General features: G+C 48.1%; 9 protein-coding genes, 1 non-coding gene and 1 pseudogene across 25 annotated transcripts; 7 read left to right on the top strand and 4 right to left on the bottom strand.

Moving 5' to 3' along the window:
* Positions 801-3,869, bottom strand: OPN1SW (opsin 1 (cone pigments), short-wave-sensitive). Its single transcript, XM_005679445.2, has 5 exons — positions 3,515-3,869; positions 3,050-3,218; positions 2,569-2,734; positions 1,913-2,152; positions 801-987 (listed from the first exon to the last, which is right to left on the bottom strand). The coding sequence occupies exons 1-5, from the start codon at positions 3,867-3,869 to the stop codon at positions 868-870; spliced, it is 1,050 nt and encodes a 349-aa protein (XP_005679502.1). The 3' UTR covers positions 801-867.
* TRNAP-AGG lies at positions 10,958-11,029 on the top strand. Its single transcript has one exon. It is a non-coding gene; the product is annotated as a tRNA-Pro (tRNA).
* Positions 21,504-49,708, top strand: CCDC136 (coiled-coil domain containing 136). Of its 9 annotated transcripts, XM_018046960.1 has the most exons (20): positions 21,504-21,581; positions 22,373-22,480; positions 24,033-24,284; positions 24,368-24,442; positions 30,183-30,506; positions 32,713-32,824; positions 33,415-33,583; positions 33,833-33,973; positions 34,310-34,465; positions 34,747-34,917; positions 35,394-35,579; positions 37,107-37,301; positions 37,746-37,973; positions 39,397-39,906; positions 40,284-40,511; positions 41,599-41,880; positions 42,598-42,882; positions 44,934-45,040; positions 47,986-48,018; positions 48,462-48,540. In XM_018046960.1, the coding sequence occupies exons 1-18, from the start codon at positions 21,524-21,526 to the stop codon at positions 45,033-45,035; spliced, it is 3,582 nt and encodes a 1,193-aa protein (XP_017902449.1). In that variant the 5' UTR covers positions 21,504-21,523; the 3' UTR covers positions 45,036-45,040; positions 47,986-48,018; positions 48,462-48,540. The 9 variants fall into 9 exon arrangements, with proteins under 9 accessions (XP_017902449.1, XP_017902448.1, XP_017902447.1 ...); XM_018046959.1 differs by lacking the exons at positions 47,986-48,018; positions 48,462-48,540 and adding an exon at positions 49,184-49,268; XM_018046958.1 differs by having other exon boundaries at positions 47,986-48,563.
* FLNC (filamin C) lies at positions 55,692-84,422 on the top strand. Of its 3 annotated transcripts, XM_018046953.1 has the most exons (49): positions 55,692-56,281; positions 61,601-61,849; positions 63,379-63,476; positions 63,593-63,743; positions 63,836-63,954; positions 64,118-64,195; positions 64,406-64,568; positions 64,792-64,992; positions 65,346-65,411; positions 66,337-66,474; positions 66,832-66,958; positions 67,109-67,245; positions 67,463-67,656; positions 67,745-67,858; positions 68,486-68,629; positions 68,838-68,961; positions 69,111-69,271; positions 69,489-69,579; positions 69,671-69,840; positions 70,035-70,152; positions 70,247-70,509; positions 71,113-71,710; positions 72,301-72,474; positions 72,586-72,748; positions 72,992-73,152; positions 73,940-74,107; positions 74,185-74,308; positions 74,864-75,020; positions 75,096-75,285; positions 75,382-75,405; positions 75,526-75,773; positions 76,211-76,291; positions 76,605-76,704; positions 76,999-77,139; positions 77,404-77,532; positions 77,619-77,792; positions 78,354-78,515; positions 78,623-78,826; positions 79,273-79,425; positions 79,514-79,636; positions 79,762-80,004; positions 80,180-80,449; positions 80,547-80,684; positions 80,948-81,063; positions 81,779-81,911; positions 82,000-82,176; positions 82,322-82,540; positions 83,184-83,393; positions 83,508-84,422. In XM_018046953.1, the coding sequence occupies exons 1-49, from the start codon at positions 55,927-55,929 to the stop codon at positions 83,693-83,695; spliced, it is 8,229 nt and encodes a 2,742-aa protein (XP_017902442.1). In that variant the 5' UTR covers positions 55,692-55,926; the 3' UTR covers positions 83,696-84,422. The 3 variants fall into 3 exon arrangements, with proteins under 3 accessions (XP_017902442.1, XP_017902443.1, XP_017902444.1); XM_018046954.1 differs by lacking the exon at positions 65,346-65,411 and having other exon boundaries at positions 55,693-56,281; XM_018046955.1 differs by lacking the exons at positions 65,346-65,411; positions 76,211-76,291 and having other exon boundaries at positions 55,693-56,281.
* ATP6V1F (ATPase H+ transporting V1 subunit F) lies at positions 87,330-90,056 on the top strand. The gene is made up of 2 exons (XM_005679452.3): positions 87,330-87,610; positions 89,587-90,056. The coding sequence occupies exons 1-2, from the start codon at positions 87,453-87,455 to the stop codon at positions 89,786-89,788; spliced, it is 360 nt and encodes a 119-aa protein (XP_005679509.1). The 5' UTR covers positions 87,330-87,452; the 3' UTR covers positions 89,789-90,056.
* On the top strand, positions 90,141-92,984 carry LOC106502056. The gene is made up of 2 exons (XM_013963490.2): positions 90,141-91,015; positions 92,850-92,984. Exons 1-2 carry the CDS (start codon positions 90,595-90,597, stop codon positions 92,957-92,959), a joined length of 531 nt encoding a protein of 176 aa, XP_013818944.1. The 5' UTR covers positions 90,141-90,594; the 3' UTR covers positions 92,960-92,984.
* On the bottom strand, positions 93,121-94,964 carry LOC108635835 (collagen alpha-1(I) chain-like). The gene is made up of 4 exons (XM_018046951.1): positions 93,816-94,964; positions 93,655-93,744; positions 93,342-93,433; positions 93,121-93,258 (listed from the first exon to the last, which is right to left on the bottom strand). The coding sequence occupies exons 1-4, from the start codon at positions 94,641-94,643 to the stop codon at positions 93,141-93,143; spliced, it is 1,128 nt and encodes a 375-aa protein (XP_017902440.1). The 5' UTR covers positions 94,644-94,964; the 3' UTR covers positions 93,121-93,140.
* On the top strand, positions 99,849-100,251 carry LOC102170754 (annotated as a pseudogene).
* Positions 102,417-135,501, bottom strand: KCP (kielin/chordin-like protein). Its single transcript, XM_018046950.1, has 42 exons — positions 135,420-135,501; positions 132,195-132,361; positions 131,477-131,666; positions 131,320-131,396; positions 130,646-130,721; positions 125,947-126,014; positions 125,651-125,747; positions 125,417-125,499; positions 125,118-125,211; positions 124,193-124,281; positions 120,161-120,254; positions 119,958-120,037; positions 119,788-119,881; positions 119,375-119,460; positions 119,219-119,300; positions 118,809-118,961; positions 118,615-118,718; positions 118,444-118,537; positions 117,272-117,442; positions 117,070-117,152; positions 116,436-116,529; positions 116,159-116,347; positions 115,658-115,828; positions 114,751-114,927; positions 114,043-114,128; positions 113,699-113,789; positions 113,492-113,574; positions 113,324-113,417; positions 111,142-111,315; positions 110,788-110,870; positions 110,076-110,196; positions 107,447-107,526; positions 107,151-107,250; positions 106,549-106,637; positions 106,143-106,245; positions 105,905-106,047; positions 105,470-105,642; positions 105,275-105,386; positions 105,082-105,183; positions 103,723-103,887; positions 102,983-103,289; positions 102,417-102,840 (listed from the first exon to the last, which is right to left on the bottom strand). The coding sequence occupies exons 1-42, from the start codon at positions 135,496-135,498 to the stop codon at positions 102,572-102,574; spliced, it is 5,067 nt and encodes a 1,688-aa protein (XP_017902439.1). The 5' UTR covers positions 135,499-135,501; the 3' UTR covers positions 102,417-102,571.
* Positions 154,355-167,000, top strand: IRF5 (interferon regulatory factor 5). 5 transcript variants are annotated; one of them, XM_018046949.1, is made up of 11 exons: positions 155,378-155,474; positions 159,129-159,235; positions 159,673-159,744; positions 160,818-161,026; positions 163,211-163,400; positions 163,813-163,859; positions 164,333-164,366; positions 164,544-164,819; positions 165,056-165,448; positions 165,538-165,656; positions 165,956-167,000. In XM_018046949.1, exons 4-11 carry the CDS (start codon positions 160,832-160,834, stop codon positions 166,199-166,201), a joined length of 1,500 nt encoding a protein of 499 aa, XP_017902438.1. In that variant the 5' UTR covers positions 155,378-155,474; positions 159,129-159,235; positions 159,673-159,744; positions 160,818-160,831; the 3' UTR covers positions 166,202-167,000. The 5 variants fall into 5 exon arrangements, with proteins under 5 accessions (XP_017902436.1, XP_017902434.1, XP_017902438.1 ...); XM_018046947.1 differs by lacking the exons at positions 155,378-155,474; positions 159,673-159,744 and adding an exon at positions 154,355-154,739; XM_018046945.1 differs by lacking the exons at positions 155,378-155,474; positions 159,673-159,744 and adding an exon at positions 154,355-154,745.
* TNPO3 (transportin 3) lies at positions 170,816-254,465 on the bottom strand. 2 transcript variants are annotated; one of them, XM_005679459.3, is made up of 24 exons: positions 253,949-254,465; positions 237,401-237,561; positions 226,184-226,384; positions 225,151-225,224; positions 223,629-223,785; positions 213,608-213,751; positions 210,331-210,506; positions 209,455-209,593; positions 208,097-208,243; positions 205,323-205,430; positions 203,538-203,629; positions 201,422-201,561; positions 196,041-196,232; positions 193,655-193,746; positions 192,378-192,454; positions 190,512-190,572; positions 189,566-189,706; positions 186,906-187,022; positions 185,962-186,056; positions 184,375-184,531; positions 182,948-183,115; positions 180,646-180,758; positions 173,490-173,581; positions 170,816-171,973 (listed from the first exon to the last, which is right to left on the bottom strand). In XM_005679459.3, the coding sequence occupies exons 3-23, from the start codon at positions 226,304-226,306 to the stop codon at positions 173,521-173,523; spliced, it is 2,574 nt and encodes an 857-aa protein (XP_005679516.1). In that variant the 5' UTR covers positions 226,307-226,384; positions 237,401-237,561; positions 253,949-254,465; the 3' UTR covers positions 170,816-171,973; positions 173,490-173,520. The 2 variants fall into 2 exon arrangements, with proteins under 2 accessions (XP_005679516.1, XP_005679514.1); XM_005679457.3 differs by lacking the exon at positions 237,401-237,561.

Here is a 264,433-nt window from a genome sequence, read left to right as displayed (position 1 = left end):
AGAGGAGCCCAGCTGCTCATTACATAATTGTCTGATACCAAACACAGCCATTTCTGAATGTACACACATTTATCTTGATTTTTATTTCAAAAAGGCTCTTCAGGGGGTGGGGAGACGGAATATAAGGTAGAACAGTTTTTTGAACATTTTCTATAGTTTATAAACAGTATTGAGATGTGCCAATCATTTTGAGGACATGAAGGGAGTTGAACCATTGACTTTAGTAAATACACAGCTTAAGAGAGAGAAATCAGTTTAGCCAAATAAGAGATGTGGGGGCAGGGGGGAGGAAGCACCTGGAATAATTCATGCTGGTGCAGGCATTTATGGGCATGACTGTCACTGTCAAAGTGATAGCGATTACTGGCAGTGACAGCATAAGAAAGTTATTTCAGACTCATATTTAGGACCTACTAAAGGGTTTAAAAAATTTTTTTTTTTTAATGTCTCATTTCTAAGGTGTTTTCCTAAGTTCTGGTTCAAAATGTATCATCTTTGAACGGATCCCCAGGAGGGGGAAAAATTACTGAAAAGGAAAATAATTGTCTGTACACTGAAAAAGTAGCCATATTTCTTTACAATTGCCTTGTACATAGAAGTCTGTTCTCCAAACGCTACAAATTGTGCCACTTAAGAGTAGACACTGATGACTGCGTAAATGGCCCTTGAGGTGGTCTGAAGTAGACCCAGCTGGAACAGCTGCTTTGTAGGTAGGAAGAAAACAGTAGGAAAATGGAAAACTGACCCCTCAAGTTGCTGTCACTCCCCTTCCCATTTTCTGTGTTGGTAGTGGTTTGGTTTTTGATACAGAAAGTAGAAATGTCCTCAAATGTAAAGTCCTCACTGCACGCAGGCCAGTACGGCTCCTTAGTTGGGGCCAACTTGGCTAGAAGAGACAGTAGACACTTCGGTTTTCTGGGAGCTAGACACTTCAGACTCGTCTGTCATGGGTTTTCCACACACCATTTCCATGATGCAAGCTCGGAACTAGAGGGAAAGAGCAGAGAGTCGTCTTGGCAGACCAGTACGGAGGAGGCAACATCCGGAAGCGTGCGAGAAAAAAGACCTTTGTATCCGCATAGCCTCACACAGTGCCTTATACATGGGATCTCCTCGAGCAGCACTGATTATGTCTTCTCAATCCTCAGAGCTGGCTAGTCCAGGCTAACACTACTCACTCCTGCGGGATCTACAATAATAATCCCTACACGTTCTGGCTAACCCTGAGGCCTCACTGTTGGGAAGCCTCACAAAGCACCCTGTCCCAGGAAATTGAAGTGAAAGTCACTCAGTTGTGTCTGACCCTTTGCAACCCCATGGACTATACAAACCATGGAATTCTCCAGGCCAGAATTACTGGAGTGGGTAGCCTTTCCCTTCTCCAGAGGATCTTCCCAACCCAGGGATGGAACCCAGGTCTCCCGCATTGCAGGCAGATTCTTTACCAGCTGAGTCACAAGAAGCCCAAGAATGCTGGAGTGGGTGCCAGGAGAGCACTGTCAAAAGTAACCCCACAGTACCCCCACCCACCATTACTAGAAAGTGCTCCCAACTAGGAAAGGGCTGCCAGTTCTGTTAATATCCAGGAGCTTCCTCATTAGTTTTTAATCCACTTCTGGAACTGAGGAAACAAAGTAATTCTCAAAGCTGAGTGTTTGGCTCTATAAGACAGGAACCCTCCTTGATTTGTCTGAGTTTGGGTTATTAGCTTCAATACAGGATTTGGGGTAGGCAGAGCAGCTAAACCCATGTGCCACAACTACTGAAGCCCGAGCCTAGAACCCGTGCTCCACAACAAGGGAAGTGACCGCAGTGAGAAGTCCCCTGCTCACCACAACTAGAGAAAGCCCGTGGGCAGCAACAAAGACCCAGCACAGCCCCAAATAAAGTTTTTTCAAAAAGAGGACTTTACCTGCTTATTCATGAAGCAGTAGATGATGGGATTGTAGACACAAGCACTCTTGGAGAAGAAGGCAGGAATGGTGACAAGCCGTAAGTCCACCCCATGGTTACGGTTGTTGACTATGTACATGGCCAGGGCAGCGTAGGGTGTGTAACAGAGACAAAAGGATCCCACCATGACCACCACCATGTGGCTCACCTCCCGCTCAGCCTTCTGGGTCGAAGCTGACTCCTGCTGCTGAGCCGCAACCTGGAAAGAGCGCAGAAAACATCACGCCCTCTGCTCCCTGGCCCTGAACCCCCAAGTCTCTGGACGTTTTTCAACCAGGGGGCCATCTGCTCTAATTGTCTCTCTGCCGTCCCACCTTCTGACCTAGTTCCTCTGTTCCCCTTTCCTTGAGGGAGGCAAGATGGAGCCAGCTCTCTCTCCAGTCCGTGATACTGGATGGAATCACATGCATCTCTCGATGCATCTGAGCTGGGATGGCTCCACCTCACTCTTCATCCCCTCATCTCCCTGTCCCTGCTTCCTGCACTGCTTTTTGATACCCCTCACTGGCTGTGAACATTTCTGGGTGTTTTGTGTTCTAGAGCACATACCCACTCTTCCCTCTCATCTAGAGCCCTGTGACCCCTTCCTCCCTGACCCTCACAAAAGCCACTCACAGCTCTGAGGGCCCCCAGCAGCTGAGAGTAGGAGAAGCAGATGAGGGAGAGAGGCACAATGTAGCAGAAGATGAAGAGGAACCAGGTATAGTACTCGCTGTAATATTTGGTGCCCACGGTGTACCAGTCGGGACCACAGGAACACTGCAGGCCCTCAGGGATGAATCTGCAAGGGACCAAGCACTTGTTCACTGTGAGGCTCACAGCAAGAATTGGTAGAGCGGGAGCTGAGATTCCTGGGTTGTGTTCTCTGCTTAGAACCCAGAGTTATGTCAGGCAGAGGGTATTTTCTGTCCATACTAGCCAACCTTTGGCAATTCCAACCACAGAGTAAACCTTAGCACTTGTCTCCCACAGCCCTTTCCCTTCTCTATTCCTCCAGCTCTTTAAAAATTAGAGGTCAATGACCATGCCCCACTCTCTTCCCACCCTGAGAACCTGAGCTTCTAGCTAAGTCAGCATAACTGCCCTGCACTCTCACCGGCTCCAGCCAAAGAAGGGTGGGATGGAGACACCAATACCGATGGTCCAGGTGGCCACGACCACCATCAGGGCATGCTTGGAGCTGAAGCGGAAGTTGCCGAAGGGTTTACAGATGATGATGTAGCGCTCAAAGGCCAAGAAGGCCAGTGACCAGCCTGTCACCAGACCTGTGATGAAATGGGCGGATAATGGGGTAAACAGCTCCGCTCATCCTGGCAGGCAGAGAGGAATACAGGCGGTGTGGAGAAAGCACAGAGAGGAAGGGTTGGACTGGAGAGTGAGATAGAGTTTGGGACTCGCTCAGACCTCCGGGTGGCTCTCTACCTCAGCATTCAAAAGAACGCCAAACTTCTTCCCCCTGGAGTCCTCTTTAGCGGTCCATTCTAACCCAACAGCCTGGCCCCTGGCTCCCATCCTGAAGCAGGATCCTTCCCGTCCCTCCAGCTCCCTTCGCCTGCAGTACCTGCTGTACAGCCCAGGAAGGCCTCCAGGGCACAGACATGGCGGCCGAAGATGAAGTACCCATAACAACTGCTGATGAAGACGACAAAGACAGAGAAGATGCAGTAGATGAAGCCCCCCAGAGACACGTTGACCAGAATATAGTTGAGCGGCTGCCGCAACTTTCTGTAGCGTAGTGTGGCCACAAGCACCGTGGCATTGAGTGGCGTCCCTACAAAGAAGACAAAACCCATGAAGGCTGCCTGGAGGTGGAAGGCCCAGACAGGGGCGAGGTGGTACTGAGGTCCATCCCACGGCCCCACCAAGGAGATGTTCTTGAACAGATAAAACTCCTCCTCCTCTGACATCTTGCTCATGGGATGTCCCCCACCCCCTCTGATTCCTCTTATAGATCATCCTCCCCCACCACTTCTCCCCCACCCTGCCAAAGACCCTCTCCTCCAAAGCCACTTTGGGGCTCCCTGAAAGATCAGTACTGATCCTAAGCCTCCTAAGGACAAAGTTTGAGATTAGAGACCCCAAACCCCCACCTAAACCTTTTGTGGCCCCAAAGCCGATTGTGTGTTCTTCAGAGGATAAAAGATTGGGCTCACAGAATCCAGATATGCAATGCTGCGGGCTGGAATAAATAAGAGTGGACTCAATAGGGAGATGCTGACCCATATTTAATGAAGACCCTTCCACCACTCTTCTTCCCTTTGAGTGGAACTGTTGAAGGCAAGCCTCTTCGTTTTGCTTCAGGCACCACTATATCCCTGCAGGTGTCTGCACACCATCTGCCTCATTGTGGAAGGTGCCCCCTAAGTCTCCCTCTCCAGGGGTCTTGGGCTCAGCCAGCCTCAGGCTGCAGGAAAGGGTAGAGGATGGAGAGTGTTCTTGAACAGCCTTCATGGAACAGTCCAGGGGTAACTTGACAGTGCCTAGAGGTCTAAGGCATCCCAGGCTGCCAGTTTCTTCGTGGCGAATCATCCCAGAGATGGAACCTTTCCTGCTCAGAACTTTCCCAGCCAGGTCCAGGTTGGTGTGTTGTGGTCCCTCTCACACCATGTTCACACCTGCCCCTGCCGTTAACTCAGCAGTGCCTAAGCTGCCAGACTTCCTCCTATCTGCCCATCCCAGACCTGCCCAGCTCTTACCCTGATTTGCTGAGAAGCCCACCCTGGTGACCCCAGCTCCAGTCTAAATTCTGTGTGGGGACTTCCCTGGTGGTCCAGGGGTTAAGACTCTGCACTTCCACTGCAGGGGGTACCCACGGGTTTGATCCCTGGTTGGGAAACTAGGATCCTGCATGCCACATGGAGTGGCCAAAAAAAATAAAATACTTAAAGCTCTGCTTGCACTTATACTCAACACTATGCTTCAGCCTTTATGAGTGTATCTTCTTCCAAACCTCAGTAGACTATAGATATATAGATAAGAGTGACTATAGATACATAGATAAGTTAAAAGTGAAAGGATGGTCCAGTAATGGCAGTCATTTGGGTCAGATGAATCCCATCATAGATAAAAGTTTTAAACTCTGGACAAAATGTGAAGAAAAAAAAAACTATTTGAAAGCACTATAAAGTACCCTCAAAATAGGCAGAAACTAAAGGGGACTCAACCCTTGAATGAAAGGAACCACCTACTATCTACATTCAAATGGATTTTTCCTAAGGACAATCCCCATCTAAAGGGCAAGGACCAGCTAGGACTCCTCAAGCAAAAAGTCCATCCTTTATTGACTTGGAGAGTCACAAGACAGAGCCTGGGACTCCAGAGCAGCTGGAAATTGAAGGTGGGTTTTTGGGAATGAAGGAAGCCATGAAAGGAGAAGCCTTTAAATCTGCATATAAACTCCCCTCAAATCCTAAGACGACTGCTGAGCTATGCCTGGAGGAATCTCCGAGGAGCCCAGCAAAAGGCAAGAGCTGAAGGTCTGAAAGCTCAGCAGAGATATGGGCTGCTACCTACTGCAGGAGAGAAAGAGTTTGTATTTGATTCCTTCCAAGTTAGACAAGTTAAGCAAGGACTTCAGCTTCTCCAGTTGAAACTCCTAGAAAACCACACTTTAGGACAAAAATCTGACCCTTGAATCCTGAACTAGAAATACTAGATGGAGACATGTCAGCCATTTCTGAAAGTCTGACATTTCCAGGCACACAGGGACATGTGTGCATGAGCACACACACATGCTCCACAGACACTCACCCACAGATAGGATTCCTCGCGGAGGTTCCTGGTGAAAGCCAGCTAACTGTCCAGGAATTGCAAGGCCAGTTGGTCCCCACTAGATTGCCTGAGTTGGCATATTCTGTGCCCTGGGTCCTTAAGACCAGGGCCAGACGTCCCCCTGGAGGCAGTGTTTTAAGTGCCCATCCCTGGGCAGGGCACACAGCAATGCGTCAGCCTGGGCTGAGTGGACTCAGTCCCCCTCAGCTGTCAGAGCTCTGCTGAGGCACCCACCTCTGCAATTGGTTCTGACAGGAGCCCGCTGGGTTTGGGCTGTCAGTCCAACCGTTATGGGTAAGAGAGGCCTCTTACTCCCACTCCTTGGGCCAAGTGGCTGCATCTTTAGCCTCTCCCACTGTGGTCCTGACAACTTCCCAGACAGTGTCTTCCTCTCTATTCCACCCCACATCAGAAGAATGGGCAATGGGCCCCAGCTGAGGGCAACGCAGCCACAGTTGAAAGGAGGCAGATGCCCCTGTGGGGCTCAGGCCAACCGAGCCTTACTCAAGCATAGAGTCTCACTGGCAAGGGATAAAAATTTCCAGTCACTGAAGCCATGGAGTAGGAGGAGGGGAGATTTTAAGGAGAGGACAAGTGGTATCGGAGAAGGGTAATGATATAAAAACTGAAGACGTTTTAGGTATGGTGGACCCTCCACTTCTGCAAGGGTCAACCAAAATACTTTAAAATTCCAGAAAATTCCAAAAACCAAAACTTAAAATTGCATTATACAGGCAACTATTCACATAGCATTTACATTGTATTTATAACTATTTACAAGGTATTATAAATATTAGGTATTGTCAGTAATCTAGAGATAATTTCAAGTATCCAAGAGAATGTGAGATTATATGCAAGCACTATGCTATTTTATATAAGGGATTTGAACATCAGAGGATTTGGGTGTCTGCAGGGGTTCCTTACCAATCCCCCTGTATATTTGAAGGGCAACTGTATATTTAATATATAATATTATACCCTTTTCAGATTTTGAGTTATTTTATTAATTTAGGAACATGACAATACACTGAGGCTTTACAGAATATCGCGTCAGGTACATTTAGACCAGGGTTTTCTCAGCCTCAGCACTACCACCACACTGGATGATCTGGGGGGATCGGGGCAGGGGGTAGTTGTCTTGTGCAATGGAAGATGTTTAACAGCATCCCTGGCCTCTGGATGATGAAAGCACCACTGCCACCCCCATGGTAATAACCCGGTCATGTCTCCAGACACAAATGGCCCCCCAAGAGGCAAAATTGCCCCCCTGCTCCTCTCCCCTCCAATTGAGAACCAGTGATTTCAAGTTGAACTTATAAATGCCCAGAACCAAACAGAAAACAATCAAGAGAAATTATGTTTTTCTAGTACTTTAAATTATCCAGAAAAAAAAAAAAAAAGGAAGTCCTAGTGAAAGAGGAGATTTTCTGATTTGTTTCAGGGTTTTTATCCCCCTATTGTCCTAGCAGCAGCAGCAGTGTATTCATATATACTCCCACCTTTTCCAGAGATAGTTTAAGGAAGGCTTACGGAACTATATATGATAAATGAAAAATTATTAATCAAATGTGAAAGCGAAAAAAAAAGAGAGAAACAACAGAAGCAAGTTCAGGGGCGAGAATGAAATACAACTACTCTGGGAGCTCGCTATTGATGGACCATACATTCGTGCTTCCCCAGGGGCCCCATTTACAAAATTCAATGTCCAGAAAGCAAACACAAACTAACCATTCTTCGGATTATGAGAGGCAAAGAGGGGGGTTCACAGAGGAGACATCGGTGTGATTTAATGAACAAGGACCTTAACAACATTCCTGAGTAGCACAACCACCAGTTTCACTGGCCCGGGTCTACTGTTGACTAGAACCTTCAATAAAGGCTCCACACAAGGCATGATTCAGAACAGGACATAAACCAGAACCATTCCCCGGGGGGCCAAATACCAGCTCTGCCAGGCTGCTCTGATCCACAGGACATTTCAACTCTCTGGAGGCTTGAATCATTGCTTCTCTCCGCTTAGTTTTTTATCATTTAATTCCTGTTTTGAGTGGATTGTATATGCCCGGGGCTCAAAATTCAAAAAGTACAAAAGAATATACAGTGAACAACACATTTCTTTCCCACCCAGTCTCCCAATTCCCCTCTCCAGAAGCAACCAGTGTTCGTTTTTTGCTGTGTTTTTCCTGCATAGGAGGTGACAACGAGCTTGAAATCATGTGTTGTGACAATGTTGTCTGTTAAATACTGACCAGTCACTCTCCAGAGAAGTGGTGAGATAAGGGAAAGGTTCACACACGCTCTTTTGAAAATGAGAAATCATCCAAGGTTTACTTGAACAAATGCCATCCTCATATCTGGGAGGAAAGGACAGAAACCACCCCCCATCCCCTATCCCCACCTGGAGGCAGAATCATGACTCTCCCTAGAGAATTTCATCTGCTGGCCTTAAAATGCAGAGACAAATGAGTCACTGAGGGCCTGAACTCCTATTGCCTAGAGCCAGGCCACAGTCACTTTGGAAATCAACGCATGGTAGCTGCCAACGGATTGCCACCAGGAAAGTGATCCTCTCCCTGACCCCACCATCTTGGAGGCATTTGGAAGTGTGCGGGTGGGGAAAGGATGTCTTATGGCTCTTGGCAAAGAAGCTAAAACTGCTAAAACACATTTCATGCTCAGATGTGTCTGACTCTGTGTGACACCACAGACTGTAGCCTGCCAGGCTCCTCTATCCATGGGATTTCCTAGGCAAGAATTCTAGAGTGGGTAGCCATTCCCTTCTCCAGGGGATGAGAGTACCTTCCTGACCCAGGTATTGAACCCAGATCCCCCACATTGTAGGCAGATTCTATACCATCTGAGAGCCACCAGGGAAGCCTCAAGAATACTGGAGTGGATAGCTATTCAAGAATATCAGAGTGGGTAGCTATTCCCTTCTCCAGGGGATCTTTCCAACCCAGGCACTGAACACAGATCTCCTGCATTGTAGGCAGATTCTTTACCGTCTGAGCCATCAGGGGTGGCCCAGGGAAGTGTGGGGTGGGAAAAGAGTGCCTTATGGCTCTGGGCAAAGAAGGGTTTACTGGTATTGACTAGGCAGGACACTGCTCAAGACCGCCCACACTGAGAAGGATCCGGCCTCAAATTCCATCAACTCCCCCAGAGAGAAGCCTGGGCTGGAACCCAACCCCAGTCTCAGCCCTGAAACATTCTCTCCAAGTCCCCCTGGAGCCCTTACTAGGAGCCACCTCACTCCCTGGCACACCCAGCGAGAGAAACAATTAGGGAATGCATACTGAGGTAATGGAATGACGTGTTGAGTGGCTTTTATTTATAAGCCAGTTTGAAGCTGGGGAACAATTACCCAAAAAAGTCCCTTTGGTTTGAGAATAGATGAGCTGTTGCTTTTCTCTCTGGCCATGACTAGTTAGCTGAGTCAGTCGTCTGGTCCAGACACTCCTGGATGGAGATAATAAAACTTGATCCCCTGAGTACAAAGGAATGTTGGCCAATCAGTTCTCTAAAGAGAGAACCATTCTTCCTCCTATCCAAGAGAAGGGGTTGGTTTATTAGGAAGCCTATTTTTACATGGATGGTGGAGAGGGTTTCTTCAGGCTTATGGTTTTTACCTCGATCCGAGTATCTGTTGCCCCTGGTGGGTTTTTTTTTTTGTGTGTATACCCCTGACTTTCTTTCTTCATTCTTGCACTAATTAATTCCACAGTCATTTGCTGAGAGATATCTGCAGCAGCAACTGTGCTGTGAGGGGGAAATGAGATTAATTTGATGGAGTGCTTAGCAAAGGCCAAGCACACAGAAGTTCTTGGGAGTCGTTTGTTTTGTCAGCAGTATTGCCAAGTGCCAGATGCCAGCCTAGATCCAGAGATCAATAAGAGAGATCTCTGTCCCTCCAGAAGTCCCCAGCCTCCTAGGGGGCACCCCCCACCCCGGAAGCAAGCAAGTGTCCTGGGATGTGATGGGTGTGGTGCTGTGGCGGAGCCTCCTGGGTCTCCTACAAGGCCCCAGTTTCTAAAGGGGTGACCTCCTCCCTCTCTCTCATTTGGGGAACCCCAGCTTGAAGAACCCCACCCTGGCCACCCTAAGCTGATGGGCCAGCTTGTCCCTGCAGCTTCCCTGGATGGGATGAACAGGGCAGGCCGGGATGAGGGAGGGAGTGTGTGCATTTACAGAATGTATTCCCATTTTTGGTTTTCTAGAAAGTCTGGGTAGCATGTGTACTGTGTTTAAAACAGGCTTTGGATTCAGATAAATGTGATCCTTGTAAGCTGAGTTTTGCCAAGTTTCATTTTCTTACAGTGGGGTGACAGCTATCTCACAAGGCTGCCATGAAGTTAAGAAAGAGCTGTAAAGCGCAGATCACACCGCTCAGCCTACCGTAAGCATTAAGTGGCAGCTCTCCTAGTGCGTATTTTTTTCCCTGCCCTCAGATTACACCATCATAACTCCTTTCCTTTTCCAGCACTTTACAGTTTGCAGCATACTTCCTTTCTTTTTTAAGTCTATTGAATTTGTTACAATTATTGTTTCTGTTTTATGTTTTGGTTTTTTGGCTACAAGACATGCGGGATCTTAGCTCCCTGACCAGGGATCAAACCCTGACCCTCTGCACTGGAAGGGGAGTCTTAACCCTGGACCACCAGGGAAGTCCCTGTAGAGTGCTTTCACTTACGTTTTCTCACCTGATCCTCAAATGACCCTGTGAGACAGGGCAGGGGTTCCTTCCCCAACTGACAGATGAAGAAACTGAGTCATTTAGCGACTGTCACCTAATCAAAGGTGATCGAGGACAGGCTTCTCGGTCCCCATCTGGGAGACTGATGAGTACGGAGGATTTTTTCTGTTGCTCTAATCATGAGATAAGAAAGAAGGATGGTTTATTCCGGGTGCAGGAGACACCAAACTGGCTCCCCTCAGCCCTGGGCTTCTCACAAGGGCAGCTGGAGGAGCCTGGCCCCTTCTCTGCCCTTCCCCAGCAGCACCCCATGAACTCCACTTGGCAGCCTGGGGGAGAGCTGGATGGTCACAGGGAAGATGGAACAGTCCCCACAATGGGCTGGGGAAGAGCGGAGAGTGCTGAGGGGTGAGGCCTGCTGGAGTGGAGCCGGCCTGGGCTGGGAGCCAGCCTGGACGAAAAAACTCTTCCAGGAACCACAGACTGTGGCTGCTGCTGAGGTGGCAGAGAAGGCACATCTGGAAAGGGATAACCATCAGTGGCTCGTTGGTCTAGGGGTATGATTCTCGCTTAGGGTGCGAGAGGTCCCGGGTTCAAATCCCGGACGAGCCCTGTTTTTCCTGGATTTTCCTTTTTTTCCATTCCCTTTTTCCCACCACACACACAAGCATACACTGCCTGCCTTTTCTACAGTTAGAAGCAGAGATGATGCGATGGTGAGTGAATAAACGACTCGGGACAAGCTGCCAGTCAATTTCCCCACTAGCCATGTCCTATAGATACACCATTATTCCCACTGAGGCCAAACCAAGCAGAAAGAGATTGTCATAGCTCCAGGTGCTGAACCTGAGAAGGTTATAGAGACAAAATGTTGCCTTGTGTCGGGCAGAAAGCCTCTCAGCCTCAGAGAAAGAGCAGGGGGTCAGGACTGAGGAATAGGTCTGAGTTGGAGGTCAATAAAAGGCAAACCCGCCACGCAAAATCCAAGCTATGAAATATACTGGCTTCAAAGTCCAAAAGCTAGGATCAAAGTTACAATTTGGATTCTCAGCTTTCCTCTTGGTAAAATGGGAATGATAATATTCATTTCTCAAAGTTGGGAGAATTAAATCAGAAACTGTATGTGAAAGCCCTTTGCAAACTATAATGTGCCTTACAGACAGGGATTGTTAGGAATACTACTAAAGGTAAAGAGAATCTAGAAAGGAAATTCTGACAACGTGACAGACTGAACTAACGTAGCTCTCCCTTCACCTAGTGTCCCCTAAAACACACACAGAAATATTGCATGAAGCAGAATTTAAAAATTGAAGTATGAACAGTTGCAAAATTGACTTTGAAATTTCCAGATATAAGAATTTAAAAAGGAATACAAGGGACTTCCCTGGCAATCCAGTGGTTAAGATTCTGCTTCTAATTCTGCTTCTAATCCCTGGTCAGAGAACTAAGATCCCATATACTTCACTGTGTGGCCAAAAAGTGAAAGAAAAAAAAAGGAATAGAAAACAAAGAAGGGAGAGGGGAAGAAGGAAAAGAGCTATCACAGGAGCCCATGGTTTATTTCAGACACAGATAACAGATATATTGCTTTCAGTTCTAGGCTATGTCCCCTCAGCCCAGCAGAGACAAAGAGCTGGGACTGAACCCTCTACGTTAAAGTTTAGAACATCGAAGATCTACTTTATCCATGCAGGAAGACTAAAAATGGCACACCCCAGTTCAAGGAAGCAGAGAAAAAAGGGGGAGAAATATAAGTCAGCTCTGAGAAACTGAACTCCAAGCCTGAGAAGATGCTTGTGTTGCCTCTGGGTATATCTGCACGATGCTGAATTTTCAAGCCAAGAAACTCAATATAAATTGGTTTAGGAAAATCCCTAGGAATACCACAGGACTCCCTGGGAATACTGCAAAGGAATACCACAGGAATCCCTGGGAATACCACACAGCCACAGAAAGCAGGAAAGAGCTCTCCAAGCATGTTTCATAACCCGAGGTATATCTCACTAAATAAATGGAAATCTCACTAAAAAGTGACAAGTCAAAAACACCTACTGAAAAAGAATTCTTAATAAAATATTCAAAGCTAGACAAGAAAGCAATTCCATCATAAGGAAGAATTGGCAGACACAGCAGACAGAACAATTAACACACTAAGAACGGTGCATAATAGAAAAATATGACAAGCACTGTACAAGTTTTCTTAAAAGTGTTAAAGATGAAAGACAAGAAAGTAAACAATAATGAAAATATTGCACTATGAAGAAAAGCAGCTCATTGAGGGAAAAAAAAACAAAACTTTAGGAAATGAAAGCTATACCACTAAAGACTCAATGCATTAAACAGTAGACTTGACCCAGCTGGAGAGAGAATTGATGAACCGGAAGATGAGCCTGATGAAAATAAGGGGGGAAAGGGGAAAGTAATGAGATACAAAATATGAAAGACTTCTGGGCTTCTCTGATAGCTCAGTTGGTAAAGAATCTGCCTGTAACGCAGGAGACACCGGTTTGATTCTTGGGTCAGGAAGATGCGCTGGAGAAAGGATAGGCTATCCACTCCAGTATTTCTGGGCTTCCTTGGTGGTTCAACTGGTAAAGAATCTGCCTACTATGTGGGAGACCTGGGTTTGATCCCTTAGTTGGGGAGATCTCCTGGAGAAGGGAAATACCCACTCCAGTATTCTGGCCTGGAGAATTCCATGGACTATACAGTCCATGGGGTCACAAAGAGTAGGACGCGACTGAGCAACTTTCACTTTCACTTTCAAAGACTTTCACTGAAATGCCACCAAAGGATATACTTCATAAGAAAGAGGACTGGGAAAGGGCAGTTTTCATTCCAATCCCAAAGAAAGCAATGCCAAAGAATCCTCAAACTACCATACAATTGCACTCACATCACACACTAGCAAAGTAATGCTCAAATCCTCCAAGCCAGGCTTCAACAATACGTGAACTGTGAATTTCCAGATGTTCAAGCTGGATCTAGAAAAGGCAGAGGAACCAGAGATCAAATTGCCAACATCCGCTGAATCATGGAAAAAGCAAAAGAGTCCCAGAAAAATATCTACTTCTGCTTTATTGACTATGCCAAAGTCTTTCACTGTGTGGATCACAACAAACTGTGGAAAGCTTTTAAGAGTCCCTTGGACTGCCAGGAGATCCAACCAGTCCATCCTAAAGGGAATCAGTCCTGAGTATTCATTGGAAGGACTGATGCTGAAGCTGAAACTCCAATACTTTGGCCACCTGATGCGAAGAAATGACTCTTTGGAAAAGACTCTGATGCTGGGAAAGATTGAAGGCAGGAGGAGAAGGGGACGACAGAGGATGAGATGGTTGGATGGCATCACCGAAGTGATGGATGTGAATTTGAGCAAGCTCCGGGAGTTGGTGATGGACAAGGAAGCCTGGTGTGCTGCAGTCCATGGGGTCGCAGAGTCGGACATGACTCTGCAACTGAACTAAACTGATAAATGCAATGTACTGTTATATTATACATATAAAGTTTCAGTTCGGTTCAGTTCAGTCGCTCAGTCGTGTCTGACTCTTTGCGACCCCATGAATCACAGCATGCCAGGCCATCACCAACTCCCAGAGTTCACTCAAACTTACGTCCATAGGGTCGGTGATGCCATCCAGCCATCTCATCCTCTGTTGTCCCCTTCTCCTCCTGCCCTCAATCTCTCCCAGCATCGGAGTCTTTTCTAATGAGTCAACTCTTTTCATGAGGTGGCCAAAGTACTGGAGTTTCAGCTTTAGCATCATTCCTTCCAAAGAACACCCAGGACTGATCTCCTTTAGAATGGACTGGTTGGATCTCCTTGCAGTCCAGGGGACTCTCAAGAATCTTCTCCAACACCGCAGTTCAAAAGCATCAATTCTTCAGCGCTCAGCTTTCTTCACAGTCCAACTCTCACATCCATACATGACCACTGGAAATACCATAGCCTTGATTAGACGGACCTTTGTTGGCAAAGTAATGTCTCTGCTTTTGAAAATGCTACCTAGGTTGGTCATAACTTTCCTTCCAAGGAGTAAGCGTCTTTTAATTTCATGGCTGCAATCACCATCTGCAGTGATTTTGGAGCCCCCAAAACTAAAGTCTGACACTGTTTCCACTGTTTCCCCATCTATTTCCCATGAACTGATGGGACCAGATGCCATGATCTTCGTTTTCTGAATGTTGAGCTTTAAGCCAACTTTTTCACTCTCCTCTTTCACTTTCATCAAGAAGCTTTTTAGTTCCTCTTCACTTTCTGCCATAAGGGTGGTGTTATCTGCATATGTGAGGTTATTGATATTTCTTCCGGCAATCTTGATTCCGGCTTGTGCTTCTTCCAGTCTAGTGTTTCTCATGATGTACTCTGCATAGAAGTTAAATAAGCAGGGTGACAATATACAGCCTTGACGTACTCCTTTTCCTATTTGGAACCAGTCTGTTTTTCCATGTGCAGTTCTAACTGTTGCTTCCTGACCTGCATACAGATTTCTCAAGAGCAGGTCTGGTGGTCTGGTATTCCCATCTCTTTCAGAATTTTCCACAGTTTATTGTGATCCACACAGTCAAAGGCTTTGGCATGGTCAATAAAGAAGAAATAGATGTTTTTCTGGAACTCTCTTGCTTTTTTCATGATCCAGCGGATGTTGGCAATTTGATCTCTGGTTCCTCTGCCTTTTCTAAAACCAGCTTGAACATCTGGAAGTTCATGGTTCATGTACTGCTGAAGCCTGGCTTTCAGAATTTTGAGCATTACTTTAGCATGTGAGAAAAGTGCAATTGTGCGGTAGTTTGAGTAGTCTTTGGCATTGCCTTTCTTTGGGGTTGGAATGAAAACTGACCTTTTCCAGTCCTGTGGCCACTGCTTAGTTTTCCAAATTTGCTGGCATATTGAGTGCAGCACTTTCACAGCATCATCTTTCAGGATTTGAAAGAACTCAACTGGAATTCCACCACCTCCACTAGCTTTGTTCGTAGTGATGCTTTCTAAGGCCCACTTGACTTCACATTCCAGGATGTCTGGCTCTAGGTGAGTGATCACACCACTGTGATTATCTTGGTCGTGAAGATCTTTTTTGTACAGTTTTTCTGGGTATTCTTGCCACCTCTTCTTAATATCTTCTGCTTCTGTTAGGTCCAGACCATTTCTGTCCTTTATCGAGCCCATCTTTGCATGAAATGTTCCCTTGGTATCTCTAATTTTCTTGAAGAGATCTCTAATCTTTCCCATTGTGTTGTTTTCCTCTATTTCTTTGCATTGATCAGTAAAGGAGGCTTTCTTATCTCTTCTTGCTATTCTTTGGAACTCTGCATTCAGATGCTTATATCTTTCCTTTTCTTCTTTGCTTTTTGCTTCTCTTCTTTTCACAGCTATTTGTAAGGCCTGCCCAGACAGCTGTTTTGCTTTTTTGCATTTCTTTTCCATGGGGATGGTCTTGATCCCTGTCTCCTGTACAATGTCACGAACCTCAATCCATAGTTCATCAGGCATTCTATCTATCAGATCTAGGCCCTTAAATCTATTTCTCACTTCCACTGTATAATCATAAGGGATTTGATTTAGGTCATACCTGAATGGTCTAGTGGTTTTCTCTACTTTCTTCAATTTCAGTCTGAATTTGGCAATAAGGAGTTCATGATCTGAGCCACAGTCAGCTCCTGGTCTTGTTTTTGCTGACTGTATAGAGCTTCTCCATCTTTGGCTGCAAAGAATATAATCAATCTGATTTCAGTTATATACATATAAAGTTTATATGTATATAAAGTTTCTGAAAGAGAGAGGATGAGGGAATGTAATATTCCAATAGATAATGATCCATAATTTTCCAAAAGGAAGAAAGACACAGTTCTTAAGTTGAAATTGAGCTTATAAACAGATTGTGGCGAAACTGCAGAATATTGAATAGAAAAATAAAAACCTTAAAAGCAACCAGAAAAAAAAAAAAGCCTGTTCGCCTAGAAGGACAATTATATTGGCAGTTGACTTCTTATTCACTGCAAAATATTATAGAAAATATAGAATATCTTCAAAAGGCCAAGAGAAAACTGTCAGCCTAAAAATCTATGCCCACTAAATTGCCATTTGTGTTTTGAAATAAAAGATCTTTTAACACAAAGACTGAGAATGTTTGCCACTCAGAGATGTCTGAAATGCCACCAAAGGATATACTTCATAAGAAGGAAACTGAAATAAGAAGAAAGGCATGAAATGCAAGAAGCAATGATGAGCAAAGAGACTGATAAATATGTTTGTCAATCTAAACAAGCACTGAAAGCCACTGCTGGTGGAATGTAAATTGGTCCTGCTGCTTTATAGAACAATTTGGCAATACGTTGTAAAGTTTAAGGTGCATGTATCCTATGATCCACAAATTCTACTTCTAGGTATCTACCTTAGAGAAGTGCCTACATATATGCCAAAGAGGCACACACAGCACTGTTTATCACAGCATTGCTTACGATCTGGAACACTGAAAATGTCTTAAATGCTCATTAGCAGAAGAATGGATAAATAGATTGTGGTATATTCAAACCATGAAACAGTATTCAGCAGTTAAAATTTATGAACTGGCACTATATGAAATAACATGAATGTTTGCATTTAAAAAAGAATACATTTGAATCAGTTCTAATGAGGTGGATGAAACTAGAGCTTACTATACAGAGTGAAGTAAGCCAGAAAGAAAAACACCAATACAGTATACTAACTCATTATATGAAATTTAGAAAGATGGTAACGATAACCCTGTATGTGAGACAGCAAAAGAGACACAGATGTAGTGAACAGTCTTTTGGACTCTGTGGGATAGTGTAAGGGTGGGATGATTTGGGAGAATGGCACTGAAACATGTGAATTATCATATGTGAAACGAATCTCCAGTCCAGGTTCGATGCATGAGACAGGGTGCTCGGGGCTGGTGCACTGGGATGACCCAGAGGGATGGGATGGGGAGGGAGGTGGGATGGGGGTTCAGGATGGGGAACACATGTACACTCATGGCGGATTCAAGTCAATGTATGGCAAAACTAATACAATATTGTAAAGTAAAATAAATTAATTAAATTTTAAAAAATAAACATATTTTTAAAGCACACAAACCAGTATTGTCTATTGTTTGTTGTTGTTCAGTCACTAAGTCATGTCTGACTCTTTGTGACCCCCATAAACTACAGCATGCCGGCTTTCCTGTTCTTCACTATCTCCTGGAGTTTGCTCAAACTCATTTCCATTGAGTCAGTGATGCAATCCAACCATCTCATCCTCTGTCGCCTGCTTCTCCTCTTGCTCTCAATCTTTCCCAGCATCAGGGTCTTTTCCAATGAGTCCGTTCTTCGCATCAAGTCCCAAAGTATCGGAGCTTCAGCATGAGTCCTTCCAATGAACACCCAGGACTGATCTCCTTTAGGATTGACTGGTTGGATCTCCTTGCTGTCCAAGGGACTCTCAAGAGTCTGCTCCAACACCACAGTTCAAAAGCAACAATTCTTCAGTGCTCAGCTTTCTTTATAGTCCAACTCTAACACCCATACATGACTACTGGAAAATTCATAGCTTTGACTAGATGGACCTTTGATGGCAAAGTGATATCTCTGCTTTTTAATATACTGTCTAGATTTGTCATTGGAGAAGGCAATGGCGACCCACTCCAGTACTCTTGCCTGGAAAATCCCATGGTTGGAGGAGCCTGGTAGGCTGCCATCCATAGGATCGCACAGAGTCGGACACAACTGAAAGGCTTCACTTTCACTTTTCACTTTCATGCACTGGAGAAGGAAATGGCAACCCACTCCAGTGTTCTTGCCTGGAGAATCCCAGTGATGGAGGAGCCTGGTGGGCTGCTATCTATGGGATCGCACAGAGTCAGACATGACTGCCGCAGCAGCAGATTTGTCATAGATATTCTTCCAAGGAGCAAGTGTCTTTTAATTTTGTGGCTGCAGTCACCATCTGCAGTGATTTTGGAGACCAAGAAAATGAAATCTGACACTGTTTCCACATTTCCCCCATCTATTTGCCATGAAGTGATAGGACCAGATGCCATGATCTTTGTTTTTTTGAATGTCGAGTTTTAAGCCAGCTTTTTCACTCTCCTCTTTCACCTTCATCAAGAAGCTCTTTAGTTCCTCTTGACTCTCTGCCATTAAAGTGATATCCCCTGCATACCTGAGGTTGTTGGTATTTCTCCTGTCAATCTTGACTCCAGCTTGTGATTCATCCATTTCGGCATTTTACATGATATACTCTGCATATAAGTTAAATAACCAGAGTGACAATATATTGTCCATTGTTTATAAATACATATATTTAAGTAAATATATAACAGATGGGCTATCTGAATCAAATGTGTCAAGAAATGAGCAGTTGTTAGATTTCAGTGGTGAGTGCATGGATATTTATTATGTTACTTTCTGTATTGTACTTTATGCATCTTTAAAAGATTTTCTTTTTTTTTTTAAATGAAAGGATCTAGGTATTTAGAAATAAGGGTAAATGGGGATAAATGGCTGCATCAGTCCTCAGAGAGGATGATCTGCTGGGATGGGATTAGGAGGGAGGCTGAGTCCTGGGTCCAGGGATTATGAGGATTAATTCAGATCATCCCCCTAAGCTGATCACCTGGCTGGCATTCCCAGCACTCCAAGCCCTTCAGAGATGCATCTCTGGACCACAGGCCACTTCCCCCCATACTTCCTGCCTCCTATCTCCACTCTCACATTCAACCCAGTACTGTTCTGCTCAGGGATTACCCACATTTGGGTCCCTAGAATAGATTGGTTCAGGTGTCCTCTGAATACTCCTCAAATCAAGGGTAAATGATGACCTGCACCCAGGAGCCAAGGAGAGATTAGTCCTAATACTCAGGATCAGAGCTCCCTGAGGAGAGCCTGGACCCTTGGATGTTACAGTTGACAACTGCCTTCCCAGTCCCTCCCTCTATTAGCCAAGAGGTCAGCAGTCAAGGTCTGCTAACTGACCCTGCTGGTCAGTCAGAACCAGAAGGAGCTGGGCTGGTGCAGAACAAAGAGTCTCTCTGCTTCCAGCATTAGACTCCATCATTTCTGGGAACCCTATGCCCTTCATCTTCCTGATGCCAACCCCTTCCACCATCCCTGACAAGCACTCTGCTCCCCAAGTTTTGACAAACTTAAAGTCTGCAGCAGTTCTTCTGGAAGGGGTCTGGATGGACTTGCTCAGCAGTCTTTCCCCACAGCTGGATCACATTAACCACAGGTCTGGAGTGGAGCCCTATCCCCCAGGGAGCACAAGAAACATCTTGATCTGTGCTCACCATCTCTCTGAGCACATACTGGGCTGGGAGTATGAGAGGGAGGAAGAAAGGTGAGGAAAGAAGGCAGGGTGTGGCGGGAGGGAAAGAGACAGACAGAGGCTGAGAGGCAACATTATTGTTAACAGGTAACACTGAACTCCTTGAGTGTGAGATTATATACTAAATGATAAGCAGAGTATACAGATGTGAAGTTAGGAGATTTACCTTTACTCATTCATTCTACGTGTAAGAGAATTTGTCAGATGCTAGGAGAAGGCAATGGCACCCCACTCCAGTACTCTTGCCTGGGAAATCCCATGGACACAGGAGCCTGGTGGGCTGCAGTCCATGGGGTCGCTAAGAGTCGGACACGACTGAGCAACTTCACTTTCACTCTTCACTTTCATGCACTGGAGAAGGAAATGGCAACCCACTCCAGTGTTCTTGCCTTGAGAATCCCAGGGACGGGGGAGCCTGGTGGGCTGCTGTCTATGAAGTCGCACGGTCGGACACGACTGAAGTGACTTAGCAGCCGCAGCAACAGCAGAGATATACAGAAGACCATGGTAACTTCCCAGTCTTCAAGAAAATGGGCAGACAGAAAATTGAAAATCTGACCTTGACAACCCTGAGTGACTGGCAGTGCCCTAGAGAGAAAGGAGGAGAGGGTGTGTATAATGGGGCGGGAGGGGGCGTCAGGAAGGGCTGCCTAGGGATGACTCCCTGCTGAGTGTTGAAGGGTAAGTAGGGGATGTCCAGGTGAAGAAAGGTTCTCCCCTGAAGAATATGGAGGGCTCGTGAACCTGGGAGCCTGTGGCGGTGACAAAGACAATATATGCCAAAGACCTTGTGAGTGGATGGGTGAGAGAAAGGATTGGTGTGTGTCCCTGGCTTAGGAATCTCCCAGTGCTTTTCTGGATGTCCTGGGACGCCCCAGTTCTCAAGTGTACCCATATTTTTCCTAGCTAAGACCTTCAGAGATGTGAGAACAATTGTTTCTTCAAGACCTGGCCCCTGGTAGACGTTCCTTGAATGAATGATGAAGTTAAGTGAAATAAGCCCGCGTAAGTTTCATATCTCCCATTTTTAACAGCGTAAATCAGCAGTGCCCACCCTGAACAGGCTATGCGTGCATGATGAGTGGGGGTCAGTCTCGCAGCCCACAGGGAGTAGGGCTCGGGGGAAGGCAAGCGGTGGAGAAAGGCGGCCTTCGGACACTAAGGACTGTGTAGGGCCACGGAGCCGCCCCTCCTAAGAGGGTCCCTGCTTCTGGCTTGGTGAGGGGCGCACGCACGGACAACAGAGGGATCAGGGCCCCGAGTTCACGTATCCTGGCCTCAGTTTCCCCGCTCCTGCCCTCACGCAGTTCTGAGGCTGGGGCGGGTGGCCGGGTTCCGCGCCGACTGCAGAGCTGGGGGGCGCGCCCTGCGCCGTAGGGAGCCAGGGGAGTGGAAAAGCATCCGCGTGTTTGCAGGAAACAAGCCGGGAGGATCCGTCCATCCTTTTGGTTTTCCTGCCTCATCACCGAGCTAGACAGGATCCTGGCACACGGAGCAGAGGGGGTCTCCTCGCGCAGCCGACTCCTGGCTGCTCGCACTCTCCGCGCGGGTCTCCTCCCATCTCCCGCTCGCTCGGCCTCGGGGAACTCGGGAGCTGCGGCGGCCGACCGGCTTCCGGGCGGGCGGCGGCGGGGGCGGTGTCAGGTGGCCCGGCAAGGCCCCGCCCCCTCGGCCGGCCCGCCCTCCCTCCCCTGCGCACCCGGCTCCGGTACCCGGCCTCGCGGCGGCGGCGGAGGCGGCGGCGGCGGCGGCCGGCAGCGGCGGTGGCGAGAGCGGCCATGGAGGCGGGCGCCGGGGCCGGCGCGGGCGCCTCGGGCTGGAGCTGCCCGGGCCCAGGTCAGAGCGCCCCTCCTTCACCTCTCCACTGCCTCTCCTTCCTCTTCTCCATCTCTCCTCCCCCCAGACCCCCACGGCCTCTCCCCCCTCCGCTACTCCCCACCTTGACGTCCGAAGTCTTCCTCCTCCCTCCCTCCCGCCCCCCACCCGGGCCCGGTCTCCATCTTTCCCGGCTGGGTCTTCCCCACACTGGCCGCATCCTCCTTGGCATTCCCTGCCCTGAGCCTTCTCAATCTCGACTCTCCAGCCTCATACTGCTTCCAGCCCTAGGGGCTCTATAGATCCTGCACCCGCTCGCACCCCTAAAGCTTCTGAGCGCGGGGCGCGGTTGGGGTGGACGAAGTCTAGGGAGAGATGGAGGGGAGGGGAGGGGGTCCGGTCCACACGACACCCGCCAGCCATCGCCGGCCCCCTCCCCACCTTCCCCTTAGGCGCACTACCTCACCCTTTCAGCCTCTTTACTTGCTCCCACCCTCTGCCATCCTTGTCCATCTTCCCCCTCTGTCCCCTCTGGGCTAAAGAGACACACACCCTTTCTACCTGTGCAAGGGAGAGGAGCCTGGAACAGAGGTTGCAGAGGAGGATGGGCAGGGCAGGGCGGGGTCCCCAGAGGCCCAGCCTAAGGGGCAGCTTGGGGAGAGGAGTCGCAGTGCCTGGCAGAGTGAGCCAAGTACTTCCACCGGGATAAAAACCCCCAGGGCTCCGAAGGGCTAGAAGGTGTGTCCCTTCCCCTCCCTGCCTCACCCCAGCCACCCTGGCACCCCACAATCCCTCTCTCTCCTTGCTCACAGGACCCACAGTGACCACTTTAGGCTCCTATGAGGTGTCGGAGGGTTGTGAGAGGAAGAAGGGCCAACGCTGGGGGTCTTTGGAACGGCGGGGGATGCAAGCTATGGAGGGTGAGTTTTCCCGTAAAGCTTTCTTTCCTTCTCCCTCACCCAATTTTCCTTCCTCCCTCTGACTCTCCAGAACTCTGAGCCAGGACACACACCTTCCCCCTAGTTCAGCTCAGCACCCGCTAGCCCTCCTCAGGGCTCAGGTTTTGAGGGAAGTTCAAGGTACATCCTTTTGGGGTTCTAATCACCAGCTAACCAGGTTGTGTGTCCCGAGGGAGCTGCCAGACAGAGAAAGAGGCCTCTTTGGACAGAGCTTTGAAGCAGCCTTTCAGCAGGGGGTTTGTTCTCTCTGCCTCCCGACCCAGATCCCAAGCTGTCTCTTATTTCGAAAAGCAGGGAAGTGAGCATGTGAACTGTCTTTCTGGTGCTGCCACCACTGACTTCAAATGGAAGCCTGGTGGCTTTGGTTCTCTAGGCTATCTTACTGCCTGAAAGAGGGAGCCTGGGAAGGGGGCTGCTGAAAAGGCCAACCTCCCAACACATGTGTATTCCCACCACACCCATGCGACTTGGCAGTTGCTGCCAACACCAGGAGGATGCTAGAAAGGTGCCAGTCCTGTTGCCAGGACTTCCCGTGAAGGGTCCCCAGGTCCCTGTGCACATCTAGTGTGGACAATCTTGCCCCCCCCCCACTGACCCCGGGGAGACAGATGATGCCAGGGGTCCCAGATGAATCTTAGGCTGTGGTTACTGGACAAAACCAGGCCAGAGACTCAGAATTTTAAAACAATTGCCATCCAGATAAGGTTTTGCTATTTAGAGAAACTGCATTGCAGTAAAGGAGGGGGTGCTTGCCAGCCAGAGACTGGGGACCAACACACCCCAGTTTCTTAACTCATTAAAATGGCAGGCTTTCTTTTACACACAAGTACAACCTATGACTTCCCCCTAAAAACTGCCTTGTGGTCAGCAGGGGAGGAAGTGAGACCCCCAGACACTCAGCAGGGAAAAGAAAAGTGGACTTGGTAGAAAATTTCAAAAAGTCTATTCGATGGAATATGTTTGGAAGGGCCCCAGTGTTTGTCCAGTAAATCCTTTAGATCATTTCATTCAGATGTTCTCTTTCTCTGCCTACTGACAGGCAACACTTTCATATAATGGAAAGGCTAGTTTCTCACAAGCCGCCTGGATCGTTTGTAAACTTTGTACAAACCCCCAAACTGTAATTCTTGCCCTGTTTGGCTTAAAGACACACCCAGTGTCTGAATCCTTTCTTGACTACTTGTGCCCAGAGACAAGGATAGAAGAAGCAAGGTATCCTTGTGCAAGCCGGTCCCTGGCTGTTCAGTCCACCTGAAGGCAGTCCTTGGAGGCCCCAGAGGCAATATTGGTCCAGAAAGTGCCTGGGAGGGGGATGGATACCTCCAAACTTGACTCTCACACCTCAGGGCCCCTCAGGCATGCAGGTGCTGCCCAGAGGCTCCTTGGGGGACACCAGGTGGCACTATTATACCATCTCTGCCCTCTAAGGACAGTGAGGTGGAGGGCCCTCTAAGGACTGTGTAAGAAAGTTGGCTCTTACTCGCTGGCGGGATGTTGCGGGGGTCTCTCCTAGGGGAAGTGTTACTCCCAGCTCTCTACGAGGAGGAAGAGGAGGAGGAGGAAGAAGAAGAGATGGAAGAAGAGGATGATCCAGGGCAGAAAGGCGGCAACACAGGCTCCCTGTCGGTCAGCAAGCACCGAGGCCTGAGCCTCACGGAGACGGAGCTGGAGGAGCTGAGGGCTCAGGTGCTGCGGCTGGTGGCAGAACTGGAGGAGACCCGGGAGCTGGCAGGGCAGCACGAAGATGACTCTCTGGAGCTGCAGGGTGAGCACCTGCGATAGGACTGGAGGGCTTGGGCCCAAAGGCACTGGGTCCCCACCCTGACATCAGCTCCCCTGTTCGTGCAGGGCTCCTGGAGGACGAGCGGCTGGCCAGCGCCCAGCAGGCAGAGGTGTTCACTAAGCAAATCCAGCAGCTCCAGGGTAAGTCCTCGCACTTGGACTGGCAAAGGGTAGGCGGTCATCCAAGTACTTGTGTCTTGAGGGTTTAGCAGAGGCACAGCAGACCAATGGAGCCGAACTCGGTACTTTCTCCTCAGTTTCTTCTACTATTTTTACCCTTTTCTCCTCATCTCTCCATTACCCTCTTAATTTCCTTTTTTTTTTTTTTTGCACCTCTAACTGACTCTTGTGTTCCCCTCCTCCTTCCCTTTTCTTGCCCTCCCATTTCACCCCCTTTCCTTGAGGCTAACTCCCTCTTCTCCCCTCAGTCTCTCCCCTTCTCATCCCTTTTTCTTTGTTTTCCTGGTTAGTGCCAGGGGCATGTAGTCAGGGTTGAATTACAAACCATATTACCTTTCCCCCCATCCCTCCAAGAGCATCATGAGAAGAGTGGTGAGCCAGTGAGAAGTGACAGGAGGGGACTCAGTGCATCTTTTAAGGGAAGCAGATGAGAACGTTTCTCTTGCTACCTAGGACCGAGCTAGTGGCCCCCAAAGCCCTTTTTTTTCTAACGCCCATGTCTCTGGGAAGCAGCAAGGCAAGCATCCTACAGTCCACTGTGCCATGAAATAAAGAGGCAGGTTTTGTTACATCTGTGGGCTTTGGGAAGATTTGGGGGAGCTGCCCTAGAAAACTGCAGGGACTCTCCAGGCAGAACTGAGATCAAGCCAAAAGAGAAGTATAAATGGAAAAATAAGGAAGGCTGGCAAGCAGGCCTGGAGAGAGCAAGCCAAGGTGGGAGAGAAGGAGGGAAAGAAGACGTAAGCAAAGGTAGAAAATAAAACAGGAAAAGTAGACAATAAAGGCGCTGAGGTGGGAGGGGAGGTAAAAGTGTTAGTCGCTCAGTTGTGTCCGACTCTTTGTGACCCCATGGACTGTAGCCCACCAGGTTCCTCTGTCCATGGGATTCTCCAGGCAAGAATTCTGGAGTGGATTGCCATTCAGGGAGGGAGAGAAACTGCAGGAGCCATGTTGCTCTGGGGAAAGAGTGTGAGCATTGTTCTCAGGTCACCTAGATTCTTGAGCCCAGTTCTGGCACGTAACAAGCTTTGTGATATTGAGCAAGTCACTTTTATCTTTCTGAGACTCAGTTCCTTAGCTGTAAAATAGGGCTGACTTATATGCTTTATCAACCATTTATTGAGTGCTTGTATACTTGGAGGACTAGCTATGGACAACATAGATCAGATCCCTGCCCTAATAAAGAGTACATTCTGATGGGAAAGGCAGAAAACAGACAAACACCATCAGTTCAGGAATAAAATATAACAATAAATGCTAGGAAGAAAATATAACAATATGATATGGATGGGGGTAAGATGGAAGTATATTTTTGATAAAGTAGTTAGAAATGTCTGAGAAAGGGACATTTGAGCTAAGACCTGAATCATGAAGAATATCTGAGGGACGTGCACACCAGGCAGGTGAACTAGCAACTGCAGAAGCTCAGAGGCAAGAATAAGCTTCATGTGTTTGAGGGACATCGTGGCTGGAGCAAAGTGCATGTGGAGGATTTTGCTAAGAGAGAGTTCTGAGAAGTGGGAGAGTTCAGATTACAGAGGACTTTATAAGTCAGCTGAGAGGTTTGACTTGTATTCTAAGTATAGTGGAAAACATGGGAGGGGATTAGCCAGGGCTGGAGGGATATGATCCACTTTACATTCTTAAAAGAATGCTTTGGCTACTCTGTGGAAATTGAATGACAAGAAGAGAGTCAAAGCAGTTGAGTCTGGTCAGCAAATAATTGCAATAGTCCAGCAAAGAAATGGTGGTTGCTTGGATTAGAGCAGGAGAAATGGAGATGATTGAGAATACAACTTGAAATTTAGAGCTCTCAGGACTTGCTGAATTGGATGGGGGATAAGAGAGGCATGAAAGATGACTTTGCCTTGAGAAACTGAATGGATGGTGGTGTCATCTACTGGATTGGGAACAACTTGACAAGGAACAAATTTCAGGGCTAGGAGAACTCTTTAAGACATATTTTCTACATGTTGAGTTTGAAATGGCTATTGACATCTAAGTAAATATATTAAAGGAAGCTGTTGGATATATGAATCTAGAACCAGGGGAGAGTCAAGACTGGAGATATAAATTTGGGCATCATTAGCATATAGATTACATTTGAATCCATGGGAGATCACAGTGAAATCACATGGAGAGATTCAGGAAAAGGAGAGAAAAGGGTCTGCTCTGGAAGTTAAAAGTCTCACAGGCAAGGAGAAATGAATAGAGACTGAAGTAGGAGGAACCACTGAAGCATTTGGTGACCTGGAAGTCAAGAGCAGAAAGTGCTTCAAGGAGACAGTGATCAGCACTGTCAAAAGATGCTAAGTAAGATGGCCATTGGATTGGGCAAGACGGAGGGCTCTGAGACGTTTCAGTGAAGATAGAAGCCTGACTGTACTGAGCTTGAAGAGGAAAGGGGAAGTGAAATGGAGAAGGTGAGTACGCATAATTCCAGTAGTCATGTCTTGGAGAGAAGCAGAGAAACAACGGAAAGGAAGTCAGGGGACAGCTGGTGTTTTGTTTTTGGGGGATGGGTCACACTGGATCATGTTGGTATGGTGAAAGAAAGGATCTGCTAGAGCGTTAGACCTCACCTTAGCGCAGGGGTGGGATGGGGTGGCGGTGGGGGGATGCTGCAGGTCTGGGTGGTGGTGGTTTAGTCACTAAGTCGTGTCCAAATTTTGCAACCCCATGGACTGTAGCTTGTCAGGCTCCTCTGTCCATGGGATTCTCCAGGCCAGAATTCTGCAGTGGGTTGCCATTTCCTTTGCCAGGGGAGCTTCCCGACTCAGGTATCGAACCTTGGTCTCCTCCCTTTCAGATAGATTCCTTACCCACTGAGCTATGAGGGAAGGTTTGGGGAAGGCGCCCAAACCCCACCCCGCGGAGGAGTCCTTGCGCACGCGCGTTGCCCGTTTCCGCCAAGAGGGGGCGCGCGCGGCCTCAGAGGTAGCTGGTGTTGAGAGGCCGTTCCGGCCGCCACAGCCCCTCGGGGGCTGGGACCGGCCGGCGGCAGGAGGCCCCCCCAGAGAGACCGCTTGGTGAGGGGCGGGCCAGTGAGATGGAGGCCATAAGCAGTGAGTGAGAACTGATTTTTCTGTGCCCCTCGCTCGGCTTCGGGCCTTCGGGGTCGCCCCAGTCTCACTGTCAACCGGCGCCGGCTCTTCAGCAGCCCAGTCCGGCCTTTCTAACTCCTAGGGAGGCCGCCCCAGTGAGCCCCGCCCAGCCTCCCGATAAGGTCCTCCCTGGTGCCCGCAAGCTCCACCCCTCTGCAAGCGCCACCTCCCTGCCCCTGTGTGTTTCCAATTAAGAGCTTTTCAAGGTTGAGAGGGACCCTTCGCCATTCTTCAGTGGATCTGAGAATGTCCTTTTTTTTTTTTAAAGACACAGAGGAAAACCTCAGGGATACTTGAACCTGAACATCAGGGGCAGAGTGGGGAAGTGAAGGGTTCTAACAGAAAACCCACCCGGGCCTTTATCCTAATGGCCGGTGACTTGTGTGTCTCCCCCACTAGGCTATATGCTCCAAGGGGCAGACTGTTCAGTAGTAAAAAGAGCAAGGACTTTGTTTCCTTCAAAAAGGAAGGAAGTCAGAGAATCTGAGCAGGGATGTTTGGGCTTGGCACAGAGGTGATCAACTAATCCTTGTTAAATAGACTAAGTAGAGGAGACAGCTAGGATGCTTGTAGAGAGAGGAAGGCTGGGAAAAGGTGTGCCCAGAACCGCACCTGTGAGCTTGGCAGTGTAGGGCTAGAGACCTTCCCCCATGCCTCCGGACTCCCCATCGGCTCAGCATTTATGTCTGTAGTATGTCCAAGTTTTTCTTCTCAAACCTCCATTTTCTGTTCTAGTGGGTTTTTTTTGTTTGTTTTTTTGTTTTTGTTTTTTAATAGCCAAACATACAATTCTGCACCTGTGGTCCTCAGTAAAAGTTTGTGAACTAGAGGTATCCCCTGCCTCATTTATGCATGTATACAGCAAATATTTATTGAGTGCATTATGTTAGGGTCTCTGGCAGATCCTGGAGCTATAATGGTGAGCAAAACAGACATGATTCCTGTCTTCATGAAGCTTACAAGTGAAGGGGAGGCCAGCGTTTTAATAACACACACACTGCAAAGTACAAGGGGCTATGAGAGCATTTAATGAAGGACTTTGCTTAATTTTTTGAGAAGGTGTGGGGAGAGGCTAGGGAAGGTTGAAATCTGAAGGGAGTTGGGGGCAAGGATTAGGGAGAGGGTTTGCAAAGAGTTTGTGGGAAGGTCCTGACCCTCTTAACTCAATCCTAATTTCCTAATCCTGACCCCCTAAATTTGAATTCTGTATTGGTGGCAATATCTTTTACTCTTGCTCCACGTTTAGGTTCTCCTGATTCCCAATGGGTACCTCTGTTCAGAAACCCTGAGATGCTCCACAGATACTGAGAGCTCTGACATGTTTATTTTGTACATTAAAACATATTATAAAATATAGGTTTGTTGTGAAAAGTATCAAAGCGGTGATATATATAATGTGGAAAGTAAAAGTCCCTCTCACATGCTGAATCATTTCTTAGCAGCAACGGTGTTTTACAGTTGAGGACTTCTATCTTTCCAGACCCTTTTCTGTGTCTTTATATATTTGTATTATATATTATACATAGAAATATTTTTGCAAAAATGAGATAATACCGTGTATTTTACAGCTCATTTTTCTTTCTAGTTAGTATATTATGGAAAACCCTTTCATATTTTCTCTATAGATCTGCCACTTTCTTTTAAATGGCAGCCAATATTCTATTTCATCTTCTTCAGTTTAAACAATCCCTTATTGATTAGCATCTAGTTTATTTCCCCATTGTTTGATTACGTTGCCGTGAGCTTACATTTGAATTTCAGCTGTGAGCTCTAAATACACATTGTTTTGGGACCAGTACTTACACAAGCAGTTTGTGGAAAATCTGAGCCTCTGTAATTTCTAAGCTCCCAGGCTGAATAGATGAGAATAGTCTATAAGTGTTTTTTCAGTAAGATACTTTTTGGGAAGACTCAGGGCATAAGTCGGAGAAGGCAATGGCAGCCCAATCCAGTACTCTTGCCTGGAAACTCCCGTGGATGGAAGAGCCTGGTAGGCTGTAGTCCATGGGGTCGTGAAGAGTCAGACATGACTGAGCAACTTCACTTTCACTTTTCACTTTCATGCATTGGAGAAGGAAATGGCAAGCCACTCCAGCAATCTTGCCTGGAGAATCCCAAGGATGGAGGAGCCTGGTAGGCTGCCGTCTATGGGGTCACACAGAGTTGGACACGATTGAAGCGACGCAGCAGCAGCAGCAGCAGCAGGGCATAAGTAAAATGCTGAAAATTAGGTCTGGTCTTTACTGTTAGGTGATTTCTTAGAAGTACCTAATACTTTTTGTTTGGGGTAGCCTAATTTGTTTTTTGTTGTTTGTTTGTCTTTGGGGGTTTGTTTTGTTTGTTTTTTTGGCCTAATTTGTTTTTCATGCAAAGCCTCAAGATCTGCTTTCCTGTTGCACCTTACTACCTAGATTGACTCTGTTCTCTTAGGTATTCCCTTTATTCCACATCAGGTGAAGCTATACTTCTCTGATGGGGTAGAGACCTGGTTGTTAGGAGTTTCCAGATAAGAAATAAACCTGCCTTTTAACTTTGTGCCTCTAGAATACAGTCGGTTATCCTCTTGATCATCTCAATATCATCTTTGGGCTTTGCAGGTGAGCTGCGGTCCCTGCGGGAGGAAATTTCCCTGTTAGAGCGTGAAAAAGAATGTGAACTTAAGGAAATAGAACAGGAGTTGCATTTAGCCCGGGCTGAGATCCAGACTCTGCGGCAAGCAGCGGAGGACTCCGCGACTGAACACGACAGTGACATAGCCTCCCTGCAGGAGGACATCTGCCGGATGCAGAATGAACTCGAGGACATGGACCGAATCCGAGGAGAGTATGAGATGGAGATCACTTCCCTCCGTGCAGAAATAGACATGAAGAACTCTGACCCTTCCAATAGTTTCAGTCTCTCAGATTTCTCTGAGATGCAAGGTATGAGAAAGCAAGCCCTCCTCCCGGTCTATGAGTCAAATCAAGCAAAGGGAGCTAGGCTGCAAGAAGGTGGGCTTAGATCATGAATTGGGAACCTGTAGAAGAAACTTCTAGGTGGGATTCAAGACTGTGAGAGAGAAAAGCTTGAGGTCATGTAACCAGTCTATGATGGTATAAGAAACGGCACCATGGAGATGTCCCCTGAGAATTCTTCCTCACAGAGCCATTGTACATTTGTTGATTTGCCTGTGCTAAAGCCCTTCCTGCTTCCCTAGTGTCTCAGATGGTAAAGAATCTGAGTGGAGGGAATGGCAACCCACTCCAGTATTCTTGCCTGGAGAAGCCCCTTGGACAGAGGAGCCTGGTGGACTGCAGTCCATGGGGTCACAAAGAGTTGGACACGATTAAGCAACTAAGCACAGCATAGCACACAGCTCTCCCCAAGTAGAAGTTTTAGGGGGCAACAAACCAGAGCACAAGACAGCTGGAAAGGAACAGAGGTTATTTCCAGTAATACATGAGGTACACAAAAGCTTAGAGCTCTGCTCAGAGTCTCCCAGTGAGTTGCTAGGCTTCATGACATCAGAGACTTTGCCTTTATTCTGAGGCTAGATTTATGATCTGAGTATAATGGGAGGCCCTGTACTAGGCCAGGTCAAGCAAAGGCAGTCAACAAGGAATCAAAAGAACTGCAAGTTTTCCCAGCTGTAATAGGCCTCTCAGAAGCGCCTTTGGACTGATATACTCTGAGAAGGAGGCTAACACAGTGGGAAGGCTTGGGCTGTTCAGAATCCCAGCTCTGCTAATTAGCAGGATAAACTTAGCCTGGTTATTATCTCATGGTTTCCATAGCTGTGAAAATTGATTAAGAAAACTTTATAGTTGGATGGGATTCTGGAACAGGAAAAGGACCTTAGGGAAAACGTAGAAAAATCTGAATAAAGTGTAGAGTTTAGTTAACAGTAATGTACCAGTGTTCATTCCTTACTCATGACAGATGTACCCATGGAAGGATGTTAATAAGAGGGGAAGCTGGGTGAAAATACTCCCAGGGAATTCTGCACTATCTTTGCAACTTTTCTGTAAATCAAAAACTATTCTAACATTAAAAGTTTATTTAAAAAGGAAGAAAGAAAGAAAACCTTATAGGGCTATTTTGGGGATTAAATGAAATGCCTAGTATGCTGAAAGCACTCACATACAACTAACTCCAAGGCGGGAATCATCCGGTCTAATGCTTAGCACATGGTTAGCTTTTATTAAAGATTAGTTTCCTTCCTTCCTTCTACGGTAAACTGGAGTATGCCGAAGACTTTTGATTGGACTAAAGAAGGAACACTAAAAGTGAATGTCAGGGTGTTGACTCTTACAGCGGGAAAGATAGGCCTTGGGCTCTAATTGGAGCAAGTTAGTGTTCTTTAAACATCAGCAGAATTAGTATTCTGAGAGAATTAATTCTTAATCATGAAAAAGCAGATATGTGTGTTTCTATTTTCACATCATGAAAGAGTATTGGTATATGGAACTTAGGATTTGTGCTGGGGCATTTTAACCAGATCTCTGCTGATGCTTGTGGATGTATGATTTGTGGGTTCGGTTGTGGTGGGCTTTTTCGTCAGCAGATAAAAAAGATCATTAGAAAGAATTCTTGACCATGTGCAGGCCGATGGATTGGGTGCGATGATAAAGGAAGTAAAAGGACAACAAGAAGTGCAAGGATGCCTGGGTTGTCTCTGAAAGCCGAGGACTGGCAGTTCACACTCTCAGCTTTTTGTACTAAAAGTGTAAGGACCCTAACCATAAACAGTTGAATGGGAGCTTTAAATACAATAAACCAAAAACCCTCACAATTGATTAAACCCTCAAAAGCTGAAAATCTGAAGACACTGTCTTGGTTGGTTTTGCTTATTTCCCCTGCCACCTCCACCCCCCAACCCCAGCCCTCTTGGTTGAAGTTTTGAAGATGGACACCCAGGGCCAGTCTTCTGGGAAGTTGAAAAGATGGGCAGCACACTGAGAGGACAAAGACCCATTGCAACTTGAAACTTTCCGGGCCCCGTCTTCTAAACCTCTGCATGGGGTATCTCATCTGTCTCTAGAAAAAGAAACTTCAGTTTTCCACAGCCAGATTTCTAGGCTGGAAAACTGGGGGCTGGTCATCTGTGCTTCCTCCCTGGGGTCTCACCTCTCTGCCTGTCCTCTGCAGAAGAGTTGCAGCAACTGCGGGAACGCTACCACTTCCTGAACGAGGAGTACCGGGCCCTGCAGGAGAGCAACAGCAGCCTCACAGGGCAGCTTGCAGATCTGGAGAGTGAGAGGTACAGCCCACAGGCTCACAGGGCTCTTTAGGACAGGGCTATTCCCTGAATAGGACCGGAGAAGGCAGATGTCAGGCTCCCCCGCCTTCCTCCACTGTGGGAGAGCTGGTCCTTCCCGTGGTATCTGAAGGGTTTGAATACTGCTGAGAAGCAGGTATGGGGATCCAACCAGATGTCTGAGGACTAGAGCTGGGCAAGTTCTGAAATTTCATTTTCTTCCACTCCAGGCAGTTAGGTCTGGTTGGCTCTGCTCTGGAGCAGAGGAGAAGCAATTCCTTTGTTGTCCTCCCAGACTTGATCCAGTCAAAGGACGCATTGCCTCCAAAATGGAGCTGGTTTGACTCCAGTCCCAGCCTGGAGCCTGACTGGACTAGTACCATTAGGGTCTCCCAGAACCAGACATGCCTTTGCAGGTTGAGATGCTGGGGACTTTTTCTGTCATCCTTCAAGTATATTTGAGAGGTAAATCACAAGAGAAGTCTCCTTAACTGTCTTTTGCCTAAAATGAAGGCATCAGGACCAGGCATACTTCGCAGGTGGTGCTGGGCAGAGCATTCTCCCAAACGTGGCTCTGGGGTTCTGAATTACAGGACACGAAGAGCAACAGAAAGGTGGCTGGAGTCCCAAACGCTACGGACTATGAGGTCGGCAGAGTCTCAGACCTCAGAAGAGGATTTCCTGGAGCCCGATCCTGGAATGCATTTGTTGCGGCAGCAGCTACTGGGAGCCAAGGAGCAGATGCATGACATGCAGAGCAAGGTAGGGAAAGGCCAGCTCCTTCACTGCCTCGCTCTTACCTTCTCCTGGCCTGTGTCAGCAGCATCTCCTTAGACACAAGGCTAACCAGGGAGACAGGTGCTATGGCAAGAGATCAGACTCTGGGGTCTCACTTGCGTGCCTTTCATGGAATATTCCAGTAAAAGGACTGCCATACTCTGCCTAGGTCCATTCCTGGAGTGCATATGGTCCCTGTAGTAATTCAGGCTTCCTGTTCCATTTCCCACACAGTGTAAGAAATTGACTTGTGAGTTGCAAGAGCTACATCACCATCGCCGGACCAGTGAAGAGGAGCAGAAGCGGCTGCAGAGGGAGCTAAAGTGTGCACAGAATGAGGTGCTTCGGTTTCAGACGTCCCACAGCGTCACCCAGGTAAACACGGATAGGGCCGGGCACCAGGGGAGGGCAGAAGGGCCTGATTGGAGTTGCCACTTCCAGGGAGGATGAAGGCAGAGGCGGGCTGTGCTCTACTGATTCTTGGCCTGCAGCCAGGGATATGGTCAACTGGAGAGCAAGTGGAGAAGTCACACAGCATTGCATTCTAGAATGGTAGTCATGTTGGAGCGTCCGCTACAGAGAAGAAACTGAACCCTAATGCCCAGGGGAGCTCCTCAAGATGTCCGCTCGGCAAAAAGAACCACTCTGGTGTGGAGAGGGGTCTGCTGATTTCTGAGAGTAACGACTCTTCCCACATCCTCCCCGCTACAGAACGAGGAGCTGAAGACCAGACTCTGTGCCCTGCAGCAAAAGTACGATGCTAGCCAGGATGAGCAGAGTGAGCTCTTGAAGGTGCAGCTACAACTTCAGGCTGAGCTCCGGCAGCTCAAAGTCATGAAAAGCACAGTAGAAAGCCAGAGTGAGAAGGTAACAGCAACCCAAGATGAGGGGCTGCTTAGGTGCCAAGAGGTTTGGGCAGGGTGGGCAGAAAAGTAGAGCATTGAAATAGCTCCAGCTGCCACCTATATGGCACTGCAGGTCCAGGACTCCAGCTGCCCTCAAGTCCCCCACTGGACCAGAGGGCAGCCTGTAAGCGCAGGGCAGGGACCAGTGGATTCTCAGACTGTCTATGTCTAAGGGCGACTCCAGCAGAAGAGTGAGTGGGTGGAGGACTGCAGAGGCACTGCCCCAGGCCCCCTCCACTGCAGGAGCTACAGTGCCAGCTACAGAAGCTGCAGCTGCAGTGCCACAGCATCTCATGTGAGAAGGACAAGCTGCTGGACGTGCAGCAGCACCTGCGGGACACTCTGCGCTGCCACGAGGCTGAGGTGCAGCACCTCAGGGGTGTTGTGACCACCTACCAGGAGAGCAGCGAGAAGGTAAAACAGGCTTCAGGCAAGGGAGAAGGTAGCCCGGCAGACCCTCCCGTGAGAGGCTGGGTCCGCAGGAGAAAGGAATGGTAATTCTGTGGAGGAGCTGTTGGTGAGGAGACTTTCTACCTTACTATTAGAACCATAATCACATCCTGTCATTCATGAAGAACATATATGTAGGTCCATATGCACAACTATGACTGTGCTCAGTGGAAAGGTGACCTCAGAGGGTCACAACATGCTCGGCTTCCTGTGATGTCAAGTCCGAAAGGACTGTAGAAAGGAGGCCCTTTCCCTTCCCTGCCTCCCCAGAGAGGAAGCCCCCAGTGTCTGTGGAGAGCCTGTTAGGGATTGGTCCATCTCAGGGAGTCCCACCCCAGACCTGGAAAGGACAGGGTAAGACCCCTTAGCCCCTGCCCGAGAGGAGAGAGTGTGGCCATGTGGCTCTGGGGATAATGGCGGGGTGTGCCTCCCCACCCCAGAGTGCAGAGGTCCACGCCCAGCTGCAGGAGACGAAGCGGCTGTACCAGTGCAGCCAGGAAACGCTGGACCGGCAGAAGCACATGTATGACCAGCTGGAGCAGGACTTCCTACTCTGCCAGCAGGAGCTGCAGCAGCTCAGGAGCACCCAGTCCATCCTAGAGGACAAGGGGAAGTGTGCTAATAAGGTAATTGTAACTAAGACAGGTGAGGTCTCCCGAGCCTTGGAGAGAGGAAGTAGAAGGGCAAGAGATGAAGTCATGCAAACGAGAGGCTTGATGGACCTCCTGTCCCGTCACAGCTGAGTGTGGAAAGGCAGGGAACAGAGGTAGAACCCATGCTGTTAACATTAAGACTTTGACTTGACCTTCACTTTAAGCCTGAGCTACAGCTTAGTAGAATCAATACATCTGGGTCCAGTCTGAACACCTGAAGATTTTACACATGACTCCATGAGTGTAGACTTTATACTTTATTATTAGAACTATAGTGATATCCTGTCATTTGTGGAGGAGAACATACATGTAGGCCCATATACACAACTATGACTGTTAGAACTAGAAAGAGAAGGTCCAGTTTTCTGAGGCAGATTGTAGGTGCTCTTGTCAGAAGGCATGGTTGGTGCCCTGAGTGCTGATTGGTTATTAGAAGAACCTAGGCTTTTCCAGGATTTATTCCATGACTTCAGAGTAGTTAAATTCTCAACTCGAATCTTACCCTTTTTAAATTGAGCAGAATACTTCTTACCTCACTTTGTTTTAGTGAAAAATCCTGATGATGAATAAGGCCTTCCTTCCTCACTTTCCCTTTTCTCCATAGTGTGTAAAAGGCAAGTCATTATTGGTTAGCTTTATTGAGTACTTTCAGCTCCTGATCACTGACAGGAAATGGAAAAATGTCAACACATGATGCAAAATACTGCTAGAATACTCATTCGCTCCTGCTGCAGCATGCTTTGTCTCCAGGGGAAGGCCTTCTGAAGACACAGCACTGGAGATGTTTTTTGGGCTGCCCTAGTAGTCCACCTGCCTTTCTACACCCAGGCTCACTTTCTCTCCTCCCGCCACACCGACTGCACTGAGAGGTCCAAGGGGTCCATATCCCGCTCATCACTTCCTCTACTAGGGGAGGGGACCATAGGAAGGGAGAAGGATGCTGGCACACAGAGCCAGTCTTTTCTCTAGTCCTAAAAGAGCATTGAGACTAGTCTAATATTAGAAGATTGGGTTTTTGGAATCATAGGATACTTTAGTCTTCTCAACCCCAGCTCAGCAATAGTTCATACTTCTCTAAAGATTCTTGAAGCTGATGATGAACACAGAAATGGGGGGAAATTAGGGTGAAAATACATCGTTATTGGTAAGGAACATAATCAGTTATAGAAACAACTGGAGAACTAGAATTCCCAGCACGGTGGGAAAATGGTCTTCACCAGAGGAAAGAAGCAGGAGGGAGGTAAGAAGGGAGGGGCATTGCCAACACTCTCTTGAAAACCACCCTCAGAGAGGACTAGTAGGCAAAATATCCAGCATGGCCAAACTTCAGCCCTGAGCGGCCTGCTGGGGTTCCCGTTCAGCATCTAGGCCTCTAGAGGGCACAGTGGGGCTTGGGGTGATTAGTCTAAGGTGACCACAGGGCAGGAGACTCTGGTGAATCACAGGACAGAACACAGGCGTGGTCCGCTGACCACCCTGTGTGCCCTGCCCCGTCCACAGTGTGACGCGCTGCTCTTCAGACTGACAGAATTGCAGGAGAGTTACAAGGCCAGCCAGAAGGAGATGGCGCAGATGCAGATGGAGCAGTGCGAGCTCCTGGAGGAGCAGAGGAGGATGCAGGAGGAGCAGGGCCAGCTACAAGAAGAGCTGCACAGGCTCACGTTCCCACTCCCCAAGTCTGGTCTCTTCCACAAGGTAATGGCGGCCAGGGCGGCCGTCAGCTGTGAGGCCCTTCCCGGATGTGAGCGACCTGAGGAGAAGTGAAAGGGTGCAAACGGAACTTTGTCTTAACTCCTCACTTTCTCGCCAGTCTCCTCTCACAAAACTGCTCAGAATAGCCGATTAGGGCTTTAAATCTTGAAATACATCCTCAACTCTGGAATCTGTCCAACGTTTTAGATATTTAGTCCATCTGGAGAAAATGTCCTTGAAATCACTTTATAAAAAGCAAAAGACATCCACCCACAGGAGGTCTTTACTCCTCCACTAGCAGGTCTGTGTAGAAAGACTCCCCTCCTGTCCCAGGTGGGCTGAGCAAAGCCAACTCCTTTGAGGGAAGGGTCCCCAGAGGGAAGGAGGCAGAGGTCTTTCTGTGTAACCATCACAGTGCCGCCCACTTCCTTCCACTCCACCTCACAGAGTCAGGAGCTCCTCACAAAGTTACAGGACCTGTGTGAAGTGCAGATGCTCTACCAAGGCATGCAGGAGGAGCAGAAGAAACTGATACAGAACCAAGAGAACATAGTAAAAGAACAGTTAGAACTGCAAGGAGCACTGCACCGTTTCAAGGAATCCAGCTTCCGGGAAGTGTTGGAGAATCCTGAGGATCCCAAATGGCCTAAGCCCTCAAAGTGTGGTCACAACAAGGTAACCATAGCAAGAGGTAGCGAGACAGTTCTGGGGGCAGCATGCTAGGGAAAGGGGCTCCATAGCAGGGTCTGAGTTCTGAAGGCCTGTTGGGCCAGGAGCAGAGAGGAAGCTAAAGCCCACTCATGGGCTCCTTAGTCACGGCTTTAGGGCTGGCCTGAGCTGCTCCTCTGGATGGATGCCCAGCTGAAGCACTGTGATGACCAGGAAGTCTGTGATCTCCTGATCCTTTGAACTCAGTCTCTTTAATACCTCATTTTCCAGATGTAGTTGGAAGTAGATCAACCTAGTGTTTGGGTTCTTTAGGACTGACTCTAAACATGTCTTTTCCTCACGAGCTGGTTGATAATTGAGAAGTTCGCTTTCCAGTGATCCAAATCTGTAACCTTTTGGTGTTCTACATGAGGCATATCTGGGGCCATTTGTTTCCAAGACAGAAATTCCCAGCATATGGGGTTCTTGGTACTGACCTCACTGTCTTCATTGGATTGGAACTTTGCAGCAGTAACAGCCAGGTCAGAGGCATTAGACTAGAGAATCCATGTGTCTCAAGCACCAGTGAGTGGTCAGGCCTCTGAGGTCATATTGGTGGAAATTTCTAAACAAGTGTGTTCAGGATTGGGAGATGCATTTGGTCTGAGGCCTCAGTGTAGGCAAGGAAGAGCAGGAAGACAGTTTCCATTTAAGTGAGATCGATTTGTCCAGATATTAGCCTAGACAGGCAGAGGTGCATGGAGCAGCAGAAGTCCAAACTGTGCAATTTGGTTGATCAGGTTCCAGGGGCATCCATTTCAGCCTGGATAACAGAGACCAGGAACCAGACCAGGAAATAGAAAATATTTCCTTAACAGATCAGATCTCATCCTGGGCATCAGCTGCCAAGGAGCCAGGCCCAGAGGGCCCAGGAAGCATGCCAGAAGCCAGATTTGGAATTGAGGCAGGAGAGGGACTCATAGTGAGACCCTGATTGGAAGTCTGCATCTTCCAAGGGAGGAGTTCTTTGTACGCTCATGTTCGTGGCCAGGGGTGATTTTAGAATTGGGGGTGGAGGAGGGGACTGAGCCCCAAAGATCAGGATAATAGGTCCACCTGACTAAGAAGAGAGAAGGGAGGCTGAGTGACCTTGAGACCCACTCAGTGCTACTCCAGGGAGAGAGGAGGTTACCAGAGCATAGAAGCCAGGGGAAGTGAGAGCCCAGAAATTGCAGAGTGTCTGCCCTAGGAAATTTTCTCCAGTGAGTAAGAAATTGAATCATGCCAGGTACCTGCAGGCTAAGTGGAAGTCCTGGGCCACGGTGAGCTGGGAGGGCCAGGTGTGCCGTTCCTTGACCTGGGATCTCAGACATCCTCACCAGGAGGGGTTCCGCTGGAAGGATCGCAGCGTCTGAAGTAATGCTGGTGTCTCCCCACCCACTCCCGCCAGTCCAAGATGATCATCGCCCAGATGCAGGCCCTGCAGGAGCTGTACGAGGCCAGTGAGACCGAGCAGGAGCTGCTCCAGCAGGAGCAGGAGCGGCTTCTGGAGGAGCGGAAGAGGCTGCAGGCCGACCTGCAGCTCTGTCTGGAAGAAATGCAGCTGCTCCAAGACCAGTCCCCTGCAATCAAGATGAGCCTGGACTCCTACAGGAAGAGTTACGCGAGCACGACCACCAGCAACGAGAACTGCCACAAGAGCTGCAACCTCAATGACGATGAGGGCTACCAGAAGAGCTACGCCAGCAGCCAGGCCAGTGAAGAGAGCCTCCTCAAGAGCTACGAAAGCAGCACAGATGCCAGCGAGTCCTGTCAGCGGAGTTACCTCAGCAGCAGCAGCAGCAGCTCCGACACCTATAAGAGGAGCTATGGCAGCAGCAGCAGCAGCTCCGTCACCTGTCACAAGAGTTACGTCAGCAGCAGCATGGACGACGAGCTGGCCGAGCCTGGAGATGTGGAGGTAAAGGCAGTCAGGTGTCCGGTCAGACAGGGGACAGTGGTTCTTGTCTCATTAGGAGAGGCCACGGGGAAGGGCCGGAGAGGTGAAGTGGGCAGCGGGCTCAGAGCTGAGCTGGGTGACCGTCAGGAAATGAATGAGGTGCTCTCCCCACTTCCTATGGAGATGCAGTTCCATCTGGACGGAAGTCTAAGATTCTGGACTTTTCATCAACACAGTCATGTGCTCTTCATGGGAAGAAATCCAGTGTTCTCCCCCTGGGCAGCTTCAGATGCTATCGGCCAGTGTTTTGTACCCATGAGAAAAAAGGGCCCAGCGAAGAGAGCGGGTGGAGGGCAGGGGCTCCTCAGGGTGCCCTCCTCACTCCTCGCCCTCCACAGCACCTTGAGGACGTGGTCGCCAAGGTGCTGATCAAGCTGCAGGGTGTGCAGGCCATGTACCAGCTCAGCCAGGAAGAGCACAAGCTGCTGCAGCAGCGGATGAAGAAGCTGCTGGATGAGCAGAAAGAGCTCAAGGAGGAGCTGGACGCCTGCGAGAAGGAATTCAAGGAGTGCATGGAAGGCCTCGAGAAGCCCATCGCCTCCCAAAACGACAAGGACAAGAATGAGGTAACTGCTTTCAGCGAGGCAGGGCTTCTCATAGGTGTCCCCAGAACCCAAGGAGGTTGGAGTCCTTTCAGAGAGGCTGAGGGTGAGATGGGAGCTCACTGCTGACTCTGTTCAGGTGCCATCCTCCTGGTGGAGGGACAGAGTAGGGGCTGAACTCTAGGCAGCAGGGCAGTCTGCTGGGCCTCTGACGGGCATTTCTCAGGTGCCCACTGTTCTGGAATTTACTGATCATCAAGACCCCTTGAAATGATTTTTTTTCCCGTTTGCCATTTTGTTCTCTCTTTTGTGCTAGAGCACTTCTGTAGAGTTGCATTTTTTTACCTGCCAATTTTCTTTAGTTAGTTTGTGTGTATTCCACCTTGTCTCTTTAACTAGATTGTAAGCCCCTCAAGGACAGGGCCAGGTCTTTTGGATTTCTCATAATACCAAGCAGAGTGCTCTGCATCCCTAGGAATGGGATAGAGGGCATTGACTCTGACCAGGAGTAGTCCACTGTCCAGTGGGGGTCACTGTACACATGGGAGAAGCTCAGAGAGCAGGAAACACATGGGCCTCAGTTGCTTAGTGTTGGTACCTACCTCGGAGGCCCCAGTGTGCTGCCAGAAGCCAGGAAGGACAAAAACCAGTGAGTAGTGAGCAGGGTTGGCGGTTGCCTTTGTTTCCAGGGCGAGGTGCAAGAGCCCAGTCCGGTCTCAGAAGGATACGACGCAGTTCCTATAGTAATGATTGACCTGTTAGAGAAATAGCCTGAGCAAAGAAGGAGTTCCTATCAAAAACCACTAGGTAATCAAACTCCATGGTTCAGTTAGCCCAGCAGTCATTCCCCCACCAGTTCATAGAAAAAGCGTAATTTAAGTCATCCTTTTTTTTTTTAAATCACATTAGCTGTAAGTCAGGTGCCTCAAGTTAGGGAGAACCTCTTTGTAAAACTGCTTTTGAGGCTAATTTTCCATGGTTTTCACTTTTTCTGTATTATCTGCCTCCCCCCGGGCTTTAGCAGGGAGATTCTGAGGCCAGGACCCCCAGGCAGGGGCCAGACTAATCACATAGGCCCAGCTGCGGGTAATGGGCTCTCCACTACCAACAGATCAAGGAACTGCAGACCAAGCTGCGGGAGCTGCAGCTGCAGTACCAGGCCAGCATGGATGAGCAGGGGCGGCTCCTGGCCGTGCAGGAGCAGCTGGAGGGGCAGCTACAGTGCTGCCAGGAGGAGCTCCGCCAGCTCAAAGAGAAGAAGTCCTCTGTTACCAAGGAAATCAGGGGCAAGAACAGCAACAAGAACATGAACAAGAACGCCAATGGGGTGAAAAATAAAAAGGTGGCCAAGCCAAGCGTAGAGAGTACTGAGAGCGGCCTTGAGACCACGAAGGTGAGTAGTAACCTTAGTAGTCAGACGAGTAGGAAGTTACCAGAGGTCCTGGGAAGAAAATTCATCTCTATCACCGTTGTGACCAGATGAGGTCACTGTAGAGAAGCTTCTGGGGTCTCTTAACTCGTCTAGAGTAGATCCATCTTAGTAGTGGTTTGGTCCTCCCTTTTCTTGTGAGGTCAAGGGGAGGGTAGAATACAGACCACTCGGATCTGGAGCTCTAGCCCCCAGGCTGGATGACTGTTTCAGGTAGCCCAGTGCAATTTGTGGAGGGGTGGGAGGTGGTTTTCCTAGATCACATGCCCAAGAGAAGCACCAAATGGATGAAAAGAAAGGAATTTATTCAAAGCCCTGTGTACACATAGGTGGAAGAGGATTGGATAAAATGGGAGCCACCATGCAAGGGTAGGAAACAGCAGTTGAGGTGTAGGATCTTTAGCTCTGAGAACTACAGGAAATGGCTAATGGCCGGATAGGTAGGTGTGGTCCTGGGTAGACATGTGGCCCCAGGTAGGTGTGTGGTCCCAGGTAGGTGTAGTACAGGCACAGAGAAGTTGGGTGTGGCTACCCTCCACATGGCGCACAGGGGCATCAGTTGGGTCCCAGGACACAGTACTGTGTACGCACCATGACACACCAGGAAGCACGTGTTCCCGAGGTGGTTGAGCATCATCGTGAAGGTCATAGCAGCATCCCCGGTCCTGCCCCTGCCCACAGAGTCTGGAGGTGGTGCTGTACTATAAGGCCAGCCACACATCCTTGGATGGTCCAACAAAGGAGGAGGAGAAAGAGGAAAAGAAGGAGGAAACAAAGGAGGAGTCCCAGGACAGAATGGTTTCTGAGCCATCAGGTCCTAAAGAGGTTAAGTTCAAAGACGATCAGGAGGAGAAAGATGAAGAGTTCCCCAACCAGGAGGGTAAGGATGAAGATGACCAGGAGGAGGAGGATGATGAAGAAGCTTCAGAGGAAAGCAACCCCCTCAAACTTTCTGAGAGCAAAAAGGTAACCATAGCTGAAGGCTAGATTGTGTGGGAAATGGGCTCTTGGTTGCAAGTGCCCAGTGTTTGGGGGTGGCCCAGCCCTTGGATGGACTTTGGCAGGAACAGAGGCTGGCAAGCTCTGAGGCACCACACTGGGGAAGTGGGAGTGGAGGTGGGGACCACATTTTCTGGGAACTGCAGTGTGCTGGTTGGAGTCCCACCTCCTTTCATCTACGGGGTAGCCCTTGTTACTTCAGGAGGGTTCTTCACCCTCTGCTAGCGCTGTGCTGAGGACAGTGATGGCCATTTCTGTCAGCCGGGGCAAGTTATCCAGTCCTGATTTCCCAGGGTGCACCCCTAGGGCTGACTTCTGTTGCCATGAGGGGTGTGGAGAGGCTGGTGTGCCTCCTGGGTTCTATATAGTATTACAGGCATGAGGAAGGGGGTGGAGCCCATCAGAAGTGCTGGGACATTCCATCTGTACAGCAGGGCCAATCTCAGGAGGCCAACCAGAGCCCTAACCCTCTAGTTACCAGATCTTGGGAGGTTGGAGGGGAGTGTCCTGGGTAACATACCAACAGAACAAAAGCATTTCTATATTTTAACAACTGGTACATCTATATAGGAACATACTAGCTGAATCTCTGCCCTGGTTGAAGTTAACTGGGGGCTCTGATTTCTGAAGGGTTTGATTAGTATCTGAAGAAGTCCTCAGTTTATAGTACTGATTCTTTTTGTCCCTTTGAACACAGGGTAAGAAAGTAAGTCTCTTATGGTGGGATGTCCCAGTCAACTCGTAAGATTTTCTGGAATTTTCTGTCAGTTCAGTCTGTGCCACTGGCTAAGGACCCAGTTACAGTTCTCTGTCAATCTTTTGGCAGAGGACCTTGACTTAGGATGTGGAAAGTAGGAGTAAGCTCAGCCCCTCCTTCAGGGTGCCATTTCTTTGAAGTCTTTATATCCCACCACATGCCTGTTCAGAACCTCCTCCTCACAGATCTCCTTGCCTCATGTGCCATCTTTCTAGACAGCTGCCTGGATTTTTCTACTTCAAAATCTAGTACATTTCTTGTGTCTGCTTATGGAGATGTTCCTTTGCCTCCGTGGGTCCTGCCTCTTTTACAGGCAGCTATACTGGCATATGTGTTGCTGCTGCTGCTGCGTTGCTTCAGTTGTGTCCGACTCTGTGCGACCCCATAGACAACAGCCCACCAGGCTCCCCCGTCCCTGGGATTCTCCAGGCAAGAACACTGGAGTGGGTTGCCATTTCCTTCTCCAATGCATGAAAGTAAAGAGTGAAAGTGAAGTCGCTCAGTCGTGTCTGACTCTTCGCGACCCCATGGACTGCAACCTACCAGGCTCCTCTGTCCATGGGATTTTCCAGGCAAGAGTACTGGAGTGGGGTGCCGTCGCCTTCTCCGGCATATGTGTTACTACCTGCAAATCCAGTTTCTCTCTGGAAGATGGTTGCAGTCACGACTAGCCCTTCTCCATTGTCAGCGTGTTTTAGTGCATTTTGTCTCACAGTGACAGCATCAGACTCCTAGGGGATGGTAGGGACCAGAGCCCAGAACACAGACTTGGTGGAAAGCAGCCAGAACACACGGCTAACAAAGGGCCAGGCAGCCTGGCAGGAGACTGCCCTTCCTAGAGTGACCCAAGCGGAGCAGACATCCTGCACATCTGGAGCGCCCAGCTTTACCCCCTGGAGCTTTACTTCCCAGAGGTACTGATCCACAAGAAATGTCTCGCTGCAGATAACCCTGGCTTGACAAGATACAAGTGGGATATGACAAGCCAGAAACCTGGTCCCGAATTGGACCTAAGCTGCTGCTTTTAACCCATTCAATTTTGCGTCTTCTGTAGGCCACCTGCGGGAAGAGCCAGGCCTGAGTTGTGGAAAAGAAACACCACTGCTCTTGCTGACCTGTTGTTTAACCTTTTGATCTCTTTCTCTCTTCCCTTTGTTTTATCATCTTCATTATCTGTTGGATTCATGTGTGTTTGTCTTTTTATACCATCTCTCATCTCCTGGTCTCTCCTCGTGCCTCTTCCTCATTTGACATGTTGCAGTCATCCCCCACCCCCGATCCCCCCATCTTCTCCTTGCCTCTCGTAGGCCTGGTGGTCATATCGGCTTTGCTCTGGTGCTGGTGGGCCGAGACGTCGTCCTAATGCAGGTACTGGTATTGCGTCCTCTCCTTCCGAGGGGTAGAGGGGGTTGCAGGTTGCCCTGGCCTCTCCTCTTCACCCTTTCTGTCAGCAGCTTGCTGCTTGCTTTTGCCATTTTACAATAGGCGACAGTAATGACTGAGTGTTAGTCCTGGCTTCCCGTTGGGCTACCACAAAGCCCATAACATCTTGGAACATGTCTTCCTAATGTGTGGGGAGTTGGAATGCTCACCATTGACACAGTTTGAGTTTCTGTCCTCTGGCTTGGAAGAATCTGGATGATTGCAGCCCTGTGGCTACTTTCAGAGCCCCTTCAACTACTTCCAATGAGAGATGTCTGACTGCAAGGCTCGCCTGGCTGCTCTTTGTCTTTGTTTAGCCCTAGAGCTAAATTCTCACTATAACCATTAATTACCGCCTCCCCCCTTGGGTGAGAGAGGAGGTCTGGAGAGCTGTGAGGCCCAGGGTCATTTGTATGAGGACAGTCTCGGTTGTCTGTCAGCCTTGGCATCAAACTCCACCATATTATATACTTCCTACTGAGACGTTCTCTGGTTTGGAAATTCTGGTCTCCAAAAAAAAAATCAGAAAAAGAAAGCCACATCTCTTTTGGGGGGTCAGATTCTGTTGTGATTGGCTTCCCAAGCTAGACTTTCTGAAGAGGATGTGGTATTGGTGAAAAGTTTCCATTCACCAGAGATGCCGTGTTCTCAGGGAACCAAACTGATATATTCTGGGCACCAGTCCACATAATCTGATCTGTTAACAGGACACCAAGTTCAGGAGGTAGAATGTAGACCAGCCCAAGGTAGAACCCTTCCAGAACCCATAAACTATTCTCCCTTGGCCCATTTTGGCTCCTTTCTCATCCTCCGCCTGCCACTTCCATCGCCCACCCTCTCTTCTAACATCCCTGTAAATGGAGTGCAGTTGGCTCAGAGCACAGGAAGGTTCAGAGTAACTGCTGGACCATTCGTCGTAGCATTTATCTCTGTTTCCTCTTCTCTCCTTCCTGTTTTCCTCCTCACCTTTTATTTTCTCTTCAACCCGTGTCCTCCCTTCTGTTAGACTTTGTAGTTACTCCTCTCGGACGGTCTTTAACTCTTTTGGTGTGAGGACTCTGTCCCTCTACACTCCCGGATTTTTGAGTCCCTCCCTGTGGGATGAGACCCAGTGCACTCAGCCATAACCTTTCACCAACTCACACCCAACCAGGCCTGGTCCAAGGGAGCCGAAGGAACTCCTGGGTAAGGGTCCTCTGGGAGGAACCTGTTAGCCCAGAGCCTGGCTGCGCCCTAGTATGCCGCCCCCTATCCAAGAACTGAGACTTCAGAATTGAGTAGCAAATGTGGCAGGGACGTTGGCTGAGTCTGTCTTGGGCAAAATGAATAATCTGAACATTAGTCTCTTCAAATGTAAGCAAAAGATGGTAAGTCCTCTGGCTTCCTCATATGAGGAACAGATGAATTCATGTATATGAAAATATTTTATAAATGATAGAACACCACAAAAATAATAATGAGCGCATACTCTTCTTACATAATGCATACGATATGCCAGGCACTGTTCTAATCACCTTGTAAGTATCAACTCATTTAATTCTCGCAACAACCCAACAAGGTAGCTATCGTCAGTTTATACATGGTAAAACTAAGGTCCTAGAGAGGTTATGTAATATAGCCAGTAAGTTGTGAATCCGATTCTAAGGTCTTAGTATTAGCATCAGATAAAATTCTAATCTCTTGGACTTCACTGTGGTCTCATAGTTAAGATTCTGTGTTTCTGCTGCAGGTAGGGTGTGGGTTCAGCCCCTGGTTGAGGAACTAAGACCCCATATGCCATGCTGTGTGACCCAAAAAAGAAACGAAAAAGAATGCTCATCCTGTTTCACTGTATCTCTCCTCATTTTGAGCAGCTTTCCTTGGTTACTTCCAAGTAATTAGGAAAACACCATTCATCAGCCTCTTAGTGCAGCCTCAGATCTCATTGGCTCTTTTGCTAACTAATACCACATTGCTAACTTATTTCATGTATTGTTTATAAAACCCCTTTGCACATTGCATATGCTGAGCATTCTTTCCCTGTTCTCTGCCTGCAGTTGATTTTTTGGATCCAAGACAGAATTTTCCATTCAGCTCTGTGAAATCTAGTCCATTGTCCACTGTTCTCACCTATAGGTTGTTTTTGTTTTTCTCTTGGCCCTGTGGTTTCAAAATACATTCACTCCCAGCTTCACCTCATGCTCAGGGGTGACCGGCCACCATCTCGTCTTCACCTGAGTTACAGGTGAGGGGAGGGCAAGCCTCTGGAGGCCGTCTGCAGGCTCTCAGGCTCACTGGTCACACGTGAGTGCTCATGCAGCAGGCTGCTGTCAGCCTGCTCTTGGATTCTCATATTCTTTCCAAGGACAGCATGGAAAATCTTGTCAAACACCTTGATTAAGTCCCCAAAACACGGATTTCCTTGATCAGTCAATTCAGTAATGCAGTCTGAAAGGAAAGCCTGATATGACTCACTCCTTAGGGACATCCACACCCACCCTCCCCTCAGCCAGTCTAAAGTCTCGCCTCTGCCCAGTGTAAAAGGCCACCAGTTCATATCTATGGGTTCAGCTCTTTCCTCCTTTAAGAACATCAGGCTAATATTTTCCTTTTCTTAATTTATTTGCCTGCGTCGGGTCTTAGTTGTGTCTCACAGGCTCAGTTGCTCTGCGGCACGTGGGATCTCAGTTCCCTGACCAGGTCCTGAGCCCACATCCCCTGCACTGCAGAGCAGATTCTTAACCCCTGCCCCACCAGGGAAGTCCCAGACTGACATTTTTCGCAATGCATGTTAGGTTGTAAGCATCTGAGTAAATAAATGTTTTTACTAGCTCCCTTTTCAGTTATCTTCTCACATGAATTACTCTGTATTTGCACTTCCAACATGGTTTTGCTTTTCTTTCATTTCACAGCTTCTATTCTTCTCAATACCTATTTCTACAAAGGTAGGAGATTTTCTTTGATCTTTATACTTGGCTTAAAAATCCTCTTTTTAGAATACAGAGGTATGGCCAAAAGATAATATTCAATAATTACTTTTAAATTAACCCAAGGAAGGCAAGAAAGGAGAACAACAGAACAGAAAACAATAGGACAAACAGAAAATAAATGTGAAAATAGTACACCTAAAAGGTATAACAGTGATGCCACAACGAAATAAGGCAGCACTCCCCAGGAAAAAAAATCTTCTTAGACCCATTTTTCCCTGAGCAGATGCATCCTTAGTGTAGTGAGTTATTCTTTGTCCTTACCTAAAACCATTTTTCTGTTACTTTATGCCTTATGCCGTTATACTTATGACTCAAAATCCAAATTGTCTTCTAAGTTAAAAAAAAAAGGAATATAAAATAAGAACAATTTCCCAAGTATATGTATTTTCTTGTTCAAGATGTCACGTTCCCTGAGTGATGCTTTTCCTTCGGTCCCAAGAATCAGCAGGATTTGCTGTGGTCTGCAGAGTCTGGAAGCCTCAGCAACTCCAGCACATGCTCAGGAAGCCAGTCACCAGGCCCGGTGACTGGAGGTGTTTTGATGACCCTGGTGTTTGCCTCCCAGGGCCAGTGACCGGCTTCCTTGATTTCATCCTTCAAGGACGTTGTCCTCCACAGACAGTCTGGGCGGCATGAGAACCTCACGTTGGCTTATACTCCGTGGTGCAGTTTCTTCACTTCTCCCCCCGTCTTATCATCCTCCTTCGTGACTCTGAGTTCACTTTTCCTCCATCAAGCTAATGATGCTTCTGCTTCTCCCAAGGACCCAAAGTTACCCTCTTTCTTCCTGCCATGGCATCTAATCCTTTGTGGCAACCATTTGGATGCTCTAAAATCTGCTCCTGAGCTTGCCTCCTACACACAGGGGCTGGTTTTCTTTCCACCCCACGGGACGTGAGTAGAGGCAGCCCACTCAGGTGATCCACATAGTGTTGTTCCAGATACCTAGTGGTGCCGGGGCTAAGCCCTCATTGTCTGCAGCGGTCACCCAGGAGGTAAGAGAGACTGGACCATAATGATGTTGCTGAGGTGTCTCTCAGCACCAGTCGGCAGGGCGTTCTCTGGCTTAGGGAAGGGTTCAGAAGGCTGGGCACTCACTGTCTGTCTTTGGTCCCCACAGAACATGTTTGGGATGTGGAAGCCTGTGGTGTTCTTGGCTCTTGCAGCTGTGGCTCTGTATGTGTTACCCAACATGCGACCGCAGGAGACAGAGTTCTGCCTCATGGAGTGATGGCAGGCCCGGGCCAGCCAAGGGGGCAGACTCCCAGTGGCCACTACCCTCAGCTTTGGGCAGGACACACTGCCAGCCACCCCACCCCACCTATGTGTTCCGCTTTGTCCCCATCTTAGCCTCCGCCATTCAGGCTTACGGGGAACTGCTGGCTCCCATCGCCTGCCCTATCTAAGAACCTGGGTTCCTTGTAATTAAATGTCAACTGAATTACGAGACTTTGTGGCTTTTCACTTGTTCAGCATCTCACAACACAACCAGCACAGAGTGGTTCCCCTCTAACCAGGTACTCACTAAGGGTCTGGCTCCTGCCTACAATTTCTAACGCTGCCAATGACCTCAGCAATGAGGTCAGCTCCTTGTGTGGCCAGCCAAGTCACAAATGGATTCTTCTGTCTGCACTCACCCTAATCTCCAGGAACTCATTTGAGCATAGAGAAATTGAATGATCTGGGTGCTGTGTGTGAGGGGGGCCACATGGATCCTGTGAGGAGGATGCCCTGAGAAGATCTGTGTGTGGGCCTTCATGGCTTAGTTCTTACAACTTCTTGAGCTATTTACCCTCAGAGATGACTTAAAATCATCCAGGCTCCTAGCAGTGAACTGAAGGGAGTCCAGTAGCCTCAGAGTTGGAATTCTGGGTTTTCACTGCCACAGTCCAGGTTCAGTCCCTGGTTGGGGAACTGAGATCCCACAAGCCATGTAGTGCAGACCAAAAAAAAAAAAAAAAAAGAAAAGTTTTAACTGAAGAGTTTTCAGTGAACAGACTGTGTACAGAGGGCAGAGGTAGGAGAACCAACAAGAAACGGCGAAGTCCCCAGGCGCCAGTGGGCTTTCCAGGTGGCTCGGTGGTAAAGAATCCACTTGCCAATGCAGGAGATATAAGAGAAGCAGGTACGATCCCTGGGTTGGAAAGATCCCCTGGAGTAGGAAATGGTCACCCATGCCAGCATTCTTGCCTGGAACATTCCACGGACAGAGGAGCCTGGCGGGCTAGAGCCCATAGGGCCCTAGAGAGTTGGACACGACTGAACGACTAAGCCAGCACCAGGCATGAGCAACAGTGGAAAAGTGCTGCCATCATGGGCTTGAAGGGGGAAGGGGAGGAAGCAGGAGCTGGAGACCTGGCGTGGGCCAGGCACACACAGTGGCTACAGGGGCTGCAGCCTTTGTCAGAGCCACGGCGAGATGGGGAGTGTATGTGCTACTCCGCCCTCCTCTCACCCGCCAGTTCTCTGTTGGTGTGTCTCATTGGCAGATCCCAGCTAGCAGCCAGAGAGCAGAAGTGCCCAGGAGACAGTCCTTCAAGGCCAGCCTCCTGAAGTTTGGAGCAAGGCAGAGGACTGAGTCAGTCTAAGTGGGAACAAGCAGAATGATGAGAATAATTTATGAGTGTTCCTGTTGACCTTCATTCCTGCAGAACCCTTTGTGATAGGTTGTTGTTCTCATCATGGATGTTACCATGTGAAAACCCACAGGGACTTCCCTGGTAGGACAGTGGATAAGAATCCGCCTGCCAATGCAGGGGACACAGGTTCAACCCCTGATCCAGGAAGATTCCACGTGCAGTGAAGCAACTAAGCCCAGGCACCACAACTACTGAGCTTGTGCTCTAGGGCCCGCGAGCCTCAACTGCTGAAGCCCATGCACCCTAGAACCCATGCTCTGCAAGAGAAGCCACCACAATGAGAAGGCTGCGCACCACAATGAAGAGTAGCCCCCACTCGCCCTAACTAGAGAAAACCCACACACAACAACAAAGACCCAGCACAAGCATAAATTAATAATAAAAGTCCCCAAGTGTATTCATACACCATGGTGGGCAATGGTCCCCATAACTGCTGGTTTCCTGGGACTCTTATCTCTGCCTCCTTTCTACCTGATAGCAATGGAATTTGTTCCATTTCTTCAAATATCCAAAGCCGCACATACCTATCACTGGGGTGACCTATATACTGGGGTGGGCACCGCTGAGCACTAAATGAATTCATTTCTTCCACAGTCTTTTCCTAGGGGGAGTAGCAAAGACATTTAGAATTAGGAGATTTTAAAATTATGTGCAGCCCAGAGGAGTAGCAAGGCTGACTGGGACCCCTAGGAGACCTGGGGCCAGGGCCCAAGTTGTGACCAGCCCCTATACACAGGGTTGCACATCGGCAGATTGAAGGCAGTGCCACAGGTCCCTTTTGCCTCCCTCTAAATGACTCCTCTTTGAAGACAGGGATTTAGAGGGGACTGGCCCCTTGCTACTCAAAGTGTGGCTCACAGACCAGCAGTATGAGCATTGTTAACTCATTAGGAAGGTAGAATCTCAGCCCCTCAGCTCAAGTCCAGACACAGAATCTACATTTTAACAAGATCCTCAATTGATTAATATGCACAAAAAAAAATCTGAGCTGCAATGCCTTCAACTATATTAGATTGCGTATTCTCAGTTGTAACCTAATCGAAATTCCTTCACAGTCTACCTGCTACCCTGTCCCCTTGTTGTTGAGACTGTGCTTTTTATCCAGTTTAGTCCAGCCACCAGTTGGCTGGAGAACGTGCGGTGGAAAGGACTGGAAGATTATCCACCACTGAGTATCACTGCTTTAACTTCGAATTTGAAGCCAAGATGGAGGTTATGTTCTGGGAGGCAGTCAGCCTCCATTAAGGACTTTCATCTGGTCCTTTTCAGGCCCAAACCCAGAACCTGCAATGACAGGGAAGTAGTCCTTTTCTTCAGTCCTTTTGTTTAGAATATAGAGCTCTTCCCTTCAGGACGCTTGCCCCTGTGGGCTCATCTTAGAAGACCGTGCTCTTCGTTGATGTGGACTCTGCTTTCTGGTCTTGCAGGTGCACGGTCACCGGAGTAGATTAAAGAGGTCTACCTGGTGAATGTTAAACAGTCCCTTGAATTAGCTTTAAATCTACAGGGATGTCACAGGCAAGCACGCACCCTGGCCCAGGTACAGATAGAACCAAGGACTCAAAACACCTCCAGGGGCCTCCATCTCCCCCCTCTACTGCCCTCTATGTAACTGCTTCCTTTCTGCTCTCTCCCTGCACCACGGGCCCCCCCCTCTGCTTTCCCTCACCAGGCCACATGGTAGGCATACCACCTGCCACCTCTGTCCACAACCAGCTGCTACTGGGAGGCAGGGTGGGTGGCTCTAACGATTGTAAGTAGTTCTCTGGCTCTGATTCTGGCAGGTAGAGTGTTAGGATGCAAGGAAGGAAACGGGAGCCAAGGAAGATGCTGGCAGTGGATGCCACACGGGGCAGAGGTAGCTGTGAGGAGGGCCCAGCTCACTAGAACCCGCATGGTCCCCAGGATACCAGCAGAGGATGCAAACTGTTTTTTCTGATCACCTATTAGCTGCCTGGCACCATGCTAATCATTTCACTTGTTATCTACTTTTACATCTTCATTAAAAAAAAATCCATATGAGAGTACTATTAATTCCATTTTGCAGATAAGAAAACTGAGGGCCCAAAGAGTTACATTGCCTGATCATGGCTATAGAACCAGAGGTGAAGAGGCTGGAATTCAGCCTAGGTACCTTCCCAACCCTACCACACCTGGGCCAGAGCCATGTCAGTATCACAGACTGAACAAAGTGCCCGCTGGAAGCCTGGCCAGCCTGGTGCCATCACAGGTGACTATGGAAACACAGGATCTTCAGACATGAACTCGCTCACTCAGATGCTTCTCAGCTCAAGTTAAATATGGCCAGCATTGGTGGCAGAGAAGTAGTGCCCCTTGGTAGGAAAGGGAGGGCCAGGTGAAAGGCCAAACCTGGTCTCCTGAGACAGGTCAGCGGGTGGTGAGTCAGGGGGCTATAAACAGTCTGTAGCCACAGCAGCAAAGCCCCCAAATACTCAGCTGATGAAAGCCCCCGTAAGCCCCTCCAGGAGCCCCTGCCTGGCTCTGAGAGGAGCATATCAGCCCTCTTCCGGGAGGGGGCCCCCGCTTGGCAGGCCCCAGGACCAGCATTGTGCACGGCCTGTTCCAGCTCTCATGGCCCGGCCCGGGCTCATGGGCTATATTGAGGGCTGAGTCACCAACCTGTGCCTGGGTAGCTGACTGTGACTGGCTGGCTGGGGCCTGAGTCAGGCCCTGATTTATCCTGGAGAGCAACGGGCTCTGGTTTCTGGGGTGAGGGGGGAGGGGAGGTGTGAGAAGGGTGCCGGGAACCATCCTTGGCACCGGGCACCCTCTGCTAACCATTCACTCACTGCACACAGACCCCTCCCAAAGAGAGGGAATGAGAAGTGGGAGAGGGGAGTCCTTGTCCACTTGCTGGCTTCCCTCTGAACTCCCACCACCTTAAGAGAGAACCTCAACTTACTGGAGGACCTTGGGAAACACCCTCAAAACAAGACTGTGAGCCTTTAGGGTTTGTAAAAGGCTGTCAGCTCCAAGCAAAACCACCCAATCCCTCTCTCTTCTCCCTAGGAGCTCAGGGAGAGGGATCCATCCTTTTCCAGATCTATGTATCTCAGTTTCTTCATCATTGAACCCCAAACTGGCACCTAAGGTTGGGTGTCAGAAGTCTGCCTTTTTACACACACAGAGTTCCCTTGTGAGACCCAGCTACATGTCATGTGTCCCCAGGAGCTGGGCATCTCTCCACAGGAGAGCTCAGCCTCTCAAGCAGACAGACAGCACTGATGGCTGATGGCTGGTCTTGGCCACGGGACAAAGGTGGCATGGGGGGAGCGAGAGTTCTGGAGACAGGCAAGGGGGTGCCAACAGGAGAGTGGAATTCCTGAGCACCTCGTCACAGGCAGCCGACAGAACATGAGCCGCGGGGCCCAAGCTATTTATATCTCGCCTGTCACTCTCAGGGCCCCCAGAGCTCCCCCCTGAAGTCACACACAGCAGGTCCCTTTTCTCTTTCTGGTCCTTTCTCTCCTCCTCCCCCTCCCTAACTGATGAGAAGGGGAAGAAATCATTCATGGAGCCCTTTCACCATTAGCGCTGCCCCCCACCACCCCCCGCCAAGCTCCTGAACTTCTTCCCTCATACTCCTCTCAGATGCCCACCATCCCTTCCCTTTTCACTTGGCTTGGTTGGGGAAGAGCAATAAGGTCAAATGATTCACCAGAAACGTGCCCAATTTCAGTCATCACACAACTTGAGTTGGGGCCCAAATTTAAGGGTCCGGAAGGATGGGAAAGTGGGGGAAACTTGGCCTAAAGCGGGTACCAGGAGGTGTGGAATACATGTTATCCTACAGAATCTCAGAATACATAGTCTCTTTATGTAAGTATATTCTACCACTTTTTCACCTCATCCAGGCCAGCTGCTCTGAGTGCCTCAGTTTCCCTGATGTCAGCTGCCCTTGGCTTACCCTGAGCCCAGTCCTGCCCAGACTTCCTGGCGGGCTCCTTAGGGCTCTCCATGTCCCCCAGCCCCCATCACACTTCCCCGAGGCTGCTCTGGGCAGGGCTCTCTGTCTCTTGTCTGGTTAACCTGCCCTCTGACTGGAAGGATCTGCCCAGCGGCCCAAATGGGCACAACGCCCAGGGGGCTCCCTGGTAGTACAGGGCAGAGGCTCTGCCTCCTCTCGCGTCACCTTAGTTGAGTCAGACTTGGGGGAAGGGGTCACAGTGTGACTCACTGGGTACACTTTTCCTGAGCTCAGCTTCATTCTGAGAGGATGAGGACAAACGGACTGGTGACAGGGACACTGAGTCAGGGGTGACCTCCGTCTTTCCCCTGGGACCCTGGAGTTGCAGAGGGGTTTTTGGTTTTTTTTTTTTTGGTTGCAGAGGAGATTTTTCTACCTGTAATGTGGAACACCCCCACCCCAGGCCTTCTCCCTAATCGCCTGCAGCGGAGTTGTCGCTTCCTCTCAGTCTATCTACACACAAGCACACATACTTCCCCTGCCGGTCCGCAGGTGGACAATACCCTGGGCTAGCAGCCAGGTCTCCCCGGCCCTGTCAACAGCCCTGCCACCAACTAGTCCAGAAAATTCTGTCAACACCTGATCAGCGAGTTTTGCTCTAACCACTGGCCTCAGTTTCCCTTTGCATCGCTTTAGTCCTGCAGGGTGGGGGGTATATATTTCATCTCTGACTAGCGATGCTTAATTTTGGGGTGTTGGGAGCCCTCACTCCCCCTAATTTTCCAGCTCCACTATTCATCTGTCCAGCTTGGCGGCCTCGGGCCAGAGCCTCCTTCGCCGGGGGTCGAGGTAGCAGACCCGGGACCCCAGCCTGGACGGAGGGCCGCGTTGGGGAGGGGAGGGGAGGGGAGGGGAGGCAGGGAGGGAGGGAGGCGGGGCCGGCGGGCTCGGCGCGGCCCCCACCCGCGGGCCGGGCGGCATTCCTGGGAGGCCGGCGCTCTGACGTGGACCCGGGGGCCGCGGGCTCGGCGGGGGGGACGCAGCCCGGGGGCTTCTTAAACCCCCCGCCTCAGCCCGGCCCGCACTTTCCAGAGCACCGCTCCGCCCCCGGAGGGAGAGAGACACACATAGACAGAGCGCGGCCGAGGAGCCGAGGAGGCCCGCCCGAGTCCCGCCAGCCAGGGGCGCGAGAGAAGTTCAGAGCCGCGGAGCGCACAGCCGCCGGTCCCGTCCCGGACAGCGCCCCCCTAGCCCGAGCCCCGCCGGCCCCCAACCCCCGCCCCAGCCCGCGCCAGCATGATGAACAACAGCGGCTACTCCGAGGCCCCGGGCTTCGGCCTGGGCGACGAGGTGGACGACATGCCGTCCACGGAGAAGGACCTGGCCGAGGACGCGCCGTGGAAGAAGATCCAGCAGAACACGTTCACGCGCTGGTGCAACGAGCACCTCAAGTGCGTGGGCAAGCGCCTCACCGACCTGCAGCGCGACCTCAGCGACGGGCTGCGCCTCATCGCGCTGCTCGAGGTGCTCAGCCAGAAGCGCATGTACCGCAAGTTCCACCCGCGCCCCAACTTCCGCCAGATGAAGCTGGAGAACGTGTCCGTGGCCCTCGAGTTCCTCGAACGCGAGCACATCAAGCTGGTGTCCATCGGTCAGTGCGTGCGGCGAGGGGGCAGAGCCCCGACGAGGGGCTGGCCCACGGGGACAGGGTGCTCGGGACTGGGTGGGCGCGCGGGGAGCCGAGGCAGGGCCGAGGGTGGGGGGCCCGGCACCGGGAGAGGATCCTGACCCGGTTCTCCCGGAGCCCGCCCACGCCAGCCCCGAGGGGGCTCTGCCTTCACACGCCGCTCTGGTCGGCCAGCATCCCGAGGGGGGCCCCCCGGGGGCATCCAGCCCCGGCCGTTCCTGAGCCCTCCAGCTTCAGCTCTCCTCGCACGCTCTTGGCCAACCTGCTTCTACCCCCTCGTCTCCTCTTTTGACACCCGCACCCCCAGCCCAGGCTTGAGAGGATGGGGCCAATGCTCATTGCCGATTCCCGGGGGCGCCCCCTCCACCCCAGACAAAGCAAATGGCTTCCCAGTCTCCCAGCACCTCCACCGGGGAGGAGAGGCTGAAGGCAGGTCCCCATCGCTGCCCGGTCCCAGGGATCCCAAGGAGAGCGGGAGAGCGGGTGGCCCGGCGGGCGCGGGGCCCCGGCCCCCCGCCGGCATGTGCTCGGCAGCTGGGTTCAGGCCCAGGGGCCAGAGCCGGCAGGGCCTGGCCTCGGAAACCTAAAAAGGCTCTGAGCGAGCGCAGGCAGCCTTAACCCCTGCCTGTCCTCCATCGGCTTCAGCAGGCCAGGGAGGGGGCTCCCTCCCGTCCACTCCCGGCCCCAGCCCACCCCCTAAGCCCCGATTGGCTACGGCTAATGATCTGGGCTGAGGGGAGGGAGGCAAGGCCTGGAAAAGGGAGGAAGTCATTGAGTGTAACCAGATTTGGAAGGTGTGTCAGTGCTGGGTGGGGGCGGGGAGGCACTCCAAGCTGGGGAGCTGGGGGAGCCAAGGATGGGTTCTGAGAGCCTAGGAGTTGGCCGCTCCCTCTCAGCTCTGCAGTCACTCCTTCAGGCTGGGGGCCTGGGCAAGACCCCTACCCTTATGGTGAGCTCTCAAGTGTCCTGATGTGATTTTCAGGAAAGCGCCCCTTGATGAGGTGCACCCCAGGGCCCCAGAAGGGGAATTTCACAGGGGGCCCAATGCCCACCCCCAGGCTGCCCCAGAGATTTCTTCAGATAATTGAAGGTCTGTCCATCCTCAGCCTCCCTCAGGGCATCTCTGGGCCTCCTGAATTAGTAGCTGAGGTCAGTCTGGGGCCCTTTGGCCCTGTCCAGTCCTCTCTACGCCTTACCCTCTCCTGCCCCAATTCTGCCCCCCCTACCCCACCCGCTCCGGCCTGGAAATAGCCCTGCCTCCGTGACACAGCAGATGTCTCTGAGCTTTCCAGAGGACAAGGCTGAGGACAGGGGGTGGGGGAGGGGGCCACCCTGGTGTGTGTAGTGGGACTGAGGGCTGCCCACGAGTGTGTGTGGTTGAGGGGGGGCCAGGGGTCATCGAGGAGTCAGCCCTGGGCCCTTCCACCCCCCTGGCAGCTGCGATCTGACCGCCGGGACTGATTGTCCCAGGTGGGATCCCGAAGGGAGAGCCTGGGGCCTCACCAAGACTTTATAGGAAATGGCTCGGCCTCCCCCTCCCCTTCCCGCTGCGGGGGCGCTTGGCCCCTCTCCTGGCCTCATCCTTCCTGAGTGCACACCTCTCCCCTCCCCCACGGTGGTGCCTCTGGCTCCAGCCCCCTTGGCTCAACTGTGTATGGAGAGGCCGGCTCAGAATAGAGGGGGAAGGAGGGAAAGCTGGCTTGGGGGCGGGAAGGAACCCTTCTTTCCCGTTCCTGCGGGGAACTGTTCCCCATTTGGGCCAAGTGGCTGACTCGCGCGGCTGATGAGATAAGCTGTCAGCAATTCAGCTGCTGGGCCCGAGGCGGAGGCTGGAGGGGAGGGGGCACAGACAGAAGCAGCTACCCATCCATCAGGAAGGAGGTGTCAGGGGTTCCCCCTTTCTGCTTCCTCTGATTCCCTGGGTCCCGCTTAGTGGTGGGAAGGGGGTGGGACGGGGGCTTCTCTGGGTACCATCTCAGGACTGAATGTGAGCCTCTAGGCACCCCACATCCCTTTCCAGGAGTGGAGTGGGAGCTGGGCGTTGAGCAGTCCCTCTGAAGGAGGGCTGGGTACACAGCCTGGGTTGAAGGGGCGGTGTGCCCTCCTTACCCGCACCGCCCCCTCCGCCCCTCCGAACAAAGAGGCCTAGAGGCCGCTGTGTCCCGCAGCTGTTCCCCAGTTGCTATTCCTTCTCCTGGAGCCAACCGCCGAGGGAGGGGCTGGAGGGGGCAGCAGCTGTCCCGGCCCCTCCCTCACTGGTCCTCTCCTCTCCCCCCACTCCGTGCAAGGCCTGGGGTGCCCTCAGGGACTGGCTCTGGAGCTCCTCTCACCCCTTTGGTGGTATCCCCAGTGGGGTGCAACAAAGGAAGAGGCCTGGCTTGAGCAGAGCTCCCCTCCTCTGCCTGGCCTCCAAGGGGGAGGAGGGCGAGGAAGGTCACTGCTCCCAGAGTGGGACTCCGGACCCACTGCTCTCCTGCCACTTGCTGTCTGGCCCAGGGCCAGTTGCTGGGGAGAAATCTCTCCCTGCAGCAAATATGAATGACCCCCCCTCACCCGCCCCCCCACCCCTTCCCAATCCTGGCGATCCTGGCGGCCTCAGGGCCTCCCTCCCAAGGATCTGGCTTCAGTTTGCAAGAAGCACTTCTGGGTGTGTGAGCACCAGCTTTGTAGGCTGTCAGGGTTGTGAGAGGCCGTGAGGCCCTGGGTGTCAAGGCTGTGTGAAAGTGTCCTGGGCCTGTGTGTGTTTGAGAGAGACCGCACCAAAGCACCGGGAGGCCGGGAGTGAGTGTGTCATGGAATCTGCAAGCTGCCAAACCATTGTGCTGCAGCAGAGCCAGGGGGAGAGGGGGCGGGCCTGGGGAGCTGCTGGGGAAGGAAGGATGAATCAGTGAAAGGGTGGGGGAGCCAAGGGGGCCAGAGCCCAAGATCAGAGGGACAGAGAGACTGAGATTCCCCTCCAGGGGCAGGCTGGGGAAATGCTGGGCACAGGGTGTATGTGGGGGCGCATTCTGGAAAAGATATGTAAGGGGAGACACCTTTGGGATCTTTACTCTCTAAAGGCTGTCTCCCAAGATTTGGAGGGGGGGCAGCGGGCAGGAAAAGATATGTAAGGGGGCACCTCCAACACCACCCTTTCCCATCTCTCGGGTAACCCCAGTAAACAAGGCTGAGTCTTTCACCCCCTCCCAACCTCCTGAAAGCAGTGCTCAGGGAAGCTGGTGGATTTCAGGCCTGCCTTGTCCTTTACAAGTAAGCTGGTTTCCAATGACCTATACTCTAGACCACCTCCAGCTCCTGGATGTTTCTCTCTGGCTGTTACAGGGGAACTAGGCAGCCCCCCACCCCCAAATCTTGGAGTTCTGGTCCATAATATTTATCAAGGGAGGGGATGGGTCTAGAGTCTCAGCTCCTGAGACTTGAGTCCACATGGGTAACACTCCCCGAGCTCTTGTGAAATCTCACTGGTCCCTGCCATTAACAGAACGTGTACTGTCCCCAACCCCTCCTCCCAGAACTTTGTTCCAAAAGCCTTTTATAGCATTCAAAGGAGAATTTCGCTGGAACCAGGTCTTCTCCAACTTCAGTTTTTAAAATGTTCATTCAACCAGTATTTATTGAGATTTTACTAAGTTCTAGGCTCTGAATATATGGAGAGAAAAATATAGTATCTAGAGTGAAAGAAGGCAGACAAAAAAGATACATACTCTATGATTCTATTCATATAAAACTGGGAAATGCAAACTAATGAATAGCCACCAAGAGCAGATTGGTTGTTGTCTCAAAGGATAGATTAGGAGGGGCAGGAGTGATGGATCACAAAAGAAAGGAAACTTTGAGGAAGGGTGGATGTGTTTACTGTCTTGATTCGTGGTTATGCACATATTGTTAAAGGTAGGGCTCCCCTGGTGGCTCAGATGGTGCAGAATCTGCCTGCAGTGCAGAAGAACCAGGTTCAGTCCCTGCGTAGGGAAGATCCCCTGGAAAAGGGAATGGCAATCCACTCCAGTATTCTTGCCTGGAGAATCCATGGACAGAGGAGCCTGGCGGGCTACAGTCCATGGGGTCACAAAGAGTTGGACATGACCGAGTGACTAACGTTTTCACTTTTCACATATTGTCAAAATGTATCTAGTTGTACTTTCTAATATGTACAGTTTGTTGTACACCACAGCAAAGAAGAAAGGATACAAAACAAAACAGTGTCTGCCCCTCAGTTCAGTTCAGTCGCTCAGTCGTGTCCGACTCTTTGCAAACCCATGAATCGCAGCACGCCAGGCCTCCCTGTCCATCACCAACTCCTGGAGTTCACTCAGATTCACATCCATCAAGTCAGTGATGCCATCCAGCCATCTCATCCTCTGTCGTCCCCTTCTCCTCCTGCCCCCAATCCCTCCCAGCATCAAAGTCTTTTCCAATGAGTCAACTCTTCACATGAGGTGGCCAAAGTACTGCATTTTCAGCTTTAGCATCATTCCTTCCAAAGAAATCCCAGGGTTGATCTCCTTCAGAGTGGACTGGTTGGATCTCCTTGCAGTCCAAGGGACTCTCAAGAGTCTTCTCCAACACCACAGTTCAAAAGCATCAGTTCTTTGGCTCTCAGCTTTCTTCACAGTCCAACTCTCACATCCATACATGACTACTGGAAAAACCATAGCCTTGACTAGACGGACCTTAGTTGGCAAAGTAATGTCTCTGCTTTTCAATATGCTATCTAGGTTGGTCATCACTTTTCTTCCAAGGAGTAAGCGTCTTTTAATTTCATGGCTGCAGTCACCATCTGCAGTGATTTTGGAGCCCCCCAAAATAAAGTCTGACACTGTTTCCCCATCTATTTCCCATGAAGTGATGGGACCGGATGCCATGATCTTCGTTTTCTGAATGTTGAGTTTTAAGCCAGCTTTTTCACTCTCCTCTTTCACTTTCAAGAGGCTTTTTAGTTCCTCTTCACTTTCTGCCATAAGGGTGGTGAGACTTACAATCTTGCATAACTGTATAGATGCTTGTAGCCTGATAGGAGGCCCACGCAAGTGCCGTCAAAGAGTTGAATGTACCTGCCCAAGGGACATATTGGGACGCAGCCATGTTCTGAGGGGGGTGGGAGATAAATCAAGGGCTGGGCCTTATGGGGTGCAGAATGTGGTAGGCAGAGAAGCTGTAGGTTCCAGGAGGAGGAGTCCAGACCCAACGCTCAAGCAGCAGCCTCAGAAGCTGGGCCAGGAGAGGGAGGGCGCTGCATCAGAAGTGGGACCCTCATGAGCCCTGCTTGTCTCCTCCTCCCTGCAGACAGCAAGGCCATCGTGGATGGGAACCTGAAGCTGATCCTGGGGCTCATCTGGACCCTGATCCTACACTACTCCATCTCTATGCCCATGTGGGAGGACGAGGACGACGAGGATGCCCGCAAGCAGACGCCCAAGCAGCGCCTACTCGGCTGGATCCAGAACAAGGTGCCCCAGCTGCCCATCACCAACTTCAACCGGGACTGGCAGGACGGCAAAGCTCTGGGTGCCCTGGTGGACAACTGTGCCCCTGGTGAGTGGCCCAGCAGCACACCGTGGCTCCCTGAGCCGGGAAGGGGTGCGGGATGAGCTGGCGATGCCAAGGCTTGTGTTGTCAGAATGTGTGTCCCAGGGCTGGGGGAATCAGGGCCGCCTGCTCCAGCTGAGGATCACTTCTGGAGTTGGACCCTTCCCGATGAGTTGCCAGATCCTGCAGTGGCAAGGACACTGAGGTCTAGAGAAGGCCAGTGACTTGTCTAAGGTCACACAGCTTATCTGTGGCAGAACTGAATCAGAGGCCAGTGGGGACCTGGCGCTCCCTGCTTCATGAACTTCCTATTTTGCTACAGAAGGGTCATTTCTGCTCAGCTAGTAGAAAGAAAATGTGGTGGGACTTATAGAGAGAAGGCCAGGACTTTAGGCCTGGAGAAGGCTATTCTTTGCAAGCCCCTGGGATAGCTTTGAGAAGGGGTTGAGGCCCAGGATGTTGTGGTCTGAGGCTGGTGGGACACTGCCCCAGTGCCAGGTGACCCAGGCCTGGCCTGGGCAGGCGGGGGCCACTAAGGGCCCATGAGAAGACTTAGACATCACAGATGAGAACAGTACCCCACGTATAGCTCTCTTTCTGACCCTCGTCTCCCGAGATGATCTGTCGTCTCCCCACCTCTTGGAGCCATGTCCCCCTGGGGGAATCCTCCCCCAGCCTGGGGTCAGCCGGGGAGCAAGGGGTGGGAGGAGGGGGCACCGGCCGCCTGGGAAGCATTCCCAGCTGCTGAGCCATTGCCCACGGCTGGCTCGACTGCCAGCAGTGAGCTCAGCTGTTCTGGCCAGTCATGGATTCCAGCCTTTGAGCTGGTCCCCTCCCCGCCAGGGAGCATCACCCTCCTCCTCCAGCTCTGGCTGGGACCCAGCACCCCCTAACCCCTGCACCCTTTCCCAGGAGTGACCTCTGGCTGCCTCAGCAGTCCTCCCATCAGGAGGGCTAGGTTCTGGGTGGCCAAAAAGAACTCGGCCTCTCAAACAAGCTCTTCAGTCCCTTCATTTCCCCAAGGCGGAAGTTAGGAAGCAGAGAGAGCCTTATGCTCTACAGCTGATGTGGGAAGTGCATGGACACCTAGGGCTTCAGGGCAGCTGTGAGGAGACCTTTCAGGAGATGGGTCAGAGGCACTTGTGGGACGGGGACTGCCCACCTCTGAGGCTGCTGGAATGAGGCGGGGGGTCTGTGAGGGGTGCGCTCCCTGGGGTTTGGTGTTCAGGGTGGGTGCTGGGGCCTGGGCAGGCTGGAGGCCGGCTGGCAGGACTGGTGCCAGGCTGCGTCAGCTGGGGCAGAAAGGCCTCATTGTTGGTGATCGGGAGGGCTGCAGTGCGTCTAAACAGCAATGGGCATCCCAGCTGAAGGGCCGTAAGGTTGGGGGTCAGCAGGAACCCAGCTGGTCAGGGACCTGGGGCCGTATGGGAAGGGAATGTGAACCCACAGCCTGGGAGGGTGTTGGTGGAGCAAGTGCTCTGCGTCCTGGCTGACCGCTTCCCCCTCATCATTGCTTCCCTCCACCATCTCTCTAGGCCTCTGCCCTGACTGGGAGGCCTGGGACCCCAACCAGCCTGTGGAGAACGCCCGGGAGGCCATGCAGCAGGCGGACGACTGGCTTGGGGTGCCCCAGGTAGGCGGAGAGCAAAGGGACTCAGAGAGGGCCAGGGGTGGGGTTGAGTCTGTGAAGCTACCTGGGCAGGATGCTGGGGACGGAGGACACTTTCTGACTCCCTTCCTCCCTGGCAGGTGATTGCTCCCGAGGAGATCGTGGACCCCAACGTGGATGAACATTCGGTCATGACCTACCTGTCCCAGTTCCCCAAGGCCAAACTCAAACCTGGTGCCCCTGTTCGCTCCAAGCAACTGAACCCCAAGAAGGCCATCGCCTATGGGCCTGGTATGTGTTGAGCCCTGACGGTCTTTCCTGGGCAGCTGGCACTGGCTGGGATGGTTCTCCCTAAACTCCGTGGCTCTACCTTCCGCCCTCAGGGATCGAGCCCCAGGGTAACACCGTGCTGCAGCCTGCCCATTTCACCGTGCAAACAGTGGACGCTGGTATAGGCGAGGTTCTGGTCTACATCGAGGATCCTGAGGGCCACACTGAGGAGGTATGGAGAGGCCACTGGGGATCGGACAAGAGCACAGACCAACAGTGGAATGGGCTGGAGATGGCTGCTGGGGCACTGGAGAAGGGGGAGGCCTCACCATGGGGGTTGCAGAAGGCGTGGGGTCAGGAGGAGCTCTGACGGCCGATCGTTTCCCTTCCTATAGGCCAAGGTGGTTCCCAACAATGACAAGAACCGCACCTACGCTGTCTCCTACGTGCCCAAGGTCGCCGGCTTGCACAAGGTATCCCTCTATAGGCTCTCCTGTGTCTTCCCTACTCCATTCACATCCTTGCATCTGGCTGAATTGGACCCCTCTCTCAGCTCACACCCCACCCCACCCTCATGCACCAGCCCCACCCGCCTCTCACCCTGCTTGGCTTTGCCCCGCCCCTCAACCCCCCTCTCAGAGCTGCTTTCTTCTAGAAGCTCATCTTTGGCCTCTGACCTCCAGGTGACCGTGCTCTTTGCTGGTCAGAACATCGAACGCAGCCCCTTTGAGGTGAACGTGGGCATGGCCCTGGGAGATGCTAACAAGGTGTCAGCCCGTGGTCCCGGTCTGGAGCCCGTGGGCAATGTGGCCAACAAACCCACGTACTTTGACATCTACACTGCAGGTGGGGATTGGCCCTTCCACCAGACACCCCATGACTGTTCATGGTGGGGGACCTGGGGGCCAGGGACAGGGCCTGGCCAGAGGGCCGTGGTCTCAGGGTGAGGGAGCCTGAGCAGGAGGGACACGCCATGACTATTTTTTTGGGTGGGAGGGGGTGCCTGGGGGCCGTGATCTCAGGGTGAGGGAACCCAAGCAGGAGGGGCTAACAGCTGTTGCCGGGACAGGGGCCGGCACAGGGGATGTTGCCGTGGTGATCGTGGACCCGCAGGGCCGGCGGGACACCGTGGAGGTGGCCCTGGAGGACAAGGGCGACAGCACGTTCCGCTGCACGTACAGGCCCGTGATGGAGGGCCCCCACACGGTGCACGTGGCCTTCGCCGGAGCCCCCATCACCCGCAGTCCTTTCCCCGTCCACGTGGCAGAAGGTAAAAGCCCTTCACCCACCCCCGTGACCCCCCTCACCAAAGGCCAGGATGCAGAGTGTTGCCACCAAGTCTGAGGACTTACGGGAAATGAAGCACCGCAACCAGGGGGTGGGGTGGGTGGGGATGGGGTCAGGGGGAGCCTTCTGTAGGCTTAAAGTGGGCAGAAAGAAGAGCCCAGGGTGGGGCTCCTGAGAGCTCGTCTGTCCAGCCCCTGCCCCTGAGGATGGTCAGGTCACTGTGAAGGATACCAGACAGGGGCCACGGTGGAAGGGCCGAGGGGGAAGCCATAGTCACTGGAGCACCTTGCACCAGGCTCTCAGGCAGTGACTCCCCACTCTCTCTCCGCCACTCAGAGCCCCTGCCGCCGCCGCCCGCCCCCTCCGTGCCCATCGTCCACCAGGCCAAGAGAGTGGTGCCGCGTTAGTACACGCCAGCGGAGGCGGGCTGGGCATGGCCATAGCTGACTGGCCTCCCCTGTGCTGTGTGGCATGGCCCGAGCTGGGTGCAGTCGCCCCCCCTCCCGTGGCATTCTGTGACAGGCCCCAGGTTCCACGCCTTTGCCTCTGTTCTGTGGCAGCTCTGGTCTCTTGGGACTGGCCTGGGGATTTCTGTGAGAAGGGTCTGGGTTCTGTGGCAGTCCCCGGACGCTGGGCCGTTTGTCTGTGTTCCGGGGCAGGCCTGGATGGATGATACACTGTTGCCTGTCGGGTGGTGCCCCGTGGGCTCCATGCCATTTTATGTGTCCTGTGGCAGGCTGAGGTCCCCGTCCTTTGGTCTGTGTTCAGCAGCAAAGTCATTGCCACCGGCAGCGTTCCGCAGCAGGCTGACCGTCATGCATTGCCTGTGGTCTGTGGCAGGCTTCTCGTTACACGACCCTGCCTTGTTCCATGGTGTGGCTGAGTGTTTTGTGGCATGACTCGGTTCCTGAAGCTGCTGTGGTGGCTCCAAGAAGGCTCAGATGGCTCTAGGTGGATGGCCGTGGAGTGGATGAAAGGCCCCTCCTGGTCTGTCTTAGCTCTGGGCTCCGCCTGGCCTCTGTCCCAGGTGACCCTGACTCGGAGGAGCCCCGAGAGAAGGGTTTCTTATAACCAGCCTGGGGACGGAGGTCTGGGGGCGCTGTGGCCGCTCCCTGCCCAGCATGGCTCTCAGTTGTGTCGGGGGCGCCAGGGAGCAACAGGGGAGGGCTGCATGAGGCCACGGCCTGTGCCTGGGGGAAAGGGATGGGGGTGGGTAGGTCGGTCAGCAGGACTGCACACAGTGAGGTGGGGACGAGTGGTGGTAAGGGCTGAGGCTCCATCTAGGGCCCCTCGGCACCCCCAACCTCACCTCTCCTCTTTCTCCCAGCCTGTAACCCCAACGCCTGCCGGGCCTCTGGGCGGGGCCTGCAGCCCAAGGGTGTGCGTGTCAAAGAAGTGGCTGACTTCAAGGTGTTCACCAAGGGTGCTGGCAGTGGGGAGCTCAAGGTCACAGTCAAGGGACCAAGTGAGCACCAGGGCCCAGGGCCACGGTGGGGGGTCGGGGAGCTGGGAGGAAAGGCAACCAGTGCTTCTGACCCCCTGAGGGCAAGGACAGCACTGTGCACACCCCTGGGGGGAGGGGCTCCAAAAAGGCACTGACATTGTGGGACCTCAGGTGAACCACCCTGCCTGGCTCAGTCTCCCAGGCTGCAAGCTGGGAAGGCTGCACTAGGCTGTTACACGGTGCCTGCTCCACGGTGCCTGTGAGCAGCGGTGTCCTCAGCCAGGGACTGTCCCACAGCACAGTCCCAAGGGTCCTTGAGGGGACTGAGGTGTGGCGATGCACAGATTATTGCTCCCTCTGCTTCCCACGTCTCCTCAGGAGGCACAGAAGAGCCAGTGAAGGTGCGGGAGGCTGGGGATGGCGTGTTCGAGTGTGAGTACTACCCCGTGGTGCCTGGGAAGTACGTGGTGACCATCACATGGGGCGGCTACGCCATTCCCCGTAGGTGAGCACCATGCAGCCCCGAGCCCTCCAGTCCGGGCCCTCACAGGGTGGGCGGAGGGAGGCAGGCTGCCTGGGGCTCCAAGCGAAAGGAAGAGGGGTACCTCTGGTGGGGGCACCTCGGGGCGCTGACACCAGCTCCCTCTTTGCCCAGCCCCTTTGAGGTGCAGGTGAGCCCAGAGGCAGGCATGCAGAAGGTCCGGGCCTGGGGTCCCGGTTTGGAAACTGGCCAGGTGGGCAAGTCAGCCGACTTTGTGGTGGAAGCCATTGGCACAGAGGTGGGGACACTGGGTAAGTGGCTGAGGTGGGAATTCCGGGGAGTGGTGTGAGGGAGGGACACTGGGGAGTGACTGGGGGGCAGGAGGCAGGAATTTGGGCCAGTGTTGAGATGAGACAGGCACTGAAGGCGTGAATGGGGTGGTGATCCTGGGTGAGTGATGGGGGACCTGCCTGGTGCAGGTCCAAGTCGCTTCTGGTGCCCCCTGACCCTCCCCCACCTTTGACCCAGGCTTCTCCATTGAGGGGCCTTCGCAGGCCAAGATCGAGTGTGATGACAAGGGAGACGGCTCCTGCGACGTGCGGTACTGGCCCACGGAGCCTGGGGAGTACGCAGTGCACGTGATCTGTGATGACGAGGACATTCGAGACTCACCCTTCATCGCCCACATCCAGCCAGCTCCGCCCGACTGCTTCCCGGACAAGGTGTGTCCCCAGCTCCCGCACCCGGGAGGAGGGTGGACAGACGCTCCTCCGGTCCCCAACCCAGCCCTCCACTCTTGCCCCTGCACAGGTGAAGGCCTTTGGGCCCGGCCTGGAGCCCACCGGCTGCATCGTGGACAAGCCAGCAGAGTTCACCATCGATGCCCGGGCTGCTGGCAAGGGAGACCTGAAGCTCTACGCCCAGGTAGGGTGTTGCCCCATCTTTCTGCCCCTCGCTGCCGGAGCGGGGACCCTGGGAGGGTAGGGTAGGTTAGAGAAAAGGGCCTCAAGGCATCACAGGACTGATTCTCATGAATCCATTTGAACTATGGGAAGTCTAAAGTTTTGTGTTTTCTTATTGATGATAATCTTAAAAAACATTTTACCAGATATGTATTTTTATGCTAATCATTTACAATTTAAAGATGGTTGGGTTAAGACATTGGTTTCCAGGTGAGTTTCTCAAAATGGTGTCCTTTGACTCCTAGAGGTTAACAAATATGTTCTTTGGTCCAGGAGGATGTTTCTTTTTTGAAAGTTTGTTTATTCAGTTTTAAGAACATTGGTTTAGCTGAGCCTTTTCCCCTGACAACACATTTTGGAGACATAGGCTCAGAGACCAGGTCACACAGATGACCTCGAACCTGGTTCCTCAGCTCTCCAGGGTGTGCCCTGGCCAACAGAGCTCATGGCACTAGGCTCCAGTGGTCGGAGGTCTGTGATCTGTTTGCAGGGAGGGGCTTTGATAGTGGGCAAGCAGCCCAGCAGAGGGCGTGGGCGCTCTGAGACGGCCGGGGCGCTCTAAGAACCTTGCTTTGGGTGATGCCCACAGGACGCCGACGGCTGCCCCATCGACATCAAGGTCATCCCCAATGGCGACGGCACCTTCCGCTGCTCCTACGTCCCCACCAAGCCCATTAAGCACACCATCATCGTCTCCTGGGGAGGCGTCAACGTGCCCAAGAGCCCCTTCCGGGTGTGTCCTCCAAGCCCCGTGTCCCCTGCCAGCAACCCCAGAGGGAGGGTGGAACCCCAAGCGGGGGGATGTTGGCTGTCCCTGGGCCCTGTCCCCACTCCCCACTTCATGGCCCCTGTGAAGAGGCTAAGACCAGGCCTAGAAGTGCTGGGGAAGGGATGGACCTTGAGGGAGGGGCCCCATGCTGACCGTCAACTCCTCCCCACAGGTAAACGTGGGAGAGGGCAGCCACCCCGAGCGGGTGAAGGTGTACGGCCCCGGCGTGGAGAAGACAGGCCTCAAGGCTAATGAGCCCACCTACTTCACGGTGGACTGCAGCGAGGCAGGGCAAGGTGCGTGCAGGAGCAGGGAGTGGGGGTGGGGCTGGGGGTGTCCGGGCAGGAGGCGCTGGTACCCTCCACCTATTCCCCGGAGTGGTCCCCGTCACGTGCAGGAGGTTGTCGAGCCCCCGACTCATGGCCTCGTGCCTGCCTCCCTTCAGGCGATGTGAGCATTGGCATCAAGTGCGCCCCTGGCGTGGTGGGCCCCGCAGAGGCTGACATTGACTTTGACATCATTAAGAATGACAACGACACCTTCACAGTCAAGTACACACCTCCAGGGGCGGGCCGCTACACCATCATGGTGCTGTTTGCCAACCAGGTACCCTGTGCATGGGTTTTGGTTATCAACCCTAACCTCAGCCCCTTACCCCATCCCAACCAGCAGCTTGAGAGGCTGTCATTTGGGGACAATTCTACTGCCCCTGATTGAGCACTTCCTGTGTGTGGACAACGTGCCTCAGAGGAAGCAAAAGAGACAAGGGACTCTATTCAGACACTGTCCGTGTCCACCCTGACCAAGCCTTTTCTCCCTCCAGGAGATCCCCGCCAGCCCCTTCCACATCAAGGTGGACCCATCCCACGATGCCAGCAAGGTCAAGGCAGAGGGTCCTGGGCTGAACCGCACAGGTAGCTATCTGGGCTGTGCGGGGCTGGGCCGGGCCGGGCTGGGCTGGGTGGCCACCAATCCCTCACCACCATCTCGGGATGGGTGCTCCAGGTGTGGAAGTTGGGAAGCCCACTCACTTCACGGTGCTGACCAAGGGAGCTGGCAAGGCCAAGCTGGACGTGCACTTTGCCGGGGCCGCCAAGGGAGAAGCCGTGCGAGACTTCGAGATCATTGACAACCATGACTACTCCTACACCGTCAAGTACACGGCCGTGCAGCAGGTGCGCCCCGCCCCCCGGCCCTCCTGTCCTGGCTGACTGGGGGCGTGGGGCTCCTTCTTCCAGTCCCAGAGGGCCTGTTTGGGGTCTTGGCCCCTTTCCTGCCTCCCCATCCTCTCTTGCCCTGGGTCTCTGAGCCTCTGGTCTGTGTCGCCGAGGACATGTTGGCAGTTTTGACATCCTGCTGTACCCATTAGGGCAACATGGCGGTGACAGTGACCTATGGTGGAGACCCCGTCCCCAAGAGCCCCTTCGTGGTGAATGTGGCACCACCACTGGACCTCAGCAAAGTCAAGGTTCAAGGCCTCAACAGCAGTAAGTGGGGCAGGAGCTGCCCATGCAGTGAGGAGGGTTGAGGGGGGTGGTGGGTTGGAATCTCTGCTCACCGTGTCCCTCACCCTCCACACAGAGGTGGCTGTGGGGCAGGAACAGTCATTTTCTGTGAACACACGAGGGGCTGGTGGTCAGGGCCAGCTGGACGTGCGAATGACCTCGCCCTCCCGACGACCCATCCCCTGCAAGCTGGAGCCTGGCGGTGGAGCTGAGACCCAGGCGGTGCGGTACATGCCCCCTGAGGAGGGGCCCTACAAAGTGGACATCACCTATGATGGTCACCCAGTACCTGGCAGCCCCTTCACCGTGGAGGGCGTCCTGCCCCCTGACCCCTCCAAGGTGAGGAAGTAGGGGTGGGTGGGAGCTGGGGGCTTGTAGGGAAGATGGGTAGTTCACAGGGGCCAAGGCCAGAGGCCTCATGTCCTGGGGTGAGCACAGCCAAGGGCCCAGAGCTGAGGCAGTCCCCCAACTCAGGACTTGCCTATGAGACAGCTTAGTTTTTGTTTTTTATATTTTTATTAAAGTATAGTTGGTTTACAATGTTGTATTAATTACTGCTGTACTGCAATGTGATTCGGTTATATATGCATACAAATGCATACATTAAAAAAATATTCTTTTCCATTGTAGCTTATCACAGGATATTGAATATAGCTCTCTGTGCCATACGGTAGGACCTTGTTTATCTATTCCATATATAAAAACTCATATCAAGACAGCTTAGTTATTTAGAACCTGGCCTTGGATCTGATCTGGGCTCCAACCCCAAGTCCATCAGCCAGGACAAAGGTTTTAATCTCCCTGCGTTTCCTCACCTGGAATTGTTATCAGGACTCAGCCTGTGGGAGCTGCTACAGTTGCAAGTGCTTAGCTGATTTGGGAACCATGAAGGCTGGACGTGGGACCAGTCGAGGTAACCCACACACCTGGTCCTTCTTTTAGGTCTGTGCTTACGGCCCTGGTCTCAAGGGCGGGCTGGTAGGTACGCCAGCTCCCTTCTCCATCGACACCAAGGGAGCGGGCACCGGTGGCCTGGGGTTGACCGTGGAGGGCCCCTGCGAGGCCAAGATCGAGTGCCAGGACAATGGGGATGGATCCTGTGCCGTCAGCTACCTGCCCACAGAGCCGGGCGAGTACACCATCAACATCCTGTTTGCCGAAGCCCACATCCCCGGCTCGCCCTTCAAGGCTACCATCCGGCCCGTGTTTGACCCAAGCAAGGTGCGGGCCAGCGGACCAGGCCTGGAGCGCGGCAAGGCTGGGGAGGCGGCCACCTTCACTGTGGACTGCTCGGAGGCAGGCGAGGCTGAGCTGACCATCGAGATCCTGTCGGACGCCGGCGTCAAGGCCGAGGTGCTGATCCACAACAACGCGGACGGCACCTACCACATCACCTACAGCCCCGCCTTCCCCGGCACCTACACCATTACCATCAAGTACGGCGGGCACCCTGTACCCAAGTTCCCCACCCGCGTTCACGTGCAGCCCGCGGTCGACACCAGTGGGGTCAAGGTCTCAGGGCCCGGTGTGGAGCCGCACGGTGAGTGAGAGAAACCTGGAGCTGGTCATGTCACCAGTCAGGGGAAGAGGGAAGCAGGGCTGAGGGCTTAGGGGGCAGCTCTGGTGTCCTAGGGGCTCAGATACCCCTGAGAAGGTATCAAAGCCAAGGGCAGGGTGTGGAGCTTTGCCTTGGTCTGGGTGGCAAGATTGCTTCTGCCTGTGGCCATTTTCCTCGGGAGATCCTCAACTTTCATCAGCTGATCTGAAAATCAAAGAAAGGCTTTGGGGTCGAGGGCGACGAGAGTCAGGAGATGGTTCAGCTCAGTTCAGTAACTGAGTTACCATCTGCTGGGGGCCAGACCCTGGGCCAGGCAGGAGGGGGCATGCAGAGGGTTGGAAGAGCCAGCCCCACGCTCCAGGGGCCCATGGCCGGGTGGGGAGACTCAGGTGAGCAGAATGTCACTATCTGCTGAAGGGAAGGAAGGCAGGGGCTGGGGGAAGCAGGGCCTGGGCTGTGGGGATGGTCCAGGCTGGGGAGTAGCAGGTGGAGAGGAGCCGCCTCGGAGCTGGGGAGGGAGGGCAGGGGTGGGCAGCCGGGTGAGGGCTGAGCGCTCGTCTCCTGGGACCCAGGTGTCCTGCGTGAAGTGACCACCGAGTTCACTGTGGACGCGAGATCCCTGACAGCCACGGGTGGGAACCACGTGACGGCTCGCGTGCTCAACCCCTCGGGCGCTAAGACGGACACCTACGTGACCGACAACGGGGACGGCACCTACCGCGTGCAGTACACGGCCTACGAAGAGGGTGAGGGGCTTTGCCGGGCGGGGACGGCGGGGGTCTGGCCCCAGCGTTTTCAGAGGAGCGGGTGGTGGGGGCCGCGCACACTCTGACCTGCGCCGTGTGGCTGACTTCCAGGAGCACACTTGGTGGAGGTGCTGTACGATGACGTGGCTGTGCCCAAGAGCCCCTTCCGGGTGGGCGTGACTGAGGGCTGTGACCCCACCCGTGTCCGGGCCTTCGGGCCGGGCCTGGAGGGGGGCTTGGTCAACAAGGCTAACCGCTTCACCGTGGAAACCAGGTACGCCTGCCCCTTTCATAACCTTGACCCTGATGCTGTGGTTACACTGAGCCCAGCCACCTGCCCTCCCCCCTCATCCTCCTGTGTGTACCTCATCCCCACCCACCCCGTCAAGGCTGCAAACCTCCCCGCTGTAGCCGTTGGTCCCTTCTCAACCGGCCCTGCCCCCCCCATTCACCTGCTTGCTTCTCCATCCCAACTCACTGGTCCTTGAGGCGCTGATATAGGGTTGTCATCTTGTAGGGGAGCTGGCACTGGGGGCCTAGGCCTAGCAATCGAGGGCCCATCGGAAGCCAAGATGTCTTGCAAGGACAACAAGGACGGGAGCTGCACCGTGGAGTACATCCCTTTCACCCCTGGAGACTACGACGTCAACATAACCTTCGGGGGCCGGCCCATTCCAGGTGTGCACTGGGGGCAGGAGGGGTGTCGGGGAGGCGAGCAGGGGCCCTGCTCTGCGGGAGGGAAACTGGAAGGAAGTAGGAGGAGGAGGAAAGCCCCAAACCAGCAGCAGGGACGAGGAGCAGGCAGTCACGGGTGCCACGGTTAGGGCTGAGGCAGGGAGGTGGGTACAGCTCATTCCCAGAGGCCCAGCACTGGTGTCTCGGCCCTTTTGCCTGGAGCACCAGATCTCGTGAGTTCTGTCACTCACAGTCCAAGCCAGTGTCGCTGGCTCAGTCAGGACAGCCTCTCACACCCTCTTGCTCTATCTGCAAAGCCAGGAACCCCCCTGCCCTCCAGCAGGGGTGGGGAATGGTTGGTGTCTTCAATTATCACATTACCCGGGCTTGCTGAAATGGGACTCTCTCCACCCCACTTATCTAATTTCATGCTGGAAGAAATTCATTTTCTTTTACAAATACTTCTTTTAGCAATTTATTAATTTAGGAGGGCCTTCTTTCAGGCATGTGGCCTAAATAAGTGGATTCACCCTGCTTTAGCCTGTAGCCAAGTTTTTGGTTTTTGTTTTTTAATTTTACTTTCATTAATTTTTATTGGAGTTATGTATTCTGTAGCCGAGTTTATTTCTCCTTGTTACATTTTCTTAGCAAGTTTCTAAGTGTTTGCACATGTGGTCTGGTCTCCCCGGGGCATTTCAAAGGCAGGGGAGGCCTCGCTTTCCTGCGTCCTCTGAGTCGGGGAGACCTTCTGGGGCAGGTGGGCTGGGGCTGATGTGCGTCTTCCTTGCAGGGAGTCCATTCCGGGTGCCAGTGAAGGACGTGGTGGACCCCGGAAAGGTGAAGTGCTCGGGCCCAGGGCTGGGAGCCGGTGTCAGGGCCCGGGTACCCCAGACCTTCACAGTGGACTGCAGCCAAGCTGGCCGGGCGCCCCTGCAGGTGGCCGTGCTGGGCCCCACAGGTATGGAGTGTCTGGGGCCGGGTGGAAGGAGACGGAAGGAGTGCTCGGAGGCTTTGCTGACTATTCCTTTTGCCCAGGTGTGGCTGAGCCTGTGGAGGTGCGTGATAATGGGGATGGCACCCACACTGTCCACTACACTCCAGCCACGGATGGGCCCTACACAGTAGCCGTCAAGTACGCCGACCAGGAGGTGCCACGCAGGTGAGGCCCAGCCTGGGGCTTCTGTGCTCTGCTGGGCTCTGGGGAGCTCCCACCAGGGCCGCAGCTGCGGGGCCACTCCCGGGCCCTGGAAACACTCCCCTACTTGTCTACGCCTCATCTGCTCTCTGCTGCACCATCCCACTCTTCCTCAGAGTCCCCTGCCCATCTTCTTCTCCACCCTGAAGGTGTCACAGCCCCAGGGGCTCTCTTCTGGTTGGGCTGTCCCCCTAGTTAGCTACAAAATCAGCACCTTGGGAAAAGGCACCATGTAGCTACAAACAGGTGTGACAGGGCAGCCTCCTGCAGCCTCCTCTTTAAACCATCTGAAGCATCTTCCTGGAGAACGGAGAAGAAATGCCCAGGCTTTGTCAGGGGTATACCTTTGTGACCCTCCCCTAAGACTCCCCTAAGACCAGGCTGTGACCTGGTCCCTCCTCCCTGCCAGGACTCCTCTCCCCTGCTCGTGAATGTAGGGGGTACTCCAGGCCCAAAATGAGATGGGATTCCTTCTCCCCCTGAATCTCAGCCAACTGTCTGTCCCTTCTGCCTCTCAAGCCCCTTCAAGATCAAGGTGCTTCCAGCCCACGATGCCAGCAAGGTGAGGGCCAGCGGCCCCGGCCTCAACGCCTCTGGCATCCCAGCCAGCCTGCCTGTGGAGTTCACCATCGATGCCCGGGATGCTGGGGAGGGCTTGCTCACTGTCCAGATCCTGGTGAGTCTTTGTGCTGCCCACCTCTCAGGTCAGGGTCTAGGCACAGGCACGCCTTAACCGCTGCTTCTCCCCCAGGACCCTGAGGGTAAGCCCAAGAAGGCCAACATCCGAGACAACGGGGACGGCACATACACTGTGTCCTACCTCCCGGACATGAGTGGCCGGTACACCATCACCATCAAGTATGGCGGCGATGAGATCCCCTACTCGCCCTTCCGCATCCATGCCCTGCCCACTGGGGACGCCAGCAAGTGCCTGGTCACAGGTGGGCCCCCACCCCTGCCCCTCCCCTCCCTACACACCCACACCCCTACCCCAGCTCATCCTTAACACTGCGGCTTACGCTTTTCTCTATTTCCAGTGTCCATTGGAGGTCACGGCCTGGGTGAGTGTCCTTTTTCTTCTCTTTTTGCTGTGGGCTGAGGTGATGGGGGCAGCTGGGAACTGAGCGGGGGGAGTGGGCACAGGTCCCACGGACCCCTGACCGGGCACTCCTGTGCTGCAGGCGCCTGCCTGGGCCCTCGCATCCAGATTGGGGAGGAGACGGTGATCACAGTGGATGCCAAGGCAGCAGGCAAGGGGAAGGTGACGTGCACGGTGTCCACACCCGACGGGGCGGAGCTCGACGTGGACGTGGTCGAGAACCACGACGGTACCTTCGACATCTACTACACGGCGCCCGAGCCCGGCAAGTACGTCATCACCATTCGCTTCGGAGGCGAGCACATCCCCAACAGCCCCTTCCACGTGCTGGTAAGTTCAGTGGCTGCAGCAGAGCTGGCGGTGGCAGGGGAGGGGGGCCAGGCCCTCTTAGTGGGAGCAAGGAACCCCAGAACCCGTACCTACGTCTGATGGATCCTAGGCCCAGAGTGCTCCAGGGTAGAGCCTGTGCTTTCCCACAGCCTCCCAACCCAGGAGGCATGCAGCCCTGCCTCTGGCCCCTCTGGGCGTCAGGCAGCTCTCTGGTAGAACCTGCCATCTTCCTTCTGACCCCCAGGCCCACTGTCCCCGTCCATCTCCTCAGGTGGCCCTGCAGGACAGGGAAGCCCTCGGGAGAGTAAAGCACCCGAGATAGCCATCCTGCCCTGGGGGCAGCCCGGGATATCAGGTTCCTGGGCCAGCCTGTGGTCACCCGAGCTGGTGGGGACTGGCCTGTCACAGCCCGTGCTCTCCCATGCCTTGCCTCCCAGGCGTGTGAGGCCATGCCCCGCGTGGAGGAGCCCCCTGATGTGCCGCAGCTACACCGGCCCAGCGCCTACCCCACACACTGGGTACTGCCCCTCCCACCTGGGCCACACTCGACCCCCGCCTCCTCTTCCTTCATCTCTTCTCTTCTTCAGCAGCCAGGGCCGGGGCATGGTTTGGGGGCCATCATGGGGAGCAGGTGGGAAGTCAGGCGGGGCAGACGGATCCTGGAGCTGGGCACGGCACCTTTTCTCTTGCAGCTGATGCGCCTCTCCTGCCCTCTGGTTTCACCATTAACCATCTTGCTCTTTCCTCACCTTCTCTGACTTCAGTCACGGCTCGGGCCGAGTTCCCTAGACCTTTCCCAGCCAGGTGACTGTTCCCTCTCCCCCGCCACAGGCCACAGAGGAGCCGGTGGTGCCTGCGGAACCCATGGAGTCCATGCTGAGACCCTTCAACCTGGTCATCCCCTTCACTGTGCAGAAAGGGGAACTCACAGGTACTGCCCCAGAGCCCTGTGGCAGGATGGCACCAAGGGAAGACATATATCCAGGCCCAGCTCCTCCTTAAGAGATGAAAGCTGGGGCCCAGAGTGGGGAAGTAAGCTCCCCAGGGTCACACAGCAAGCTGAGCAGAGCTGGAACTCGAGACTCCAGCCTTCTGTCTCCCAGGTCAGGATTCATCCTGAGGCCTCCTGGCTGTCTCCTGGTACCTGGCTGGGGGGAGCCTGGGACAGCAAGGGGTGGAGCTGGGAGAAACTGGGGTCCCACACATACCCGTGTCTGCCTGGCAGGGGAGGTGCGGATGCCCTCTGGGAAGACCGCCCGGCCCAACATTACTGACAACAAGGATGGCACCATCACAGTGAGGTACGCGCCCACCGAGAAGGGCCTGCACCAGATGGGGATCAAGTATGACGGCAACCACATCCCCGGTGAGTCGGGGGCCGGGCTGAGCTGGGCTGAGGGGAGCCACAGTGACTTCCTCCTCCTCGGCCTTCTTTCACTCATAATTATTGAGCTTGTGCTGTGTGCAGACACGTGTGAGGCCCCAGGAAGGCTGGTGTCCTAGTGGGAGGCCCCATCGGCACAGATGCAGGACCTGGCGGGGAGGCTGTGGGAAGGTGTGGGGGTCCGAGGGGGGCTCAGGCAGCCCTGTGCTCACTGCTGACCCAGCCCCCTTCCCCCACCACCCCCAGGGAGCCCCCTGCAGTTCTATGTGGACGCCATCAACAGCCGCCACGTCAGTGCCTACGGACCAGGCCTGAGCCATGGCATGGTCAACAAGCCGGCCACCTTCACCATTGTCACCAAGGATGCCGGGGAAGGTGAGGGGAGCTACCGGCAGGGGCTGGGGGCGAGCAGCCGGAGCAGGGGTGAGGACCTCTGACCGCGGCCCCGCCTCCACCTACAGGGGGCCTGTCCCTGGCCGTGGAGGGCCCGTCCAAGGCAGAGATCACCTGCAAGGACAACAAGGACGGCACCTGCACCGTGTCCTACCTCCCCACGGCACCCGGAGACTATAGCATCATCGTGCGCTTCGACGACAAGCACATCCCCGGGAGCCCCTTCACAGCCAAGATCACAGGTGGGGGGACGCGTGGGCTCACCCCAGCACACGATGCTGTGCAAGCCCAGCACGTTCAAGTCTCTGGGGTGTTTAGGGTAGGGTGCCCTCGAGGTGGAAGAGGTCATTTTTGGATATGTGTAAGGAGTACGCTATTCTCTACAGCAAGTGAGAAACACTCAGCCACCCTTTGAAAACACACTCTCGCAGTCTTTTAAGTCAGGATGTTGATGATAGATGAGGAAACCAGTAGGCCCAGAGGGGCAACACACAGCAGGTAAGGGATCTGGGCTGTGTGTGGTTTAGTCTCAGTTTTCTTTTTTGGTTCTACCAAGTTACCTGACTCGGAATTTAAATTTATGTAAATTAGGGGTTTAACCCATTCAGGACTGGGGTGCTGACTCATCCCTAATCTTGGGCCCCTAACATGTGCACGGAGACTGTGCTCTCCCCGGTCTCTCTGTGCCTGCTTTGGGGGTTGAGGGGGGCAGGCAAAGGCTCTGTTGAGTCCAGGGGGTCTCCTGATCCCAAGGGAAGGGCTTGCCTGGAGTCACCCTGCCTGACATGCCAACTCTCCCCTAGGTGATGACTCAATGAGGACGTCACAGCTGAACGTGGGCACCTCCACGGATGTGTCCCTGAAGATCACTGAGAGTGACCTGAGCCAGCTGACCGCCAGCATCCGTGCCCCCTCGGGCAACGAGGAGCCCTGTCTGCTGAAGCGTCTGCCCAACCGGCACATCGGTGAGCGTGGTGCCATGGGAGGGGCCCAGGGGAGAAAGGTGGGGGAGCTGGGAAAGGACTACTGCCAGCCCCAGAGCTCCATTCATGCCTGACCTCCCCCGCAACAGGCATCTCCTTCACCCCCAAAGAAGTTGGGGAGCATGTGGTGAGCGTGCGCAAGAGCGGCAAGCATGTCACCAACAGCCCCTTCAAGATCCTGGTGGGACCGTCTGAGATTGGGGATGCTAGCAAGGTGCGGGTCTGGGGCAAGGGCCTGTCCGAAGGACACACGTTCCAGGTGGCAGAGTTCATCGTGGACACTCGTAATGCAGGTGCTTCTCGCCCCGGAGACCCCTCACTGCAGCTGGTGCCTCAAGTGGGGACCAGTCCTTTCCTTCCCAGCACCCCGGACCATAACCTCCCCTCCTGAACTTCCTGGCCCAGTCTCTGCTGAGATTCCCATTCTGGGGCCCACCTGGGAAGAATAAATGTCCCCCTGTCACTTCTTCTGTGTCTAAGAGAAAGCTCAGCCATCCTGAGTTTGTCTCTCCTTCGCTCACTAAAACCCAAGAGGCCTGCCTTAGAGAAATTTCCAGACTACCTATCCCTGCCCCTTTGGGTCACTGCCTGGCTCACCCCTCCTTCTTCTACTGAGCTATCTTTCCTTAGTGGTTACGGTGCCCCTTGGGTGTCTGTTCTGGGCGGAGCCTGCGGTTTGGGGAGGGGAGAGCAGATGGCAGTGGGGACTGAGGGAGACGTGTCCCTTGCCTCCCACTAGGTTATGGGGGCCTGGGGCTGAGTATTGAAGGCCCTAGCAAGGTGGACATCAACTGTGAGGACATGGAGGATGGCACGTGCAAAGTTACCTACTGCCCCACCGAACCTGGCACCTATATCATCAACATCAAGTTCGCCGACAAGCACGTGCCTGGTAAGGCTCTGGGCTGTGGCCGGGACAGGCCAGGAGGCTGGAGACGAGTGACCTGAGGTGGCTGACCCGCTCTTTCTTGTCCCTACAGGAAGCCCCTTCACAGTGAAGGTCACCGGCGAGGGCCGCATGAAGGAAAGCATCACCCGGCGCAGGCAGGCGCCGTCCATCGCCACCATCGGCAGCACCTGTGACCTCAACCTCAAGATCCCAGGTGGGCGCCGGAAGAGCCTGGTGGGGTGGGGCTGTGGGGAGGGCCCAGAGCCTGTCCCCGGGGCCTCTGTCCTTCTGGCTAATTTCTCACCTCCCTCCCCTCCGCTGGCTCTACCTGTCCCACAGGGAACTGGTTCCAGATGGTGTCCGCCCAGGAGCGCCTGACACGCACCTTCACCCGCAGCAGCCACACATACACCCGCACAGAGCGCACAGAGATCAGCAAGACGCGGGGCGGGGAGACCAAGCGCGAGGTGCGGGTGGAGGAGTCCACCCAAGTTGGCGGAGACCCCTTCCCCGCAGTCTTCGGGGACTTCCTGGGCCGGGAGCGCCTGGGCTCTTTTGGCAGCATCACCCGGCAGCAGGAGGGTGAGCAGCACCGGCCGGGCTCTTCACAGGGAGGTGGGCCTTCTGTCCCTTGGGACAGCATGGGGAGGCTGCTGGTCTGAGCAGAGGAGGGGGTGTTTACTGAGGGAGGGAGGGAGGGAAGGGCGAGGGCCTGGGGCAGCCCCGGTGTTGCCCTGACACTCCCCACCCCCTGCAGGTGAGGCCAGCTCTCAGGACATGACTGCACAGGTGACCAGCCCGTCGGGCAAGACAGAAGCCGCCGAAATCGTGGAGGGGGAGGACAGCGCGTACAGCGTCCGCTTTGTGCCCCAGGAGATGGGGCCCCACACAGTCACTGTCAAGTACCGCGGCCAGCATGTGCCAGGCAGCCCCTTTCAGTTCACCGTGGGGCCGCTGGGTGAAGGCGGTGCCCACAAGGTGCGGGCTGGAGGCACAGGGCTGGAGCGAGGGGTGGCTGGCGTGCCAGGTAAGGGGGCGGGTGCCCCGGACAAGGGATGGGGGCAGGACAGCCAGCAGGGTGGGCGACAGTGCTAAGAGCTGCCCCGTCCCATTTCTGTCTCCAGCTGAGTTCAGCATTTGGACCCGAGAAGCAGGTGCCGGGGGCCTATCAATTGCTGTGGAGGGTCCCAGCAAGGCGGAAATTGCATTTGAGGATCGCAAGGATGGCTCATGTGGGGTCTCCTATGTCGTCCAGGAGCCAGGTGGGCATCTTGCTGGGCCTGCCTGACTTTCCAGACCAGGCTTCTGCTCAGCCCGGCAGGAGATGGGGCTCCCAAACCAACCCCTCACCTGGGCCGCTGCAGTTTCTCTGCCCATTTCCCTCCACCCTACACCCCCAGGAACACGTGTCTCCAGAGCTGAGCTCGACCTAGGAGCTTGTCTGGGGCTGAGATCAGGGTGGGGTCGTTTCCCCTGCTGCTGCCCCCCGTCTTGGAGCTTGCGCTGACTGGTCTTCTCTCCCCAGGTGACTACGAGGTCTCCATCAAGTTCAACGACGAGCACATCCCAGACAGCCCTTTCGTGGTACCCGTGGCCTCCCTCTCAGATGATGCTCGCCGTCTCACTGTCACCAGCCTCCAGGTGTGTGCCCGGGGGGGGGGGGGATGAGGCCCTCCTGCCACCCTGAGAGATGGGCAGGAGTAGAGGATGGCAGCCCCATGTGACCAGGGACTTAGCAGTGACCTTGGAAGGTCCAGACAGATGGCCCCTCTCTCCCAGTGTTTGGACAACAGGGGGCTCTAGCTATACTAGCTGCCCCTTGGGGTAGTCTTGGAAGCCTCAGGTGCCACTGTGTCCCTCCTCCCCCTTCCCCATCCTAGAACTGGCCTCATCTTCACGACCTACCCACCCTCAAGCCTCCCGATCAGCCCCACCTTCTCCATCAAGTGCCCTCAGGGCAGTCCAGCCCACGTCTCTTTCCCATCCCAGCTACTGAGTTCTCGCAGTCCACACAATGCTGTCCCAGCACTGGGTTCTCTATCAGGCCGGCTTTACAGTATCCAGGTCTTACCTCCCCAGCCAGGACAGGGCACATCATCTCTGGTCCCCAACCATGCCGGGCACAGCCAGGTGGCCCCACCCCATAGCAGGTGGTTGCCAAGGCCAAAGACCCAGCCTCTGCCTCCCATCGCAGCCTTGTTCAGAGCCTCCCTGAGCTGGGCCAGGCAGCAGGGAGCAGCTGGGGGTGGGAGGAGGGAGCCTCCAGGCTGGGCAGGAAGGGATATCAGTGCTAGACTGCAGACATGAGCCCTCCAGGCCCTCCCAGAAGTCTGAGCACCCTCTGTGGTGTCTGCAGGAGACCGGGCTCAAGGTGAACCAGCCGGCGTCCTTTGCGGTGCAGCTGAATGGCGCACGGGGTGTGATCGATGCTAGGGTACACACGCCCTCAGGTGCAGTGGAGGAGTGCTACGTCTCTGAGCTGGACAGTGGTGAGCTGGCCTGTCCCTGCCAGGCTAGGACCTTCTGGAAAGGGGAGGAAAAAGACTAAGGCTCACCGACCAACCTCTGTCCCCACAGACAAGCACACCATCCGTTTCATCCCCCATGAGAATGGCGTCCACTCCATCGACGTCAAGTTCAATGGTGCCCATATCCCTGGCAGTCCCTTCAAGATCCGAGTTGGGGAGCAGAGCCAGGCTGGGGACCCAGGCTTGGTGTCGGCCTATGGTCCTGGGCTCGAGGGAGGCACTACAGGTGAGTGCCTGGGGCTGGGGAGAGGGGTGGACAGTGCTGATGAGCCCCAAGTCCTGGCAGAGGTCTGCTCCGGGGAGCCTGGGCCCATCCCAGCTCTGGGCCCCAAGCCCTTCTTGCCTACATCCTTGCTACCTCTGGTCTCCAGGTGTGTCGTCAGAGTTCATCGTCAACACCCTGAATGCAGGCTCAGGGGCCTTGTCTGTCACCATTGACGGCCCATCCAAGGTGCAGCTGGACTGTCGGGAGTGTCCTGAGGGTCACGTGGTCACTTACACGCCCATGGCTCCTGGCAACTACCTCATTGCCATCAAGTATGGTGGCCCCCAGCACATCGTGGGCAGCCCCTTCAAGGCTAAAGTCACAGGTGAGCGTCCTGGGTGGGGTGAGGTCCCACCCTGGGCTGGAAGCCTATCCTGGGCTGGCTCCAGTGGCTATTCACATCCAGGGCAGAGTTGGCCCCAAATATCAGTGTTTCAGGTTACCAGGAATAAAGTGGGGCTGGCTTTACACAACGTGCCATTCTCCACCTTCTATGTGTGGACTCGTGTACATCATTTTAAAAAATCAAATCCCTCTCTACTGTCCATCCCTTGACTAATCTATTCCCTGCGGTGGCTCCCCAAGTTTTCACTGAACTCTGCCCTCCTGGCATCCCCGTTTCTGGCTTCCAGGAATACACAGCTCAGCAGACATTTACCTGATTTTCCTTCTGGAAGATGTGTGAAGGACTGGTTGGATACTTGTTCCTTTTTAAAGCAGGGCTCTACCTACCGTGTGACGGGGTCCCAGAAAAAGCCAGAAGGGTTGGAGGTGGGTGGACAGAGCCATGGAGGCCCCAGACCTGGTGATGAGCCTGCCCAAGAGCTCTGTGTGAAATGGGCCGCTGCTCCCAGGATGCTGCAGCTGAGGAAGCGGGCAGGGGCTGTCAGGGCTGCCACCCGGGGCCTACCGCCTCGGGGAGAGCAGGCCTCTGACCTGGCTCGTGGCCACCCCATCCTGCCCCTCAGGTCCCCGGCTCTCTGGAGGCCACAGCCTTCATGAAACATCCACGGTTCTGGTGGAGACTGTGACCAAGTCGTCCTCAAGCCGGGGTTCCAGCTACAGCTCCATCCCCAAGTTCTCCTCAGATGCCAGCAAGGTGGTGACGCGGGGCCCCGGGCTGTCCCAGGCCTTTGTGGGCCAGAAGAACTCCTTCACCGTGGACTGCAGCAAAGCAGGCAGGCAGCGGGCGGAGCGGGAGAGAGGGGGTGGTCTCCCGGAGTGGGCAAGTGTGCGCGAACATGGGGCCAAGGGCTGGGGGTGAGCCTGTCCCTCGCTGCTTCTCTCTCCAGGCACCAATATGATGATGGTGGGCGTGCACGGGCCCAAGACCCCCTGTGAGGAGGTGTACGTGAAGCACATGGGGAACCGGGTGTACAACGTCACCTACACCGTCAAGGAGAAAGGGGACTACATCCTCATCGTCAAGTGGGGCGACGAAAGTGTCCCCGGAAGCCCCTTCAAAGTCAATGTGCCCTGAATCCCAGAAGTGCCTCCCCCAGCCTCGGCCCCCACCTCTGGCCAAACACTCACAGACACACAGACACACACACACAGACACACACACAAATGGGCCACACCCAGATGCACGCTCGCAGAATCAGACACCACAAACACCTGCCCTGGGGTGTGGACGGAGTGGCACTGGCCCCTCGCCGCCAGGCCCTCTGGCTGGACGGCCTTGTCTGTTTCAGGGCAGTGTCCCTTGCCTCAAATGTGACCTGAGGGTGAACTGGGGGTTGGGGGGCCAGGGAAGCCCTGTGTTTTCTGGTGGGGCTGAGGCCAGTGGAGGAGCACGTGTTTGGGGGTGTCTGCATGTGTGAGAGAGGTCACCCTGAAATCGCACTGCCAGCCAGGCCTCCTAGCCACTGAGGACTGCATCCAGCCCCTCTAGTGGCCACAACCCCAGAGCGTTACGACTTGGAAAACGAAGCACAGTCAGAAGAGAAAGTGTACCTAGTGGCAGCTGCGCACATGTCCTGGCCCTGGGCGACTGAGACCCCAGCCAGGCTTTCTGGGGGACTGATTTCTCTCTTTTTTTTTTTAATAATTGCACAGCTCTGCCCCATGGGGGGGCCTTTTTTACACACTGCGAGGCCCAGCTTTCTGGGGGGCTTTTGCACATGTCATGCGGCTCAGCTGGGAGCCGTTTAGGCGGAAAACTCCAAATAAAGTGCGGCCTGTCGCAGAGGCGTGGTTGTTCCTTGTGTGTGTGTGCTCTCCTTGGTTGGCCAGCTCTGGTTGTTGACCCTGAACCAGGCCTTGGGAGGCGGAGGCTGGCTGCCCGTCCCCTGGATGACCGAGTCAGGTCCAGGGGAAGGGCCTGGGGCAGAGAGGCACCCCACTGGGCCATCTATTTGGGAAGATCTGGAATGTTGACAGAATGCTCCAAAGAAAGGGGGGCATGTCAGGGATGTGGGCTTGGTCCTCAGATTCCTGGAGAGCTGGGGGTGGGAAAGGGAGAGGGGCACTGTATTGTAGAAGCTTGCCTTGGGGACCACCGGGAGGCCAGTTTCTGTTCAGCCTGATCTCAAGGATGTTCTCAAAATCAGGACCTTAAAAAACTCACCCTGGCTCATGCAGGAATGCTCCTCAACCAGCAGGCAGAACCACAAACAAACCCAGGAACCTGTCACTCCAGCTAGGTCCTGGGTCAAAGCTGGGTCTCCTCCGTCCCTCCAGCCCGACTTTGCTTAGGGCCTCCCTCCTGAACTGGTCCCTCCTTCCTGATCCACCAGCAGCTCCTTCCAGCTCACCACACTGCAGCCAGAGGAGGGTGGTCACATTATAGGACTGTGGCCCTCTCTGGTCCAAGTCCTTTCTGTGGTTCCCTTCTCTCCAGACTAGTCTACGTGTTCTAACAAGGCCCCTAAAGCCTCCCTACCCACTCACTGAAACCTGCCGCCAAGCTGGCGGTGTACCCTTTCTCACCACACCCTCCACCTCCTACCCTCTTCACAACTTCTAGATTCCCAGATCCACGTGCTGCAGTTTGGGCCTCTGCCCCGGAACATCCTTGCCTCTCCACCCTCCTCACCTTCCTGGCCAACAGGAAGCTTTCCTGAACCCCTCCCTATCCTCCCAGACCTACCCCCCAGCTCTCATGCTGCCCTGGGGCACATCTCTGGCTGCATTTATTACTACTACCCTCATCTGTAACAGTGAATCTGAGGGCAGGCCTGCCCCACCAGACTGCGCTTCCTGACCTAAGAAGTCCAATACAGACAGGTGTGACCAACAAGTAAATGAGCAACTGCGTAGCCAGAGCAGGGCAAAGCAGCTTCACTCAACTGATCCCCCAGCTTTAGACTCATTCCAGACATTTGGCACATAGCGGTGGGTTGACCAGAGAAAACCCAACACACGTGGCCTGGCTCCAAATACGCCCATCCCCCACCTCTTCACTCAAAGGATGTCTGCCTCCTGGCTCCTCTCGTCTTTCTCTTCCCTCTCAAGACCCCTCCAGGGCCTCTCTTTCTGTAAGTCCATCCCCCTCCCTGTGATATTTTTACTCTCCCCTCAGTCCCGAGAGAGCTCCTTGAGGACAGAAACTGTATTTTATCAATCTCATGTCCTCAGCCTCTCCACGGCCACAGTTGATAAAGGCTGGTTGAATGAAGGTGTGTGTGATGAATGGGGTGCTCTCACAGCTCCCTCCCTCACCTGACAGACCCTTGAAGGCGAGATCCCTTCTCAAGTTCCCAGCCATTCATGGCCATTAAGGGCCAGCCCTGTGCCAGCCACCGAGCCAGGTGCTTCTAAACACATCCTTCCTCACTCTATGCCTCCCCTCTCACCTCGCCCCAAGATGGGAGCATTTTCCTGCCAGGTTGCCAGCCTCCTCCTCCTTCTGCTGCCCTCCACCTGTGAGGGGATGTGTTTGTGGATATCCAGTCCCGCTGCTCTCCCTCAGTGGCCTCATGGCCTCGGCTGCTAAGCATGTAAGGACTCTATCTCACTTAATCCTAACAGCTCTGTGAGATGGGCACATTATTACCTGAAGAGATCAAGGTCCTGAGAATTTTGGTGACGAGTCCCAAATCATACCTCTAAGCAGCAAGGGCGAGATTCATACCACTTAGGTTAAAATCCTGAGCCTATCACACATGTAACCACCAGACCAGACCATCCGGATGGCTCAAGTGCTCTCAACCCGTAGATCAAACGCCAGATGCCAGGACGCCTGTTTGTTAGAAGGGAGGGGGAGCGAGTGGACCTTTCTCCTTCAACATACTCATCTCAGAGTTCACTCTCTCAGGAATGTGACTCCCGTCCACCTAGCTGCACAGGCCAGAGACCTGGAAGTCACCTTGTCTATTTCCCCAAACATATCTAATACCAATTCCATCCTCTTTGTCTCTAAATATTTCTTGGCTCCACCAGACTCTCACATTCCCCATTCCCACTCCCTGGGTTCTGCCCACCATCATCTCTTCCCATAACGGTTTCTCTTCCTTCAGTCCTGCCTCCTCACACAGCACAGGTCTCAACCTATCGCTAATACATGAAGTTGGCCGTATCATTCTCTTGCTTAAAATCCTTCAGTGGCTTCAGAATAACTCTGTCCTCAGGATAACTTCCAAATTCTTTTTCTTTCCTTGAAGGCACTAGTTCTCTCTAGTCCCTAAGTCTTCACACGTGCTGTTTCTCTTCCTAACAACACCCTCTTGTCCTCATCGCTACCAGCCTCATCCAGCTAGCGACCTTCTTCGCGCGCCCCCTCTCCCCCATGGGTTAGTTACACCTGATGGGTGCTTCCACGTACGTTTCACATTTTAGCAACTGACACACTACTCACTAAAGAGTATCATCATTAACTTATCTATCCTTTTATTAATTGAGCAGATATGTACTAGTTGTTAACTACGTGCCATAGTTACATACATACACGGTAAAGACTCGGACCTTACCCTGGAGAACAGACACCATCTCTCCTTCGGCGTCCAGACGTCTAACAGCAGTTGCCTCACCTGGCCAAAGAGCCAGCGAACTGACCTGCGCGATTCGACTGTGCCGCGCGGACTTCTGGGAATCGTAGTCCCCGGGTTCGGGGCTCCCATTATGGCGCAGGCGTATTCTGAGTGAGGCGCTTCTCTTAATGCGCATGTCCCAGGAGGCGGAGTGGTACAAGTGCGCATGTCTAAAGCGTGGGGGTGAGGCCGAAAAGGCGGTGCGCTGCGAAGGCGGGGCTTCGGTGACACCCGGCGGTCGCTGAGGCTCTCGGCTCGTCTGTGAGGATGGCGGGGAGGGGGAAGCTAATTGCGGTGATCGGAGACGAAGACACTGTGACTGGCTTCCTGCTGGGCGGCATAGGGGAGCTTAACAAGAACCGCCACCCTAATTTCCTGGTGGTGGAGAAGGATACTACCATCAATGAGATCGAAGACACTTTCCGGTAAGGTAGCCCGCGAGGCTTGAACTGGACCCTCTGCTGCCTGGTGGGAGCGCGGGGAGGGGAGGGGGCGGGGGGCGGCACTGGCTGACGTGTCAGACCCCGTCCTCGAGGGTCGAGGAAGCCGGTCCACCGATTGGAGAGGAGGCCACTGCGGCCCAAGTTCCCTTTGGGGGCTCGGTGGGACCAGTCCACAAAGGGCCCCCTCACATGACCGTGTGTCATGAAAGAAGGGGAACAGCTCATGACGAACGGGCACCGCCCTTTGGTCCAACCTGGCCCGCCAGAGCTGAGGTTCCAGAGTGCTCAGGCCTGGAGAGGGCCACTCTCGGCTCCCGGTTCACCGGTAGAGCAGGCCCTGGTCATTGCAAGCGCTGGAGTCTTGTGAGTTGACTCCGGAAGGAACCACTCACTCAGTGAACACCTGGGCAGTGGGCTCGGACTTTCAAGTGTTTCATTTCCCTTAGAAGCTCACAATCATCATGTAAGGTAGGGGTTATTCCCATTTACTGGTAAGAAAACTAAAGTTCAGAGAGGTTACAGGCACACACTAGAGTCATACAGTTCGGAAAAAGATGGAGCAAAGATTTGAACCCAGTCTCACCTTTTCTGCCTTTCTTAAGCCAGGGCCACTCTCTGCTCCTTCAGCTCTTAGTCTGCTTTGGAATTTCCCATTGTCCTGAGCTCAGCAGACAGAATATCAGGACTGTCCTACCTTCTACTGATACCTTGCGCTTCAAGTCTTCATTTCCTGTCCTGGGTTAAAAGCAGTAACGTCAAGCTGTGGGTGCAGGAGGTGACCTGGTGACTAGAGTTGAAAGCACCAGGCCCCTGTTCTTTCCCACACCCCTTCTCTGGAGCCCCTATGCCAAGTGCCAGGAACAAACCTCTCCTGCCTGTTTTCCCCTAAACAGTCCAGCCCTAAGCTGCTGGCTGAGACTGGTTCCTGTTGCCTGGGGTATGATCAGCTCTGACCCAGGAGGCTGATCTCTAAGCAGTCTGGTAAAGTGACTCAAGTTGTCATGAGAGAAGGACAAATTTTACATCAAGATCTTTTCAAGTTTCCAACCAAAAGGGACCTCTGAAATCATCCAATCGAACCTGCCTTAGTGTCTGGTAAAAAATAACTACTCTGGAAATAGTTTTTATTTTTTAATAGTAAATAGTTTTTAGTGAGTAAATAAATTAATGAATGTGTGGGTGATCACAAGAAAGTAAGAGCCCAGTGCCAGGTTCCTTCTGTGTGGAAAGTGTGGTCCCTTCATTACTGCTTTTCCTCTTCCTATGCTGTGTTCCTGACTCAGGCCAAACTTCCCCTCTGATCCACCCCCGACCTCATCAGCATAGACCATAAGTGGTCTGAACAGTGCCTTCCCTGGCGGTCCAGTGGTTAAGACTCTGTTTCTTAAGGGGCACAGATTCGATCCCTGGTTGGGATGCTAAGATCCCACATGCCACATGGTGTGGTCAAAAAATTTTTGTGTGTGTGTTTAGAAATTTAATCTGTTTCCTTTTCCAAAGTTAACATGTTCATGTGGTTTACAAATTAATATTTAAAAGATCTACACATTGAGAAGTCACACTCTCAACCCCTGACCTCTTCTACTTCATTACTTCCGTCGTGTATTTTTTTTCCATCTTTCTGCTTTTTTTTCTTTATGCAGGTAAAAAGAGACTGGCATATATAGTCTTGTCCTCTCCCATTCTTACCTGAAGGTAGCATAAGGAACACACCAAGCTCCAACCCTTATCTTCATTAGCAGATCATTTGGGAGTCTTCCAGGCGGCGGGGGTGGGGGTGGGGTAGAAGCCATGCCCGTAGCTTTTGAATGAAATTGACTCTAAACAAAGCGGAGAGTTTAGTGTAGCACCCTGTTCTCTTGTCCACTGTGCTCTCTGGATTAAGCTCATTCCGTCTGTGGCCCAGCCACCAACTCAGAGTGGGCCACCCTGGACTCCCTTCTCATTTCTCCCTCCAGGCAGTTTCTAAACCGGGATGACATCGGCATCATCCTTATCAACCAGTACATCGCAGAGATGGTGCGGCATGCCCTTGACGCCCACCAGCGCTCCATTCCGGCAGTACTGGAGATCCCATCCAAGGAGCACCCGTATGATGCTGCCAAGGACTCCATCCTGCGCAGGGCCAGGGGCATGTTCACTGCTGAAGACCTGCGCTAGAGGACTCCCCTCCGCCTCGCAGCCTCTCCCCAGGCTTGCCATCAGCCCGTCTCTAAGATCTTAGCCTCTGAGTTCCAATTCCCTGCCCCTTCCCATTCCACTGACAGGCACCAGAGCTGGGGTGCTTCCAGGTTGCTGGGGCTCTGCCATTAAAATGAAGGCTGGTTGGGGTACAGGAAACCTGAGTGTCTTCTCTCCACTGCCTCTTCCCTGTGCTGTTACACAGTGTCATTATTGATGTTAAATTAAAATAACATTCTTGCTTCTCTCCAATCTGAGGCTGGATGCTAGAAAGGACATGTGTGGAAGGAGACTCTTGGGGGCGGGGAGGATTTGATTGGCAGGGCTGGAAAAGGTTTTGCCAAAGACCCAGGCCTAGAAGAGTTAGACCAGGAAGATTGTGCCAGCCTGGTCTTCTGAATTAAAGGTAACCAGCTCTGGCAGGGAGGAATGGAAGCAGGCTTGCGTCTAGACCCCTGGTGCCCCTGCTTCAGTCTGTATTGGCTAGGAGGGGTTGGAATCTCAAGGGATGGAAGGAGGAACCACAGCAAACCTGGAAGCCAGAGATACTTGGCTTGAGTCTGGCAAGAGGTTTGGGGGGCAAGGCTCTTGGCCAGTGGGCCCTGGCCTGAGGCTGCCTCAGCAAGCAGGGCAGGTGAAGTATGCTGAGGGCATGGCCCTGTGTGAGGTGAGGCGCGGTTGCCGAGTGACTGTCCCTGGGCAGCCACCTGCTGTCAGAGGGACTCTGCTTGCTGTGCTCACCCCTTGGTGGCAGGCACCCCGCGCCTGCTGCTTCCTCTGCCACCATGTCTCGCCAACTCAGCATGGACACAGTGCGGCAGAACTTCTGGAAGGAGGAATACCTGAGGGAGAAGATGCTGCGCTGCGAGTGGCACCACAAGTACGGGTCCCTGGTGAAGGCCAAGCAGAAGGCCAAGGCTGCAGCCCGCCTGCCGCTCAAGCTGCCAGACCTGCCCCCCAGAGCTCCACTCTCACCCCCGCCTGTCCCCAAAGCAGTTCCTTCCAGGGCCTCCAGCCCTGCCCTGGAGGCTCCTATTCAGTCAGAAATGTACCCAGTCCCGCCTGCCACCCGCGCCCTGCTGTACGAAGGCATCTCCCACGACTTCCAGGGCCGCTACCGCTACCTCAGCACCCGAAAACTGGACATGCCAGAGAAACGCTACCTCTTCCCCATCACCACCAGCTTCACATATGGCTGGCAGCTGGGTGAGCCCCAACCTCCCGGAAATTATCCACCTCACAGACACAGAGAACCTGCCACGAGCCAGGCAGCGCTCTTGGCACTAGACACATGGACACACCTCTTGGGGGCGTTCATTCTAGTGGAGAAACATAAGAGCAAGAGAGGACCAAGTTCCAGAATGAAACGGCGTGATGGGCGAGGAAGCAGGGGCGTGTGCCGCTTTAGGATGGATTGTCAGGAAAGGCCTCTCTCAGGACCTAAAGGCAGAGTGAGCTAACTGACGAGGGGGAGGAGCCTGGGTTTTATTCTAAGTTTAAGGGGAAGCCGCAGCGAGTTTTAAGCAGGTGAATGATACTGATTTACTTAAAAAAAAAAAAAAATTACCCTCACTATTCTGTAGGCAGTGGCCTTTTCAGGGGTAAAAACAAACTCTGGCAGATGGTTGAGTTATCCTGGCAAGAAATGACAGTGGCTTGGGCTAGAGTGATTAGCAGTTACTGCTGCTAAATCACTTCAGTCGTGTCCAACCCTGTGCAACCCCATAGATGGCAGCCCACCAGGCTCCCCTGTCCCTGGGATTCTCCAGGCAAGAACACTGGAGTGGGCTGCCATTTCCTTCTCCAATGCATGAAAGTGAAAAGTGAAAATGAAGTCGCTCAGTCGTGTCCGACTCTAAGAGACCCCATGGACTGCAGCCTACCAGGCTCCTCCATCCATGGGATTTTCCAGGCAAGAGTACTGGAGTGGGGTGCCATTGCCTTCTCCGATTAGCAGTTGAGCTGAAATCTATTCCGGATGTGATTTGGAGGAAGACTCAATGGAACTTACTGGTGGTCTGAATGACAGAAGGAGAGAATGCAATGGCAACACGCAGGTGTTTGACTAAAGCAGCTACAGCAGGGGAGACGGGGTAGGGAGAGTGCTGGGGGGTTTGAAGGTCAGCGTTGGCTATGTTGTGCTGGAGGTGTCGGTGATTTGGCCCTCTGGAGTGAGTTCAGAGCTGAAGACACAGTTTGGGGGTTATCAGAATATAGGTGCTATTTAAAGCCTTGAGAGTGGGTAGACTCACCCAGGTTGCTCCAGAGGCTGGATCACGCAGGGAGAAGGTGCGGGGTTGAGGGGGAACACAGTGATATGTAAGGACATGGTATTGGCAAGAAGGCTGTCCGTCTGGATTGACTCATGGTCGTCAGCTGGGTGGGAGAGGAGCGAAGGCAATGGTGTAGTTTGAGCTGAAGAGTCAGGTGTGGGACAGAGAATATGCCAAGGAGTGTCATGCCTTTGCTGCCTGATGAGACTTCCTTTGCTGTCTGTGATCATGAATTTCAAGTGAGACTACTCAGTCAGATGTTTTCTCCAGTTCCAGCACAGAAAAGGTGGATGATTGAGGGATAAACAGTTGAAATTTGGCCTTAACAAAAAATCCCACCAGGGCCCAAGGGGGATTTGCCCCAGGATTTCCTCTCCCTTTAGAGAGAGGAAAGGGAACAATTTCCAAACGAAAGCAGAAGGTAGAAAGAAGCCCTATCTGCCCCAGAGAAGTCCAGCTCTGTCTGTCCCTGTAGCAAGCACAGCTGGGAGTCCCACCACCCACCTCTGTGGAGGATTCTGAGGCTGGGGGAGGTGCTGGCACACAGCTGACTGGCATTTGGCCATCACTGCTGATCCGGGTGGGCAGCCAGCCAGCTCCCTGTTTCCATGTAACTCCTGCTTCTCAGAAGCATTTCTTTTTATTTCTGCACACTTACAAAGTGGATACAACACAGGCAGACTCCTAGGGCTATGCAGGCAGGGCTGCTGTGCTCTGCCGGTTCTTTTCCCAGGAACCCACTCCTGGCCTCTGACATCTTTTCCCAGGCCCCCCAGTGAAGCAAGAACTGGTCTCCTGCAAGATGTGCCGCACTGATTCTTTCTTCCGCAAGAATGGGGCCTTCGCGCTACTCGATCCCCGGGATTTGGCCCTCTGACCTTGAGCAGCGCAGAGGGCTTAGGGGAGGGAAGAAGAAATAACACACCTCCTGGTGGGGCGAAGCTGCATGTATGTCTGTGTCTGGCTCTCCCAGGCGCTGAGGCTGCGTTCTGGGCCTTTCTGAAACTCCCTCTGACCTGCCGGTTGCCCTCTTGCTTTTCCCTTAACCCCCCGTCTCTTTAATCATCTCCTTGAGGATTCATCAGAGACTTAGAGGGGCCTCGGAAGGGTGAGCAATGCTCGCCAGGTTCCGCGGCGCCGGGGGGCCGTAGTAGCTGCTGGAAGTTCTGGGTGTTCCTGGGGAAGAGTGGACTTTCATTCCAGATGTCAGGAAAAAGTGACCGCCACCACTCCACAAGCCTCCCCGCCCGTCCCCTCACCTGGCCCCGAGGGCTCGCAGCCGCCCGGTCCTTTCCCGGTGCGTTTGCTCCAGCTGTTCCCGTAGGGCGCGTCGTCGCCCTGCGGCGTCCTCCTGGGGCGGGACGGAACGCTGAGCGCCCTCCCGTGCCTCCCGCCCCCGGGGCTCGAAGCGGCCAGCAGAGGGCAGCACCCGGGTCGGCCCGCTCCGCAGATGTTATCGCAAGAGCGGGATAGACGCCAGTCAACGCGATCCAGGTCGCGCCCCAGCACGGCCACCGGCCCCCGCCCCGGCAGGGTCGTTTTGGCCCCACCGCTTTCTCCTGGGGGTCTTGCCTGTGGTGGGAGCTGAGCTGGGCTCGGTGGGGGTTCCAGGGGGTGCACCCGGCAGTGGCGGTTCCTGGCGATGCGGAGGCGCTCCAGGACCTGCAGGAGGCGACTGTCAGCGGCCCAACGGCCGCCCCTCGGGGCCCCGCCCGCCTGGCCCGGCCTCGCACCCGGAGCCGCTGCTGCTCGCGGTCCCGCTGCCGCCGGCGCCGGGCCTCGCGGTTCAGCTCCAGCAGCCGCTGCAGAGCCGACGCCTGCTGCGCGGCGCTCACGCCCGCAAACGCCCGGTCTCTGCTCTGGGGCTCGGGCCAGGCGGTCTTCGAGGTTCTGGGGGCCTCCGCAGCAACCCTCGGTCTCCCGAAGGCGCCCTGAAGCCCCGTGGAGCCACCCAGCTCCTGCTCCGCGGGGCCAGGGCTTCCTCCTGGGCCCTGAAGCGAGTGCGGATCGCGCAGCGGGCCCAGGTGCCCTGGGAGAGCAGCGGGGCACTCCCGCTGCCCGGAGCCCCCAGTGTATGGGGCCGCTAGCATCACCGCTCCTGGGCCTGGGAGCAGTGGCCTGGTCGGGGGCCCAGCGAGTGGAAGCGGAGCCCGCAACCCTTCCCGGAGGGACGCCTGCGCTCCCAGGGCCGGTGCGCTGCCTCCTCTCAGGCCATCGGTCTTAACCTGCATCAGCTGGGTGGTCCTTCCCCGGGGCCCTTGTCCCTCCCTTCCCCCAGGCTGCCGCATCCGTTCCCCTAGGGACCTGCAGAAGTCCCCCGGGGAGCCGCCTTTCTCCCGGGGCCCCTCTCCCCGAGCCGCTTCCCAGGCTGGTAGGATACAGTCTCTGTCCTCGGAAGACTGGAGGATCTTCTCCCCCGAACCCCGGGGAGAATCTGCACTCGGCTCTGGGAGGGCCTCCTTTCTCCCGCATTTGAGGCAACTTCCGCTTTGACCTTGAGGCGCCCCTCTGTGCTCACCCTGGAGGCCCTCCCATCTTTGACCTTGAGAGACCTCTTCCATCAGAGCCTGAGTGGCGGCCCCGCTCAGACCCTGGTTTGTCTTCTCTCTCTTACCCTGACCCTGAGGGTCCCCCTCTCTCTGACTGTGAGGAATCTCAGTCCTTAGCAGTTTCTTCTGTTTTGCTCTCTCCTGGCCCAGGCTCCAGCCCAGCCCCTCCAGGGGATCTTGGGGTTCTGGCAGGCCTGGGGAGGGGAGGCCTGGGGGCCCTGGGGCTCCCTGAGCCAGCTTTTTCTCCTGTAGGCTTCCGGATGATAGTTGATGGGGCCTCTGAGGCGTGGGCTCTGCTTGGCTCCCCTCTGGCCTCTGGGCCAGGTCCTAGGAAGGAAGAACACTTTGTCCCAGGTTTGTGTGGGAATCCTCCCTCCAGGGCCACTTCCCCCAGGGGAGCCTGGAGACCCAGGGCCCCAGTGGGCCTTACCTTCATTAGGCCCCTGCCCTGACTCCTGAATTCGTAAAGCCCATGTTAGGTTGTGCTCTGGTCAGTCACTCAGTCATGTCTGACTCTGCAACCTCATGGACTATAGCCTGGGAAGCCCCGAACCCATGTTATGTAGTTTAAAAGGTGCTTTAACAATGGCCCATTCTTCCACCTGGCTTGTGGGCTTCCTACCCCAGCAGTCTCCTCCCAGGAAGACCCCACCTCTGCTATCCCCCATCTGCGAGGGGTCTTGCCCAGGAAACTTCACCCTTTCACCTTGAACTCTGAGTTTCCTGGTTCTCCAGGGCTACTGCTGGTGGTAACGTTCAGCTCTTGGAAGCAACCTGAAGGAGAAAGACAGATGTCTGCTCATGTCCCAGCCCCTCACACGCACACCCCTGAACTGGAACCAGGAAGCCTAGGGAGTCCCCAGCAGGTGAGGGGACTGAACCGAGTGGGGGTGGTAGGGTACCCTGAGGGCTGGCGTTGGAACTTCACGGCCTTCACAGCTCACCATCCCACCTTTATTTACACAGCCTGCTATATGCTTGTCAGGTTTGCCTGCCAACAGCTGACCCCCATCTTCCTCATCCTCCCAGCCAAGGACCACCTCAGAGGAACCTATACACCATCTTCCTCAAAACTGCCAGAGGCAGCCCAGGAGCAGGAAGGGACAGTCTGCCAGGGTTACCAGTCCCTCTTAAGGACACCCCTACTTTGTTCTTGTGTCAAAGACACAAAGTCCTGTCCAGCCCCACAATAGGTGCCTGCTTTTCTGTTATTAAGGATAATCCTCTTTAGCTCTTTCTTGGTTTCTGGAAGGCAAAATCACATGAAATTCAAGAAGTGGAATTTTAGGCCAGAGGCTAGTCTAAAAACTGCAAGTCTTTATAATTAACAAAAGGAATCTAAAAAAAGAGATGAAATGTCACTGCTCCTTTGCAGCTGTGGAGGAAGGAGCATCGTTTTGCATTCATAAAAAAACACTTAAAAGAACCTGATTTCATAAGGTCTTAAATTAAGAACTCTCACAAGAAATGCCATCTTTATGCAACATGGATGTGTGAATATTCATAACAGTAACCAAATGGGAATGTTCTCTGTGAAAACAAATCTGTCTTTGGAAGAGTTTTGAACAAAGACATCTGGTAAGAGTCCCAAGCCTTCAGAAATTATTGCCATGAACTGTGAAAATAACCTCCAACCCCGTCCCTCTGTAATTCTGATCTGTTGTCTTACTGGATCGTTTATTTCACTGGTTATAATGCTGTAATAGATATCTTCCGCCGATGTAGTCCCAAGAGATAATATACTTGTAAAATTTCTATCAATCAGAAAATAATCATTTGTACTTTCCTCCTCTTGCCCATACATGATGTCACAATTAAAAAGCCTGTGACTTTGCTAGGCTTATTATTTAACCAATCATTTGAGAGCCTCTTTCATTTAAATGAACAGGCCCAGGGCTCACAGCATACATCCTGATGAATTCTAATCACCTGCTTATTGTCACACTCTCTCACTAGGCTGCAATCTGCTCAGAGATGAGGACAAGTGACTGGCCAAGTCTCTTTTGTGCCTTGTATCTCCCCAGTGCCTGACATGAGGGTGGCAGCTTGGAGCTGCCATTCCATTCCATCCCCGCTGAAGAACAGGGAGGACAGCGAGCCATTCCCAGCACTCTCTCCTCTGAGCCCCAGCTTAGCTTCAGGATCCTCCTGGACACAGTGCCTGAGATGGCTGGCACCAATCAGGTGGAGTTGGCATAGAAAATAAAACCTGGGGCTTCTCAGGTGGCTCAGTGGTAAAGAATCCTCCTGCCAAGGCAGGAGACGCGGGTTCAATCCCTGAACTGGGAAGATCGCAGAGGCGGTGGAGCAACCAAGCCTGTGCGCCACCACTATAGAGCCTGTGCTCTTGGGCCTGGGAGCAGCAAGTATGGAGCCCAAGTGCCGCAACCACTGAAGCCTGTGCTCTGAAACAAGAGAATCCTCTGCAATGAGAAGCCTGAACCACGACTAGAGAGTAACCTCTGCTTGCTGCAACTAGAGAAAAGCCTGTGCGGCAAGGAAGACCCAGCGCACCAAACATACACACAAAAATAGAATTATTTTTAAAAAAGAAAACCTACTTTTTGTCCCTGGTTGCCCCGGCACCCCCACAAAAAGGTATGAGAGGAAGAATGGGTAAGGATGAACCAGAATCCTGGGACTTGGGGTGATGGCTTCCCGGCTTGTCCCAACCTAAGCTCACAGCATCAATTTCACTGAATTTAACCCAGGGGCTTCTGTTCTCCTGGCTGCCAACCCCTCCTCTCAAAGTACCAGATGTGGGCCCTTCTGCAGGCAAGCCAGGGCTCTCCTGCCTTGGGTCTGCATCCAGGCTGGCTTCGCTCAGATCTGGGGCTGATGGTGGGTCCGCTGTCTGCCGCCTGCAGGAGTGCAAGGACTGCCTTAGGCATACTTCTTGCTTCTGCATTCTGCTGTGTATGTGTGTGTATGTGTGGGGGGGGCATAGGCCTCCCCACCCACAGCAGGCTGCAGGAATTTTCCCACCCCATCACCCAAACTCAGCCCATGGCAGCCTCCCCTCCCCCTCCTCTGCACCCACCACTGGCTGCTAGGACCTGGAACTTGAGGTTATCCTTTCCAGAGATTGTGGGGCTACCATGTGGTTTTAACTGAGTAAAAGCCTCAGGAGGAGCTAGGGGCATGAGGAGGGGTCGCTGGGCAGGGCTCTGGAGGGCAACAGGGCAAAGGGTCCTGGGTTTGGTCACTTTATGTGGCAACATGGAGTGGATGGAATTCCATGGGAGACTTACCCCTCCAGAAGCTGATGGTTCTGGCTCAGGGAGTCCTCAGTCTGGTGTGGTGGGCACAGCCTGGAATTCTGGAAGGATTGGGGGGTGCCCCAGCCCGCAGGGCATAATCCCCCAGTGTGGTAGGGAGCCTCTAAAACAGCCCCCAGGGATCCATCTCCTGGCTTCTGTGCCCTTGTGTGACCCCTCCCCTTTCCTTCCAAGTCAAGGAGCTTGGAGACGGATCCCTCCTACCCACTCCAACCTTCAGATGAGACTGCAGCCCTGGCCAAAAAAGTTTGCTGGACACTTCCTCAGTAGTCATGACTAACACCTACTCCTGCTACAGCTACTAACCTGCCCAAAGGGCCTCATGCAGCTAGGTGGCGGGCCAGGGGGAGGGCCACCAGCCCTGGAGGGAGGGACCTGGAGCTGGGGCTACTTGGAGTCCCATCTCAGGGGCACCCTGGGCATCAGCGCCTCTGTCTTCTGGGCCCCATCAGCCCTGCTTTCCTCTCTCACTGCAGCCATGGCTAAAGGCGTGGCGTCACCATGCAGTTGATTGGACTAGGACAGTTCATTATGGAACAGTAACAGGCCGGAACGGTCCTATATGTCCAGCAGGGTGCTAAACTCTCTACACAGATGAGTTCACGGGCCTCCTAGCAGCCCTCTGAAAAGAGCTCTTATCTTTCCCATCCTGTAGCCAAGGAAGGAAACAGGCTTCTGGTTCACAGGAAGCATCAGAGAAGAGATCTGAACCCGGATCTGTCTCCAAAGCCCACGTTCCTCCCACTTTTCGACCACTGTGAGTGCCCCAGTGTCTCACTGACCCCCCCCCCCCGTCTCTCAGCTGAGCCCCAGCTCACCCCACTTGACAGCCGCTCAGAGTTGTCATCTGTCCTGCTGTGGGGTTTGCTGTGCTGGTGCTGTGCGTGCTGGACCTGGGCCCTCAGACCACAGAATTGGGGCCAGGGTGGCCAGAAGAGGCCCAGCCCTGCCCCGGTCAGCAGCTCCAAATCCCACAGGAGCTGCAGGAAGGTGGGGTGCCAGGACATGAAGTGGCACTCACCCTGCCCTCTGCCGCACCCCCTGGCTGGCCAGCCCCTACCTGCTCCTGGGCCCGCCGGCTCCGCTCCATCTGCAGCAGCACGGTGGGCAGTTCCAGGACCGAGGGGCAGGCTCGGCCCTCTTGCACCTGGGGAGACAAGGTGGAATCAGACCCCACGGAGACCTGCCCTCTCAGAGACGGTGCCCTGTGCTCCTCACCTGCCGCAGGGCAGCCTGGAGCTGGTCTAGGCCTGCAGGGCACCGGAAGAGGTGCTGGTACAGGGCCAAGGCCTGCTTGGGGCTACAAGGGAGCCCTAGGTTCCCCAGGGTGGCTGCCTGCTCCATGGAGTTGGGGGCCTGGGAGGGTGTCCCCCCACCCCACTCCCTGCTGCTCCTGGAGAAGAGAAGGACCAGGAGCTGGGGACAGGGGCAAGAAGGAGACAAAGGCTCCTGAGCTCAGTAACGCAGGGCCCTGACATCTGAGCCAGGCCTGAGCCTCAGCCAAGTCTCATAGAGACGCTGGCCTGACTTGGATCCAGGTTTCTTGGCCACGTGGGTGGCAGTGTGGGGTGAGGACTGTGACTCTGACAGAGAGGTGTGTGCAGGTGCTCGTTTGCAGCCCCACATCTGCTGCAACATCTGCTTTGTGTATACAGTTGATGCTTAAACAACACAGGGGTTTGGGGCCCTGACCCTTGCTGCAGTCAAAAATCCATGTATAACTTACAATCCGCCCTCTATATCTGAGGATTCAACCTATTGGGGACGGTGTAGTACTGTAGTATTTACTACTGAAAAAAATTGTGAGTATAAGTGCGTCTGTGTAGTTCAACCCCATGTTGTTCAAATGTCGACTATATATATGGAGTCCCGAGAGGCACAAGTAAGAGTCGTATACTGGGTAGTTGTCTCCGAGGGGCAGCAAGGGAAAAGGTTAGCCATGTCATCTTTGATCAGAAGTGTGATCAGCACAGCAAAAGCCCCAGTGGCCATTGGTCCCCGCAGGCTGTGTTAGTCGACAGGACCGTTACATTTCAGGACACCTAGGCATGGACCCTGCAAGTGGACAGTTTGTGCCAGGAGGGGCGGCAGAAGAGACTACACAGGCTCTTACAAACATGGGTGAAATTCTGAAAGCAGCAGGCCGCAACTTCACGAATGTTGTAAAAACAACCGTTTTGCTGGCTGGTGTAAATGACTTCAATACTGTCAATGACATCTATAAACAATATTTCCAGAGGAGCTTTCCTGCTTGAGCTGCTTACCAGGTTGCTGCTTTGCCCAAAGGAGATTGTGTTGAGATTAAAGCAATAGCTGTGCAAGGACCTCTCACAATAGCATGACTCTAAGTGGGCCCAGTGTTCTTTAGTCTGGAATTTTAATAATATTTTTAAACTAATAGCTTAATCTTTGTTGGAAAGTGTAAGGCTGAAATATGAAAATACCATATAATAGCATATAATAAGGGGAACTGAACATGAATTGAAGATTAATGATGAATCTAGTTACCAATATTATAAATTACACTTCTATAACACTTGTATTGCTGGGTGTGGGAAAATAGACATGCCTTACTTAACTCAGAAAAATAAAAATAGAAGGAAGTAACATGTAGGAAAGATGAGTTACTAGTCCTGCGGAATAAGAATGAGCACACCTAATTCAATTAAACTCTTAATTTAATGATGTGAATTATTTTGTTATGTCAAATATGTGATTCTGCTTTTCCTTGAGTAAAATTAAAGTTTGAATGGTAGAGGTAAAGGAGAAGAAACTGGACCAAATTTTATAGAGATAATATTTTTCTAATGGAAATAAAGTAGCTTGTAGATTAAAAAAAAAAAAACTATATATGAAGCTTGCGACTGCATTAGTGATGTGATATTTTATGGGGACACAACTGAGCCACTGAACTGAACTGAACTGATACCCAATACTTTGGCCACCTGATGTGGAGAGCCAACTCATTGGAAAAGACCCTGATGTTGGGAAAGACTGAAGGCAGGAGGAGAAGGGGACAACAGAAGATGAGACGGTTGGACGGCATCACCAACTCAATGGACAGAAGTTTGAGCAAACTCTGGGAGATGGTGAAGGATAGGGAAGCCTTGTGTACTGCAGTCCATAGGGTCGCGAAGAGTCAGACACGACTTAGTGACTGAATAACAACATGCCCAAACAGGCAGCAGCTCCCAACAGCTTACTGTATGCCAGGACACAAGATGCTGCCACAGACGTGTGATCCTTTCTTGAAGCAACTCTATGAAGCAACTTGTATCATCTTCATCCCCATTTCACAGATGAGAAGATCAGGCCCTAGAGAGTAAGTTGCCCTAACTAACACAGAGCACTGTCTCCCTCATCTGGAGACACACGGCCCAAGAAACAGGCTCCAGGAAAATGTGGTCCCAAGTGTGAATTGTAACACACTACCCTAGCGCTTGTTCCAAACTGTCCGTGGTCATTCTGCTTATTCCCCGCAACACAGGAGATAAAGAGGGCGAGGACACAGTTGGTGTAAGTTATGACAAGGGGAGAGAAAGGGCATATGAGATGGTCTGTCATCTTCCCCTGCTGTCAGGAGTATCCTGGCCTGCCTGAGTCTTGGAACAGCTCTGTGAAAGGGGCCCCGGTAGAAGTGGGCTGAACAAGCAGGCATGGGGTCTCAGTTCAGCTGGCTCTCCCTTCAACCCTGTTGGAATACTGGGGGCCCCACCAAGAGAACTGAGTTCCCCAACCCCAATCATTTAGCTAAGGTCCCTAAAACACCAAGATCACACAGCTGATAGGTGGCAGAGAGAACTCAGAGTTCTCTTTGAAAAGAGATTTTTCTTGTCAAAAAAGATTTTTTTTTTTTTTTTCGGTTTCAGACTCCAAGTTCTTTTCCCTATAAGGATGTCTTTGAAAGTTGCACACGTGTCCATGCCTCCATGTCCATCGGGGGTGGGTGTGGCTGCAAACACACACGGGGTGCATGTGTGGACTTACCTGGGCTTCTAAGGGTCTGTGTGTGTAGTCCATCATGGGCCTGTATGTCATCACATACACACTGTTGTCCCATTCCTCAACCCCAGGCCCGGGGTCCCTGTGTCACCAGATCTTAGAGCGGCCCACAGGGTGCCTGAGCTCTCAATATCCGCAAAACCACGAGGAGAGGGGATGCAATGTGGGGACTGAGTCCTTTCTCGGGGCTCCTCAGCCCCTGCACGATTGTACAAGGATCCACAGAAGCCCCCGCAGAGGGGCCACAGGCTGTGCCTATGACATGTAAGCACAGGGCTGGGATGGGACTCCTGGGTCCTCCTCCTGCCCATGGCAGGGTTTCCCAGGCAGCCCAGGGTGTGGCAGGCAGGGCAGCCCAGGGATATAGGCTCAGGGAGTGTGTAAGGTCTGGGTCCCCACTGCTGCCACCACCCCAATTCTTGGACACTGACCTCTGGACCCCACATTGCAAACAGCGCCCCCACCACCCCAGCACCAGGAGGAAGCACACATACACACAAGGAAACCTCAGGGTGGAGCCTGAGTTTACTGTTTCCAATGCAACACAGCTGGGGTCTTTGTGGGAGCCATGCCCAGCCTCCCAGCACCCAGGCAGGGCGGGAGGTGCTCGCCAAGGGGAGACTTCATGTCCGGATGAGTCCCGGTCGGTGTTGTCCTGGCTCAGGTTGGCCCCTGGGGCTCCTGGCTGGGGTGGCGCGGAGTGCTGGGCAGCTGGTCCCCAGTGAGCAGGACAGCAGGGCAGGCCTCGGGTGAGATACAGTGGGCCTCGTGCTCCACCAGGCCCGCCGGGCACTGGCAGCTGGGGATGCAGGGCCGCACACAGTGGGCTGCCAGCTCTGCTAGGGGGACGTGCTGGTTGAAGCAGGTGCGGGGGCAGGGTGGGCCACACTCATCAAACACGAAGCCGCGGTCCAGGGGGCAGCTCACCACTGCGAATGGAGTGGAAGGAAGGGTCACCATCCAGTCCCCAGGCTCCCCCCAACCCCGTGACCCTCCCTGAACCTTTCCTGTCCAGACCTGAGCCCTCTGTGTCACCCCCTCCCCAGCTTGCACCGGGCGCTACCCCCTCACCACAGAGTGTGGGGCCCCGCCAGGCCGGTGTCACCCCTGCCTGGCGACAGTGGCTAGCATAGGCTTCCAGGGCGTCACAGAGGCAGGCGTCAGAGGAGGAACCGGGCCCGCAAGCACAGAGGTCATACACGCAGGCGGCAAAGAAGGGGTCTGGTGGCACCACAGCATGGCAGCGGCTGAACGGGGTGGACTTCAGCACCGCACACCGGGCGTTGGCCTCACGCCTGGCACGGTACCCTGCTGCCCGGCATGGATCCACCTCACGGCCCTTGGAACAGGGCCGACCAGGTCCTGGGCCCTCTGGGACCTAGATGGGGAAGGCGGCCCTGATATGACAGCATCCACTGGCAGCTGACCTTTGTGTGTTATGTTCTTCCAAGAGCTTTGCACCAAATGTTTTGTTGTAGCCTCAAAAACTTCCTTACAAGAACAGCAAAGAAAGCATCAGCTACTTTTCCTTTGCCCCCATTTTACAGATTGGCAAATCAAGGCCCAGAGCAGTTAAGTGTCTTGTCCAAGACTTAGAGTCAGTGAATGATGAAGCAGGCCTTGGGGATTCAGTTGAGGAGATCCCTTCCAACAGGTGCCCTGCCCCACCCCCTCAGCACTGTAACAGGCAAAAAGACCCCAAACCTTCCTGAAAGCCCCAAAGCCCAACCCCTCCTTTCCTTACCAGAGGGCTGCTCTGAGACTCAGGCTCAACTGTGCCTCCCCCAACCCCTCACTTCTGTGCCGCTCACCTGCCAGCTATTCCCAAACGCAGCCTCAGTGGACTGGAGCAGTTCCTCAGGGTCCTGCAGGTCATCCTGGGCAAAGCCATTGAAGTTGCCACAGAGCCCACACATGTGGCCCCGGTAGGAGCCAGGCACTCTCACCTCCACCTGGGACTGCCCATCCCACAGCACCTGTGCAGAGAGGCGGGGACTGGAGAGCAGGAGAAAGCCAAGGGCCCCAGGAAGCCCAGGGCCCGTCTCGGTGGTGTGTCAGCATGCCCCCTGCAGGAGGGGAGGAGAAAGGACAGGTGGAGTGCCTCACGGAAGGGAGGCTTGCTCTGGCCAAGGACAGGAAGGCACCTGCGGTGTCAGCCCTGGGCAAACACGGAAGAGTGAAGAGGTGAACACAGCTCCCTCAGGAGGGCACCTTCTCCCGTCATCATCCCTGAGCTAGGCTTCCCTGTGAAATGCAACCCACTTCCAGAGCTTCACTCCCTCACGGGCATTCAGGCCTTACAGAGGACAAAGCACAAATAGGGTCTGTATCCTGTTTTCGTGTGCGCTAAGTCGCTTCAGTCGTGTCTGACTTTGCGCAACCCCCATGGACTATAGCCCACCAGGCTCCTCAGTCCATAGGATTCTCTAGGCCAGAATACTGGAGTGGGTTGCCGTACCCTCCTCCAGGGGATCTTCCCGACCCAGGGATCAAACCTGCGTCTTCTATGTTTCCTGCATTGGCGGGCAGGTTCTGTACTACTAGTGTCACTTGGGAAGCCCCATCCTAAGTGTAGATAAGCCATATTTTGTGTACTTACAAATGTGCTTGTGGGTGGAGGCAGGGGAGTGAATTACTCTTTGACACGGGAATTGGAATCTCTGAAACCATCTAGGAGAGGGTAGTTGACATTGCCTCCCCCTTTCCCTGCTTGAGGGATGGGAAAGCTGAGGCCCAGAGGACTGGCTTCCCTGGTGGCTTAGATGGTAAAGCGTCTGTCTGCAATGTGGGAGACCTGGGTTCGATCCCTGGATCGGGAAGATCCCCTGGAGAAGGAAATGGCAACCCATTCCAGTATTCTTGCCTGGAAAACTCCACGGATGCAGGAGCCTGGTAGGCTACAGTCCATAGGATCAGAGTTGGACACGACTGAGCAACTTCAGTCACTCAGAGGACTGGCTTAAGATAATGGCCTAAGAGCCCCAGCACATCCGTGGCTGGAAACTAGGCTCAGAACTCCTTTCATCACACCTGGGTTTCTCTAGCCCTGATTCCTCTTCCCCCTAGAATCCAGCAGAACTCTCTCAGCTCCTTGGCCCCATGGCCTGGTAATACCCCTCCTACAGAACAGGCCCGAGGCGCCCCCTGCCCTGCACTGGCCCTGGACGCACCTGGAGCCCCGGGTGGGAGTGCAGCACCACCGTGCGTCCCCGAAGCTCTACATAGAACAGCGGTTCCTGCAGGAAGGGCAAAGCCACAGGGCGCCCATCCACCTGGAGAAGAGACGTGGGAGGAGGAGCGAGGTCGGGACAGAGAAGGGGACAGCGCTGACCGACCGGCCCCCCGATCCTTGGCTCTACTGACCGTGGCCGCCCCGCCCTGCAGCAGCCGCACGGCCACGTCTCCCAGCAGCACAGCCACCTCCTGGGTCCAGGACACGCCGCTCCAGCCCCGGTCATCGTTGGTCACGTGCACGCTGCGGCGGGAGGCCCGGGTGCAGGGGTCAGCAGGGCTGGGTGTGGGAGGCGGGCAGGGAGAAAGGCAGAGGGAGCGGCGCACCTGAAGTCCCCGCCACGGCAGTCCTTGGCCAGCACGTAGCTGCAGCTGCCCTGAAAGTGCAGCAGGCGGCCGTCGAAGGTGCGGTAATGAGGGTCTCCGAAGGCCATGCAGGAAGCGGGCCGGGGCAGGCAGCGGGGACAGCAGCTGCCGGGACTCAGGGCGGGGGCCTCGTCCTGGCCTCCGCCCCACACACGGTCAGACCCGCCGCGCTCCCGGCCGGGCCCCACGCCAAGCCTCCCGGGAAGATCGAGCCTCCCCGGGAGCCGGGGAGGTTCCCGGGCTCCCGAGCTCCTGCTGGAGGAGGTCAGGACGCCACCTCGTGGCCATGTCAGACACTGCACGACCCGGGCGAACCTGGTCTCCTACTTCCCCGGTGCTCCAGGTGGGCCGTGCCACGTGCCCACCCATCCCACCGCCCCAGACTCTGGCACTCACGGGCCCACAGGAGAGCGGCGGGCAGCGCTGGCTGTGGCAGCGCACGGTGCCTGCCACGCAGGAGCAGTTGGTGCAGGCGTCCACGTCCCAGCGCTCTCCGGAGGCCACCTGCCGGCCCTGGTGCGCGCACGACGGGGCGGGGGCTGAGGGGACGGGAAGGGGAGAGACAGATGCCAGTCCCTCACGTTGGGTCTCGCTCCGTGCCCCCGACCCCCAGCCCCATGGCCCTGGCCCGCACCTTGGCACCTCTCACAGCACCTGCCAGCCTCCCGCACCTTCGACCAGCCGCGCGGGCAGGTGAGCGCCTGGCACTCCTCCAGGCGGCACTCCACGTGGCCCCGCTGAGGACAGACGTCATTGCTCTAGGGACTTCTGGTAGGGTTTGGAGTCCCTGGCCTCACGCTTCTGCATCAAGGACTGGGCAAGCAACCCTTCTCCCACAAGGGCACCCACTTCATGATCAAGTAGGGGGTGAAATCACCTTTAGCTGCTTGCCCTCACACAGGGGTACCTCTGCCCTCTCACCCAGAGGGGGCGCCTTTTTCTAATTACCTCAAAGACCCCATATTCTCTGGTCCAGTGTCCTGAGGCCCTTCACTTTACAGTCTGTAAGGTCCTCCACCCCACCCCCTCCCCCAGCTCACATGGCAGGTGCAAGAGACGCAGGCGTTGCTGGGGTCCCGCCAGCTCTCTCCATCCGCCACTGTCCGGCCCTCAGCCTCCACCACACATTCTGAGGACAAAGAAATGGGGACGGGGAAGCACTGTCATTCTGGCTGCATGAGCTCACTCTGAAGGCCCAGGGCAGGGCGGTGCCCCCCCCCATCTAATTAGTACCCTGAGGGTGTTAATTTCCTCAACCAGCAGCACCATGGCTGACTAAATGGCAGACCTTACACCAGCGCCCAGGATATCCAGAGTGTCCTGGAAACTGAAAGAGCCAGAGGCTGGAACTTTCCTCTGGTCTGGCTGCCAGCTCAGCAGTGCGATGCCCTGCTAAGTGGGCCTGGGGTCCCTGAGCCCCCTGACAAGCCTCTGGCCAGCCCTCGAGAATCCAGGCTCCATTCCCTGCCTCCCTCCACCTCACGGGTCCCTCCTCTAATGAACAGCCCTCCATCTCTATAAAAGAACAAAGCCTGCATTCGGAGTGCACACCCCAGGTTGCCCGCTTGGCCCATAGAGGCCACACCTCCTGCCTCCCTCCCGGCTCATGTCCTGAGGATGCAGAACAAAACTGGGCACGAACCCTGGCACACAGGGCAGCAGCTCCCAGGGGGTATGTAGTGTTCAGGCAGGGGACAGCTGAGCTCAGGACAGGCCCGGTGAATGCAGAGCCAAGTCAGGTCCTGCGGAAGGGCATGGGGACAGCACAGGAGGAAACCGCAGGGAAGGCACAGGGCCTAGGCGGAGTGCGACATTCAGGGTAAGCGGGCGAACGCTGTCGGGGTGATTGGGAAGCCTGGAGGTGCTAGACAGAGGAGCCACAGCTACAGAGCAGGAAAGAGAGGGGGCTGGAGGGGTCCCCAAGGAAAGAGGGCTCACCTGGCACTGGCAGGTGTAGCAGGGGTCTGGTGGGGTCAACTCAGACCCCAGCAGGTGCTCTGTGCAGTGGCTCAGCGCCTCTGAGAAGACAAAAATGCAGTGTGGGAGATGCTGGGGGAGCAGGGACGAAAGCCCCATTGACCGCCTGCCCCCCTTACTGTGCCCCAGGATTTCTTGAGCCCAGGATATACTTATAGCCCTGACACCTTCAATCCAGGGAAGATAAATCCTTTTTCCTTTTGTTTCAGCCAAGAAAAATTTGGACTTTTGACAAGGAACCCTGCTAGGACGGGGGGCCTGGAAATGGACAAAGTGTGGCTTCCTCAGCCTGAGGTCACAAAGGACCATAGGGCTGCCTGGCCTACCCCTCCCACTTCTGTTCATTTTGTCTGGAAGGAAGCACAATGAGCCAGGTACACCTGTTCCAATCCTGGCTCCAGCACTCAGAGCCTGTGCCATTTTTGGCAAGTTAATCAATTTCTCTGAACTTCAATTTCTTCATCTGTAAAATTCCTCATCACTGGGTAACTGTGAGAATTAAATGTGAAACTTTATTAAAAGCACCAAGTACAGTGTGTTGCATACAGTAGGTGCTTAATAAGAATGGAAATAGTGACGGACTTTAAATTTTCTTAGGTTCCAAAATCACTGCAGATGGTGACTGCAGCCATGAAATTAAAAGATGCTTGCTCCTTGGAAGAAAAGCTATGACAAACCTAGACAGCATATTAAAAAGCAGAGATATTACTTTGCCAACAAAGGTCTATCTAGTCAAAGCTATGTTTTTTCCAGTAGTCATGTGTGGATGCAAGAGTTGGACTATAAAGAAGGCTGAGCACCTTAAAGGCTGATGCTCTTGAACTGTGGTGTTGGAGAAGACTCTTGAGAGTCCCTTGGACTGCAAGGAGATCCAACCAGTCCATCCTCAAGGAGATCAGTCCTGGGTGTTCATTGGAAGGACTGATGCTGAAACTGAACCTCCAATACTTTGGCCACCTGATCTGAAGAGCCGACTCATTAATAAAGACCCTGATGCCGGGAAAGATTGAAGGCAGGAGGAGAAGGGGATGACAGAGAACGAGATAGTTGGTTGGTATCACTGACTCAGTGGGCATGAGTTTGAGTAAGCTCTGGGAAATGGTGAAGGACAGGGAAGCCTGGCGTGCTGCAGTCCATGGGGTCGCAAATAGTCAGACTTGACTGAGTGAACAACAGCAGCAGTATGTGGCATACAGTAGGTGCTTAATGAAAAAGTGAAAGTGAAAATGAAGTCGCTCAGTTGTGTCCGACTCTTTGCGAACCCATGGCCTGTAGCCTACCAGGCTTCTTGGTCCATGGGATTTTCCAGGCAAGAATACTGGAGTGGGTTACCATTTCCTTCTCCAGGAGATCTTCCCGACCCAGGGATTGAACCCACATCTCCAGCGTTGTAGGCAGACGTTTTACCATCTGAGCCACCAGGGAAGTAGGTGCTTAATAAGTATTATTATTTTTCTCTCCCCCTGCAGCACATTCTAGCAGGTGTTGGTTGGTAAGGATAGCTCTCCCCACCTCTGTAGCTGGACCACTCAGTGCCCCGCTGGTCCTAAGATCCCTGTGCTCAACAAGCCAGCAGCCTGCACAACTGCAACCCTGTAGCACCACCTGCTGGACAAGAGGCAGCAGGCTTCAGTTCAGTTCAGTTCAGTCGCTCAGTCGTGTCCGACTCTTTGTGACCCCATGGACTGCAGCACACCAGGCCTCCCTGTCTATCACCAACTCCCACAGCTTGCTCAAACTCATGTCCATCGAGTCTGTGATGCCATCCAACCATCTTATCCTCTGTCATCCCCTTCTCCTGCCTTCAGTCTTTCCCAGCATTAGTGTCTTTTCCAATGAGTCGGTTCTTCTAATTATGTGGCCAAAATATTGGAGCTTCAGCTTCAGCTTCTTCCTTCATTCAGTCCTTCCAATGAATATTCAGGATTGATTTCCTTTAGGATTGACTGGTTGGATCTCCTTGCAGTCTAAGGGATTCTCAAGAGTCTTTTCCAACACCACAGTTCAAAAGCATCAATTCTTCGGTGCTCAGCTTTACAGTCCAACTCTCGCATCCACACATGACTACTGGAAAAACCATAACTTTGACTAGATGGACCCTTGTTGGCAAAATAATGTCTCTGATTTTTAATATGTTATCTAGGTTTGTCATAGCTTTTCTTCCAAGGAGCAAGCGTCTTTTAATTTCATGGCTGCAGTTACCATCTGTATTGATTTGGGAACCCAAGAAAATAAAGTCTGTCATTGTTTCCATTGTTTTCCCATCTATTTGCCATGAATTGATGGGACCAGATGCCATGATCTTAGTTTTCTGAATGTTGAGTTTTAAGCCAACTTTTTCACTCTCCTCTTTCACTGCCATCAAGAGGCTCTTTAGTTCCTCTTCACTTTCTGCCATAAGGGTGGTGTCACCTGTGTTTCCCCTTAGGGCCGTACAGGTCTCACTGGCTAGAGTGTGGGCTTCTAGAACAACCCAATGGACTCAGGAAGGGGCTGGGACTGTGGAGGAGAGCTGGCTGGCCCTTCTGGTGTCACTCTGGGGGATGGCAGCTCTGCCCTCTTGACCCCCGCCCCCAGTCCGGGGACTCACCGGCACAGGCAGGGCAGCATTGCTGGGGCCCTGGGGTCAGGAGCTGGCTGGCGGGGCAGCCCACCAGGCGGGGGCACTGCCGCCGGTGACAGCGCAGGCTGGGTGTCCCCTCAGGCTGCAGCTGAACGAGGGAGCAGAGGGTGGGATCCGGGCCACGGAAGCCAAGAGCTGCCCCCTTTCCCCTGGACTCCAAGCACCTCTTGTCTGCCTTGTGCAGGTCAGACTCCAGTCTAAAGAGAGATTCAACCTCTCCCCAGACTTGCCCCTCATCCCCCGTCCCAGTCCTCAGAGATGGCCTATGGGGTGCCTGCTCCTGTAGTCACTTGGGCGTGAGCCTTTGTGTGACCTTTGAGCCTTCTGCAAGCTCAAGGCATCTTCCCTCCCCACTGCCTAATCTCCCGACCCATGACATAATTTGCCTGCTCAAAACCCTTCCATTGGCTCACTGTTCTTTCAAACAGACTTTCCCTGACAGGGCCCCTGACCACTTCCCAGGTGCCTCCCCCCAGATTTCTACCCACACCACCCTCCAGTCCAGCTGGGCGGGCCTACGCACTGCCTGCCCCACAACCCCAGACTTCCTGGCCCTGTTGGCTCCTCCCCTGAAGCCCCTGCCTCACTCCCTGGCCTCAGGGACACACGCCTGTCCCTGACCCCACAGTGCCTGCTCCCCACAGTGCCCAGGCTGCCCCTCCACGGTGCCCTCCCCTACCTCACAGACGCAGACTTCGCAGGGGTCTGCACCGGGCTGGAAGCTCTCTCCCGGCTCATACTTCCGACCCTCATGCTCACAGTCTTGTTGGAGGGTGAAGGTTGTGGGGGTGGGGAGGGGAGGAGGGGTACGGGTGGGGTGGGGTAAGAGTAGAACAGAACCAGGGAACTTTCAGACTGGCTGCCATGCCAGGGGTGGGGTTCTCTGCCCCCTGGACCCCCACCCTCAACCTCAGAGATTGGAGTGTGTATAAGAACGGGGGCCACCCAGCCCAGGGCAATGGCAGGGAGATGCTGACTGGCTCTGCCTCCTTGCCACCCCCGCCTCACCCCTCCCAAGGCATTGAGGGCATACCAGAGCATCGAGGGCAGCAGTCACTGGGCCCCTGGTGGGGCTGGGCACAGGAGGTGACACACTGGACGCGGTCGCAGGTGATGACACCCTCATGGCACATGCAGGAGGAGCAGGGGCTGTCAGGGGGCTTCCAGCTACTGCCTTCGGGGTGCTCCTCCCCATGAAACAGGCAGCCTGTGTCCAAGGTGGGCAGGGGTGAGCTCTGAGTCTGCATGTCTGCCCCGACCCCCTGCCCCACCCTGCGTAGTCAGTAGGGTATGTGGGTAACCAGGAGGGGCTTCTTCAGGGCTGGAGTAGGAAGCTGGGACAGAACCCCTGTGTGTGCTGGAGGGGAAAGACACTGGGTCGGGGTCAGAACACCCAGGTTCTAATCCTGTTCCTGCTTGCTTGCTAGACCCCGAGCCAGACAGCAAGCACTGTCCGTCACAGCCCAGCACCAGCAGCAGTACCGGGCCTGCGGCAGGAGGGTGATACACACACGTGGCACTAGCGGTAAAGAACCCGCCTGCCAATGCGGGAGACACAAGAGACACGGCTTGGATCCCTGGGTCTGGAAGGTCTCTCGGAGGAGGAAATGGCAACCCACTCCAGTATCTTTGCCTGGAGAATCCCATGGCCAGAGAAGCCTCGCAGGCTATAATCCATGGGGTTGCAGAGAGTCAGGCAGGACTGAAGCAACTTAGCAGGCATGCACGGGATGAATGAAAGGTTCCATCACTAGCCATGTGCCCAAGGTAACTCCATCTCTCCAACCCTCAATTTCCTTACCCATTAAATGGAGATTTCTTCTGTCCTGCCTACCTCTCAGGCCAAGGAGACACTCATGGTTCTTATACCAGTTGGGGCACTATATGGGGTGAGGGTCTTCTTAATAGGCTAAAAAAGACTCCTATTCTAGAACCAGGTGGCCTAGATACAAATCTTGACTCTGCCACCTATTGGCTAAGTGACCACAGGTAAGTTATGTTAACTCTCTGTACCTCAGTTTTCTAACCTGTAAAATGGAAATAATTAATCATAATACCTACCTGATGAGATGTTATGTATAAGGTGCCTAGCTCAGGGTCTGGCACATGGTATATACTTAATAAATGTTAGCTATCATGATTACCATTATGAACCACAGCCTTTGACTGTGTGGATCACAACAAACTGTGGGAAATTCTTAAAGAGATAGGAATACCAGACCACCTGACCTGCCTCCTGAGAAATCTGTATGCAGGTCAAGAAGCAACAGTTAGAACTGGACGTGGAACAACAAACTGGTTCCAAATTGGGAAAGGAGTACATCAAGGCTGTATATTGTCACCCTGCTTATTTAACTTGTATGCAGAGTACATCATGAGAAATGCTGGACTGGATGAAGCATAAACTGGAATCAAGATTCCTGGGAGAAATATCAACAACCTCAGATATGCAGATGACACCACACTTATGGCAGAAAGTGAAGAAGAACTAAAGAGCCTCTTGATGAAAGTGAAAGAGGAGAGTGAAAAAGTTGGCTTAAAATTCAACATTCAGAAAACTAAGATCATGGCATCTGATTCTATCACTTCATGGCAACTAGATGGGGAAACAATGGAAACAGTGACAGCCTGGAAATCAGTCCTGAATATTCATTGGAAGGACTGATGCTGAAGCTGAAACTCCAATACTTTGGCCACCTGATGCAACGAACTGACTCATTGGAAAAGACACTGATGCTGGAAAAGGTTGAAGGCAGGAGGAGAAGGGGATGGCAGAGGATGAGATGGTTGGATGGCATCACCGACTCAGTGGACGTGAGTCTGAGTAAACTCTGGGAGTTGGTGATGGACAGGGAGGCCTGGTGTGCTGCAGTTCATGGGGTCTCAAAGAGTCGGACACGACTGAGTGACTGGACTGAACTGAACCGAACCAATATGAATGGGGTGTGGTTAGGAACAGGATAGCTTTGAGGAGATTCCAGTAAGAGTCTAGAAGGAGAAATGGGCTTAGCAGGCCAGGGACAGGAACAGGAAGGAAGAGATGAAGGTGGGCATGGTGAGAGCTCAAGTCCTGAGGTGTGGGCAGGCTAGAAGGGTGGACAGGGAGATGGGAAGGCTGGAGGAGAGCTGAGGGGAGGGCAGTGGGGCAGATGGAAGGACACGGGACCCAGACCCAGCAATGGAAACAGAGGGGCAGCCCCATCAGCTCGGCGCACCTCTGCAGCGAGGACAGCAGCTCCCCTGCTCCGTGACCTGGAGCGGGCAGGACAGGGGCGGGCAGCGCTGCCGCACACAGCTGACCTGGCCGGCCTGCGGGAGAGGCAGGCTCAGTGGCTTGCCCCCCCCCCCCCCGCCCCCAGCCCCTCCCCACCTCCCTGCCACACCTCACAGCGACAGCGCGCGCAGCTGCCTGCGGGCCCCTCAAACTCCTCCCCGTCCTGGTACTCCTGGCCCTGAGAGAGGCAGCCTGTGGGCGACACGTGTCCTGGGTGAGGGTGCGGGCCGAGCCACCTTGCCCCGTCCCACCTCAGGCCTGGCACAGAGGGAGGGAGGAGGGGCAGAGAAGCGCTTGGGGGCAGGCGAGCGCTCACTGTGGCAAACGGGGCAGAAGCAGGGTCCTGAAGAGGGGCGAGGGCAGAGAGCCGGAGGACACGGCTTCTTCCGGCAGCGCATGGAGCCTTCCTGGGGGGGAGAGAGTTCGCCTGGCCATGCCCCGACTTCCGTGCCATCACACCCTCAAACAGGGCTGCACACGGCCCCGCCGTGGGGGTACCCGTACTGACCCCTCCCCTGGCCCCGGGAGACCTGAACCCAATCCTGCTCCCAGTGGATGTCACAGGCAGAGTGCAGCCCGGAAGGAGGAACAACCTTCTTTCTGGCCAGAGAGGAGGATCAAGGGATGAAGGGTTCCCAAGCCCCCAGAGGGCCACCTCACCTGGCAGGTGCAGAGCGAGCAGGCAGGGTCTAACGGGTCAGGAAGGGTCTCTCCAGGGGCAGCAGTGACCCCATGATAGAGGCATCCTGGCGGAAAAGGGAATGCGGTGGAAGGGGCTGCAATCAGCGGAGCTTCCACCCACCCCCCCCTCCACACACACACACCGGGCCACACACCACATCCGGGCCTGGGGTCCTCTACCAAAGCTTAGCTAACAGTCCGAAAGGGAGAGGTGAGTGGCTGGGAAGGGGAGAGACTTGCGTGCGTGAAGCAGGGGAGGACTGAGAGTGAGATCACAGACCACAGGCCAGGGTAGGAGGGGGATGTGAAGGAGGGGCACCTGGAAATGAAGGTGAGAGGTGGGCTGGGCTCAGGAGGCCTGACGAAGGAAGCCAGGAGGGAGGGAAGGTGCTGGGCGTGCTGGGCGACTCAAGGGCCGTGGGAATCACTGAACGGCTTCGAGCCTCGTGACATGTTTGAGGGAGGCAGGGTGACAACCAAAGGACGTGAAGGTCTGGCCACACAGACCTTCTGCGTATTTGGTGAGTACGACAGTCAGCGTGAGGTGACAGCAGAGACCCAGAGGAGGCTGAGTTTGGGGTGAGGAACCCAAGGAGAATCCAGGGTGTGGGCTTGCTGTGAGGCTGTCTCAGGGGAGGGTGACAGTGACCAGACCCACTGACAGGGGCAGTGGGAGGGCAGGTCTACCCTGGCAGGTCGGGCAGCAGTGCCCAGCTCGGGTGAGCGGGTGGCTGCAGCCCAGGGGCTCACAGGGCCGGCGGCCACAGGTCACGAAGCCTCTGAGGCAGGTACACAGGTTGCAGGGCTCACGGGGATCCGGGAACTCCTGGCCGCTCAGGTAGGACTCCCCCAGATACTCACAGCCTTCAAGAGAGGACAGGGAGGCCAAGGTGGAGGGGCGGAAATCAGAGAGGAGACCAGTCATCTGGCTCTGAGCTTGGACCTGGCCTGAGCTCAAGGGCTCAAAGACCTGGGGGCAAAGGGCAGGCTCAGTCCTGGCAGTGGGGGGTGGGCTGTGCGCAGGGGGATGGATGGACTGGCCAAAGGACAGACTTTCTCCCCTTTGGTCTGCAAAGAAGCCCCCTGTCCAGTCTATAGGGAAAATCCACCTATTATTTAGTCTGGGGCTTTTTTTCTTATAATAATAAATATCTTTGACCCACACCAGGGCAGTAAATTGGATGGCATCACTGACTCGATGGACATGAGTTTAAGAAAGCTCCAGGAGTTGGTGATGGACAGGCAAGTCTGGCGTGCTGCAGTCCATGGGGTTACAAAGAGTTGGACATGACTGAGTAACTGAACTGAGGGCAGTAAAGGGGCTTCCCTCGTGGCTCAGATGGTAAAGAATCTGCCTGCAATTGCAGGAGACCTGGGTTGATCTCTGTGTTGGGAAGATCCCCTGGAGAAGGAAATGGCAGCCCACTCCAGTATTCTTGCCTGGAAAATCCCATGGACAGAGGAGCCTGGCAGGCTACAATCCATGGGGTCACAAAGAGTCGGACACGACTGAAGCAACTTAGCATGCACCCTGGGCAGTAAAGAAGACTTTGACCCCGTCCTCCCAGCCCACCCCCCAGTCCCTGCCCCTCACCGTCACAGGTAGGGCAGCAGTCACCCCGGGCAGGGAACAGGCACTGGGCAGGTGCACAGACCCTGGGCTCACAGCTGACGCTGCCCTCCCAGCAGAGGCAGATGTGACACCTGGCAGTGGGCGAAGGGAAGCGCTCCCCGCTGGCGAACTCCTTCCCCTGGTACAGGCAGCCTGGGGGGGGGGGTGGGCAGGCGAGGGGCGGGGGCTCGTGGAGTACCAGGAGCATTACCAGGGCATGCTGCCCTCCCAGCCCTAAAGGCCAAGCCATCCCGGAGACCACCCCCCATTCTGCCAGGCCCTGTGGATCAGGTGGGCACTGTTTCCCCATTTTCTTAGTGAGGACCCCAATGTGGGAAGGGCAGGCCAGGAGGGAGTGGGGAGAGGAGGCGGCACCCTCCTGGAGATAAAGAGGGGCGTGGAGGAAGAGGGGCACCAAGAAGGCAAGGGGTGGAGTTGGAAGAAGGGGGGACAGGGCAGGGAGGGGGACAGCCAGGGCATTACCGTCACAGGAGGGGCAGCAGGGCCCCTGGCGCGGGTGGGTGCAGGGCACGGGCGGGCAGGGCAGTCTCTGGCAGGACGCCGAGCCGTCCAGGCAGAGGCAGCGGCGGCAGGGGTCATCGGGCGGGGAGAAGTGCTCCTGGTGGCGGGCGGGGACCAAGCCCCCCGGCAGAGGGCAGCCCGAGGGGGCGGCTGCAGGGGAGCGCCTCCATCAGCAGGGCTGGGGACAAGCTGCGGAGGGGATCCACCCTGGAGAGGCGGCGAGGGGCGCAGTGCCTACCTGGGCACTGTGGGCAGCACTCTCTGGGCAGAAGGACCGGCTCTGGGCAGGGCAAGGGCGGGCAGCGGCGCGCCAGGCACTTTACGGTGCCTCCCTGCAGGTGGACCAGGCCAGGGCCAGTTAGCGTAGGAGGTGGAGGAGATCCCCACGCCTTCCCACCCTCATCTTGGCTGACCTCGCCTGGTCTCCCCAATCCCCGCCCTCCCTCCCCGACTCCTCCTCCCAATCCCCGCCCTCCCTCCCCGACTCCTCCTCCCAATCCCCGCCCTCCCTCCCCGACTCCTCCTCCCAATCCCCGCCCTCCCTCCCCGACTCCTCCTCCCAATCCCCGCCCTCCCTCCCCGACTCTTCCTCCCAATCCCCGCCCTCCCTCCCCGACTCTTCCTCCCAATCCCCGCCCCCCCTCCCCGACTCCTCCTCCCAATCCCCGCCCCCTCCCCGACTCCTCCTCCCAATCCCCGCCCCCTCCCCGACTCCTCCTCCCAATCCCCGCCCCCCTCCCCGACTCCTCCTCCCAATCTCCGCCCTCCCTCCCCGACTCCTCCTCCCAATCCCCGCCCTCCCTCCCCGACTCCTCCTCCCAATCCCCGCCCTCCCCTCCCGACTCCTCCTCCCATCCATACGGCAGACTCACCAGACAGTGACACAGACGGCAGGGGTCAGAGGGGTGGGGGAAGTCGGCCCCGTTGGGGTACTCTTTCCCACCAAAGGCACAACCTGGAGGAGAGGGCAGCTAGAAGCCCGGGACAGGCCCTCCTCCCCCAAGGGCACGCTGCCTTCTCCAGCCCTAAAGGCCAAGCAATCCCGGAAACCACCCCCTATTCTGCTCGCCTCACCATTGCAGTTCTGGCAACAGACACCAGGCAGAGGGTGGGTACAGGAGGTCCGGGGGCAGACCCGGGGTTGGCAGTGGGCATGGCCTTCCCGGCACTGGCATTCCTGGCAGGGATCTCGGGGATGCGAGAAGCGTTCACCATCCAAAAACACCTGTTTCTCCAGGACGCAGTCTGCACAGTGGGGTCAGGGGTGGGCAGGATGGGGGCACAGAGACAGCGCAAGGAGCAGGCTGACAGCCCCTCCCGCCTTGAGTCCAGAGCCACTGCGAAAGTGCCACTTGGAAGCTGTCCGCATGGAGGGAGAGGAGGAGGAGGGGCTGTGTACACACGCAAGGGTATCTCTGTGAGCACACGTGCATGTGCGTATGTGTGTAGTCCCTTTACCTGCAGGCAGATGTGTGTGCCTCTGAGGGTGAAGAGCTGAAGGGCTAGTGCACGTGCCTGCCTGTGTTTGTGATTTGCGCCCCAAACACTTTCCATGTGGGTGGGGATCAGGGCACACCGCATCCCAGCTTCCAGCCTATGGTATGGAAAACTTGAACACTTGTCATCTGAACCAGTCTTGTACAGATAGATACATGAGGTCCAGGTGTGTGGGCAGTGGAAGAGGAAGTAGTACAAGATGGGAGAGAAGGGTGGGTGTAGTAACACGAAGGGACAAACAGATGTCTACCGTGTCTCCCACCCCTGCCTTGTGAGTTCCAGAGAGTTCCAAGCTGGGTCAGACTGAAAACAATTCAGAAAGCCATTTCTGTCTAAAGTTAGGGTTAGGGTTAGGCCCCAGGGTTGGGGGCTTCCTTGATAGCTCAGTTGGTAAAGAATCTGCCTGCAATGCAGGAGACCCCGGTTTGATTCCTAAGTCGGGAAGATCCGCTGGAAGGGATAGGCTACCCACTCCAGTGTTCTTTGGCTTCCCTTGTAGCTCAGCTAGTAAAGAATCTGCCTGCAATGCAGGAGACCTGGGTTAAATCTTGGGTTGCGAAGATCCCCTGGAGAAGGGAAAGGCTATCCACTCCAGTATTCTGGCCTGGAGAATTCCATAGACTACAGTCTATGGAGTAGCAAAGAGCTGGACACGACTGTGCGACTTTCACTTTCACTAAGGGCCCAAGGGGCCATGGAGTGTTAGAGTCAAGGGTCCCCCGAGCCACACGGGTGCAGTGAGTACATACCTGGACACCTGGGGCAGCATTGGCCCGGTCCACTCTGAGGCCTGGCACAGGTTGTGGGAGGGCAGTTGACCAAGGAGCATGTCACGGTCCCATCCTGGGAGCAGGTGAGAGGGCAATGGCGGTGGGTCCTGGGAGGGGCTGAGCCGGGCAGCGGCAAGCCTGGGGAGGTACCTCGCAGTGGCAGGTGTGGCAAGGGTCTGCATCTGTGAAGTTCTGCCCATTGGCATACACCTGGCCGTGGTAAGTGCAGCTCTCACAGCTGGGGCAGCAGGCACCTGGGCAGGGCAGGTGAGTCAGAGCCCTACCCATCAAGGTGAACTGGTCAGGGCACAGGGGAGAAAGCTAGCTCGGGTCAGGGCACTCACCCGGGGGCTGGGTGGGGTGCTGGCAGGGAGCTGGGGAGCAGAGCAAAGTCCCACACACAGGTACCCCAGCTTGACAGGAGCAGGTCGTGCAGGGCTGGCCATCAGGCTCCCACTGGACACCCTCAGCAAACTCCTCTCCATCAAGCACGCAGACTACAGTGGTGTGAGGCAGGGAATGGGTGTCACCGTGGCAACCCAGGCACCTCCATCCATCCCTGTCCTTCCCAGACCACCCAGAACCCTTCCCAGGACCCCAGCTTCGCCATCCCCACAGCAGCCTCTGAACCCACTCTGGAATGGCTGGTGGACTTAGGGATGTGCCCCCCACCTTACTGTGAAGAAACACTCCTGGCTGCTGGGAGCAGCAGCCTGTCATGGTTGTCCCCCGCCCCGTCCCCCAATACACTCACCTGAGCAGAGCTGGGGGCCAGAGTCAGGCAGGGTGCAGGGCATGCCTGGGCACTCGCGCTCCTCGCAGGAGACCTCGCCAGCCTAGGAGGGAGGCTGGGTGAGAGGCCCTCAGGGGGCAAGACAGACCTGGGATGTGAGACAGCAGGACTGCCTACCTGGCAGGAGCAGCGGACACAGCGGCCACTCTCTTGGAGTTGGAATGTCTCCTGGTTCTGATACTGGTGTCCCTGGTACTCACAGCCTGGAAAAGATGACAGAGGGGCAGGGGGACAGGGCTGGGGGCTGATGGGGAAGCCTCATCACACCTGAGGCCTCCACCCCCATCCTGATAAGGACAGTCACACATGTCCTCCAGGAAGCCCTGCCTGCCAGCCTCTTCCGGCCACCAGGTGCCCAGCATGCCATGAGGCGAGGTGAGAACTCGTCCCTCACCCTTGGTGACAGAGCTCAGGTTCGTTCAAGGGGGCTTCTGTAGGTTCAGTGGAGGGAACCACTCCCACCCCAAGACCCAGAGCCTCTCCTGGGGCAGCGGCTAGCCCTCCCCCTGGAGACTGGAACCCTCACTCACTGTCACAGACAGGGCAGCACTCCCCCAGGGTCCTGCCTGGGTGTCTGCAGGGCGTGGGTGGGCAGGGCGGAGGCTCACACTGGACACTCCCATTCTGCCAACAAGGCCTGGTCAGCATGCGAGAGGCAGGCCCAGACGCCAGCCCCTCCCTGCCGGGCAGCCACACTCACGGCACAACGGCAGTGTGAGCAGGGGTCCCCAGAGCCCACGGGCTCCCCGCTGCGGTAGTCCCGCCCATTTAGGAAACAGCCTGTTGGGAAGACGGTGCCTGAGACCCTCCTCAGGGACCCGTGCCAGTCAGTGTCCTGGTCTTCTCAGGCCTGTGATAGGCTGTCCATCCGCTTTCCGATCCCCCTACCCCCTGCTGACTCACCATCACACACTGGGCAGCAGGTGCCCGGGAGGGGCCGGGCAGGGTATGGGCACAGACTGGCACATTCCCGCTGGTGGCACCGGATGTGGCCCTCCTGTGGGGGACAGAGGAAGGGGCCATCAGAATGCAGCCAGGTAGCAGAAGCAGCCTTCAAGTCCCAGCTATCCATTTACTAGATGTTATTATGAGCAAATTGTGTCCCCCTTCATATTCTTATGTTGCAGTCCCAACTCCATCAGAATGTGACCTTATTTGGAAATAGAGTCGTAGCAGATGTAATCACGTAAGATGAGGTGAGACTGGAAGGGGGTGGCCACTGATCCAATGACTGGTGTTCTTTTAAAAAGGGGAAATTTGGACACAGACACGCACAGAGAGAGCAGCATGTGGAGACGAAGGCAGAAGCCACGGGCTGCCAAGGATTGCCAGCCAGCTGCCAGAGCTGGAGAGGGGCCTGGAACAGTCTCCCTGACAGTTCTCAGTCAGAACCAACCCTGCCAGCACCTCGATCTTGGACTTCTGCCTCCAGAACCATGAGAGGACCAATTTCTGTTTAAGCTACTCTGTTTGTGGCACTTGCTTATGCAGCCCTAAAAACAAACGCAGGTGTATAACCTGGCATGTCACCTAAAGTTCTCTGTGACTCAGTTTACCCATCTGGAAAAAAAAGAGAATGATCCTATTTGCAGGAATAGAAACGCAGACGTAGAGAATGGTCCTATGGCACGGGGCGGAGGAAGGGGTGGGGAAGGGGAGGACGGCATGAGCCCACCAGGCTCCCCTGTCCCTGGGATTGTCCAGGCAAGAACACTGGAGTGGGTTGCCATTTCCTTCTCCAATGCATGAAAGTGAAAAGTGAAAGTGAAGTCGCTCCGTCGTGTCCGACTCTTTGCGACCCCATGGACTGCAGCCCACCAGGCTCCTCTGTCCATGGGATTTTCCAGGCAAGAGCACTGGAGTGGGGTGCCATCGCTTCTCCAGAGATATATGCACTACCATGGATGAATAGCTAGCTGATGGGAAGCTGCTGCGATAGGACAGGGAGCTCAGCTCGGTGCTCTGTGATAACCTAGAGCAGTGGGAGAGAGGCTCAAGAGGGAGGTGACATGTGTATACATATAACTAACTGATCCTAGCCTAGTCAAAGTTATCGTTTTTCCAGTAGTCATGTATGGATGTGAGAATTGGACCGTAAAGAAAGTTGAGCCCTGAAGAATTAATGCTTTTGAACTGTGGTGTTGGAAAAGACTCTTGAGAGTCCCTTGGGTTGCAAGGAGATCAAACCAGTCAATCCTAAAGAAAATCAGTCTTGAATATTCATTGGAAAGACTGACGCTAAAGCTGAAATTCCAATACTTTGGCCACCTGATGGGAAGAACTGACTCATTGGAAAAGACCCTGATGCTAGGAAAGATTGAAGGCAGGAGGAGAAGGGGACGACAGAATGAGATTTTGGATGGCATGACCGACTTGATGGACATGAGTTTGAGTAACCTCCAGGAGTTGGTGATGGACGGGAAGCCTGGTGTACTGCAGTCCACGGGGTCGCAAAGAGTTGGACACGACTGAGGGACTGAACTGATAGCTGATTCACTTTGTTGTACTGCAGAAACCAACACAACATTGTAAAGCAATTAAACTCCAATAAAGAACTTTTTAAATAATAAAATAAAAAAATTTTTAAGGAGACAATAATAGTCCTGTCCTCATAGCCTTGTATGGGCATAAGATAAGTGTGTGGTGTGGCATCCACCTCCAGAAGCTGACACTTAACTAACACTTAGCTGCTACGACTCCCCATGGTCTTTCCCAGACAGACCCAGTCCCTGGAGTTCACACCTATACCTGGGCTCGCTACCTCCAGCCCCATAAGTGTCTCGGCAGCCAGTGACTCTCTCACAGGTGGGGTAGGGATTTGGGTGTCAGTGTGAACAGGGAGGGGAAGCACATGGTAACAAGGGGGTGGGTGCACCATGGCCTTCACAGTGGAGTCCTTTGTCCTTGGTGAGCTGTCAGGAAGCTCTGTGGCTCTGGCTTCAGCCCTCTGAATCATAGCCCTCCTTGGCGTGCACCCTGCCTGGACGTGAGGCCTTCGTGTCCCTGCCTTTCTCCCCCAGGCTTTGCCCTGACTCTTCCCTATATCTGGTGTCTTAGTCCATTCAGGCTACTGTAATAAAAATCCTGTAGTCTGGGTGGCTTACAAACAACAAAAAAATTTAGTTCTCACTGTTTGGGAGGCCAGGGAGTTCAAAATAAAGGTGTTAGGAGTTTCAGTGTCTGGTGAGAGGCCCGTTCCTGCTTCAAGCATGAGTGCCTGCTAAGTCACTTCAGTCATGTACAACTCTTAGAGATGCTTTGGACGGTAGCTTGTCAGGCTCCTCTGTCCATGGACTTCTCCAGGCAAGAATACTGGAGTGGGTTGCCATGCCCTCCTCCAGGGGATCTTCCCAGTCCTGCTGTATTCTCGCTTGTGTCCCCCACATAGTGAAAGGGGCAAGAGAGCTCTCTGGGGTCTTTTTTCATTTTTGGCTGTACTTGCTGTGCTCTGTGGCACACACAATCTTAGTTCCCCAACCAGGGATCAAACCTGTGCCCCGTGCCGTGGAAGTATGGAGTCTTAAGCACAGGACCACCAGGGAAATCCCTCTGGGGTCTTTTTTTTTTTTTTTTTTATAAAGGCACTAATCCTATTCATTACTTTGCCAACAAAAGTCCGTCTGGTCAAAGCTATGGTTTTTCCAGTAGTCATGTATGAATGTGAGAGTTGGACTATAAAAAAAGGCTGAGTGTCGAATAATTGATGTTTTGAACTGTGGTGTTGGAGAAGACTCTTGAGAGTCCCTTGGATTGCAAGGAGATCAAACCAGTCAATCCTAAAGGAAATCAGCCCTGAATATTCATTGGAAGGACTGATGCTGAAGCTGAAGCTCCAATACTTTGGTCACCTGATGCGAAGAGCCGACTCTTTAGAAAAGACCCTGATGTTGGGAAAGATTGAAGACAGGAGAAGAAGGGAATGACAGAAGACAAGATGGTTGGATGGCACTATCGACTCAATGGACATGAGTTACAGCAAGCTCTGGGAGATGGTGATGGACAGGGAAGCTGGTGTGCTGTGGTCCATGGGGTCAAAAAGAGTTAGACATGACTGAGCAACTGAACAACAACAAAATCCCATTCATGAGCGCTCTGCCCTCTAGAAGTAATCACCGCCCAAAGGCCCCACCTCCTAATAGCATCATGTAGGGGTTAAAATGTCAACATATGAATCTGAGGGGTCACACAGACATTCAGTCTATATAGCACCTGGAGTGTCCCCCCATTCCTCCCTGCTCAAATCTTACTCACTCATTCAGACCTAAGTAAACACCACCCAACCCCGAAGTTTTTCTAGATCTGTGCTGCCCAATAGAAATATAACACAAACCACATATGTCATTTAAAATTCCGTGGTAGTTAGAAATCAAAAAGAAAAAGAATCAGATGGAACTAAATGTTAACATTATATTCCACTCAAACCAATGTATCCAAGAAGTTCTTTCAACATGTAATCAACATGAACCGTTAAGAGACATTTTATGCCTCTTTCTCTCATAATACGTCTTTGAAATCCAGTGCGTAGTCTACCCTTTAAGTCCATCTCAAACAGGACAGTCACATTTTGAGAGCTCAGTGTCCACACGGAGTGGCTCCTGCTCAGACAGCAGGGCTCCGGACATCTCAGATCAACTGTATTTCTCTGTCCCTGGAGTCTGTGCCCCCGTCACATCCTGCCTGCCCAGCCTCACTCCTCCTGTAACCTGAAGCGCCTTGGTTTGGGTTCACAAACATGCTGCCCACCTACTGTGCTTGGAACTGGACATACGGGGCACAACCCCTTCCCCAGCCTCACGGCCTCCAGAATTAGGTCTCCTCCATCTCTGTCCCCTCACAGTGCCTTTTGGGATGTGTTCAGTGGACTGAAGGAATGAATCTGGGTGACCCGGGGTCGGGGAGTGGTGGGGGCAACCCAGGAGCAGCATGGGGACTCACCAAGCACTGGCAGATCCGGCAGGGGTCCCCAGGGGTGGTCCACTCTTGGCCATGCTCCCAGTGAGAACCATTTTCTGTGCAGCCTTGAGCTGAGGGAGACAGGCAGAGAGGAAGCCTGATGGAAATTTCAGCCAGACCCTCCCTCCTCCACATGCCCTCTGAGTGTCCTCCTCGGAGCCTAAACCCAGCCAGATCCTGCCTCTGCCTGGACCCCTTGCCCCGGCTTCCCAGCACCCCAGGCAGGGTCAAGCCCAAGCTCCTTGGCCTGACTCTCTAGGTCTTCTAGGGCCAGCATGGCCACGCCCACCTGTCTCTGGCCCCGCCCCACCTCTCAGTGTAAGCCACGCCCACCTGCCTGCTCCTTCCCAACCAACACACGCCCACCTCACATGGTGGGTTAGTCCCAAACTGCCCTCTCTTCCTGGCATCCCCTCTGCCCTTCACCTAGCGAACTGCTCTTTAGCCTTGAGGTTCAGTCCGGACCCACCACCCCCAGGACGCCCTCCCTTCCGTGCCCAGGTTGGACTAGGTCTCCGCTAGGTCTCCTTCCTCTGAGTTTCCATAGTATCTGTGTGTAATCTAATCCTGCCTTTGCCAGTCCTAGTTTGTAACTCAGTGTCACCCTCTAGTGGTCTGCCTCGAGGGTCCACCGGGTGTCTGCACAAAGCAGGTAACAGTCAATGTTTATTCAGGTATACAGTATTATCATCCCCTTTTACAGATGGGGAATTGAGACAGGAGTAACTCCCTCAGGGGCACACAAATGCTAAGTGTCAAGGGCAGAACTTGGAGCAGGTGTGGTCAGGCGCGGCTCCCCCGCTGACAGGACCCCCAGGTCAGGGGTCTGCAGAGTGGGCTCTGGGTTGACGAAACAGCCTAACAGCCCCACCTGGAGCTCCACCAGGGAAGGGGCAGGGGCTCTCACCTTGGCAGGTTGGGCAGCAGTGCCCAGGCCTCAGGACTGGCTCGGAGCAGGGGATGGGCGGGCACTTCATGGGCACGCAGCGAACCAGGCTCCTCTGTAACACACCCACAGCTGTGCCGCCTCAGGCTCTGGCTCCCAGAGAGAGCAGACTGGGCCACAGGGTGGGGATGGAGGGAGAATCTCTCTGGCATCAGGCCTTGGGTGGTATGTGAGGGGCTGAAAGAGTGGCAGGTGCGGCCCAGAGCAGGCGCGGGTATCCCAGGAGGAGCAGGGCCCGGGCAAAGGTTCGGAGGACTCACCAGGCAGGAGCACTGGAGACAAGGGTTGGAGCTGGACTGGAAGTTGGCCCCTTCCTCGTAAAGCTGCCCCTCATACTCACAGCCTGGGGAGGATTGCCAGAAAGACAAGCTGGTCAGCAGAGAACAAGGTGGGTGGTCATCACCCAGGGGAAGGCATGACACCAAGTAGGTAAGGAACCCTCTGGGGCTGAGGCCAGGGGCGGGGGTGGGGTGGACAAGACAAGGGCAGGTCACCTGGCTGGCAGACGGGGCAGCACTCCCCAGGTGGGGTGTAGCTCTGCAGGCAGTTGAGCTCTGAGCATGAGGGCCCCTGGCACCGCACTGTCCCTGCCTGCAGGACAGACACAGAGCCCTCCTTCCTTCTCCACTGCCCAAGCTGAGTGGAGGCCTAGATAGCTCCAGGGCTCAGTGCCAGGGTGGCAGCAGGAGCCCTGCCTGGCCCCCAGGTCAGGCTTAGCACGGCCAGGCCTGGGGTATGCTGGACAGCAGGGACGTAGGTGGTAGCTGGGGCCAGGCTCTGATTCCTTTACCTGGCAGGTGCAGATAACACAGCGCTCCAATTGCCACATTTCCCCATCTCTGTGGCCTCCAGGGCAGCCTGCAAAACCAGGGCCACGCCCTCAAGTAAGGGACCCAGAGAATTGGGGCAAAAGACAAGGACAAAACATCAAAGGGGCACTGTTCAGGTGAGAATCAGATTTGTATATTTACTACAACATTTCAGCAGATGGCAGTATAGTGTCTGACTCTAATATCAGTAGGTCCATCATTTTACAGCACATGGAAGCAGTGAGGGAAGAGTGACTTTTTAAAAATTTCACCAAAGACATCATCAGTTCAGTTCAGTTCAGTTCCGTTGCTTAGTCATGTCTGACTCTTTGCGACCCCATGGACTGCATGCCAGGCCTCCCTGTCTTTCACCAACTCCCAGAGCTTGCTCAAACTCATGTCCATTGAGTCGGTGATGCCATCCAACCATCTTGTCCTCTGTCATCCCCTTCTCCTCCTGCCTTCAATCTTTCCCAGCATCAGGGTCTTTTCAAAAGAGTCAGCTCTCTAAGACATCATATGGGCTAGCAATGGCCCTGAGGCACCATTTATTTTACGAGCTATGTGTGTGCGCGTGCGAGCACATGTGTGTATGTGTGTGTGTGTGTGTCCCTTTTCACTGAGATCTAATGACTCCAAAGACATTACTCTTCATCTCATCTTGGCCAAGACTTTCAGGCTACATTGCCAGACCTCAACCAGTGCCTGGGCCCCTGTCCCACCTTTCAAACTACCAGCTGCTATTCTTCCTGCAGTACAGTTGCCAGATAAAATATAGGACACCCACTTAAATGTGAATTTCAGATGAACAACACAAAATTTTTTAGTATAAGTACACCGAAAATATTGCACAATTCAGTTCAGTCGCTCAGTCATGTCCGACTCTTTGCGACCCCATGAATTGCAACATGCCAGGCCTCCCTGTCCATCACCAACTCCCAGAGTTCACTCAAACTCACGTCCATCGAGTCAGTGATGCCATCCAGCCATCTCATCCTCTGTCGTCCCCGTCTCCTGCCCTCAACCTTTCCCAGCATCAGGGTCTTTTCCAATGAGTCAACTCTTCACTTGAGGTGGCCAAAATATTGGAGTTTCAGCTTCAGCATCAGTCCTTCCAATGAACACCCAGGACTGATCTTCTTCAGAATGGACTGGCTGGATCTCCTTGCAGTCCAAGGGACTCTCAAGAGTCTTTTCCAACACCACAGTTCAAAAGCATCAATTCTTCAGCCCTCAGCTTTCTTCACAGTCCAACTCTCACATCCATACATGACCACAGGAAAAACCAGAGCCTTGACTAGATGGACCTTTGTTGGCAAATTAACATCTCTGCTTTTCAATATACTATCTAGGTTGGTCATAACTTTGCTTCTAAGGAGTAAGCGTCTTTTAATTTCATGGCTGCAGTAACCATCTGCAGTGATTTTGGAGCCCCAAAAATAAAGTCTGACACTGTTTCCACTGTTTCCCCATCTATTTCCCATGAACTGATGAACATGAACCAGATGCCATGATCTTTGTTTTCTGAATGTTGAGCTTTAAGCCAACTTTTTCACTCTCCTCTTCCACTTTCATCAAGAGGCTTTTTAGCTCCTCTTAACTTTCTGCCATAAGGGTGGTGTCATCTGCATATCTGAGGTTATTGATATTTCTCCCAGCAATCTTGTTTCCAGCTTGTGCTTCTTCCAGCCCAGCGTTTCTCATGATGTACTCTGCATAGAAGTTAAATAAGCAGGGTGACAATATACAGCCTTGACGTACTCCTTTTCCTATTTGGAACCAGTCTGTTGTTCCATGTCCAGTCCTAACTGTTGCTTCCTGACCTGCATATAAGTTTCTCAAGAGGCAGGTCAGGTGGTCTGGTATTCCCATCTCTTTCAGAATTTTCCACAGGGTCTTGTGATCCAGTTTATTGTGATCCACATAGTCAAAGGCTTTAGCATGGTCAATAAAGCAGAAATAGATGTTTTTATGGAACTCTCTTGCTTTTTCAATGATCCAGCGGATGTTGGCAATTTGATCTCTGGTTCCTCTGCCTTTTCTAAATCCAGCTTGAACATCTGGAAGTTCACAGTTCATGTACTGCCAAAGCCTGGCTTGCAGAATTTTGAGCATTACTTTACTAGGGTGTGAGATGAATGCAATTGTGCGATAGTTTGAGCATTCTTTGGCATTGCCTTTCTTTGGGATCGGAATGAAAACTGACCTTTTCCAGTCCTGTGGCCACTGCTGAGTTTTCCAAATTTGCTGGCATATTGAGTGCAGCACTTTCACAGCATCATCTTTCAGGATTTGAGATAACTCAACTGGAATTCCATCACCTCCACTAGTTTTGTTCACAGTGATGCTTTCTAAGGCCCACTTGACTTCACATTCCAGGATGTCTGGCTCTAGGTGAGTGATCACACCACTGTGATTATCTTGGTCGTGAAGATCTTTTTTGTACAGTTTTTCTGGGTATTCTTGCCACCTCTTCTTAATATCTTCTGCTTCTGCTAGGTCCATACCATTTCTGTCCTTTATCGAGCCCATCTTTGCATGAAATGTTCCCTTGGTATCTCTAATCTTCTTGAAGAGATCTCTAGTCTTTCCCATTCTGTTCTTTTCCTCTATTTCTTTGCATTGATCACTGAGGAAGGCTTTCTTATCTCTCCTTGCTATTCTTTGGAACTCTGCATTCAGATGTTTATATCTTTCCTTTTCTCCTTTGCTTTTCACCTCTCTTCTTTTCACAGCTATTTTTAAGGCCTCTTCAGGCAGCCATTTTGCTTTTTTGCATTTCTTTTCCATGGGGATGGTCTTGATCCCTGTCTCCCGTATAATGTCATGAACTTCCGTCCATAGTTCATCAGGCACTCTATCAGATCTAGGCCCTTAAATCTATTTCTCACTTCCACTGTATAATCATAAGGGATTTGATTTAGGTCATACCTGAATGGTCTAGCGGTTTTCCCTATTTTCTTCAATTTGAGTCTGAATTTGGTAATAAGGAGTTCATGATCTGAACCACAGTCAGCTCCTGGTCTTGTTTTTGCTGACTGTATAGAGCTTCTCCATCTTTGGCTGCAAAGAATATAATCAATCTGATTTCGGTGTTGACCATCTGGTGATGTCCATGTGTAGAGTCTTCTCTTGTGTTGTTGGAAGAGAGTGTTTGTTATGACCAGTGCATTCTCTTGGCAAAACTCTATTAACTTTTGCCCTGCTTCATTCCGCATTCCAAGGCCAAATTTGCCTGTTACTCCAGGTGTTTCTTGACTTCTTACTTTTGCATTCCAGTCCCCTATAATGAAAAGGACATTATTTTGGGGTGTTATTCTAAAAGGTCTTGTAGGTCTTCCTAGAACCGTTCAACTTCAGCTTCTTCAGCATTACTGGTTGGGGCATAGGCTTGGATTACTGTGATATTGAATGGTTTGCCTTGGAAACAAACAGAGATCATTCTGTCATTTTTGAGATTGCATCCAAGTACTGCATTTCAGACTCTTTTGTTGACCATGATGGCTACTCCATTTCTTCTAAGGGATTTCTGCCCGCAGTAGTAGATACAATGGTCATCTGAGTTAAATTCACCCATTCCAGTCCATTTTAGTTTGCTGATTCCTAGAATGTTGACGTTCACTCTTAACACATCCTATTTGACCACTTCCAATTTGCCCTGATTCATGGACCTGCCATTCCAGGTTCCTATGCAATATTGCTCTTTACAGCATTGGACCTTGCTTCTATCACCAGTCACATTGCACAGGACATACTTTAAAAAATATGTGCTATTTATCTAAAATTCAAATATAACAGGGCATCCTGTTTTTATTTGCTGAACCTGAAAACCTTATCTTCCTAACTATGAGCTAGTAATACTTCCCAGCAGTCACTGCCTCCACTTCTGCCCAGCTCTCTTCATGTCACTGGCCCATGGCCTTCCTAGTCTCCTAAAGCTCAGAGTCCACTCTTCCATGGCATACAACCATGTTCCTTAGGAACAACCTTCCTTCTGCAGCCCACTGTCGTCTCTGGCTCCATGCCCAGACCACTGGGCATGTAATAACCCCTACCTCGTCTTCCTGCATCTAGCCCATACCAGATGAATATTCCAAAAATGCCTCTTGGAACATGCCACACTCTGGCTCTGCAGCCTTCAGTGGCTCCCATTGTCCACAAAAGAATGTCCAAACTGCAAGACTTATAGCAGCTTGTTTCCACTGGCCTTCCCAGGCTGATTTGCTGTGACACATGTCTCCTCATTCTGGTGCACAGAGGACCCTCTTTCTGAGGAAACCCCACTCTCCCTTGAAGACCCAGCTTGGATGACCCATTGTCCATAGAGCCCTCCCTGCTTTACTGCCCTCTCCTCTGGCAACCAGCCACTTACTACCTTTCTCTGCATCCTCTTAATCTGTTCACTGGCTCTTAAATCTTGTATTGCACTAGCTATATAAATTCATCTTCTCACTAGATTAGAAGCTCCTGGAGGGAACAAAGAAGATCATGTCAAGCCTTTGGCTCAGTCCCAGGCCAGAGGCAGCATTTGCTGACTTGCACTTCACTTCCAAACTCCCTAAACTGGAGCAAGTGGGCGGGCACCCTCTGGGCACATGGCAGGGGGCAGGCCAGGCTTGGGGGCCCCAGAACCAGTGTGGGAAGTGGGGCTGGGGCAGACAGGAAGCAGAGTGGGCTCACAGTGTGGGCAGCATGCTCCTGGCTCTGGGCAGGGTCCTCTTGGGCATGGCTTCTGGGTGCAAGTTACAGCTCCTTCCTGTGGGGAAGCAGGTGATAGAACTCTGGAGGGTGGTCCTCCAGAACCAAAACTTCCCCCCAGGCTGGGACCCACCGGAGGAGCAAGAGGCTGAGCGGGCTCAGAGTCTGCAGGCTACTCTTGGCCCAAGGGCAGAAAAGGGATGTCCTTCCCCCACCCCCATCATCTCCTGCCACTCTCAACCCTTGGAAACCAGCACTTTCAAGAGCCACCCACATCTCCAGAGTGGGGAGATCCTGGGAAGGGAACCAAACGCTTGCTATGGAGGGGTGAAGAAAGGAAGGCTGGAGGAAGGTGGAGCCAAGCGAGGGAGAAGAGGCAGGTAGATGACAGAGACAGACGCATGAGTGGGGGACACTGAGGGTGCACAGGTGAGGAGCGGGTACAGGAGGATAAGAACCCCTCTGTGTGTGTTGCGGGGGTTGAGCTCCAGAAAGCGCAACAATTCAGAATCAACTGAAGGCTGCCAGAGGCAAGGCTTGGAGGGATGGCAGGTAGAACCCCCCACTTCGAAACATTCTGCACACCAGCTGCAGCGACAGGCAGCTGAGGTGAGGGGGACAGGGGTGGGGTATCCTGGGGGTCCACGAGAACTCACCAGGCAGCGGCAGGTGGTGCAGGCATCTGGGGTGAAGGTCTCCCCATTGCCATAGGCCTGACCATTGTGGCTGCAGCCTAGGGAGGACACGGTGCTGTCACTCAGGGCCATCTCCAAGCCCCAGGGTGGTGCCCACGGGCAGGCAGATGGCACTCACCATGGCAGCGGGCCGGGCCGGGCTTGGGGACACAGTTTGCAGCCCCGTCCTGGCAGACGCAGGCTGTGCAGGCATCGGGCTCCCAGCGAGCCCCCTCGGGCCAGGCCCGGCCCAGCCCCCAGCACTGGGGGGAAGCCGGGTGGCACTCACAGGACTCCAGCTGCGTCACCCTGCCCTGCAGATCCTTGTTCTGGGGAAGAGGTGGGGGCAGGAGGCACTGGTTCAGCCTTCCCCACAGTCTCCCGCAGGGTATGAAAGCCAGGGCAGGATGAGAAGGAAACTTGACGGAGCAGAGGTGGGCCCACCTCCAGGCAGCGTCCCGATCAGACAGCGCCAGTTCTCACGGCCTGGGGTCTGGACGGGCTCCCAGAGGAGTATGGGTCCCCAGTCCTCTTCTTTAGACAATAGGGGACCCAGGCCTCATTACCCAGTTAAAGACCTTTATCCATCCAAAATCTTCCCTGACAATGTCTTATATGAAGTAGGCACTCCATAATGTCCACAAAGTACATGAAAGAAAATGAAAATCTGGTTGACAGATACCTGCAGGTCCTTCTCATGTAAGAAAGAATCGATGTTAACTGTTCAGATAAGAGCCTTTCTATGTGCTTTTAAAACAAAACTCTATTTCAGGGTCCCACAGGCTCCCCTTCCCTCCTTTCTTTCCACTACACCAGGCCTGCCCTGCCCCTTGCACACCCACTGCCTTCAATGGTACCTGTTCTCTGAGCTCCGTGACCTCAGCCTCCAGCCTTTCCAGCCGCTCCTCCAGGGGGCGCCACCGTTCCTCGGGGACCCCAGCAGGGGCTGAGGAGTGGGCTGGCCCCTCTGACTGGTAGTCGTGGATGTCAGCAAAGCCAAGGGGCTCCCTGGAGACAGCCCCACCTGAAGGCACAAGGATCCAGGGAGTGCCTATGGGTGAGGGGGCTAGCAAGGCTTCCTGGGTTTGTCTTCCCAATGATATCAGTCCTATACCCAACCCTTGTCCACATGCCAAACCCACCGTCCTGGGGAGGAGAGATGGTCTGTGAGGGGCTGGAGTGAAAGCATGGGAGGAGGAGGAGGGTGCCCTGGGTGGACAAAAGTGACCCAGACCAGTTTTCCCAAGTAAAGCTATGACAAACCTAGATAGCATATTGAAAACAAAGGCATCACTTTGCTAAAAAAAAGTCTGTATAGCCAAAGTTATGGTTATTCTAGTAGCTGCGTATGGATGTGAGAGCTGGACCATAAAGAAGGCTGAGCACCAAAGAATTCATGTGTTCGAAATGTGAGGCTGGGAAAACTCTTGAGAGTCCCTTGGACAGCAAGGAGATGAAACCAGTCAATCCTAAAGGAAATCAACCCTGAATATTCACTGGAAGGACTCATGCTGTAGCTGAAGCTCCAATAATTTGGCCACCTGATGAGAAGAGCCAACTCATTGGAAAAGACACTGATGCTGGGAGAGATTGAAAGCAAAAGGAGAAGAGGGTGGCAGAGCATGAGATGGTTGGATGGCATCACCGACTCAATGGATGTGAGTTTGAGCAAACTCTGGGAAATAGTGAAGGACAGGGAAGCCTGGTGTGCTGCAGTCCATGGGGTATCAAAGAGTCAGACACAACTTACTGACTGAATAAGAGTAACAAGAACCTCAGGCAGGTATAAGCCCAAGGGATCCCAGCTCACTGGGGGCCTGGGGGAGGATATAGACCAGGTTTCCCTGTAGCCTGCTCTGACTCTGCAGGGGTCCCCAGCCACGGAGAACGTGCCAGGGTCATCCAGCCTCATTCAGACCAGGGTCTTTGCCAGGGACAGCCTGGGGAACTGACATGTCATGCTGGGAGGGCCCGCAAGTCAGCACAGTCAGCAGGAGAGGGAGACAGACCAGTGCAAGATGGGCCTGCTTCCAGGGACCTGGTGTCTGTGAGCAAACCCCGCCTCCATCTGCTCGGCTTCATCTTCAGAAAGGACACAGCTTCTGGGCACAGCAGTGGGCAACTCTTCCCCTTGCTGTCACGCCCAAGCCTGGCCACTCCTTTCCAGGCCTATGGCAGAGGGGCTTGGGAACCCACACTGGGCAGGGTGTGCTCCAGAAAGCAGGATGTGGCTGCATTTCTTGAAGGGTTTGGGGAAAGTGCTGCCAGGGCCCCTACTAGCTTTCAAGGCTCCATCAGAATGAAGACAGCCGGTCCCGGGTTCTACATGACACTGGGTCCTAGGAGAGGCTGGGGAAGGCCACTTTCACCTCACTTTGATCTCTATTCCACAGTCAGGAAAATAAAGATTATGCAGATGGGGATCGTCTGACTCCAGGCTTGGTTCCCAAACATCATCCCTCCTCTGGGTGAGGTGGGCCGGGCAGCAGAGGGTCTGGAGCGGAAAGGGGGTGAGGAGGAGGAAGGGGAGGAGGGACAGGGAAGAGTCCTTCCGCAGAGGCATCTCATTAGTGAGGCTGGCCTGGGCGGCTGAAAGGGCTTCTGGTGAACGCTAGTCCAGTGAAGCAAGGGCACAATGTCGCTCACTCCCCAGCCCCCGACTGCCTCCACCAAAGTGGGTTGGAGAGTCTGGTCCGAAACCTAAATTGTCTTCTTTTGTCCAAACCTGCTTTGTCCTGAGTTCCTTGGCTTGGTTAATGCCACCTTTGTGGTGCATGCTAAGTTGCTTTGGTCGTGCCTGACTTTGTGACCCCGTGGATTGTAGCCCACCAGGTTCCTCTGTCCATGGGATTCTCCATGCAAGAACACTGGGGTGGGTTGCCATTTCCTCCTCCAGGAGATCTTCCTGACCCAGAGATCGAACCTGCGTCTCTTAGGTCTCCTGCATTGACAGGTAGGTTCTTTACCACTAGCGCCACCTGGGAAGCTTGATGCCACCCCCACCTACCTAGAAATCTGGGGCTTGGTTGCCCTCTTGGTACCCCTCCCAAACCCCATCAGTCTCTGGTCTCAGCCGGTTATCCCCCCACCCCATCTCCCCTGCTCCACTCCTCTCCCCTCTTATCTCCACTCTGGAGGCTGAAATCTCCCTGCCTCCAGCTGCTCCTCTTCTCCTGGCACAGTGGGTTTAAATCCCACATCTGAAGGCGCCCAGCAGCAAATCCAAATGTGACCTTTCCCAAGTGCCCGTTATCTTTTCAGCCTACTCTCCTACCCCGCAACACCCATACCTTGGGCAGGGTGTCATCACTTGGAATGGCTCTCTGTCCTGTGTGGGATCCAGCTCCCTTCCCGGCCCCATGAAGGGTGGCCAAAGTGGTCCCGGTATCTTACACCCTTCACCCCAGCTCTACACCCCATGCCCCATGATTCCTTCTTTCAGGCCACTGCCCGCCTGCTGAAGCAAACACAGTCAGGGGGTCAGGAGAAGCTGGGGTCCTCTGGGACCCTCAGGGAAGATCCGGCCAGTCTTTCGCCTGGAGAGACCTGTAGAGAAGAGCTCCTGGTTGTTGTGCAAAGCCTGATTGCTCCCCATGGAACTGTCCTCAGCTCCCCTCCCTTCCCCGCCCCCACCCGCGCCCGACACAATCCATGCACTGACCCCTCTATTCCTGCCGGTTCTGCTGGAGGAAAGCCAGATACAGACACTCAAAGCCAGTTCCCATGGCGGACCTTCTTTTTTTTCCCCTCCGTTCTCGAGACAAATAATTAACTTCAGACTCCCAGATTCCAGGGCAGCCTCTCCCCCACCGCTGCCTGCAGGAATTCCTCCGGAGGCCAGAGCAGGAAGCCCCCTCCTGCTCCGGGACCCCGGAACCCCGTGCCATAGTCTCTGTGCTGCCGCCCCCACGCTCGCTCCTCCACCGATGGGGAGGATTCAGGCCGGCTGGAGAGGTGAACATACCGCAAGGCAGCGCCCCGGGAGGCAGCCCCCCTCCCAGCCCAGCTGTCCCCTCAGACTGGGCTGAGCAAGAGGTGAGGTCCCACCTGGCTGTCCCCAAACCCTCAGCACCCCAACTTACCTCGGCCGGTCCCCGGGGCCAGTGTCCAGCTCGCGAGCTGCAGAATGAGGGACAGCAGGACGGCGGAGGCTCTGGCCATGCTCTCCCCGCCTTGTTGACTGTGGTCTTGGCTCAGCAGGCACTGGGAGGGGGGGTGGGGACACACCAGGCCGCCTCCCACCCAGCCTTTGTTCAGGGAGGGCTTCTGGTGTCTGTCATCCAGGCCTGTGGTGCCTGCCTCCCTCATGGTACCTCCACCCGGGGCCCCTAGGCCCCATCCTGACCCCAGCCCTGGATCAGAGGTGCAGGAGAGTGCCTGGGGGGGCCAGAAGCTGGAAGCAAGTGGCGGTGACTTCTCCTGCATAAGGTCCAGGAGCCAACCCTAAAAAAAAACCCCACAAATTCGTCACTCTCGGGCTCTGGGACCGCTGGTCTCCCTGACCCTTGGGTCACTCTGCCACCCTGGGGTTCCCTTCTTCACCTGTGTATAGGAGAAGCAAACTGAGCTGGGTTGAAATCCTGGCTCAGCCAACTCCACGTACCCATAAGCCTCTAACTTCATGCCTCGGTTTCCCTATTTGTAAACTGGTCATAATATCTACTTGTATAGACTTGCAGTGAGGACTAAGCGAGACTATGGAGATAAGGAATTTAGGGTAGGGTAGTGGCTGGCACAGACTAAGTGCTCAGTAAACAAAGGAAAACAAGTGGTGATGCTCCAGGTCTCCAAAGTCAAGGACCCCTGGTTTCCTCCTCCTCTCTCCACCTCTGCATTTCTTTCCTGGACTCTACCCACTATTCCCATCTACCCTGATAGCCCCAGGTTGCCCAAATGCCAAGACTTTCCTTCCCCAACCCATTTCCAGATCTTGGGCTCAGGCCTGGCCTCGGGAGGGGGCGTTGTGAGTCCAGGCAGAGGGGCGGGCTAGGCCCTGGGCTCTGCAGGGGGAGGGGGAAAAAGGGAGGAAGTGAGAGACACTGGTCACGTGGACCTCAAGCCTGGGAAACTCCTCGGTGCAGCTGGGAAGCAGGGGAGGTGGGGATGGGCCCCAGCTCACAGGCCAGGGACATGGAGGGTAGAGCCACGAATCCGCCATAGCAGTTGTACCCTCCCCCCGCCCCTACACCCCCCCGCCCCCTACCCCCCCTGCCCCCTACCCCCCCCCAGGGAAAGGTGTGTCTCCTCCCCCGCCCAACGCCCCCACCCCGAGTGTGGACCCCTGAAAGGTCCCCAGCAGATGGCAGCAGGGGGCAGGGAGGGCAGCTATGGGCCGGTACTGAGACCAGGCCTGGCTAAGCCTGGAGCCAGGCTCCCGGGAGCAGAAGAGCGCCAGGGCCAGCTGGCTGGAAGAGGAACGAGGAAGTGGCAGCTGTGCTCCCACCAGGGTTAAGGAAAGTGACGTCTGTCAGAAGCTGGGCCCTGGGAGGCTGGGTGGAGGAGAGGCTAAGAGCAGACTCCAGGTCAGTCCAGAGTCTGATGCTCTCTGCTGTGACCTCAGGCAGGCCGTATAACTTCCAGTGGCTACTTTTCCTTCTCTGTGGCTCTAGTGGCACCCACCTCATCGGTGTGTGAGGCTTAGTAAGTTAGCTGGGAAGAGGACTAAGCACAGGGCCCGGCACATAGGCATTAGGTCTTATCGCTTCTCCTCTGGGATGTCGGTCACCCCATCATTCCCGCTTTACAGATGAAGAATCTGAGAAGTCAGGTAAGTCACCCTGGGAGTAAACCACGGAGCCTGGATTCAATGCCAGGCCCTTGGGGCCCCAGGGCCTGTACTCCATATCACCACCAGGAGCCCAAGCACCCGCCCCAGCCACCCCAGCTCCCAGCTGCTTCCTGCTCTGGCCAACCCCCCACACCCTTACCCTCCCACTGTGCCCACTCCATCCCCTCCGTCCTCTGTCAGAGCACCTGAGTATTGCTGGAGAACATCCCTGCCCTTGGATGACTAGATTCACTTCAAATTCATACCTACAAACTTCAGTGGACATGCAACACCATCAGAAATTCTATTCCAGTTCCCTGGTAAGGGGACTCCCTGGTGGTCCAGTGGTTAGGACTCCATGCTTCCGTTACAGGGAGCCCAGGTTCAATCCCTTGGTTGGGGAAAAAGATCCAACATGCTGTGCAAAGAGGCCAAAAAAAAAAAAAAAAAAAATCCCTGGTAAATCCAATCTCCTGTTCCCAGAGAGGAGCATTTCATACCCTTGCCTTCCTTCCTGTTTCAGTGGCCCCACCCTTATCTGCTATACGATTTTGGCAAGTTATCAAACCTTTCTCAGCCTCAGGTCCCTCCCCTGTGAAGTAGGGGTAATAATAGTACCTCCCTCGTGATTCTTATAAGGGCTGTCTTAGCCTGGGTTTCCTGAAAGCAGAGCCTGAGACAAAGGCTTACATGTAGGTTTATTTTGGAATATGATCCCAGGGAGCAGGAATGAGGGGTGGGAAGGATGGAAAGCTGACACAAGACTGCCTTGTTGAGGAGCTGATCACTGTGTTGGGCATCTGTGTGTCCAATCCCATAGGTCCATCTGTATGAAAGCAGCTCAGACGGAAAGAGGAAGCAATTTTCCCCTGAGCTAGCCTCGCAGGGCATTCACTGCTCCCAGTCAGGTGTGAACAAGCGTTTAAGTGGGCTCCTAAAGTGTCCAGTGCCGCTCAACAGGGAAGTTCCAAAGCAAGATGGGAGCAATTAACAGCTGGGGCCTGAGGCGAGACACTGCCAGGATGCGTGTTTGCAGAGCTGCCTGCTTCGGAGAATGGATTAAGGTGCAGGTGAGTTGGAGAAGACTCTTGAAAGTCTCTTGGACTGCAAGGAGATCCAACTAGTCCATCCTAAAGGAAATCAGTCCTGAATATCCACTGGAAGGACTGATGCTGAAGCTGAAACTCCAATACTTTGGCCACCTGATGTGAAGAGCTGACTCCTTGGAAAAGACCCTGATGCTAGGGAAGATTGAAGGCAGAAGAAGGGGACGACAGAGGATGAGATGGTTGGATGGCATCACTAACTCAATGGACATGAGTTTGAGTAAACTCCGGGAGTTGGCAATGGACAGGGAAGCCTGGCATGCTGCAGTCCATGGGTTCACAAAGAGTCGGACGTGACTGAGCGACTGAACGGAACTGAAAGAATTCGCAGAAGAGGTGTCCAGCGAATGAGACAATGCCTGTAGAAGTCTTTCTACGGTATTCGGCACGTGTTGAGCACCCAAAACATATTATTTTTATCGACATCATTGTCATCTCCTGCTGAAGCCCAACCTGAAAAGCTAATATTAGCCTTCTTTGTCTGCCACAGAAGGTACAGAAACTTCTTGAAAAGTCACTCTATGAAATAAAAACCCAGGAAAGGGTGTTGTTTGGGAGAGGCAGTTGAGTTTCACCCACGATTGATCATAGCCTCTTGGCGCCAGGTATCGAGCCAGATACAGGAATACAGGAATGAACAAATCAGGAAGCGCAATGGGCAGAACACCCTGGGCCAGGCCGAGGGATGCGGGACATGGCCCCTGGCGGAGGGAGGGGCACGAACACACGACCCCCGGTGCAAGCAAGTGTCAGGCTAAGGGGCTCATGTCTCTCTGCTCAGCTAGTGGAACCAGATGCCACCATCCTCACCACAAACCAACGCTCTCTTGTTTTCTTTAGCCAGGGACGTTCTGGCTAGAGAAACGAGGAATAACTGGCCAGGCTTGAGTCCTTACTTGACAGGGTGTCCCCACGTCTGGGACTCAGCAGGGCTTGTGGGCACAGCAGCGTGTGTAGCTCAATATGGCAGCAGAAGGGCTCCGGGTCTCGAGTCAGCGAGTCCTGAGTTCAGATCCTGCTCCACCACTTACTGTCTGTGCTGAGTGATCTCCATGTCCACCTCTTCCATTCGTCCTCCCCCTCCACGCCCTACAGACTGCTTCACTCTGGCTTTCATGCCCTGTCTTCCTGTTGGGTCAGTCGAGGAGAGGCACAGGCAGGACCTGCAGGCAGGAGAGGAGAGTGGTTGGGGTATTTCTTCCTGGCCTCCTGCTCACCACTTTATTCCTGTCCCTTATCTGCTCAGCCCAGAGGGTGGCAGTGGATCCCTGCTAACAAGTTCCTGGCCTTCAGCATCCCTGGTGATTCTCTTAACCATATCTGCAGACCTGTAAATGGTCCCTTCTTAAATTTCTCTTTAGCTAACCCCTTTGGAGGGGAATTCTCTTTTCTCCTGGTCCTTTAGCTTATATGCTAACCTTACCACGTATACTCTACCTCCCTAAGCCAAAATCTTTCATCTGTAATGTAATACGTGCATACGAGTGCTCAGTTGTGTCTGACTCTTTGCAACCCCATGGACTATAGCCTGCCAGCCTCTGCTGTCCTCGGAATTCTCCAGGCAAGGATACGGGAGTGGGTTGCCATTTTCTACTCCAGGGGATGTTCTGGACCCAGGGGTCGCACCCATGTCTCTTGCATCTCCTGCATTGGCAGGCAGATTCTCACCGCTGAGCCTGGGAAGCCCCTTCATCTGTAAAAGGAAGTAATAACCACTGCTGTAGGTTGGGAGAGTCCAGTGAGGCAATGTACATGTGATGTGTGCCTGACACATGTGTGGCTCCTGATACACATAAGAACCCAACATAAGTTACTTTCTCTTCTTCCCTTCCTTTGGGTTGTACTGACAAGAGCAGCAGGTTGATTTTCCTCTGGATTTCGTGGCTGGAAGCAAAAGGTTGCTGTAAGGAGTGAGGGAGATAGGGATGAGGAAATTGTTAAATTTTGTACTTAATGCCTTTCAAGTCTGGGGCTTCCCTGGTGGCTCGATAGTAAAGAATCCACCTGCTAATGCAGGAGACTCGGGTTTGATCCCTGGCTCGGAAAGATCCCCTGGAGAAGGAAATGGCAACCCACTCCAGCATTCTTGCCTGGGAAATCCCATGGACAGAGGAGCCTGGCGGGCTATAGTCTAGGGAGTCGCAAAAGAGTTGGACATGACTTATTGACTAAACGACAGCAACCTTTCAAACCACGCCAGTTGTAACAAGCGAACTAAGCCATCACAATGTTATAAAGGCAAAGCACATCATGACACCTGCTTCAGCCCTTCCTTGCTTATCACTCCCCCCAGCGTGACCAATGGTAACGAGGTCCATTTTTCCACACCCATCCTCTGGCCCACACGACCACGTGCAAGCCTGTGAGCATCACATGGTTTCGTTTGGGTGTGGTGCTTGGGAACAGGCCGTGCAGTATCCCATCCCTCCCCCCCACCCCAGTCTGCCCCTGCAAGTCACACACTCGCCCCTAAAGCTCCTCTCTTGGTGGTTCCTGTCTCTACCTCCCTATTTACCCAGGACCCTCTCTCCCCACTCACAACATCATGTTCACCCCAGGCAAAGGTTACCCTGACTGACTGGGCGCTGTTTATCACAGATCTGATTCTAATTCCACAGCTGTATCCCACAGCTGGCCACCCCTCCATCTGATTCAGAATAACTAGGCTGCCAGCCCCTTCCAGAAAGGACTTCTTCTGTCCTTTAAAATGCCTGCAGGGGTGCATCTCACTGTATTCCAGGGACCATGCCAAATTGCAGCATGCCTACTCAAGTACCAGTGTCAGCCCACACACTTGACCATCACTGCTCACAGGTTAATAGCAGAGTAGGAACTCAGTACTTCCTTGTTGGATGGAACCTGCTGGGATTTTAGGAGTGTGTGTGTTTTTCTGTTACTGTCTTTTGGTAAAGAGAGACCAGTGCAGTCAGATTGCCTGTCTGAACCTTGCCACAGAGCCAGCACCTGGAGATGGGCAGTACTGGCAGAATATTTCCAGGCACCACACAGGGACCTCGAAGCCACGAGGTTCTCCAGCCTGGAGGGGAGCTTGCCAATCAGCCTTGGGCTGATTGGGGAAACTGGGACTTCCCCAACCTCTTTTTTGACTTTCTTTTTCACAAAGAATGATCCTTGGGAATATCATTAGGGCTTGAAGACGCTGAGAGGGGGGGCAAAGAGGAGAGGAAATGTGTGTGGCTTCCTGCATGCAATTTCCTCTTCTTCCCACCCATTTTTTCTTCTTCCAATGCTGCATAGTCCTGCTCTCAAGATCCCATAAAACCTCCTCTGGTGGTTCTGGGCAGCACAGTCCAATAGAACTTTCTGTGACAATGGAAATGTTCTATATCTGCCCCGTCCAATACAAGAGCCCTACGAGGCTCCTGAGCCCCTAGTAGTAATATGGCTAATGCAATTAAGGATCTAAATTTTTAGCTTTATTTAACTCTAACTCACTTTAATACAAATAGCTCTATGTAGCTAGTGGCTACGTAGCACATATTCAGACTGTAAGGCAAATTTGTGCAAATTAGTGAAAAGGAGAGCTTAACAAGACAGCCTACTCCCTTCCACGGGCTGGGAAAGTTTTGTAATGGGTCCACAATGGTGGAGATGTGGATGAGGCCTCCTCGAGCTGCGCAGCGCACAGCCCCATGTGGCTGCCATGGCTCCAGGCCCCGTCCCCAGATGGCAGTGCAAAGAAATGTAATTGAATGGTTGCCTCTTGACTTCCTTTGCAGGCAGGAAGGAAGCTGCCCATGCAGACCTTCCCCCGAAGGCTGGCCAGAAGAGAGAATCTTGCAGGAGTTTGGGCCAGGACATGCCAGGGGCCTCTGGACAAGGCCCTGACCTCACTCAGCACCGTAGCTCCACTCCATAGTTTGGACACAAGCAAGATCTTAGGCTGAGGGAGGGGAAATGGCAGCTGTCTGTTCCAGGTCATATGAAGAGAGGGGGTCAGAGGGTGAGGGAGTGGAGGCCAGTGGGTCAAAGCCACAGCTGGGGCCATCTTGAGGCTCCAGATGTCTTGGCACCCAGTACTGATCTCAAACTCCTACTTGTCTGGGGTTTTTGGTAACAGCTTTATTGAGATATAATTCACACACCATAAATTCACCTGTTTAAAGTGTACAATTGGATAGTTTAATATACTCACAGTTGTGCAGTCATCACTGTGATCAGTTTTAGAACATTTATCTATAATAAACCCCACACCCTTTAGCATTTCCCCACTATTTCCCGCCACCATCCATACTCCAGTCCTAGGCAACCGTTCAGCTACATTTCTTGTCTATGTATATGCCTATTCTGGACATTTCATATAAGTAGCCCTTGGTCCGGCCTTTCATTTAGCGTAATGTTGTCATAATGCATCCATTTTGTACCATGTATCTGTACTTCATTGCTTTTTATTGCCAAGTAATATTTCATTGTGTGTATGTACCATACTTTATTCATCCACTCATCAGCTGATAGACATTTGGGTTGTTTCTGCTGTTTGGCTGCTATGAATAATGCTGCTGTGGATATTTATGTGCAAGATTTTGTGAGGACAGACACCGTAACTTCTCTTGGGGATATTACTGGGCCTGGAATTGCTACAGCATATGGTAACTATGACTTTAACTTTTTGAGGAACTGCCAAATTGTTTTCAAAAGTTGGCTGCATCATTTCACATTCCCAGCAGGGGTGTGATAAGTGATAAAGTGAAAGTCGCTCAGTCATGTCTGACTCTTTGCAATCCATGGAATGTGGCCTGCCAGGCTCATCTGTCCATGGAATTCTCCAGGCCAGAATACTGGAGTGGGTTGCCTTTCCCTTCTCCAGGGGATCTTCCCATCCCAGGGATTGAACCCAGGTCTCCTGCATTGCAGGCAGATTCTTTACTGTCTGAGCCACCAGGGAAGCCTAGTGATGTATGAAGGTTTTAATTTCCCTACTTCCTTGACAACACTTATTATCATCTGAATTTTTGGATGATAGCCATCTAGTGAACGTGAAGTGGTATTTCTTTGTGGTTTGATTTGCATTTGTCTAATGACTCATCATGTTGAACATCTTTACATGAGCTCATTAGTCATTTATGTTTCTTCTCTGGAGAAATGTCTATTCAAGTCTTTTGCTCATTTAAAAAATCAAGTTATTTGTCTTTTTATTATTTTGTTGTCAGAATTCTTTATATATTCTAGATACAAGTAACTTATCAAGTATAGATAATACTTGATAGATATTGGCTATAGATAGATAGCCAATATTTTTTTCCCATACTGTGGGTCATTTTCATTTTTTATTATTTGTTTTCTTTTTTTTTTTTGACAGCACAAAAGTTTTTAATTTTGGTAAAGTCCAATTTATCTGTTTTTTTCTTTTCGGCTTGTACTTTTGGTGTCATATTTAAGGAATCATTGCCCAGTATATGGTGGTCGTTGTTCAGCTGCTAACTCATGTCTGATTCTTTGCGACCCCAAGGACTGCAGCACACTAGGCTCCTTTGTCCTCTGATATCTCCTAGAGTTTGCTCAAATTCATGTCCATTGAGTCAGTGATGCTATCTAATCATCTCATCTTCTGCCAACCCCTTCTTCTTTTGCCTTCAATCTTTCACAGAAGTCTTTTCCAATGAGTTAGCTCGTCACATCAGGTGGCCAAAGTATTGGAGCTTCAGCTTCAGCTTCAGTCCTTCCAATGAATATTCAGAATTGATTTCCTTTAGGATTGACTGGTTGAATCTCCTTGCAGTCCAAGGGACTCTCTTGAGTCTTCTCCAGCACCACAATTCAAAAGTATCAATTCTTCGGAGCTCAGCTTTCTTTATGGTCCAACTCTCACGTCTGTATATGACTACTGGGAAAACCATAGCTTTGACTATAGACAAGTGTATGTGAAGTCTCTCAGTCGTGTCCGACTCTTCGAGACCCTATGGACTGCAGCCTACCAGGCTCCTCCGTCCATGGGATTTGCCAGGCAAGCGTACTGACATGTGTATGGTTAGAAAAATTTATCCCTGTGTTTTCTTGTGAGAGTTTTATGGTATTAGCTCTTCCATATAGGATTTGATCCATTTTGAGTTAGTTTTTGTATATGGAGTAAGGATCTGTTGTTAGGTACACATATGTTTATAATTGTCACTTTTCTGATGGAATATACTGTTATCATTATAAAATGTCCATCTTTACCTAAAGTTACGTTTTTTGTTTTAAAATCTATTTTGTCTGGTGATACTATAGTGCCTCCCGTTTTCTTATGGTTGCTGTTTGTATGATAAAACTTTTCTCCATCTTTTTAATTTATGGGTGATTTTTTTTTGTTTTTTATTTTTTAAATTTTAAAATCTTTAATTCTTACATGCGTTCCCAAACATGAACCCCCCTCCCACCTCCCTCCCCACAACATCTCTGTGGGTCATCCCCATGCACCAGCCCCAAGCGTGCTGTATCCTGTGTCAGACATAGACTGGCGATTTAATTCTTACATGATAGTATACATGTTAGAATGCCATTCTCCCAAATCATCCCACCCTCTCCCTCTCCCTCTGAGTCCAAAAGTCCGTTATACACATCTGTGTCTTTTTTCCTGTCTTGCATACAGGGTCGTCCTTGCCATCTTTCTAAATTCCATATATATGTGTTAGTATACTGTATTGGTGTTTTTCTTTCTGGCTTACTTCACTCTGTATAATCGGCTCCAGTTTCATCCATCTCATCAGAACTGATTCCAATGAATTCTTTTTAACGGCTGAGTAATACTCCATTGTGTATATGTACCACAGCTTTCTTATCCATTCATCTGCTGATGGACATCTAGGTTGTTTCCATGTCCTGGCTATTATAAACAGTGCTGCAATGAACATTGGGGTACATGTGTCTCTTTCAATTCTGGTTTCCTCGGTGTGTATGCCCAGCAGTGGGATTGCTGGGTCATAAGGTAGTTCTATTTGCAATTTTTTAAAGAATCTCCACACTGTTCTCCATAGTGGCTGTACTAGTTTGCATTCCCACCAACAGTGTAGGAGGGTTCCCTTTTCTCCACACCCTCTCCAGCATTTATTGCTTGCAGATTTTTGGATCGCAGACATTCTGACTGGTGTGAAGTGGTACCTCATTGTGGTTTTGATTTGCATTTCTCTAATAATGAGTGATGTTGAGCATCTTTTTAATTTAAATCTATTTGTATCTTCAAATTATGCTTCTTATAGACAGTATTTTGCTAGATCTTGTTTTTAAATCTGGTCTGATGATCTCTGCCTTTTGATTGGACTGTTTAATCACATTACTAATATAGTTATATTTGCATTAGGGATTTTACTTGTTTTCTAAATATATCATTCTTATTTTTGTTCCTCTGTTTCTCTTAGACTGCTTCCTTTTGTATTAAGTGAATTTTTTTTTGGCCGTGCTGCATGGCAGGTAAGATCTTAGTTCCCCAGCTAGGGGCTGAACCCATGCCCCCTGCATTGGAAGCATGGAGTCTTAACCACTGGACCACCAGGCAAGTTCCAAGTCAGTAATTTCTTTATGACATTTTAATTATTCCTTTAATGATTTTTTTAAAAAAACTTTTTTCCTGTTTTCTTAGTGGTTATTCTAGGGCTTACTTGTGGACAGTTTACTGTCTTCCTGTCCCATCCAGGTAAGTTGTCCCCAGGAAAGGTCCTGGGCAGAGCAAGTGGGCAGGAGAGCTGCCTGAAGAAAGATGGCCTTAGAGATGGGCCACAGGAGGCCGGACTGACCAGAGAGATGGCCACAGTGTGGTAGCCCCAGGGTACAGGCTGCAGTTGTGATGGAGCTTTGTGGGGCTGCACGGGCCTCAGATTTTGAGTCAGGGCAGAGGTCCACATTCAGGGAAATGCGCATTCTAAGATCCAGGCAGGACTTATTGGTAGCCCTGTAGTCAGGCTCCCCGGGTAGCTGCCCCTGTGGCTCCATCCTGCTCCTCAAATACCTCCCAGTGTGGACCCTTGAGTTGGTCCACAGTTCCCCTCAGCCCCCAGGGACCAACAGGCGGCAGGGCTCAGTGGGAATGGAGGCTACCCTCCTTTTCCCCATTAGCTACCAGCTCCGCCTCGCAGGGCACTCAGAGCTTGTGTGGGTCCAAGGCCAGGCGCTGCTCCCCCCACCAGGAGGCCCGCTCTGGGGAGCATGGCTGCTGCTCCGCGGATGAGCACACGGGCGCTACTCGGGTGACAGGTCCCTCGGTTTCCACCCTGCTGTGCCTCCCCTCCTCTGCAGCCAACGGCTGACTGAGCCCAGTGAACCCAGCCCATGTCCTTGAGAAACCCTGATGGAGAAGGTGGGGCTTGGGGAGGGAGGGTTTCCGGGGCAGGTTTCCAGGGAGACGGAGGAGGAGCCAGGCCTTTTATACTGCAGGACCCTCAGGCTCCCCCTGTACCTGATGGCCCACCGCGCCCCATCCTGCCCAGCCCGTGACCTCAGCTTGTCTTGCTCAGGGTCTTCTGTAAGGCCCCAAAGTGGGTACTTAGGAAGTAGTCCTTAAAGTCCCGGAAAGGTGGAAATCCTGGGGAACAGGACCCACCTTGTTCTTAGTGCGGATGGAAACAGACCCCTTCCCATTCATTCTGTCACCCACTCCTTTTCCCGTCTATCATTCATTCATCCAGGAACTCCCACCATGGAAGAGCTAGGATGGCTGGCTGGCCCTCGGCAGAAGCCTGAGGCAACCATGGGACCAGGGTATGCCCCCAGTTTCCCCAGGAGGGTCCTCCCTTCCCAGGGTTTTGGTTTCTCACCTCTTGCCCCCCCATCCTCACCACCTCCCGTCCGGGTACCACCCTCTGCTTTTCTCTGTTCTACTTCACTCCCCAAAGCTGCTGGGCCTGTGTGACATGGGGTTCCTTGGCCTCTGAACTCTGGGTGAAATTGGCTAAGGGGAGGCATTGGAAAGGAATAGGAGGGCAGGAGGGTGGCACAGATGGAGCCCCCTGCCCCCCCCCCCAACCCACGCCGACTGTGCATGGCCATGGATCCTGGAGGGCAGCCCCTCTGTGGATGGTAACAGTTCCCTGCTGATGCTCACCTTGGGGGCCTGGAAGTTTCACAGTGGCTTCGTCAATCCTGTTCGTGCGTGCTAAGTTGCTTCAGTCATGTCTGACTCTCTGCGACCCCACAGACTGTAACCCACCAGGCTCCTCTATCCATGGGATTCTCCAGGCAAGAATACTGGAATGGGTTGCCATGCCCTCCTCCAGGGGATCTGTCCAACCCAGGGATCAAACCTGCATCTCTTATGTCTCCTGCTTTGGCAGGCGGGTTCTTTACTACTAGCGCCACCTGGGAAGCCCAATCTTGTTCACATCTCTGCAAATATTTTAAACTTGCTTCCATTTAATTTCACCTGCATCCTGCCACAACCTCGCCTCATACGCCTCCTATCTGGAGCTGCCCACACTGAGGTGTTCCCTTTTTCTGAGTCCCTGGGGCAGTCGGGGGGCCTGTGAGAAGTCATCAAACCCCAGAGACAGTACTCAGCTTCCTGAGAGCGGGAGGAAGTCAGTAGAGGTGCAGCAGGCAAGCAGGGGAAGGGCAGAAGAGCCAGGCAGAGGGAGGAAGAAATGGAGAGGGTCGGGGCAATCACCACCCCAGCGTCTGTGTGATGAGCCTGTTCTTTTACTTTTCTTTTTAAAATTATTTAGAATTTTTATCTAAGACTTAAGTTCTTTAAGGCCTGTTTACCATATATAGGTCTTTTGCTTCCATGAAAAGAAAATTACAAGCTAATACATTTCTTAAGTTGCTAAAATTTCTTTTTAAAAAATATTTATTTTTATTTATTCATTTATTGGGCTGTGCCGGATCTTAGTTGCCACATGCAGGATCTTTCACTGCAGCATGCAAAGTCTTGTGACATGTGGGAGCTGGTTCCCTGACCAGGGGTCAAACCCAGGGCCCCTGCACTGGGAGCACAGTGTCTTAGCCACTAGACCCCCAGGGAAGTCTCTATTCCTAAAACTTCTTGACATGTAGAATTTGGATTTTCTGAGTGCCCTTTTTATTTATTTTTAATGCCCTACATACAGTGAAAACTTTTTAGTGCACAGTTCCGAGTTTTGGAATATACAGAGGGTTGTACAACTGTCACCACAATCAGATCAGGATAGAGAACCCTTCCCATCACTTCATACTGCCCCCCTCGTGGCGGTCAGCCCCTCCCCACAGTCCCCCATCCACCCACCCAGCTCTGTTCTGTGATCCCACACCTTCTCCTGGGCCTGTTTCTGAGGGTGAGGCGGCTGGGGAGTGGGCAGCCTCTCTCAGGGGCCATGAGCATGCCCCGGGACACAGAGGCCACATTTTCTGTACAGACAACCCCCCGGGGCCTGAGAGTGAGGAAGGAGGCCCCTAGCAGCTGGCTCCCTCTCCTCTTCCAGGGGAAGGCATGTCGGATGGGCGGCTGGAGGTGGGGGAATAGCCCCAGCACGCTCTGGGCTGGCAGAGGGTGGGATCTGCCTGCCTCCCTGGCTCTGCCTACCCCAGGGACTCAGCGAGGACAGCTGGTTGTAGTGAGGCAGCCACCCAGAACCAGCAGAACACAGGATGTACTCTGGGGAGTAGCTGCTGCTATGTTTAAATTATCATCACTTCTGCTGCTGTGTGCCTGGCGCTGGGCTAGACAACCCGACCACCCAACCCTACTACTGAATAGCAGTTCTTTCCTGGCAGTAGGGTGTTAAGCCCCTTTACAAACAAGGACACTGCGACTCAGAGAGGCTGAATGCTTTGCCCAAGATCAGACAGCTGCGACCTGACATCAAGATCTGTGTGACTTTAAAGTGAACAAAGATCACTCATAGTCAGGTTCAAATCCCAGTGCCTCATTTTACTAGTTGCTGTGTGCCTTTGGGGAAACTGCCTAACCTTTCTGAACTTCAATGTCTTCGTCTATGAAATGAAGATCGTACATATCCCTGCCTTGTACAGCTGTTATGAGAATCAAATGTGACCCGTGTTTGGTGGATAATGGATTGCACGGTAAATACTGTCATGGGTTGAATTGTGTCCTCCCTGCAAATTAAAGTCCTAACTGCCAGTATCTCTGAATGTGACCTTATTTAGAAATAGGATCTTCACAGATGTAATTAGTTAAGATGGGGTCATTAGGGTGGGTGCGAATCCAGTATGACTGGTGTCCTTATAAAAAAGGGAATTGGGACACAGAGGCATGGACACAAGGAGAGCAACATGTGAAGAAGGTAGAGATCATGGTGATGCTTCTTCAAGCCAAGGAACACCAAAGATAAGGCTAAGAATACAAAGAAGTTGAGTAACTTGTTCAGGTTCGAAAGGTTAGCAAGTCAGTCGCTCAGTTTGCTTCTTTGCAAATGGGGACATGTACGAATGATGCTCACCTATCACATGGTGGTCGGTGTGCCAGTTAAATGCAATAATGTATGAAAAGTGCTTAGTGGTGTCCCGCATGTCTTGGGGGTTCATAGCATTACCTGGTTGTGGCAAAGACTCCACCTGCCAATGCAGGAAATGTAAGAGACTTGGTTTGATCCCTGGGTTGGGAAGATCCCCTGGAGGAGGGTATGGCCACTCACTCCAGTATTCTTGCCTGGAGAATCCCATGGACAGAGGAATGGTCCCTAGGGTTGCAGAGAGTTGAACCTGACTGAAGCGACCTAGCATGCACACATGCACACACATGGGTTCCTCCACCCAGCCCAGCATGCAGTTTGCCCTCCCCAGAACACCACGTCCCTTTACAATAGGGCCTTCACTCACCAGGCTGGCCAGACTTCTCTTGGTTCTTCCCCATCGCTTGGGATGGGCTGTCCCTTTGCAAGAGGCCTGCCGTTTACTCTCTCTCTCCTGACCACCATGACCCTGAACTACAGTGAGGAGGCTGGACTGAGCACACATGCTCTCTAGACAGCCGAGTTCCAGATGGACCCAGGATCCTCAGGCTCACTGCCCTCTTGCAGAGTCTTTTTGGGCATCCCTGTGACCTGTTACTGCCACCAAAGCCTCTGCAGTGTGTGGAGGGGTGATGAGGAAGCCCCCATAAGCTCTTTTCTACCTGAGCAGGTTCCTCGTTCTTGTCCCTGTCCTGGAAGTCATTGATGGGCCTGGACACGCTGTCAGGCCGTGTCGCCTTCCCTGCAGCTTTGGAAGTGCTGCTTCAGAAGAAAGGGAGGAGGACAGGCTGAAAGAAGTAGGGGAGACTGGTCCATAGACTAGCACAGATCAGCAAAGACTCCTGGATCCTGCATGCCCACCAGCGTCCTTATGGGTCCAGTCTGCCTGGCACAGGGTCCTGGGTGGGTATCAGAGTGCCAGCTGGCTCCTGGCTTGGAAAACTGTGAAACACTGAGATTCCAGGACACTGGCCTGGTAAGAACTTCCTCTGGATTCCTCTCCAGAGAGGCCTAACCCACCTCCCCACCTCCAGAGTCCTTCAGCCTTCAGGGCTCTCTTCTTTCTTGATTTTCTGCCCCCAACATCAGAGGCCATAGCAGCAGAGCAGCCTGGGGGTTCCCCAACTGGGTCGCCAGGCCTGATTCCTACAAGGCAGTACCTCTGGCCCAAGGGTACCTGGCTGGGAAGAACCAGATACCTGTACCTGCAGCTCCGTTGGCTCCCGGACCTCCAGGAGCTCCTTGCCCTGCCTTTGCTACACACATGATGTACTCATGCCACGACCCCCAGTCAGCCCACCCCTTAGGAGGCCAGAGGGACAGCCTGGACATCCCCTTCCCACGATAAAGTGTTGAGAGGCTGTGTGGGACAAATATCCTCCCATAATCTCACGCGCCAGCTCCTCCAGGTCAGAGAGTGCCTCCTCTGGACTCCCAGAGCCATCGTGGGTGTCCCTTCCCATCCAGGGTGGCTCTGGCCTCATTCCACCACCCTCAGGGCCAGATGTGAGCTGAGAAGAGGCCCCCTGTGTCCTTGGGCTGACACTGTCATCCTGGACACAGCTGAGCCACACACACCACCCCCCACCTTAGAGGGACAATAGTCCCTGCCCCAAGGGGGATCCTGAGCCCTGGTTGTAAGTTTCAGGGACTTGAGATGAACCTGGCTGAGAAGCCATGGGGCCTCCTGCCTCCCACATCGATGATGAGTGGTCCTCATGCATCTAGATGGGACCCCTTTCTCCAGTGGGGACACCTATGAATTCTAGGCTTCGGCCAAGTCTGTTTGGGACAAGCAGGAACACTGAAGTCCATTGCTGGTTCCTGTGGGACTGGGGTGGCCTCCGTACCCACAAAGCAGGGGTTCAGCCATTCCCACTGCCAGAGCCCTGGAAGGCTGCGGTTTCCAGGTTGGACTTCCTTCTCTTTCTTTTCCTCCTTGTCCAACAGCTGCATGCTCTAAAGTGAGTCCTCCAGACTGGCAGGAAGGATGGAGGCCCTGGCCCCTTCCTTGACACAGCCCAGGAGCGGGGAGGGAAGTGGTTTGAGCGAAGCACTGAACTAAGCAGATTGTAGGAGAGTCTGAATCAGACCAAGGGCAGATGGAGGAAGGGGCGCGAAGACGAGGATCTGGGCGAAAGGCATCCTCATGTCTCAGTGGGGCACATGATACAAGTCGGGGGACAATTAGCAGAAGGACCAATGATGATTGCACCAAGAGGCAGGGCAGGGGCAGGCGGCGTGGGGTAGAGGAGGACACTAAGACCCCAAGATGAGCTAGGAGCAGATTGCCAGGGCATTTATTTACAGTGGATGGCGAGAAACTCAAGCAATAGTGAAGTCTCAGGACTTGAGGGTTGAAGCGAGAAAGAAACTCAGAGATTGGAGTTTCTGAGGCATACCTGGGTGTTTCAGGGGCTGCTGGAGCTGTGGGTCCAAGGTCCAGAGCAGAATCCATGGGCAAAGGGGGGGAGCCAGATTGTCGAGGATTAGGGAGAGGAGAGGGGCTGACCATGGAGGAAAAGGGAAGTAGCACTAGTTCTCAGTGGGCCTGAGGGTGGACAAGGGCGGCCGCGGAGCTTCCTGGGACTCAGGCCATTTGAAGAAAGAGAGCAGATTTGGGAGAAGGGGGATGTGAGGTCTAGAGGCATCTGTGTGACAGTGCTGGCCGAATGGGGGACTTCCAGCTCACACCTCCGAGTGCTCCGAGGAGAAGGGTTTAGTGAGAAAGGGGAAGGAAGCCCCAGTTGCGGCGTCCTGGGCCATGGCAATGCGTGTCAGATACGGTGTCATGTCCTCAGCAGGCAGGAGCCAGAATGGCAGCATGAAGCCCGCGGTCAGACCACGGGGCGCCCTTGGCCCAGCTCTGTTCCTGAGGCACTGTCTGTCTGTCTGGCTCCACAGAATGGAAGCTCCAGGAGGGCAGGGGTGTTTAGACCGAGCGGACTTTGGTTGGCCACTTTCACCTGGCACGGCCGAAGGGCTCACTGTGACCCTCAGGTTATCATTCTCACATTACGGGCAGGACTTGGGGGTCCTCGGAGTCTGAGGTTTGCCCAGGATCAGACCATTCCTGAGGGGAGAGCCAGGGTGTGGCTCGGGGCAGCTGGATCTCAGAGTCTAGTGTCTCGCCAACAAGTTCCCAGAAATGGGAGTGAATATCTAAGGGCCAGGCCAGCCCCGGGAAGCCTGACAGCCCGGACTGAGGGCGGGTGTGGGGGGTGGGTCCCGGGCCTGTGTTGAGGGGACGGGTCTAGAGTCGGGAGGGGGTCTTGTCCGGCTGCCTGCAGGACCTCTAGGTTCTCTCCCCACCACTCACACTGGGCTTTCGGTTCCCTTTGGTGATGTGGCTCCCTCCCCCCACCCCCAACCCTTGCACATACACACACGCACTGTGGCTTCAACCGGAATCAGGCCTCTCACCACACCCTCAATCTGATGCCCCGACCAGGGGAAGTGGGGGCAGGGGCTGTCTCACCGTTGGAAATGAGAGGCGTGGACACACATCTCTACCGAGGCTCCCAGCTGTGGAGGCCACGTCTCCTCGTTCCCCGTGCGCCTTGGCCCTGCTGCGGGGGAACTTGGAGTGATCACATGGGGTCCCTGGTTCAGTCTCACTTCTCCTTTGCTTGAGCCTCACCATAAGTCAGCATCCGGAAGCAAGGGGACCCTTGAATTTTGGAAGAGTCTGAGAGATGCTCTCTGTCCCCACCCTGTCCTCCTGATGCCATGTCTTTGGCCCAGAGTGCTTCTTGGTTCAGGTTCCCCTGAACCTGGGGAAGGCAGGACCCAAGGGATGTGGAGCCCTTGCATAGCCCCTGGCCCTGGAACTTCATGCCAATGCTACGATCTCAATAGTACCATCATCTCCCCTTTCACCGCAGGAAATGAGATTCACAGGACCTGCCTAAGGTCCCTGAGCTTGAACACAGCGGAAGTGGATGCAAGCTCAAGGGCAGTGCCCCTTCTTCTACACATGGCCTCCAGAGGATTCTTTTTTTAAAACTTATTTGGCTGTGCCAGGTCTTAGTTGCAGCAAGTGGAATCCAGGTCCCTGATCAGGGATTAAACCTGGGCCCCCTGCATTGGGAGCACAGAGTCTTAGCCACTGTACCACCAGGGAAATCCCCCAAATGGTTTTAGACCAAGTTCAGGGGCTCACAGGGTGGGGGGCCTCACCTGAGGACTGGGGATAGTCGTGGGGGTGGGCAGAATCCTAGTTCTAGTCTCCCTTAGACTGTGTGTGTGGGACATTTAGAAGACTCTTCTTGACAATCTTTCCAGATATATTTTCTAGTCCAACATTGAATACTTCCTATTAAGCACGACTCACCTCCAATGAAAAAGGTTTGTATTTTGGGGGGAACTATTTTCAATTTAAATAGCAGTTTCACTTTTAAAGAAAGAAATACAGAACAATCTCCCTATCCTCATTTTCTGCATTCACACTTTAAATCTTAAAAATCTTAAGTTGCGACATATTCAACAGATACAAATAATACAATACTTATATAAGATTATATTTCTATTTTATATTAGGGCTACAAGAGTTGGGGAGAAGGAGAGAAATGCAAGAGAGGAGAAAAAGGACAACACGTAACGAGCAATGATACAGATCAGGGGTGAAGATTAACCCAGGTATTTCTACAGAGATGGAGGTGGGAAGGGAAGGTCAAAGTTCTGATTCATCCACTAACTGCTACCCCTGTGTTTGTTAAAAATACAGGCACTAAACTTTAATGGGCAAAGAGTACTTTCTAGAACTTATATATTTTAGTTTCTATCTAAGATGTAATCGATTGACATAAATTTTCTTCATATAAAAATTTTTTTATTAAAAATTACTATAGAAAGTAGGAGATGAAAAGACAGGCATGGTTCCTGAGTAAGCTGATTCTAGTGGAAATCAGACATTAAACTCCTAAGTGAAAACCAGTGAAGATAAGCCTCAGGGTCTGGGAACCCTACCTAGGAGACAAAGTCAAGGTAAGCTTTTCAAAGGAGTGATGCTGAAACAAAATCTGAAGAGGAGCAGGAGTTCCCACGCGAAGAATGCTCCAGGACTGGTAACTGGACAATGTGAGGGCTGCAACCAGCGAACGAGGCCTGCCTGCGGAACCAAAAAACGTTCAGACTGGCAGACGGATGGTCAAGGTAGCGGTGAGTGAAGAGGTGGGACAAGAGACCAAGGCGCTGACCCACAGAGGTCCCCAAGGCGATCAGGGACGGGGAGCAGGGGCAGGCAGGTGCGAAGGTTAAGGATCAGAAAGACAGTAGCCTGACCATCCCTGTCTGTAGGCACCTTGTGGAGGGAGTGTCTGAGTCTGGATGCCAGTGGCTGGGTACTGGGCGACCCTCGGAAGGGTTCGCGGGCTCGTGGGGCGAACGCCAGGGGCTACTACTACCTCCACCGCGCTCGTATGTGGCTCGGTTGATCGCCAGTGTCCGCACCGATCTAGAGCTCCCGGAGGGACAGAAAGTTCCCGGGCCCAGCCGATCACTATGGCAGAGTGGGGTAGGGGGGCTGAGGTTGTCGAACGACTCTTGAGCCTCCAGATTTCTGAAGGAGCCCAGCAGTCCGTCCAGGCCACCGCGCTGCCGCGCGTCTCCGCCAGGCCCTGGGCTGCAGGGGAACCAGCCTGGCCCGGGGCTCAGCCCCGTCCCTCGGTCGCTGAGTCTGCGCGGGGACCCCAGGGTGGCTCTGCGGGGCAGGGCGGGGCGCTGCCGGCGCACCGAGGCTGGGCGGCCGCGGCCCAGGGGCGGGGGCGGGTGATGCGGAAGTGGCGAGCGGGCGGGCGGGCGGACCGGCGCGGCTCCAGGACAGCGCAGCTCGGCCCCACCGCCTGGCCGGGGCTCCCGGGCGCAGCCACGCGGGCGCACAGCAGACAGGTAAGTCCAGGCGGCCGCGCGCTCTTCTCCGCGCCCGCGGGGCACCTGCCGGCGGCGGGCTGGGGACTGAAGCGGTGCGGGCGCGCGGGAGGGGTCAGCGTCCGGCTCTTCCAGGTGCCCGAGCTCAGGGTGGGGAACGCCCAAGGCAGGACGCGCCCCGCCGTTGTGGGGGTCTCCAAGATGCCTCCTATGTCTTGATCAGAGAGGGGTGCCCCGCAGCAGCAGCCTTGGTCCAGAAGGCACCCGAGGAGCGCACCGCGGCCGGGGGCGCCAGCTCTCCTGCTTCTCTCCCCTCCTCTGGCCTTCGCGGAGGATGGGCAGCGCCCGGCTGCCATGGGATGGGCAGCGCCCGGCTTGGGCCATGGAGGGAAAGCCCCGATTCCGCCTAGAATTCTGTACGCTCCGATCCTCCTTCCCCGGGCAGCCCTCCCCTCACCCTTTCCAGTAAGAGAATGAGGTTTAAGAGGTCCATCTCTCCCTGGATCTTAAGACAATGGCAAGAATTCGGGCAGAGAGTGGTTAGGAAGATGGTGTCAGGCGAGGCGCCGGCTGTCCTTTTACTTGCAGCGGAGAAAAGCAGCTGCTGACCCTTCTAAGCGAGAACCACGGACGTGATACTTCTTAGACTAGTTTCTCTACAGCCTTCCCCCGAACATCAGAAGGAAACAATCGAGAATCTAAAAGTGGAGGGAAAGTGAGACCAGTGTGACTGTGTTGCGGGATAGGAGACGGTGAACACCTGCGCGGCCCGGGCGCGCAGTTGTCTCTGTGGCCCCGGAGGCACCGGATCTGGCCCTGGGGACCTGAGGCGGAGGGGACTTCCCTGCCTTCGCCGCCACCCTGCGCCCAGCAGAGCGGGGATGAGGGCGGGGGCTCCTCCACCCTGAGGAGCGGTCGGAGAGGCAGACCCCAAACCAGCGCTCCGGGCCGGGGAAGGAGTGGGGGTAGTTCAGTGGGCTGGGCCAGGAGGCGCGGCCAAGCCGGGCACCTGCGGGGACGGTCTTGAGAGCAGAGCCGAGTTGGGGCTCCCTGCGCGCCCAGCAGGGAGTGACCAGGACCAGTAAGGACGAGGGCGGGGTCGATGGAGAAAGCTAGAGTCTCCCGGGAGAGGCAGCCAGGCCAGAGCAGGGTTATAGGGTTGGATACTGGGGCTCCCAGCAAGTCAAGGGAAGCCTTGGGAAACCACCCTTTTTTTAACTCTGGGGTTTCCCCACCTGCGCCTTGGCCTTACCCCACCGTGCCCCCAGAGGAAGCCGAGGGAAGCGTCTTTCTGCCCGCATCTGCCGCCCTGGAGTCTCAGCTCGTCTCCCCTGGAGGGGGAGGGGCTTAAGGTCTCACTGGGCCCCGGGCACCCATGCCTTCTCCAGGAGTTTGGTGTGGAGTTTGCGGGAAACGTCTGAATCAAATTCAGGAGGTGCAAGGGCTTGCTGATCTCGCAGTGCTGGGGGCTGCAGAGCCTCCTCCCCTAGGGGGTCCCTGGTACCCACAGTGTTCAGGCTTCCCTTGTGGCTGGCTCCTGGGAGTTCAGGAGTTGCCGGGCCTGTGCACCTCCGGAGATGCTCCTGGGCTGCCCCTTCCCCTATAATAGGGCCTTCCTCAGGTCCTCAGCAGGCCACTCCTCCTTTGATGTTTCCATGGAAGCTGATGTATGCTCATCCCGCCTTCCCCCGTCTTTCAGGGCTCTAATCCACAAGGCTAGTCTGGGGGTTGCAAACCTGCACAGCTGTTGAGGAGTCAGGGCAGACCCCCTGACCAACCTGCATCCTGATGGGACATCAAGTCCTCCCAGCAGCCACGAGGGGCGTGTGTGTGTGTGTGTGTGTATGTGTATGTGTGTGTAGTTCCTCAGTTGTGTCCGACTCTTTGCGACCCCATGGACTATAGCCCACCAGGCTCCTCTGTCCAAGGGATTCTCCAGGCAAGAATATTGGAGTGGGTTGCCATGCCCTCCTCCAGGGGATCTTCCCCATCCAGAGATAGGACCTGTTATTCTAGAGCAAAGTATTGCAGGCAGATTCTTTACCTTGTGAGCCACTTTCCTGGTGAGGGAGGGATGTAGAATGGACTTTCTCAGGGCTATGCTTCTGGGACCCCCTGGGAATCTGAGTGACTGCTTCTTTCAGGATCGAAGTAGGAATGGATCACAAGGGCACTGAAATTCAGAACTCCTGGCATTGGGATAGCTTGCATCAGGTCTAAGTCCATCTCCAGGCAGGAAGCAGCCTCTTTGGTGAGCTGATGCTGAGCCTGGTCCTGATGACCCTGGATGCAGGCAGACTTGTGGCTGAAGCTCCCTGTGTGGCTTGCTAGGCAGACCCTCCCTTGGCCACGGCCAGGCTTTTGGTGGGAGGCCCTCTACAGAGCCCTTCCCTGTGCTGCTAGAAGGGGCTGCACCTTACTGCCAGGAGCTCAGAGTTGGTGTTGTAGAGCGGTGCAGCCGGACTTGCCCTGACACCCTCCTTGCCCTGGGCAGAGAAATCGACCTTCCTGGCTTCCCAGTTCACCACCTCTGGCATAGCTGCAGGCCAGACCATGTGTGGGAGTCATCAGGGAAGCTTGCCTTGCCCTCTGTCTGCAGAACTTTCCCTGGTCCACCTTCTCGCAGCCAGAATGGCCTGCTGCTGTGACCGTCGCCCGTCTATTCTAGGACCCAGGCCTTTGGGAGGCGTGGGATGCAGCAGACACAAATTGGATGAAGCTCTCCAACGCTGTGAATCACACAATGGACGATGACTGCCAGCGGGCTTGAGGGTTGGGGGATGGGCTACAGGATGAGAGATGGAGCATTTGGTCGGGGGGACCCAAATGTGATTTTCTCCCCATCCCTTCCCTCCCCCAGCTCATAGTGAGTCAGGTTTCCGAGTTGTCCGGTCTGGCCACTTTCATTTCCCCTAGGGCTGGGTGGAGGCTAGTGCAGAAAGGGGAACCGAGTCACCCATCTTCTGAGACCGGGGGGCAGGGCCGGGTGCTCTCCCATCCTCTCTGTCCCAGCCCAGTGCTGGGCACTGCTCTGGGGAGAGGCCCACAGACGAAAATCCTTAGCAGCGTGGAGGTGGCACTTAGCCGCCACAACCCAGAAAGGTGTTGGGCAGGGAATTTCAGGGGACATTCTGAAGCAGGCTTGGATGATGGGGTGTGTGTATGTGTGTGTGTGTGTGTGTGTGTGTGTGTGTGTGTGTGTGTGTGTGTGTATATATCCCAGTGCAGGCCAGGAAGCCCACCAAGACTTCTGTACTCCCAGAAGCCTTTGTTCCCAGCAACAGTTCAGCCTGTGGTTGGGTGGCTTTAGCTGTCAGAAGGTTCTTCAGCAAGGATGTAGTCTGTCTCAGGGGAGGCTGTCTTGGTCTTGACTTGAACCCTAGTCTTTCTGCCACACGGGGGTATTTCTCATCCCCACCCCACTGAGTGTTTACACCAGCCACCCAGATACCTCATTTCCTTCAGTTATCCCTTCCTGGACAGGCCTGCCCACCTTAGACCCTCACTGCCCCACAGAGCTCACAGCTTTCCTCTTGGGTCTGGTCTCACCTTTGAGTCAGAGGAGGGGAGGGTTGGTTGGGGAGGGCAGCGTTGGTTGGGGTGGCAGCCAGGTGGGGGTGGGGCGATAAACAGCTGGAGGACGGACGCTTCCAACATCTGGCTGGCCTTCCTTAGGTCCTACTTTGGCCCAGTAAATGCAGATGCCCAGGAGGGGAGAGTGGTGAGGAAGAAAGACCCGGAGGCACTCCTGCCCTTGAAGAGGTTGCCCACTGACCTGGAAAGTAAGTGAGACGTCTGGGTGGGGGAGGCTGTGCAGGGCGGAATAGGAGCCCCACTTGTCTCAGTGGAGGAGAGTCCAGGGCAGCCCGTGGCGCTCTGGAGAGGGAGCTGTGAGTGTTGGAGGACCCAGCCCGGAGGGCTAGTGTTGGCACCCTTGTTCCAGGAAGCGCGACTTCTGCGAAAGACCCTGGCCCACCCCACCCCTATGCCACCGTCGTGGCCACTCCCTCTCCATCACTTGTGGAGCGTCTTCTACAGGGAACGGGTGGACCAAGGAAGTGGGAGAGGAGCATGGTACCTGCGCAGTGTGTGTCCTCTTACACACACAAGTGCACGCCCACCTAACTCACATGTGCTCAGAAACCTAGGGCCCAGGGTGGGAGGAAGCCTCATTTCTCGTCGTGGCTCAGCCCTTTATTCCTTCCTTGCCCATCGACAGAGTCTCCTCTGAGTCTCAGCCCGGGGGGCTATGATGGCCCCGTCCCTTCTGTCGCTGACCCCGGGCTCACAGGTGAGGGGCAAGCGCAGGGGAGAAACCCCGCAGGAGTGGAGCAGAGTGAAAGCAGGCTCAGGACAGTGGAGAGAAGTTTCGGTCCGGGGTCTGGAGAGGGGCTGGCAGGTGCAGTGGAGGAGGCAGAGACTCCCTGTGACCAGCTGGCCTCTGACCAGGGAGGCAAGTGTGTGGCCTGGGGTGGGGGGTGGCACTCGCTCTGGTGGGGACCCTATCTGTGTGGACCCCACAGCGAACATAAGGTGCTGCTGAATGAATGCATGGTTGGTGGAGGAACCAGAGTCTAGGAAGTTGCTGCCTTGAAAAGCAGAAGTTCTAAGTTTGGTGGCCACTGTCCTTGCCAGCGATTCAGGCGGTAGATGGAGTTGGCTCACGGGATTTCTTTCAAGATGTCCAGGTCGGAGGAGGGTGGGAAGCTTCATCCCTGAGGGAAACCAAGGAAGGAAGGAAGCTCTGAGGACTGGGTGTGGAAACCCCTCCCTGACTCACAGCTTCTGCCTTGTCTTAGCGGGGTTTCTTGGAAGTTGGTTTGGTGAGGGAGAGGGAGGGGAACAGGGGAAGCAGGAAGAAAGCTAAGCAAGGATGTGGGCTCAGCCGGAGACTGGCTTCAGCTAGAGTCTGTGGGGACCCCGGAGTGCTCATTTGCTCCGCCTGAAGCAAGGGGACCGGCCCTTTGTCCCTGTGTGTCACTGACTGTGGGCTCTCCCCCACAGAGTGGAGGGGTGGCCTGGCCCTGGAGAGGGGCAGCTGAGGGCAGTTCTCCGGCAATGGGCAGCTCCGTGCTGTGCTTGGACTCACAGCAGCTGGGGAACTGCTGCCCCGCTGGACACAGGACGTCTGGGTGGGACACCCACAGTGTCCACTCCAGCTGTGTACCCCTCCTTCCTTTCCCTCAAACGAAGCCCAGACGCAGGGACCTTGTGACAGGAAAGCTGATGCTTGGAGAGGAGAACTGGCTCAAGCATCTGGACAGGCTGGAGCGACTCTGGCCTCCTGTGCTGGGAGGAAGGGGGAGTCCTACGGGCCGTGGCTCGGCCCTCTGATGTGCACTGACTGCCCCCCGCTCTCTCCAGCAGACGCCTGTGCCATGAACCAGCCAGCCCCCGCCGCCCTGCTTCCGCCCCGGCGCGTGCGGCTGAAGCCCTGGCTGGTGGCCCAGGTCAACAGCTGCCAGTACCCCGGGCTTCAGTGGGTCAATGGGGAAAAGAAATTGTTTTACATCCCCTGGCGCCACGCCACGCGGCACGGCCCTAGCCATGACGGAGATAACACCATCTTCAAGGTAAGCCCTGGGCCTCTGAAGGCCCTTCCCTAGAAAAGGGCTCCCCCCTACATCAGACTGGCCACTCTTCCAGCTGCCTTGTGGCCAGCGACCCCAGGCCGGGGCTAAGGGCTGCAGGCATCACCGCTGGGCAACCTTTCTAACCCGATCCCTGGAGCAAGGTGAGGACTGAGGGGCCCCAGGAGACCTTCGGGTAACTCCTCCCCCTCTTCCTCTTTGTACTTTTTCATCATACGTGAGCGCCTGTCCAGGATGCACATTTGGTGTACACATGCACTTAAAGGACCACAGAATTCCCCCATAATCTTAATACTATGAATATTTTTTTGCTTGTATTATCAGTTTTCTCCATGTGTATATGAAGTGCCAAGATGGAATCAAGCTATAGATTCTATTTTGTAACCTGCATTTTCCACCCAACATCAGGACCGGCTTCCCCATTCCAACAAATGCCACATTCAAATGCCGCTGAACATTCCATCGGAGCAGGGAGCACGCTTTAGTCACCAAGTCCCAGATTTTGGACACCTTAGGTTGCTTTCAGTGTCTCCATGTTGAAGATCACACTGCCATGGACACCCTCTAAACTCTTATCCTTGGCACATCTCAAATGGTTTCCTTTGGGATTAGTTCCTAGAGTTGAACACTTCTGGGTCAAAGAGAATCCTTATTTTTAAAGTTTTGGCCATGTATTGTTTAGTTTTTGCGCTTAGTGTTTGTCTTTTCAAGGTTCCTTTCAAATCCATTTCTCATTTTTGAATAAGTAACATGGTCACATAATTCAACATTTAAAAAAGTGTAAAATGCAAAAAGTCTCCCAAATGGGAGACAGTCTCCCAGACACCCAACTTCCTCCTTTGGGACAGTTCGTATTCTCAGTTTCTTGTTTATCCTTCCTGAGGGATTTTTGTACATATGCAAGCAAATACGTGCCTATCCTTTCCCCTACTGCTGCTGCTAAGTCACTTCAGTTGTGTCCAACTCTGTGCGACTCCATAGATGGCAGCCCACCAGGCTCCCATGTCCCTGGGATTCTCCAGGCAGGAACACTGGAGTGGGTTGCCATTTCCTTCTCCAGTGCATGAAAGAGAAAAGTGAAAGTGAAATCACTCAGTCGTGTCCGACTCTTAGCGACCCCATGGACTGCAGCCTACCAGGCTCCTCCATCCATGGGATTTTCCAGGCAAGAGTACTGGAGAGGGGTGCCATTGCCTTCTCCGATCCTTTCCCCTACTTTTGACAAAAATGGTAGATGCTTCTGCACCTCATTTTTTGAAGATTACAACGTGTCAGTATATAAAAAAATTCCTCCTTTTTTTTTCTTGTTGCCCAATATTCCATTTTATGGGTTGGCCATAATTTAACCAGCCCCCATTGATGGACATTTAGATAATTGAGAGTCATTTTCTGTTAGAAACAGAGCTGCAGTGAATAAGCTTATATGTGCAAGCTTTTGTGTGGATGCATCTTTATCTGTCAGATAAATTCCCAGAAGTTAAATTACTGGGTTAAAGGATGGAAATGTGTAATCCTGAGATCAACCAAATTACCTTCCAAAATAACAGTACTGGGAGTTCCCTAGTGATCTAGTGGTTAGGACTCCAGTGCTTTCACCGCCATGGCCCGATTCAATCTCTGGTCAGGGAGCTGAGATCCTGCAACCACATGGTGAGGCACACCCTACAAAAAAAAAATCGTTATAATAATACCAGCAGCCCAAGTGTACAGAGTCCATCCCAAGGAGAGACACAGTTCAGAGAGCTTTATGGGCATTAAGCCTGAGTCTCCACCACCACACTGTGAGGCAGATGCTGTGATGGGGAGACCAAAACAAAGAGAGGCAAAGTGACATGGCCTGGCACACAGGTGGCGGTGGCAGATTCCGATCCAAAGCCAGTTCTTCTCCAGACCCCTCTTATCCACCATGTTATCCCATCTCCTTAGAGATTATACCTGTTTGCCATCTTAAGACCAGTGAATATGATGCCTTTCAAAGCATCTAGAATTCCTCTAGCTTGCTGGGACCTTAAGAGACTGGCCTCCTAACTCCCACTTTGCAGATGGGCGCTGGCTCGGCCTGTGTAATGGTCTCATCCACAGCAGTGACTGCCCCCAGCCCAGAGGGGCTGGCTTCGGTGAGGGGCGTGGTTCTCTGTGGTTGTCTGTCTTGTCTTCCTGCCCTAGGCCTGGGCCAAGGAGACGGGGAAGTACACCGAGGGGGTGGACGAGGCTGATCCGGCCAAGTGGAAGGCCAACCTGCGCTGTGCCCTGAACAAGAGCCGTGACTTCCGCCTCATCTATGACGGGCCCCGGGACATGCCGCCTCAGCCCTACAAGATCTACGAGGTCTGCGCCAATGGCCCGGCTCCTGCAGGTATTCTGCCTGGCTGAATGTGGGCCACCTAGGGGGCTATGCACGGAGGCCCGGGGCCCCTCCAGCGTGCAGTGGTTGGGGACATGCCGCTCGGGCAGTAACCCAGGGCTCCCAGAAGTGGATCACTGGTGAGGCTAGGAGCGGCTTGGCATGGACCAGGCCCCTCCCCGCTGGGTTTGATTTCCTCACCCCATCCTGGTTCTTGGCTCCAGTGAATGTAGGTCGGGTGACCCAGGGAGGGGAGCGCCGTGAGGTCAGGGGCAGTGTCCCGTGATTGCTGGTGGCTGTGTGGCCTTTCCCTCTGTGTTTGGGCAGCTCTGGGCAGGAGAGAAGCCACCCGGAGCCCTGAAGGCCTTCCTCCCTCTCCCCCACTGACTCCCTTCCGGTCTGTCATTTCTGTCTCCCCCTGCAGAGTCACAGCCCAGTGAGGATAATGCTGAGGAGGAAGAAGAGGAAGAGGTGAGCTTGGGGGCGCACTTGGCAGCCTGTGCCGCCACCCTGGGCCTCGCTAGGCTTGGCTGCTTGTCCCACTCCACTGCAGGACTGGGCAGTTCCACTCCTCTGGAGCCTGCTGCCGTTTCTGCAGCCCTTCTCTGAGTTTCTTCTCTTGGAATTCTGGGGACAGGAACAAAGTCACCACCTTGAACCTCCCTGGGACTCTGTTGGTATAAAACATGCTCATGCATGGTCTCAGCCTCAGTAGTTGGGGCTTAGTAGGTATTCCCACCTGCAGAAGCAGAAACTGGGGCACCAAGAGCCTACTGACATGCCTTGGATGGCAGAGCTGGGCCTGAGGGTCTGGCCTCGCCTAAGCTGAAGACCAGGGAGTTGCCTTGTGGGTCTCATTCTTCAGCATCGGATCAGTTTAATAACCTGTCCTCCCTTCTCTCTCTGGCCTCCTCGTTCCTCCTTTGCCTGTGTCTTCTCTTCAGCTCCAGAAGATGTTACCAGGCCTGAGCATCACAGGTGGGGCTGGGAGGTGGTGTGGTTGGGGGTCTAGTATAAGGAGGAGCTGCGGGGACCACAGGTGCCTGGGAGGGGGCTGAAGGGAGGCTGGGGGATGGCCCAGGGCTGGGAGTAGGTAAGCCTGGAGGCAGTTCCTAGAAGTGACATTAAAATTTTGTCCACTCCCACCTTCTATAGAAGCAGTGCAGCCCAGCCCTGCCATGGCACCCTATTCTTTACCCAAAGAGGATGTCAAGTGGCCACCCACTCTCCAGCCGCCTGTGGTGTTGGCACCCCCTGCTCCAGGCCCCAACCTGCTGGTCCCTGCTCATGGCAACGCCGCTGACTTTGGGGAGGTGTTTTCTGAGGTCCTGCCGAGCTCACACCCGCAGCCTGGGCCCCTGTCTACCAGCCTGCCCCCCGCAGCTGAACAACTCCTGCCTGACCTGTTGATCAGCCCCCACATGCTGCCTCGTAAGAACCCACGGGAGAGGGGTGGAGGGTGGGCAGGGAGGAGCAGCTGGGAGGGTGGAGGATGATGAAGAGAAGAACAAAAATGCCCATACCAATCCCTGCTTGGCTGGGAGGGAAGTGGGGAGGACTGATGATGGCCTGGCTGCAGGGCAGAGAGGGCAGAGAAGATCAGTGGGCGGCAGAAAGCGGAGGCATGGGGCTCATGGGCGGGGCGGGCCTGCCTCTCTGTCCTGCAGTGACTGACCTGGAGATCAAGTTCCAATACCGGGGGCGGCCACCCCGGGCTCTCACCATCAGCAACCCTCAAGGCTGCCGGCTCTTCTACAGCCAACTGGAGGCCACCCAGGAGCAGGTGGAGCTCTTTGGCCCGGTGAGCCTGGAGCAAGTGCGCTTCCCCAGCCCTGAGGACATCCCCAGTGAGAAGCAGCGCTTTTACACCAACCAGCTGCTGGACGTCCTGGACCGTGGGCTCATCCTTCAGCTACAAGGCCAGGATCTGTATGCCATCCGTCTGTGCCAGTGCAAGGTGTTCTGGAGCGGGCCCTGCGCCTCAGCCCATGGCTCGCACCCCAACCCCATCCAGCGGGAGGTCAAGACCAAGCTCTTCAGCCTGGAGGACTTTCTCAATGGTGAGGGCCCCACCTCGTGTTCCTCTGGGTCTCTTTTCGTCCAGAGGCCTGGCGCCCGCCTCTGACTAAGGGTCTTGCTCTCAATGCAGAGCTCATCCTATTCCAGAAGGGCCAGACCAACACCCCACCTCCATTCGAGATCTTCTTCTGCTTTGGGGAGGAGTGGCCTGACTGCAAACCCCGGGAGAAGAAGCTCATTACTGTACAGGTATACTCCCATCTTCAACCTCCTGAACTCTGCTTTGGATATTGGGGAATCCTGGGCCCTTGCCCCAGGGTGGAGGGGCAGGACTGTCTGGATAGGGTGAATTCAGCAGTCAGTGTTAAATGAGGACCGGCACTGCTCACACATAAGCTGCCTTTTTATGAAGTAGAAATTGGTGCCCCTTCTTCTGGCGGATGTGAACTACCACCTGCCCCTGGTGGATCCCCTCATGCATAGCTCGATTGGACAGCCCTGCCGATCCAGACAGTTCACCCTGTCCTGTCTCCTCTTCACCCGCTTAGGTGGTACCCGTAGCAGCCCGGCTGTTGCTGGAGATGTTCTCAGGGGAGCTTTCTTGGTCAGCTGATAGCATCCGGCTACAGATCTCAAACCCAGACCTCAAAGACCGCATGGTGGAACAGTTCAAGGAGCTCCATCACATCTGGCTGTCTCAGCAGCATCTGCAGCCTGTGGCCCAAACCCCTGCCATGCCAGGCCTCAGTGCTGCACAGGGACCCTGGCCCATGCACCCAGTTGGCATGCAGTAAGGAGGCTGCATGTAGTGACTGGCCCAGGTTTCCTGGGTGGCTATGCGGAGATGTGGAGGGCGAAAGTTCCCAGGTGGCACCTGATGAGCAGCAGGGTCCTATCTTGGGGTCTCCAGAAGCAGATCTGGGTCATGAAGAAGAGGGAAAAGAGGCCTGAGATCCAGGTTCTCCTCAGAAGCTGAGGGAAGCTGGAAGCCAGTTTTGCTTTGAGGACTCTGTCTTCCTGCATATGTCTCTCCTGGACTGGTTCTGGGGGAACTTGGCCATCAGCATCAGTGTGGAGGGAAGGAACTCCGCCAACTCAGGGGGCCTAGTTGTACAGAGGGAGTTGCCCCAGAGCAGTCCCTTCCTGTGGCTGCCTCATTTCTTCTGGCAAGAAGAGCCAAGTGCTGGGGGTCAGACCTCCCTGGCAGGTCCTCTGCAGGGCATGGGCCTGATTTTGGAGTTCCCTAGCTTTAGTGTTGATCCCCTGGGGGAGGAAATGGCAGCCTACTCCAGTATTCTTGCCTGGAAAATCCCGTGGACAGAGGAGCCTGCTGGGCTACAATCCATGGGTTCATAGTCAGACATGACTGAGTGACTGAGTGCGCATGCGCACACGCACACGCGAGCACACACACACACACACACACACACACACACACACACAGCTTGAGCCTCATTTCCTCACAACATCCAGAGACAGATTAAGTATTACACCAGATACTAAGTCTGGCACCTACCTCCCTTGAGAAACTAAGAACCTGGGATAGAAAGGGGACATTTATGTATTTTTGGATTAATAAATATTAAAAACAGACTCAGTTATTCTTTTTCAGCACCAGTTGCTCCCATGCTGTTTTACTGGACCGTATTTCTCCTGCCAGCTAGCTCTCTTTACCCCAGCACCTGCCCTCCTGCTCTGGGGCTGTTGACACAGGGAGGGCCTGCCTTCCAGGCTGATGAGTCAGTGGGGCCTTCACAAGAACTCAGCTGGCTGGCTTTGCTTTCCAGGAGGAAGCCAGCTGAAGCAAGGGTGTGGACTTTTAAATGTGTGCAGAGTCTAAGATCCTGTCCAAATCAATTTTCCCATAATGGTGAAAAGGGGCTGGATCTCAACTAAGGACCATTACTATCTGTTAGCCTCATGTATATTCATACGCTATTAAATATATTAGGACAATGCATACAAATTGGGAGCTCATTGTTTGAATCTGGCTTATAGATGTAATTTTCTGACCTGAACAATTTTGCTGTTATCTTTTTATTATGGAATGTTTTTAACATCTGTGAAAGTAGGGAGAATGGTATAAAATTCCCATGTAGTAGCTTCAATAATTATCAATTCATAGTCTTTCTCATTTAAGTTCCCAACACTACAGTGGATAAGCTTGTGCATATTTATGTCTTTTTATTACTTTTGCCAGTTTATCTTTAGGATGAATCCACAGAAATGGGATTTCTGGCTCAAAGGATAAAAATGGGTCTAATTTTAAATATTTGCAAAATCCAGATAAATCTCTGAGTGCAGCTGTTTCCCCACAATCTCAACAAGGTTATAATGCCAATTTTTTGGATTTTTGCCAATCTGATAGGTGAGAAATAGTATGTCTACCATTTCTCATTATGAACAAGGATGAGCATCTTCATACGGTTAAGTGGCCTGTGCAGATTTTAGTGATTAAAAAAAAAATAATCTTAGAATAGTTTTAGATTTACAGGAAAGTAGCTAATAGAGTCAGAGAAGGTAATGGCAGCCACTCCAGTACTCTTGCCTGGAAAATCTTGTGGATGGAGGAGCCTGGTGGGCTGCAGTCCATGGGGTCGCAGAGTCGGACACAACTGAGCGACTTCACTTTCACTTTTCACTTTCATGCATTGGAGAAGGAAATGGCAACCCACTCCAGTGATCTTGCCTGGAGAATCCCAGGGACAGGGGAGCCTGGTGGGCTGTGGTCTATGGAGTCACAGAGTCGGACATGACTGAAGCGACTCAGCAGCAGCAGCAGCAGCAGCTAATAGTCCTATACGACCCACACTCAGTTCCCCCAACTGTTGACATCTTACACTACACCTTACATCACTATGAAACATTTGTCACAACTAATGAAACAAAATGAATACATCATTATTAACTAAATTCCACTCTTTATTCAGAGTTCATTAGTTTTAAATCTCATACTTTTTCTGTTCTAGCACCTTATCCAAAGGATCACTTTACATTTAGTGATCGTGTCTCCCTAGCTATCACTGATTTAACTGGTTCTTGGACTTCCCTGGTTTTGGATGACTTGGATGGCTTGGAGGGTACATTTTAGAATGTCTCAGTCTGGATTTATCTGATGTCTCTCATGGTTATTTGCAAGGAAGACACAGATGAATTGCCATTCTCACCTGAGTAGATGAAACGATGAAGCAGGCGACCTTCCCTGGACTGACTTCTCCAATACTGCAGGCAGTGCAGTGGCTGCTGAGGATCCTCCTTTGGCTTCTACTTACATTTTGATTCTTAACAAAAATGAAAGCAAAAAGCAAAAAACCCCAGCACGCCTGGCCATCATTTCCTGTAGGGTGACTGTGTTGTAGTAGCCAGTGGCAGATGGAGCACTAGCCGCTACACTGCCACCCCTCCCCGCTCTGCCGGCCCCCCAGTAGCAGATACTGAATATCATTAAGTTCCAGAGTTAAAGCCAGGACAATGCGTTGCCATTCAATGCTTCACTAGGCTCCAGTTCCCCTTGGTAGTGGCCTTTGCCCTGGTGGCCTCTGCTAGCATGCAGGTTGGAATCCACAGAATACTGATGCTCATGATGCCGGGGATGAATACACCTCTTTAGCATGTGGTAGTTTCCCTCAGTTCTTCAAGGCTTCTCCTCCCCAAGTTCATCCTTGTATCCGACATAATACTCCCTTTTAATTCAAGACTCCTTCCTCTTATTCAGCTTTTCACTAACCTGAAGAACTTCTCAGTCTTTGTCCAGTAGGAGAGAATATTAATAGCTTTCCCCCATTTTTGTCAGAGGAGTGTTCTCACAAGGCAACCTTCTCACTTGCTAGTAATACATCTCACCAAAATTGGACATACCTTGTTGCAAAATCTTGGATATTTAACTTCTCTGGATTTTTGGCTTTCATCCTTGTAAAGCAACTTAGTACCAGGGCTACACAATGTGGACATGTACTTTTCATGAGGTGTGGATGCCATCCAAAAGATCCTATCTTATTTACAATACACTCTCAAGTTATTGATCTTTATAGAACAGGTACATAAAATTATGTTACTTCTCCTTAGTAAAATCTTGCTGGGAATAGGCCCAATGGGTGATTTGTGTTTCACACAATCATGACTAAAATTACTTGGCTCAGTCAGTCATGGAAATAAGGGAACAGCTCCGTGGGAACTTTATGACAGGTTAATTCAGGTGTAAGACTCATTCTACTTCCACTAGACAATGTCAAGCAGGAAGACAGGATTGTATTAGGATACCTGATCCCATGGGTATCCTTGCTATGACAGAAGTTGTTAGCAAGACTATTTGTATTAAGTAGTCTAAATAATCTGACACTGAAGATTACAGTGAGAACCATTAATAACAGTTCTGGTTTTCAATACTGTAGCTGTGGAAATGTTCTTGATATATACTAAGATATATATTCTAAAGGCTACTTTTTGGCGGCCGGGGAGTCGTATTAAGCCTTCCACATTTTTCAGTCCCAGATACAGCTGTCTGTGATAAAGGCCAAATTCCTTAAACAGACTAAAGTCAATGGATCATTGTAAGGACCTAAGGCTGAATTAGGCTTCAAAATTTTGTTTAGCCAGAAAATGAGCAGGATGACTAAGGTAAGGTGCTGATCCCCAGAATTTGATCATTTTATTCCAAATACTGTTCCATACTCATTTTTTTCCTCCACTTTGTAACACTGCCTCTTTAGAGAATAAAACTCAAGAGCTGATATTATGCAGAGAGGTTTGTTCCAAGGACTCCAAATGCTAGATGCAACTTTGTGGTCAAGGTTATTAGCTCTAAGCCCAATTACTAACATACTCTTTGACCTCATTTACATAAAGCTCAGGAAAATGCAAACTACTCCACAATGACAGGAGAGCAGTGGTCACTTGAGTGTGGGAGAGGATGGGAAGAGGCATGAAGAAACTTTAGGGAAAAGAACTTAGGTTCATTGTCTTTATGGTTTCATGTGCGTACCCTATGTTAAAGCTTACCAACTGTATACCTTAAACACATGCAGCTTATTTTATGTCAATGACTCTTCATTACAGGGCTCTTTTTTTTTCAAGATTGACTATTCAGTAGTTAGGAAACAATCTACTTGGATGGCCACTGCAAAAAGAACACACTACATTCTGTTTAACATGCCAAGTGACCCATTCTCCTACCCACTGAGGCCATACGGGAGGACAGAATGTAGCAGGAGTTTTAGGGTAAGCTGGAAGAATGAAAGACGCAGAGCAAGCCACTCCCCTGAAATATGAAGGGTCTGGGCAGTGGGAGGGACCTGGCTTTCAACCTCCATACCCAGACATCTATTAGAGAACAACTAAGACTTCACTCAGGCAGTCACCAGCTGTACCATCTCAGATTTATGAGGCAGTGAAAGGAAGGAAAAACAAACACTGATTAAATTTTAAAAATTTATTGTTTTTTTTCTTTCTTTCTTTCGTTGCTGTTGATTTGTTCTTGAGATGGCAACACCACCAAACAGGACATGTCCTCGTCTCCAGTGCCTGTGCAGGGCTACAATTCCTTTAAAGCATCCAGGGCTTGCTTCAGCTTTCCTCTCCTGCCTCACCCCCCATGAAGTCAAATAATTTCCACATTTTTTAGTAATATAGTTAGCCCTGTAAACACTTTTTTCCATTCTCCCACCTTCTGTTTTCCTCTCTCAAGTCTATGGGTAAAAAATTAACGAAAAAGAAAAAAAAAAAGTATTTGCATCCCACTCACCCTAATTTTGGCTCTTCTCTCCAAAGATGACTGGACTTAAAGAGACTGAATAGGGTCAGAGTTGGCGTATACATGAATTTTGGCCCTGGCAGGTCCTAATATTGATGTGACCATGATAAAAAGCAGAACAGGCTCTTTGCTTACTTCTCCTTATGTGAACAACTCTAAAGGTGAGAATAAACAGTTGGGACCAGACACAAGTTGGGACACGAGGAGAAATTTCGACTCACTTTCATTAAAAGAGGAAGGGGAAAGGAAAAGAAGAGAGGGGAGGAGAGAATGAAAGGACAAAACAAAACCTTAAGAGATGATCCTGACCCTTTCCTTCCGATTGCAGCTGCTTAATTCATTTGAATCCCCATCTTCCCTAAGTAAATGTTTCTGTTTCACAGAAAGATTTGTAATTTTATTTTTCTGTGTGCACACGTGTGCTAGCATGTGTGTGTGTAGGTACATGTATGTAAGTGTGCATGTCATTTGCTACCAGGAGAATGTTTTCAATTGTAGTTTCAGTTTAGTTTTCCTTTTTTTTTTCTTTTTTATTTCTTTAAAATTATTTTTCCTTTTAGAAACAAGTTCACCAGGAAACCAGCTCCCCTCCCACCACGCCGGACAGGCCACAGCCATCTCTCTAAACAGCGCTGATTCTCCCTCACATCCCCAAACAGGAACTCCTCAGGGTGGCCTTGGAAGGCTGGAGTCTCTCCCTGTCTGGCGGGATGCCTTGGTGGCGGGTGAAGGCCCCTCTGCCACAGTGGAGGTTTCTGATTGTGGGACACAGTCTGGTTTTTGTTTTCTTCCTGTCTTCTAATGAAAAAAGACATTCCTGACAAAAGAGAGAAGACAGTCAATTAACTGGTCCAGGAGATGGCAAGCACTTCATAAAGTCAACTACAAGGCAGAAGTTTCTATACATGCTCCAGTACCTCACTCTGGCCTCTGATGTAAGAACTTCAGTTTAAAAACAAAGGAAAAGAAGCACTTGGATTTTTTACCTTGTCATTTTAAAGGAGCTACTGGTTTAATGAAATACTGTCTGTCATTCTTTTCCAATTCTGAGTGTGCTCAGGGATAATATGTAGGGGTAAGGAGTAGCCAGCAGATCCAGGCTGCCTACTCCAAAACCAAACCCGGAAACCTCCATTTAAGTCTGCTTAAATACTGGGGTTTCATGCAAGATTTTACTTTGAAAGAAAGCTCTGCCTACTAAAAAAAGGTTTAAAAATCACTGATCTAGACTTTACATAAAGGGTACTATGTAAAAGCTTTAAGTAGAGTGGGTAAAGGTGAAGATTCTGACACCAGAAAAGTGAACTGTGGGTCTATCAATTACTGACTGTGGCATCAAGCAAATTACTTAACATCTTCAAACCTCATTTATAAATTTCCTCATTTGTAAAATGGAAATAATAATAGTAACTAATCCAGAGGACTGTGCGAGGACTATCTTACAGTTAGTACATAATATGCTTTGTACATGATACAAAGTACTTAGGATAGTACCAGACACGCAATCAGGGCTCCATAAACGTTAACTACGAATACCCACAGCTACGCACAAATAACCCTATGTGCATCAATATTAGCTATTCAGACACTGCAAAACCTGAGGATTCCAAATGATATTACTAATTAAAAAACCAACGTTTAGAACAATTTCTGGTATGGGTGGCACCGCTGAACAGCATCTTCACCCATAAAGCATTTAATCACAAAAACACCAATGAGAGGGCTGCACATTCATCAAGAATTACCTCCAAGGAGGATAAATTTGGCTTAAGACATCAAAGAGTGGACTTACAGGAGAGCTGCCTTTCTTCTCTCAGTCAAGAAACAGGCACCCAGATCCCACCACTCGGTCCTTCCCTCCCTCAGCTAAGCTTCTCTGCTTTACTTCAGAATCAGGAAGTCCATGGAGAAAACTGATGATGATCAGGGGCTAGACAAACAGGCTGGCTCCTTTCCTATACCTCCTGCCTCGGTCAAAAGCCTGGCATTTCAGCGTTAAAATGATAAAAATTGGTAAGAACAGTCTCTTTGCTCCTCAAATCTGAAAGATCAGTTTTAGGAGGGCAGTGCCATGTATCATGGATTTAAGGCCAGCACTGTTTTCACCAAAATAGCCAGGTTGAAAAGTACTCTCATCTGTCACCACACATACTTACCATTCTGGAAGTATCTGTAAGAAGAGGAAGGGAGGAATTTTTTTAAAAAGATATTCTGCAATAGTAACTTTCTTATGGGGGTGAATGGCATCCAAAAACTTAAGCTATAGTACTAGTCCCATGATGGGCATTAAAACCTGTGCCCACCCTCAAGTACTCCTGACAGCCACCACTCACCTGGGTGACAGGCACAGTACGGGAGTGTGAGCTATCGAAACAACCTGGTAAAGTCTCGCAAGGCCCAGCAAACTTGTTTACATTCCTCAGCACTAGAAAAGAAAATAAAAGTAGGTTGGCCCCTGCCTGATAAGAAAAGTATAATACAATGAAAAGCAACCACAACTTTGAGGGACGCTGAGAACTGTCCCAGCTCTGCTCTTGACCCTACTTTTGATCTTTCTGTAACTCAGGGGTAAATATTAACTACTGTATATGGGAATAATTAAGCTATGTGGCCCTTAAAGAGTGGGCTTTGGAGAAAAAATTGCTTAGGTTTCATTGTCTTTGAGCAAGTTACCAATCTGCCTCAGTTTCCTCATCCATTATCTACCCCAAGATGTTCTGAGGATTAAATCAGTTCATGTATGTAAAGTGCTTAGGATAACAGAACGGGAACAAAATAGCATTTGACAAATATAGGCTGCTACAACAATCAAACTTGCTTGTGGGACTTCCCTGGTAGTCCAGTGGAAGACTGCACTTCCACTGTAGGGGGACAAAGTTTCGATCCCTGATCAGGAAACTAAGTTCCCATATGCTGTGCGGCCAAATAACAGTAACAATACTTGGTTAATGTCCTTGATAAATCTAAGAAGTCAGAACCCTCAAAGTAAAAAAGCAAGCATATTCATCTAAGGTGGATAATTTTAACTCTATGAACTGAGCTAACTTAGGTACCCTGGTTTCCTCATTCTTTTCCAAAAGCAGATTTGTTTTAAAGCCCAATTCAGCAAGTAACTCTCAATCAGTCTAGTTGAACAGGCTGCTCAAGATTTCCTGCTGTGGGAGGAGAAGGGAAAGGAGAGAGGAAAGGGTTAAGGCATGAACAAAGGGAGGAGGAGGAAGCTGGTCTTGGTCTTCAGGCAAGCACAGAGGTGCCTAGGTGGTATGAATAGCCCAATATTCATTTGACCCTGTTTTTTCAAAAGGCTTCCTTTGTCTTAAGCCTGTCACCAAAAAACAAGTTGATGCCAGCTGCATTCTTTTCTGCCAGTCTTCATAATAGTTTTTGGTAACTGAACATGAGGCTCAGCTAAACAAAGCACATTCAATTAATAATATGCTCACCCTTATGTGGCACTCTCTTTGGCGCTGAAAAAATCAGGGACCACAGCCTATAGCCTAGGATTCAATGTCAGAAGAAAGCTCTCTCCTTCCTGTAATGGTTAAATGTCAGAGCGGGAATCACTAACTGTGATCCAGCATAAAAGAAGGTAATGAGAGCTATCACCTTAAGTGCCTGTATCTGGATTCCTCAGCTATTTATTATAGGGTCTGAAACATCACTAAGAACTTTGATTTAGATTTCAGGACTTGATTAAACAGAAACTTTCTTCTAGTCTCCCTCCATTCTAAAAACGTAAGGAAATTAAAGAAGATCTTCTAGTTTTATGGAAATTCTGCCATTTGCCCTGTGAATTTAACATGTTTCAATAAAAGCATAACATTTCTCTATTTCCAAATCAACACTGACTCTAAGTAGGCAGCCTTGGTGAGTGAACCCCTATCACGCATGCTTCTGAAAGTCATGAAGGAGGAAGATATGTAACTCTAGAAAAGTCACTGTGTGGTGTGTTACTGATATTATAAGGGACTAAAACAACAGGAAAGAGATAAACTTAGGATAATGGTAGAGACTCAAAATCTTTTGTGATCCTAAAGCCTTACATGTTCTTCAATTCTACCCTTCTTCAGCAGGAGATCCTGGTTAACTATGGAAAAGAAACGACAACTCCATTCTTAGCCTCTTTCATGACACACAAAAAAGTACTGAAACCCAAATACAAGTACAGGAGAACTGTGGTGAGAAAGGGTGAAATGATGTATGGCTACAGTCTCTAGAATCAGCTCAGCTTCTGCCCACAATCCTGTCAGCAACTGCTCTGCTGTCAAGAGTTTTAGCCAATGTTTAACTTCAGTGTCCTTGGTGATTAAGTCCAAAGAAATGGATTTAAAATAAATAAATAAAATAAAAACTTAAAAACTAGAACTATTTTCTGTTTTCTGCCTCAGTCCTCCTGGCATTTAATATTTTGGGATTGTTTTAATTTACACCTATTTATTTATATTCATTCATTCAAAATTGCCATTGTTTTTGTAGAATTTTCTGACTTCTAGTCCCACCATCCTAATCCTTAATTTACTTTTAAATAATCGAAGTAGAGTTGATTGAAAATACGATGTAATTTTTCCCTCCCTCAATCCTTTCCCCTTTGGTAATCATAAGTATGTTTTCTATATCTGTCTTGTCGTTGTTTTGTAAATATGTTCATTTGTGTCATATTTTAGATTCCACATGTAAGTTAGATCATGATGTTGTCTTTCTCTTTCTGACTTTCCTTTCTTTACTCAGTATGATCATCTCCAGCTCCTTCCATGTTGCTGCAAATGGCATTATTTCATTCCTTTTTATGGCTGAGTAGAACTTCATTGTGTATATACACCACATCTTCATCCACTCATCCGTTGACAGACATTTAGAGGTTGCTTCCGTGACCTGGCTACTGTAAATAGTGTTACTATGAACACCGGGGTGCATGTTATCTTTTCAAATTACAGTTTTCTCCAGATACATGCCCAGGAGACTTTCACCGCACCTTTGAGTAATTTTATGGTCACTATTCCTCAAGCCCCATAATCCCAGTAGTGTGCTGAGAAACGTAGCTCTTTTCATCTGATGTGCATAATGGAAAGTGATCAAGCTCTAACTACTGACTTCATTCAGCAAGAAGACACCCCCATACCGGCCTATTCTAGTGTCAGGGCTTCGTATTCCTATCTTCTGACCTTGAGATCCTCATGCAAGTGACACTCACAGAGTAAGTACCAAGACAAGAGAAATGGGAAATGACGGCAAAATTTCTTCTGGACATGCTTAGTGGTATCTGGAAAGCAAGAATGATATTTTAGAATGAAAAACTCCAGTTTTCTTCAAGTTGGCCAACTAAAAATGCCAGGGAATTAATTACCAGTACATATGAGAAACAGGCTTGGACTTGCTGAAATGAAACTGAACCAGTTTACCCTCCCTGCTAGGATGGCAAACAAAGCAGCATGTTGAGGCAGGAGTAACAGGACCTTAAAACCAAAAGGGAGACTGAGTCATGTGTGGAACAGAAGGTTCAGGGGCAATGCACACATGAGAGAAAGAGAATTACTAAGAGGAGGTGAGCAATTTCAAATCCTTTCTCTAGAACCTCAATATTACCTCTTACTTCTGTTCATTTCCCACCATTATGTCACAGCCTACTAAAGGAGGAGCTGTAAAACTTGCTTAGCAGTAAGAAATCAAGCAGGCCAGGTTGATAATGTATCTTACTTTCCTGTATTACAGGACAAAGATCACAGATATTTTTGTTTAAAGCAATGCATTATTTGGGTTCATTTTCCTAGCCTCAAGATTTTCCTTACATTATGGAATGTCCATGACTTTTATTTCAGACTTATGCTGTATTTCTATCCATCATGTATTAGCCTGGATAAGGAAATATGAACTTGGTAGAGACTTATTCCATGTGTGGGTGGCTGCCTTAGAGCTGAGGGAGACACGCTCTAGCTAGTTTTGCAAGTACATAATGACATTCTGGCAGGCTCTTTTCCAAGGAGAAAATTAACATTCACTGATCACCTACTACGTGCCAGATCATCTTTAAATTTCTACTTGATATTTTACCATAACCCTATGAGCTAGGTAACACTAACTCTATTTTACAGATAAAAAATCTCCTGCAAAGTAACAGTAAGTGGCAAGATTCAAACCAACAGCCTTGACTTTAAGCCCAGACCTCCTTTGAGGGTTCTCCACATGCTCTCATTCGCCCCAATCTAGGGCCAATATGATCCTGTCCTTCTAAAGAGCAACACTGGATAAAACAGAGAAAAACAGAAGCAGAGAGAAACAACTGTTATACTTCTTTCCCCTGAGACACCTTGCAGGTAGAATACTACTTCAACTAGGAAGATTCATAGTTTTAAAAAAACAAAAAAAAAAAAAAAAGAGAGAGTTTTTTAAGGTTATCCCAATTAGTATATGACTATCTACTAGAGAGGAGATCTCCTCCTTTGGCAAAATATGTCATGAAGGCAGTCACATGCTATTTTTAAGTCATGCATGTCACTTGATCTGTGGCCCAAAGTCAGTTATTTCTGGGACATGAAGTTAGGCCACTTTGTAAACTACAAAAAAGTAATACTAAAAGATTAGGGATTTTAACATTAACAAAATTATTGGAGACTCTGGGGAGTGAGAAAGTAAACTATTTTTGAGAGTAACAAGAAATCAATTCTCATAAAAAAAGATTAACATTTAGTTTTATCTCCTTTTAAAAAACTAGGTCTGGTTTTAATTATAAAAGTATATATACTCTGCTCATGAAAAAAAATAGCACAGGTTAGGAAAAATCCTATGTACATAATTTACTACTTATTATTTGTAATAAAGTAGCCTGTGTGTGTGTGTGTATATATATATAATAGAACAGCTTTTAAACGTACAAGTTGGTTCATTTACAACAGCATGAAAAAGAGTAAAATAAATGATAAAATGTGACTGAAAGAAATTAAAGACACCAATAAATGGAAAGACATCTTCTGTTCACAGACTAGAACACCCAATACTGTTAAGGTGCCAGCGCTATAATGAAGTGATCAACAGATACGATGCAATCCCAGCCAAAACTCCCAATGACGTTTTTTGTGGAAACAGAAAAGCCTATCCTAAACTTCGTATGAACACCGTTCCACCTGCTGCGCTGGCATTCATGGTGGCCAGGCAGGTCACCTCAGTAATGTGTCCAGTGCTTCTTTGGCCTTTATTGTGGACTTAGCACTATACATTTTCTGTTTTGAATTTTGTAACTTTGTAGTATTTTAGATAATGTCATGTTTGTACTACTTTGTTGTGTAGAGTAAAAGGATTATGTGGAGTAAATCTAGGATTAGAGTCCAAAAAAGAAATCATATGAAATCTCAAGGGACTCCAAATAGCCAAAAACCTCTTGAAAACAAACAAACAAAGTTGGAGGTCTCAATTTCCCAATTTCAAAACTTATTACAAAGCTATAATAATCAAAACAGTACGGGACTGAAATAAAGACAACCACTGGGATAGAATAAAGAGTCCAGAAATAAATCCCTTACATATAAATGATTTTCAATAAGGGTACCAAGACCATTCAATGAAAAAAGGACAGTGCAGGGAAAACTGCAAAAGAATGAAGTCAGACCCTTAACATACATCACATACAGAAATTATCTCAAAATGAATCAAAGACCTAAGTGTAAATCCTAAAACTATAAAACTCTCAGAAGAAAATATTGGGGAAAAGCTTCATGACATTGTATTTGGTAATGATTTCTTGAATGTAACACCAAAAGCACAGGCAACAAAAATAAAAATAGATATGGAGAAACTAGAACCTGTGCACCATTGATGGGAATGCAAAATGGTATAGCTGCTATGGAAAACAGTATGGCAATTATGCAAGAAAAAATAAACACAGAATTGCCATATGATTCAGCAATTCCACTTCTGGGTATCAACCCAGAAGAACTGAAAGTGGGGTCTTGAAGCAATATTTATACACTCATGTTTATAGCAGAATCATTCACAATAGCCAAGAGGCAGAATCAACCAAATGTCCATCAAAGGATGAATGGATGAAGATACAACATATACATACAATGGAATGTTACTCAGCCTTTAAAAGGAAGGAAATTCTGATTCCTGCTACAATGCTGGATGAACCTTGAGGACATTATGCTAAGTCAATCACAAAAGGACAAAAACTTTATGATTTCACTTTATGAGTAAACTTAGACAGTACACCGATGATTATTAGGGGCTAGAGGAAGGAGGGAAAGGGGAGTTGTTAAATAAATATACTTTCAGTTTTGCAAGATAAAAAAAAAATTTGGGGTTAATTTCACAACTGTGTGAATGCAGCAATACTACTGAATAATACACTTTAAAATGGTTTAAAAAAAGTTAAGATAGTAAATTTTGTTTGTATTTTATCAAAATTTTAAATCAAGAAAATCTTAAGTGCAAATTGGGTTATACAATAGTTTTTTCCCCCTTTATATCTTATATATTTTTCTGTATCATCACATGTATTTTTTTCCTTCTTCTTTTCCACTATTACAAACCTTACTGCAATAACTCATTTTTGGACCTAAAATCATTACACAACTGTATGAATATAAGCCATTGCCTAAAATTTAGTCAAAATTCTAAAGACTAGACAGAAAAAGAAATATCAGAGCAAGGTTAACACACAGTTACAAAATCCAATTTAAGTTGCTGTTGTTAATACTATCAAGAACCATAAAAGTCACATAATTTTGAGTCAGTGATTATTTCTTAAGGAAAGTAGTCAAAAGAAGTTAAGGGCTAGACATTCAATATTACTCATAATACTAAAAAAATGAAAATTAATAGAAGCACTGTAAGGAAATCAATCAGTATCTTATAGCTATAAAACTGTAATTAGGAAGACTATGTAGCTATATTTAAAATGTTTATTATGTTTACAGTAAGAAAAAACCCAACCCAACAAACCCATACATGTATACTTAACATTTTAACTAGGCTGTAAGCAAATGGCTCATGGGACTAACGTGTCCCAGAGAGAGGTTTCGTTTGGCCTGCATTAAATTAGAACTTGCTTATCTTCTAAATTAGGCATGGCAAAAACTTCCCCATCAGTCTGCATCACTCCATATTACTTTATAACCACTGCTTCACCTAGTCAGACACCTGCATTCTTGACCCCTGAATATGGATAAGGGCTGGGAAGGACTTTAAAAAGATACAGATTTCCTGAAGGATAGTGAACTGTTCAAGGCACTGTTGTTCTGCTGGAAGACATAATGCTTCCACTTACCTATTAGGATATGTTTGATACATATGAACAATAAAGTAGGCATACACGGTGATATTTCCCCATAGATTGGTTTCCAACACCAATTTGTGCAATTCAAGTGTTAAGAAGACATAAAATTTTAATTTATAAAGGTATACACACAAAAATATTACTGGGTGTATTTGTAACTAAGATGATGTAAGAAACAAAGACATTCTTCCTACATAGGCCAACTGCTGTTTATCACTCACCTAGTGACTTGTTTGTGGAAATCTGTAAGTTGTTTGTGTGTCACTGTGACGGCTCCCCCTGTTGTCTCCTTTGGCAAACCTTTCAAAGAATTCTCTAACCATCGACAAAAAGTCTGTACAGAGAAGAAGGATAAGCATTTTAAAGGGAGGCAGGGCTTACTCAATTGAGACCCTACAGGTAATAACAAAAACCCACAAGTTTTCCTTAGTAGCATTAGCGTTCCAGACTTGGAAGTAAATAAAGGAGTTAACAGAAGTACTATTTTTGACCTTCCAACCTACTGAGGGTTGGAACAGCCTATAAAGGCATGCCCAGGCTCCCTTCAAGGGGGCAGCAGACATCATTTCAGGTGGAGCCCTTCTACCTTGGAAGTAAAGTCTCTTCTGGATGAAGTTATTATTCTGTTTCTATCATTAAACATGCAATATTTTAAAAATCAGACTGCTGCCAAAAATCTCTTGAGCTTGGAGATCAAGGGCAACCCAAAGCAAAAGTTCAGGTACTAGAAAGAGCAGGGTCAAAAAGTATAACAAGTAAACATTTAAAAAAGTGTATATACAAATATGAATCCAGAATCTTAAGGATTTTAAGGTCATTTCTCTCAGTAGAAGTCACATCCAGTCAGTTCCTTTGTGATAACTGCCTAGTCTTTAGGTTAAGAAAATTCTTTTTTGTTGCTCTTTTTGTTTTCTTTTTTGGCTCTAATTTTTCTTCATGTCTTTAAGTAGGATGTATGCTTTGTTCATAGTTTTTAGCTGAAAAGAACTTTTTTATACCTACATTTTTTACATTATGTATTTTTCCACTATGTTAATTTATGATCACAATGGGATTTCCAAGGGAGCACAGTGGAAAAGAATCTGCCTGCCAAAGCAGGAGACACAAGAGATGTAGGTTCAAGCTCTTGGGTCAGGAAGACCCCCTGGAGAAGGAAATGGCAACCCACTCCAGTATTCTTGCCTGGAGAATCCCATGGACACAGGCACCTGTGGACTACAGTCCATGGGGTCGCAAAGAGTCAGACACAGACTGAGTGACTAAGCACATGATCACCACAGACTAGACCAAAAGTAACATTCCACTAGAAATGCTTGGAAGCACCACCGAATTCTCCAAGTGTTGCCTCCAAGGAAGACAACACACCACTCAGAAAGAAACAAGAAGAGGCAAACAGGGAGAACGAACTCTTAACTGACAACATTTTGGCATCCAAAATGACCCATAAGTTAACCATAGTATCCCCTGAAAACAAAAACAGTAAGAAACTAAACTGTATACTGTCAACTAACATAGGACAAAGGAGATGAGAATATCCAGTGTAGGAAAGACAGCCTTCTCAATAAACAGTGCTGGGATAGTTGAATATTTGCATGTAAAACAAAGAAACTAGACTCTTACCTTTCACCACTCACAAAAAGTAGCTCAAAACAGGTTAAAGACTAAACACAGACCTGAAATCATGAAACTCCTTGAAGAATACAAAGGCCTAAAGTACTGTGACATAGGTCTTGGTGATGATTTTTTGGCAATGACACCTAAAGCACAAGCAGCAAAATAAACAGCGGAAACTACATCAAACTTAAAAGCTTCCGCACAGAAACCATCAACAAAGTAAAAAGAAAACCTAAGGAAAGGGAAAAAACATGTATTTGTAAGCCGTATACCTGGTAAAGAGGTTAGTATCTAAAATACATAGAGAACCAACCCACAGAAGTCTAGCAAAAAAACAAACAACCCAGTTAAAAAATGGGCAAAGGACCTCAACAAACGTTTCTTGAAAGAAGATACATGAAAGGCCAACAGATACATAAAAAATGCTCAGTGTCACCAATCATAATGGGAATGCAAATTAAAACTATAAAGACATATCATCTTAAGGCCTGTTAGAAAGGTCATGATCAGAAATATAAGAGATAATAAAGGCTTACAAATCCAACGTTTTTTGTAAAGTTAAATGTATATAATAAGATTTTTGTTACCTGGAAACCAAGTATATCTATTAAAAAGTAAGAGTACAGAAATTTTATTTCTATTATCAATGATGTTTGGAATAAACTTGTCACTCTGCAACGGCTCAAAGAGTATTTTTTAGAAAAACAAAAATACTACTGTATTAGATTCTTACAGTGACACAGACATATTCTCTAGAATCCTTCTACTGGCTCCTTCATTTAACAATTAAACATAGCAATGTAAGACATACCACCAAGAGCATACAATAGGACTAGTTTCAAAGTTAGAGTCAGCCTCTCAAGAAACTGTCCAGGACTGAAAGTGGGTTCCTTATGCAAACAATCTTACCGGTCTGTCAACCTGCATGATCTCCCAGAGCACTTCGGCCACATCCGGTAGGGTATATGGGGGGAGGCAGAAGCAGCACGTGTGAAGCAGCTGGCTTACAAGCTGCTGTCCAAGCTGGTTCATCACCTGTCCAATTAGTTCTTTCCGTAATTCAAAGTCTTCTTCATGCTGTAAGAAAACAGGAACAACAGGAAAGTGCTAATTTCAACTTTCTGAAGGGCAAGTACTCTTTGCCCTTTAGTAATTTTCTTTCTCAGAAAAGAAAGTATATATAATAGCTGGACTCAAAAGGTGCACTGTCTGTCACAAGGAAGAAAACATTAAGAATTTAGTTTCAAGGAAACGGGTAAGGGCTTCAGTTGAGATTAACCTTAACCCTTAGGTTTTTCATGAATAGAACACAGAGGAGAAACAATGGTTAGAGATTAAGAGTAGCGATCCTTTTAACCTTTTATTCTGGTAAAAGATAAAACTATACCTATTTCCTTTTTTAAAAAGCAACTGAAAAAAGAAGACTTCTATCAAATATCTAACCTTCTCTATCAAAAAAATCTTACTTAGGAACTTCCCTGGAGATCCAGGGTTAAGATCCTGCACTTTCATTGCTGGGGGTTGGGTTTGATCCTTGGTCAAGGAACTAAGATCCCACATGCTGTGGGTGGCCACAAAAATAATAAATTTAAAAAAAGATCTTACTTATTTTCTTCCTTTTAGTCTTTGAATATACATATTTCTAATATGTTGAAAAAAAAAACCTTTTAAAGTGCCTTTCACTTCTAGCTATTTACCTTCATTCCCTCTTTTTTTACTGTCAAAACTCTTCAATCAGTCTATCACATACTTCTTCACTGTTCTCCCTTACTTTCAACTCTACTCCACATCTAGTCAAATCTACGTTTGAAAATTCTGTGAACCACTTTACCTCCAGCCAAAAAGGTCTCTGAAGTATCTACTAACAAACTTAGTCCTTTCTGATTATGATTTATATACCCATTTAGATTTTCCTCCAATCCATCCAAATGGCTCCACTGTGGGCCCTCCTAGTCCAGAAAGTCATCCCAACCTACTTCTTTCCAAAGAGTTTTCCCTCCTCTGATCTCAAAGCAATCACAACTTTTATCACTTATCTGACAATCAAATATTGCCTTGCTGCTGTTGTTTAGTTCTTTACGACTCTATTTCTCTCTTCAATTAGACACCAAATGGCTTGGAAGCAGAGACAGTTTAGACTAGTTGATACAGCTTACAACACGTAGTACAGGTTGTCTTAAATCTACTAGTTGATATTTCGGTTAGTGAATGATCCCCTATGGAATATACCTACCAACATAGATCAAATGAGATGCTTCTTTTTCCTTAAGGAATGACATATGAGGTGATAATGAGCTACAAGTAGAAAAACTATTTAATACCTTGTTTATACTTACATCATTGGCTACCCCTGTATGGATGAGGTCTCGTAGGAACCTCATGACACTACAATTGGCATCCCGGTGGTCCAGGGTAGTAGAGGCAATGGCCCACTGTAAGATAGGGATGACAACTTGGCTTCTCAGCAAGGTAACAGGGCTACGCTGAATAAACCTGGTTTGGAAAGATAGGCAGGTAAAAATTACAAAATTAGGCTATAAAAATGTAGCCAGGGTAAAAGGCAAAACTAGAGATAGTAAAAAGATCAATGGTTGTTAGGGATTGACAGAGTGGAGGGTAGGAACATGAATAGGTAAAACATAGGGAATACTGACGGTACTAAAACTATTCTCTATGATGCTGCAATGGTGGATATATGTCATACATTTGTCCAAACCCATAGAAAGACCTTGGCTTCCCTGGTGGCTCAATGGTAAAGAACTGGCCTGCAATGTAGGAGACACAGATTTGACCCCTGGGTTGGAAAGACCCCTGGAGAAGGGAATGGCAACCCACTCCAGTATTCTTGCCTGGAAAATCCCATGGACAGAGGAGCCTGGTGGGCTATAGTCCATGGGGTCGCAAAGAGTCAGACATGACTTAGGGACTAAACAACAATAGGAAGACCACCACCAAGACAGAATCCTAATGTAAAGTAAGTACTTTAAAAATGATGTGTCAATGGAAGTTCATTAATTTTAATAAATGGGCCACTCTGGTGGGGGATGCTGATAGCAAGGTAGGCTGTGAAGGAAGGAGGGGGGAAGCTAAGGGTATATGGGAACTCTATACAATTTTCTCAGATTCTCTAATGTTCATAGAAAATCTCCAAGAAAAAGTAAAATAACATTCCAAATTTATTTTACCAGGCAATCATTTGTGCAAAGAGAATCTCTTGAGATTAATTTTTCAAGAAACACACAAGGAAAACAGGTTGACGGCCCACCCAACAGTTTTCTCATACCAACTCAATAAATAAATAAATAAATAAATAAAAAGGGTTTTCTAACTTGTCCAAAAATGAACCAAAAAAAGTGTTCATTACCAACTGATTTGGATCAAATTCCTGAGCTAGGGACTAAGAATGAATACAAATGTCAGTGTTACTAGTAAAAGGAATTTAAGCAACAAATAGGGTGGTAGGCTAAGAGCAGAGATGGGAAGTACAGTATCAGATAATTTTTAAAGTACCTTAAAAGTCTAAAAAATTTTTATTCTGAGATATGATTATATTTTAAGGATGCTACACTTCTCAAGAAAAAGTTAAAGTTAAGCATGACATCACAGTAGCATAAAACATTAAAACCACACAGGATTCTAGAGACTGTCTAGTCAAATGTTCTTGCAAAACTCATTTTTATTGTCTTGGGTGTGTTCCCTCCTTTATGAAAGGAGCTCAGTTATTTCCCCTTGTGCTTATCCAACTCTTCTTCATTTATGGCAATACTCTGGTTCACGATTTAACTTTGGATTATGAATAATTACTCTACCTACTTCTCTTACCTCATTTTACAGAGAAGGAAACAGGTAAGTGTTAGGTGACAAGACCAAGCAATGATGAGGATGACTGATAAAATAAAAGGTTGCTTTTCAGAAGGACTGACCTCGTGGCTAGCCTGAATAGGTCATCCACTGTGTCAGGGTGATTCTGGAGTCCATTCTGCTGTTCTAAGAGCTGAAAGGTGGGGATGCACAGTGCCTAAAACAGAAATGATTTTAAAACAAATGCTTGTAAATAAATGCCATGGGATTCAGACTTGCTAAATATCACAACATACACAGAGAACAAAGGTAAAAGCACAGATAAGAAAAAGACTGTGATGAGATTCAGATCAAGAAAGGGAAGACAAAAATCCTTCTCAGTTGACATAAAAAGTATTCACATATGAGGTCTACATTTCAGAAAGGGTTTAGGGTACAGACTTTTGTTGATGAAATTGGATAGATGTCATCTCAAAGTTTTAGAAGTTTCTGGAAGTGCCAACTGTGCTTATGTACTAGATATGATCTGGTCAACTAAGGGAGTAGCTGACATTTTAATAATACTAATTATGAAATGGCAATTTTAAAGGGAAATACATCTTGGGAAAAGGAGCACCATGATTTAACTCCCTAATATATTTTCCCCTCTGACTAGGAGAGGGTAAAAGCAGTATATGGGAAGCCTTTTCCAATGCCTGCTATTTACCCTAAGGTGAGACCATCCCTGCTAAGTAAACTAGTTCACTGGCTGTTCAGGCAAGAAATTAAAAATAAAATCATGCTTGAGCTAAGAGATCCTCTATTTTAAATCCACTTGCCCACCTTCCCAAAAAATCCTCTCTCTGGAGAACATAAATTAGATAGCAATAACTGTAATGACTAGCTCATTGGTGTAGTCAATCTCCCTCTCATTCTTCCAAGCAAGCCTGTCCACAGAGTAACTAGGAAGATCTACTTCCATATTAGGAAATCATTATGCTTGGGAAGCAAACCTGAAGAAGGAACAGAATTAAAGACATGGTGAAGAACACACTGCTAGGCCTTCAGACCCTCCAAGAGAACACACCTGGAGCATGTCTAGTAGTCCCTGCCGACAGCCCTCTTCCATGCCATATTCATCCACAAGGATACTACCAAGGTACAGGAAACAGGAATGCTGATGTACCTGGTAAACATTTACCATCTGCCAAGGGAAAAACCAATTAGTTCAATTATTCATCTGTCAAAGAGTATCAGCTTAGGCAGCTGTCTGAGGGAAGAAATTCTGAGATAGATTGGTCTCTTCTCTTTAAGACAATGTAATAAAGCTTGTTGACAACATTTTCTAAAATATAGGGCTGAATAATTGTCAAGTACTCTGTTTAGAGTTCGTTCAGGCCTTCGACCTTTCAACTTTTCAAAACAATGCTGTAGGAGAGTTGTATAATACTACAGACTGGAACTATTCATAAGTTATTATCCGAGGCTTCTGTTATATTTGCAATGCCCTAATAAAGTATACCTAAACTTTCTAACCAACAGGTTGCTCTTATATGCATTAAAGATGATTCTTTAAAAAAAAAAACAATCACAGTAGGAACAAAGCATCAAATGCCCCTCATTTTACAGGAGAAGGAAGGCATTGTTTAAATTGGTTTATAAACTCTTATTTAATCTTTTGGGTAATGAACAGTGTTTCTAATTAAGATTATCTAGACTTCTGGAGAATAAAAATTTTAATACAATATAAGCATTTAAATTATTTGTTTAGAATTTTTACCCTACTATCCTCCAAAAATTAGGCCACCGTACAGTATCTATTCAAAATGCCACCACATGGGAATTCCCTGGTCATCCAGTGGTTAGGACTCAGTGCATTCATTGTTGGGGCCTGGAGTCCAATACCTGGTTGGGGAACTAAGATCCTGCAAGTCGAGAAGTGCGGCAAAAAAAAGCCATCATAACACACACATTTTGATCTTATTACATAAATTCAATTCTTTGATCTTGGTGGGGTGGAAGGGTCCAGTAATTGGCTCTTATCAGCATACGGCATGAAAAGAACACAAGATGGAAGCTATGAATCTGTTCAGTGTTGTATACTCAAAATTGTATGCTGTACTTACTGAATAAGCTACAGGCTGGGCCAGACATCAAAGGGTTTTAGGCTCTACTGGCTTTACAATCTTTTGATCACTTAACTTTGCCACTGAAGCACAAAAATGGCCAATAAACAATACTTAAATGATTAAGCATGACTATCAGTAAAACTCTATTTACAAAAACAAGGGGCAAGCCCACTGGCTGGAGTTTAGTGACCTCGAATTTGTAGGTTTTTTGTCACATGTACAGACTTTTGAACATACTTTCTATATAAGATGCTACCCTATGCTACTGGAATAAAAGAGTAATATAAAAGTCATGACTGAAAGTGTTAGTCACTCAGTCCTGTTTGCCTGTGACCCCATAGACTGTAGCCTGCCAGGATCCTCAGTCCATGGGATTCTCCAGGCAAGAATACTAGAGTGGGTAGCCCCTCCCTCCTCCAGGGGAACTTTTCAACTCAGGGATTGAACCCAGGTCTCTGGCACTGCAAGTAGATTCTTTACCATCTGAACCACCAGGGAAGCCCAGAAGTCATGGGCATATCCTCCAAGAGCAAAGGGGAATTAAACCACATTGTATAGGACCCATAATGTATTGCACCGAAGAAGACACTTGACCAGAACTGAACAGTCTAAATGTAACACATACTGTTGTACTCAGGGTATAGTAAACGCAGAAAAATCACTAAAAAAATTCTGTTAACATATTTACCTTTACAAACTTCAATCAAATCTATAATTTAAGGGAGTGTGATCATGTAAGTGTCAACTGACACAGCAACAGGATGACCCTGGTTCAGGATAAGAGCTTCCTTAAGAGTGAGGCAGAACTTAAGAACTTGAGGGGCACTCACTGTCAGGGTCGGTCCAATAGATGCCCTGCCCAGTTGGAGAAGGCCACTTCAGGTTGAGTGGGTGAGGTCTAGCCTGAAGCCCTGTAGTAGCTTTCCACACAGATGAGTGTAAAATTTGAGAAGGTACTTGCTCAGAGTCCTGCAAATGCAAGATTGGCACTTTGCCTTGCCTCCATCAATTCTAGGTCATGGCAGCTCACTTGCCTACATCTAGTTCTGGCCCTGCTGTTAGGTTAACCCAAACATAAATTACTTAGTGAATTAAGTCCCTAGTCATAGGCGTCTCAAAAGAATATTCTCGATGATATGATCTCAGAGAGCCATGTACAAGAGCCACACCAGCATAATTACATACCAATCATGCTGATTGAAAGAGTCAAATTTATTTCCTGACAAATAAGACACTTAGATGAACAACTAACTATGGTGAAGAAAAAAGAAACTCTCTTTAGGCCAGAAATAGCAAAGCTAGACTTGCCACATTTTCAGAAAGGAAATTAATATAAAATGCTTAATACATAAGAGCTGATTCATTAAAGTTATTCCCATTTATGAATTTTACACTAAGATGTACTGCTATTTAGACTATCACTACACAGAACAGATTACAGGCTATTTGCCATAAAAACAACACACCTACCACAGGCACTACTTATCTTTCAAATATTTTTTAGTTTGCATTTAAGAAATATTGAAGTGTTTCATTTCATTAGCAAGAGCTTTTGTTCTACAGCCTCCTATTTCAAAATTCTGTATCCTTTACATTTTCCATCGTTCAGGGAACTCACCTGTGTGACTAGTGGCTGCAGCAGGGCTGCGGATCCTTTGCCTACACAGCGAACAGCAAAACGGAGGCACCTGCAACAACGCTCTACAATCCGATTATCAGCCCGGTGCTTATTTAGAGTCTCAGATAAAATTGGCCATATCTGAGTCAAAAGTGAAAAGAGCACAAGGAAGAAAATAATGAACAACTAAGTGATGAGAAAAATGCTCCCAAGTTGGTAACAACTGATTTGACTTTTAAATAATTTGGGGAAATCTTTCTTTACAGGAACACACATGGCCTGATTCTGGTCAGTGGGTGTGTGTATATGTGCTGGGGTTCAATTCACTATCCATCAATAAAAACAACCATGTCTTAAGGGAAACACAGTAATTCTTTACAACAGAAGAGAAGCATGACTAATTTTACTAAAAAGATAAAGATCTCTATTTTCCTAAACTCTGAACTTCTGATTTAGGATGGGAAGAAGGAGAACAAGTTAAAGGAAGAGATATCTGATACCAATGAACACTCAAGGATAACTGATGTTTCTCCCCTTAAGTCTGAAAAGCACTTCTCAGAACATGCCCTCTAATCCGCATGTTGCCCTGAGTTTTTACAAAGGAAGTATTGTTAAAGAGGAAGCTATGATGGTTAATCAGCTTTGTCAAAAACATTCTGTCAGTACTGACCAGGCCTCTAAACAACTCTAGGATTCACACAGTTAAATCTCTTCTTACTTTGGCTTTTCACGGTGTTTTCTTACAGCCTGTTTTCTTACCAAATCTAAAATAAAAAATGTTTAGTTGGATAGTTCCAATCATCTTTTCACTGATACTGAATCTTCCTACAAACAAACTGAATCTTCCTATGAACCTAGAAGACAGTACCTTCTCACTTTAGTTACCTAGGGTCTTATAAGGAAAAAGGAAGAAAGCCTTATTCCACAGGCATTGATTAGCACTTACTTCCTGTATGACTTTTTGGCACGGATGAGTCTGTCCATTTTCTACAACGGGATTGGTGTGTCTGGGGAAAGACAATGATCCAAATTAGTGAAAGAAGAGCAATTTCATCAAGGACACAGAGCTCTAATCCCTGTTAGTTTACTTAGTATCATTCTCACCAATTAAAGAAAACCAGATAGTCAACTCTGGGTACATGGGCTGCAGGTATGGGGCGCTACAACTACCCTTTTCATTTTTCTTTTCTTTTATAAACCAGAATATGTAGTTTTTTTCCAAATTAATAAATATATTCAAGTTGTCTGAATCCACTACGAAAACTCAAGCACTGCTTCATTCCCAGCACTTTAAAGGTAAAAGCTTTTGAAACTCTGGTCTACCAAAGACGTTTCCCACAGTTCTAGTCTAAACTCAATGATACACAATATGGGCCCACCCACAATACAATGAATTCACCTATCTATCTAGTTCTAGAATCCACTAACTTGAAGGAAAGCAGGAAAAAACAAAAACTATGATTAACTACCAATCTCTTTAAAGGAAAACAATTCTTTAATTTTAAAAAGCTCAACAGCAACTCAATAAAAATATGCTGTCGTAGTTGTTTAGTTGCTCAGTCGTGTCCAACTCTCCTGCGACCCCATGGACTGCGTCCCTCTTGGCTCTTCTGTCCATGGGATTGCCCAGGCAAGAATACTGGAGAAAGGAGCCATTCCCTTCTTGATTGAATCCAAGTCTCCTACACTGCAGGTGGATTCTTTACTGCTGAGCCACCAGGGAAGCCCAATATAAAAAAATATAATTTTTCTTTACATTAAGGCATTTCACCTTTTGCAGATTTTCTTTCATTTATTGTGGAATAAGACTGTTAATACGCTCTCAGAATGGTATGCAACAGGGGCTCCCCTAATTATACAAGAAAAGCATTATACCAACTCAGAAAAAGATACTTGTAGGCAAGAACAAGCTAAAACAATACCTCAGTTTCAACTTCTTCCACACAGGTTTTTACACAAATATTAATTGATATTCCAGATATAGCTATAGGACACATAAGTTACATTATGCAACTAAGAAAGATCACTCTCTGAATACTGTTGCTCTAATGCTTTTTTTTTCTCTTTTTAAAAATATAATTATTAGGCTCCTCTTAACATCAAAGAAGGTTTAATTTCACCTGGTCACAGAAGAGACTTCATTATTTGTTTGCCCCCATACACTATTACATAGCAATGATTATGAAAGTATGGTCTTTGGAATACAATGCAATAGCACCTGGGAACTTATTAGAAATGCAAATTCTTGGGTCCTATCAAGATCCAATCCATCAGACACTCTGGGAACGGGACCCAGCAATCTGCTGCTTTGGGAACTGAAGCACCACAGGTGATTCTGATGCACGTTGAAGTTTGAGAGGGCCTGCCCTGGTGGCTCAGACGGTAAAGAATCTGCCTGCAGTGTGGGAGATCCAGGTTTCATCCCTGGGTAGGGAAGATCCCCTGGAGAAGGGAATGGCTTCTCACTCCAGTATTCTTGCCTGGAGCATTTCATGGACAGAGGAGCCTGGTGGGCTACAGTCTGTGGGGTCACAAAAGAGTCGGACCAACACTTCCACTTTCCAAAGTTTGAGCATCACTGACTCAGAGACCAAAAGAATTAATTACATTTTAAAGTCTTTTGACAAAAGTTTACCAAAAATAAATTCTTAGAATTTGCCTTTGCAGTTTGTAATAGGAGTAAATTAGTCTTCTGACAGACACAGTTTATAGGAAGTACTCAGAAGCTGAGAAAAAAAACTTTCTTACTTCTATATAGTAGTCTCATTAGAGATTTTAACCCAGGGCAGGAACCTGGCATTTCCCTTCTTACCTAAATATGACTGCAAGGCGATCTAAGAATACAGTGGGATCTGAGGATATGCCATTGCTGGGCTCCTGAGACAACAGCTGAAGAGACAGAAAGATATTAACACCCAGTCATTAAACATACAAACCTATAGCAAACATGGCAACATATGCCTCTGTCCATCAACCTCTGTCTCAATCTCTATTTCCTTAATCAGATTCCTGAAAGTTACTCAAAATGGTAAAAACTTTTAAGTTCATATTAGCAAACTATTTTCCTCCATCTTACTGCATTCTGGCCAAGACTGCATATTAACTTTTACTATATGATCACTGTACAATGGAAAACAGTGCAAAAGAGACACAGATGTACAGAATAGTCTTTTGGACTCTGTGGGAGAGGGCGAGGGTGGGATGATTTGGGAGAATGGCACTGAAACATGTATATTGTCATATATGAAATGAATCGCCAGTCCAGGTTTGATGCATGATACAGGACTGCTCAGGGCTGGTGCACTGAGACAACCCAGAGGGATGGGATGGGGAGGGAGGTGGGAGGAGGGTTCAGGATGGGGAACACATGTACACCTGTGGTGGATTCATGTCGATGTATGGCAAAACCAATACACTATTGTAATTAGCCTTCAATTTAAATAAATTTATATTAAAAAAAGGAAAACAGTATCATTTAATTTTTTCCCATTTACTTTTATAATGATTAGGATATTATAGACATTCTTATTATAGTATAGATTATATGTATTATACTATATAATACATATTTATATAATAATTTTATAATATAAAGCTTCAAAATTTATTATATCTTTTTATTTTAAGAGGTAAGGCAAGTTGCCTCCTCTTCTTTCATAAAATTTCTTAGACACTTCTACCAGTATATCATTAGAGATAAACTTTAGAGTCATTTCATCAAGTTCTCCTAAAACTACCATTGGTATGCTCACTGCTATTGCACCATAAATGTAATTTGAGAAGAGCTGACATTTCCGCAACAGTCTTCAAGGAAACATGGTAGGTTATGGTTTCGGAAGTTAACTTGAATGGTGTTGTCTCCACTGTATCTTTTAAATGGTATTTCTGATACAGTGGAAATCTATTGATTTGGGAACACATTTCATATATGTAGCTACTTTGATAAATTTATTAATTTCAATAACATCTCAGTTCATTCTCGTGACTTTTCTAGGTAGTTAAAAGACCACCTGCAAATAAAACAATTTTCTCTTTTCCTTTCTATTATATAAACACACTATATTTGTTTCACCTCTTAATTAGACTCACCTTTTTCAATGCCAAAACTTGAACAGAACATAGTTCACTAAGACATTCAGTAATCTTATCCAAAGGTAATCTGGCTAGGACAAGTGCTGTCCCTGAAAGACAAAGGATGACACAAATGAAGAAAATAAAAGCCAAACTGAAGTAATTCATTGGTTTACATTATATGGCTTACAAAAGCTAACTGGTTCTATTCTTTTAAAAAGATCATCACTTTTAAAAAAATTATAATATTTTGTTATTTATGGTTGGGCTTAGGAAGATCATACAGACTTTCACATTGACATTCACAACTGAAGTGAAGTGAAGTGAAATCGCTCAGTCGTGTCTGACTCTTTGCGACCCCATGGACAGTAGCCTGCACCAGGCTCCTCCGTCCATAGGATTTTCTAGACAAGAGTACTGGAGTGGGTTGCTATTTCCTTCTCCAGGGAATCTTACCGACCCAGGAATCGAACCCAGGTCTCCCACGTTGACAGACAGATGCTTTACCGTCTGAGCCACCAGGGGACCTACTTAAATTATTTCTCCTCAGTAGCCAACTGGTTTAAAGATGTTAAAATATGTCTCTCCACTTCCAATCCTTCAAAGACTAAAAATCTCCTTCACAAGGCCAATGCCAAAGCTAGTTTATATAGCATAGTACAATGGTTCTCAAACTTCCCAGAGGTCAAGGAGTGCCTTTACTTTTGATAAGTACTATTGGCAATTCTTATCATCAGAGAAGTCTGAGAAATAGGGACAATATTATTATTACTGGAAGAATGAGTTGAAGTTGGAGATTAACTCTAGTTCTACCATAAGAGACCCTATGAGCTGGGTAAGACATTCTCTCAGACCATCAGTTTCTTTACCTGTAAAAATGAGCGCTTCAAACAGAACAGTAATAGTTAAGTTTGTCTTTATTTCACTTTTAAATAGTTGCAAAAATCTCCCCTTTCTCCTTTTCCCAAATAAAATCTTAACTTGGATAAAACAGATTAAAAAAGAAACAGAGGTAAGTTAAAGTGGGGACAGAAGGCCCAGATCCTTCCTATCGAGCTTCCCTTGTGTCACAATTCCTATCAAATGCTGAAGTATCTCCCCAACATCCAAAGGATTACACATTATGCTATATCCTTTGACTATTATTTTTTCATCTCTTAAAATTTTACTCAACAGAACAGTAATCAATTCAAACCTTCAAATTTGAATAAAATATTGAATGATTTTTCTTAATAGTCTATAACCATGGATGAATTAGATTTTTTACTTAAAACTAGAGGGGATAAAAATCTAACAAACACAATTTTTCCTTTTAATTTATCCCTACAGAAAAGAATGTTACTAAAAAGGTTTCCCCATCTAGAAGATACCACCAGTATTAACTGGGATACCACATTTTATTACGTTAGCTGTCATGCTATCATCAAGGTTAAATTTCACTAGAAAATTACAAGATGGCAGCAATACCCACAGTTAGTAGTGAAGAAAATATATGACCTGATTTAATGCCTCATTATCTATGCCTCTGAAGAGAAACAACAAAAACCCATGCTTAAAAAAGAAAGTCTGTCTTAAAAATGCATAGTTACATTGCCTGGTAGGGAACCTGATCACAGAAGTGAGAAAGAACAGTCATCCAATCCAGACAAGGCTATCTGCCACTCACAGAAACTTAAAAGATTCTGCAAAGGTCCCATCACCCAATCTTTTATTTGATATACCAGCTGTAAGAACTTTACTACCAGACAGGACACAACAATCTGTTTGCAGAAAGCATGGTTAGGAAGCATTTTCTTTCTAAAAGCCAGTAAACTGTCAATAATCAATTACTCATAAAATAAACCTGCTCCCTCTTTTGTAAAATAATCCTTCAAATATTAAAAAATAGCCATTCGTCTAAGTCTTTTCCCCAACTGTTAGTATCTCTGATTCTTCTCTTATTTTGAGTTTCATCACTACCCTGGCTTTTGCCTCTCGATCATTCAGTGTAAACTAATTAGTAATGGTTAAAGACCATTAAGTGTCCAGAACCCTTGGCTTTGAGTTACAGGACTGATCTAGGCAGACTACCTTTAAATTTCCACCTATCTCTTTGGTATAGCAATGCTTATTTTGTCTCCCTTTTTATTCTTTCCTCCAACTCAAAAAGGAACTATGATTTAGTTCCAATATGTTAACTCCACTCAAAATCTAGGATCCTAAGTTCTATAAGCACTTTGAATTAGTTATATAGCCTTAAAACATTCTAAGAATGCATGCACACATAATCACACATCCTTTCCTCCCAGAGTGACCTTCCTCATCATTGAGTAAATTCCAACTAAAAAGGGGGATACAACTTGACACAAGATAATACCCAGAAGTGGCTTAGAGACTTTTCTTTCTTAATATCTTGACTAAATACCTTTTAGCAAGCCCACAGCAGCTTCTGGAGATAACATGAAGGAATCAAGGGAACGGGCAATCTCCAGGAGTCCGTTAAAGTGCTGAGCCATGTGGTCTCGGCAAACAGAGCAAATGTTATGAATTGCTTTCGCTGCAGCAGAAGCCAGAGGCTTTTCACACAGGCCTTTCATCAAATAGCCCAACACAGGGTCTAAGGAGAAAAGTCATACATAAAGATTACACATTTGAAACTTAAGGAAAACTTCTAGGCTGTTAGAACAGAGATTTATATTCTCCTTTAAAGCAAAAGAACCATTTTTTAAAAATGAAATATGTTTAAACCCCAAGGTATTTACATATAAAAATGGAGCTGATCTCAGTGACAGACAGTGTCAGAGGGCTCCGACGCCTATCTATTTATCTTGCATTACTTACCTAGTGGACATGAACTGCTCTACTTATTGCTAGGGCTTCACAAAGCACGGTTTGAAAACCACTGACTCAGTTTGAAACACTGGTGGATATAACCATCCAAGTATTAAGAATACAGTTAAAGTAAGAAAGAAGATAAAACTCAGAAAGTACCACAATACTCATAGATTAATCATTACTTGTAAAAATAAATCACAACATTAATCAGGACAATGACAAGTTATCAAAAGCTGACACTTTTATACTTACTTCTTTATAATTATAAAAACCACAGCGGCAGATCCTTAGCACTTTGAGAAGAATTAATTCATTATGTCTTTAGTTCAGTTCAGTCGCTCAGTCATGTCCAACTCTTTGTGACCCCATGAACTGCAGCACGCCAGGCCTCCCTGTCTATCACCAACTCCCAGAATCTACTTAAACTCACGTCCATCGAGTCAGTGATACCATCCAGCAATCTCATCCTCTGTCGTCCCCTTCTCCTCCTGCCCCCAATCCCTCCCAGCATCAGAGTCTTTACCAATGAGTCAACTCTTCACATGCGGTGACCAAAGTACTGGAGTTTCAGCTTCAGCATCATTCCTTCCAAAGAACACCCAGGACTGATCTCCTTTAGAATGGACTGGTTGGATCTCCTTGCAGTCCAAGGGACTCTCAAGAGTCTTCTCCAACACCACAGTTCAAAAGCATCAATTCTTCGGTGCTCAGCTTTCTTCACAGTCCAACTCTCACATCCATACATGACTACTGGAAAAACCATAGCCTTGACTAGATGGACCTTTGTTGGCAAAGTAATGTCTCTGCTTTTCAATATGCTGTCTAGGTTGGTCATAACTTTCCTTCCAAGGAGTAAGCGTCTTTTAATTTCATGGCTGAAATCACCATCTGCAGTGATTTTGGAGCCCCCAAAAATAAACTCTGACACTGTTTCCACTGTTTCCCCATCTATTTCCCATGAACTGATGAACATGAACCAGATGCCATGATCTTCGTTTTCTGAATGTTGAGCTTTAAGCCAACTTTTTCACTCTCCTCTTCCACTTTCATCAAGAGGCTTTTTAGTTCCTCTTCACTTTCTGCCATAAGGGTGGTGTCATCTGCATATCTGAGGTTATTGATATTTCTCCCAGCAATCTTGATTCCAGCTTGTGCTTCTGCCAGTCCAGCATTTCTCATGATGTACTCTGCATAGAAGTTAAATAAGCAGGGTGACAATATACAGCCTTGACGTACTCCTTTTCCTATTTGGAACCAGTCTGTTGTTCCATGTCCAGTTCTAACTGTTGCTTCCTGACCTGCATAAAGGTTTCTCAAGAGGCAGGTCAGGTATTCCCATCTCTTTCAGAATCTTCCACAGTTTACTGTGAATCACAGTCAAAGGCTTTGGCATAGTCAATAAAGCAGAGTTTTTCTGGGACTCTCTTCCTTTTTCCATGATCCAGCAGATGTTGGCAATTTGATCTCTGGTTCCTCTGCCTTTTCTAAAACCAGCTTGAACATCTGGAAGTTCACGGTTCACGTATTGCTAAAGCCTGGCTTGCAGAATTTTGAGCATTACTTTACTAGCATGTGAGATGAGTGCAATTGTGCAGTACTTTGAGCATCCTTTGGCATTGCCTTTCTTTGGGATTGGAATGAAAACTGACCTTTTCCAGTCCTGTGGCCACTGCTGAGTTTTCCAAATTTGCTGGCAAATTGAGTGCAGCATTTTCACAGCCAGGATTTATCTGTCTTCCAGGATCTGAAATAGCTCAACTGGAATTCCATCACCTCCACTAGCTTTGTTCACAGTGATGCTTTCTAAGGCCCACTTGACTTCACATTCCAGGATGTCTGGCTCTAGGTGAGTGATCACACCACTGTGATTATCTTGGTCATGAAGATTTTTTTTGTACAGTTCTTCTGTGTATTCTTGCCACCTCTTCTTAATATATTCTGCTTCCGTTAGGTCCATACCATTTCTGTCCTTTATCGAGCCCATCTTTGCATGAAATGTTCCCTTGGTATCTCTAATCTTCTTGAAGAGATCTCTAGCCTTTCCCATTCTGTTCTTTTCCTCTATTTCTTTGCATTGATGGCTGAGGAAGGCTTTCTTATCTCTCCTTGCTATTCTATGGAACTCTGCATTCAGATGCTTATAGCTTTCCTTTTCTCCTTTGCCTTCTGCTTCTCTTCTTTTCACAGCTATTTGTAAGTCCTCCCCAGACAGCCATTTTGCTTTTTTGCATTTATTTTCCATGGGGATGGTCTTGATCCCTGTCTCCTGTACAATGTCACGAACCTCCGTCCATAGTTCATCAGGCACTCTATCTATCAGATCTAGTCCCTTAAATCTATTTCTCACTTCCACTGTGTAGTCATAAGGGATTTGATTTAGGTCATACCTGAATGGTCTAGTGGTTTTCCCTACGTTCCCCAATTTAAGTCTGAATTTGGCAATAAGGAGTTCATGATCTGAGCCACAGTCAGCTCCCGGTCTTGTTTTTGCTGATTGTAGAGCTTCTCCATCTTTGACTGCAAAGAATATAATCAATCTGATTTCGGTGTTGACCATCTGGTGATGTCCATGTGTAGAGTCTTCATTATGTCTTCATTATGTCCATCATGTCTTACTTGTTACCAATGTAAGTGTTCTCAGAAAACATTATAAAGGCAAATTTCTATACAGCAAATCCTAATTATCCTTTATCTTGCTTTAAAAGTTTTTCTATGAAAATTGTAAAAGTTTTTCTATGAAAAAACCCTAAGAAAAATCATACATGTTTAAAGAGCACTTTTTGTGAACTATAGAGTAAAGTGAAGTCGCTCAGTCGTGTCCAACTCTTTGCGACCCCTACCAGGCTCCTCTGTCCATGGGATTTTCCGGGCAATAGTACTGGAGTGGATTGCCATTTCATTCTCCAGGGGATCTTCCCAACCCAGGGATTGAACCCGGGTCTCCCGCATTGTAGACAGACGCTTTACCATCTGAGCCACGAGGGAAGTCCAAACTATAGAGTAACTTCATACCAAATCATAAAGGAAAGAATCTCTGAAAGCCCATTTAAAAGTTATTTCCATTTTTAGCCTAATGAGAAAAATAAGGCAGCAACCCAGCAGGAACCCCTGTTTTCCCACAACACACAGCCTATTTAGCATGAGAATCAGAACTAAAATCTAAAACCTAGTCCAAGTAACTCCAATACTATTCAGTTCAGTTCAGTCGACTCAGTTGTGTCCAACTCTCTGTGACCCCATAGACTGTAGCATGCCAGGCTTCCCTGTCCAATACTATAGGCCTCAATGATTCTCAAATTGAATATGTGATTTTGACTATTCTACAGTAAGTATGAATATGCAGCACTGTGTCTTCTAACTGAGGCACAAATTTAAACAATACTCAAGGTGGTACTGAAAGATAAGTGTTAACAAACAGGTAAACTCACTTTGTTTCTCTGTGGAAAAACTGTTCAGAAAAGAAAGCCAAATGATGTGGCAGATAAGTGAAGAAATTTAAGAATTAGAAAATACGTATTTTGAAAAAAAATGTTAATGGTATGTTAAACTTGAAAGTGGCTCAACTACAATGTAAGCCTACCTATCATATGCTCTGTATACTGATACAAGAGAACAGGAACACACAGCTCTCTCTTTTATTTTTGGATATGATGGGTCTTTGTTGCTGCGCTTGGGCTTTCCCTAGTTTTGGAGATCGGGGGCCACTCTCTAGTTGTGGCAGGCAGGCCTCTCCTTGCTGTGGCTTCTCTTGTTGCGGAGTACAGGCTTTAGGCGCATGGGCTTCAGTAGTTGCAGCACGCGGGCTCAGGAGTCGTGGCACATGGGCTTAGCTGTTCCATGGCATGTGGAATCTTCCTGGACTAGGGATTGAACCCATGTCCCCTGCACTGACAGGGGGATTCTTATCCACTGTACCACCAAGGAAGTCCAACACAGCTCTTTTTAAGTAAGAGTTTCAGGCAATAAAAAAAGAGATCATGTGTAAAATAAAATCAAGTCAAAAGATAGTAATAAAGATAAGCACAGGGCTTCCCTAGTGGCTCAGTGGTAAAGAATCTGCCTGCCAATGCAGGAGAGGGTTTAGTCTGGGAAGATCCCACATGCCGCAAAGCATAAGCCCACATGCTGCAACTTCTAAAGCCTGTGCGCCGCAACACAAGCCACTACAATGAGAAGCCCGCACACTGCAACTGAAGAACAGCCACTGCTCATCGCAACGAGAGAAAGCCTGAGCAGCAACAAAGACCCAGCACAGTCAAAAAAAAAGAGACAGATAAGCACAGCACATCAAACTTAATCATATTCACAAATTTAAGGATTCTTAAAATTCTCAGAATATGTCAGTCTTGAGTATCAGTGGGACTTTATTTATATTAACCTAGATAAATCCTTTAGTCTCTTTGGACTCCACTTTCCTTATCTTGAAAATGAGGGAATCAGAAGAAATTATTTCTAAATTTACTTTCAATTCTAAAATTATTTTATATGATCTTTATTTTTTTCAAGACAGCCAGGTTATACAACTCAACACTCTTCCTCTTAGTTTATACTTACTTAGTTTCAATAATAATTCTTAGTTTTTAAATAGTGCATGTATTTAACACTGAAATGCCCTCCCCTTTGCTCTAGTCTATTGGCAGCTTCTAGGTTAGAACTACAGGAGAGTCTGATTAGCTCAAGCCTATGCCAAAGCCTAACAAAGACAGAACTACTTATGCTGAAGCAGAGTACTAGTAGCAAACTGTCACCCTATCTAGAGATCTAATTTTCAAAGGTTCTTTCTCCAAAGTCTGTGATCAGATTATAAAATATATCAACTGAGCAGTAACTCATATATCTATTCTCAGTGTCTAGAAACAGTCTACTTATCAATAAAAGAGAAAGTAGGAAAACAAAAGCAAAAATAAGAGAGGAAGAAAGAAATCAGAAAAATCAGAAGCAGTAGCTACAGAGGGGAGTGTTCACACATACCAAGGAACTGAGGATTTCGATCGACCACTTCACTCATCTCTCCAACCAACTCAATGCTGGTGTAGCGCACAGCTGTATGCACAGTCTCCGGGAGACGGACAACTCCTTCCAGGACCTCCACAAGTGTTGGATTGTTCTCCCTGAATTTAGAAGGCAAGTACTCAGAATTAACAATTTCAGAGGTGAGGTTATGGCCATAAAACAGGCTGCAATGACACAAATCATTGCTAAGGGTTTCTTTCTAAATAAGTAACCACTTGAATAAAAGTGCTTAAATCTGATATAAAAATTGTTAACCCTCAAAAAGGGGTAAAAGACAGAAATGGAAGTTATCATTGTTTCAGTTGAGAAGCACACTGCTCCTTAATCTTCTGAATGTCAGTGAAGTGTCTAAAGACACATCTTGCTATCCAATAGGGCTCTTCAAACTGGACAGATAGGCATTTACTGTGGACCAATGTCTTTTAGTGAATTCACTTTATTTATTCCTATATCTGCAGCACCTAGAACAGCGCCTGGCACATAGTGGGCACTCAATAAATAAATATTACTGAATAACTAAATGATTAAATAATTCTTATAGACCACTTCCTATTAGTTGTTATTCTCCAAAAGATTTCTTATGGCTGGATAATGGAAACCTTAAGAACAGGTAAGCATGGGGAGGCCAGCTCACTGACTAAAGAATCAAGAACAAAAGCTGCAGGAATAGATAAAGGTGCTCTGACTTAAAACATGAGGGGAAATTAAAGTTATCCAAATACTTTCACAGCTCCATGAGTTTACTGTTTCCTTTTCCTTCTCTTTTTCTCACCCCTCAAGGATACTGGCTCAAGTTCTTTTAAGCAGAGGGGAGGATGCCCCCCAAATGACCAGAACATAATCCAGAAATGAAAGATGTTTAAATAAATCCTGGATTAGCACAAGAACACTCCTTCTTGATAAACTAAGTCTATTAAGCCTTTTATACGTTAAAAAACAAAAACAAAAACAAACCCACACCTGTAATCATGCAGTTGGCGTGAAATGTGGATAAAGAAAAACAAAATAAAATCTTCTCTCATTTATGCCTTGTTTCCTAAAGGCACTAAGCTAGTGTTGAGACTCTCTACGCATCCTTTCTCATACACAATCACAAATCAGTTTGATCATTAGTGTAGTATCTTCAGACTGTTACTGAAGGTTCCAAAAGATACCAAAAAGGGTTTAAAAGCAAATAGTATGATCAGTGATTCAGGACTAGAACTTCTTAATAGAGAAAACCAAACCAACTCTGATCTCCTTAAATATTTCCTTGATTAGAAAGTATATAAGATTTCATTGACTAGACCCTGAAAGCCAGCTCAGAAAGAAGCACTGTACATTTTATGAATACATGCCTTAAACATCTCTCCAACCAAAGCCCTGTACAGAGAGCTCAACTGCAGGTGTCTGATTACATACAATACATGAAAACTTGACAGATATCAGCATCAATTTATAAACTCACAGAACAAAGTAAATTCTGTTTTTAAGGATTCATGTTGAAATAATAAATAGAATTTCTTTGCTAATCAAGGAGAAATCAAATTCTAATAATTTAAAAATTTCCAACAGCAATAAAAAAAATAATTGCCCTTTAGATTCTGCTATTCTTTTAAGAGGTGTAACTATGCTGTGCCTCTCTGAAACTTACAAATGATTCTCCAAGACAGGAAAAAAGGAGAACAATATAATTAAATATTTGTAAGGATAACTTACCCAAGATCACAAAAGCAGGTGAGAGTCAAATAAGTGCCTATTCAAATGCTTTAAAGCAAGCACCAACAATTTAACAGTCTAATAAAATTTTGATTATACTAACTTTCACAAGGGAGCCTGGGTTGGAAAAATAAATCAGCATTTTTTTCCTAGCATCAAGAACAAAAGAATTTTAACTCTAGAAAATGTGGTTAAAACATGGATATCAGCAATGCATGCTACTCTGAACTAGTCTCTTAGAAGTCAGAAGACTAGACAGCATTATAGAAGAAAGAAGTTCTACGAGTTTCCAAACATATCCCACATGAGGAAAAATGGCGCAATTTTCCTTCCTCTGATATTAAGAGTTCCCAGCAAAAGACTTATAGACACTCACGGATCAACACTCTTTGCTATAGCAGCCATGATAAAGAGAACCGCTTCTGTCACCTCCCAGGGTGGGTTGCCTTCTTTCAGAGTAGAATATAACTAGAGAAGAAGAGGTGGATTATGGATCCATTAAAAGAAAAACAGAATAGAGTTCCAAAACAAAACAAAAAACCTGTTAGTTAAAATAAATTTAGCCCCTTGTTTCTAAATTTAATTATCTCTCAGAGCCAGGGGAGAATAGTATTTTCATTTTTCAAATCTTCACTAACTCTAAATCAATACTAGTTTAATATCTGAAACAAATCCATTTAGATTCCCAAGAGTATATCAAGATTATCATATGCCCCTACAAAACAGTATTATGGAAAAAACAAAACATATTACATGAGTGTCTTTTCTTGGTTCTGGTAACTGATAAATACATTAACATACTTAAAAATGGTGTAAAACCTCCGCATATGCATTGGCTTTACATTTATTATTTTAACTACCTGTCTGCATCAACACTAGTAGTACAGATTAAATTCCTAAAAAGTAGCTGTTCTGAAGCACCCATCACAATACCATGTCCAAGCAAGGGTGGGTGGGGAGAGACAAAGCAAAATACTCAGAGATGTCCTAAAATTCCCCAGGGTATAGCCATCAGTGGAATGTGACTGGCTGTTAGTCTAAATAAGGCTTCTGTAATCAAATAACACACTGCTAGGTAAAATGAAATTAAACAATTCTCTTGTATGACTTCACAAAACCTTTAAATATACTATTTAGGTCATTTTCCAGTTTTAATTGACAGAACTATTTTTTTCCAGAAAAGAACATCTCATAAGACTGGTGTTTCACAGTATACATCTTGGACAAGACTCACAATAAATGTACATTTGTAAACTGAGGTCTGGAGAACAAGTAATTTGTTCAAAGTCACGGAGCCAGTGAGAAAAGACCTGAAATCTGAGCACAAAGCATCTGCCTGTGATTTAGTGGGGATCTCACTTAAATCTGCTTTCTAAGAATCCCTAACCCTTTGTAATTAGGTCAAGAAACACACTTTGCTTAATATAAAGAAATACAGTTACAATTATATTAATACTTTCTAGATCAGATGATACCCCAAAATACACCAAATGCATGGGTTACCCATCTTCCAAATTAGGTCAGTTCAGTATGACTGATAAACCATCAGAATCAGTATTTCAGGATTCAGAGCATGATCCAGCAATATGAAAACCACCTGATATTATGCTGATGTTAAGTGACATGGAATGGTGATGACTGTAACCTTAAGACCTAAAATGTTACTCACTGATTGTTAGGAAAATCATAGGACATGATTCTTCTACTCTACTACAGTCATCTCTGGGATGAAACTGCAAAGGAATCTAACCATAACTAAACAAACAAAATGCCAAAAAACTAAGATTGCCAGGAGTTGATACATACTTGTTAAAAGCACAAAAATTTGTCTATTTTTCCTGGCTAGGTCCAAATTCCCTTTAAGTATCTTGGGGGCTTTAAGGTTTATCTATGATCTTCCATTTCAATGGTACAAGTGGAACAGCTCTCACTAGCAAGAATATAGTGTAAAACAATAACTGAACTATTCACTGCAATTGGCTTGTAAGATACTAAATAAACATAGCTACTATATGCCAGGCAGTGTGCTAGGCACCTGCATATCTACTGTCCCATTTAGCCATCAAGATTGAAGAAAAAGATGGAACACTTAGAGAAGACACAAAAGCGAACACAATTTAAATGACTGGTAAAGCTGATTAGAATCTTCAAATGGGCTTACCTGAGCAAAACACTCCATAGATCCAATCAAGAAAATCAAGTCCTTCACTAGGTCTGACACCCGCATCCGAAACTCCCCAAAGTCATCAGTCTCCTCAGGAACCCCCTCCTGAAATTTCAAATCAGATAACATTTGTTTTAAACCCACTAAGGCTTTCACTAACTTTTAAAAGAATAAAAAATCCATTAAGCAGTTCAGTCCCAATGAATAAAAAGATAAATTGCATAAATCACAAAGACATTTTACCACAGAAAGTATCCCAAACATTAAGATATGTCAAATCAATACAACCTATTCTCTACCTTTACTATGAGAAACTCTTTTTTTGACATGTCCAAGCTACATCCTGCCCTGTTGCCAGAAAAATCTAGAGTGGAGGAGGTAGAAAGTGTTCTAGACTATAAGTCTATCTATAATAGATAAAGTCTAGCTTTTTATTACTGAATAAGTCTCTGAAACTACGATTCAAGACCTACCAAAATCAATCATTACTACAACTAGACACACAATAGAATATTAGACTTTAGACAGTGTATTCAAAAGCAAAGACATTACTTTGCCAACTAAGGTCCGTCTAATCAAGGCTATGGTTTTTCCAGTGGTCATGTATGGATGTGAGAGTTGGACTGTGAAGAAAGCTGAGCACCAAAGAATTGATGCTTTTGAACTGTGGTGTTGGAGAAGACTCTTGAGAGTCCCTTGGACTGCAAGGAGATCCAACCAGTCCATTCTAAAGATCAGTCCTGGGTGTTCTTTGGAAGGAATGATGCTAAAGCTGAAACTCCAGTACTTTGGCCACCTCATGCGAAGAGTTGACTCATTGGAAAAGACTCTGATGCTAGGAGGGATTGGGGGCAGGAGGAGAAGGGGACAACAGAGGATGAGATGGCCGGATGGCATCACTGACTCGATGGATGTGAGTCTGAGTGAACTCCGGGAGTTGGTGATAGCCAGGGAGGCCTGGCATGCTGCGATTCATTGGGTTGCAAAGAGTCGGACACGACTGAGCGACTGAACTGAACTGAATACAGATATTCATTATAAAATTATTTCACCGTTGCTGTATATTTTAATTTTTTCATTAAAAAATACAGAGATCATTCACATTTCATGCTTCTGAAGTTTTTCTTACTCTAACATCCTCCTGTGAGTACACTGCTGCTGCTGCTAAGCCACTTCAGTCGTGTCCGACTCTGTGCGACCCCACAGACGAAAGGTTTACTAATTATGAGATGGTTATGGGTATGTATAAGAATCTTGGACCATGAGTTTCTGAGAAAAGCCCTTAGTATTACTGAGAATTGCTAATCTAATTCAACATTCTTAATTTAAGATGAAAAAAATTAAAGCCAAGGAATGAGGAGGAAATAATGGTTGACTCGGATGAGATAATGAATTACGAAGCATGGCACACCTACAAATGTATGGAATTACCTACAAGGGAAATGGTACCACAGAACTAGCAAAGAGATCAAGCAAACACAGCCATTTAAACCAGAGTAGCCCTGTTTTTATTTACTCATGTTTCCAAGCACTATGGAGCTGAAGACAGGATTCCTCAGTTTAAAAAAAAAGTAGTGAAAACCACTGAACTAAATCATCACTAAGGTTCTGTGGAAATACAAAATACCATAACTCAGATGACAACATTAACATTAAGAGCACAGACAATTTTCATGCCAGGTTTAATAGTAATAGGAAAAAAAAAAAATCTACTCCAATTTATAGGCTGAAGCATAGAGATACTAAACTAACCAACCAAAATGATGAAATAAACACTATAAAATTTGAAATAACTAAGCAAAGAATGTGGTTGAAGCATTTTCTGATTAACTGTTTTATAATATTTCTTGTATATTTTCTTCTAAGCAAATAGATTATTTCTACATTTTAAATTATAAAATCAGCATAAGTAATATAAAGAAAAATTTGCACTTATGTGTTCAGGGGAGAGTCATGTTATTTTCCATGTCCTCACACAAATATTTCATTTTTGTGTTTAGTTTTAATCCAACCACGTATTTTATACTATTAAAAATACACAGCATAAAATTTTACATTCTCATTTTTTAATTTAGGATACCAACTATTGCTATCTCAAGTTATTATTTTTAAAACATATTATTTTTTCTATAGTTTCTTTTAGTTTTATTTATTATTATCTACTTTTTCGGCTGCATGGCACATGAGATCTTAGGTCTCCAACACGCACCCCCTGCATTGGAAGTGCAAAGTCTTAACCACTGGGCTACCAGGGAAGTCAAGTAATTACTTTTAACTGCTGCATTATGATTCATCAAGTTGCTACATAATAATTTATGTAACTCTTCTATAACACTCTTTTGTGGGGAGGGCACAGGGCACAGCTTGCAGGATCTTAGCTCCCTAACCAGGGACTGAACTTGGGCCCCACAGCAGTGAAAGCACCAAGTCCTAACCACTGGCTCCCCGAGGAATTTCCTCTTCTATACTCTTGTACATGGATTTACCATATTTTACATTTATAGAAAATGCCTTGTACATAACAATTTTTTTCTTCAGCAGAATTATTTAAGGTGAATTCCCAGAAGAATTACTAACTCAGCAGGACTGATTTCTTTCTACATAGGCATAGCACTCTTCACTAAACTGGTATTGACTTCCTCAGTGTAAGCTAGAGTGACAGAAAACCTGCAGATTCCATTAGCTTTATTCTCTATCTTTTCAGTTCCTTTCAAGTTAGCACTGAAAAGAAGAGGAAATCAAGACATGATTAAATAGAGAAGAAAACTTACATGATCAGGTTCCAACTGGCAGTGGCGAGCCAAGGCATGAAGCAGCCTTTGAATATAAGCTTTGAAGATGCCATGAATAACCTCATCATTCGTTTTGTACAAATGCTCCCCTAGTCGGTACCAAAAATTAAAGGAAATTTCTACTACCTATCAAAAGAAAGAGAAAACATGGTTTATTTGGACCAGAAAAGAAGGCAGTTTTATTATTACTAGGGCTAATAGGAAAGAAACACTTTAAACTAGTAGTAGTGGAACCAGTTCAGCAGCCACCTTTTCTCTAGCAGATTTTTATCTTCCCAAATTATCTTTCCATGTTAGACCCAAAACTCAACATTTAGGATGACTGGCTTTACATTCTCTGTCTAGGCCTGAGATAATTTCTCCAGCAATACACTGGATTCTAAATTTAGAGAAACAGATACAGAAATCTCTTTAAAATTTAGTCTTTTTCCCTAAATTCTGAAATTATTTTTTTGAAATTAAAATACCTCTCAGCAGATAAACCTACAAATATCTGTACAAACCATAGCTTATCTTATATGTGGCACTATTTAAAGGAAAGATAATTATTACATAGAACAATACTTCTGCCCAAAACTGTTTTGAGTTTCAACAAAATCTAGATATTGTCATGAAAGTATGTTAAGCAAACACATTATTATCTTCTATGTGATCACAGAAAAAACACTGAGACTCACAAGAACTACTGGGCCCCTCCCTGAGAGGGGCCCTACCATCCTTTTCCCATCAAAGATCCAAAATGAAGCTATTTAAATAGAGCTAACCAAGCTTGGGAGTTCTTCTCACTTCTTGTACTATTAAGAGGATATAAAGCCTTTTGAATAAACAGAGTTTTGTTTTATTTTGTTTTTTTCTCTTAATCTAGTAAACTTAAAAGTGGCAGCATGTCTTAGAGATTTGGGGATGAAGAAGACTCTTTAAGTCCTTTGAATCCCATTCTCATTTCCATCCATAATTTGGAGAAAATTTTTGGATTTTAAAACTTGGAGGTACAGTTACTATTTGGTATATTTCTGAAGCATAAAGCTCTAAATAATAACTAAAGCTAGAGAGGGGGCCTCATTGGAAAAGTAATAAGCTTTGTTCCTAACAGGTTCCTTCATGCTATGTACCAATCAGCCCAGCTAAAACCAAGTAGGAAAACAGAAAAGAATCATAGCAGAAGCTGACATATAATTTTCTTTTTTAATTCACCACAGAGTAAATGCTTCATGATATTAATTGAAAATAAAACTATAATTTCCCACAAATAAAAAGGTGGATAGGAGATAACAGAACGTAGACAATATGAAACATACAATTGAAAAACAATGGCATCAGCATAGTGTAAACACTACCTCATATTGAGGGTGCCCTGCACAGATAAGAAGCAGTTCCAGAGTTCGTAGGTCTCCAAGGCCTTGGCCTGGCGTACAAACAATTTTTTCAAGAAAAGTTTCACAAAGTTCAGTGAAAATACGGCAGTAATTCAGAACTCTATAAAGGAAAAATGAATAAGAACACCAAGTCAGGTATCTGTATATTATGTGTACATACTCACAGACACAGTTAATGAAATAAAGAAACAATCCTTGGCCTAAGAGACATGTAGTGATTATTTGCTATGGTGTAGCACAATCTCCTTAGCAAACATCTTTCCTTAAATCATATACTTTTAAACATATAAGCAAATGTAAGTCAGTCAGTTCAAATTCTCAATTATTAAAACATCTGAAGAAAATTCCCATTAAATCACACTTGATACTTCAAAGGTCATCCCTAATTCTTAGAGCCTTATCCTCTGTAAGTGCTAAAACTTACTATTCTGCATGATCACCACATCTCCCTCTGCATTTGATTTCCACTCCTGGTTCAGAGATGAATAGCAGAGCATCTTGAGGATGCAATGTATATATTTACACAGGGTCATGAAGAATGGAGGTTTTTTTTTTTAAATCTACCAAACTTATGTGGCAGCATGTCTTAGAGATTTGGAGATGAAGAAGACTCTTTAAGTCTCTTCAATCTCATTCTCATTTCCTTCCATAATTTGGAGAAAATTTTTGGATGTTAAAACTTGAAGGTACAGTTAAGATTTGGTATGTTTTTTAGCTATAAACTCTAAAGAATAACTGAAGCTAGAGACAGGGCTTCAGTGGCAAAATATGGATGAACAGAAGGTGACTTAAAAGAATCCCAGGCTGTATGGTCTATTGCCCTTAATAACTACTCACTTATCTAAATCTTCACGTGCCACAGCCATATGATAGGCTGTCTCCAATGTCAGGACTCCTTGAAAAAGTTGCATGGCTAATGCCAAGTTGGTTTCCACATTCTCAATGGCATAGAGAGCTGAGCACACGCAGTCTGAAGCAGCTTCGTGTAGGTTCGATGAGGTCTTATCCTGTTGCTGGGAGGTAGCAGGAATAGGGAAGTAAGATAATTAAGCTGTAATCCAATAGGACAGCAATTAAAACCTGTTTCTGAACATGTACTTTATATATGCATAACAGCCTAATATTCATGGCCTCCAACGAGACAACATCCATCAGTCTTCCTATTTCTGACTATTATTTCCCTATTTGCCAAGCAAATCTGCCATTTGGTACCTCAATCATAGATGGTCACATGACTTCTAAAATTCATGTTTTCTCCCATTTACTAGTCCCTCCTGGAATGCCTTGTGTTCCCTGCCCTATTTTCCATGGAAATCTTCTCCATCTTTTTTCTGATATTCAAGTACTATTAAAAGTGAAAAGGTTCAACAAATATCAGTCACTCAAACCTAACACATTACTGCGATATTTCAGAATACTAAGGTTAAACAGAGGTTCTGAAAGCTTCTGGGGAAAAGAGAAGGTAACTTAGAAAGGAGCAAAAATCAAGTTATTCATCTCATTAGTAATGATACCTGCCAGTATACAGGAAAACAAGGCCTTGGAAATTTTGAAGAAAAAGAATATTGAATTTGGAACTCTCTATCTAAGCTAAATCATTAATTAAGAATGAAATAAAAATATTTCTCAAGAACGCATGCAAAAACTCAGCATTTATTTCCCACATATCCTTCTGAGGAAAGTATCTGAGATGGGTCCAAAAAAAAAAAGGTTAATCCAATCCATAGCAGAGTAAAGAAAAGTCCCAGGATGACAACTGGGCGCAACTGATACAAACTAGAGCATATTAAAAAAAAGAAAAAGAAAAAAAAAACAAACAAAAACAAACAAACAAAAAAAACTAGAGCATATTAGAAGGTTCAAGGAGGGAGGCCCCTAGGGGTTCTATTAAACAGTCCAGAGACTGGATAAATTTAGTAAAGGCATACTGGTCGTTTGTGAATAATAAAAAACAAGGACATTTAGAATCTCCAAGGGGGTAAAAAGCTATAAAAGCAGGGTTGGAAAAGCACAAAGACACAAATTATTCATTAGGTTATTCTTTGAGTGGTGGTGAACTCAAAAATATTCGTTGTACTACAATGTTTCAAAAGTTAAATAAATGTTCAAATTTACTCTTTTGTATATATCAATTATTATTTTTAAAATATATATTTTTTAAGAAGTATAAGAAAAAAAGCTATATAATAAGGTCCTGGCCTAAGCATTTGTTTAGTTGCTAAGTCATGTCCAACCCTTCTGGTGACCCCATGGACTGTAGTCTGCCAGGGTCCTCTGTCCATGGGATTTCTCAGGTAAGAATACTGCACTGAGTTGCCATTTCCTTCTCCAGGGAACCTTCCCAACCCAGGGATCAAACTGACATCTCCCGTACTGCAAGCAGATTCTTTACAATTGAACCACCAAGGAGGCCCTAGCATAAAGCAAACTATTTAGTTTTATGTGGCATGACTGCAAACCACTGAAAGAATATAAGAATGAGAATATATCTGACCCTGACTCTAGAAACATTCTTAAGTAACAGAGGACTGGTCATGACACTGGATCAATAGAGAAAACAACAGCAATATATCTGGCACATTACTTAGTTTGTTCTCTACCCCAATCTCAGTTCCCAAGAGTCATCATTGAAGTTTGAAGTGTATTTTAGCCTGTCCTCCATTCATACGTTATCATATTTATATACTTAAAAAAAAAAATAGGACCTGGATTTTTTAATACTGACTACTCTTTCACACAACCTGGTGAGATGAAAATCAGAATTACTGTCATTAAGGTATGGCATCAACAGACATGGAGACAAAGATAACGATTAGCAAAACAATTACTAGCATTTTAATTTTCCTGAATTTTAGCTTCTGATGCAAGAATGACGGCAAAAATACACTAAAAACATTATAGATAATATCTAAAATGTCTCCTTGAAGAATCCATTTTCCTTTTCCTTCTTAAATCCAGTGATATCAATTAATATCATGCTGCTGCTGCTGCTGCTAAGTTGCTTCAGTCATGTCTGACTCTGTGCGACCCCAGAGATGGCAGCCCACCAGGCTCCCCCGTCCCTGGGATTCTCCAGGCAAGAACACTGGAGTGGGTTGCCATTTCCTTCTCCACTGTGTGAAAGTGAAAAGTGAAAGTGAAGTCGCTCAGTCGTGTCCGACTCTTCAAGATCCCATGGACTGCAGCCTACCATGCTAGCATCTTCTAAATAGTTTACCAGCGTACACCCAGAATGGAAATACAGAATTTCTACCCTAATATGTGTTCATGGAAGGAAAACCATCAAGGACAAAGAGACAAAGTCACACCCACCTCCAAAGACCCGTTTAACAATTGTGCTTGAGATACTGCTGCTTTTTGTTCTAAAAACTAATCTTATTCTAAGCACTCCCATCAACCAAGACAGAGGAATGTACTACTAGGCATTATTAAAGTTTAAGAAAGAAACGTACCAGTATATAAAAAGACATGACTTTTAATCTCAAGAACCCAAAATTCATCTTATACATACCCTATTCCTGGTGGCTGAGATGGTAAAGCGTCTGTCTACAATGTGGGAGACCTGGGTTCGATCCCTGGGTCGGGAAGATTCCTTGGAGAAGGAAATGGCAATCCACTCCAGTACTATTGCCTGGAAAATCCCATGGACAGAGGAGCCTGGTAGGCTACAGTCCATGGGGTCGCAAAGAGTCGGACACGACTGAGAGACTTCACCAATGTTTAACTATCTCAACTACGAAGATAATATTCTGATCTGTAATTGTCTCAACCACCCAATGGTCATTATTAGAAACACACAACTTAATACTTCAAAAATAACGAAAAAGATGCCAATGGTACTTTTGTTACTTGAATTTTAACATGTAAATCACTGATCTACATATAAAACTGCTTTTCTCTTAAACCTAACTACATTCTATTCTGAGCACTGAAAATAATATCTTAATGTGATATTCGGCAACAAGGAAGGGACAGTGCTGCTTTCTTACCATACACTTCCTACTCACACTGCAAAACTCCAAAAACACTCTTATATCCCATAAGGTCAGTTACTGTAAGTGACTATGTGCCAGAAATAAACAGAAGTCATTTCATAAATGAAGCCATTACTTACCAAAACCTCAAAAAGGAGTGCTAGTAACTTATTGTTAGCCATGAAGTTACTGTCCAAAACTCCTAAGTTAAACCAACTTCCCAAACAGCGAAAGACCTTCATAAGCATTTTCTCATCTGTTCCTGCTTTTTCTACACAAGTCATCTGAAAAGAAGAAAAAAATTATAAAAATAACACCAATTTTTACATTTAAAACATTGTTAAAAAATGAAATATTTTTACGATTACTTTATAGATATGATACTGAGAAGGATAGCAATAACAGCCTAACAGTTAAAAGTGCTTTTTACTTGCGAGACACTGTCTTGTTGCTCTTAATTAATTTAATCTCCACTAAAATTGTACAAGGATGTATATACTATTATCTTTATTATCTCCACTTTCTAACCTAAGAAGCTGAACTACACAGAGGTTCAAAGATACATATGTTTCAGAAACAACTATATTTCTTAGATTCCACTTCTGTATTAATATAATCTTATCAAGAGAATCGTCTTTAGCACTCATCATCTCAGCCCCTCCATGTTTCACAGCCTTGTCATGGCGAAGGGGTCTGCATAACTCAATGAAACTATAAGCCATGCCGTACAGCACCACTCAAGATGGACAGACAGCTACTAATAGCTCCAGGAAGAGAGAACTGGCTGGGCCAAAGCAAACACTCAGCTATAGATGTGTCTGGTGAGGAAAGTAAAGTTCGATGCTATAAAGAACAATATTGCACAGGAGCCTGGAATGTTAGGTCCATGAATCAAGATAAACTGGACACTGTCAAGCAGCAGATGGCAAGACTGAATACTGACATCTTAGAAATCAGTGAACTAAAAGGGACTCAAATGAGAGAATTTAATTCAGATGACCATCATATCTATTACTATGGACAAGAATCTGTTAGAGGAAATAGAGTAACCCTCACAGTCAACAAAGAGTCCAAAATGCAGTACCTGGGTGCAATCTTAAAAACAACAGTATGATCTCAGTTTGTTTCCAAGGTAAATCATTCAATATCACATTAATCCAAGTCTATGCCCCAACCATTAATGCTGAAGAAGTTAACCAATTCGTTGAAGACCTACAGCATCTCCTAGCACACAAACACACACACACAAAGATGTCCTTTTCATCACAGGGGATTGCAATGCAAAAGGAGGAAGTCAAGAGCTATCCAGAGTAACAGGTAAGTTTCTCCTTGGAGTACAAAATGAAACAGAACAAAGGCTAACAGAGTTTTATCAAGAGAATATGCTGGTTATAAAACATCCTTTTCCAACAACCCAAGAGATGACTCTACACATGGACATTACCAGATGGTCAATACTGAAATTAGATTGATTACGTTCTTTGCAGTCAAAGATGGAGACAGTCTATAGAGTCAGTAAAAACAATACCTAAAAAGCTGACTGTGGTTGAGATCATGAGCTCCTTATTGAAAAATTTAGGCTTAAACTGAAGTAAGTAGAGAAAACCACTAGGCTATTCAGTTCAGTTCAGTTCAGTCGCTCAGTCGTGTCCGACTCTTTACAACCCCATGAATCGCAGCACGCCAGGCCTCCCTGTCCATCACCAAATCCCGGAGTTCACTCAGACTCGCATCTGACCTAAATCAAATCCCCTTATATTATACAGTGGAGATGATGAATAGATTCAAGGGATTAGATCTGGTAGACAGAGTGCTTGAAGAACTATGGATGGAGGTTCATAACACTGTACAGGAAGCAATGATAAAAACCACCCCAAAGAAAAAGAAATGCAAGAAGGCAAAGCGGTTGTCAGAGGAGGCTCTACAAATAGCTGAGGAAGAAGAGAAGCCAAAGGCAAGGGAAAAGGAAAAGATATACCCAATTGAATGTAGAGTTCCAGAGAATAGCAAGGGGAGACAAGAAGGCCTTCTTAAATGAACGATGCAAAGAAATAGAAGAAAACAACAGAATGGGAAAGACTAGAGATTTCTTCAAGAAAATTAGAGATATCAAGGGAACACTGCATGTGTATTCATGGCAAGAATATACAGAAGAACTATACAAAAAAGGACTTAATGACCCAGATAACCACGATAGTGTGGTCACTCACCTAGAGCCAGATATCCTGGAATATAAAGCCATGTGGGCCTTAGGAAGGATTACAACAACACTAGTGGAGGTGAAGGAATTCTAGCTGAGCTATTAAAAATCCTAAAAGATGATCCTGTTAAAAAAGTGTTGTACTCAGAATGTCAGCAAATTTGGAAAACTCAGCAGTGGCCACCGAACTAGAGAAGGTCAGTTTTCATCCCAATCCCAAAGAAGGGCAATGCCAAAGAATGTTCAAATATCGTACAACTGCGCTCATTTCACATGCTACCAAGGTTATGTCAAAATCGCTCAAGACAGGCTTCAGCAGTACAGGAACCAAGAACTTCCAGATGTACCAGCTGGGTTTAGAAAAGGTAAATCAAACTGCCAACATCCACTGGATCACTGAGAAAGCAAGGGAGTTCCAGAAAAACATCTATTTCTGCTTTATGGACTGTGCTAAAGCCTTTGACTATGTGGATCACAACGAACTGTGGAAAACTGAAAGAGATTGGAGTTCCACTACATAACCTGTCTCCTGAGAAACCTGTATATGGGTCAAGAAGCAACAGTTAGAACTGGACATTGAACAACTGACTGGTTCAAAATTGGGAAAGGAGTATGACAAGGCTATATATTGTCATGCTGTTTATTTAACTTATATGCAGAGTACATCATTTGAAATGCTGGGCTGAATGAGTCACAAGCTGGAATCAAGATTGCCAGGAGAAATATCAACAACCCCAGATATGCAGATGATACCACCCTAATGACAGAAAGTAAAGAGGAACTAAAGAGCCTCTTAATGAGGGTGAAACAGGAGAGTGTAAAAGCTGGCTTGAAATTCAACATTCCAAACACTAAGATCATGGCATCTGGTCCCATCACTTTATGGCAAACCTAAGGGGATAAAGTGGAAGCAGTGACAGATTTTATTTTCTTGGGCTCCAAAATCACTGCAGATGGTGACCATCACCAGGAAATTAAAAGACGCTTGCTCTTTGGAAGGAAAGCTGTGACAAACCTAGACAGTGTATTAAAAAAGCAGAGACATCACTTTGCCAACAACAGTCCATGTATAGTCAAAGCTATGGCTTTTCTGGTAGTCATGTATGGATGTGAAAGTTGGATCATAAAGAAGGCTGAGTGTCAAAGAATTGATGCTTTCAAATTGTGCTGGAAAAGACTCTCAAGTGTCCCTTGGACTGCAAGAAGATCAAACCAGTCAATTCTGAAGGAAATCAACCCTGAATATTCACTGGAAGAACTGAAGCTGAAGCTCCAATACTTTGGCCACCTGATGTGAACAGCTCACTCACTGGAAAAGACCCTGATGCTGGGAAAGGTCGAGGCTAAAAGAGAAAGGGGCAGCAGAAGATGAGATAGGTTAGACAGCATCACTGACTCAATGGACATGAATTTGAGCAAACTCCAGGAAAGAGGGGAGGACAGAGGAGCCTGGTGTGCTCTAGTCCATGGGTTTGCAAAGAGTCAGACAGGACTTAGTGACTGAATAAGAACAAATAATAATTGATCTTGAATTAACAAAATGGAGAATAAATGAAGGGAGAAAAATATTAGAGTCCAGGCTTAGTTCAAGAGCAAGAAAAATAATATTTTAAAAAATTTTAAAGTTCAATACAATATTTAGGAATAAGTCCATTTGAATGGACCACAAAGTGTAATACTAACAAGAAGAAAATATAGAATAAAAACATTAAAGAGAACATGGGGGAACTAAATGAAAAAAGTTCTAAGAAGTCTTCAGTATCTGCTATCACAGCCAAGTACATATTTTTCTTGGTAATTGTGGACTAATTTCATCTTCTAAGTTCTAAAACATGACAAAAGACACAAGAGACTTATAGAGTTTAATAAGTCCCACAAGGATATATCAATATTTTTCAGATATCATGATATCATCTATCATTAATCATGATGAAGTGCTAAATCAAGTCCAAGTAGCTAAATGCACTTGATCATCATGGCAGTAATAATAACTATAAGGACTATAGTGGCTGCTTTATTTTTTTTAGTCATTTGAGTGCTTACAAAATTACAAGCTTGGGTCTGTTAACCCAGCTCAAGTCACAGTCTAAGAACTAGCAAACTTCCATGACAGCTCTAAATGAAGCTCTTATAAGACTGCTCAAACTCATATACAAAATTTAATTGTGTGGCTTGCTGAATTACAAACAGTTGAATTTACAGTCCTACCAAGTTTCTCATGTCAAAGTTCTGAAATTGACAGGTAAACAGCAGACTTCTGAAGTTTGGAATGGGGACACCCAGTTGGACCCTAATGAAACTGGTAATCCAAGTCACTTTGAGTCTTCCTTTCCAACAGAAGTAGCCTCTGCCTTCCAGTGTTTGAGACAAGCCTTCCTCAGCTTCAAAGCCCTGTAATAACCCTATCTGAGACAGAGGCCTTGAAAGAAGATGCCCAATCTCTTCAACACCTTCCACAAACATCCCCAATAACACTCATAAACTAGGGTCAAATCTCAGAATGTTCTAAGGGAACAGGATTCCTCCTGTTATACACCAATAGAACTGTGAAACTTTACTTACATGTGTCTGAAGAAACCTAGGAAACACACAGAAAGGTGTTAGACTGAGGAAGGCTGGACTATAACACTAGATTGAGCCAAACATTGACACAAGTATACTTCTTTGAGTCTTCATTGAGTGTATGGAGTCTCTGGGAAGTACCAATAGGAACATTATAGTGCAAATATCTAGAATTTTGGAACAAATCTATGCACTCTTCTGCAGGTAACTATTTGTCTTTTGAAAATCAGCTTCTGGCTTGCTATAAGACCTGGGCAGGCCTATCCATAGGACATCATGTGGCCTGAGCTTTCCACCATGAACTAAGTATTGTCTGAACTACCTAGTCTTAAGATTGGGCATGCATAACAGAGACCTGTCATCAGATGAAAATGATAGAGGTTGAGTATAGGAAGATTTGGAAGCTACAAAAATGTTACATGAGTATAGGTGGCTCAGATTCTCTGACACCACTTATTCTTGCATTGATTCACCCCCTTCAGTCCATGCCTGTGGCCTCCTGGGATGTCTTTACAACTGGATAACTGAAGAAGAAAACATTCAAGCCTGGATTACAGATTGATCTGCATATGCTGGTACCACCTGAAGGCAGACATCTACAGCATTATAGGCCCACTCCGGGGCCACAGTGAAGGCCAATGCTGAGGGAAAACCCTCCTAGTGGCCATAACTTCAAGCAGTATGTATAGTTGTCCACCATGTCTGCAGTGAGATGACCAGAAATTTGGATCGCCACTTATTCATGGACCCTTGTCAATCATTTGGATGGATGATCAGGGATTTGCTAGAAACAAGACTGGAAGACTGGTGACAAGCAAGTCTGAGAAAGAGGTATATGAATGACATATAAATGGGCACAGATTTCTCCCCGATGTGAATACCCACCAGAGCATCGCTATAATGGAATTTCCCAATGACAGATAGACAAAATGACAAACTCTAACAATGTCAGCCTCTTTCCCTAGCCATCCAGTGCTTGCTCAATAGGCTCATAAACAAAGTGGCCAGAGTAGTAGGGATGGAGGCTAAACATATATTAACACGGATTTCCACTTTACCAAGGCTTAACAGGTAAACACTACTGATGAGTGTCTGTCAACAGCAGAGACGAACACTGAGTCCCCAGTGGCACCAACTGCCATGGGGACCAGGTTCACTGATTATATTGGCTTCTATCATGGAGGAAGCAGAGATTTGTTCTCATAGGAATAGACCCAAATTCTGGATATAGAACTGTCTTCCCTGCTTGTAATGCTTCTGTCAGCATTATCATTCATAGACTCAAAGAATACCACATCTAACCATGATGGTATCATATCAAATCAAGAAACTCATATCAGAGTACAGGAAGTACAGTAATGGGCAACTCTGAGCTCTATTAGTTTGGAGATCTGGGTCCCAAAGAAGGTGTGTTTCCACCAGCAAACTCAAAAATAATTCCAGTGAATTGGAATATAATACTACCACCCGGACAATGGGAGCTTCTTATGCCACTGAACCAATAGGAAAAGGAGTTATTTTACAGACTAAAGTGACAAATCACAATTACCAGTGAAATACTATATTGCTTCTATATAATCAAAGCAAGGAGTTCAAGGTCTGGAACCCAGAGGATTTTCTAGGGAGTCTCTCTGTTACTTCCATGCCCAAAAGGTTAATGGAAAACTACAGAAACAACAATCCACAAGGCAGGATGATTGAGGGCTCAGACTTTTTGGGAATGAAGTTTTGGGTAACTTCACAGAGTAAAGAATCACAAGCAGCGAAGTTTCTGGTCAGGGCAGGTGTCCATTCAGGCTGCTATTAACAGAATAATACAGAATAGGTGGCTTATAAAACAATGGAAATCTTTCTTACAGTTCTGGAGACTGTTAGTCCAAGATCAAGGCACCAGTCTCTGCTGAGGACCTGCTCCTTGTTTCATAAACAACTGTCTTTTTACTGTGTCTTCACATGGCATAAATGGGAAAGGAGCTGTCTGGGGTCTCTTTTATATGGGCACTAATCCCATTCATGAGGGCTCCACTGTCATGACCTAAGCACCTCCGAAAGGCCACATCTCCAATACCATCACCTTGGGGATTCGTTTTCAACATATGAATTTCGAGGCAGGGGCACACACAAATATTCAACCTATAGCAGCAGAGAAAACATGAAATGAGTTGTGGAAGGAAAAAGCCATATATACCAATTACAGCCTTGTAATCAATATAAGTGAGGACTGTAGTAGTTCCATATTTTCTATCTGCTTGTTACACCACTGCACTGGTGTTTAAATATGTGTAAAAGAGCACCTATGGGAGCTAAGTTAAAAGGCAAGACTGTGGCCCGCTGCAGAGCTGTTGCCTCTCAGCTCCAAATTCACCCTTTTAGAACTACTCTGTGAAAATGGATCTGGGCCCTTTAAATATTTTTTCCTGTGCCAACTGGCACTAACTTTTTGTCAGAAGGTCACTAAAGAGAAAGTGCAGAAGGAAAAGCGTTTTGCTTCCTCATTCTAGTGTGCTCACTAATCAGCCTTCTAAAGAACATGCAGCTTCTTCAGCCCCAGACTCATAGCTTCTCTGGTGTCCAGCTCTTGCAGTACATTGGCCAGCACTTTCTCCAGCACCAACTCTCATCCTCAACAACAGTTTTTCAGCAGACTGCTCCTGGCTCCTAACGAATGTACATTCTTCTTTACCAACAGATTCAGTGCACTTAGCTTCTCCAGTGCCTACAGTGCACAGTGGCCAGTAGCTTCCGCTGGCATTCCCACACCCAGCTGATTTTGTTGCACAGTGCCTCTGGTGAGATACCTTCCCTAACAACTTTCTTGGCCTTCCTAGAAAGCAGATTTTTAGCAAGTTTGAGAGGAGAGATTTTCAGTGGCATGTAGCACCACAGTGACTTCTTAACCATGAACAAACCATCACCAACAGGGTTTGAATCTCAGTCCTGGAAGAGGGACTGAGTTTCCTTCCCTAGAAACTCTATCTTAGCCTTGACCTTAATGACTGCTCCTTGTATCTGTTTTATTTCTATATTCTTTAGAGCTCTCTTCACCTCTTACTAGACAATCCCTTATTACTACAGATGCCTGTTAATAGTTAAACATTCTTTATATGGAACAGTCCCAATAAATTAATAGGTGATTTCTCTCTCCTGACTGGACCCAAACTGATGCTAAAAGGAACCAAGGGTTCTAGATCTGGGGCAATAACTAGATGAATACTAGTTATTTTTTCCTGTGAGGAAATAAAGATATGCTCCAGTGGCCAAAGTCATAACATTTAAAGCATCAAAAGAATAACTTAAGCAAAGACCCTGAATCAATGAAACTCATGGGCCCATAATACACCATAAAGAGAAAGTCAAGGGGAAAAAGCAACATTTAAGTTATCTTTAAAACAAAATCCTTATAGAGAAAACAGAATAATTAAAAATTAAAGATTCATCCTGCCTGTCTAGTGGGAACTCAGAAGAATGTTAATATACATGTAGAAAGAAAGAATTAGCAAAACTTTATTTTGCAAACCATGATGAAATTATTAGGGCAAGGATTATAAACTTAGAATTTAACATTCATACAAACTGCATTATATTGTAAGGGGAGAAGCAAACTTTATAAATGGAAGAATCAAACTGTCATCATTCTAATCTAGTCAATCCTAGCATAGCATTACTAACAGAACGTCAACCAAAAAGTATATCTTCTGATAAATTGCAGCATGAAATATCTAAGTTGTTTTCTAGCTAAAAATATTTAACCTTTTAAAACTAACCCATCAAAGTCTTTCAGTCTTTCTTACCAAGTTCCTGGGAAAGAATTAAGTCTTGCAGAAAATGATTTGAGTGTCTATTTTATCAATCATCCTATGAATGGTATATAGGAGAAACTACAGATACTTTAGGGCATTTAAGGCTTAATTCCCTTGAGGAATTCCTACTGAGTAGGGCTGCTCTAGATGTAACTTCCAATTAGAGGAATTATAGAGAACAGAAAAACAAACTAAATGACACAAAGACAAAGACAATCCAGGAGGTAAGAAGATGCTTTATAAAACAACTAGTCCAGTCTCAATAAATCAGTGTCATTTTGAAAAAAGGAAGAAGAGGAAATGTGATCATAACAACTCGATACAAGGCATGGTTCTAGACTAATTATTGATATGAAAAAATGCTACAAATAATATGTTAGGACCAACTCAGGAAATGTGAATATGGTCTAGGTATTTATTAGATGATATAAAAATTTACTGAAATGGAAAGATGAAGCTGGAAGACTGGAAAAGCAGGCTCCAGAAGGGTGGGTGAAGCATATTCTCATTTGGATTTTCAAGATATGTATACACGTTCACAGAGGATACATACTAAAGGATTAACAGCGTGATAAATGGTTTGAATGTAACTTGATTATCTATATTTTCTAACTTTCTATTACATGATTTCTTTAAAATAAATGGTTAATTGAAAACATATTTAACTTAAAAAAATAATTTTCCAATGAACTTCTAATGAACACAATTTTAAACAAACTTTGTTTTTCAAATGAAAAGTTCTATGATGGTGAAGTACTGAAATACATTCCTGAAAAATAATCTACTATAACCACACTGTCAAGAAAATTGACCTAGACACAAGACCTAAAAAGTGGTATATGGGCTAAATAATCAATTTAATACCAATTATTAGTTCAGGAATCAGCAAAATTTTTCCACAAAAGGGTCAGATAGTAAATATCTTAGGCTTTGCAGACCATATGGTCTCTGTGAAAACTACTCAATTCTGCTATGTTAGCCCAAAATTATGGCCACAGACAACATGTAACTGAACAGGCATGACTGTGTCCCAGTAAAACTTCATCTACAAACAGCCCATGAACCATAAATTTACCTACCCTGGTCGAGGACATTAAAATTTCCACCTAATCAAAAAGGATAAGAACAGTATATTCTATAATTATGATATTATTCAAAGGTCAAGTAAAGTCCTGTACCACCACCCTATCAAAAACTCTCAATTTATCTCTTAGAGAGGATCCTTTCCTTAAGTAAATTTATATGCAGTTCCTGGAGCACAGTCCTTACTCAAGAGCCTACAGCTGGTAGGAGGAACGAGGAGAACAAGGGATATGTAATCAGAAGACCTGAGTTTAAATTCTGAATTAGCAGTTGTGTAATTCTAAAACCTGTTTCTCATTCATAAAATGGAGATAATACCACCCTGACAGCATTACTTAGAAGCTCAAAAAGTATAGTTTCTGAAGTATTTTTTAACTGTAAAGTGTTATATAAACACCATAGTATTATCATTGCCAAATTTTGCTAAGAAAGCTATTTTACAATAGTGCTACTGAGTTACAAAATAAACACCAAAGCTTTTTGCACATAGGTAACAACTCAGTATTTCAAACATACCAATAGCGATACTACTGTACTAGAATAGAAGGCCAAATCTTCTATAATTTCTGTACGCCGATTAGCTCCAATTCGTAAGGAACGACTATGTACTTCTTCAGGTAATACTGTAAGGATCTCCAGCAGAAAAGGCAGAGAAGTTACATCATTGCTATATCTAGGCAAGAAAAGAGGAGAGCTGTAAGTTATTTAGAGCCCAAAAATACACAATCACATAAGATAAAAACAGCCATCAGAATAACCCATGACAACAAAGTAGAATTCTCACTATAGTTAAAGAGGATAAAAACCCGATACATTCTTTTGGAAAGACATCTAGAAATCAAACTTTCAACTTGCACAATAATTTATGACCCAGCAATTCCACTTGCAGAAATTTATCTTTCAGAAAAATCTCACACACACATGGAGATGTATATGCACAAGTATTTTTTTTTTAATAATAGCAAAAATACTGAGAAAATGTAAAGGTCCTTCATATTAGGATAAAAAAGGTTACAGTCATCATACAATGGAGAATATATAGACATTATAATGAGTATCTGTGTCATAACATAAGATGTCCACAAAAAAAGTATATGAAACATATTACGTATAACTGAAGAAAACACATGTTTATGCATATTAATACATGTATGCACCTCTTTATTTTAAAATGCTTAAAGGGAAGTCTAGAGGGCTATACAGTAAGTCACTAATAGTGGTTACTTATAAAATATGAATAGGAAGAGACGAAAGTATTTGCTTTTTACTTTGAAAGCTTCCATACTGCTAGAATTTTTTTAAGGAGCATGCATAATATTATCAATAAAAAGTTTCTTAAAACAAAAAATAAACTATCTACATAAAGGTTTTAATGACACACTATAGTTGGTAGTAAAAAGGACATGCACTTTGTTTAAAAATAATTTCCTAACCAAATGCCAAAATGCAAGCAAATATCAAGATTATCTTGCCAAGATCATGAGGAAATGCTTTATTCAAAGCAGCAAGCTCCATATATCTAAAAATAATACTGTCCTTTTTATAGACATGAAATGAATCCCAATTAGTAAGAATAAACATTCTGACTATATTTTTATAAAGACCATAGATATGACAGTTAGTGGGAGTGATCCACTAGACAACAAAAGGTTTTGTTGTAGTTAATTCAAGAAGAGTGTGGGTGGGTGTGCGGGTGTGTGTGTGTGTGTGTGTGTGTAAACTATATGAGTGTTTAACGTTCCATATGACATACTCTGGAGTATTTAAATTTTAAATCATTTTCTTATACTGTAACAAAGGTTAATAGTAAATAATTCTATGCCAAAGTTTGGGCATGCTCAGTCCCTTCAGTCATGTCTGACTTTTTGCAACCCCATGGACTATAGCCCACCAGTTCCTCTGTCCAGGGGATTATCCTGGCAAGAATACTGGAAAGTTGGGGGAAATAATCCAGATGTCCAGCTTTTGCTAACAAATTTCTCTATGTAGGTTAACGGTAATTCCAAACGCCAGCATATAGTCAAAACAAGCTACTTACTTTTCCACCAATGTCTGTACACATCCCTTCCAGGAAGGCATCTGTAGGGCAAGGTCTGCTATTGCTAAAGCCAGCTGAGTAAAAAGAGAGATTAAATAAATGAATAGACAGAACAGAAAGAGAGTTACCAACAATATTAACTGGAACGCAAAGAAACTAAATTTCTTCCAAACAATATGGCAACTTAAGACTGTGATACCACTCTTCTTCTCACCCTTACAACTATGTGTCATGTAAATTCTGGGTTAACTACAAATTGCTGGGATTTAAAATTTAACCTTTAAAAATGTAAAACCAAATTAAAACATAACAAAAAGAAGTCAGAAAGAACAGACTGTAGATTTTCCTCAGATTATATCAATACTTACTTTTATTTGGCAATACCATAGAACTTCACGGACTTATACTTTGTCAAAAAGCCAAAGTTACTGACAGTCAGCCCTTTGACTCACTCAGTAAGAGTGCCATATCCCTTCTGCTTTCATTTCTTATCTTGAAGTCTTATGCAAAAGCCTCCTTCCTCTTCAAGAGCACTTCTATGCCAGGCAGAGAACACATGTGAGTATGTATTCACGGAAGTGTCATCCACTTTTCCTTTGTAATGTATTTCCCTATCTAAGGTGGAAAGGCCAGATGCTCTAGTTTACCATTTCATTCATGAGACTTTAATAGCTAATCAGTCCAGAAAGGACTTTTTAAAAAGGCAACTATGTAGACCTCTGACCCAGGACAGTACTTTATCATCTACAAAGTAATAAGAGTGTGTGTGTGTATGTGTACACACACACATAATGTGACTGTGAAAACCTAAACACCTCCCTCAATTTTGTTATTTAAGTTAGTCTGATATCAAATGAATTCTAAGATACATACAAAGACGTAAATTTTTCACGTTCTATTCACTTCTAAGAATACAGCAATGAGTCTTTAAAAAGTTAACATCACTTTTCATGGCCTAGCACTGCTAATCAAAATTAACCTGATAATTCCAAATGGCCTTACAAATTTTCCTAATGAGAAGCATAGGATTTACCTGCGTTACAATAACAGGTGACAAGTCTTTCAAGTTCTGGATATGAGTTAGTAATGAGTCCCGTAAAGAGGCATGAGAGTCTGTGGGGAGCTCATAAAATGAGGTCTGAATCTTCATTTTCATGGTCTGTGCAGCAAAATAGCATGATTCTACATCTTGCCGGATCTGTAACAACTGGTCTGAAATCTCCCATGCATGAACCTAAAAGCGACAGGAAAAAAAAGTCATAAAAACTACTTTTCTAAACAACTTTAATGCCATGCAACCTCAATACACATACAAACTTATTTAGACTAAAGTATAATGAAAGAAAAAAATCTGAAAGATAAATTACCAACCAATTCAGTCAAAACTTCAAACTACTGCATATTTTTATAGGCTGAGCTCAACAAAAGTACTACCTAAAATCTTCTGATTCTAGGAAGGCATGAAAGTTATCAATTGAATAAAGAAATCTAAGTCTTGCTGATTAGAATTATTAATCATGTAGAGGGGGACAGTATAAAGAAAAATGTCTCAAAGTTTCTAATAAAACTAAAATGTCATTGTATAGCTCCCAATGTTAATCTATAAGTTGGATATTTCTTCTCTTATCCATTTAAAATAAGTATGCTTTTGTTCACTCTGAGAATTGTATTTGGAAGCTATCATAACATCCATAAATAGGAGAATATATTGGTATTTCATATTTAAATAGGCCTATATTTCAATATTTAGTTGCTGACTAAAACGGCAGAAAAACTATCTCACATACTTAATTTTCTTATGTTTTTATATCTGCCAAAGCGCTACATATGCTACTAAAATCATTTTCACAGGAGCATCGATGGAAATAACAAACAGAACGAAAGCACAGAATTTGGTCTCTGTTAATTTGGTCTCTTTACAAGTTATAAAAACTTGTAAGACTTTAAAAAGTTTTATTTTGAAAGATACTCTAGGAACAAACTCATTCAGTATAAAGCAGGCAACTAATTAACAACTGATAAACTATACCAAACTGCCTCTTCATGGGAGCAGGCTAAAATGGGCTGGTAATAACAGACTGAAAATTTTTTTAATCTCAATTCAATAACAGAGCCAACTACAGAGAGAGATCACATACTACTTAATTTCTTATGAAGACAGCACTTCACAAGTAATACACAACGATTCTTCAAGATCTTTCCAAAGATAAATGGAAAGTCAAAGAAATGGCCTATATAAGTTCCCAAAGTAAACTGAAAAGAGACTCTAAAACTCACAATGTTTAGGACATAAAACTTAGCTTTAATCAAGTAATAAGTTGATGAAAACCAAGCATGAAACATTAACTTCCTTCTTGATAAAATGTATTTATTAATTTTTTGTACTTTTTATCCCTACCATGTCACAAAAAATCTTCCAAGCCACATAGTTTTTAGCCATTCACTGTCTAACCAATAACCTAAGGATATCTATGATTTAATATGCCATCAAAATATATCCTGCTTAAATTGATATTTTTAAAAATAGCCAATAGCAAGTCTTAGAATAACCATAAGTGCCCCCATGAAAACAAGAGCAATTAAAGAGCAAAACCAAAACACTATAGACCTTTACAACAAAACTAGGTATTATCTAGTTATCTCCAAGAACCCCAAAACATAGTGGATGGGGACATACCAGTGATATCTGTAAGACCTTAGTAAAGGTCTGTTTCAATCTTAGTAAATATAGAAGCAGAGAGAAACAACAAGGTATCTAATGGATCTAAGAGGAGAGAACACCAAAAGTGTCAACAGGCAGTCACTAGAAAACACAGAGAAACCATCTGAAGACTGCAGCTGAAAGCAGAAAAGGGTTTGCCCAATCCAAAAGCAAGTGATAAAACAGGCCTATGTAAGGTCTAAGGAGATGGAACCGCCTAGCCTCTATCAATTCTTAAACCTGAAGTCAGGGCAAGGCCCCAAATGAGCAGAAACTGCTGTGAAAAGAATATTATACACAACAGGACAACAGAGACAAAGGGGAAAAAGAGGGAACAAAGCTAGGAAATCTTAGAAATCAAACCACCGTATCTGTAAATACCATCTGAAAACAACAGAAAAGGAAGCTCTATGAAGCTGGAGATACTACTTCCTTAGCTATGCCTCCTTCTAAAAGTTGAAAAAAAAACACAACTAATTTCACAAAAAAGAAACCACTGAGTTCAAATGCCATATATATAGCAATGGGTGGCGGTGAGGGTGGGGCGGGGACGACAATGAGCAGAACAGCATCACTACAAGGAAAGCAGGCCAAAAAAATATTTTAAAAACTAAAGGACATAGGTGCCAAAAAAGCTCTCAATGGCCTAAACTACAAAACCTGGGAGTAACAAATTATGATACTATTGGATAATTCAAAAATAAAACAAAATCCATGAGTACATACTGATGTGAGTGACAACTAAGTAAATAAGAGGTTATTTGCAGGATATAAGACATCTTTTTTTTTTTTTAACAGAAGAATGCTAGTTAATAAAAGGAAAGGAGGGGAATAGAAAATCACCACCATTATTAACACCTCAGAAATAATTGCTACAAGCAAGACTCATGGATAAATGGTAAAATACAACAAACTATCTCCCCAAAATATTCACTGGTTACTGTGGTGGTTTTAAATTCTTTGAAGTGAAAGTCACCCAGTCGTGTCTGACTCTTTGCAACCCCATGGACTATATAGTCCATGGAATTCTCCAGGCCAGAATACTGGGGTGGGTAGCCTTTCCTTTCTCCAGGGGATCTTCAGCAACCCAGGGATCGAACCCAGGTCTCCTGCATTGCACGCAGATTCTTTACCAGCTGAGCCACAAGGGAAGCCCTTAAATTCTTGAACATTTACTATTAAGAAAACTGAGACTACTCTGCTAGAGAGACCGGAAAGAGGCCTAAGAGTACATGGAAAGCAAATGAAGCTCAACTAAGTCAAGTCTTCCAGCCATTGCCACCAGAGTGTCAAGCATGTAACTGAAGTCATCTCAGAGCCTGCAGAAGAGTCCATCCACCAAATGGAGCCTCATGGAGAAGAATCATTCACAGAGCCCTGCTTGAATTTCCTCACGTTCATGACCTACAAAGGTATGAGATACAATGAAATGGTTTCTGGTTTAAGTCACAAAGTCTTGGGAGTTCAGGATAATTTGTTTCACAGTAGTAGATCATGAAGACAGACAATCAGACATTATGTGCTTCCTGTTGAAAGAGCAGATCACCACAAGGACAGAGGAACAAACCTGCATCTCATTAAGCCTCAGGATCCAGGTGGCAATCTGCAGGAAATACACAGGAGAGTAGAACTGCATCCTAACTACGTAATAAACAAAATCAAGATTGTAGGGAAACTAACTCAAGAGGTCAAATGACCCACATTCCTCTACAGAACAGGGAGAGAAAGAAGATTAAGTCACTCAAAACATCTATCTTAATTCAACAAGTTATACATTTGCTTTGTGTGGTTTTCCTATATCTGTGTTTAAGAAACAGAACAAAACTCAGTACTGCTTATCAGATTAAAGTAGTATGAAGTCCTTCTCTCTAGTGAAACCTGTCAACCCACCAGGTTAGAACCCTTGCGGAAAAGTGCATTGATGGTGCAGTGTCATGCTGTGCTTTAATCTGAATGGCAGAAACTAGCAAAAAACACCAATCATATCTTTCTTATTAATATTTAACTGTATTTCTGTATAAATTTTATCTGTATTTCTGACAAATACCCTTATGTCCTTAAAAATAGAGATCTCAAAAATGAAGGGCAGAACCAAAAGACAAAACAAAACAGATAAGCCCCTCTGCAGAACTGTTAACTTGGGTGTACGGATGCAAAGATTTATTTTTCAAGCACCGTTGATGATGTTTGAATATTATTTAACATGTCCTTTGGAACTGTCTTTAAGAATAAATATGACTTTGCAGCCCTAATATAAGGTATCCCCAAGGCATACATTTAAAAAATGAAGATGCAGATGTTATCATAAAATCTTTCTTGTAAAAATTTAAATTACATTTTTTGGGGGGAAAGCACAGTGAAGCTTTTTAATATATAGGAGTTAGTTTCATGCACTACATGCTCCCTAAACAATCTGAAGCTGTAACGTTCATAGCACTAATCAAGTATCTCAACACTGGTTTTACCATACTAGCTGGCTTTACATCAGTTTTCCAGACAAAAACAAATAGAAAAAAATGAATTAAATATCAAAAGAACTAGTTTGAAGCCATCAGAACTACCAAAACATCTAGAACATGAGCTACAGATTCCAGAGACAAGAAAGAGGAGAGTTCAGCCTAATATTTGGCTCTACCTCTCCCCTCAAGGCACTTATGTATTTGAAATGGAAGACAAGAGGCTTAAGAAGCTGAAGAGTGTAGGGGAATCTCATAAGAATGGGGAGATAAAAAGTGGAATTCAGAGCTCACCAAGGAAGAGGACTGGTAAACAGTCCAGATTTCCAGTTGGGGCCAGTACAGGAAACAGCAAAGGTACCTCAAAAAGGCTAAAATTTCTCCAGGATAAACCAAATGTTAGGCCACAAAATTAGTCTTAATAAATGTAAAAAGGGAACTTCCTTGACGGTCCAATGTTTAAGAATTCATCTGCCAATGCAGGGGATATAGGTTTGATCCCTGGTCTGGGGTTCCACATGCTGCCAGGCAACTAAGCCTGTGCACCCAACTACAGAATCTGTGCTCTAGAGCCAGCAAGCTGCAACTACTGAGCCCTCCTGCCACAAGGAAAGATGTGTATGATGCAACGAAGATCCCATGTGTGGCAACTAAGACACCACACAACCAAATAAATAAATAAAGCAAAATGAAATGAAACCGGAAATTAACAAAAGGAAAACTGGAAAATTCACAAATATGAAAAAACTAAATATCAATTATTAAACTACCAATGGGTCAAAGAAGGGAAATTAAGAAGACATCTTGACAAATGAAAATGGAAATACAACATAGCAAAGCTTACATCCAAGATGGAGTGAAAGTGACAGTGAAAGTGAAGTCGTTCAGTCGTGTCCGACTCTTTGCGACCCCGTGGACTGTAGCCCACCAGGCTCCTCTGTCCATGGAGTGAAAACAGTGCTAAAAGGAAATTCATAGCTATACATATACACTTAAATGAAAATAATATATCTCAAATTAACAACCTAATTTTATATCTTAAAGAACTAGAAAAAAAGAAAAAACTAAGCCCAGAGCTAGAATAGGAAAGGAAATAATAAAGATTAGAACAAAGACAAACAGAATAGAACACAGAAAAACCATGATTTGATTCTTGAAAAAGATTAACAAAATTGACAAACCTTTGAAAGTGTTAGTCGCTCAGTCATGTCCAACTCTTTGCGACCCCATGGACTGTAGCCTGCCAGGCTGCTCTGTCCATGGAATTTTCCAGGCAAGAATATTGGAGTGGGTAGCCATTCCCTTCTCCAGGGGATCATTCTGACCAAGGGATCGAACCCAGGTCTCCTGCATTACAGGTGAATTTGTTACTGTCTAAGCCACCTGGGAAGACCTTTAGCTAGATTTTAACTAAGAAAAAGGAAATGAAACAAAGGTAAAGACATTACTACTAATTTTACAGGAATAAAAAAGATTATAAGAAATACTATGAACTGTACACTAACAAGCTGGATAATCCAGATGAAATGGACAAACTCCTAGAAATACACAATGTACCAAGACTGAATCAAGAAGCAGCAGAAAATCTGCATAGACTGTATTACTATAATGAGTGAACAGACTGAATCAGTAACCTAAACTTTCCAACAAAGAAAAGCCCAGATGACTTTACTGGTGAATTCTATCAAATATGTTAAGAAGAATTAACACCAATCCTTCTCAGATTCACTCCGAAAACTGAAAAAGCGAGGAAACATTTCCCAATTCTATGAGGTCACCATTACCCTGTTACCAAAGCCAGACAAAAATACTACGAGGAAAAAAGAAAAAAAACAACCCTTACAAATCAACAATACCCCTTAGGAATACTGATACAAAAAAAGAAAAAATTTAAAATAAGTAGTAGCAAACCAAATTCAACAGTATATTAAAGAAGGAAACTGTCACAACATAATGAAGACTACATATGAAAAACCCAGAATGAACATCAGTTCGAAGTTCAAAGACTGAAAACTTTTCAAAACTCTTTAAAAAAAACTTTAAAAAACTCAGGGACAAAAAGAAGATGCCCACTTCTATTCAGCACAGTACTGGAAGTTCTTAGCCAGAGCTATTAGGCAAGAAAAAGAAACAAAAGGCATTCCAATTAGACAACAAGAGGTAAAATGATCATTGCTAACATATGACATGATCTTTTATGTAGATAATACTCAAGATTCCCCACAAACCTATTAAAAATAATAAAGAAATTCAGCAAAGTTGCAAAATACAAAGTCAACACCCCTAAATCAGTTGTTTTTAATACTGACAATAAATAAGCTGCAGAGGAAATTAAGAAAACAATCACATATACAAGAGCTTCCCAAAAGAACAAAATATTCAGAAATAAAGCAAGCTGTAAAACTACACTGAAAACTACAAAACACTTGTGGAAGAAATTAAAGAAGACACTAATAATGAAGACATTCTAAGTTCAAGGATCAGACTTCTACAGTCGTTGAAACTAGCCAAAGTTCCCTACAGAGTCAATGCAGCAGCAGCAGTGCTCAGTCGCTCAGTCGTGTCTGACTCTTTGCAACCCCACGAACTTTAGCCCGCCAGGCTCCTCTGTCCAGGCAGGAATACTGGACTGGATTGCCATTCCCTTCTCCAGAGGATCTTCCTGACCCAGGGATCGAGCCCAGGTCTCCTGCACTGTAGGCAGATTCTTTACCATCTGAGCTACAGGGAAGATTCAATGCAATCCCTATCAAAATCTAAGGGCTTTTTAGACTAAAGGAATCTGGTCCTATGATAAAATCCTGTCAGAAACAAAAGAAATTACCTCAGGAGAAAAACATCACTGATTATCTCAACTTTTCATAAACAATATATTCAGTATTTATCAAATAAAAGCAAAAGAGGGGGCTGGGGGTAGAAACAGACAATAGAAAATAACTTATCTAGATAACAGAATTATCAAATGAGAACTAAAATAACTGTGATGTCTCTATCAAAATGATAAAATTCAGTATCACCAGTAATGGGATGAACAGATTTTGAGTGAGTCAATGTGATTCACTTTCGCTGCTGAAAACAACAATTTTTCATTCATACAGGATTCTTCCAAAACGGCTTAAGCTAAACACTATCATGAGAAAACAATGAGATAAAACAGTAAGTGGGTCATATTAAGAACAAAGATAAAATGGGCCTGAATTTGTTTTTTAATATCACTATCATTTAAAAAAAAAACACAGGAAACTAAAGTGATGTAACAACTAAAAACAATGCATTATCCTTGAGTGGATCCTGTATTAGGGAAAATAAATGTTTAAAAAGCAAGGAATCTGTCAAACAACTGGGAAAATTGAACATGGGTTGTGTATTTGATAACAAAATTATAGATCAATGTTCAATTTCTTTAATATGACAATGATTTTAGTTTAGTAGAATGTCTTTGTTCTTACAAACAGTATGTAAAAGTGTTTAGGGAGACAGCATTATAAAAATCTGCAATTTACTTCTAAAAGATTCCAAAAGGGAAAAAAGAAACAGAGAAAAAGCAAATGGAACAGGCAGTTTGAGGAGAGCGCTTATTATGAATCAGTGTTCACAATACAATTCTTTCAAGTTAAGAATTTTCAAAATAAACAGTTGGGAAAAATTAAGTAGCTGGTTAACATGTTCAAGAAATTAGACATTTTGAATTTCCATTAAGAAATGGACTCTATTTCAAAAAAAAAGAATCAAAGGGAAATAGTAGAATTGAAAAATATGTTAGTACCCAAATGAAAGGGTTAAACAGCAAATTAGACAACAGAAAAAAAGATTACTGTGCTAGAAAATAGGTCAATAGAAAAATAAGACCTGAAGTACAAATACAAAAAAGGATAGAAGGTAAAGAAGGGGAAGAATGTAAGAGACATATGGGATGTAAGTGAAAAAATCTAACAAACATATAACTGAAACCTCAGGAGAAAAGCGGGGAAAAAAAAAAGGGGGGGGGGAGCTATTTAAAGATAATGGCTGAGGAATTTCCAAACTGATAAAAGACGCCAAGCCACAGTTTAAGAAGATCTATAAACCCTCAGGACAGAAAAACCAGACCTAAGCACATCAAATAACACTGCTAAAAAACTGCTAAAGACAAAATAGAAAAAGATATGTGTTACCTTTAGAGAAACAGTTAATTAGACCGATAGCTGACTTGCCAACATAAAAAAATGGGAATCAAGTATCTTCAAAGCACTGAAAGAAAATAACTGTCAGTTGGTTACTGATACCCAGCAAAAAAACCCCTCCAAAATCCAACAAAATTTAGACACTCTGAGACTAAAAGACAAAAAAAAAAAGAACAGGGAAGAGTTCATTACTAATAGAACAAAGAAGAAAACACTAACATTAAAGGGTGTTCTTCAAGCAGAAAGAAAATAATTCTGGATGGAAACATGGAAATTAGGAAGGAATGAAGAATAATAATGGAAAGGCTAAGTATGTGAGTAAGTATCTGTGAACACTGATTATATAAAGCAACAATATCTCGTGGGATTTAAAATAAATGAATCTATATGCCTGACTGGAATTCCACATCTACCTAAGATGTAGAAAATTGAAAAGAACACTGCTTTCCAGGTAACAATAAATAAAATCAAACAACATAGTAACTTTCCCTAAATGATCAGGAAGCTCAGGTCCCAGGACAAGCAAGTAAACTAAAAATTAAAGACACCTCTCCAAGGAGACAGAAGACAAGTGTTGGTTCAACTGTGGCAGGACAAAGAAGAGAGATGTGGAACACCAGACAGCCAGGTAGTAAAAGTTCAATTAAAATTATTAACAACTGATAAAGACTGATGGTGGGCTAGTATGAACTATAAAACCCCTGAGACTCAGGGGGAATTCACACCACCACAGGCTCTTATCCACACAACTTCACCAAATATTCAGGAGAAAGAACAGGGATAGAGCAGGAAACCAGAGAAAACCTCTCTGGTGGCACAATCCTAGAGGACAGGAGTAGCCACAACTGCAGAAAGGATACAAAAAGCTCTGACCAGACCCTTCTCCTCTACTTATTTGGTGTGGGAGGGGCAGCAAACCATGTCACACACCCCAGCCCCCAAGGCACAAGACAGACCCACTGCTATTATACTAAAGGTAACAGAAGAAACACTCCACCCTACAGGGCAGGGCACAAGGTCTTAAGCCCATCATACTATAATAAGACCACCACCACAGAGGTCTCCAGGTCTCCTACCACTGAAGGAAGGGTAAAAAAATTTATCCTGCACAAGACTCACCAGATGCAAGGCCGAGCGTGAATGCCACAGGGGACGACAATCACTGAGAAAGCCCCACCACTGAGAACACTGGGCACTGGAGGTGCTGAAGCCCACGTGCCCCAGAGGAGGGCAACAGGGAGTGACCCAACCCCCAACTCTCCCAAACAAATGCTGAACACATGGCATTCAAACTCATGAAAGCCAGAGAGAAAGAAAAATACTGGAGGAGAAGTCCTTTCTCCTTACTACTGAGGTACCCTTGACGGCAACAGTTCAATTGTAGTACTTTATATTGTAATTATTTGGGCCTTTGTTCATCTTTTCTAATAGATTATAAGCTCTTCAAAAGGAAAAAGTGAACGTGAAAAGTGAAGTCGCTCAGTTGTGTCCGACTCTTTGCGAAGAACAACCTTAATTATTTCTGCATTTTTCAAAAATTCCCTAGCCATAGAGCAATATAAAGAAATCTATATTAAATCAGGGGCTTCCCAGGTGGCTCAGGGGTAAAGAATCCCTGCCAATGCAGAAGATGCAAGTTTCAATCCCTGGGTCAGGAAGATCCCCTAGAGTAGGAAATGGCAACCCAATTCAGTTATTCTTGCCTGAAAAATCCCATGGTCAGAAGAGCCTGGCGGGCTATAGTCATAAGGTCATAAATTATTGGACACAAAGCACACACGAATATATTAAATTACTAAATATGAAGCAAAATGACAAGAGGCCATCATCTCATCAATCTATAACACCTCTTTGACTTCCCCAACACAAAGCAAAAGCTAGGTAGCTGGGATACTTACTGGATTAGGAGTAACCTGTTAAGAGCAGAATCCACAATGTTTAGAAAGTGAAAGAGCAAGAGAAAACAAGCAAACCAGTTCTTTACAGATAAAGAAAACAAGGGCCCTGAAAGGATGAGATGTTTTTCATTCAGAGTCCTCATTTGCTGAACTCTGCTTGCCTTTCTTGTATGGAGCCTTGGTTTTGTTTTCAATATATTTTGCTTTAGCAATGAAATGAAGCTCAATATGTTCCTAGCCAAAACCTGAAGATTTAAGAATCTCAGAAAAATCTCAGGGAAGGAAAACTTTAAAAGTCTTCCCTAAATGGGAATCTTTTCTAGAATGATCTTACTTCGAAATATTACCAGTATTTCTGAAACAGAAAAAAAAAAAAAAAAGAGAGAGAAAAGCAGGTAATCTGAGGCAACTAAACCAAATATAAAATCTGCATTTTCTAATGCTCATTACGTTATCATAGTTTTTTGTTTTTTAACTAAGCTAAGATGGCAGCTATACGTATTTCCTAGGACAACTCTACGAAGAATCAGTCTTAGAAAATTCCCATACTGCTCCCTGTGTAAATGTGTCAAGTGGAACCAAAGTGAAAAAAGAACTGTCTTCTCATTTCAAGCATCCTTGTTTATCTTGATGCTGCCCCACCCACTGGTCAATGGTGCCTCTCTTTTCAAATATTTGTTCTTTGGAACAAGAATAAAAGACAAGAGTGACCTCTAAAGAAACCTGGGAGACTTGAATATCACAATCTTCTAAGTAAACTGTCAGTGAAAAATTACCCAGGATGATACTGCCAGTACTATATATTAAGAGGTCATAATTTGTCCCTTTATTTTGAATTCCAGGAGGGTTTAAAAATTGTTGGTATCCAAACAACGAGCAAGTTTGTTTTAATCACCAAATCATTAAGAAAATGCAACCAAATCCTGACACAGTAGACCCTATAGTACACTGCTCACTGCTTTTCCCCTCTGCTAAGCTGCAGAAAGAAGAAAAGAAAAGGGATTCTTTACAAGGAGAGAATAAAGCACTTACACTTCATAGGACTTTCTAGCCACAGATGCCAGGTGCTACCCACTGAAATCCAGGCTTGAACTAAGCTCCACATTTCTGAAAGGACCATCTCAACCGAAGCCTGGGGCTCAGAGTCAGCAGGAGGAAGCTGCAGCTCCCACTAGCAGCACATTTCAAAGAGGCTGCAACAAGAGAACATTTTCCATTTAAGCAACTAATTCCAATCTTCCATTTCACAAAGCAGTAGCAGAACAGGCCTTTATATCAGTCTTTTCAAAAGATATTTCCATGACTATGTGATGAATATGAAACAGGCGATGGCCCAGCAATCCTTTGACTAACATGCTCCAAGTCTTTCATTATACTACTCAGCAGATCCTAAAAGTACTTGCCCTTTTTTTCTCTAATAGTCACAACTGCTCCAACTCATTTCTATAATAACAGTTCTGCTGTTATTAACAGAAACTGCTGAATCAACAGAAATCAATGAGCAGACCCTTAACAATGCAAGTCCACACCCAGATAGGGGCCTAAGGATTCATTAGCTGCCAAAAATCAGAAGCAGATTAGAGCTGGTAGTTAATCCTATACAAAAACTCCTCAAATTAAGTAGAATTACTCAGAATACTTCCCTGAAAACAGAAAAGCTCTAGCAAATAGAAAATTACATCCTGGAAATAAAGATATTTCAATGGGAAAAAAACACAAATATTTCAATGGGATCTGAAAAGTAAGCATAAATGTGTCAGATTGTTGTACTTTTTAAAAGCATTTCAATTAATGAATAATAAATTTACTAAATGTTTATAGTATACTGGAAGGAGAGGAAAACTAGGTAAGAGTACAGTAAAAAGAACCCTTAAAAAACAGTCAACCAGACAATGTAACATTTTAGACATATGCCCTGTAACAATATAGAATAGAGCTAGAAAATCAGAATTTCCCAAATCAAGAAAAAAATCATTTTCATGAAACAGGTAAAGAACAAACTAGTTTTATTAACCTGAAAAAGAGAAAGTATTTTTTAAGTCAGTCAACTATCTTACATTTTTGTATCTAATCTGTTACGAAACTTTTACAAATTTAAGACAAATAGCTAGGTCTGTCACAAGTTACTTTCTAATGGTTTTCTTAGTGAGGAGAGAAAATGATATGAATGGATATTAAAAAATATAAGCTATAAGCTTATATTTTATAGCTCTCAAAAGATAACCATCACTACCTAAAACTGTTATCTTTCAAAATAATTTGTTTTGCAAGATGGCCTGAAATACAGAAACTATGATGAAATGAAACTTAGCTAATACCTTCACCACAGCAGTAATGAGTAAACAATTCCCAACTCCAAACACAGAGCCTAAGTGAAAAATAATCATAAAGCCCTTAGTGAGCTCCCAGAACCATAAAATACCCATGTTTGCATAAACAACTACTTTTCTAGAAGCAAAAAAGCTCGTTTATAGAGATAAGTTCAGTCAATTTACATTTCCACAGCCATCCCCATAATAACTGAACAGATAATTAAAAGGGAGACATTATTTCTCTTATGGGACCGAAGAGATTCCTGGCTAATAATTCTTTAAAACATCAAAAGCTACTCAAATTCCAAAAGAAATACTCAAACACTGTTCAAGACAATTTTGGAAGACTGCAGTGCCCATATGTATCACTCTCTCTTGATCTCAATGAGAGGAATCGGGAAGACCGAATGACTACACCACTGCACACTGTGGTCTCCTCAGCTTCTGATTAAATCCCAGTGTTTCTGGGACAAGCATTTTCAAACAGTCCTGAGTCATAAAATAAACTTTGTCAAATAAACTTTGGCTCAAATCTGTAGCTGTTCGTCACAAATATTATGATACTGGGTTTTTTTCCCAGCAACTATAAAGAACTCCTATCCAAATTAAAAACCCTCAGTCACCTATACATGTGACTATTAACCCTCAAGACTGGCCCTGAAAAAAAGATATGTCTGGATCCATAAGATCAACTTGGGTTAGGAATGACTGAAGCGTGCATTTCTTGAAAATCAATTCACTGTGGACCATACTAATTACACTGGGCAGCCCTGCTTTAAAAGTAGAAAATGCCAAGCTTGAAACCATTTCAAGCAAATGAGTAGCCCATATGAGGGCTTCCTAAAAGCTGAAAATATGGGAAATGGATTTCCTTTAATCACTGGTCTCCATTCCTGCCTATCTGAACAAGTTTTTTTTGTAACAACTCATATAAACCTGAAGAATGAGAGTACCATTAGACATAAAAAGCTACACTAATACCCTGCTGAAGATTCAAGTTTTTCAAGCATATAGAAATATGAGATGTCTAGCTTAAGGTTTAACAAAAAATGCATTATAGTATCAGAAAACTCTGAATGCTTATGTAAAAATATATACCTTTTTAGGACTAGTAAGTATTTTCTTCTGATTTAGGGTCATAGGTATAAAGGGTATTAATAATGGCTGAGACAGAAAATATAAGTAACAATACAGAGAAAAACTGAAGAGAAGAGTGCTATGGGCTTGGGGAAAAAAAGTAAAAAACATGTAAACTGTTAACAGAAATTTCTTATCAAAAGAAAAAAAATACAAATTTCATAATATTTTCATTTCGAGAAGTCTAACCAGAAAGAGGAAAAAATTAAATTGATACTTTCAAGGGTTTCTGCATGCCAAACACAACAAAATTATTCCCATTAGCAGTACTGTGAACTTCCAATAAAGAGAAATAAACTTCTCTCTAGACCTTCACCAGTTTAAAACACTCTCTGGTAATATTTCAGTACCAGGGTACACGCTAGGGAAATACAGGAGAGAGAATCTGAGCAAGCTCAACTTTCTAAGAATTAAATCTGTTTTTAAGTTCAACAGAGTTTATGAGACTTCTCTAGTGGTCCAGCGGTTAAGACTCCGAGCTTCCACTGTAGAAGGCATGGCTAGCTGGCTGGGGAACTAAGATCCTGCATGCCACACAGTGCAGTCAAAGAAACAGGGAGGGGGAAAGAGTCTAAAAGTATATAAAATCTAGAAAATAGCATGTCAGTTCCTCAAAAAAAAAAAAAAAAAAAAAAACCACAGAAATTACAATATGATCCAGCAACTCCCCTTCTGGTGATATACTCAGAAGAATTAATAGAAGGGATTCCAAAAGATATTTCTACACCTGTGCTCATAACAGCATTATTCATAATAGCCAAAACGTGGAAGCTACCCAAGTGTGTACCAACAGATGAATGGATAAACAATATGTGGTACATACATACACTCTTACTCAGCTTTAAAAAGGGATGCAGTCCATCTACAACATGGACGAACCCTGAAGGCATTAAGTGAAACATGCCAGTCACAAAAGGACAAATACTGTAGGATTCTACTTATACGAGGTGCCTAGAGTAGTCAAGTTCATGGAGACAAAAGGCAGAAAGGTGGCTGCCAGGGACTATGGGGAGAAATGGGGAGTTAGTTAACTATGTTTAACGTGTACAAATTTTTCAGTTTTATAATACGAGAAAAGTTCTGGAGATGGATGGTGGTGATGGTTGTACTGTATTATTCTATTCACAAGGTACTTGGAGTAATCAAATTTACAGAGGAAAAAAAGCAGAATGATGGCTACCAGGGGTTGAAGAGAGGAGGGAATGGAGAATTATTCTTCAACAGGTACAGAGTTTTAGTTTGGAAAGATGAAAAATTCTAGAGACAGCACTGATTGTTGTTCAGTCACTAAGTCATGTCCACTCTTTGCAATCCCATGGACTACAGAACCCAAGGCTTCCCTGCCCTTCACTATCTCCCAGTTTGTTCAAACTCATGTCCTTCAAGTTGGTGATAGCCAAACATCTCATCCTCTTCCACCCCCTTCTACTTTTGCCTTCAATCTTTCCCAGCATCACAGTCTTTTCCAATGAGTCAGCTCTTCACATTAGGTGGGCAAAGTACTGGAGTTTCAGCATCAGTCCTTCCAAAGCACTTTCAGGACTGATTTCCTTTAGGATTGACTGGCTTATCTCCTTGCTGTCCTAGCGACTCTCAAGAGTCTCCAGCACCATAATTCAAAAACATCAATTTTTCGGCACTCAGCCTTCTTTATAATCCAACTCTCACATCCGTGCACGACCACTGGAAAAACCATAGCTTTGACTATGTGGACCCTTGTCAGCAAAGTGATGTCTCCACTTTTTAATATGCTGTCCAGGTTTATAGCACTGATTAACTTTCTAATATTTTGCACGTTTTGAAATGTTTATTTTTATATGATGATATTTAAAATTTTAGTATAGACAGAGAATGAGACAGTTGGATGACATCATTGACTCAATGGACATGAGTTTAAGTAAACTGCAGGAGTTGGCAGTTTACTTCCCTGATGGACCGGGAAGCCTGGCGTGCTGCAGTCCATGGGGTCACAGAGTCAGACACGACTGAGCAACTGAACTGAACTGAAACTATATTGATCATATTGTGGTGATGGTTGCACAACAACATGAATGTACCTAATACCACTGAACTATATACCTAAAAATAGTTAAAATGTTAAGTTAGACAATGTAGCTGTGGTCCTTCTCTGGTAGTCCAGTGGCTAAGACTCTGTGCTCCCAATACAGAGGGCCTGGGTTCAATCCCTGGTCAGGGAACTAGATCCCACATGCTGCAACGAAGATCAAAAATCCTAGATCCTGCATGCTGCAACTAAGATCCAGTGCAGCCAAATAAATAAATATTTTTTAGAAAATTACCAGCAGTGCCCTGGTAATTTTATATTCTGTTTCAAACCATCAACTCTGGTCCAAGGCCTGGGGAGATGAGAAATAAACTAATCAAAATACTGATGAATGTCACCAGATAATAGACTATAATGCCCACAGAAATACCATCACAAATCTTCATTCATAAGCTCCAATACAACAAGGACGTGAAATGACTATATTTGCACTGTCCGAGACTTGGAATGTGGCAATGCAAATAAGGAATTTATTTTAACTTTAATTAGCTCAAATTTAAATAGCCACATTAGCCATATGGGTAATGGCAATCATATTAGACAACATAACCAGATTGGTACACTATTATATTAAGTAGAAAGGTCTTTGGTTTTTACCACTTATATACTCCCATTTTCCAGCAATGCAAAGCATTCAGTATTCCTATATTCACTGAATGGACCCCTCAGAAGTAATACAGGAACATTTTCTATTTTCTAGAAAGTTTGCCTTTAGAAAACTGTTTAAAAAATAGGTTTAATAGTCACTTGACTGGAAGATGAGAGCAGAAGCATTAAAAGATTCCTAGATTTTCAGGTGAATCAAATCAATGACTGCATTGCTAGGGGAAAAATCAAAGATTCTAGATTTTAGAACTAAAAAGAATCAAGAAACTCCAAAGAGGAAAATTACTAGGAAAGAAGTTTGAAACTGATACTCCATGACCCATGACCTTCCAGATATATTTAGAAGAAAATTCTCAAGGCTACGTGATAAACCAATGCCAACTTAGTGTATCAAAGCATGATTTGATTCCAGTTGATTCATGTCTTTGGATTCTTTTCATCAATCCCTTTTCAGTTTAGAGAGTGAACTAGGAAACTTCTGAGATAACCTCTAATCCAGACTGTCTCCATAAAGGTAGTCTCCTTCTTCTAATCTAAGTTAAAAACTTAGAACAAATGAGTAGCACAGTTTATTAGCCCTATAATGAGATGGTCTTTCCTTCCAATACTACACCTTCCACTCATTTTGGTTACTTAGAGGTAAACAAAGGAAACTAAGTATTCAAAATAGTCCATTGTTAAAAAGGCTTCCTATAAAATGTCTCACAATAATTTTCTTTCTTTTAAAACACTCTAAAGATATCAGTGATATCTGCCTATCACATAAAACAAAAACATGGCTCTCAGTTGTTTCCAAGAATTTTGGTGAAAAAAAGTTAGAATGACAGTAGATTCTTCTGAAAATGGCTATTTTATACCAATCTCAGAGGAAGAAAAGATGTTAATGTGTAGCACGGGCAGAACCATATCCAAATTACACCTTTATACCAAATCTACTGTCCCTAGGGTCCATTAAAACTATACTAAATGGCTCTAAGGTTAGTAAAGTATGGGGTTGAGGGAAGTAAAGATAATCATTTTTCAAAACATCTATTATCAAAGCGGTTTTGAAACAAACCAGGTAGATTCTACTCCTTACCAATTTAATTTTTCTTGTTATTTTCTTAGGGACTATACAGTTTTGGATGCTACTTTATATGGTATAATTATAGTTACCACATTTTCTGTTTTTAACTAAAGTAGATTTTTTTTGGGGGGGTGGGGGTGGGTGGGCAGGGAGGCACCATGTGGCTTATGGGATCTTAATTCCCTAACCAGAGATTGAACCTGGGGACCCTCTGCAGTGAAAACACACAGTCCTAACCACTGAACCGCAAGGGAATTCTTTATCAATTTCAAACTGAAAATTAAAACCTTATGATACTACACTAGCATGATTTGTTACTACACTAAAACACTTTTTGTTTAAAATGTCACTTAGTGATCACTTCAAGACAGGATAGTTGTGGCAAAAAATTCTCCTTTTCTATACTCAAGTCGTTCAAAGTATAAAATGGGGGTGATAAAAATTTCATAGAACCGTTCAACTTCAGCTTCTTCAGCGTTACTGGTTGGGGCATAGGCTTGGATTACCATGATATTGAATGGTTTGCCTTGGAAACAAACAGAGATCAGTCTGTCGTTTTTGAGATTGCATCCAAGTACTGCATTTCGGACTATTTTGTTGACCGTGAAGGCTATTCCATTTCTTCTAAGGGATTCCTGCCCGCAGTAGTAGATATAATTATCATCTGAGTTAAATTCACCCATTCCAGTCCATTTTAGTTCGCTGATTCCTAGAATATCGACGTTCACTCTTGCCATCTCCTGTTTGACCACTTCCAATTTGCCTTGATTCATGGACATAACATTCCAGGTTCCTATGCAATACTGCTCTTCACAGCATCGGACCTTGCTTCTATTACCAGTCACATCCACAACTGGGTATTATTTTTGCTTTGGCTCCATCCCTTCATTCTTTCTGGAGTTATTTCTCCACTGATCTCCAGTAGCACACTGGGCACCTACTGACCTGGAGAGTTCCTCTTTCAGTATCCTATCATTTTGCCTTTTCATACTGTTCATGGGGTTCTCAAGGCAAGAATACTGAAGTGGTTTGCCATTCCCTTCTCCAGTGGACCACATTCTGTCAGAAAAGATGTCCTTTTCATTATAGGGGCCTGGAATGCAAAAGGAGGAAGAAACAACTGGAGTAACAGGCAAACTTGGCCTTGGAGTACAGAATGAAGCAGGGCAAATGCTAATAGAGTTTTGCCAAGAGAACGCACTGATCATAGCAAACACCCTCTTCCAACAACGTAAGAGAAGACTCTACACATGGACATCACCAGACGGTCAACACCGAAATCAGATTGATTATATTCTTTGCAGTCAAAGATGGAGAAGCTCTATAGAGTCAACAAAAACAAGACCAAGAGCTGACTGTGGCTCAGATCATGAACTCTTTATTGCCAAATTCAGACTTAAATTGAAGAAAGTAGGGAAAACCACTAGACCATTCAGGTATGACCTAAATCAAATCCCTTATGACTACACAGTGGAAATGAGAAATAGATTTAAGGGACTAGATCTGATAGACAGAGTGCCTGATGAACTATGGACAGAGGTTCATGACATTGTACAGGAGACAGGGATCAAGACCATCCCCATGGAAAAGAAATGCAAAAAAAGCAAAATGGCTGTCTGGGGAGGCCTTACAAATAGCTGTGAAAAGAAGAGAGGTGAAAAGCAAAGGAGAAAAGGAAAGATAAAAGCATCTGAATGCAGAGTTCCAAAGAATAGCAAGGAGAGATACGAAGGTCTTCCTCAGCAATCAATGCAAAGAAATAGAGGAAAAGAACAGAATGGGAAAGACTAGAGATCTCTCCAAGAAAATTAGAGGTATCAAGGGAACATTTTTTGCAAAGATGGGCTCGATAAAGGACAGAAATGGTATGGACCTAACAGAAGCAGAAGATATTAAGATGAGGTGACAAGAATACACAGAACTGTACAAACATCTTCACGACCAAGATAATCACAGTGGTGTGATCACTCACTTAGAGCCAGACATCCTGGCTATAGGAATGTGAAGTCAAGTGGGCCTTAGAAAGCATCACTATGAACAAAGCTAGTGGAGGTGATGGAATTCCAGTTGAGCTATTTCAAATCCTGAAAGATGATGCTGTGAAAGTGCTGCACTCAACATGCCAACAAATTTGGAAAACTCAGCAGTGGCCACAGGACTGGAAAAGGTCAGTTTTCATTCCAACCCCAAAGAAAGGCAATGCAAAAGAATGCTCAAACTACCGCACAATTGCAATCATCTCACATGCTAGTAAAGTAATGCTCAAAATTCTCCAAGCCAGGCTTCAGCAACATGTGAATCGTGAACTTCCAGATGTTCAAGCTGGTTTTAGAAAAGGCTGAGGAACCAGAGATCAACTTGCCAACATCCGCTGGATCATTGAAAAAGCAAGAGAGTTCCAGAAAAACATCTATTTCTGCTTTATTGACTATGCCAAAGCCTTTGACTGTGTGGATCACAATCAACTGTGGAAAATTCTGAAAGAGATGGGAATACCAGACCACCTGACCTGCCTCTTGAGAAATCTGTATGCAGGTCAGGAAGCAACAGTTAGGACTGGACATGGAACAACAGACTGGTTCCAAATAAGAAAAGGAGGACGTCAAGGCTGTATATTGTCACCCTGCTTATTTAACTTCTATGCAGAGTACATCATGAGAAACACTGAGCTGGAAGAAGCACAAGCTGGAATCAAGATTCCTGGGAGAAATATCAATAACCTCAGATACGCAGATGACACCACCCTTATGGCAGAAAGTGAAGAGGAGCTAAAAAGCCTCTTGATGAAAGTGGAAGAGGAGAGTGAAAAAGTTGGCTTAAAGCTCAACATTCAGAAAACGAAGATCATGGCATCTGGTCCCATCACTTCATGGGAAGTAGATGAAGAAACAGTGGAAACAGTGTCAGACTTTATTTTTTGGGGCTCCAAAATCACTGCAGATGGTGACTGCAGCCATGAAATTAAAAGACGCTTAATCCTTGGAAGGAAAGTTATGACCAACCTAGATAGCATATTGAAAAGCAGAGACATTACTTTGCCAACAAAGGTCCATCTAGTCAAGGCTATGGTTTTTCCAGTGGTCATGTATGGATGGGAGTTGGACTGTGAAGAAAGCTGAGCGCCAAAGAATTGATGCTTTTGAACTGTGGTGTTGGAAAAGACTCTTGAGAGTCCCTTGGACTGCAAGGAGATCCAACCAGTCCATTGTAAAGGAGATCAGTCCTGGGTGTTCTTTGGAAGGAATGATGCTAAAGCTGAAACTCCAGTACTTTGGCCACTTCATGCGAACAGTTGACTCATTGGAAAAGACTGGGAGGGACTGGGGGCAGGAGGAGAAGGGGACGACCGAGGATGAGATGGCTGGATGGCATCACTGACACGATGGACGTGAGTCTGAGTGAACTCCGGGAGTTGGTGATGGACAGGGAGGCCTGGCGTGCTGCAATTCATAGGGTCACAAAGAGTCGGACACGACTGAGCGACTGAACTGAATAAAAACTTATCTCATAAAGATTGTTCTTTTAGAGGATTTGAAAGACTGAAAACAGAACATCACAGGAGGCTGAGTAATATTGTTTATTTTCAGTCACCCATGGATATGTTAGAGAAACACAGCAAAAATAAACAAAATTCATAGATAAAGACAAATCTGAGTCATCCAACTGCTCCTTTGGAGATGCTACAAGCAGCTATGCATTCAAGAACATTTTTAAGAACCTGTGTGTGTCAGGCATCTTGATCATTTAATAATCATGGTTTATTCCCTCAACTATGAGTATCAGATTATATAAACTGAATACATAATATATATACAGATTATAATATATATATAATCTATACCTATATTATATACAGTCTATTAGGGCAGACAAAACAAGTTTTCAAAAATGTAAAAACATGGTAAATGCGATTAAAGTGCTTTAGGTGTTGGGACAGGGGCAGAAATGAATTTCAGCAGAAGAGAATCAGTTAACACTTTAGACAGAATTTAAGCTAGGCTTTGAAAAGATGGGTTAATTTCTTCATTTGAAGATAGGACTGGGAAAAGTAATAGGTAAGCACAAAGGTAAGAAAAAAATCAATCATAAAATCAGACAAAGGTAGCATTTACCCCCTCCCTCCCCTCAAAAAACCCATCTGCTTTCTTTGAGATACTACAGCTGTGTGAGTGCTGATGCGAGAAGACCCAGGAAAGAGGGAGTTCGAGGATACAAGTAAGACACAGGATAATCAAAAGATCAAGGTTCCTGAGAATTCAGAAAATAAGATGCAGAGCACTGAGATCTGACAGAAGCAACTGGATACACATGCTCAAGTTCTTCAAATCAGACGTGAAGGGATGGTGGTATATTGGAGAAAGGGGAAAATGACAGTGCTTGAGAAATACAAGACATAACAAAGAAAAGGGCCAGTCAATGGAATAAGGTTTTGATAAAATTCAAGAACTAAGTAAGACTTCTTTACTCAATCAAACTGACTGAAACATCAGATTGCCTGAGGGTTCCTTCCAAAGTTAGAGTAAAAAGTTTTTCCACCCTCAAAGGTGAGGGAACCCACAAGGACAGGGAAACATAAGCAATATTAACAATATTAACAAATATTAAGCAATATTAACAAAACTATGAAAACTAGAAAGCGCACACACACACTCACACACGCTCAGTTATCTTTGGGACCCGGTGGACTGTAGCCCACCAGGCTCCTCTGTCCATGGAACTTTCCAGGCAAGAATACTGGAGTGTATTGCCATGTCCTACTCCAGGGGAATCTTCCTGACCCAGGGATTGAACCTTCGTCTCCTGCATCTCCTGAAATGGCAGGTGGATTCTTTACCACCGCATCACCAGGGAAGCCCCAGAAAGCTAATGGGTGAGTGTTAACCCTCTAAGCAGGTCTGAGAAAGCTGAAATTTGCCTGCAGGCAGGGAGGGAAGAAGGTATAAGCATGGCGGAAGCCATGGGGGCACACTGTAGGAAATCAACCCTAAATATTCATTGGAAGGACTGACGCTGAAGCTCCAATACTGTGGCCACCTGATGTTAAGAGCAGACTCATTGGGAAAGACCCTGATGCTGGGAAAGATTGAGGGAAGGGGGAGAACAACAGAGGATGAGATGGTTGGATGGCATCACTGACTCAATGGACATGAGTTTGAGCAAACTTCAGGAGAAAGTTAAGGACAGGGAGGCCTGGCATGCTGCAGTCCAAGGGGTCACAGAGAGTTGGACATAACTGAGTGACTGAACAACAACAATAAAGGGGGCAAACTCACTCATTTGCAAAATCCCAGAAAAGCTCAAGAATTGCAAGTATTGAGGTGCATCTGAAGACAGAAACAGAAAACAGGACAAATGGAACAGAAAACAAAGGAATGGGTTCAGAAAGCTTTGTCAGCAGTTTAGTTTCCTAGATTTTCTCCCTGACTCTTGAGGGACCAGGATACTGTAACTATCCTCTCACCATCACATAACACTCAAGGTTTACTTTGGAGAGACTACAGTAGAACTCTGGACTTTTGAACAACAGGCTCACCTATGGATGGGAGTATCATACTGAAAACAGATTAAATAAAGTCCATATCCCTGGGTCGGGAAGTTCCCCTGGAGAAGGAAATGGCAACCTACTCCAGTATTCTTGCCTGGAGAATCCCAAGGACGGAGGAGCCTGGTGGGCCCCAGTTCACGGGGTTGCAAAGAGTCAGACATGACTGAGAGACTTCACTTCACTTCACTTAATGGTGAGATCCATCCTCTAGCTGATTCTCCCACATGCCACCAGCAGCCTAGTTTATAACTCCCCGATCCCCACCCCAGGAGAAGACTAGAGAACTCTGAGTAAAAAAAGTGATCCGGGAAAAAAGATCAACGAAGTCAATGAGAAAGAAGAGATGAAGGTTCCCTTTTCAATTATCTGTCAAATGAGGGAGTAATCCAAAAAAAGATCATGGGATCCAGGATTCAGTGCATCCAATACAAGAGAAAGGAATTCCCTTAAGATGGTGAGATCCCAGGACAATAATTATGCAACAGACCTGGAGAGCAACCAGATCAGATTGGAGCAGGAATATAGAGGGCTCTTAGGAAAGGTTTTCTTTCAACAAAAATGGGAACAGATTACCAGTGTGAACATACTAAGAGGATATTTACACCTACTAACAGAGTTTGGGATGGATTACTGTAGATACACAGAAAATAAAGCAAACATTAAAAAAAAGAAAAAAAATTTTCACCAAAGTTGCACAAAAAAGAAATTATCACGGTATATATGTTTCATGATTTATAATAGGTAATGATATGACCAAAAATGTGGTATACCTATGTTAGAGTAATGGGGTATGAAGAAGTGAAAGGAGCTTAAATCCTCATCTTTCATAAGAGAAAGTCTACATAAGACTGCTCTCTTTTTATCCTAAATCTTGTAAAATTATTTCCATTTTATAACTTTTAGAAAGTTTTTGAAGTCTGGTTTAAAACTTATTTTAACAATAACAACTTGTTATTAAGCTAATAGTTAATAACCTTAATTTTTGTAAAAATTAAAATTATATAAGACTTCAAAAAACCAAAAGGTATTAAATCACATTATTTAAGATTCTTGAGTCAGCAAAATAGAATTTCAGTGGGTTATGTGATCAGAGCTCAATGTGTGAGTCAGTGATTTGGGGGGTTGGTGATTTTTTTAGCAATGACAAGATCCAAGATGTGACTATGTGACCAGGTAACAGAGAAAAAGAAGTAAGGGAATTAAGAAGCCAATGTGTTAGCTGAATTGTCAGTCCAGACGCTGAAGATGACTAAAAACGATGATGTGTGACTGTGCTATTTTCCAGGCCCACTTTTCCACTCTTTACTACCATGTTTTCTGCCCCGGTATGCTTGACCTCTATGGAACAGATCAACAGGTTCCTGAGACCCTTAATTAAGGGTTGGGTTTGCCCAATGGGGAATCCCAAGAGGAAGTTAGGAGAATAAGGTGTAGATATTTATTCCTCCAACTTCCTCCCTGCAAAATCGCCTCATGATGGCTAGGGCCCTTCAAATGAAAACTACCATTCCTCTCAAGGCAGTCAAGTCCATACTCCTCTTGAGAGCGCAAGAAATAACCACTCCTTATCTTATTTCTTATGGCTTAGGGCTATTAACAGTTTGGCTACAGGTTTCTATATTATCTTTAATTGCACATTATATCTGCATCTTTATAAATAGTACCTTTATAAAACAAACCCTTCTCAAATTAGCCTATTTCACGTGTGCATCTGTTTCTGTTGGGACCTGACTGACTGTAAACAGTGATAATGATGATGGTGAAGACACAGGGCTGTAATAGAGACTCAGTTCAGTTCAATCGACTGCAGCACACCAGGCCTCCCTGTCCATCACCAACTCCCAGAGTCTACCCAAACTCATGTCCATTGAGTCGGTGATGCCATCTAACCATTTCTTCCCCTGTCATCCCCTTCTCCTGCCCTCAATCTTTCCCAACACCAGGATCTTTTCAAATGAGTCAGCTCTTCGCATCAGGTGGCCAAAGTATTGGAGTTTCAGCTTCAAAATCAGTCCTACCAATGAACACCCAGGACTGATCTTTAGTATGGACTGGCTGGATCTCCTTGCAGTCCAAGGGACTCTCAAGAGTCTTCTCCAGCACCACAGTTCAAAAGCATCAATTCTTCTGCGCTCAGCTTTCTTTATAGTCCAACTCTCACATCCATACATGACCAGTGGAAAAACAATAGCCTTGACTAGACGGCCTGTGTTGGCAAAGTAAGGTCTCTGCTTTTTAATATGCTGTCTAGGTTGGTCATAACTTTCCTTCCAAAGAGTAAGCGTCTTTTAATTTCTTGGCTGCAGTCACCATCTGCAGTGATTTTGGAGCCAAAAAAATAAAAGTCTGTCACTGTTTCCACTGTTTCCCCATCTATTTCCCATGAAGTGATGCCATGGGAACAGATGCCATGATCTTAGTTTTCTGAATGTTGAACTAGTGGAAAGTAAATAGCTAATATTTAAGTAGCAATTACTAACATATTTCGAGTTATAGGTTTCAAGAACTTTGTCAAGCTCTTTGCAGGTATTAACTTAAACATTACAAATATTCTGTGGCAGCAAAGATTTTTTTGTCTGGTTCATTTCCATATACCAACACCTAATAGCTGGTACATGGTAAGCACTCAAATACTGATTTAATACAATAAGCAAGTTTGGTAAAAAAAAGAGCTGGCTTTTGGTGTGGTGAAGCATTTCTCCTACTTTTACTTCGAAAACTTTGAAAGATCAGGGACATGTGGCTTCCCAGCACAGTTCAGTTCAGTCGCTCAGTCGTGTCTGACTCTTTGGGACCCCATGAATCGCAGCACGCCAGGCCTCCCTGTCCATCACCAACTCCTAGAGTTTACCCAAACTCATGTCCATTGAGTAGGTGACGCTATCCAACAACCTCGTCCTCTGTCGTCCCCTTCTCCTCCCACCCTCAATCTTTCCCAGCATCAGGGTCTTTTCAAATGAGTCAGCTCTTTGCATCAGGTGGCCAAAGTACTGGAGTTTCAGCTTCAACATCAGTCCTTCCAATGAACCCCCAGGACTGATCTCCTTTAGGATGGACTGGTTGGATCTCCTTGCAGTCCAAGGGACTCTCAAGAGTCTTCTCCAACACCACAGTTCAAAAGCATCAATTCTTTCTTTATAATCCAACTCTCACATCCATCCATGACCACTGGAAACAGAGCCTTGACTAGACAGACCTTTGTTGACAAAGTAATGTCTCTGCTTTTTAATATAATATCTAGGTTGGTCATAACTTTCCTTCCAAGGAGTAAGCGTCTTTTAATTTCATGGCTGCAATCACCATCTGCAGTGATTTTGGAGCCCCAATAAATAAAGTCAGCCACTGTTTCCCCATCTATTTGCCATGAACTGATGGGACTGGATGCCATGATCTTAGTTTTTTCACTTTTTCACTCTCCTCTTTCACTTTCATCAAGAGGCTCTTTAGTTCTTCTTCACTTTCTGCCGTAAGGGTGGTGTCATCTGCATATCTGAGGTTATTGATATTTCCCACATCACAAAAACTAACTAAACACTAAGACCCCCGGTGGCTTCTTCAATGGTAAAGAATCTGCCTGCCAACACAGGAGAAGCAGGCCCAATCCCTGAGTCTGGAAGATTCTCTGGAGAAGAAAATAGAAACTCACTCCAGTATTCTTCTTGCCTGGGAATTCCCATGGACAGAGGAGCCTCGCAGGCTACAGTCCTTGAGGTCGAAAGAGTCAGATTCAACTTAGCAACTAAACAACAACTAAGACCATATAAGAATGATTTTCTTATGCAGCCTACAGTGAGTCTTATTCCTTTTTCCTCTCATGTGGTCATCCAGGACTTGAGTTTCCGATTTTTGTTTTTTTAAGTGTAATATTCAAAGTCAAGGTAGCAAATTTTAAAATGCTTATTATGCACTTACAGCCAAGGAGCCCTCAAAAGGGCAGAGCATCTTTAAGTACCAGTTTTGAGTTTTAAAAAAGAAATGGGAAGGGAGGGGGCAAATTTAAAAATATGTTTAGGTCTATGAAATGCAAAAATAAGAAAGGTAAAGTCAACAAGATCACCAAGAATACATACCCACGCAGAATTAAAGCAAAGCAAGGGTAAGTGGGAAAATTAGGGGAGGAAGCATAATGCACGTGATTCAAATGCGCAAAATAAAATGTATATACTGGTTGCAATAAATTAATCCCCTCATTGGATGCTGACACAGTTATCTGTAATAATCAAGGCAGCTTTGATATCTATAGCTTATAAGGGTTAAACTCAGGAGATAGATAACTGCAAAGATTTTCTGAAACCAGAACTGATTTTATGTTGCACTCCAAAACACAAGAAAAACTCACGTGAATAAGGATCGAGAAACCTGAGAAGCTACGAGAATACAATACTCAAACTAGAGTGAAAAACAGCAAAGAACAGTTAAGATGTAAGCTACGACTGGAAAGGAGTTACCGGACGTAACACCTAGACATCGAAGAGAGACGGATAAAGCATCCTTAGAAGATGGAGAAAGACCGGGATTGGATTTGGTTGAAGAAAGACAAAACGGAAAAGCAAGGCCTAAGAAGCAAGTAGCAGCAAGGTAAAACTTAAGAGGAACAGATCGAAGCCACAAGCAAGAAGTATAGGACTTACAAATCACATTCTACGGGGAGGGGAAAGGGCCACTTCGCGACCGACCAGTGCAACTAGTTTCCGAAAAGCGGCGGCGATGTAGGTTCGCAGCCCCACCCCGCGGGAGCAGCTCCTCTCCAAGGAAGACCTCACAAGGCCAACCGCTGGACTCCAGCTCGAGCCTAGGTCCTATCTCGCCCTTGCCCCGCGGCGCAGAACGGCCTCTCCCGGCCCCTCACCGAACGCTGCAGCTCCCCAAGCCAACACGAGGCGCGCTCCTTTCCGCTGGGATCTGGGTCGTGGTACAGCGCCTGCACTGCCTGGTACACGAGCTGCAGTGTCGGCTTTGCTCCTTCCATGGTGGTAGCGGTGGTGGCGGCAGCGACGGCTCTGGCTCTTCTCCCGAGGCTCCTCCGATTGCTCCGCCCTCGCGCTTCCTCACTGTGTCGGCCACGGCCGCTCCCTGACTGGCGCCATCTCCTCTTCGGCCGTTACCAGGGCAGATGGGTTCCTCGTGGAAGTTACCCCCTCGGAAACACAGGTTAGATCGTATTCAAGTTCCTGGTCGTTTTTCCGATCTTCCAACAAGACTCCACACTTCTGAATCCAGACGCCGGTGCTAGCTTCCTGACCTGCTGACTTGCCCTCCGAAGGCTGTCCCGGCAAGACAGAGACCACGAAGCGTACTTCAACAGCTTTACCCGGACCGGAAGCGGCAGCACCAAAATCTTTGGCACACTTCCGTCTGGTGCGTTGTAAACGGCCTCCGTGCCGGCACGCCTCCTCTTTTCTCCCCGCCCCCTCCCGGAAGTGATCCTACTGGGACAGGAGCTGGTAAGAAGTGGATCTCCACATTTCTTGCTAGGGACTGGAGTTCTGCGATCCTCGTGGCGCGAACATCTGCGCAGCTTTCCCCTCCTTGGCAATGGATCCGAGGTCTTTCTAACCCCCTTCCGACTTTTTCAGCCCTTCCCAGAGAATCCTTTAGGACCCCCGTGGACAAGTCGCGTCAATTCAACTGTGGCCTGACACTGACTGTACTGGAAAGCCATGGATGACTTAAGACAGAATTTGTATACTGACTGTAATGGAGGAGACAGACATACAGTCAAATAACTAGCGTACAAACCTGGGAAATGTGCCATGTTGGAAAAACATAGAAAATACCTAGAAACCTCTATCCACGAAATTCTTACACCCAAAAGGGTGTGATTCTATTGCTCAGTACACTGAGTCCAGAGTATTTGCACAAACACACTGAATTGTGTTTTTGTGTATGCCTTTCATTCTGAATCAAACATCAATTCCACAACTCTCAATACACAAAAAAATATAGAAATCTTGGAATCCATACTAGGGAGAAAATTCCAAACATTGCTGTGTCTCCTTTGCAATAATAAATAGCTGTTCAGTTCAGTTCAGTTGCTCAGTTGTGTCCAATTTTGCGACCCCATCGAAGGCAGCACGCCAGGCCTCCTTGTATATCACCAACTCCTGGAGTTCACTCAGACTCACGTCCATCGAGTCAGTGATGCCATCCAGCCATCTCATTCTCTGTCATCACCTTCTCCTGCCCCCAATTCCTCTCAGCAACAGGGTCTTTTCAAATGAGTCAACTCTTCATATGAGGTGGCCAAAGTATTGGAGTTTCAGCTTTAGCATCATTCCTTCCAAATGGGCTGGTTGGATCTCCTTGCAGTCCAAGGGACTCGCAAGAGTCTTCTCCAAAACCACAGTTCAAAAGCATCAATTCTTTGGCGCTCAGCTTTCTTCACAGTTCAACTCTCACACCCGTACACGACCACTTGAAAAATCATAACCTTGACTAGACGGACCTTTGTTGGCAAAGTAATGTCTCTGCTTTTCAATATGCTCTCTAGGTTGGTCATAACTTTCCTTCCAAGGAGTAAGTGTCTTAATTTCATGGCTGCTATCACCATCTGCAGTGATTTTGGAGCCCCCAAAAACAAAGTCTGACACTGTTTCCACTGTTTCCCCATCTATTTGCCATGAAGTGATGGGACCAGATGCCATGATCATTGTTTTCTGAATGTTGAGCTTTAAGCCAACTTTTTCACTGTCCTCTTTCACTTTCATCAACTGAAGTCCAATGGTTCTGTGAAGACCTATAAGATCTTCCAGAACAAACAAACAAAAATATGTCGTTTTCATCATAGCGGATTGGAATGCAAAAAGAGGAAGATGTACAGAACAGACTTTTTGACTCTGTGGGAGAGGGAGAGGGCGGGATGATTTGGGAGAATGGCATTGAAACATTTATAATATCATATAAGAAACGAATCACCAGTCTAGGTTCGATGCAGGATACAGGATACTTGGGGCTGGTGCACTGGGATAACCCAGAGGGATCGTATGGGGAGGGAGGTGGGAGGGGGGTTTGGGAGTGGGAACTTATGTATACCCGTGGCAGATTCATGTTGATGTATGGCAAAACCAATACAGTATTGTAAAGTAAAAAAAAATTAGAGATACCTGGAGTAATAGGCAATTTTGGCTTTGGAGTACAAAATGAAGCAGAGCAAAAGCTAACAGTTTTACCAAGAGAACACACTGGTCATAGCAAACACCCTCTTCCAACAATGCAAGAGATGACCCTACACATGGACATCAGCAAATGATCAATACCAAAATCAGATGTATTATATTCTTTGCAGCCAAAGATGGAGAAACTTTCTACAGTTAGCAAAAACAAGACCAGGAGCTAACTGTGGTTCAGATCATGAGCTCCTTACTGTACTCGTACTTAAATTGAAGAAGGTAGGGAAAACCACTAAACCATTCATGCATGACCTAAATCAAATTCCTTACCGTTATACAGTGGAAGTGACAAATAGATTAAAGGTATTAGATCTGACAGAGTGTCTGAAGAACTTGGACAAAGGTTCGTAACGTTGTACTGGAAGCAGTGATCAAAACCATCCCCAAGAAAAAGAAATGCAAGAAGGCAAATAGTTGTCTGGGAGGCCTTACAGATAGCTGAGAAAAAGAAATGAAGGGAAAGGCAAAGGAGAAAGGGAAGGAGATACCCAATTGAATGCAGAGTTCCAGAGAATAGCAAAGAGAGACAAGAAAGGCTTCTTAAGTGAACAATGCAAAGAAATAGAGGAAACAAAAGAATGGGAAAGACCAGAGATCTCTTCAAGGGATTAGTCATTATCCAGAATATATAAAGAACAGTTCAATAATGAAATGACAAGATAAGGTTTGGTTACTTGAAAGACTAATCAGGTGATTAGAGGGTTGTAAGATTAAGATTAGGCTAGATTAAGTGCAATCAGGAGCACTGATATCAATATAATGGTAATGAAACCCTGATCAAAACAGTGGACATCAAAGTTCAGTAGAGATTTCTGGTTGAGGAACACGTTTGTATGCCAGAAGGGTAACATATCCTGACTCCACCAAGACAGGACAGATGTGTCTTCTTCCCACAACGTGCCCTATGTATCGTCTTTTAAGTAAAACTTCAGTTATAAGTGTAGCACTTAACTGAGTTCTGTGATTTTTTCTAGAAGAGTTTCAAACCTGTGGGGGTTGTGGGAACCCTGGAATTTGTAACCAGTTGCTCAGTAGTGCAGGTGGCCTGGGGACTCCTGAAGTAAGGCTGAAATCCAAAGTGAGGATAGTGAGGTGGACTGAGCCTTTCAGCCTGTGGAGTCTGATACTACAGATGGTGTCAGAATTGACTTGCCCTTCACCCCACTGGGGTAGAAACAGGACAAATAAGATGTCACAAAGACTGTAATTTAGCATAAGTCCTCCCCCACAAAATAGATTAATCAAATGTGTTAACAACTATTAAACACAGGGAGTAAGTAATTGTGGTCACTATACTGTTGTCTCTACTTCTCTGAAATTTTGCAAATTAAATGTCATAACTGGAAAAATTATGTCAGTTTTATTTATTGACATGAAAAGATATCAAAATATTATTGAAACAGGTTATGACTCAGTATGGAAAAATACTCATTGACAGGAAATCATACCTATGTTTCTATATAGGTAGAAAGGTATCCAGAGAAGGCAATGGCACCCCACTCCAGAATCCCATGGACAGAGGAGCCTGGTGGGCTGCAGTCCATGGGATCGCTGAGTCGGACACGACTGAGCGACTTCACTTTCACTTTTCACTTTCATGCATTGGAGAAGGAAATGGCAACCCACTCCAGTGTTCTTGCCTGGAGAATCCTAGGGACGGCAGTGCCTGGTGGGCTGCCGTCTATGGGGTCGCACAGAGTCGGACTTGACTGAAGCGACTTAGCAGCAGCAGCAGAGCAGAGAGGTATCTGGAAGAATTTTCAACAGAATGTTAACACAGGTTAGTTGCAGTGATGGACTTTTGAGTGGTTTCTCACCACGTGACACATTCCATATTTTTAATATTTTTTGGCTATTCCCTCTGTTAACAGAAGCTGTCAGTAACATCATATCCCCAGTGCTTTCAGTGGTTCCTGGCATATGGCAGAAACACAATAAATATTTGCTAAATGCATTAATAATGTTTCTATGACTTGAATTTTTCTTTACAATGATTATTTACACTTTTAACAAATATATTTTCTCAAAATCAACATGGTTGGTTTTTTTTCCCAAACAGTGACACTGTAAACTTGAAGTCATAACCATCAGGAGCCACTGTCAACTGAATCTTGGTGACTGTTTGCCCAAAGGCCGCACAGCACAGACCTCTTCTGGCCCAGCTTCAACCCATAGGGCACATATCCTATATCATATTCCTCCAGCTGCAGAACCCAAGACAGTCATAAACCTGGTTATTAAACCTCTTTCCTTCCATTAAACCCACGTCAGGGGCTCACGTGCTGAGGACAGCATTTGCCTTTGTGTGGCTCTCCAGCTCAGAATTTCCTCAGTCATGGCCAGCTTTGCCCCCAATTTCCCTTGCAAAGCAAATTCAAACTGGTAAGAGGAATCGGGAGAGGAGGATGGGGAATAGAGATTGTAAATGTCTATGGAATAGGAAGAACATGAATTAACTGTCCACTGTCAAAAGGAGCCTTGTGCAAAGAGGGATGTTCTGTGAGTCAGTTCTGACAGAGTGGGGTGGCGAAACACTAAGCAGGTTGGAATTTTTCTGTACATTCACAAAGTGATATTCTTTTCAGAAAAAAAAAATACTGAACAGAGAACCCAAGGGCAATGGTAGAGAAAAGACATACACAGTTCAATAAAGGTCCACCCACCTGCCCCCATTCTTTCTTGTGCTCCGTCATATCCGACTCTTTGTGGCCTCCTGAACTATAGCCTACCAGACTCCATTGCCCATGGAATTTTCCAGGCAGGAATACTGGAGTGGGTTGCCACTTCCTGCTCCAGGAGATCTTCCCGACCCAAGGACCAAACCCATGTCTCTTCTGTGCATCTCCTGCACTGGCTGGCAGATTCCTTACCACTAAGCAGCTCCCTCCTTCTCCTTAATCCCTCACAGTCTTCCTTCTCCAGTTAACTCTTCTCTTTGGAAGCCAGACATAGAGGAGGGGAAAAGTAGCCTTATCCTGACAAGATTAATTTTTTATGTCATATGATATCCACGGTTTATTGACTTTTAGTCCAGCTTTACTTCAGTGTGTTAAGCAATACACTGGTACTCATATGATGTGAGTCAAACTGTCACCCAGTCAGGCTGATGGAAGATGACACTCCCCTCACAAATGCAGAAGGCTCCTGGAAAATGCCACAGAGGAGCCTGGTGGGCTGTAGTCCATGGGATCTCGAAGAGTCAGACACAGCTTAAAGCCTGAGCATGCACACACACACACACACACACCAGCTGGCTACAGGGAGAAAAAAAATAACTCTCTCTTATATGGCAGGGTGGAAGGAGGGCTATCCTAAACATTAGACCCCAGGTACCAGTCCCAGCAGCACCTTCTTCTAGCTATGTGCCTCTAAGTAAGTTAAGTGTTAGTCGCTCAGTTGTGTCCAACTCTTTGCCACCCCATGAACTGTAGTCCACCAGGCTTCTCTGTCTATGGGATTCTCCAAGCAAGAATACTGGAATGGATTGCCATTCCCTTTTTCAGAGGATCTTTCTGACCCAGGGATTGAACCCAGGTCTCCTGCATTGCAGGCAGCTTCTTTATCATTTGAGCTACAGGGAAGTCCTATGTGACTCTGAGTATCAATAACTACTTTCCTAAGCTGGATTCCCCTGCCAAAAGGAGCATGATTCCTACCCATCCAACTTACAAGGAGGCGCAAGTAAGATCACATGAACGTGCCTTGGAATTGGCTCATTGTAAACAACCCTAAAGGCTTCCTTGGTGGCTCAGACAGTAAAGAATCCACCTACAATGCAAGACAACTGGGTTGGATCCCTGGGTCAGGAAGATCCCTTGGAGAAGGGAATGGCAACCCTCTCTAGTATTTTTGCCATGGAAAATTCCATCTGCAGAGGAGCCTGGTGGGCTACAGTCCATGGGCTCTGAAAAAGTTGGGCATAACTTAGTGCCCACACAAAGCAGCTGTAAAGCAATTAGCATTTTACAAAACTGCGGAGTCAAACTGTCACTTATGGTCTTATTGAGACACTTAGAAATCACAAGTTCTTACCCCAAAACCAAGTCTTTTCAAATATAGGAGGAATGGTGTATTAATGATCTCTCCAGGCAATCGACAAACCAAAGACTTGGCTACTTCACCAGCCAAGCACCAATAAACACTGACACACTTTCTTGGGTCAAAATGCTTACCAGCTGGCTCTTGCTTCTGGAAGAAATTAGACAGTTAGATCCACTTTATGACTCTCAACCTCCTTGCCACTCTGCTTAGCAGGCACTGATCACATACCTGCTCTGGTTTTATGCTGCTGCAACCAGACTCCAGGGCCTATTTCCATGAACAAATCCAATGCCCTCAATATTGCCCCCCAGGCTTCTAGATCTCTCCACCAACCTCAGACGCCCCAACTTCCCTCCTCCCCCAGAGCCCCAATACTTCACCTTCCAAAACTCGTCTCTCTCTGATGTCACTTGATTCTCAATGGGTCTCTCTCTGATGTCACTTGATTCTCAATGGCGCCTATCAACCCAGTTGCACATTAAAATCACCTGGGGGTATTTTAAACAGCTTCAATGCCCGGGTACCTCCCTAGACGACTTAAATCAGAAACCCTGGGGCTAGGTCCGGGATTGAAAGTGAAAGTGAAGTTGCTCAGTCGAGTCCGACTCTTTGTGACCCCATGGACTGTAGCCTACCAGGCTCCTCCGTCCATGGGATTCTCCAGGCAAGAGTACTGGAGTGGGTTGCCATTTCCTTCTCCAGGGGATCTTCCCGACCCAGGGATCAAACCCAGGTCTCTTGCACTACAGGCAGATGCTTTAACCTCTGAGCCACTAGGGAAGCCCCAAATTCCTGGTGGCTCAGACAGTAAAGCATCTGCCCGGGAGACCTGGGTTTGATCCCTGGGTCGGGAAGATCCCCTGGAGAAGGAAATGGTAACCCACTCCAGTACTCTTGCCTGGAGAATCCCATGGAGGGAGGAGCCTGCTGGGCTACAGTCCACGGGGTCGCAGAGTCGGATAGATTGAGCGACTCCACTTTCACTTTCAATATGCACCTAGTTTGTTGACCATGTGTTCATTTAGTCACCAGAGAGTTTCTCAGCAGGAGAGCAACAGGCATTTGGGGCAGGACCATTTTTCCTTGTGTAAGTGTAATTCAAGCCTCTCAAAGAATCACTGCTGCTGCTGCTGCTGCTAAGTCACTTCAGTCATGTCCAACTCTGTGTGACCTCATGGACTGCAGCCCACCAGGCTCCTCCGTCCATGGGATTTTCCAGGGAAGAGTACTGGAGTGGGGTGCCATATCACTAGCACACACCAGTTCCAGTCGTGGTGACAACCAAAAACACACCAACATCTCCAAACACCCCCACTTGGGAATCTCACCAACTCCTTCTTTTCCTTTTGTACTTCTCCAGAGTGAAAGGCCCTCCCTTCCCACCTCACTCTTCAATTCTCAAGTGACCATTTGTTCTAGTTTGCTCAGGACCCAGGGGTTTCCCAGGACATGAGGCTCTCAGTGCTAAATCCAGGAAAGTCCCAGGCAAACCTCAGCGGTTAGTCACCACAGATTTCCTTCTCTTGCCTCCCATGAGAGATCCTCATTGTTTCCTCTACCTCTCTCACCTCTTTTCTGGGAACTGGCCCTTCCCAACCACATTCCAGGGTTATACTGGGAACAACCTTGAGGAGGTTGCTGACATAAGCTGGGCCACCTGAGTTCTTCCCCCAGAATTTGCAGTTGGAACTGGATGCTAGTCTCAATTTGGCTAATGCTTCTAGAGAGATTTAAATTTGGGAATTGGTGGCCATTTCCTATAGATTTTATTGTCTTGGTCTCCAAAATCACTGTGGACAGTGATTGCAGCCGTGATATTAAAAGATGCTTGCTCCTTAGAAGAAAAGCTATACAAAACTAGATAGCATATTAAAAAGAAAAGACATCACTTTGCCAGCAAAGGTCCATATAGTCAAGGCTATGTTTTCATAGTAGTCATGTACGGATGGAAAAGTTGGACCAGAAAGAAGGCTGAATGCCAGAGAATTGATGTTTTTGAATTGTGGTGCTGGAAGACTCTTGAGAGTCCCTAGAACTGCAAGGAGATTAAACCAGTCAGTCAATCCTAAAGGAAATCAACCCTGAATATTCATTGGAAGGACTAATGCTGAAGCTGAAGCTCCAATACTTTGCCCACCTGATTCGAAGAGCCGACTCATTGGAAAAGACCCTGATGCTGGGAAAGATTGAAGGCAAAAGGAGAAGGGGAAGACAAAGGATGAGATGGTTAGCTGGCATCCCCAATTCAATGGACATGGATTTGAGCAAACTCTGGAAGACAGTGAAGGACAGAGGAGCCTGGCGTGCTGTAGTCCATGGGGTCACAAAGAGTAGAACATGATTTAGCAACTCAACACTAACAACACTTTCCTGCAGTGAAGACTACTGTTAGGTGTCAGGGAGGATGGGCGATACAGAAAATCTGTCTGTAGCAACAAAGGAAACATGTGCCCCCAAAAGAAACACATGCAGAGGTGAGGAGGAAACTTTCTGGCTTCCCCATGGGGAAGTTCTCAAACTTGAGCCTGCATCAGCATCCCCTTAAAACACTGTTTTTTGGGCCACACCCCTAGAGTTTGTGATTCAGTCGGCCTCTTCAGTGGTCCAAGGGTCTGCTTTTCCAAGGGTTTCCAGGTGGTGTTGATGCTGCAAATTAAGAATTTTGTGAGGACCCCTCCTCTGGGCCAGTTTCAGCATTGATCAATTTTTTTTTTTTTTTTTTTTGGCCAAGCTAAAGCACAGAGCCTTAACCACTGGATGGCCAGGGAATTCCCAAGTAATTCCCAAGTCTATATCTGATAAATTCCCCCACTTCTTTTTCTCAAACTTTGAGGGCTCAACAGGCTCAGCCCCACCCTAGTGTTACATGGTTTACATGAGTCTGTACTTTTTTAAAAAAAATCCTGGTTCCTGGGACTTGGGTGCTATCCCCAGATCTTCTAATTTAATTGGTCTGGCATGTGGCCCAAGTCTCTGGATTGATTGACTCATTATTTCATTATTTTTGGCTGAGCTGCTAGTCATGTGAGATCTTAGTTCCCCCACCAGGGATCAAACCTGTGCCCCCTGCAGTGGACACGTGAAGCCTTAACCACTGGACCGACAGGGAAATCCCAAGTCTGTATCTTTCTAATAAACTCCTCCTCTTCTTTTTCTCAAATAGCTTTATGGAGATATAATTCATATATGGTACAATTCCCCCACTTAAAAGTTCCTATTCAATGATTTTTAACAGATTCACAGATACGTACAACTGTCACCAATTTTAGAACAATTTTCATCACCTCAAAAGAAACCTCATCCCCTTTAGCTATCTCTCCTCTACCCAAGCCCTCTTCTCCCCACCTCAGCCCTCAGCAACCACTAACCTATGTTATCTATATGGAGATTTCCCTATTGCGCAGATTTCACGTGAATGGAATAATGTATTTATGTAGCCCTTTCTGACTGGTTTCTTTCACTCGGCATGAGGTTTTCAAGATTTATCTGCACTATAGCATGGGTCAATAATACTTCATTCCCATCCAGAGCCTTTGCTCATTTTAAATTGTGCTATCTTTTTTTCTTTCTTCTTTTTTTATTTTTAGGGTTATCTTTTTTTATTACTGAGTTGTAACAGTTCTTTATATATACTGGATACAAGTCTGTCTTTTTAAAAAATCTTTTTATTTTGTGTTGGGGTATAGCCTGTTAAAAATGTTGTGATAGTTTCAGGTGAACAGCAAAGGGACTCAGCCATACAGATACATGGATACAAGTCTCTTATCCAATATGATTTGCAAATATTTTCTCCCATTCTGTAGATCATCTTTCACTTTCTTGAGAGTGCGTGCTGAATATTTGTGCCCCTCAAAACTCATATGTTGAAATCATAATGTCCAAAGTGAAGGTATTAGAATGTGGAGCCATTGGAAAATGCTCAGGTCAGCAGAGTGCAGCCCTCATGAATGGCATTATGCTCTTATGAAAGAGACCCCCCAGAGCTCCCTAGTCCCTTCTGCCATGTGAGATCCCAACAGGAAGTCTGCGACCCAGAGAAGGGCCCTCTCCCGACTGTGCTGGCACCCTGATCTCAGACTTTCAGCCTGCAAAACAGTGAGGATTTCTGCTTTTTTTATAAGCTG

Source organism: Capra hircus, chromosome 4 (assembly GCF_001704415.2).
Source record: "Capra hircus breed San Clemente chromosome 4, ASM170441v1, whole genome shotgun sequence".
Classification (NCBI taxonomy): Eukaryota; Metazoa; Chordata; class Mammalia; order Artiodactyla; family Bovidae; genus Capra; species Capra hircus.
The sequence above is the reverse complement of the archived record's forward strand: the minus strand, read 5'-3'. Positions and strand labels throughout refer to the sequence as shown.

Bases quoted from the DNA above. Each gene is read 5' to 3' on its own strand.
- OPN1SW (XM_005679445.2), bottom strand. From the start codon at position 3,869: ATGAGCAAGATGTCAGAGGAGGAGGAGTTTTATCTGTTCAAGAACATC. The intron at 3,219-3,514 runs GTACTGCAGGCG...ATTTCATCACAG, and splicing joins CTTCCTGGGCTGTACAGCAG to GTCTGGTGACAGGCTGGTCA. The intron at 988-1,912 runs GTAAAGTCCTCT...CTTTCCCTCTAG, and splicing joins ACTGCTTCATGAATAAGCAG to TTCCGAGCTTGCATCATGGA.
- CCDC136 (XM_018046956.1), top strand. From the start codon at position 21,524: ATGGAGGCGGGCGCCGGGGCCGGCGCGGGCGCCTCGGGCTGGAGCTGC. The intron at 24,285-24,367 runs GTGAGCACCTGC...CTGTTCGTGCAG, and splicing joins TGACTCTCTGGAGCTGCAGG to GGCTCCTGGAGGACGAGCGG. The intron at 32,825-33,414 runs GTACAGCCCACA...TCTGAATTACAG, and splicing joins GCAGATCTGGAGAGTGAGAG to GACACGAAGAGCAACAGAAA.
- FLNC (XM_018046953.1), top strand. From the start codon at position 55,927: ATGATGAACAACAGCGGCTACTCCGAGGCCCCGGGCTTCGGCCTGGGC. The intron at 72,475-72,585 runs GTGAGGGGCTTT...GCTGACTTCCAG, and splicing joins GTACACGGCCTACGAAGAGG to GAGCACACTTGGTGGAGGTG. The intron at 72,749-72,991 runs GTACGCCTGCCC...GTCATCTTGTAG, and splicing joins CGCTTCACCGTGGAAACCAG to GGGAGCTGGCACTGGGGGCC.
- ATP6V1F (XM_005679452.3), top strand. From the start codon at position 87,453: ATGGCGGGGAGGGGGAAGCTAATTGCGGTGATCGGAGACGAAGACACT. The intron at 87,611-89,586 runs GTAAGGTAGCCC...TTCTCCCTCCAG, and splicing joins GAGATCGAAGACACTTTCCG to GCAGTTTCTAAACCGGGATG.
- LOC106502056 (XM_013963490.2), top strand. From the start codon at position 90,595: ATGTCTCGCCAACTCAGCATGGACACAGTGCGGCAGAACTTCTGGAAG. The intron at 91,016-92,849 runs GTGAGCCCCAAC...ATCTTTTCCCAG, and splicing joins CACATATGGCTGGCAGCTGG to GCCCCCCAGTGAAGCAAGAA.
- LOC108635835 (XM_018046951.1), bottom strand. From the start codon at position 94,643: ATGGAAGAGGTCTCTCAAGGTCAAAGATGGGAGGGCCTCCAGGGTGAG. The intron at 93,745-93,815 runs GTGCGAGGCCGG...CGCCTCCTGCAG, and splicing joins GCGAGCAGCAGCGGCTCCGG to GTCCTGGAGCGCCTCCGCAT. The intron at 93,434-93,654 runs GCAAGACCCCCA...GTCCCGCCCCAG, and splicing joins CAGCTCAGCTCCCACCACAG to GAGGACGCCGCAGGGCGACG.
- KCP (XM_018046950.1), bottom strand. From the start codon at position 135,498: ATGGCCAGAGCCTCCGCCGTCCTGCTGTCCCTCATTCTGCAGCTCGCG. The intron at 116,530-117,069 runs GTGAGTCTGCCG...GTCCACCTGCAG, and splicing joins GCCGTCTGTGTCACTGTCTG to GGAGGCACCGTAAAGTGCCT. The intron at 105,184-105,274 runs GTCAGTAGAGCC...TCTCTTCTCCAG, and splicing joins TGCAGGGCGGGGCGGCCACG to GTGGATGGGCGCCCTGTGGC.
- IRF5 (XM_018046947.1), top strand. From the start codon at position 160,832: ATGAACCAGCCAGCCCCCGCCGCCCTGCTTCCGCCCCGGCGCGTGCGG. The intron at 165,449-165,537 runs GTGAGGGCCCCA...CTCTCAATGCAG, and splicing joins CCTGGAGGACTTTCTCAATG to AGCTCATCCTATTCCAGAAG. The intron at 165,657-165,955 runs GTATACTCCCAT...TCACCCGCTTAG, and splicing joins AGAAGCTCATTACTGTACAG to GTGGTACCCGTAGCAGCCCG.
- TNPO3 (XM_005679457.3), bottom strand. From the start codon at position 254,068: ATGGAAGGAGCAAAGCCGACACTGCAGCTCGTGTACCAGGCAGTGCAG. The intron at 201,562-203,537 runs GTGAGTGTCTAT...TTCTAAATTCAG, and splicing joins ATAGCAAAGAGTGTTGATCC to GGAGAACAATCCAACACTTG. The intron at 180,759-182,947 runs GTAAGATTGTTT...TTCTCTGTACAG, and splicing joins TCATGCAGGTTGACAGACCG to ACTTTTTGTCGATGGTTAGA.